This window comes from Cottoperca gobio, chromosome 6 (assembly GCF_900634415.1).
Source record: "Cottoperca gobio chromosome 6, fCotGob3.1, whole genome shotgun sequence".
Lineage (NCBI taxonomy): Eukaryota > Metazoa > Chordata > Actinopteri > Perciformes > Bovichtidae > Cottoperca > Cottoperca gobio.
In genome coordinates this window covers 18,551,325-18,829,527 of record NC_041360.1, presented here as the reverse complement: position 1 = coordinate 18,829,527, position 278,203 = coordinate 18,551,325, and the positions used below count along the sequence as shown (strand labels likewise).

General features: G+C 39.9%; 21 protein-coding genes, 1 long non-coding RNA gene and 1 pseudogene across 36 annotated transcripts in view; 9 read left to right on the top strand and 14 right to left on the bottom strand.

Moving 5' to 3' along the window:
- The first annotated feature begins 739 nt into the window (after positions 1 to 739).
- LOC115009419 (golgin subfamily A member 6-like protein 22) lies at positions 740 to 7,274 on the top strand. The gene is made up of 21 exons (XM_029433378.1): positions 740 to 769; positions 866 to 963; positions 1,047 to 1,173; positions 1,273 to 1,398; positions 1,552 to 1,665; positions 1,905 to 2,009; positions 2,113 to 2,229; positions 2,318 to 2,547; positions 2,632 to 2,896; positions 2,976 to 3,043; positions 3,128 to 3,191; positions 3,333 to 3,432; positions 3,568 to 3,613; positions 3,726 to 3,795; positions 4,283 to 4,355; positions 4,437 to 4,519; positions 4,601 to 4,699; positions 5,220 to 5,342; positions 5,442 to 5,573; positions 6,414 to 6,468; positions 6,778 to 7,274. The coding sequence occupies exons 1-21, from the start codon at positions 758 to 760 to the stop codon at positions 6,972 to 6,974; spliced, it is 2,304 nt and encodes a 767-aa protein (XP_029289238.1). The 5' UTR covers positions 740 to 757; the 3' UTR covers positions 6,975 to 7,274.
- Positions 7,275 to 12,883: 5,609 nt separating this feature from the next.
- On the bottom strand, positions 12,884 to 23,763 carry LOC115009838 (AT-rich interactive domain-containing protein 3A-like). Its single transcript, XM_029434100.1, has 9 exons — positions 23,494 to 23,763; positions 22,180 to 22,806; positions 17,420 to 17,494; positions 17,261 to 17,333; positions 16,365 to 16,548; positions 15,972 to 16,222; positions 15,447 to 15,722; positions 15,261 to 15,350; positions 12,884 to 14,416 (listed from the first exon to the last, which is right to left on the bottom strand). Exons 1-9 carry the CDS (start codon positions 23,518 to 23,520, stop codon positions 14,277 to 14,279), a joined length of 1,743 nt encoding a protein of 580 aa, XP_029289960.1. The 5' UTR covers positions 23,521 to 23,763; the 3' UTR covers positions 12,884 to 14,276.
- Positions 23,764 to 24,997: 1,234 nt separating this feature from the next.
- LOC115009131 (cytochrome c oxidase subunit 5A, mitochondrial-like) lies at positions 24,998 to 28,811 on the bottom strand. Of its 2 annotated transcripts, none has more exons than XM_029432907.1 (5): positions 28,654 to 28,811; positions 27,529 to 27,645; positions 25,770 to 25,891; positions 25,530 to 25,651; positions 24,998 to 25,433 (listed from the first exon to the last, which is right to left on the bottom strand). In XM_029432907.1, the coding sequence occupies exons 1-4, from the start codon at positions 28,724 to 28,726 to the stop codon at positions 25,538 to 25,540; spliced, it is 426 nt and encodes a 141-aa protein (XP_029288767.1). In that variant the 5' UTR covers positions 28,727 to 28,811; the 3' UTR covers positions 24,998 to 25,433; positions 25,530 to 25,537. The 2 variants fall into 2 exon arrangements, with proteins under 2 accessions (XP_029288767.1, XP_029288768.1); XM_029432908.1 differs by having other exon boundaries at positions 25,534 to 25,651.
- Positions 28,812 to 35,009: 6,198 nt separating this feature from the next.
- LOC115009418 (ribonuclease P protein subunit p25-like protein) lies at positions 35,010 to 35,681 on the bottom strand. Its single transcript, XM_029433377.1, has one exon. It carries the CDS (start codon positions 35,679 to 35,681, stop codon positions 35,010 to 35,012), a length of 672 nt encoding a protein of 223 aa, XP_029289237.1.
- A 1,784-nt stretch (positions 35,682 to 37,465) lies between these two features.
- LOC115009779 (protein mono-ADP-ribosyltransferase PARP6-like) lies at positions 37,466 to 44,841 on the bottom strand. 2 transcript variants are annotated; one of them, XM_029434008.1, is made up of 23 exons: positions 44,686 to 44,841; positions 44,090 to 44,157; positions 43,709 to 43,786; positions 42,837 to 42,931; positions 42,684 to 42,744; positions 42,487 to 42,577; positions 42,335 to 42,401; positions 41,584 to 41,733; positions 41,362 to 41,491; positions 41,080 to 41,211; positions 40,155 to 40,250; positions 39,976 to 40,068; positions 39,762 to 39,887; positions 39,590 to 39,655; positions 39,380 to 39,447; positions 39,218 to 39,266; positions 38,943 to 39,055; positions 38,794 to 38,866; positions 38,567 to 38,636; positions 38,369 to 38,448; positions 38,206 to 38,269; positions 38,016 to 38,100; positions 37,466 to 37,913 (listed from the first exon to the last, which is right to left on the bottom strand). In XM_029434008.1, exons 2-23 carry the CDS (start codon positions 44,090 to 44,092, stop codon positions 37,817 to 37,819), a joined length of 1,887 nt encoding a protein of 628 aa, XP_029289868.1. In that variant the 5' UTR covers positions 44,093 to 44,157; positions 44,686 to 44,841; the 3' UTR covers positions 37,466 to 37,816. The 2 variants fall into 2 exon arrangements, with proteins under 2 accessions (XP_029289868.1, XP_029289870.1); XM_029434010.1 differs by lacking the exon at positions 38,016 to 38,100.
- A 5,075-nt stretch (positions 44,842 to 49,916) lies between these two features.
- On the top strand, positions 49,917 to 56,620 carry pkmb (pyruvate kinase M1/2b). Its single transcript, XM_029434625.1, is given in 12 exon segments — positions 49,917 to 50,027; positions 51,196 to 51,370; positions 51,496 to 51,587; positions 52,757 to 52,888; positions 53,006 to 53,192; positions 53,311 to 53,581; positions 53,673 to 53,823; positions 53,911 to 54,063; positions 54,926 to 54,979; positions 54,981 to 55,093; positions 55,746 to 55,927; positions 56,060 to 56,620. Coding segments are annotated over 11 exon segments (1,593 nt in total). The 5' UTR covers positions 49,917 to 50,027; positions 51,196 to 51,219; the 3' UTR covers positions 56,167 to 56,620.
- A 902-nt stretch (positions 56,621 to 57,522) lies between these two features.
- On the bottom strand, positions 57,523 to 71,808 carry LOC115009797 (potassium/sodium hyperpolarization-activated cyclic nucleotide-gated channel 3-like). Its single transcript, XM_029434042.1, is given in 9 exon segments — positions 57,523 to 59,731; positions 59,733 to 60,913; positions 61,999 to 62,163; positions 63,223 to 63,484; positions 64,103 to 64,249; positions 64,714 to 64,932; positions 65,848 to 66,009; positions 66,821 to 67,244; positions 71,171 to 71,808. Coding segments are annotated over 9 exon segments (3,573 nt in total). The 3' UTR covers positions 57,523 to 59,356.
- A 3,947-nt stretch (positions 71,809 to 75,755) lies between these two features.
- nptna (neuroplastin a) lies at positions 75,756 to 89,454 on the bottom strand. 2 transcript variants are annotated; one of them, XM_029434671.1, is made up of 9 exons: positions 89,153 to 89,454; positions 84,117 to 84,464; positions 82,414 to 82,582; positions 82,200 to 82,294; positions 81,070 to 81,203; positions 79,846 to 80,119; positions 78,263 to 78,284; positions 77,307 to 77,383; positions 75,756 to 77,135 (listed from the first exon to the last, which is right to left on the bottom strand). In XM_029434671.1, the coding sequence occupies exons 1-8, from the start codon at positions 89,241 to 89,243 to the stop codon at positions 77,323 to 77,325; spliced, it is 1,194 nt and encodes a 397-aa protein (XP_029290531.1). In that variant the 5' UTR covers positions 89,244 to 89,454; the 3' UTR covers positions 75,756 to 77,135; positions 77,307 to 77,322. The 2 variants fall into 2 exon arrangements, with proteins under 2 accessions (XP_029290531.1, XP_029290532.1); XM_029434672.1 differs by lacking the exon at positions 84,117 to 84,464 and having other exon boundaries at positions 89,153 to 89,449.
- A 6,367-nt stretch (positions 89,455 to 95,821) lies between these two features.
- Positions 95,822 to 99,023, bottom strand: LOC115010235 (UDP-glucuronosyltransferase 2C1 pseudogene; annotated as a pseudogene).
- Positions 99,024 to 100,468: 1,445 nt separating this feature from the next.
- LOC115009433 (ubiquitin-conjugating enzyme E2 Q2-like) lies at positions 100,469 to 109,695 on the top strand. Its single transcript, XM_029433391.1, has 13 exons — positions 100,469 to 100,746; positions 103,200 to 103,304; positions 103,447 to 103,569; positions 103,666 to 103,722; positions 103,800 to 103,952; positions 105,018 to 105,102; positions 105,205 to 105,265; positions 105,353 to 105,443; positions 105,533 to 105,591; positions 106,317 to 106,365; positions 106,451 to 106,546; positions 107,038 to 107,104; positions 107,195 to 109,695. The coding sequence occupies exons 1-13, from the start codon at positions 100,588 to 100,590 to the stop codon at positions 107,224 to 107,226; spliced, it is 1,137 nt and encodes a 378-aa protein (XP_029289251.1). The 5' UTR covers positions 100,469 to 100,587; the 3' UTR covers positions 107,227 to 109,695.
- Positions 109,696 to 110,492: 797 nt separating this feature from the next.
- scamp5a (secretory carrier membrane protein 5a) lies at positions 110,493 to 117,431 on the bottom strand. The gene is made up of 7 exons (XM_029433392.1): positions 117,228 to 117,431; positions 116,289 to 116,373; positions 116,069 to 116,188; positions 115,013 to 115,169; positions 114,819 to 114,920; positions 114,192 to 114,309; positions 110,493 to 113,510 (listed from the first exon to the last, which is right to left on the bottom strand). Exons 2-7 carry the CDS (start codon positions 116,293 to 116,295, stop codon positions 113,292 to 113,294), a joined length of 723 nt encoding a protein of 240 aa, XP_029289252.1. The 5' UTR covers positions 116,296 to 116,373; positions 117,228 to 117,431; the 3' UTR covers positions 110,493 to 113,291.
- Positions 117,432 to 119,282: 1,851 nt separating this feature from the next.
- parp16 (poly (ADP-ribose) polymerase family, member 16) lies at positions 119,283 to 123,372 on the top strand. Its single transcript, XM_029434061.1, has 7 exons — positions 119,283 to 119,394; positions 120,476 to 120,672; positions 121,170 to 121,307; positions 121,392 to 121,598; positions 121,774 to 121,945; positions 122,029 to 122,173; positions 122,392 to 123,372. The coding sequence occupies exons 2-7, from the start codon at positions 120,484 to 120,486 to the stop codon at positions 122,525 to 122,527; spliced, it is 987 nt and encodes a 328-aa protein (XP_029289921.1). The 5' UTR covers positions 119,283 to 119,394; positions 120,476 to 120,483; the 3' UTR covers positions 122,528 to 123,372.
- A 6,118-nt stretch (positions 123,373 to 129,490) lies between these two features.
- Positions 129,491 to 137,154, bottom strand: ctdspl2a (CTD (carboxy-terminal domain, RNA polymerase II, polypeptide A) small phosphatase like 2a). Of its 2 annotated transcripts, XM_029434531.1 has the most exons (14): positions 136,849 to 137,154; positions 135,071 to 135,282; positions 134,249 to 134,384; positions 133,938 to 134,084; positions 133,588 to 133,815; positions 133,263 to 133,304; positions 132,693 to 132,786; positions 132,018 to 132,129; positions 131,843 to 131,929; positions 131,689 to 131,751; positions 131,498 to 131,577; positions 130,886 to 131,012; positions 130,701 to 130,796; positions 129,491 to 130,333 (listed from the first exon to the last, which is right to left on the bottom strand). In XM_029434531.1, the coding sequence occupies exons 2-14, from the start codon at positions 135,257 to 135,259 to the stop codon at positions 130,268 to 130,270; spliced, it is 1,467 nt and encodes a 488-aa protein (XP_029290391.1). In that variant the 5' UTR covers positions 135,260 to 135,282; positions 136,849 to 137,154; the 3' UTR covers positions 129,491 to 130,267. The 2 variants fall into 2 exon arrangements, with proteins under 2 accessions (XP_029290391.1, XP_029290392.1); XM_029434532.1 differs by lacking the exon at positions 133,263 to 133,304 and having other exon boundaries at positions 136,849 to 137,153.
- Positions 137,155 to 138,215: 1,061 nt separating this feature from the next.
- Positions 138,216 to 143,152, bottom strand: sqor (sulfide quinone oxidoreductase). Its single transcript, XM_029433475.1, is given in 11 exon segments — positions 138,216 to 139,128; positions 139,220 to 139,398; positions 139,485 to 139,523; positions 139,525 to 139,553; positions 140,728 to 140,911; positions 141,103 to 141,312; positions 141,413 to 141,607; positions 141,724 to 141,777; positions 141,917 to 142,087; positions 142,242 to 142,446; positions 142,947 to 143,152. Coding segments are annotated over 10 exon segments (1,317 nt in total). The 5' UTR covers positions 142,440 to 142,446; positions 142,947 to 143,152; the 3' UTR covers positions 138,216 to 139,070.
- A 1,050-nt stretch (positions 143,153 to 144,202) lies between these two features.
- Positions 144,203 to 170,106, top strand: atp8b4 (ATPase phospholipid transporting 8B4). 7 transcript variants are annotated; one of them, XM_029433469.1, is made up of 29 exons: positions 144,865 to 144,934; positions 145,644 to 145,702; positions 157,903 to 158,010; positions 160,797 to 160,855; positions 160,937 to 161,050; positions 161,157 to 161,255; positions 161,347 to 161,408; positions 161,560 to 161,632; positions 161,825 to 161,895; positions 161,990 to 162,069; positions 162,220 to 162,378; positions 162,472 to 162,560; positions 162,638 to 162,834; positions 162,982 to 163,190; positions 163,451 to 163,494; positions 163,585 to 163,750; positions 163,843 to 164,031; positions 164,254 to 164,369; positions 164,699 to 164,863; positions 164,948 to 165,059; positions 165,149 to 165,254; positions 165,326 to 165,464; positions 165,850 to 166,033; positions 166,392 to 166,615; positions 167,132 to 167,215; positions 167,873 to 168,118; positions 168,195 to 168,333; positions 168,418 to 168,548; positions 168,968 to 170,106. In XM_029433469.1, exons 3-29 carry the CDS (start codon positions 157,956 to 157,958, stop codon positions 169,310 to 169,312), a joined length of 3,657 nt encoding a protein of 1,218 aa, XP_029289329.1. In that variant the 5' UTR covers positions 144,865 to 144,934; positions 145,644 to 145,702; positions 157,903 to 157,955; the 3' UTR covers positions 169,313 to 170,106. The 7 variants fall into 7 exon arrangements, with proteins under 7 accessions (XP_029289330.1, XP_029289326.1, XP_029289332.1 ...); XM_029433470.1 differs by lacking the exons at positions 144,865 to 144,934; positions 145,644 to 145,702 and adding an exon at positions 144,203 to 144,368; XM_029433466.1 differs by lacking the exons at positions 144,865 to 144,934; positions 145,644 to 145,702 and adding an exon at positions 144,203 to 144,368 and having other exon boundaries at positions 157,900 to 158,010.
- On the bottom strand, positions 148,005 to 154,169 carry LOC115009417 (sulfide:quinone oxidoreductase, mitochondrial-like). Its single transcript, XM_029433376.1, is given in 9 exon segments — positions 148,005 to 148,193; positions 148,273 to 148,340; positions 149,642 to 149,795; positions 149,798 to 149,830; positions 152,806 to 153,015; positions 153,115 to 153,309; positions 153,449 to 153,502; positions 153,646 to 153,816; positions 153,971 to 154,169. Coding segments are annotated over 9 exon segments (1,272 nt in total). The 5' UTR covers position 154,169.
- Positions 170,038 to 174,800, bottom strand: galk2 (galactokinase 2). The gene is made up of 10 exons (XM_029433473.1): positions 174,541 to 174,800; positions 174,353 to 174,441; positions 173,824 to 173,947; positions 173,639 to 173,732; positions 173,374 to 173,520; positions 172,657 to 172,755; positions 172,261 to 172,413; positions 171,234 to 171,444; positions 170,733 to 170,934; positions 170,038 to 170,311 (listed from the first exon to the last, which is right to left on the bottom strand). Exons 1-10 carry the CDS (start codon positions 174,588 to 174,590, stop codon positions 170,104 to 170,106), a joined length of 1,377 nt encoding a protein of 458 aa, XP_029289333.1. The 5' UTR covers positions 174,591 to 174,800; the 3' UTR covers positions 170,038 to 170,103.
- An 844-nt stretch (positions 174,801 to 175,644) lies between these two features.
- cep152 (centrosomal protein 152) lies at positions 175,645 to 189,741 on the top strand. Of its 3 annotated transcripts, none has more exons than XM_029434741.1 (28): positions 175,645 to 176,046; positions 176,270 to 176,339; positions 178,002 to 178,108; positions 178,413 to 178,473; positions 178,559 to 178,888; positions 179,184 to 179,340; positions 179,706 to 179,846; positions 180,375 to 180,514; positions 180,730 to 180,930; positions 181,009 to 181,156; positions 181,295 to 181,386; positions 181,491 to 181,654; positions 181,786 to 181,987; positions 182,807 to 182,911; positions 183,001 to 183,131; positions 183,240 to 183,368; positions 183,450 to 183,564; positions 183,903 to 184,088; positions 184,172 to 184,426; positions 184,591 to 184,722; positions 184,814 to 185,449; positions 185,838 to 185,913; positions 186,066 to 186,233; positions 186,314 to 186,398; positions 187,114 to 187,196; positions 187,420 to 187,576; positions 187,664 to 187,767; positions 187,886 to 189,741. In XM_029434741.1, exons 3-28 carry the CDS (start codon positions 178,035 to 178,037, stop codon positions 188,656 to 188,658), a joined length of 4,845 nt encoding a protein of 1,614 aa, XP_029290601.1. In that variant the 5' UTR covers positions 175,645 to 176,046; positions 176,270 to 176,339; positions 178,002 to 178,034; the 3' UTR covers positions 188,659 to 189,741. The 3 variants fall into 3 exon arrangements, with proteins under 3 accessions (XP_029290601.1, XP_029290600.1, XP_029290599.1); XM_029434740.1 differs by having other exon boundaries at positions 176,240 to 176,339; positions 178,559 to 178,879; XM_029434739.1 differs by having other exon boundaries at positions 176,240 to 176,339.
- A 77-nt stretch (positions 189,742 to 189,818) lies between these two features.
- On the top strand, positions 189,819 to 197,498 carry LOC115009923 (very long-chain acyl-CoA synthetase-like). The gene is given in 10 exon segments (XM_029434243.1): positions 189,819 to 190,284; positions 193,150 to 193,359; positions 193,863 to 194,018; positions 194,773 to 194,897; positions 194,989 to 195,183; positions 195,282 to 195,372; positions 195,561 to 195,759; positions 195,844 to 195,941; positions 197,111 to 197,241; positions 197,322 to 197,498. Coding segments are annotated over 10 exon segments (1,848 nt in total).
- A 2,651-nt stretch (positions 197,499 to 200,149) lies between these two features.
- On the top strand, positions 200,150 to 208,575 carry slc27a2 (solute carrier family 27 member 2). 3 transcript variants are annotated; one of them, XM_029434777.1, is made up of 11 exons: positions 200,154 to 200,431; positions 200,583 to 201,001; positions 203,635 to 203,844; positions 204,777 to 204,935; positions 205,034 to 205,158; positions 205,252 to 205,446; positions 206,072 to 206,162; positions 206,415 to 206,613; positions 207,222 to 207,319; positions 207,454 to 207,584; positions 208,054 to 208,575. In XM_029434777.1, the coding sequence occupies exons 2-11, from the start codon at positions 200,620 to 200,622 to the stop codon at positions 208,228 to 208,230; spliced, it is 1,767 nt and encodes a 588-aa protein (XP_029290637.1). In that variant the 5' UTR covers positions 200,154 to 200,431; positions 200,583 to 200,619; the 3' UTR covers positions 208,231 to 208,575. The 3 variants fall into 3 exon arrangements, with proteins under 3 accessions (XP_029290635.1, XP_029290637.1, XP_029290636.1); XM_029434776.1 differs by having other exon boundaries at positions 200,154 to 200,484; XM_029434775.1 differs by having other exon boundaries at positions 200,150 to 201,001.
- A 1,343-nt stretch (positions 208,576 to 209,918) lies between these two features.
- Positions 209,919 to 242,219, bottom strand: tjp1b (tight junction protein 1b). The gene is given in 31 exon segments (XM_029433183.1): positions 209,919 to 211,677; positions 213,103 to 213,246; positions 213,785 to 214,002; positions 214,142 to 214,613; positions 214,901 to 215,031; positions 215,264 to 215,479; positions 216,142 to 216,233; positions 216,653 to 217,075; positions 217,077 to 217,289; positions 217,291 to 217,512; positions 218,564 to 218,788; positions 219,087 to 219,437; positions 219,541 to 219,641; positions 219,717 to 219,927; positions 220,017 to 220,099; positions 220,213 to 220,308; positions 220,402 to 220,586; positions 221,078 to 221,297; positions 221,389 to 221,497; positions 222,121 to 222,271; positions 222,898 to 223,003; positions 224,205 to 224,338; positions 225,727 to 225,738; positions 226,657 to 226,801; positions 226,904 to 227,072; positions 227,416 to 227,522; positions 227,870 to 228,185; positions 228,346 to 228,448; positions 228,566 to 228,690; positions 229,198 to 229,254; positions 242,201 to 242,219. Coding segments are annotated over 30 exon segments (5,223 nt in total). The 5' UTR covers positions 229,246 to 229,254; positions 242,201 to 242,219; the 3' UTR covers positions 209,919 to 211,582.
- On the top strand, positions 241,980 to 247,423 carry LOC115009292 (uncharacterized). The gene is made up of 3 exons (XR_003832371.1): positions 241,980 to 242,136; positions 242,735 to 243,006; positions 247,084 to 247,423. It is a non-coding gene; the product is annotated as an uncharacterized LOC115009292 (long non-coding RNA).
- Positions 247,424 to 276,688: 29,265 nt separating this feature from the next.
- The window catches only part of duox (dual oxidase), a 12,008-nt gene continuing 10,493 nt past the window's right edge, over positions 276,689 to 278,203 (bottom strand). The window contains 5 exon segments of the mRNA XM_029434364.1: positions 276,689 to 277,018; positions 277,096 to 277,224; positions 277,629 to 277,784; positions 277,875 to 278,033; positions 278,134 to 278,203. The exon segment at positions 278,134 to 278,203 is cut by the window's right edge and continues 163 nt beyond it. Of these exon segments, the coding sequence (XP_029290224.1) occupies positions 276,896 to 277,018; positions 277,096 to 277,224; positions 277,629 to 277,784; positions 277,875 to 278,033; positions 278,134 to 278,203 (637 nt within the window). The 3' untranslated portion in view covers positions 276,689 to 276,895.

Sequence of the window (278,203 nt, the reverse complement as noted above, 5' to 3'; positions counted from 1 at the left end):
GCAGTGGAAATATCTAGACACAAGATCCAAGAATAGCCACACACCTCAAGCTGCCACCTTTGTGTTAAAATCTATCCCTGACATACGTGGGGAGATGAGGACTGTAGCCTCACCCTTACAAAGGGAAGCAGCAACTTGGATCTAGCTCTCCAAAATGTTCAGACCCTCATACAGAAGTTCAAGTCCATTTTCACTCACGGACCTCGACATGTGGGACACCAATTCTCGCTTTACAGCTCAGGTAAGACCCACATATTGTCTTTGTTCTGGTAGAGCAGGTTGATCAAAGTGTAGATGTTTTTAAAATGTATGTTCTTTCTTAGACTTCAGCATGGAGTGGTATGGCAACTGTCTCTGGGACAGGGTTTCTGTCCAATGTCAGCTCAAGGTGAGGGGGAAATGTATACAGATTTTAAACAACAGAGACACCGTATAGTCAGGGTGGCGTAATAAGTTCTGGCTGATATACTGTATGTATTCCAGCACATCCGGGAGCACTGGTGGCTTCAGACAGAGTGACCCAGGTCTAAGAAAGTGGCAGTCATTGTCTCATCTGGCGCCTGAAGGTGCAACACGACCATTTCCTCTTTGTCCAGGGGCTGAATTAAGGGCTGTCCGAGGTGAAAGTAGCTTTAGACAAGCAGAAGGAGTGCAATGGCTCCAGGATGCTCACGAGCGTTTGGACACTCAGCTGGACAGGCTGAGGACCAGAAATTCTCAGCTGAGCTACAACATAACTACTGCACAACTGCTTGACATGAAACATAAGGTGAGTAAAACAATTCAAATGTCTATAGAAATGTTTGGTATTTGTTTCATTTGCACACAGCATCCTATTTTTTTTGGGCACTGATGTGTTTCACAGCAGCTGTCAGAAACGCTGGGAGCTCTTGAGCAGGAGAAGGAGGCAGCTGAATTATCCCAATTTGAAAAGAGCCGGCAACGTGTAGAGCTTCATGAAAAGTAAGTGCAGCTAAAGACATGGAAGGGAACATTTTAAAGACTTAGAAAAGATTGAAAGTCCTCATGTGAAATGTACTCACAAGGGTGCTACAGCTGGAGAAGGACCTGTTGCAAATTAGGTCTGCTTTGGACAGAGGAAGCTCAACTGAAAGATCTACTGGCTCGCTCAGCAGAACATTATCGATGAGTCAAGAAGACTTTAACAGACAGGTATGCAAGCTTCATGTATTAGGAAGATAAATTGTGTTTTAAATAATACATTATTGTGTATTTTTGTTTGCCAAACACTGCTTTTGCACTTTAATTCAGGAGAGGCACAGTGTTGACGTAGAGCTGTGCAAGCTGAGAGAGGGTCTGAGAGATGCTGAGGCGAGGGCAAAGACACAAGAAGAAGAACGAAACCAGGCTCTCCAGAAACTCCAGATTTCTACAGAGGTCAGTTTAGGAATACTATAAAGGAAATCACAAAATGTACTGTAAACTATTTGTATACAAAATCACAAAGTTATACTGCAGTTGTCTGTTGTACTGCCATTTTCTTTTTTGTTCCATATTCACACTCTGTGCATTTTGTTTCTATGTACCTAGACAAAGCGGACTCTGTTGAGTCAAATAGCGGAGATGAATCAAAGAAGACAGAATCACTCTGAAGTGCAAGAACAGCTCAGTGAAGCCAACAACAAGATCAGCCAATCATGCCTGGTCAGTTTGCCTCTGATTCAATATCATCTGATCATATGGATGGATTACTAAACAGGCCTCTGGTACAGGCCCAGGGGCCTTAAGTGTCAGGGGCCCCCCTGTCCTTCACCTACAAAATGTCGCTCAAAGAGACACATATTAACCAGGAAGAGACTCATCCGCCCATACCTTATCCTACAGGTACATTACACATTTTCTAATAAGAATTACACTCTGAAAATTGTTTTAATTCTTCTCAGGAAAAAGCCATCTTGTCGACTCAAGTGCTAAAGCTGGAGGAGAATATAAAGGAGCTGAAGGCCAAACTGACAGAGGCTCTGTCTGAAGAAGATCAGCTGATCCAGGTATCATATACAATCTTTATCTACAATGCTTGTGGTATCTAAAAATCAAAATATCATGCTTTGGATTTATGACTAGCTTTGCTTTTCCATGTGTGTCGTATAGGAGAAGGCAGATCTGCACCAGAGGTCCCAACAAGATTCAGAGGGTTGTGAGTCCCACAACAACAAACAGGATGAGGAAACTGTTCTAATGAAGCGAGAATTAAAGGCTCTCGGAGAGGTTGAAAGCTTTAGGTTGATATCTTTTTGTTGAGTTTAACTTTTTCTGAATTCTTTATTAAATGATCCCTGTCTTCTCTTTACACCAGGTAAATGAAAAGCTGACATGTGAGCTTGAGATAATTAAGCAGAAACTGATAACATCTCAGTCTCAGCTACAGGAGGAAACAGCAGAGACGGTCACCAACTCCAAACGGATCACAGCTCTGGAGGCAGAACGATCTCAGCTGATCAGAGAAAAAGAGGAACGGTTGAGTAAAGTTAATGAAGGTGGACAAGAGGAGTTAACGGCGATGAAAGAAAAGTGCCACCAGCTCAGGTGAGATGTTGCTCAAGCACTATTCTTCAATATATTATAATTTTGATTACCCTTTCTACTGAAACTCTCAAACTATTTATGTAGGGAATCTGAGGAAGTTTTGGAATTAGAAAAACAGAAACTGCAGGATCGGTGCACGTATTTGGAGACTGAGGTCCTCGAGAAGGAGGAGAAGCTATACCTGCAACAGGTAGAGCATCGGAAACAAGATGCAGGGAGAGTCCAGAGCATCGAGGAACGAAAAGCTGTGGCCGCTCACTGGGCAGAGAAATGGCAAAAGGTGGCTTTGACCCTGCAGTCCACACATGAGGAGCTAGAGGAACTCAAAAAGAACAACTCCAGAAATGAAGTAAGACGATCTCTAGAAAATAACTTTATACTTCATCAATGCATTTAGAAAAAAACATTTTTTTTAAATTAAATTTCAGCTCCAAGCGGAAGCTGTACAACTAGCAACAGAGATTGAAACGCTTAAGAAAGAAGGCCAGAAAGACAAGTGAGTCAGTATCATACATTACCAATTACACTAATTAATCACTGTCTAAAATCTTGTTTTGATAATGCATATTTTCCTACCTAGAGAAGAAATTGAGAATCTGCTGCAGCACAAAGCTTATATGGAGACGATCCTGTCTAGAGCCAAGGTAGTGTATCCCTCAGTGTCAGGGCACTGAGGTGATATAGTTGTTAAAGATGTAGTGTGTAGGCCTATATATATATATATATATATATATATATATATATATATATATATATATATATATGGGTTATTTGCTTTTTAACAGAAGGAATCAGACTCACTGCTGAAGGTTGAACTTGTCGCATGCAAACAAGAGCTGGAGCTGGAGAGGAGCAGGACTCTGCTTCAAAGGCATAAAGATAAAGGTGAATGTACTTCTTTCTCAGCCGTCTGTGGCACCTGCAACTACTCTCAACAAGATTACTGTTAAAGCACAGCAAGTGTTATTTTACTCTTTAAACACAAGGGGGCATTAAAGTGCTGTGACCTTGTATTTGCAGGAGGCGATGCCTTGGCACTGACTGAGGACACAGAGACACAGACGGAGTGAGAGGATTTTGATGAGATTTTCATTTTCAAAATGCACCATCAGCAAACGCTTAAAATGAAATTCTTTGATCTGTCTCTTTATCGTGTACTCTATCTATCTGTTCATCAGCTTATCAGAATCCTCTTTGTTATGGGAGCCGTCATCAGACTCCCACAGCAGCCAAAACAAAGCCTCTCAGGTAACAGGATGTTCCTCCCTCACTGAACTGAATTTGAACTTAGGGCTACAAGGATGAATTTTTATGTAAACATGTATGTAGAATAAATATGTTGTGTATTCAATACTGACGGTTAACTCACAATTTAAAGGTGCGTATACAAAGCAGTGACGTTCAAAGGCTGAAAGAAAAACTGTTGATAAAAGGAAATGAGGGAAAAGTAAGCCTTCTTTATAAAATTAACAAATGACTAATTGTTTTATAGACTGGGAAGTGAGTTTGTAACAGGTGTTCATCGTTACTGTGATAGGGAAGAAGCTTTGAGTGTAGAAAGGCTGGGATCAACCCAAAAGTGTCTACATTTCTCATGAAGCCTCATCAAGCTATCAATTAAAGACATCATAGATCTGTTCTTAACCTGTGAACCAGCATGTGCGCTGAATAGGGGATTAACAAGCACATCTCTTCTTCCTGTATCATCTGTTTCTCGTGAACGTTCATGAAAAAGGCCTCTGAAGATCAAGAGGATGGAGGTCAAGCAAATGTCTCAACCAGTGACTCACTGAGGGCCCAGCTGGAAGGTATATAAAAATCTGCAGATTTGGTAGAATCATGTGTTGAGTTTCCTCCACTCTAAATCTTCTTCCTCCACATGTTTTCAGAGAGCAGGAGTGGTGTGAACCAGCTGCAGCAGGAGGAAACACTGGCAGTCCAGAAGCTTCAAACACTGAGGCAGCTGTACCCGGTAAAAGTTCATAAAAACAACACTTCTAAAGATCATATGGTGGTGATAAACATAATAATTTAACAGCCTCCTCGTCTACAGGTTAAAGATAAGAAACCATCTGTTGAAGGCAGGAAGGATAAACCTGTCTGTCCAGTTAATCCAGAGACGGACCAGCAGAAGAGGATGGTCACTGAGCAGGTAAATACTGCATGATGCCAACATCCTTTCAGTTTGTTTCTAGGGACGGTTTGTTGAGACTGAAATATCTCAACAACTATTAGATGAATTGTTAATGCAATGACATACAGACATGTATTTCCCCTAGAGGATAAGTCTTTATGGCTTTGCTGAAATTCACTTAAAGTAAGTAAAGTTATTACAATTAGCTCCAATAATATATTATAAATGATTGTGAAATGGCCAATTCTGCTTACTGAGTAATTTCACTTGTAACAGAGTATTTCTACACTGTCGTATTACTGATTTTACTTAAGTAAAAGTTCTGAGTGCTAACGAGCAAGTTTTAGCATGCGAACACACTAAACTAAGAGGATGACAAATGTGAACATAACATGCTACATGATATCCTCATGTTAGCATTACTATTTAGCTCAAGCCCTGTACGGCTGCTAGTGTGGCTAGTCAGGTTTATATGTGTTGTAATTGACAACAAGCCTTATTAGAGGAATATACTGTACACACTGTACCATATGTGTAGTTAAAGAGTCTGTTTAAAGAGCGAGAAGGAAAGGAGGAGGAAAGGCTTGACAACAGATCAGCAGCAGGCCAGACTGGAGCTTCCTCAATACAAGACTGGTCCCAAACATCAAAGGTTGTAAGGGTAAGAAACCTTTCAGCAACCAACAACTACTTATAGAGATTAAATAGATTACACAAATAGGAATATGTGCGTAAATAACTTGTTTTTTTTCCCATTCAGAATTTAGTGGACAGGAGGAGCTGGCAGCATGGCTCAGGTTTGATGCCAGTGTTTGAGGAGGATGAGGAGGGCAGCGAATGGCCAGAAGAGGAGGCTCATGCTGAGGAAAACCTCCACAACGAAAGCCAACAGGTTGAAAAGTCTTAAATTTCAACAAGTGAAACGGTTACCAAGTCTAGAATCTATAAACATGCAGTCTAAACAAACTGTATGTGCAACAGCTAAATGACTAAAACATCAATATTAAACCTCTATCCTCCACACCGCTCAAAAGACCATCTGCATCTGCCTTACTGCATGCTAGGATGTTTCATAAATAATATATTAGCATTTGCAATTGATGCAAATTAATATCATTGCTGCTATAATCACTGCACACAGATTATATCATGAACTTAACAGAATTCCCTGCACATTCATTCATAACATATCCACACGTATGTGCTCTAAGCCCAGTCTCTTCTTTAATCAAAGAGCATACAGCACACATGGAAGAGAGAGAGAGGGGGGGGGGCTGCATAACCACTTAAACTCTATGTGAATGTCTATGTTTAGCTTTAATCTCACATAGGACTCTTTCTACTCTGTAAATAATCGGATTTGAAGCTGAGGAGTGAACCAGTCAGCTGGAACACATCTGACTCAATGATAAGAGGATAGGAAAGAGTTACAGTACAGTAAAGGCCTGTGACTACTACAGTATGACAACATACAACCAGTCAGCAACATCCAGGCATAACATGATAAAGTCTGTATCAAAGTCATTACAAAGTCTTTATGATATCGAGTGACGATAAAGAAGAAATTGCAAATTCCTTCATCTAAAAAATACAGACTGTGCGACAAAAGATCAAGAACTAAATGTCAAACAGGAAGTTGTGTAACAGATAATAACACACATTTACTTTAAAAAGCATTCTACCCCATTTAAAGATGAAAAGAGAGATTTGAAACCGTTCTCTCCTCTGCCAGATGTCAAGTGCAGAAAACCACAATCTGAAGGCGAAACATAAGAATCTGCTGCAAGGTGAAGTTGTGCATGAATTGGTGTAATAATCATTAGTGTACCATGAGTGCTACTGTGCCATGAGATTCATGTCTTTATCTCAGACAGGGACACAAGTGGGCTAAATAATATGGAGCACATTGCTTAATAAAATAACAAGCTACTTTTCTCATCACTCTTGGTGGCTAATTGTCTCATCTTAATGATATGTTCTTCTTCTTTCCTTGCATGGCCTTCTATCTTCTGCATGTGCAAAAGTACAAAATGTATATGACTTTTTTTTTATTCTAATCTCTTGTGTAATTATTTCCACCATTTTTCCCGATTTAGCCACACTAAGGTGCAAGCAGCCAATCCAGGACTGCCCTCTTACTGCAGAGAAACTATCAGAGTCTTCTTACTGTTCAAATGAGATTGACCCGCAACAGAAGAGGCCACCTTCCCTCTATCCTGATGGAATATTTCTGGCTGAGTTTGTAGATATCTGGAGCCCCGATGAAGATGAAGAGGAGGGAGAGGACAAATAAGGTGTTTTGTTAAGACTCCTGGGCAGAACTTGCTATATACAAATCTATACCGTACATAGCCCAGTCATTACAGCGTGCTGCATCAGCCAACTTTGTGCCGTAAGAGCTTGTACTTTAATTTAAGGACTAATTCACTTCAGCCATTTAAAACCAAGATTCTGCCTTCGGTGATACTTGGTGGAAGCTTTTACCTCAGACAATCTGTTAATAAAAGCCACCAAGCAGGCAAAAGTGTGTTTTATTCATATCAAATGATAATGATATTACATTTATTTTTTAAGTAAATCCCACAACATATTTCAAACTTATCTGAAAATAACAGTGTTATTACAGATGCACATTAAATAATATAAAAAAAACATTTGTGTGTATTGTCGTTACAAGTACTGAATACTGGAGTAACTCTTCAGGATTTCTAGATACAGATTAGTTTAATCAGCCCTATGTGAGAGAGACAGAAGGTTCTAGGTACTGTTTTACAGATGCATTGTTCTGTTTTAAGCCTACACATTCAATTCTGAACTCACATCTACAAAGGTTGTTTGTGCACTTTCCAGTACTTTCCATAGAAGCAATAACAGGACGATACATTAAAATAAGTCCGTTGTAAAGATGTTATTGCTGATTGTCCATGTATCCACCCATGAAACACACAATTTGATATACAAAGTGAAACATTAGCTGTGTGCACTTCAGAATATCTTAGTTTGGATGCCCACTGAGCTCATACAGTACGTCAGGTCCAGAGGCTCTGGTTGTACAGTGTGCCAGCGTGCCTGCTCCACCTGCAGGTTGCACATGTCCCTCCAGTGAGCACGTCCTGCATCTGCAGCCTCTGCTCCGATTAAGACTCGACCAAGAACTTTACCTTTTGAGAGGACCTGAATTTGTCACATAGGAAAGGAACAGGAATGTGGAATAAACAGAGTAGCATTACAATGTGGTTATTTTCAGAAATGCATTTTATTCTGTGATTGTGAGCTGCAAAAGCTTTTTACCTGCATGATTATCAACTCGAGCATGAGGGGCAGCTGACTGATGTCTCCTGGAGGCAAGTCAAACAGGAAAGAAGAATTCCACACAGTACAGGAGCTTCCTTCAGTTTCTCTGCTGCTGAGCAGAACTCCTTTATGATGCAGATTGATCAACACCTGGTATTCTGTACACAGAAATGTTGTGAAAAAGTGTGAAAATCCACTGTAGAATAAAACATAAACTTAGACAACTAAGATTCAAATAGAGAAAGAATTGACTTTTCAATTGTTTTTTTAAAAAAAGAAGCACAATTAGAAACAGTAAATGGCAGCACAACTCTATACTGTACAATCATAAGACAGATATGACTTGTGTTGACATACCACAAAGCCGAACATACGTTTTTGTTAGTTTTCAGTGTCAAATCTTTCTTATCTTGCAACAGCTGCCAACCCGAATTTAAAAGTCTAAAACACAATTATCAAATGGTGGAAATGTTGAAAAATCACATCACACAAGAAGTTTTATGTCCAGTTATAAAAAACTGGATAAAAAATGACAGACATCTCTTGTAAATACAGTATAATGTATAATCAAGTAAAACATAGAGCTGCATAGAATACACATGTTTCCCTGTCTTCATCCATAGTGATGCAGTCCTGTCTACAAGCATGAACAAATCTCATATCAAACAAAAGTAGATTATCCAAGTCAAATTCATGTGACGTAATGTAAATGAGACAAATATCATAAAATCTAATGGCTCTTTGAACAGGATGCACTTGTCTGCAATAAAAGCAATGCCTTGACAGGCTAATGCAAACAAAGATTAGATCTGTCAGATCAGAGATCCAGAGGAGATTGGAACATTTTCATGTGAATAGTGAGGGATTAAACCACAATGTCATTAAAAAAAAAAGGATGATCTCCTGCTGCATGTGGGTCCTGTAAAACATAATTTAATCCCCGAAACAATAAAAGCAAGCATAGGGAATTACTGTACCTCTGCCCCTGAAAAGCAAAAGTTGGTTCTGCCCGTACATGCTTACATCATCCCTGTGCAGGGTGTCCTTATGGGATCTCTAAATCAAACACACATTTTGTCAAATTCAAGTGACATTAAACGCTGGATTTACCTGCTGCTGCCAACGTGTGAACAAGGTTGTCTATATTATCTGCTCTGAGGACCGTGGCTTTGATGCGGTGGGTCAGAGTCTGATACTGAAGCAAAATGTAAATCTGTGGAGGACAGCTAAGCCCCTTACACATTGGAGCATCCTGTGAGATCCGACTCTGCAGTCAAAGGACAGAGAGGGAAGTCTTGATCAGCAGGAAATACAGCATGAGGGTTTTTACTTTGTTGTATACAAAAATCACATAAATCGCCAAATGAAAAAACGTTTTTTAATTTTATTGACCACAGAGCTCACATGTCCAAATGCAACACAACACAACAAAAATCAAACAATTATTTTTATTTTTTGTCTCCATGTCTTCCCCTTTTGCTTGTTTCAGCAGATACTTTAACTGGTAAGCATTCAGCTAGATTACCACAACAGGCAACTATCTGCCCCGGGCCCCTAGACGCACATGGGCCTCAAAACCCCATTCTTGACCTTTAATCTTAAACATATGCCATAAAATGGCTCAAAAGGGGCCCAGCAACAGATTTTTGTCTCAGGGTCAATCTGCCCTATGTCTTAAAAATAAAGTCAACACCTACTCACAGATATTAATTCAATAAACCAATACCTTTTTTAGCTTCCACTTGTTTAGGTCAAGCTCTTTTGTAAAGTGAAAATTATGCTCTGCTCTCCAGTCTCTTCCTCCACATTCAGCCTCCAGTTCAGCCAGTATGGTGCCTCTCATGCTGGGACGTTCCCGTGTGTATATGGCTATCCTCAGTACACACTTTTGGAGCTCCTTCACAGAGCTCACCTTCAAAAGCAGCACCAGGCTGTTGGTCTCAGGGCTGAGGCTGCTCTTGGCAGAGGCCTGTATGGGGCAGGGGTACAGAGGTGGCAGGCTGCCCAGCACAGACACATGCTCCAGTCTGTATGGCATCCCCGTGAGGCTGAGGACAGTGACTGCCAGGGTTTGCTGCTCTGGAGAGAAGGCCATAGTGAAATGGAGGCAGGGTTTTGATGGTATAGGCTGTTGGCAGCTGGCACTGGAGCCATAGCTCAGATGAGCCAGAGGGATTGGTTCTTCAGGCATAGGAGAGACCGCACTGGGGCTGGTGAGCCTGCTGTGTTCATTATAAGATAGTTTATCTGCAGTCACCATGCAGTGTCTCTGCAGAGTCTTACATGTTTTGGACAACAGTCCCAGTTTAGGAAATGTAGGCAGGGAAGCGTGACAGGGATCGATGGTTTCATAAAGAGGTGATGTTGGTGGTTGTGTGCTGAGGCGGCGCAGGGAAAAATAAGACTTTGGCTGCTCCTTCTTTTTATAGGCAGCTCTCGCTTGTTTAGAGAATGAACTAAATTCAACCTCTGAAGAGGCAGGGCTGGTGAAAGTGGAGGGGTACTCCGTTATGTCTCCATCCAGCTCCTCGTATGGCTGCCTGGACACTGTCGTTGCTGGTGAGGGAGGTGGGCTCTGAGCAAAGGTCAAAGGTTCAACAAGAGCGGGTGCTGGTGCTGACGTCAGAGGATCTTTGTCTTTCATTGACCAAATATGACTTCTCCAGCAAAGAATACATCCCAGGACCAAAGACAGACAAAACACTATCAGTCCGACCGAAAGAAGAATTTGGAGGTGAACTGCAGACAAAAGAGAGAATAATATCAATCAGATGGCAGCAGTTTAGAAACTGTTTGTCTGAAAGCATATACCTCATGTGTCATACTAAAGTTAAAGTAATGGTTCATATGTTTTCTAATCTGTCTCAAAACAATATTCACATGCCTATATCTACATTATACCAATAACTAAATTACTTAATATGGGCTTGTGTGTTTGGTTAAAGACATTAAAAAAACCATACCTTCTAGTTGTTTGCTGAAAAGGACCTGCACCAGAAGCCAGAAGAAGAGTATGACCATGATGCCCTCAATCATACCCTTACAGCAGAAGAGCAGCACAGACTGCCACAGAGGCTGGCCTGGGTACTCCTCATCATGGTAAGGCATAGTGCCAACAGTGTGCTGAAGGTTTGTCAGAGGCTATTTTAAAACATCCACAAGAAGAATCCCAGAGGTCCTGGTAAAGAAGAACATTCGTTTGACTTATGAAAACACATTCTGGCTCTCAATCCTGGAGATATCTCCCCACATGATTCTGCTTCAGTCAATCAAAGCCATTGTTTTGGAGCGCCAAAGTCCCAAAGGCACAAAAATAAATGTATCCAATTAAAACATCTTGGAGATTTAGAATCACCCGTTTCAGGTTTGAGCAACAAAATGAGTAACAAAACCTGCACATTACATGATTTTATAAATAGGATTTCTCATATAGCTATAGTCAAGCAATCTTTAGCAGCTTCAGGTGTCTTTCCTTGTTCAAGGTTGAAAAATCATCCTGCTGTCCTCACTTGCATACAGTATATTCCGGTCTTCATCCCAGGACAGTGATCTCCTCATCTGCCGAGTAACTTGACCGGTATTATTTCTCCCTGGCAGGCGGGGGCCCGTGGGCGGAGATAATATCGCATAATACCTCTAAATTGTGCCTGGAGCATCTTCCTTCTGCAGAGTTCCAGATGCCAATCCAGCAATATCACTATAGAAAAACTATCCCAACATTAAATCCTGCAACCCATCCAATCCGCCCTCATCTTCTGACCCGTGAGCTCTTATCTCCATTAGTATAACCCAGTATAACTTCTGTCATAGGTCTGCTGCATTGTTCAGGAATTAACTCTTTCTGTACTTCCTCTTGCATACAACACAATTGTATTTGAATTGTACATTGTGTATAGCTTGAAATGACAATACATTTTTTATTGGTTGATTGATACAAAATGTGCAAATTTTGAACTTTTTATACATAATCTGAATACTGTACATATTGTGAAAACCACATGTACAGATTTGGTGTGTCACCAATGTCTCAATTAAGAACAAAACTTAATTGACAGTAAATATCCAGGACAGGAATTGTTCCCTCTTGTTTACTGGTTGAAGATATTAAAAACAGAGCTGTCACAGTTAAGATGAATAAAACACTGATACATGTGCATGTTTATAGATGCATAATACCCCTGACTTGTGTGGTGTCTTTCATAGAGGAGGAAACACTACCCCCATCTGGCCACTCATTTATGGATTATTTTCTTTTGGCATGTACTTTCCATTGGTGGAGGAAGTATTCAGATCCATTACCTGATTAAAACTAGCAATACTGCGATATAAAAATACTCCATTACAACTAATAGTTCTGCAAATGCCAAATAAAATGCATAGGTATTATTGGCAAAATGTACTTTAAATATCAAAATAAAAATCACTGATGCAATGATGTGCAAGTAGCATTTTAATATTGTAGTTGGACGAGATGGAGGCAATTTGTGTAATCTATAAAAAATGCATCATATTAATAAACTGATCCATGTGTTTTCTAAAATCTTAATATGGACAGAAACTGTTGGAAGTGGAGGAACAAGTGGATAATTAAATGGAAAATACTCAAGTAAAGTACTTGAATATATGCACTCAGTTACATTCTAGCGTTGGTGTTTGTAACCGTGAAGCACTTTAGCAACTAAGGTTTAAATACATTTGAACATAGAAGTTCATTCTTGCCATTGGTATCAGTATGTGTGACAAAACAATGTCAACTTAGTCACTGATGAAGATTGTGAGGTGCAGCTGAAAGATCAAAACACAGCTAACAAGTGGACATTGTGTTGAGATTATTCACAGTATACAATGTTCACATACTTTTTCTTTAAGCAGATACACAACTATAAAAAGAGTCAAATGGAATACATGGTATGCATGCCACATGAAATATTAGAAAAGCTAACTTGTGCGGGAACATTATGATCTTTAGACTTATCGTCATAAAGCACTGAGGGGTTCACAAAGGTTCACATGGACGTAACACTGTAAAAAAACAGTCTTTCTACAGCACACAAGATTGTTTTATTCCTCAAAGCCACATGTCCAAGAAATACGTTCATCAAAGAACAAAACAGAGTTTAACATCAACGTTGATTTCTGAAGTACACAGTGACATTTGTTTGCATGATTGATATGTCTACTTGATTGTCCACATACAGTATATTTCAGCAGATGGCTAAATCAACACACGTTGCATTAAGTATTGCATATTTCCCTAGAAGAGTGAGGTAGCACTGTTTCAGTGTTCACTTGTTAAAAGCTTGAGGTAATTAGTGATACATTCTCTGCATTTATGCAAATACAGCACAGCAATATATTATGAGATACAGTATAACAGTGATGAGTCCAGAAGACATTCCTGAGAAACTTACCAACATGGGAAGTCAATTGAGGTAAATGTTGAATCACTTCCATCCTATATATAATTCCCAGCAAAAACCGTCTCTAAAGTTTTGCCTTTGATTCAAAGCTGACATGAAATGATTGTTCTGTAATTAATTTTGAGGCTGAGCCAAATGATTAAATAAAAAAAAAAAAGGTCAAATGAAACACAATACAAAACATAAAAAAAATCCAACCAACCTGCAACACAGTTCTCTAATTCTAAGAAACAGATTTTTTTTTTTTATACATAATCCCTGAAAGCTGCTATGAAACATATAAACTATGAGCTTTCTCTTGGGTTAAACCAAATGTTTACTAAGAGGGATACACAATGGCTTCAGCAAAATAGTTACAGACAGGAGCTATGACATTGAGCTAAGGCTTTTTGGTCTTCATTAGCTGAAATTTGGCAACCACACTGTTCTACTATGGCTATGGGAAAAGGCAGCTACAGAACTGTTGGATAATTAGCTATAAATGCAGTTGACACCCAAAGAGGCTCTAAAGACACTTCTGAACAAACCTGGTAAAGCCTTGCCTAGGCATGATTGCCACTACATTTAAAAGACAAAAGAAGCTTCTAACAGGCACAAAGGTAAACTCTGATCTGAATCTATGTTATGGTCAGTTTTAAAGCCCTTGAGGTTAAACATATATGTCCTCTTACAAGACTCAATTAAAGCACACTGTCAAAATAATGGAAAAACAATGGTAGATTTTCTTTCTGTGACTTTCTGCATTGCTTAAGCGAACAAACAGGAAGTAAACTAGCAAAACTAGAGGTGTACTAGTAGACAGCCGTACAGTTATAGTTCACACAGAAGTATGCATTTTGCTAAATTAGTTTGCTGAGGACAGATTTAAAGTTCAGTGACGCTTAATTTGGTCCCTTTGAAGAGGTGGAAGATGAAGAGGAGGGACTGTGTGAGGAGGACATGGCACTGAAACCATTTGTTTCAGCCAGATTTACGGCCTGTGACGCCACAGAAGCAGCCGACTTCTGGGCAAAGAGCTTTCCTGAAATGCAGAGATCAGAGAGGAGATTACAATTAAAACCAATAGACATTAAAAAGCACGTATTGCATGATTAACTTGTCATATTTGTTTTAGAAATAAGACATTTCAAGGTCAAGTTTAATGGAGAAGTTAGTGTAATTTAGTCATTTGTATTCCTTTACTGCTGCAGTGTACACAATAGAGAAACAGATTTAAAAACTAAATAAAAATCAGGTACAAAAGTCTGTAAAATACAGTATTAAAAAAGGAATAGTTTGACAATTTGGAAAATATGCTTATTCGCTTTCTCGCTTGGAGTTAGAGGAGAACATTGATACCAGCTCTCATGTGCACTACATATGAAGCTAGAGCCAGCAAGCTTAGCTTTAGCATACAGACTAGAAGACGACGAGAAACAGCTACACTGGCTCTGTCCAAAAGGTAAAAGATCCTGCCGACCAGCCTCTATAAAAGTTGAATAATTAACAACTTATATCTTGTTTGTTGAATCCGTACAAAAACAAAAGTGTAAAAGTTACTACGTGCTAATTACTGAGGTTTAGAGGTGCCTGTAGGCGCGTACATTGTGGAACTTCTGAGCAGAGCTTTTTCCAGTTGTTATACTAGTATATGTATAGCACTATAACAGAGTAAAGTTGTGCTTATTAATTAAAGTCTGATGTAGAAAGTGCAGTCTCCTGTCCAAGAATCTGCTTTGTTTTCACAATATACAATAAAATGAACTAGAAAAAAGATAAAAGAAAATATATATAAATAAATAATTACATTTCTTAGCTGCTTTTTTCCTTTTTAATTTTAAAAAGCTCTGAAAGGCAAAAAACCCTGTTAAAATGTAATTACTCACCTGAGTAAACGGTGCCATTGACCTCCACAGATACACTGATACTGGCTGCTCCATTAGTGGAGATACTCAGAGACATATCCTGTTTGGTCTCTGTGGCAGAAGAAGAAAATACTCCAATTAATATACTTTCCTAAAATGATGTTAAGTAATGATAGATCCTGTATCATTACAGCAAAAGTAACTCACCATGTCCATTGTTAAGTTTAAGATTCATGGGGTTGAAGTGAGACGCAAAGGCCAGGAGGTTTTGTTGGATGGCCTGCTGCATGAGGCGTTGCTGCTCCTCTGCCATCCGCAGCATTTTCTTCTCTGGACTGTCGGCTGCAGCTCCTCCAGCTCCTCGCTCCAGCCTCTCTCTGAAATGCTCCAGCGTGGCAGCTTGTGCCAGTTGTTGCTGATGCTGATGCCCCAGTGCCAGAGCCATGGGTAGTCCGCTGGGCATTACAGGAGTTGACATCTCATCTGATCAGGGGGAAAATAATCACAGTAAAAATCATTTCAAAACATGCCATGAAATCTGGATATCAAAAATATTTAAAATTGTTAAAACATGCTTTAAGAATCAAGCATGAGTCCTCTAATGGATTGGTATAAAACAATATGGGATTCAAGCTGGATCATCCAAGTAACAACAGGTTATCTTCGAGACAACAACAGTTTTCACATCAGGGATACCAGTTTTCTGTCATACATTACATTACATTATCATACCTGTATTTCTCTTTAGAGTTGGGCTAGCGGATATATTCAGGCCGTTGTGTCCGGTTGGGGTGGTTTGCATCGTGGGTGAAGAGAGGCGGGCATGTTGAACGGAGCTCGGGGAGGGAGAGTAGCGGTACAAGCTGTTGGTGTAGCTTGGACGTCGACCTTCTCTGCGATTACTGTCGATGGCAGCCTGCAGCTCACCTGGAGAACTCAGGCCCTTCTTCTCGCACTCAAACGGGTACAAGTACTTCATATACCTGCAAGGAAATGTTTCAAATGAGTCATATGATCTGGTGCAGAGGAGCACTATATTAAGATAAAGATAATCTGGGTGTAAAAGATCAAACATTTAACGCATCCATCAAAGTGCTTCCCTTCCCAAATGAGAGAGACACCTACTGGGTGCGGAGAGTAAAGGCTGCGCTCGTGATGGATGTGGGGAGGTTGAGACCCTTGGTGATCTCCCTCCAGATCTTCTTGTTGATAACCTCCACCAGGCCTCCTTTCTCTGTCACAAGTGCATAAAGCCTGTACAGGTCCAGCACCTGCTTCGCCATGATGGGAATGCGGTTCACAGGAGTTCCTGAATGAACGAGAGAATAAATATAATGAAATCCCGAGAAGTCGGCACAAAACAAGAGATCTTGTAAAAGCACTGGAACATCGGATTAAAGCTTCTGAGGGTGTGAGGTAAATGTTTCTTAAAATGGTTCAGCATGTATAATCTGTGAGGATAGACTTCTCTAATGAAGCTTATTTCAAATGGATGGGGGTGGGGATAATTCCACAAATGCAGCTCTGTAGCTTCATTGATTTGAGCGCAGGGGGGAGGGGGGATTTCAGAGCCAGCAGTGCCTGCCAATCACAGGGTTGACAGCTAACCCTTCCAATCCCGATTTGGAGTAAAGCCAATTAAGCAACGAGGCTAAAAAGCAGTTGCAGAAACAAGATTTATTTGTTTGTGCTTAAGTTAAACACATGTCACAGAGACACACATGTACACTCACACTGCCATGACCATGACCTTTGCACACACACACTCGAGTAAAGATTGCAGGCAGTCTCCCACCACTGCACTTACTTCTGCTTGACTGGAATTTGTTTTCATTGAACCAAATTGATCTGCATAACCGTCTTTAACTTGCAAAGACTTTGCAGATCATCCAAAAATCTGTAAATCCTCAACTTTGACCAGCAGTTTAGTCTAACTAAAGTGCTTTGTTGCATTCAATTGCAGTAGAATACAATTGCCATTCCTTTATCAAACACCTGAAGGCTCTAACTCTGAATCTTACCTCGTTTCTGCATAAAGATAAAAAGTTCATCGAGAAACTCCTTCCGTTGTGGGTCATTATCAAGTTCATAAAGCTGTAGGTTGAAAACAAACACACAACTGTTACTTACTGTCATTTCAGCCATGTTCTTGTTTACACACATCTACTAAATCTACTGACCTTGGCAAAGTCCCTTGATGGTTCAGCTCTTACTTTTCCTCCGTCATTCTCCTCAGCCCAGATGGCACTTCCTCTCTGTAAATACACCCACACAGCGAAACATTAGTGAACAGTTTGTCCTCCAGATTGTCCCGCGTCTGCATGATGTCTTTATGATGAGTTTAATGAGGCGAGCATGGCAAAACACTGGCTTAGAAGTTCATTTCCAATTGCTTATTTCAGACTCAAAATGGATGTACATATGGTGCTGCACTATAGATGGTGTTCATTTATATACTGACCACCAAACATGCAATAGACACACAGGATTATTAATATCAAACAAACACTGGCATACTGTATCCTCAGAGAGATACCATTCCTGTTCAAAGCTTCTCTTTATTTGTCTCTTTTTCCTCAAGACTCTGGACTTTGTGCGTCCCACCTCATGTGTTCAAGCCTGCTCTTTTTCCCAGCACTGAAACCACTGTTCACTGCAAAACAGTCAGACGGTAAACTATATATAAATATATAGAATATATATATATTAATATATATATATAGATATATATATATATATCTACTATATATATATATATCTTTTATATATATATAATTATATATCTATATATATATAGCTCTATCTATCTCTCTCTATATATCTCTTATATCTATATCTATTCATCTCTTCTCTAATCTACTCTCTCTCTACTCTTCCTAGATATCTTAATATCTCTCGTTCTCTCTCTACTCTCTCCTTCATCTCTCTCTCTCTATATTTCCTCTCTATCTCTCTCCTCTCTCTCTCTTCCTCATCTCTCTTACTCGTCTTCTCTCTCGCTCTATCTATTACCGTACAAGAGCCTAAGTATCGTAACATAATTATATAACATATCATTCTGGTGTACGTTGTTATCGTAGGCGGTATCATATAACTCTTAAATATACTTTACAGCTCCTAATCAAACCACTATTGCACTTCACCTTTACTGCATTAGTTTACAGTAAGTACGTATGCATGTTCTATTTTTTATTTCTATTCTTATTTGATATACTTCCAATTACTTTTCTTTCTTTGTCGGTACTTATTTCTGTCCTTGTACTGCTGCAACACGTAATTTTACCCTCTGGCGATCAATAAAAGGCTTATCTTATCATATATTTCTCAAAAGGGAGTGTCCGTTTAGAGCGGGACAAAATAGGGTCAAAAATAATGAATTATTCCTCCATTACCAACCCCCTTAACATGACACTTAAAGGTTAAACATGTGAGTAGAGGGGAGTGTGTGTGCAACTGTGTGGAAAAGCCTGCTGAGATGTTATTGTCCTGCTAATGCACACAAGAGCGGCATGATGATGAAAATCATACATGGATGGAAGAACAGTCTTCAGAATGGTCTGTCATTACAATTACATTAAGTAGATGATGTTTTCTATTATTCCGGATTGTGGATCTTTTTGCAGGTTATGAAATGTCACTGTTTTCTTCTTGGATATCTACCAGTAGCTTGTTTTCTTCTGTAGGCTCATGAGGGCTCACACGCCATTCAGCTAATTTTTTATATATTAAAACAAGCTTGTGTATTTTCAACAACAAAACAGGTTTTTTTTTTATTTGACAAATGATTAAATTGTCAAGCTTGTGCATTATCCAACTAATGGACTGCTTTTATCTTGCATTGTCTTCCCTCCTAAAGATTTTAATTAATACTTGCATTTAAATGCATCATTTTGTACTACAACACGTTATTAAAATCTCTAAATGTTTGGCGTGGCATCCTGATCGGACTTAGGGCTAACACCCATAACATTTTACTCTTTGAGCTACAAAATACATGGGAGCCAATAATCTGTTGGCTTCCAGTCAAACTGTAACTCTCCTCGTGTTTATAGTAAAAACACTATAAACTGCCGATGCTGACACATAAACAGCTGCATAACATTGTGACTTAGAGGGTTGCTGCCTTAGTTGGCACATGTACCCCACAGCCATAGCAGAGGTCATTTGAATTCTATATTACTTACAGCTAACTATATCAACCTTAAAATATTACTGATAGCTAACCTATTATATATTAGGCCTACTTTAAGCTACAACACAGGTGGTACAGCTGACTGATGAATCAAATTGCAAGTTTTTAAATTGATTTTTTACTTCATTTTCTTTCTAACACGAACTGCACAAGTACGTTTCCCCTCTGGTTAGAAATCACTGTTGTAATGTACACCTGTAAATATGAACTTTTCCTCTGGTTAAAGAGTATAATTGTATGTATCCACTTTTTAAAATAAATAAAACTGCCCCTGTGGAGGCAGAGCTGTTGACACATCTAATGGCTTCAGCTTAGAATTTCTAATAAAGGACTTCTACTCCCCCAGCAGCAAGCTTATTGATGTGAAGGTAGATAAACATCCCAGTCTTTTCACCATGAAATGGAAATAAAACCCTTCCCCCCTTATTGATGAGCAAGTGAGACCTACTGTGGCTCTATTAACAAAGAGCTTTCAGTTAATTGCTCACAGAGTTTTCACACATCCAGCCCTGGGAATCCTGATAGTATTCAGTATGTAGGTCAGGGAAAGGTTTCTTTTGTTTCGTTTTTAAAGGCTAGTATCTATTAGGTTTTTAGATGCTGTTATCTATTCAAATAAATCAGGTTAATGCATATTATTAAAACAAAAAGTAGTTCTGTAAAGTATGTATGTTAAACCAGTCAAGATGAAAAAATAAATAAATTACACTTTGAAATGTCCTACTGAAATACTCAGACATTAATACTGACCGGAAACTTCCTCTTATAATGAGCTTCATTAAATCATCCAGCAGGGCAAAAGTGAAATCATACCCCTCTCCAAATGTCAAGGTAACCACAGGGGGACTGAATGTTTAATCCAAATCAAATTATTGGACCTTTAGACACCCGAGCAAGTCGAGATAATTTATCTGGCCCCTTGCTGTGCAGTAAACTGGTAATGAAAGCAGAAAGGGGCCGTTTCATGCCATATTTAATGATGTACAGTGAGACCGCACACCAGGAGCGAACAATGCCATCCCAGCATGGCGAGGCTTCTACAGCAAGCCCAAATTTTGTTGTTGGGTTAATGAAATTACTGGGGTGGCAAGTTAAATAGTCGAGAGGGAACCGGTGTTAGGGTTAAAAGAGGGTAACAAAAGTAAATCATTACAACCATTTCAACCAGCCACCAATTAACTCGTAAAAGACCCTATTTCAAACTAACAAAGTGAATTTATTTATACACGTCACATAAAACAGCTTCAACCCAAACCACTGAAGAAGGCCTGCTTTGAAATGAACTCTCAAAAAACAAACAAATCTACATTTTAGTGGAAAGCATTTTAGATGTTTTGGTCATAGGGTACCATTTACAACAGCTGGCCAAGCTCAACAAGGCTCCCTACGCCTCACATACATTTGTTCTAATGACAAATCTCAGTTCTGAAACACAGATTCTAAACCATTTCACACATACACGCAATTAAGTATCTTCACAACTTGTTGTTGTGCTTTAATTAAAACAGAACAAATGTTCTCCATTGCTCCAGGTGTTGTGTGCTGGTCTGACAAAAGGAAATGCAATTCTCTCTATAGTGGCCATATAATGTATTGATTACTTGCAGTTGAATTAAGCTGCCATTAAGTGTTGCCAAGCGATGGCTAAATTATGCAAAGCTATCCACTGAGCTATGTCAGCAGTAAGGTTTCTGAGCTTGTAGAGGTTTTAGAAGAGGCTAATGAACACATAACATTTTTCATTCATAAAGAGAACCAGTAACGTTTCACTCCACATGTAACATCAACTCAAGCAACAGAGGGGAAAGACAAGCACAAGAAAATGTGAAATATCTCTTTAAAAAAAAAGGGAGACCGAGGAAAACTAACAAACACCAAGAGCCCATTCTGCTCCACTGAAACTACTGTAAGTCAACTTTATGGGTAGTTGCTTGCTGGTATGCTGTGAGGCACTAACCCAGCTGTCCTCTGGTCACTGGCCTCATTAATCATAATGTATTGTATTGAAGTGGGGCCTTTCAAGGGAAACATGCACAGAAGAACCAATCAGATCGGTCTCCATAAAGAAAAAACCTCTGACGGGACCTTCTGTTTCCAATAACATATCTGTTGGAAAACATACTCGTAAATACTAGCTTTGGATCTCATTTAAAGGTGGTCTGTCTGATACAATGAGAGAAAAGTCCACCCCCTACACAGCAATTCCTTACAGTAGTTAACCCTTGAAGCCATAGAGGCCATTTCATTCTTCATCTCTGTCAGGCCTGAATTGGCTGCTTTGAACAGCCAGGATTGGACCACGGCCAAGACCAATTAGCTCGGTCGATGGCACAAAAGTGTGAGACATAAGGTGAAGTATAGCAGAAGGAAAGATCCCTGGCCGTGCCAGTAATTAAACACCATCAAATTCAGGCATATTGCCAATAGGAAACCCTCCCACACACACATGTGAGTGAGCAGGAGGCAGCAGTGAGCCTGACTCTCAGCAGGAAGAAGTCAACAATTAATAATAAGAGTTAGAGCACACACCAGCTAACATGGAGAGATACAGATGTTCAGTTCCTCTCTGTGAACATGAATTGAGGCCATGGCTACTTCAGAATGGAGTTATAATCACTATAATACAGAGATTTGCTGCAGGCTATCTGCCCTTTATGAGAGAAAACGCAGAGTATAACAGATAGTAAACAATACAGCAAAGAAAACAATATGGCAATGATTTAAGCAGTTAAATCACTGGTAACTTACTTGTTTAAATGGCTCGTCATAGCCCCAGTCAGCAAAGCCATTGGGCGATGTGAAGGAGTGTTGGCCTGCAGGAGACAGCAGCTCCTTCTCCTCCTGCTCCTCTTTTATGGCTGCTGAAGGTATAGATTGAGACATTTGCTTCACAGCCGAAGACTGAGGTGTGGAATAAGAAGCGAAGGGGAAGCCAGCGACCTGCTGGAGACAAGGCATCTTCGCCTGCTGATGAGGTCCGTCCATCCCCTCCTCATCATCATCATCATTGTCTTCCTCCAACTCATCGTTCTCTTCAGGCCCCACTATTTCCTGCTCCTCATCATCCAAATCTTCATCTTCCTCATCTGGATCTATTCTGTTGAGATGGCTGTTGTATGCTTGTTGAGCTGCTTGATAAGTCTGTCCATCTGCTTTGCCAAATAATGCAGAGTTTAGTCTGGAGCCAGAGGCCCTCGCTGCAGCAGCATGTTGAGCAAAAAGAAGCTGGGCGTGAAGAAGATGTTTCTCTTGCAGATTCATCTCCAGTTTGGCTCCTTGTTGTCTCTGCAACTGCTCCATCACTGCATCCAGCTTCACCCCAGTATTACCGGACTGTGGACACCCAGCTGGATTCCCCTCCTCGGATAAGCTTGACTATGAACAAAAAAATACAAATCACCAACTTCATTGAGAAAATGTTTCATTAGGTGTTTTTACATTTATATTTTGCAGAAAATTATCCAAAGTTATAAATAATGGAAAAGTATAAAAAGGCTAAAACAGGCTTTTCAACTCATACAACATATAATGTTGTTTGAATACTAAGTATATTGTGTGAATAAAGTTATACAAATTTGTTTTTGAATACAAAGAGATGGTTATGTTAAAGTAAAACTTGTTGAATAGAGAGGCTGTCTCGGCATCAGAAAGCACAGTAGTTGTGGATTAAAGTAAAACAAAGCTTAGTGATTTGAGGCAATAATTAACAGAAAATACATTAATAAAATTGAGAATAAATTAGTGGCAGGATACCAAATGTTTCTCATTTAGATTTTCTATTTCCTGACTTTGTTAAAAGCTAATTTAATATGAAAATACACCACAAATCGATTCTTCGGTTTTATACATAGGCTAAATGGAAAATCAATTATTTCACTGTGCAGATAAATGCAAATGGCCTACACTAATAATCATAAACACATTTAAGCTTAATAATAGCTAAAGCCTAAACGTATTCGTTAAAATGCAAATGTTCCTGAAAACGTCTACATTTATCGCCATTTGCTTTGTTACTGTAACAAACTCGAACTCGGCAGGAGCCAAACAGTCGTCGACGCTCACCATTTGCGCCTTTGAGTAATCCATCATCGCCAACAGGTCGTATCTAGTTTTTCCTTCTTCCCTCCAGCAGAAACAAATCGCGTCGCATGACCAGTTTCTTTTTTAAACAGAAACAGATTCCTCGGACTAAATGTGATTTAGTAGTGTGGAGGCCGGAGTGGTCGGAGCTGGAGGAGGGGTAAAACTGCTCTGCGCTTTACCTCCCTGGTCACTGCGCATGGAAACTCAAACATCTCTGATTGTCTTTGACTGAGTGGCCTACACCCCCAACTCACATGAATACAGGGCCCGCCCCGTGTGTAAAGCTCGTAAAGAGGGTTTTCTTTCCTGCATATCTGTGGAGCTACCCACCCTCTTCACAAGGAAATCCCACCCACTGCTAGTATCCTATACACTTGTATGGTTTTATTAAGGTAACACAACCACTATCAAGAATATGACAAAACATTATTTTAGACTGGTGCTGCTTCATTCACATTGCAACTGGGCTTGACCTCTACATCCACAGACTGGACACTTTGCTAAATTGGGGACATTTCGCAGCAGAAAGCATGCATGGAAATTAAGTCTGGCTATAAAGTCATGGCTCATTAGTCATTATCCTTTTTCCTTTGAAGCAGGGTTAACAGAAGGTGTGTAAAAGAGGCTGGCAGAGGTCATTGCTTGAGGTACTGCAGAGCTAATATTTTGAGTTTCCCTACAATGGTCTGTCTTTAACTCCTATATTCATGGCGACATTAACAAATAGATGTATGTGTTGCAGTGAGATCAACTTGATCCCTCAGCACTAACTGGTTTCTTGGAGCTCAAACAATGTAAATAGGGCTCTTTTGCTTGGCTACAAGACAATCTGGCACCTTGGTGAACATCTACTTCTATTTTGAATAACCAGATACCACATGACAGTTCTGGTAATCTTGGTTAAAGTGACTCCGACCCCTCTATAAAAAGCCCAGGGCAGATGCTGGTGACATGACCCGATTAATTACAGGATAAGAGCAAACCCCAATTCTAACATTCTTTCATTAAGCACCAGATGTGCTTTTCTGAGTGTAATTTAGAAATAAATCACAATATTTATTCTCACAATACATTAGCACAGTGATTCTCATAGTTTGGTGAGTGAAAATATGTACTCGAGTTACTTTAAGTCAAAGAATATTATATTGAGTACAGCTTGTTTTTTAATAGAGAAACATGTAACAATTTGTGTACAAAATAGAACATTTGTTTGACACAAACCCATTGAACATTTATATTTATACACCTTGGAAGTATTTTTTGATCATACCAATAAAAAAAGGTAGAGCTCATGTTAATTAGCATAACATGCCAATATTCATATAATCCAATAATATCAATATAATCCATTATCTTTTAAATCCTGGAGTGTAAGAAAAGCCTGCTGTCCCAATCTCTATATAAATTATTATTATTTAAGCTGTCATATTTAGTATTCCTTTGGGCAATATTCCGGTTATATGTTGATAATAAAATGACACCATTTGACATTTGAACATGTTTATTTCACAAGCATTTAAATCTTCCCTGAAATGAAAACAGATGTAATGCAGATTGAATACAGTAGAATTATTTTTGTTTTACATTCATGTGAAAACGCTGCTCCCTGGTGGCAAAATGTGACTCTCACAAGAATTACCAGACACACTCAGTCAACATGCACCATAAAAGTGACGCGCTTGTCTCCATTAAAGCAAATTGTAATGAATTGAGTGTATTGCTTCATTATGTACTCAAACTATTTAAAATATCCCAAAATATTTGTCGAACTCAAACAATACACTTTCCTTTATTAGGTTCATCAATATTTTACAAGAACTTAATAAAAGGCCAAATTAAATATCACATGTATTATATTGAGCAAACAAACAGTTAAGTACAAGGGTTCTGTGTCCTGGGGATATCCACAGTCATTTAATCTGAAAGCAAACAACATTTCTGTTAGATTACCCTCTTATGACAAACCTGATGGGGGAGGAAATACACGACTGATCAGAGAATGAGAATTTTCATACCTACTCATCTACACTTTGTCTATGCCAAGCTCTTCAGGTGTAGGGATGTCAAGCTCATCTAATGTCGGCTTCAGCTCTTGCAGGAGATACGGGTAGATCTCTTTATGAGGGCCGGATTTATCCTGAGGAAATGTCAAATGGTCGTTAATTATTAATCTTATGACTACCAACTGCAAAGATGCTGGTTGGCAACATTCCCTGAATTATTTCCAAGCTCAGAAGGTGCCCTTTCTCCCTCACCTTTACAGCTTCCAAAATTCGGATAGCACTGGCCAAGTCATTTAATCTTCGACAGGCTCTCAGTGCTGCCTCGAGAATCTTTGGCTCAGGTACCAGATCATAACCAATCAGTGTGTTCATCCCTGAAAGAAGGAATTACATTTTGTTAATTGGAGAATAGAGACAAAATAAACACTTTTGCTATATGCAGCATTTCTTTCACTTCGTCTGTTGCTTAATACATATTCTATATTTTGCTTATGTGAAGAAATCCCATTAAAAAGACCAAAACCAATAATAAACTGATCCTACTAAAAAAATATTTTTAGACTTTATTGTATCCATCTGTACCAGAGACCTCTGGGTGACACGTTCTTTCATTAAGACGAATATAAATGGTGTTAATCTCACACACGCCACCTTGGAGCTAAAAATACTGACTAGAGCACGTGTGTAAATAGGTGTTAATCCATGGCTAAAAATAATTGCAATATTTACATAACTATTACTGGCTAACAAAATACAGTGTTTTAAAAAGGTTAAAATCTTTATTCCCAATGTGCTTGGGTCTGAGAGCCACAGTCGGGGTAGGAAAGTTTGTTAAGTACTGATACAGACACACATATTGCTGGTTTTGGTCTTTTCATGGGAATTGTTAACAAAATAGATGGAATAGTTCCGACCTTATTCAAAAAAAGTATACTTAATATACAAGCCGAGCATATAAATGTTTTCAATGTGAAATGGCAAACTAACCACATTTGCAACACTACTTCCTGCACATGTTTCAGTGTAACGTTCAACCACTAGGACTGCCTACTGAGCCCTTTCTGTAAGTTTCTGGTCCTATCATTCATCACCTGATAATGAGCCTTTCCCTATTCACCTTCTTTCCTGCTACTCAAAACATCTTCTATTGTGCTTTTTTCTGACCACGGTGATGACCTATGATCCAGGTAGTCCAGGGTCAGTAACATATTAATGTGTTTAAAGGCTTATCCTTTTATTAAACAATGCACGGCTCTTTATAATACTCTGTGACAGGATTCTATTACTTTGGAGAATATCAGAGTGCTATCTTTTCTCATCACAATAGTGAGGTAAACGGAAGAAAGGCAGTGTTGATCATACAAAATAATAACCAGAAGTATTAATACTTTCACAATGCTGTTTTGTGACTATGGTCAGGTATAACATCTCAACAGCTTTTGGTACCAACCAAAAAGTATTTGTAGCATGGAGTATTGAAAAAAAGTCTAGTACCCAAAGCTGACATTTAAAGCATGAATCAGATTGATTAATATTGAATTGTATTGAAAACCTTCCGATGATACCAGGCCCTAGTATATAGACCGATCAGTTATGTCACTCATTTGGAAAAAATAAGTGTTTATTTTATGGAAATAAATTTGGCGCATTTGTTGAATCAAACTTTTTGATTTACTACAATACAGTATACTGTGAACTTCTGTTTTACTAATAACAAATGAAAAATCAAACCATTTCATCAAAGTAATGCACTAATCTTGTAAATCCAATATTTTCATAATCCTCACAGATTTGCTTCAAATCTTTACTTGTTGACAACTCTTTGTGTACTCATGATAAATATTGTATCATCAACAAACAGTACCTTTGACTTACTAAACCAACTGAACTGAAAACAACTTCCTCCTGCTAACCCCTGCAAGAACTGTTGAACACTATGTAGAATCTCATTTAATTTTTTTCAGTGATAATAGCTTTAGTTATCCAGTCTCACTGTCATCCATAAATGTACCTTTTCTCAGCTCCCATGCGTCAATGTCTGTTTTGTTAAAATAGGTGACCCAGCGGGCATCAAACTCCTCATCCGTCTCTTGCTTCCCATGAGAGTAGCACCTTGAAGCCAAAAGAGCTGCACAATGAAAAACAGTTTTAATAGGACATATCAAGTTAAGATAACATACACAACATCATACATTTGCCTCTGACCTTTTCAACCTTCACTTAAGGTAGAAAAGGAATAAGGAAATACTTGCCAAAAGTTACAATATAGACAATACATTTTACAAAATGATACATAGAATGTGAACAAATGATCACTTTTAAAATAAAGCACTTACAGTGGCAGCTAGTGTAAGATAAGGCACTTACAGTGGCAGCTAGTGTAAGGTAATGTAGAAGGGGAAATATACTCAAGGGTATCTATCTACACTGAGATAAGTGGGATAAGGACAAGTGTCTTCTAGCAATGTTATGCAGGTGGCTCATTGCCAACGTCCACATATAACCTGAAACTTATGCACCTTCCAGCCTGAGTACACTGACAAACAAGCAGGGCATTTCTGTTTTTGCTTGTTTCTTGTGATATCCTTAAGGTGTAGGAATCAGGCAATGGGCATTTAGTTGTGGTAGTTTATAAGTACCAAACATCTACAGCTTTTTTTTACCTGATAGATAAAGAATCACGTTTTTTTCTGAAGCATTACGACATTATTTGAGTATCGTGTTTCCTGATTGTGTCTGTACCGAAACCATACCTTGATATCAACAACGCTGACGACTATGTGGCTAAACACAGCTGAACTAACCTCACTAGCATGTTAGCATGTAGCATCAGCAGAACCGCCACAGGCCGTAGATTGAGCCTCACCAACTGGGTCATGGCAAGGACACAGACACCACCGAGCTGAACACTGTGACATTTCCACAGCAGCATACATTCAAGTAACATCGGTAATGATAGTTTTAAGTCAACATAATATGACACGTTTGACAACGCGGCGTGTACTTTTAAACGGTAGATGTACCGGCTAACAGCTAGCTATTTCTTAGCCGTGCGGGCACACATGATTTCCACCTTTGCAACCTCGCCCAGAATATTTCATGAGTTACAAAATGAAATTCAGGTGTGAACAATTACCTTGACACCCTGGTTGCGTACGGGTTAAACTCCGGACACCGGAGACCGAGAGTCGGACGGCGGCTCGGAACATGATGCAGGACAGCCAGCTACACGAACCGGTGAAATTACTGAAGGAGGAAGCTAGCGCTAATTTTCCGGTCACGTACGCGACTCCGTGCTGCGCATGTGCGGACTGCAAAACTCATAAATGGTATTTTGTCAGTATTGTTGACCTACTTTGACCATGACTGACCCAGAAATAATACTGTAAAGTTTCAAGCCTTTTTATGATGTTTCTGTCTTTATTCTTAGAAATATAAAAAAAATCCAAACACTTTAAAATACAATGCAGCTGTTATAAGACACCTTGCCAAAATGCTTTAAGACCTACTTTCCTCACCTTCTTCAGCATGTTTACATTCAGTTTGTTTATTTGCAAATGTGTTAATTTATATTACTTCATTTTAGATGGTATTTATGTTATATTTCATCCCTAATTTAACTTGCACTATTTTATGTTTAGAATATCAAGTTGGTTTTACTTGTATGATCTTCTTTGTTCTTATTTGTTTTATACATATTTAATTTGCAATGTTGGTGGGAATATGATGCTTCTTCTTCTTCTTCTTCTTCTTCTTCTTCTTCTTCTTCTTCTTCTTCTTCTTCTTCTTCTTCTTCTTCTTCTTCTTCTTCTTCTTCTTCTTCTTCTTCTTCTCTCTAACGCAGGGTTAGGCAATTCATTTTAACAGAGTGCCTCATGAGAAACTGGGACTGTTGTGGAGGGTCGGACCAACGGGCTGATCTACCTGTATTAATTATGCCACGATAATTATGCAATGAAAATCAGATATATTGACAGCCCCGATATAAATGTTATATATATAAAATAACATATTCATTAAAAAATATATATTATGTTTTTAAAAAAAGTTTTTATCACGGCAGCACCCGCTGCTCGTTGAGGACAGTAACTGCAAAACGATAAGTCAGAGTCTCCAAAACACCAGAAAAGTCTCCAAAAGTCTCCAATAACAAAGAGACACAAAATGACTACAAACGTATAGAGCTGGAGTACCTACAGTAGTTTTAAAGTATATTGCCTTATATGGAATTCTATGGACACAATTCCATTTCAGAATTCTATGGTTCCAGAATGTTAACTGACGTCATAAAAAGAATTCTCTCACACAGTCTCTGAGTGTGTGAGAGAATTCTTCTTCAGTGTATCACTGCAGACGAGCTGGTGTGCACCTTCGATCGTATCTGTGTGACTTTTGTGTGGCTCTGGCTCTGTGTGGCTCTGTGTGGCTCTGTGGGACTTCTGTGGGACTTTTGTGTGACTCTGTGTGGCTCTGTGTGACTCTGTGTGGCTCTGTGTGACTTCTGTGTGGCTCTGTGTGACTTCTGTGTGGCTCTGTGTGGCTCTGTGGGACTCTGTGGGACTCTGTGTGGCTCTGTGTGACAGAGTATGGCAGAGTGTGACAGGGTGTGACTGAGTTTGACAGAATCTGGCAGAGTGTGACCACAGTATGGCAGGGTGTGACTGAGTTTGACAGAGTATGGCAGAGTGCGACCAGAGTATGGCAGGGTGTGACTGAGTGTGACAGAATCTGGCAGAGTGTGCCAGAGTATGGCAGAGTATGGCAGGGTGTGACTGAGTGTGACAGAATTATTTAAACAAATGTATCCATCTGGGAAGAGGAGCAGCTGCCGCAGAGGACTGTCAGCGGTTTCTGAAGAGCACCTCCATCTACAGCCTCTCCCGGCAACTTGCACGGCCAGCTTCTGTTCTATTGCCATGTGGAGACTTCAGCGAGGATCGGAGATACACACACACACATACACACACACACACACACACACACACACACACACACACACACACACACACACACACATACACACACACTATGATCTTTCAGTTAACATGCAACACATTTATAGTTGCCTGGGCAGATAGTTTCAAGCTGTGTTTCTGTTTGGTTTACGTTTTCTTCTTCTTCTTCTTCTTCTTCTTCTTCTTCTTCTTCTTCTTCTTCTTCTTCTTCTTCTTCTTCTTCTTCTTCTTCTTCTTCTTCTTCTTCTCCTCCTCCAGACCCTATTGGACTTCACAGACTTAAATCTACCAGAAGATGATCGAGGGCCGTCAGGATACTTTCCTTCTACACGAGCTGTGTACCAGAGATGCTTCTTCCTCCTCCCCATGCTGCACGTTCACCATCAACTCCTGCTCCTCTTCCAAACTGAGAGCGACCCTCCCTATCTCAGTTCCACCAGCAGTTTCTCATCCAAGCAGAGTAATGGAGGTCTGAAGAATGCAGAGATGCTCCACCTGAGACTTCAGTGCCTTGCTTTTCCAGCCATGCTCCCTAAAAAAGACAACCAGTTTGCACTTTTACTGTTTACTTCTGATCCTTTGCACTGTTCAATAAAGTTCATCATTATCTGCAGTCATCAGTTCAGTCATTTCAGTCCACAAGAATTAACATAAAACACATTGTTGGGTTCCGAATAAATGAGTGTAACTTTTAATGCTGTTGTCTCGTCACACGTTTCTAACTTCTTTTATCTTTTCTATTTGAGTTTGCCAGCAGATAACTTTACCAACTAGTTACTTTGTGATAAGTTACCCCTAATGAATGATTTCTAAGAATAATTTAATATCTTAGAAATGCTCATGTGTCTCTTTCTAGTAAGTTAAAAATGTTAGTAAGTTATTAATAAAGGGTCTTGAGTTTTTCCATTTCTAATAAGACATCAGAGAAAGCTTGTCAATTATAAATAAATCATTAATAAAGGATTCTTATAGTAATCCATTGTTACAGTTGTACATATTTTATTTCTATTAATTCATATATTATGAATCAGAATCAGAAATTGTCCCACGACGGGGAAATTTACATTGTTACAGCAAAGAGAGTACACAATTATAAAAGAGAATATTGCACTTGACAGCAATTTGATAGCAAAAGTTATAAAAAGTGAATAAAAAAAGTGAATAAAAAGTGAATAAAAAGTGAATATTGCACAGGTATTGATAATTGCACACAGTGTTGGAATAGACTTTTCTTGGTGTGGTGGTCATGTACCAGGGGCCATGGTGATTGTACAGTATGTTGGATATCAATAACAAATGGAGGTTCCCACTAAAAGCTAGTGAAGACAATCATCTACCAAGCGATGTGTTACACCAGGGCTTTTCAGCCAAACAGGAAAATCAATGGCGGTTTGTGGGCCACACAATACGTTGTCAATGAATCACTACAAATGTACAGTAAGTAGCCCTGTTATAACATGCATAAGGTGCTTTGGAAACAAGTCCATATCCATAGAATTAAATACTAAATTCAAATAGACCATAGTAAAACAATAGCCATCAGACTCACAATAACAAACATATCATTTTGGAACATACAACTCACTTTTCACATTGAACAGGTGCTCTTTTATTAAATTATATTTATCTAGCTTATGTGCACGTTTCAGTGTTTACTGCGTTGTTTTGCGCATTCACATTCTCTCCTCTGCTGTTTCGCGATGGGCAGGGCTCCACCCCCGACACACACACACACACACACACACACACACACACGTGCGCACACACCTACAGTCAGTCAGACACAGAGCGGAGGAAAGGAGAGGAGATAAAAGCAGGGATGCTATCGTGGCTCTCTCTTGTTCCATGCAAAAGCGACCAAAAGCCACTTCAGATGATGCTAGCGGTCCCTGTACTTTCCTTCTCCGATCCTCTGAGCCCACGGGAAAACTGGCAGAAAACAAGTCGTTATTTGACTTGTAGTGCCTCTTCCCTGTGTATTCTTTCATCACGGAAATACATTCTTTGCACGATAAACACACCAGTTTATTACTTGTTGCGGCTGGCAAAATAAATAAATATTTGTCCTCCCATTAGGTCTGAAATTGACGATTTTCAGAATCTACTTTACATTTCTTTGGCTTGGAGAGAAACATCTTGAAGCATGTTGTTAGCTTGCCGAGCTAAATTCAGTGTTGCCAACCCCTCAGTAAGGAAAACATGTTGATTTATATTTTACATAGATTGTGGTGGTTGTTTCGATAATGTATACTTCATATTACCTGCTTGGTTTTCTGACAGTTGAATATCACTTAAAAAGTCCAGTGCAATCGTTCGGATTGATTATACATATTTTATTTTTTATAATATGTGTACTTATTTTGCAACTTAATCTGCTTTTGTTTTGTGGTGTATAGATAAACTTGTTCTAACATTTTGTTTTAGGGAGAAGGAGACAGAGGCAGGAGAGAGGAGAGCAGGGAGAGGATGGACGGACTCTTCTCTCTGCTGGAGAAACTTGTTGACAAATTAAATGTAAACAAATTGAAATAAATAATATATACAATGATGAATATACTGTGTATTTAATTTACATGAACTATAAATGAAAATGAATGAAAACTTAGCAAATGATTGATTAATTTATTTCAAGGTTCAAGAAGAATTTATTTAGTACATATGATTTATTAATTTAGAAAAGGGATTATTTAAATAGAAAATGACCTATCAATGAATGGAAATGAATGATTGAATTATTATAAACAGAAAAATATTATAAAACAATATAACATTTACATATACAGATAATGTTTGTTGCTGGACTTGGATGGGCTGCCACAATAAAGCCCCTGCTGTCTCCTGATGCATCATCTGGGGGGGTCTCCAGAGTGTGTATGAGATGCCCCTCCACCGTCTAAAATACATTATGCGCCGGTGATAAAGCATATCTTCAATCAAGATTGGAAATTAAAAAATAAAAGTACTATCTGTGGGAAATTATTATTATTATTATTATTATTATTATTATTATTATTATTATTATTATTATTATTATTATTATTATTATTATTATTATTATTATTATATCGCTCATTTCTTCACTTTCTCCCGACCTGTTGCATTTAAGTTCCCCGTCTCTCTGTCTCTCTGTGTATCTGGCCTGTACCACTACACTCGCTGTCTGTGGAGCGTCTGCCCCCCTTCCTTCTTTCACATAATGGTATGATCCTAGTCTGTCCTCGCATGTGATTGACCGCATGGTGTGCCCATCAAAATAAAGTCCCGCCCCTGCCTGGACCGTCGCAAAATCAATACTTTTTGTATATTGTACAATCTTCGTTCGGAGGGGGGGTTACCACAGGCGGGTCCAGGCTCAGTGCTACAGGAGCACTGGCCCCTGTTGCGGCCCGCCAGTTGTCCACCCCTGCTCTAACGACTGCTTCTGTGTAATTGTTAATTAAGCATATGATAAATAAATAACTTAAACTTGAACTCACCTATGACTAAACTAATAGGTTCCACACACACTAGACTAGAGCCTAAAGCAATATCATAAGAAGTGTTGCCTATAGGTCATATGTTGTCAGGATGAGAATGGGAGTTAAATATTCCCAACGCTTGTGGTATTGGAAACTATTATATTTTTCCTTTTCACTTTTTTGCTGCATTTCAGTAAATCCCAGAAAAAAATTCTGCCACATGACATGTTTTTTGGAGGACAGATTGTAAACCACAAACTAACTTGGTTTAAAATGACAGTATACAGGTGGCAATGTGCATAGAACAGGTTTGTCCCTTTCCAGGTTTAGAAGTTTAAACTGCTGCTGTTCCATAAAGGGGATTTTATTAAAATAAAAGATATGTATTCACTACCCAACACAGCCAAAAAGATCAAGGTTGAACAGCATAATTCCTTTTATTTCAGTGATGTTACATCCGTATAAAGGGACAGCATCATAATGAAAAGAAATCCTTAACAAAAACATTCTGGTCCTACGATCCATGACACTGTATACAATTTCCCTACAAAAGTAGAAAACAGAATAAAGACTATTGATGAAAAACTTTGATGTTTATACTTACAATGACTGTGACAAACTTCATGTATTTTTGCAGTATTTTATTGACCTTTTGCCTCAGAATAAGTACTAATATATTATTTATAACTGCTAATGAAAGTGTTCCAAAAGACATTAAAATTTAAACATGCACATTTATTTTTACAAATCATTCAGCCATCAACCTTATTCATCGTCAGTGAAGATGTGTACTGATGCAATATTGTAGATCATGAATTGAGAGAATTAATTTTGTTTGGCCGTCTGAGGCAGAGGCAATTGTTCCCTTTCGTGGGTATTGTCTTTAAGTATCCTTTGGGCCATTTGCAGGCAGCTTGTCTCACCAATATCACTGATGCTCAGGTAGATGGGTATGTTTTGGGCAGTTTTAATCACCCGATGCAGAGCCGTCCTGTCCTTTGCCGTGCACATCACATGCCAGTTAGTTATATTTCCAGTCAGTATGCTTTATGTTGCTCCTCTGTTAAAGTTACCAAGACTTATGGAGAACTTCCAGTCCAGTCATCCAGACAGACTCTCTTGGCTGTGTGCTGTGAGGAGGGACTGTGAGCTGGCCTGATCAGACCTCTACGGTTCTCTCCGTCCGCTGTGGCAACACTCTGGGTTTGGGGGGGTTGGTATCCAGGCTCCTGAGGATCCAGAGGGTCTTTAGAGAGCAGTATACAGATGGCAGGGACTGTCCTCTCCATGGTTATACCTGGTGCTCCCTGCTGTGGACTCTCCCAGACCTCATTCACTGTCTTGTAGTAGAGCTTAGACATCTGGTGGAGCCCTCCCATTTTACGTTTCAGAATCTCCACACAGGTGATGGTCTTGGTGACTCCTCTACCTGAGCCAGTGAAGACCACCTGTCTCAGCGATGTCCCATTGCTGTCTTTCCCCTCTCCTTGCATGCGAGCTGTTGCAAACCGCAGCAAATTGCGGATCTTGCTTCCTTCCTTCACTCGCATGTGCAGGATGTCTGCTGCTAGGCCGGGGATCGGAAAGGGACTGCTGTCCTCTGTGCGGCTGACTCTCCTGAAGTTGCTCTGGCCAAGCTTTGGACACAAAGATGAAGATGGGACATCAGGGTCGAATGAAGCAGACAGCGGTTCCATTACAGAGCTGTTTGTAGCATCTGAACTCTTCATCTGACCCCTGGGTTCAGTCATTGTATAGAAAGCATTGGAATAACAGCGCAGAATGCTGTTTCTGAGCCCGCAGCCTTGGAATATTTGCATACCTCCCTTGAGATCAAAAACATGTTTCTTGTTCATTTAGCATAAGAGAATAAAAAACTGATCAGCTTTGTAATCCAAACTTGTGACTTCTTTATGTCCTCTGTCCATACTGCATTTTCATTTTGTCTTCTGAGCACTGAGATGACAGCTACCAGTGTGAAGAGGGTATTTCTTCCTCTAATCCCATTGACGTGAAGGAAAAGATGTCCTTGCTCTTTTCAGCACTGAGGACAGCTGATGCCAACAAACACATATGAGGCTCAGAGAGAGACATGTAGAGTGGGACATAGGGCTCTTAAAGGCACATGCAACATTTAATAATGTCTGTCACAATCGAGTTTGTTGGTTTTGGAAGCAAGCTTTTGTTAAACCCTGAAGGGCTCAGACATGTTATTTGTCCATGTGGATGCTTGAATTATACGGATGAATCAACATAAGTTAATGAGATTTAACAAGGCGTGCAGTTGAAACAATCCTTTGTTTTAACTGAATTGGTTTTGATTGTCGACATTCTTAATGTGCCTTTTTGAAGATATTGTACAAATCTCACTGGGGTAAAGATATTTAGAAATAATATAAACGTTATGGCAACATATCATGGTTTTCAAGACAACTTTCCCTCTGCACTATCATCAGAGAGCCATATGGTCCTTGAGAAATGTCTTCCTTTGGGCTATTACAGCAACTTCACATTTCTCCTCCCTTTAGCCCATCGCCTGCTGGGTTGACCCAGAAATGGTGTGCTACCTCATTTGTGCCTCTTTTGAGTCAATGACATTCATTAGGACAATCGTACCTCGGAGCTTGCCTTCTCTTTGGCTAAACTGGCATGAAACCAAATATTGAAAGTAAAGATCTTTACCCAGATGTGTTTTCCAAGAGGTCTTCTTTAGAGGAGCAGAGCCAGGGGAGGCAGCTGTGGGGCTCATATGGAACCAGTATACTGTTGTAATGGTGCATTTCTGCCTCACAGGATGGTATGCACCTCATGATATTCACTGACTCGAACAATCAGCACAAAGATGTGGTGTCAATATAGTTCAGAACAAAATGTAATTGGTTCCAAAGGAGAATATTCCACTGGCCATGAATGCCAAATAAATGCATCTTAACCTTCCATCAGTGAATTCCCATCATGACATTAGTGGTAAAACATTTGGATGATGTCTGTGGTTCACTGGAGTCACTGTATGCGCCACAAAAATGCTCAATTCTTTCGTTGTGTGATCTTTTTTGTCAGTCACATGATATTTTGTGCGTGACACATCTGTGTTATGCAGTTGTCTAGTGTGTTTTCTTTTTCTGAGGTAGAATATAACATTACATATTATATACAAACACGCCTTTGTTATATTCCCTTATGTGTGTGTGTGTGTGTGTGTGTGTGTGTGTGTGTGTGTGTGTGTGTGTGTGTGTATATATATATATAAGTTTTGAATGTGCTAACAATGCAATCATATTTAAACATCTGTAGCAATCTCTACTTACAGACATTTAGAATTATAAGTGTCATAACGTGACAATAAGAGGGTTTTATTGGCTCTGCGTTAGCAATGAAGTAGTTGTTATTGGTAACTCTTCCATCTTGTGGTACAAAACATGCATTACACAAATAACAAAGTTTCCCTTTGAGCTGTAAAATGAAAAGGAAAACATTTGATCTGTTGAACAAAATTAATAAATATTGAAAATGTTTATTTAAAAAGATGTGCGGTTATAAAAACGTACAAAAAACGTGTTTATAGTATACAATTATAAGACAGATTTAAAATACAGACTGTAAATTAAGATATAAGGCAAACAAGCGTTTACAGGTGCATGACACAACAAACACGTTTCATCCATCTAACACATAATCGCTCTTTGTGGTGGTATTTCTCTTCCTTTGAGTTAGCGTTTTTCATTTAAACAAAAGCTAATAAATGTAATATAAAGCATTATTTTATGTTTACTTATCAAACCAATAAAAGTTCATATGTTTATCCTCAAAGAAACTAAGATCTATTCTCAGTCAGTTTTTGAAAACAATATGAAATCTGCAGTCTAATCATAAAGCATTTGTTTTCTCAGCACGGGTTTGAAGCAATTACTTGTAAAATGTCCCTGTGGATCCTGGCTTCCTCTGTGTCGATGTGTACATCTCCCACCTGGCCGTTCTCGTACCTAACAAAGACAAAAGCAGAACCTTGTACAAATCTGCAACATAGTCTGGAAATGTATCCTAACTCTGGGAGACAGAAAGGTTTTACACTCTGCTACACTCACACAAAGAGGAAACGTGTGCACACATGGTCGGGTACCGGACACACCCAAATGTTCCCGTGTTTTTGAAGGTCCTTTGAAGTAACGACTGTCAAGACATGCAGACAACCTTTATAAAACTATGTCACAAAATCATTCCTAATATTATCAAATCAAGGATCTTTGCAAGACATATGTTTTATCTCAAATGTACCTTCACAGAGAGCAATGCAGTTTAGATTCCTGTTTTGCAGAAACCTGGCTTGCCCTGGCTCTTCCTAAAACAAGGAGAGGATACGGGATGAGATACAAAAACAAAAGAGAGAAAAACAGAGTACAACTAGACACATTTTGGACAAACGTTAATGATAATGTACCTGTTTGATTTTGTTTATTTGGTTGTATTTCTTTATGAGTTCTTCTTTGGTGGACATTTGGTGTCGCCCTTTACCCATCTCTGCACAAAGAGGAAGGATCAGTTTTAAAAAGCATGCCAGAATCAATAAGTAATGTTAATCTTTGTAGAAAAAAGGTCATTTTGTATTAGAGAAAAACATTATAGTGTGCATTCATACCAGAATACCCAAATGATATGCTTGAGATAGGACTCAGATAGATGCCTTTCCCATATGCAGCTCCATGAAGCTTGAATAGGAAACAATGTGAACACTTCAGTGAATCCTAAAGGTTTCATAGATCTAAGTGTACACTTATTCTGACAAAAGATTATCTCAGAAGTCTGTTGAAATCTTTACAGTGACATAATCTTAGCGTTAAAGGCCCTTTGGTATTTTGACTCTACCTGTAATTTTGTATAAGATGCATTGATCAGCCCATTTCTTAAAATTGAGTGCCAGTTTTCAATGTTGGAACCACTGAAAGAAGAGAAAATAGGGTCTAAGTGTATGAAGCAGGGATCATATTCTGTATGTAGTGTTTTATATTACTCACTGGAAAGCAAAGGTACTGCCATAAAGTTTCCTGGCAGTCTGAAATCGAGCCTCTTTGGATGGAGGGCTGCTGATCAACAGGAACTGATGGGGTGTGTGCATGAACTTAAGTTGCTATTGTGCACCAAGTGATGAAAAAATAGAGAGCACAAAGAGGATACAATTTAGATAAAGTATAAAACTCAATGTACCATATAATATTTGGCTGTTAATTTGAATTACTACTGCTGGAATGACTAAAACGTCATATTGTAACTGTGAACTACTCTATCATACCCTGTTCAGCGGAAGCTTGACAATGTGTGATCTGTTGCTTGCTAAAATCCTGTTGTCAAACATACAAACAGATAACTGGATATGAATATAACCAGCATTCGGATTTATGACATATCAAGTTTATGAAACTGAATACTAATACTTTTAGATTCTGTCACTCACCATTGTAGTAAAGGATACGCCAGAGGATCTATCTTATCCATCTGTTTCTTTATTTCAGAATATGGACCCTGGATACAATACAATACATCCATAATATTAATGCAACTGTCAAAGAACAATTCTGCAGCTTTCAGATTATTCTCAGACGAAGTAAAGCTGATAAGAATTTTGAAAACGGTGTCATGAGTGTCGGATTTATTTTAAGATCACCTGTGACATCCTCCTGATTAACAAGACGTTGTCCAGCGCTTTTTGCAGCCTGTCGTAGCTCTTTCTCTGCCACGGCAAAACAAAACATGATTCCTTCAGAATAAAACAATGACATACTCAATGGTTCATTACAAATCAGGTCAGTAATAAATTAGATAAATTCAGCGGACACCTTAGGATTAAAGGCCAGGGTTTGTGGGTTGCACGGATCAACAACAGAAGGGTACGGTTCAAATATGATGGTCTTGCGTGAAGACTGAAGGGCAGCTCTGCACATGGCCACCAGCAGGTCAACCACCTGTAGAACAGCCATTACTGCAACGCATGAATCTTATATTATGATCACCCAGACTAACTATAAAAGTGTGTATGTGTGTGTTACCAACCTCTGCACCGGTGGCAACCTCCTCTGTAGCTCCAGACATAACCCCCAACGTATAAAAGGAAAACACACATAGCTCTCTGGTGCAAACTGCTGGCTACAATAACAAAACAAAAAGAAGTCACAATATTTTAACAGTCAAATTGATTTTTTTTTAGTCGAAAATCCTTTCTTTGAGTTTACCTTTAACATCGGGTCATTCTGAAACACATGTCGCTCATCACAGACAACACAGTATTCATTCAGCGTCAGGAGTCTCTGCTCAGCATACCTCATGATCTGTATACACAGTGGAAAACATCATTATGGATTTGACTTGCATATCGTATTACTATCTGCTTTATATGAGGTAAAACTAAAATGTAAATTGTGATATCAAACCTTTTTTCAATCTACAACTCCTTTTACAATGAAACAGAAGTGCTGGTATTGTGCTATAGTTCCATGTTAAATCTCCACCAGGGTTGTGTCGTAACGGATTACATGTTACATTGTCACGGATTTCATTACGTCCTTAAAATATGGCATTTCTAAAATAATGAATCTTTTTTTCATGATAACCAATTCTATTAAGTCATGAAGAGCACGCCTGACATACAAGTGCTTCTCTTGTGTTAGAAGAGCAAAGTTATCCATGTGGCCTTTGATTAAAAAACAGCATCAACATAAACGTCACAGCATCTGACCCGCATGTTGAAGAATATACACAGTGCACCTGCAGTTTGTGTCAGAATTGTTTTTGTAAGATTTATTTGATTTGACCAACTGTACATGGTGAATATGCAAGATGATGTTTGATGAGATGTTTAAAAAAGAAAAAAACATATTTGTGAAACTCAAATTGGTGTGGCTGCTTCCCTTTTTTAGTATAAGATGAAATATTTTCAATATATATTTTTTGAAGTAATGCAAAAGTATTCAGATTAGATAAAAAATTATTGTTATAATTCATGTAATTGGGATTCAGTAACTGACTACATTTCTGTAATCTTACCCAACCCTCATCACTGCTGCAATGGATGTGATGAGATGTAGGATGTGGATGCAACTGCTCTTTAATTTCCCTCTCTGACAAAACATAATACTACTTGATATATTTTTGCTTTACCTGCACCAAGAAGCCATGCTGCAGAGTTGGGGGGGTTTTACAGTGTCTGATGGCCTGGGAGGAGAAAAGCAGCTCTATCAGCTGTTTGGTACTAAGCTGTGCTGACGACTTAACTGCTGACACCACCACCCTCTGTGAAAGAAAGAACACACACATGTGTATTAACACTTACAGAACCTATCATGTAATAGGAGAGACAAAAAGCTTGAAAATAGTGTTGCAAATACAGCAGCAACCATAAAATATGGATGTAAATGTCACAGAAGTGTACTTTGAATTCACCTTTCCACTGGGGGTGTAGGTGAAGAACTCCCCTGCAGGATTCTTGATGGTGTAGGAAGTTGTTTGATTCAGTTTCATCGCTGGTGCAATGATCCTTCTTTTCACAGCAGGTTCCTGGAGCTCACTGGACCTGCTCACAGTGAGTGAGGAAGCAGTGAACAGAGACTCCATATCAGACTGAATCAGCAATACAACTGCTGGATTCATTAGATTGTCACATACTTTGATGGTGGGAGCCAGATTTTAAGTCTTGCACGAAATTTCTTGATGGTTCCACTTGGCCTGAACCAGCTGTGTCTTCTCTTCTGTCGGACTACAACGTTCTCATAGGTCAGATGTTTCCACTCGCAACATAAGAAGACTGTAAGAATACTGAGAAACAGAAATGAAGAGTTAGTCTGAGCAATCATGAATAAGCCTACCATAGAAAGGGCTTTGGATGTTATCAGTCTATTGGATGGGCGTTATCAGCAGTTATCAGCCTCATGGATATGGGTTAGAATGGGCCTGCTCCACCTACTAGAAGATTCTTTATCATCTATTTATCATCTATTCACATGGTTGATCACGAATACAAGACAATGCCGACATCTAGTGGCCTAATTATGTTACATTATGTAACAAACTGTTACTTGTTTATTAACATTTTCCCTTATTTTAACCTAAATAATTATCTTTTCCAAAACCTAAAGAAGTAATTTTGTTTTAATTCACAATGTTAAGCACATGTTTTAAAACTACGACCTTATGCAACGTGTGTAGGTCCAGTTTGCTGATTTTGCCTATTCAACCATTCAAAGGGTTATTGATAACAACTGAGTGAAGTCGATGAGCTGATAACCTTCAAACTTAAAATGTTCATCCATAGTTGAACTAAAAAGTTTATCATCTAAAAACAGACATCTGTAATAATGTGGAGGGAGCCTATTGCAACATAAATTAAGTTCCTAAAAAGGATAGTATGAACACTCACTTCTGTAGTTGTTTCCTAAGGCTGAAATGAGCTCTGTTGTTTGGTTGAAAGACTTCGACTGCAGGTGCTGTGGAGAGGAACAACACTTAATTAGATGTCACATTGACTTATTTATAGTAAATCTGGTTTGCAACAGTGTTGTTGACGCTCACCAGGTCCGTCCAGATACTGAGACGAGGAAAAGTGCAGACGGATAACAATGGGATCTGATGGATTAATCCTCCAGGCCTTGGCTACTTCCTCCTTTTGACAACACACAGCACAATCACATTAAACACACCAAGACACCATGATGACAAACATGTCAATATACTGTATTTGAATTGAGTGTGTTGTAAAATTAACGTACATCCAAAACGCCAGCATTTATGTTTAAGTCAACATCCACATCATCAATTGACCCATACTCCCTAGAAGAAGAAGAAAAGGAAGTGGGAATTTGTCAATATAGAAAAGAAATATAAATCCTTTTAAGACTATGAATAAGAAAAGATGCTCTGACCTGATGGAAACTGCATTGTCTGAATACAATGTCCTGACTGCCTCTATGTCAGCATCCAGCTGAGGGTGATGAGTGAGGTCAGTGGCACAGCTCTCCTGCCGAGACAAACACTAACTCAGTTACCTTATGGCCGAACAGCTCAGCACCTCAGGGGGTTGAGGGATTAAATCAGTCACATAGTTTTACAACAATGGCTAAGAAGAATGCTTTTCCTCCTCCTTAAGATGAAAAATGTGCTTAACACTTTATTTTCGTCAACCTCTATTTTTGATTTAGCATTTATAAGCAGCACATAAACAATTAGGAATGGTTTATAACTTACTGTTACACACTATACTGTAGTTTTAAGCAGATACAAGGAACATTTTGAGGGTTTTTGTGTTAATGCATTAATCAACTTCATTTGTATTACTCCTGTGTAGCATAATGAATGATTCAATTACATATTTTATAGGATTATGTCTACGTCTTTATTATATAAATTCATTATATATATTATTTATAATTCTTCACTGAATGAATTCCATTTGCTGATGAAGGCCACGAGATGCTGCTGAAGGCGTCTGAAGAAATGTAATAAGTGAACCTTGAGTCATGAAGTTAGAGTCAATAATTACCTTGAAGATCAACGTGTCTTCATTAAAATGCTATTAAATCTGCTTACAGCTATTTTACAGTGTTCTAAATCATGTAATAAGTCTTTATATTCTTGTTTCACATGTCCACATCCAGTGACCATATGATAACGTGTGCTTTTTTAATCAAAACTTCATATGCAACCAGTTCTGCAGGTAGTTGTCTTTACTCATGTGTGTGATGATAATTGGGATGGTGCTAAAATAACATTGAAACCAGCACAGAGTAATGCTTACATGAATTCCACACAGGATTTCCTCTGAGTCACTGTCCTCATCAGTTTGGCTCTCTGTCCCCTGCTGGCACTCAGTCTCCTGTCGGGTTAATGGGAAAAGCTGTCAATCAAAGATCTTCTTATTTTCTCCACTAATTAGTTCCTTCTGTTTACCCAAACAAAGTCAACTAACTGCTGCTAATTTCAACACATATGCAGGTCAAACTATTGATCCACTGTCAAAGTTCTGACCAACAAATCAATTAATTGTCTGATGATTTCAGTTCTTTAAAAAAAGAGGTTTATTGCCCGTCAATGCAAACAACCTAGTACTTTAAAACATAATCAGACTGTGTGATATTAAGAATAAAATATGAATAGGAGAGGGTTGTTTTGGACTCACCATGTGCTCAGTTCTTTGGCACTTCTTCAGCAGCAATCAACGGTATGTTACCTTCACTGTGACTAATGCTGGAAAGACATATGTGACTTAATTAGTTCAGCTACCTCTACACACTGTGCATATATGAACACATTACTGTCAGTATTTTCTTCAAATACTGACTATATTTTAATTATCAAGAGTATTCGTATTTGCCTCCCTCTATCTCAGCATCTACATTCTTGAAAATGCAAATAATAATAATAAGAATCTTTATTTGTATAGCACCTTTCATACAAGAATTGCAGCCCAAAGTGCTTCACAGCAAAAACATAACAATTAGTACAAGATTAGACAGAATAAGAGCATTTACAGTACAATAATCACAGTGTTGATGTAAATGAGTGTGAAGTGCCATTATAAAAATAGTATAAAATAACATTGGAAATCATGCCTAGTTTCCGTATCTGTGCCGTACTTAGAGACATTCATCACACCATTCTTGTAAATGTATCAGAGGCATATTTTGAAAGCATGACAGCATTGAAAAGACAGCAACATGTTTGATAATAATGTGTTAATGCTGTCAGTGGCACAAAGCCAAAAAATGTGCTTACCTTTCCTTCTCGAGAAAAACTTGGAGTTTCCACATGTTCCAATTGAACAAACAAGGTATTGATATAAAAAAGCGAAATTCTCAGGTCCATATGTGACGATTAAAAGACATAAACAATGAATATTTGTGTTTGAAGGCTCTGCTGGCTGTTTGTGTTTGGCCGTCCTCCTGGTTTTGAACAGCAGGAAGTCCCACATGTTCAGTCTCGGACTTCAGCGTCACATGATTGGCTGCAGATACTGACCACCTGATCAGCTGAGCCTGGTCCAGAGAGAGGAGAAACTGAGGACGAGACCTGCAGCTCTAGCCCTGTCTGGTTTATGCTTTTATGCACACTTACAGTATCTCTGTCCTATTTGTGTGATATGAGTGCTATCCTCTCTACTGCGTATATTCTTATGTAAAAGAGGAGAAAAACAAAGAAATCCATCATACTATCCTACAGACTCCAGAAAAGTCAGGTTCATGAATCAGTTTGAAGAATGTGAAGAGAACAAAGATCCCTGGTGGCACATTTGAAGGATTGGTGATGTTTGGCATATATTAGTCTTCCTGTCTGTCTGCTGCGCTGCAGTCTGACCTTAATCGTCAGTTACCCTTGTTAGCAGACACCTGCTGCTCTGCAGTCTGGCCAGATTAGACACTTCTAGGACTGCATACATCTGTGCAAATCTTCTCTCAACAAGTGCTTTTCTCTGAGTAATCCACTTAGACATGAGTGGGTGATGGTTATGTGGCGGTGTTTATTTATAGTGGGTAGGTACAATACCATACTTTAGACTATACTGACATTTTCAAGACATGAACAGTGTCTCATACACTGTGACAACAGAATATTATAATCTCCACGAAGGTAGTATTTGTAGCAGGGATATTGATTTATATTGTATTATATTGTGCTGTTTTTTATGTTGTATCCACCCCCTTCTCATTTGATACACCTACTGTTATGTCATAACTTTCAGGCCTTATCAGTCAGGCCCACAAGATAAGTGAACAACAGGTTCACAGTGAAGGATCAGATGTGGAGAGCAACCAGCTTCATACAATATCTACTGCATCTGTTGTATAGACACCAAACAGTCTACAGCAGGGGTAGCCAACGCGGTGCCGCGAGGTGCGTTTTTACGCTAAACATGATAGAAAAGCGAAAGAAAACAAACTATTTTCACAATGATTGAGAGGAAGAATTATGTTTTACAACAGTGAAAGAAAAGTGTGTATGTCTCATTTGCGGGGCGACGGCAAAGCGGCACATTGTGGAGACACTTCTGTACGTGTCACAGAAGCTACCATGCTAACTAACTAACTAACTAACTAACTAACTAACTAACTAACTAACTAACTCCCCATCTGCAACACTGCGGGCAGAACCAGCCGAGAGTTAAAGCAGCTTTGGGCAGCAGCATCTCTTCTCACGAGGCCGGTCAACAAGTCACAGAACGCAACGGAAGCTTCATTTAGAGCTGCACATTTTTAAATAAAGTACAAGAAAGCCTTTTCGGACGGAGAGGTCTTGAAAGGTGCAATGATGTTATTGAAAACACTGTTCTAAGATGAGAAGAAAGGTTGTGTGATCTCCACTCTCTGATGTTACAAAGTTAGTGTTTGTACAAACAGGATATGATCTGAAGATGTGACAGTTGATGATTTCCTAAGTGATACTTTGTACTAAAATATAACTGGTGTGATTTTGAACGCAATGCTACAAATGTGCTCATTCATACAAAACTGTCAATAAAGATATTTACAAATGATTTATTATTAAGGATAATATCATTAAAGGTGAACCGTGCAACTATTTTATTCAGGAAGTTTGTATCAAATAAGTAACCCTTCGTATTATTCATACCCTTGAAGTAGCTCTCAGTATCAAAAAGGTTGGTGACCCCTGGTCTACAGCAAGAATGATCAGGAAGTAAAGTGAAGGTGAATCCTTTATTTAAACAGATCTCTTAAGATCTCGCTCTCTCTCTTTCTCTTTTATTTGATAGTAACAGTAGAGATACAGAGAGCAAATGAGCAGAGATAAAGAGGTATATGATGAGGAACAAAGCTCCCAAGCTGGATTTGAACAGGGGGCATTGCAGTTAATGTGAAGGAAATTCTTAATGAGCATAGTACTGGAAACCAAGGAAGCCGATGGAGCCGGAAGTGATGTCTTATGCTGAACGTTTATTAGAAACTTGATCAAGGAGAACAGATCATGAACAGTACAAACGAATACAGAGATGCAGTCAGGTTGTATGAAGATCAGCCACGTTCTCTGGACATTAATCCTAAAACAAGGCATTCCATAAATTGTTTACCTAAAGATGGATCTGCTTACATGGCTCCTCAAATCCTTGTCAACACATTCTTAGTAAGACAGTCACAGCATCTCCCTGACCTTGCAGGTCTGAATACACTGGGCCCATCTTAACTCTTATCTTGCAGCTGTGGTTTGTTGGTTCAAGGAGTCATATAGAGCTATAGGGTGAGCTGTAAATTGTTGTGAGAATAGTCTGGCATGAGAGGGGCATTCTGCATTCACCTCTCCAAATATGTACAGAGACTTGACCAAGTGTTAAACCTCAGTACCCAAAATAGTAACAAGCCTTAGTCCTTAAATTACAGTTTTATGGTGTGTTCTATTTGGACACCTTAGAAAGATAGACTCTTAACATATACAGCATAAAATCATATAGGCAAACAAACACATTTTAAACACACAGACAAAACAGTACAGTAAATAAAAGTATTATGCAACAGGTATAATGTTTTTAAATCATTCAAAAGAAGGAGAGATTTTTATTTAAATGGGTTTTGTAAAAATCATTTAATTTAAAATTGGTTTGAACAAGTGGAGCAGCTAAAGTTAAAAAAAAAAAGCCTTATGACCTGACATTGTAATTACTGTAGTGAGTCTTATTGATGTACAATAACTTATTCTTAATTCCACAATTCAGCACATTTCCTGCAGGTTGACACTGAAGACACTTCAATCAGTCATCCACAAGAGAGAGCTGTTGTTGAGAGAGAGAGAGAGAGAGAGAGAGAGAAAGAGAGAGAAGAGAGAGAGAGAGAGAGAGCGAAGAAGAGAGAGAAAGAGAGAGAAGAGAGAGAGATGTAAGAGAGAGAGAGAGAGAGGTAGAGAGACAGAGAGAGAGACAGAGAGAGATACAGAGAGAGAGAGAGAGAGAGAGAGATAGAGAAGAGAGAGAGAGAGAGAGAAACACAGATAGAGAGATAGATATAGAGAGATAAGAAAGATGAGATAGATACAGATATAGAGATAGAGAGAGAGATAGATCACACCAAAGATACATAGATATATAAAATCACATAATATACAAGATAGAAGATACATAAACATATATATATATATATATGAATATAGATAGATATCTAAAATATATATAGATAGATCTATATAGAATGCATATAAATTAGATAAAATATAGAGAGAGAGAGAGAGAGTACTAATTGCATGTGGATTGAGTGATTTTGGTTTGTTTAACTGTGTGTATTTCTCTGTATCTCAACATCATTTCAGATGAGGGAAACCTGAATGATTTTTGAGGTTTGAATAAATGAATGAATGTCACTGACAATTAAACTTTACAAATAACAAAATGTTTTCCCACAGATTTCATACTTATTTTTAATGTTCACAACGCTGTTTTGCATAACTAACTGTATTGAATCGAATTTATTTATATAGCCCAATATCACAAATGACACATTTGTCAGGATACGACACCCTCTGTCCTTAGACCCTCGCATCGCACAAGGAAAAACTTCCCAAAAGACTTTGTTACTTTACCTAGTAACAAATATTTGTATAAAATTATTTTTCCTTTATTTTCAATTATTAGAAAAAAATGGCTATAACTTGAGGAATGTAAAAGTAGTGTACATATGAAAAAGGATTAAATACAGAGAGAATTAAAAAAAATGGAGTACCCCTAGCAGTAGATACAAATGATTGGATTACTGAGCAGGGCTGGGACAGCACATTTTGTTTGTATTAAATAACATTGAAGGGACTGCACATATATGTTGAACATATCACTGGGTGGATCTGGTGTATGCTGTGGAACAGTATGTGCATATCCTCATGCTACATGAAGCCGAGCATGGCTCAACTGTATATACATAACATATCATAAATTGAAACTGACAACCAGACATATGGTGTAGTAGCGCGTACGGCATACACATACAGTCCTCTATCTTTAGCAAAAGTGTGTCATGTTTTACTACACCTTACTGAGAGTAACGCATACATTTGTGAACCTGTAAAAATTGCATCTCTGCAAGCATTTGCTGTTGCTTTCGACTCATCAGCTTGACTGCACCTTTCTTCTCATTTTGAAACACCATTACTATATATCAAGCCCCGAGTGAATGCTTTTAAACTATCATGATGAAGACAGGCAGACACAGTTCCTCCCCTGCTGAGCTCATGAAACAACTTCAAATGATGCAGCCCTGCAACATCTAACTGTATGACATGAAGTCTAACATATGAAAAAAGAAATAAAGGAGATAAAAGCAAAATGCATCTAAATGAATTAAGGGAAGAAAATATATATATATATATATACATTTATTTATTTATATATATATATATTGACATATTTGTAGCAGGTGAGCATCAGCAGCAATGTGCGATCTTGACAAATAAATAAACTTTCGTGTTGGATATTGTATGATGTTGATGATAATGTTTCTTGTTTTGTTTTTTTCTGCAAACAACTATAAAACATTGAATAATAAAACTTGCAAATGACTTGACTCCTTGATCCTTGATATAAATTAGGTAAATAGAAAGAGAATAAAAACACATTAAAAACAATAATAGTCATACAAGAACATAAGATACAGCCGAAAAAAGTTATTATAATTTTGTACAATGTAAAAAAAATATTGAATATGCAAAGAACCACAGCCTTAATTACAGTTGAAAGGTAATCGTGTTGCTTATAATTTAAGGTGCCTCCGGTCCAAAATTAAGGCCCAGGCTCATATTCAAATATCAGCGGAGAGCTTTGTGAATTTCCAGGCGACCAACACTCACACCTGCGCCGTATCCTCCCTCAATATGTGTCCAACGTTTAGGATGTTATCTGCAAATTTGACATTGCATTTTTATATTTTCGTTTAAAAACAACTTCTGTGTGAACAACGTACGTTCAACTCGCTTAAATAACTGTAAACGGCGACTTAACTCTCGCGCCCTATATCCTGTGTCACCGTGCGTTCTTCACACAGGAAAGTAGTCCCGGTTAGTGAGGGGGATAAAAACTGTCGCTCCAGCAGAGCTCGCAGCTTCTTGGTCCTGCAAAGTTCACCCAGTAGGTGAGTAGCAACAAGTAGACTCGACTATATGACAGAGAGAGTGGAAAGTATATGTTTTATTAGGTTTGATTGAATGTTTAAATGGAATTATAATTTCCATTCATGCTTTAAAAAAAGTTTTTTAAAGTAATTTCAATCACTGATTAAACTTTTCCGTCGAATATCTCTACATCACGTTATTATGCAAATTATAATACTTATGCATAATGTATCTATGTATCTGTGTCCTGCTCCTGTGATTTGCTTCTGGTGCAGATAAATAAATATTTTTACTTTAACTGCATGTTTCCAGAAACCTTTCTTGCCTAAAATAATTAACAGCCTAAAGTAGGACATCCTTCTTTTTCCTCTAAACAATTATCTGTTAGCTTTTGTAGACCACATTACTCAGAAATACATGCAAGGTGGCTTTAAAAACACTACACTATAATATATTTATGATAAATGTATTAATTTTCCTGATATGTTTATATAGGCTATAAACGCTCTCAGCTGCCGTGTTATTTTAGGTGAAAGCTGGGGGCAGGAATGGTGTCCTAGCACACAAACCCACCATGCCAACACACATTTGTCATGCATGTTGCGGACCTCTGTTATAGCTGACAGCTGAATCATGATAACTCTGCTGCTTTTACCTTTTAATGTACATTGTTTGGATTCTCAAACAGCGTTGCACCTCAGGCAGCATGCATACTGCTTTTTCACTTCCTTCTGGAGTTATTCTCTGTGTGTATGAATCACCTTTAGCCTCTGTCAAATGACCAGCTCCTCTTCTTCAGCTGCACATAAACTCCCGCTGGAATGTGGGAGAGTGCAGTGAGGCAGGCACATACTGTTGTTGTTACTCTATGCATAGGCTGATCGGTCAGCTTGCATAGTCACTCTGGAGAGGTGACACCTTCCTGTAAGTGTGTACTTTTAGATCATTGATACATTTTAGTGTAATTTCTGATCTATTTCCCACACTATTTAAATATGCATGTGCTCAAGTTTATGGGATTATTTATTCCTCTAATGTAGTTTCTATTACAAGCTCTTGGTTTCAGGAGCTATTGTGTCACCATTTAGATCACAACCCATGAAAAAAAAAAAAACTTTATTTATGTCATGGGTCGAGTTGTCAGGTACTAAACATTGCTCTTGTTTCCTCCTCTGTCTCTACATGAAGTTTCCTGCAGACACAGATCCAGTCATGTCGAAGTCAAAGGATATGGGTTCTTCGATCATCCACACGCAGCAGATGCATGCTGCCATGGCAGACACTTTCATTGAGCACATGTGTCTGCTGGATATCGACTCTGAACCCGCTGTGTCTCGCAACACCGGCATCATCTGCACAATCGGTCAGACTCATAAACAAACCCTATTCATTCATCTCTTGTTACACGCTAGTGAAAACAAAGATTATCTCATTGTATCTTAACAATATCATATTTAACCTTTTATATATTCACCTGTCTTGATGCAGGACCTGCATCCCGATCTGTGGATATGTCCAAGGAAATGATCAAGGCTGGGATGAACATTGCAAGGATGAACTTCTCTCACGGCACACATGAAGTAATTAGTAACATTTAGCAAATACACTCGCTGCTTTGTTAACTATTTGCATCTCCAAAACTTCAGCCTGTGGCACTACACAAGTGGCGATGCCGAAACCTGCTGTGACATCACTGATTCAAGTGTGCAGAGTTTGAACTCAGACCGAACAGTACAGCAGTAGTTCTTAGCTTGAGTTATGATTCAGAGTGGAACTTGCCCTTTACAGCTGCAGCCATCAGTGTGACATTACTCTTGTGGTCTGGCAACTGTCTGTGGATGTAATGTGATCTATGAGCTGGCACTTGCCCCTTCAGTACCGGGTGTGTTGTAGCTTGAGATAGGGGAGCCAACTGCATCAACTCTTTGGCTGACCTTATTCTACTGACCCTTCACCTTTAAAAGTCATGCCTCTTTACCTTTTTCACTGTCACCTGAGTGGATCAGCTGTAGTATGAACACCTGCAGTTTATATCTGGATCTCCAAAGGTTAAAAGCAGTGCCTCTTTTCAATGTAACTCAACTCTCTGCTTTGCTTTTGAGTTGACTGTCCAGTCTGTGTTTTAGCCAGCTTCTTAGCAACAAAAAATAATAATATTGATAATCGTGACTCCAAGAAATCACAATTTAGTGGATATAGGATTTGTTATGAGAAGGGCAAAGTAAATCCATTCTCATTGGCGTGTGAGTGGTCAGTTCAGCTATAAATAGTTATTCTGCGAGAATCAGCCTGGCAGCAGCCGTGCAAGTAGCAGGCATGTAGTGAAACCACAGTGAGGCGTTCATTATTGACATTATCGTGTGCAGATTAGACTTCTCAAACACCATGTTTTAACGGCTGCTGCTTAACTATTTTGGAAACTATTCATGTAATCCCTGATAGTCTGTGAGCAGCTATTTATATCATGAGCTAAATATGTGTTGCAGTTGTCATTCAAGATTTATTGCATGTAGTCATGTAAACCAGTGTTGTCCTTGTGACTGTGTGGACCCAGTTGTTCCACCTGTTGTTGTACTAACCTAATTTTAAGAATTTAACACATTTGGAGATAATCTTTTCTCCACCTAGATAAAACAAGGTGTTATGACATAGTTCACAAATGTACATTATTTCACTTTTAATGCTTTGCTATATTTATTTTAAAGGTTTTCAAAATGTTAACATTTGTTAAACATCCCACGTCATACAGTACCATGCTGAGACCATCAAGAACGTCCGTGATGCAACTGAAAGCTTCGGTCCCGGATCTGCTGACTACAGACCAGTGGCCATCGCTCTGGACACCAAGGGACCAGAAATCAGGACCGGACTTATCAAGGGAGTGAGTTCTTGCCAAATAACCAAGATTTCAAAGAGACCATTTTTTATTTATTGCACAAATAATTGTATGAAACCTTGATGAAGCATGTTTTCATGCTCTCTCCCTGGTCTTGTTTAGAGTGGAACTGCTGAGGTTGAGCTCAAGAAGGGTGAAACTATCAAGCTCACACTCGACGACCAGTTCATGGAGAAATGTGATGAAAAAGTTCTGTGGCTCGACTACAAGAACATCACCAAGGTTGTGCAGACCGGAAGCCACATCTACATTGATGATGGTCTTATCTCCCTCATGGTTAAGGAAATTGGTGAGCACACAAACAATCATCTGTTTGATTAATTGTATCTATCTTTCATGCAGATTTAGCTTTCATGTTTCTGCTTAATGGTGTAAATAAAATGTCCCTTTGTTCTGTGTGTCCTAAGGCAACGACTACCTGATGTGTAACATTGAGAACGGCGGTATGCTCGGCAGCAAGAAGGGTGTCAACCTGCCCGGAGCTGCCATTGACCTGCCTGCATTATCTGAGAAGGACATCACGGACCTGCAGTTTGGCGTGGAGCAGGGTGTTGACATGGTCTTCGCCTCCTTCATCCGTAAGGCTGCTGACGTTCAAGCTGTCAGGAAAGTGCTGGGCGAGAAGGGCAAAGACATCAAGATCATCAGCAAGCTGGAGAACCACGAGGGTGTGCGCAGGTGGGTGGATTACCAGCAGTCACAATTGAATCTACACAGATCTGAATCTTTGGAGAATTGATTAGCTGATTCTTTTCTTTTTGTCTCATAGATTCGATGAGATCCTGGAAGCTAGCGATGGCATCATGGTTGCTCGTGGAGACCTGGGAATTGAAATCCCAACAGAGAAGGTCTTCATCGCCCAGAAGATGATGACTGGCCGGTGCATCAGAGTCGGCAAGCCCATCACCTGTGCCACACAGGTCTGTGACATCAGTAGTACGACTGTTTTGTTGAAAACAATTTTTATAAAGTAAAGTGTGTTAGAGAGTCTTAATGTTCCTTCTCAGATGCTGGAGAGCATGACCAAGAAACCCCGCCCTACTCGCGCTGAGGCCAGCGATGTCGCCAACGCCGTGCTGGATGGCAACGACTGCATCATGCTGAGTGGTGAGACCGCCAAGGGAGACTATCCCCTGGAGGCCGTCCGCACACAGCACATGGTAAGATCGCCATTGATTGGTCTGATTCCCTAAGTCTTATATCGTTTGCACAATATATGCATATTTCATAGCAATGTTAAAAGACCATACCAATGTTTTTACATGTTTTGGTCAGTTGTTTCAGTGTCTCTCATATGTTCATGTGTTTACGGCTGTGAGAAACCCTGCATTATCAGTTTAAATTCCTCTAACACATGGCATGTGTTGCATTCATTCGGAAACTCTGACATCAAAGTGTTGAGAGCTCGCTGCCAAATAACAATTTCTCATAATAAAAGCTACCACCTTCACATGATCAAGCAACACATTGTTGCTTTATACATACATAGGCATACTGTTTAGTGCAGAACTGAAGAGTCTTGGTGCACCTAACAGAGAAAATGTACTTCTCGCATCAGTAAATATAAAAAACATATTGATGAGTATGTTTGCTGTGTTGTAAGTTGTATTTTCTACATCATGGAGAATTAAATATCTGTTACATTGTGAGCACATCATTGGTACCAGCTTGAATTTTTCTAACAGCTTGTTTAGTATTTGTTCAACTTGCTTTGTGTATCCCTGTTGCACATCCCCTCCCTCTGTCCATCTATTGTCTTCTCGCATTGTGCTTTAACTGTGTGTTCATATTACTCAATTAGCATGTGTCTGAGGATCTGCAATGCACAGCAACAGTCCCTGGACATCATGGCCACCGCTGTTGTTTAGCTTCAGGTCTCAGTGTGCTTTCAGGTATGAAGACCTCTGCACTGTGGTTAACTGCCCCTTTGTTTTGTCCTTTAAAATACAAACTAACTCCTGCAGTTGAAACAGGCTGTGTGACTGTAGCCTGACACTGCTGCTTATATTTCCACATGTTCAGATTGCCCGTGAAGCCGAGGCAGCCATGTTCCACAGGCAGATGTTCGAGGAGCTGCAGTCGCACCTCTCATCTGACCCGTGACCCCACAGAGACCGTCGCCATCGGTGCCGTCGAGGCTTCCTTCAAGTGCTGCGCCAGCGCCATCATCGTGCTCACCAAGTCTGGCAGGTGAGACTCAAAGAAGAAGAAGTCCATCTTGTAAACCTCCTCCTGTAAAGCTCTGACTCATAATATCCTACACGGCGCCCACTGTGAGCAAAGAAAGTGCTACATTATAACATCTCTCTATCCCGCTGCCTCCGCTCCCTCCCTAACACAAGCCCTCGGCTCATATGAAATGTGTCAACTTTCACGGCACTCACAATCTGTGCTCCACTTGTGACCTTTTGAGATGTGAACCTTGACATTTTCTAAGTTAATTTTAACTCCCTGTACATTCCTTTCCACACGAGAGTTCATCTTCTCAACACATGTATTACTGACAGCTGGATGGATTTCTTAATGATAATGGCATAATTAAAGCGCCTATAATTAATATTTCCATAATTAGAAAACAATCACCTCATTGTTTAGCGATCTGACCAGCAGATGTTCCGCTTTGCTCACTTTGCTATAGTGATTACAGTCACTTTGAGTGAATATTGGACAGGTGGACACAAAAACAACTTTAAATGAATGATAGGTAGCTGCTAGATGTGTAAAAGGCCAACAGTTTGCTAACAAGTTCAACATATCAGCCTTTGGCACTAATCTTTCAATTGGAGTCGAAATGTATACACTTTCAGTTCTAGATGTAATCATTTGTATCTGCTACCTGCAGGTCTGCTCACATGCTGTCGAGGTACAGGCCCCGTGCCCCGATCATTGCTGTTACCCGCTGTGGCACAACCGCCCGCCAGGCCCACCTGTACCGCGGTATCTACCCTGTGCTCTACACCAAGCCTGCCAACGATGTCTGGGCCGAGGACGTCGATCTGCGTGTGAACTTTGCCCTGGAAGTTGGTGAGTGGTGTTTTTTTGTTAAGAAAAACTGTGATTGATATAATTTTGTTCCTTGATCAGAGTCCCAGAGTTTTATATTTAATAACTAAATCCTTATTTTCCCACTAACGCTTCTCTTTTCTCTATCCATAGGCAAGCACAACAAATTCTTCAAGTCTGGTGATGTTGCCATTGTTGTGACTGGCTGGCGCCCAGGTACCGGTTACACCAACACTATGAGAGTTGTGCTGGTGCCTTGAACTTCATCTAAGGACATTAGTAACCGCTCCCCCTCCCCTCTTCTGTAACCTGCCTCCCCCTGTATCGGACTTTTCCTTTCTGTTGGTCGTTCATCACCAACAGAAAGTCAAAACGAGGCCCCTCCTACAAAGGACTTTTGAAGCTCACATACAGTCATTTCCAGATTCCTGTCATCCATATGTGTAATTTATTATCTTAATCCTGCTGCCAGAGACTGAACTCAAACCCTTTTAGTGGAAACTCTTCTGGTAATCAGAGTGGAAATAATTGTTCCCCTGCATGCACTGTAAAGTAGGCTACACTTTATGTCATTTCCTTGGTTTTTGGTTTGTTAATTATCCATGGATATGTACTGCTATTGTCTTCTCCAGTGTTTCATGCTGAACTGATATTTGCTACAAGTGTCATTGTGATGACCAGGTTTCTATCCATTAAAATGATTTGTTGGTTCAACTGTGTTTGTTGTTGTACTCATAACACCTGGGGTAACACTGGGGTGGGCAATTTAATGCCTTAGGAAATACTCAAATAGCAATAACACAATGTATAAATACTCTGTCACAAGTAAAGGTCCTGCATTAAAACCTTTACTTGAGTAAAGAATATAGCTTTAAAATATACCTAAAGTATAAAAAGTAATGTGGAGAATTTCAGAATAATGTATATTATTGAAATAAAAGTGATGCATTAATATGTGCATCACATTATTTTAGTGTCGCTGGTAAAGATGGAGTTTATATATGTTTTACTTTATATACTGTCAGGTAGCTTGTGAATTTTGCTACGGGTTTAATAAAGTGTTATCTTTATCCATAATAATACAGAATCATTTATTTGATTATATTTTGTAGTATTAATCTGAATCTGCAAAGTAAATGGTAACTAACATCATCAAATAAATGGAGTGGAGTAAAAGGTATAATATTATTTATTTATTAATTATATATTATATATTAATTTATTATTAATTATAATGGAGTAGAAGTACAAAGTAGCAGAAAATGGAAATATTCAAGTACCACAAAATTGCACAGTACTTGGGTAAATGTATTTAGTTACTTTTCAGCAGTCAGACTATTATATAATGCAACTTTACAAAAAAGACAAGTTTTGTCGGGATCACGTTTTAATTAACCCTTGCAGTAGCACATAATTAAATATCTATATTTACTCACTAATCCAGCAGTTATCAATGTTATGTTATGTTCCAGGAACATGGCAGATCATTTTCCTTGTATGGATGAGTCAGATTACAATCCTGGCTATGTTGAATGTTAGCGCTGAACAACACCATGCCGTTTTCAATGTATAATCCGGTTTAAAGTCTGAAACTTCACCAGCGTTTTTATCAGATACTCCTTACATGCCACGCTCTGCTTTTGAAAAGAAATCAACAGCTAGGACGAGCATCATTGACCATATGTTATTTTATTGCACTGAATTCAGTAGCTAAAATTAAATATACCTAACATACATAGGTGGTGGAATCTTCAGATTTGTTGGTTAAAAAGGCAGCAAAATGAGAAATAAATATATAAATAGATGAATGACTGACACCTCTTCTCCTACACACACCTATAAGTTGAATGCACTCAAAGTAACCTTACACTCAACCCAAGCCGACGCCTCTGGCAGGTGGTGTGGAGGTGCGTGCTCGGAGGAGAATAGTAATGAGGGATTGATCGAGCCCATTGGCAGTGACCGGCTGGTGACGGATAGTATCTCTCTTCCCTCGGCGGGTTCAGAGTCACAGCAAACCTCAGGTTCAGCAACCAGGCAGCTAACACCGCTGGACAGGATCCTCCGATGGTTTGACCTGCTGACCTGCTCACAGTTCCTCAGCGGCCAAAGCTCCACACAGAGGAAGAGAAGTATCATCTAAACACATGGACTTATTAACAAGTAGAAGGATTTAAGAGTCTGGTTTTAAAAAAATCAGTCAGTGATACATGTCTTATTGAGTCAGCATAGCATCACAAAGCAGCAATTGTTTAACAACAGATGTCAAATCTTACAATCAAATAATGTAAAATGAAAGAGGTAAATATGCAGCAACATGACCCATCAGGGTTTCTTGTCAACCACGTGTCCAAGTAACTGCTTTTAGCCCTTTGACTGGTCCAAGAAACATTCAGATCAGTCTTAGTGCATTGCTGGTTTCAGGATGTTTGATTATCCACAATTGCTTTAATTCCATGTGATTCCCTTGTTTTAATCTGTTTTCTAACTAAGAACAGAATCTCACTCATTCACTCAAGTGCTTCGATTCACAGTACCTTTGTATACCCATAAAAAAAACACAGATTATTGCATACTATGCTGATGGCACAAAAACAAATGTTCTGTACCGAAGTTATTGTCAGACTAACATGAGTTGGCATCAGTGGTGCGTCTCGCCACGCGCCGAAGTGGTCGTGGAAATGTGTCTGAAACTGGTTACACTTTCCAGCACGCTACAGAAAACCATCATCGCCCTCGAGTTCGACACATCAAAAATAAATCCCGCTTCTCCCATTCAGACAGACAAACATTACATTACATTCATTACTTCAGTTTTTTGGAGTGTGATCTGATTTCTATGACCCATTTGGTGTGCAATATTGCTGAAACGCTATCTTGGAAGACATGCTGTCATCAAACCATTACGTTAGGTGATCTCTGAAACGAGCAAAGTGCACAGTCTGTCCCTCCGCAAATCTCCTAGTAACCTTGCATTCACACAACACACTCGGTGGTGGGAAAATACATACAAAAGGAGAATCATTTTTGGTTTCAATCATAACAGGATACAGTTGTGGAAAAATGTCCAACTAAACGGGTGTAGCTAAAAGGTTACACAAAATATCCGGAACAATGGGGTTTAAACAAAATACTTAAAACAAATCACAGAGTGTGGTTATAATACAATACATAGAACATTTGATATTTTCATGAGGTGCTATATATACCCAACAATAGGTTTTGGATTTTATTACTATATTCAAAGATGCAATATCCTGTAGAAAAATATCCATCATTGTCCATAATTATTTATTCTGTCTGATTAAAAATGAAAAACCACCAATCGCCAATCTGATAAGAATAACACACCCTCCTACTTTAAAATTGTACAAAGTAGTGGTTAAAACAATGCCAAGAAGGTGTTGACCTCCAGTTTGTTCAGGCATCAAAGGAGGGTGTGTCAGAACCTCACAAGTTGGATGGAAGTTTGGACTGTTTGTGTTCGGTCTCTAACATCTTAGCAGGGGATCTAGCGGGGGGAGAGTGAACGCCAGCGGGCTGGTTCTGAGGTTCGGGTCCTGAATATGTCCGACTGACAGGAGCAACTTGACCCGGGATCGGGCTGTAGGGTTTACTAGCAGCCATGGGGGAGAAGAAAGGGCTGGTTTCCCCCACTACCCCCTCTGCGAAGCCGCTCATGGCCAAAGGCCTTTCCTGGTATATGGAGCTGTGAGAGCCTGAGATAGTCTTTATTTCCTGGGTAAAGAGATCCACCGAGGACTCGGACCTCTCTTTGAGGGTACAGGCCACCCTGGCAGGGAATGAGGTCTGAGGGGTTAGAGGGACTGCGGGAGCCCACTGCGCTGGGGAGCTCACTGTAGTAAAATGTCCTTCCGATCACAGGACTCTGTATGCTGGGACTGTGGACCGGAGGCGTGTAGCAGGGCGAGACTTCGGCGGAGCCATACTGAGCCAGGGAGGCGAGGGCAGAGTGCTCGTGGAAAACCTGGGGGAGGAAAACAGACTGGAGACCTGCAAGGCTTTGCTGCGCCAGGGAGGCTGCGGCCCCAGCTCCGATTGCAGAAACTGGCTGAATAAATCCAGTGGAGGGCTGAGAGCTGGTGATGAAGGGAAAACGTGGGAGGCTCAGACCACTGGATGTCCTGCGTGCGCTGTCATGACTGTACCCCATCTGCTGAGCGGTGGCGTGAGAGGTGTGCTGCAGCTGGCTTAGTATGGGGCTGACTGAGCTGGAGATGAGAGGGTTTATGGTGGAGGCAGAGTGGGCTGGGAATCTCCCTGCAAGCCTCCCTGGCGCCCCCTGCTGGAGTAAACCTATCGGATGAGGTGGAGTGGTCATAGCACCGTAGAAGGGCTGAGGGTGGAGCTGAGCAGAGCAGGTGTAGGAGACAGTGGTCTGGCTGCTGGGGAAGACTGAGGCCATGCCAGAGTGGAGAGGGTAGTGCGGGAGCTGGTGTGAGGACATAGGGGCAAGAGGCTGCAGGCTGCTTGTGAAGATGGGCGGGGACGTCATTGTGGGAGACACGGGGCCAGCGGCGAGATGCTGAGGCCTGAGGGACGCCAGTATGGGAGTCTCAATACCAGATCTGAAATTGTTGGAGCAGGAAGGAGAACCGGGTCCTGAAACGCAGCTACTGGACATGTTCGCTCCAACATGGACTCTCTTTGGAAAGATGGTGGGGTCCTTGAGGGGGGCTGTCAGAGGATGGTGGAACAGGATGGGAGGCAGCTGGGAGTGATGGGCTAAGGCCAGAGCCAGAGGGGTGGTGGCAGCAGCAGCCTGGAGCGGGGCCTGAATAAGCGGGGCCCAGATGACCGGGGTGGGTGATGGTGGAGCAGGGAGAGGGTGAAGGATCTGTGGGCTGGCCTGGATCAGCTGCGTGCATTGGGCCATGTCACGGTCATGTTGCACTATTCTTTGGATGATCTCGGTCTCTTGGAAGTTTAGTGTGCCAGAACTTTGATGATGCTGGACTTTATTCTGAAGAACAGAGTTCCTCTTCCCTGTTAAGAAAACAGAAATAAAGTCTATTTAATTAATGAATGCATATCCTGTCACAATAACTACTTTAGTTTGACCCAGAAATAATGCCGATGTTGTCATAAGACCATTTTATGCCACTGATATAATGATATTATAATAGCATACTAATGCAAGCACACCCTTTCAAAGAGTAATTAACTTTGAATTCTTAACAATTTAGACATTAGAAATTGGACAGGGGTATAAAGAGTCATTCATTGCTTAACATGATCTATACTACCAATCCAGTTTCTCAAAGGTTAGAGATCCTTTGTTAACAAAAAGTGCAAAGTAACAACATATAAGCTATAAGTTAGATTTCAGCAACAGCACTCCTGTCTCATGTAGCTGTGGACGATAAGTCAATAACATAAAAATGATCAAGGTCACGTCCGTTTATAGTACCATAAGTTGATAACGTAATTATCGTAACACGTCTACGCATACTTTATGAGTACAACTCATCAGCACTATAGCCTTGCCTCTCTTAACTAGAGGGTTTCAATGTGATAGCATAGCATAGCATAGCATAGCATAGCATAGCATAGCATAGCATATCTATCAGCAGCTAATGTACATGGATGTTCAGTTCTTATGTGATGTACTACATTACAACACAATGTGGCTGAAGCAGTAAAGACAGAGTAACTTAGTAATAGACTGATTAGTTGGCCGTTTTGAGATAATTTACTTTAGTTTTTTATGTACGTTTACAAAACAAATTCTCACTCTTGAAACTTGTTTTCGTTTAATTTTGCTGCCTTTGTGAAGTACGTTGTTATGTGGACGTTGAAATATGCTCTGTAAATAAATATTATTATTATTAATAAATTGTGGGGTCCTGTGTTTGAACGAACACATCACATGTTCCATCAGCAGATGCCACCACCATCACTGTAGTTTTGTTCAACGAATAACACATATAATGAAATGTAATTGCTGTTATTGAAAGTAGATCAGTATTAAATGTAATACAAAGTGAAATATCAACATTTAAATACTAAATAATATTTAACAGTATAACTGGCTCTTATATACAGGTTTTCTCTCTTGACCAAGGACTCACCGATGCGGTCCAAGCGGTCGAGAGCCACGGTCTCGAAGGCCCTCCTCATCATGGGAAACTCCTCCAGCACCTCGTTGAAGTTGTCCACCGACAGAGAGTACAGCCGGCAGTAGTTATTTGCTCGCACGCTGGCTGTCCTCCGACCTCGGGTCAGCAGGCAGATCTCTGCAGGGAGAGAGGGATAACAATAGTTTAATTATTTGTACAATTTTATTCAAATGCTTCTTGCTGAGTGGAAGTCAGAGAGGACTTTTTAAAAATGGGTCACTAATATGAAGTTTTATAAGATGATTTTCTTATACAAGTTGTGTGATACATAAGAACCACATTTATAAGATCCATTGGAAAGTCAAAAATGGTATTATTAGTGTGAGACGATAAAACATGAAAAGACTGATGTCTCTGAAGCCCACAGATGGAGCACTTAATGCAATTTCTGCAGCTTACAGTTTGCCCTGATCTCATCTGTCGTGCCAGATCAGAAAAATAAAATAATGCGGCATTTATAAAAAAAAAAGAAAAAAAAGGAGACATATTTTTCAGGACAGACATATTGAGGATATAGACACAAACACACACAAATACACACACACACACACACACACACACACACAGACACACACGCTTTGTCTTTTTTAAACACGCGTTCTGCTCTCATTCATCATTTTCACATCTGTGTGTGTTCAGCTGTGCTGAGTAGCTTGAAGCCGAAATATATAATGTTTTGTTATTACACCGACACACATTTTTGATACAAGAATGATATGGTAAACATTAAAATGTGGTTGGAAATAACTGTCAGATCACACCGCTTTCATTTGCAAATGCAAGTAAAGTGAATTATACGTTCATTTCTTAGTTGACATTTGATGACATTTCACTTTACTACACCGACAACGAGACGATGTAACAAAGGCGACAACAAATTGAAAGTTCTGGATTTCAGCTTTAAATATGATGGTTAACAAAGGGGAAAACCCCACAAATGGAATCAAAGATCACAAAGCTTTACTCCTCTTAGCCCCGAGCCCTTTTAAAGAGATGATGTGGACAGTTTTTCCCAGCTGTAATAGTCAGGGAACTTAATCTGCTGAGTGCAAGAGCCAAATAAATCAAAACAAATCATACTATCAGCACTCCTTCACATACATTCAAACTGACTCAGTGCCAGATACAGAACATATTAGCATGCAGTCCACACAGCAGGTTGTGTGCAGACATTACCTCCAAAATAAGAGCCATCAGACAGCTTGGTGTCTGATGGCTGAACCCCACAGATGGTGCTGCTCTTGGTGAGGACACTGACGACGCCGTGCTGGATGAAGAACATCTTCTTGCCGATGGTTCCCTCTCTGATGATGTAGTCGCCCGGCTGGAAGACCTCAAACTGCAGTTTTGTCAGCATTGAGGTGACAAAATTTGGATCAGCATTGGCAAACAGAGGCATGGAGGCCACCAGTTTACGACAGTTGAAGTTGATTATCTCCTGCAGAAGACACAAAAAAAAGATTTTAGCCTTCGCAACACAAATGTCAGTGTTTCTACATTTCAATCATTATAAAAGCAAGCCGGTTAACGGCTTAGTGTCCCGTTAATGAGGTTCTCTGTCCTCACAAAGTCTCCAGGCTTTACTAATCAGATTACATGACTATTAACATTATCGTGTTAAGTAAGAGCGCATATTAGATTGCATAAATATTTAACTGTAAACCATTTAGAAAAAGATGCTCGCTTCTTTGATTCACATATTTTCAGCTGAGAAAACGAATAAAGAAATAAAATAAAATAAATGCAAAATATATTTTTTTATTTCCCCCTAGTTAACATATATACACACTTAATAATAGAAACACTTAATAAATGGTTGATAACACACACTAATGTAGTTGTAAGCACATGTAAGGACATTTAGAAGTGATTATTAATGCTCAGTATTTACAGTATTTTTCAACAATCATAAACTATTATAACTGTATTATTATATTCTTGAAAACCTATCGTGGTTATTATCACAATCCATGATAAAATCCTTTATTGTCCCATTCCTAGACTCAGCAATATTACCATAAAGACCACAATAACAACAGTGTAGATTACTTCTGACCTCTCGTAGTGGCTCATTAAGCTCCTCCAAAATGCTTTCCTCGTCAAACATCTTGCCCTGATAACGGTGTTCGTAGTAGTCGTGGATCCTCTGGCGCATGTCGGCAGGGAGCTTGTGGAAGGACATGTACTGCTCCACCTGTTTATACTGTAACACGAGACAGAGTAATACAATTATTAAATTAATATAATTAAATATTAAAAGTATTTAAGTGAACAACCCCTACAGAAATGCAAACATGTACCTGTAATGTAACTGCAAGAGAAAACGCAAAGTCATGTCAAAATTAATATATTAACGTGATTGATGTGTTGGCTCAGAGGAGGACTATAATGTGTCTAATTATGTTAACAGTCAACTGTCAGGCCATCTGTGAAACTTGCCCACAGAGCAATGCCTCTGTCCCATCTGACAAATACAGTTGTGCTCTGCAGGCTGCAGCTAATAACATTAACAACTGTGTCCTTCAGCGGTGTACTCTAGCAGCAAAGCACCATGGATGGTCTGTGTCCTGCTGTAAGTCGCTGTTTTGCTTTTAATAACTAGCTCTTTAACTCTCCCCAATGTCTCTCTCTCTCTCTTCTGTGTTAAAAATCCACAACAGAAAGTACCTTTTCTTGGTACTGCCTCCTGGAGGAGTCCAGAGACTGAATGAGTGCAGTCGCATGCCCCACAAACATGGCAAAGCAGGTAGCGCCCACTATCATGCTGAGGATGGTGAGCCACACGTCAGCCATGCCAATAGGGGGGTACAGGCCGTACCCGATGCACAGCATGTGACTCATGGCCTTGAACAGGGCGTAGGAGTATTGCTGACCCCACGTGTCATTCTGTAGGAGAGGAAAGAGAAAGATTATCACCTCTATATTAATGCTGCAGCACAACTTTGTGAGCCTATTCCCAGTTTAAGATCAATACCACAGGTGATGACTACCGAGGGGCTCGGACTGTCAGAAAACTTCAGCTTTTAACATGCAAGTTATTCACTGGCATTACTGAACTGGATTATTCTTTGGTAGAAGTTTATTTCAGTTGTCAGTATACCTATTGTTTTATTCTGTAGCGATAATTAATAAAATTTAGATTAGTCGCTATACTTACAACGCTTTGCAAGAAGATTGATGTCAACCACATCATTTCCATTTTAAAGCTTTTCCAAACTTATCTTATAATACTTGAATATGATTACAGCTGCAACTATTATTTTCTAAATCTATTATATTGCCGCTTAATTGCTCAATTAATCAATTGTTTGGTCTATAAAATGTCCAAAAATAGTGAAAAATGCCCGTTATAATATCTTGTTTTATTAACAATTAATTAATTACTAAAATAGTTGCCAATTAAATTTCTGTCGATTGACTAATCTATTAATCAAATCGTTGCAGCTCTAAATATTATTATTGTGCGGCTTTAAAAACTTTAGTGTTTCTTTATACTATCATATATCCATTCATAAATAAGCAAGTTAAAGTTTGAAACACCTTAATTATTATTTATTAAGGACTTAAGGACTGAGTGGGTGTGATTTGATGTGATTTGATTGACAGTGACCACATAGCCATCAGTCGTATGTCAGTGCTAACCCCTGATTGGTGCATGGAAGTATGTGAGATCATTTCTTTTCCATCTGAGACACGCCTACAAAAAAACAACAACAAATTACAGAAAATCTCAACCAAAACTGTAACTTTGGCAGAAAGGTTTGTGTTGATGCAGGAGCCCATCATCCATAGCACACTTACCACCATCTTGTTTCTCGTGACCCAGCAGTCAGCAGGGAAGTCCTGTAGCATGGGAACCAGGAACTGCAGACAGCCATCCCAGTGACACAGCAGCAGCATCATACCGATCAGGTTCATGATGCGCACCATGGCGCTGGCCAGGTCATAGGTCATATGGAAAACCTGTAACACAGATTATCAACATTTAGAAAACTGAAAAAATGACACACATAAATATATGACATTTTAATTCTCGTATCATGCAATGAGAGGATTTAAAATATACAATATGTGCTTTGTAAGCCAATGGACACGGGGGTCCTTTACCAGGCCGCATTGTTCTTAATCTTCTATATACCACCAGAGGCTGTTTCAGTGTTGCGCAACTATCTGCAAGCAATGTTAATGGTCTCTGGGGAGTGCAGCCTCAGCTGGAATTATAAAAATAAGATTACGCAGGAAAATATATGTTATTACGTCAGTTGATCGTGTGTGAGCTTCAGAGGGGATCCAACAAATGTACCTTACAGCTTTAAAAATATGTACATTTGTTTTTAAAATACACAGTATCATGTTTTTTCCCTGAAATATTTTTTTTTAGTAATCCAGACAAGGTTACATGTTAGGAGAAATCCACTAAAGCAAGGGGATCTCCCTACAGCCCTCCGTCAGAGGTACATTTAAGATTAGGGCTGCAATTTATGATTTACTTTCATGAATTATTCATCTGTTTGTTCTATGAAATGTCAGAAAATGTTCTAAATTCTTAGAGCATGAGCAGCGTGTCTTTAAATTACTTGTTTTGTACAACCAGAATTTCAAAACCCAAAGATTTTCAATTTGCTATCGTAAAAGACTTAAAACATTAACATTTAAAATGATGCAAGGTGAAGATTTTTGGCAAATGGCAAGTAATTGACTAACTGTTGCAACTCTATTAGTTAATGTGAAGTCTGATATGAAGATGCAAATAGCCTGTCCCTGCAGGATCTACCTCTTCCCACTGGTGGATGTAGCGAATGAGTCTGGAGAGGCGCAGCAGCCGCAGCAGACTGAGGATCTTGGTGAACCGGACGATCCTGAGGGCTCGGGCCGTCTTGTAAAAGTCTGAGTCGATGCGTGTCTCCACGATGAGAAAGATGTAGTCCACAGGTATGGAGGAGATGAAATCCACCACAAACCAGGTCTTCAAGTACTTGATCTTAATCTTATGAGGGTCCAGTATGATCTCCGTGTTGTCCTCCTTGACGATGCCTGTGCGGAAGTTGAGGACCAGGTCCATGAGGAAGAAGGTGTCCGAGACCACGTTGAAGACGATCCAGGGCGGCGTGTGCTCGTCCTTGAAGAAGGTGATGCCCACAGGGATAATGATGAGGTTTCCCACCATCAGCAGCAGCATGGTCAGGTCCCAGTAGAACCTGAAACACACGGGACACACACATAACTCATGTTGTAGAAACCAGCGGGCCAAAGTCGTTCAGCTCTTTAGATAAATCGTCAGAAACTACAGTCGTACATTTGACAGAATAACAGAGTTGAATGATTTATGTGCGGATGAATAAGTTATTTCTTTCTTTTTTTATCCCTTTATCAGACATTAGAGCAAAAATGCATTTACAAAAATAGATTTTCTGGTTCCAACTTCTCAAATATGAGGAATTTCTTTGTATCAGAGTTAACTGAATATCTTTGGTCTAACATTGGCCTCTAGGAAATTATAACGGCCATTTCTCACAACTTTGTACATTTTACAGACAAAACATCTATCAATAATGAAAATAATTGCAGCCCTAGTAAGTGTACTGATTATCAGTAGTTAGAGGGTAGAAAGAATCTGAGACACACGATCAGATCATCACCAATTGTATCAATGGTTGCTGTTGGGTTCACACAGAAGACTTTAAGCCAGAGTCTGAGTGCGTGTGTCTATGCGCATACTGAATATGTGCTGCATATTCAAAGGCATTCTGGACATGTAGGAACTTCCAAATAGAAATGAATCTCTGTGCAATTTGCAGTCTCACACTGTCACTCAAAATCCAGTAGACTTGTGTTCAAATGGGCAAAAAACAATGCAAACAAACAGATTGAGCATAAACCTTAACAAAGCAAGAAATTCAGGTCAATACTGGGCTTCTGGCCACAGGGACGGAGTGCAAAATGGGTTATTGAAATTCATCTGAATTGCTTATGAGGAAATATTGATTTTCCCAAATAACTAAATCCTCAAGTTTCAGCAGCTCAGTGTTCAATTTCATCTAGAATTGCATGGAAAAGGTCACCAAATTGCATTTCAAAGTGTTGCAAAATATTGGCAAATTATAGCCAAATGTTACAAGCTAAATATAAAATAGTCACGTTATCTGACCCCATAGCTGTTTGAATAACTCTGTTTACTATATTGTCAGTTGTCTTTATTCCCCCGATTTCGCAGACCATGTTAAAATGCTCATTGTAGTAGCTGATGTATAACAGAGGATGATATCAGAGCCCTTTACAACTGCAGGAAACATCCAGCAATGTAAAGCTCGGCCTCACAATGGCCAGCCAAGATATGGACAGTGTGTGTTTACCAATTTCCCTCTTCAGTGTTTATAAGACGAGAAAGCGTGCATGCATGTGATTGCATCTCCGATCCATTTCGGAGACCTAATTAACCACTGATCGATCCAACCGGAGCCTGACACACCTGCAGGGCCAGCAGAAAACTGTGTCTGGGGGGCAAACCTCCGAGGGCGCATGCATTACAACACTTAAGGGTACTTAAGTGACATGTGAAGCGGCATGCAGTAACCACACTGTATGAGCTGAACTTTCAAGGGGAGAGAATGTAAATTGGAGGGAATGCAACGTTTTCAAAAGCGCTGATTGGACAAAAGCCTCATCATCTTGTCATCAGGTGTAATTCAAAACTTCAGTCCATGATTGACTGAGAGAAAAGCATTCGATTAAGTGTGATGATGAGTATGTCTATGGATGTTGCAGATAAGAGCCACAGACAGCTTAACTGTGTTCCTGTCAATGAGACAGTCTGTGCTCAAATGAGGGTCCAGGAAAGAAGCAACCAAAAGTGGAGATGTGACCAACGTAGTTTAACCTACTCTTGTAACTCACACCAGACCTTCACAGGAGAACATCAGGAGGGTACCTGTGAAGACAGGGTGGCCATTTGTTCTAATCAGCTTTCTGTTGTTTCCTGCCAAACTAAGCATTTGCATTCCTCTGTTCATCTGCCTGTTCGTCTCTGCGGTGACACAATGGTCCTAATTGCACTTCCCCTCTCGCTAAATCCACCGTTATCTCCTGGGAATCCATGTCATCTCCAAAATTCAACTCGCATCAGCCAGATGTTGAGTAGTTAGCATTACTGCTCTGCACACGTCACCGTGCTTCAGAACCCTCGAACAGCTGGACCAAAAAAAAACGGTCTGTAGGGGACAGTGCATTACTGCCCCTGCAGACCATCCATGTTTGCTCATCATCATGTGCACGCAGCATTCAGGCCACAAAGATCAGACAACTTGCTGGTGTAATCTGGTGTTGCCATCAAAAAAAAAGCTGACAGTTGTGAGGTCTCTGGATCTCTGCTGGACTAGAAAGGAATCTTGCGCAATTTGGGTCAAAGTGCAACTACGTTAAAGAGCATGAGAGCACAAAGAGAGCGGAGTTACAAGCAAAGTGAACACAAAAAGGCTTAAAATGGTGAAAGGAGCTTAGATCAATCAGGACAGCTGAAAAAGGGATCACATTTGTACTAGAGATACTTATCTCTTGCTGCCAGAGCGCAGCTGAAGCACAACAGCCTGCATGCAGCTCAGTGGCTTAACACACACCTGTACTGTGGCTCAGGCCCACCAGCAATCATATTAACCATATTTACGAAACCATGCCAGTTCAGTATGTCTGCTGCTGTGACCACAGACAGCTTTAATAAAAGACAGCAGTTACTTTAAACAACACAGAGACTGTGTTAAGATACAAGGAGGGTATGCACTCTGCCGAGCTGGTGCACAGTGGTCATGGAAACACACAGTATTTGAATTGAGCAAAGTTTTTAGGGTTGGATTCAACGGTGCCTCGTACGCCAAAAAAAACCTAAATAATCTTCAAGGTTTACACCAGTAATTTAGGATGGGATCTGCTGGATAATGTGTCCCCTTGAGAGGCCCAGAACTCTGCTTCTGCTCAAAGTGTGATGCAAACCGAGTGTAAAGTAATGACACCTCATACACAGAGTTAACAGCTGGGCGTCCTGATTCCTCATAACATCATTTTCATTTCAATCTCTCTGTGTTTTCTCTGTTTTGTGGTGTGTCCCCTCCCCGTCCACACCATCTCTGCTCCATTAGACTAATTGTACTGTAATAATCTCTACTGATGTGTGCTTCTAATATCTCGAATGGTCATGTTACCCTATTTTGATTACCCCTTTTCCAAGCCCCTGCTGCACTCTCTGTAATCCATTGCCCTCGCTAAATGATAAAAAAAAAAGTGTAATTCAGATGAGTGGAAAAAAAACTGCAGTGACACACATCGGCGTACAACTGGCCGCTGAAAGTATGATGACAGTGAGCCTCAAGGTTAAATGTCATGAAAATCCCTTGATGGCGGTGATGAACAGAATGCGGGTTTGCATGCAGTGTGCAATTAAATGTAGAGCGTGCATGTATGCATGGCACAGCATGGATGGTAAATCAAGGAATAACAGGTTGGCTTAGTTTGGTGCACATATTTCATTTACAGACGGAGAGAATTGTGTTAGTTAGATTACCATATAGTGTATTCTTGTGTAAATGAAGCCATATACACACAATGCTTTAGTCCAAACAAAAGAGGGATGTATATCCTACCTATGTATGATATAATGTGGCTGTCATTGTGATACTAAGAGGGTTTTGTAAGCCAGTCAACTCCTTTACGTTACATCAAATGTTTCTCTGTAAGAATGGCCTGTAAAGTACGAGTTTTTAGAAAAGGATCATTTACAGAAGTGAAGTCATTTATCTCTTCAAGGTGTGCAAGGATTACTGAGGCACATTCAGTTTATGATACATCTATTTTGCACAGGCTCACACTCCTGATTATCACGTTATCATAATATCATCACAGTGATCAAAGAAAAACACACTCCTGGTATATAGTGGGATTAGTGGGTGTCGATGGAGTTCATAGTGACTTTATCATATTTGATAACATTTTATATCAAGATTGAGCTATTCTTAAATGATCTGTTTTTTCTACATTTCTTTGCCAAACAATCTTAAACTGTGTGACGGGATCACTGCTGCACTTTTTTTGTAAGACACCACTGTTTGTAAAGAACAGTTTTCTGCACACACATTACCTAAAATCACTGTACGGGTGGATTATCCAGAAGCCAGCAGACTTTACTCGTTCCCTCTCGTGCTCCACGGCCCTCTCACTCCCCAACATCCGCAGGGAGAACTTGTTGACTCCCGGTTGGAGCATCGCCCCAAACTGCCGGTGCATGAAGCCAGCTTGGTCCTCAGGCATGATTTGCTCGGTACCCTCCAACTTGATGAAACTTGACTGGTCAAACGTAGACTCTTGCCCGGCTGTGCCACTCAGACCAACCGCTGCCTGCTGCTGGGCCCCGGGGCTGGGCTCACTGGGGTAACTCTCGCTGACACCCACCTCGGGGATGAGGCGCCGCTGCTCCGCTGGATCTGACCCGGGAGGATGCCGCCCGGTGATGGAGGAGATGCTTCCCCTAAATAAGCGACAGTCCCCGTTCAAGTTGGTCTTCACAGTAACGTCCCTCCTCAAGTCTTCGCTCCTGGCCTCCTCAATGCTCTTGCAACTGCTTGCAGGAGACGGAGAGGACAAATGTTTTAGCCGAATACTTTTCCTCTTAGTGTCCTTGTCGCCGTTGTCTCCTTCGTCAATCACGAAGGGTTTTTGTCCAATGTTTTGCGGCAAGCTGTACAGCCGTTTGCGCATGGAAAACTGGAATCTTTCCATTTTGAAGAAAGAGAAGATATGCACTCTAAAGATAGCCCGTGAAAACAGAGAAATTAATCATGAAGCTCAGACACTTGGGGTGCCACTGGAGGCAAAACAGTGACGGCGCATCCGCAGGACAGGTTGTATCTTATTTGACACTTGGGACGTGCCTCTCTCCCCCGGTTCAAACATTGAGATGCGTCAACAATGCGTGGCCGCTTCAATCCGACGGTCATGTAAAAGCGGTAAACGGGAAATGCGTGTAAATCCCGGTAACCCTACAGCGTGCAGATGAGAGCGCATCAGGATGCAGCATGCTGAGCGTCGGACGTGCCAGAGTGGGAGAACACTGCTGCCGAGCTCCTCAATGACAAAGCATGATCTCCACCTCCCCAAAATATCTGAGCTCTCTGTCAGTGCAAGGTGATGACACGCATGCACACATGCACGCAGCTAGCACCGGCATGCAAAGAGCGCTGACATCACTGATCCACCAGCGCTTTCTAATAACGTGAATATCGATGGAGCTAATCTATCGGGTTGCCATAGGAGCCAGGTTGGCACTTGCGCTCACCCCGCCCAGTCAGGACAGCTGAGAGGATGATTCAAGGATCCAGCCTCGGAGTTTAAAGCCTAGTTTACTAGTTGGGAGAAAGCGATGGGATGTCAGAGAATAAAGTCAGGTCTTTATGCATCGTTGTAAATGTTTGTTTGACGGGCCCCGCATACGGAAGAAACAATACTGTGTAATAATCTGCAAGCCAAATTATGTTTATAGCCGTTTGAACGGTATACTATTTTAATATGCCTGTATAATGTATTTGAGCATGCATGATGGATTCTATGACTTGTTTTCCGCTTTTAAGACACATGATGATGTAATAACAAATGGCAAAAGACAATACAAGTGTGGTTTTTCATTTTCATTGTAAAATGCGCATTGACGCGGGAATGCATTAGAGATATGAGTTTTATATCATATGCGTACCAAATTTTTATATGAATAAATGAAGATGTGAATAAAATCAAATAAAAAGTGGTTAAACCATTTTTAAACGCAACAGATTACACAAAGAAACGACAAATGCCGGACGAGCCCACTGCTATAAGTTTGAATATTGCGGTGTGAGAGGTCACAAGTTCAAATCCCGGATGACCATACAAACAGATCAGCAGTTGCGTAATGCCTGTGGCATTTATAACTTGTTATGCAAAAGAGCAGTACTGACAAATACCCACACAATATCGTAGGTGTAGCATCTTTGAAACCAAGTTATTTATGATGAAAGAAAAGTCATGTGGTATTAATAATTATATAATAAAGAGTTTTTAAAGAAAATTCTCCTTAATCCTCGTTGAGGGTCTCTAACAAAAGATCCTTGTTTTATTGGGCTGTATAAATACAATTGACATGACTTGATCTGGAATACATTAAAGGCTGAAACGTATAAAAAGAACTGAGGAATTGTTGGTTTCCAATTTTACATCCTGACATCTTCTGATCAACCGTTGAACCTATAGAGGAGAGAAGTCAATATAAGAAACGTGCAATACTTTCCCTTGTTAATGGTGGATTCTTTACTCAACCTCCATTACTTACTGTGATGATAAGGTAAAACCTGTAGTCATATAGAAAAGTGATGAAATACTTTCCCAGCAAAGACCATCATCGAAAATTAATTTAGTGAAAGGTTGTAGACAGCTGGTTGCATTACTGTTGTATGATTCAATGCAAACTTCACTGAATTGATTTAAACCATACAGCAATTTAATATGGCATAATGCCATAAGACTGGGAGAGGAGAACAGATTGTGTCTAACAAAATATTTAATCAGGATAAAGTGATAAACTAATATAAATGTTCATATCAGAGGTCAAGATTCTGCTACTAACAATGTATACTGTTTTCCAAATGTCACATCAGTGGTCACATAACATGGGATGTAGTAAAAGCATGAAATGAGATTTTTCTTTATTAAAAGAAGTGCACGCAACTTCTCCCTCTTTTCTCCACACATCATCCTACAGAGTCCAATTCAATCTGCGTCTCGGCATCAAGCTTGCAGTCTCCTGATCACGAGCTGCCCAGATTAGAAATTCACACTCGGTGCCTTATTTAGTACACTGCAGTCATCACTCTCCATTATGTTTGCAGGCACGATTATCTCCAAGTGTGGGAGGTCATCTCATATCACATGGCTGATTTGCACTCAGTTGCCAGTTTATTAGGTACACATAACTAAAAACCAATGCAGTCAAAAACAAATGCCACGTTCAGTTTGTGTTTAAATAGTTGTGGAGAGGTGTTGATTCAATGTAAATGTTGTTTAGGAGGGTGTAGTTTGTGGTGCTGTTCAACTGTATCGTTATATTTTGACCTCCCTTTCTTATGTCAATTAGGGTGGAATCAATATTAGTTGTATCTGAGTGTACATGTTACATGTTATGTTCCATCTGTTATTATGTGTGATGTTTTCATCTTGTCACATGAGGCTTCACATGTCTCCTTTTCTGGCTGTCATGAACTACATGTGTAGTTTGAAGGACTGATAACTATTCAGCTAATATCAAATGGGAAACACAAACTGTACATGAACCGGTAATAGTCCTCACAATGTTGGGTACCGTGTCGCAAAAAAATGTTTATCTGAAAAGAACAGATTAGCCATCCACTGTGGTGACGTGGAAACTTTTAGCCTCCAGTGCACATACACTGACAGACATCTTGTGTCCAACACATTGGACACATAGAGAGAACAAAGTGGAAAACCCATGTCAGACAGAAAATGCTGTTCAAAGCAGATTATTTTTGTGTTGTAATGTGTTATGTTGTAAACTGTGTCTGGAGAGAATCCTTTTAAGTAGTCTGGACACAAAGTCTAGGGTTCACAAAGTCACAGATGTCTCGCTTTGCTCTAGCTTTGAATGCCACTGACATATACATCCAGGACACCATTACATCATGGTAGTCAGGTCCAGACAATTAAAAGACCATTTCAAAAAAGGTATGAACCACATTACAATATTTCATTACTCTCCAGCTGGTGATAGAAATGTTGCAGAAAGCTTAACAATGAGACCAGTTGTGCTCCCAGCCAGCAAGCACAAATGAAACAGCGCCCCCCTTTGCTTTGATGCTGCAACTTCACACATAATGTGTTGAATGTGCTGCCTACTACTGTACAACTAACTAAACTATAGCCATATGTAAGTACTATTTAGTCCACCCCAGTTATGATATAATATTATTATGGTGGTGGTGGCCTAGTGGTACGGCTTCCAATTACAACACCAGATGGTTGTGAGTTCAACACCAGGGCTGCCACCAGTATACCCCTGAACAAGGCACTTAACCCAGAGTTGCTCCAGGTGGACTGTCCCTGTAGTTAGTTCACTGTCTGCTAAATGTAATGTAATAATATTATATATGAGGGAACTAAACATTCTGAACACCTATCAGTAAAACACAACACCAAACAACTACAGCCTCCAAACTAACCATAGAGTTAAAACAACGCCTACGTAAAAGGTATGATTTATGGCAGGTATTAGACTGCTTTAGTTGTAGCTGTACATATTAAACTCAGTGTAATATATGCAGTGTTTTTGTGTCTTTGCAAAACAAAACTGTACACAATCAGTAAGTGGCATTACCGTCACTGCTTGGTACAAAGGTTGAAAGATATTTTAAATTGCAAATGGAAATGAATCAGTTTGCCATTCATAAATTGGGCTCCATATGCAGAACTGCGCTAAAACCACACATAATAGCTTACTAATAGTGTCGCTGATTAATATGTTTGTTCATCACTTCAGGCCCGTAGTCAGGATTATAGAAATACTGAGGCAGAGACTTTTCACCTCCATTTATTATTAATCCTAACCTTTTCACATCTAATCTGGAGCTTTTACATCAAAAACACTGGAAAGAGCTTAAATACAGTGCTACTCCTGAATTTACGAGTCGGGTATTAAAGGATTTTATTTGTTTGATCAAGACAAACAACAGAACTGTAAATGAGCCAATTATCCTTTAGCAGATGCTTAAAAAATAACTGAAAAGAGTCAAATAAACCAACATACAAGTATGTGTTGTTCATAGCAGTCTCAAGCCTGACACCTCTGGGATTTAAGGATAGTAAGGATGTCTTTATCACTTGTTTGTTGGTCCTCGATTCTCCGATGTGAAGTTCATCCCCATGTTCAACATGTCGGCTGTGAGTCTCTCAATAGTCCACCAGAGGATGCTGTTCTCAACACGCTCTTATGTTTCTGCCTTCCCACGGGACAGCTTGTGCGCATCATTAAATGATACAACTGAATGTGTTTATACAAAGAAACCAATTCAACAGACACACTTTCTTTTTTGAGATATTTATTCTTAAAAATGAGTCGGGGGGGGGGGGGGGGGGGGGGGGGGGGGGGAGATCTTGGAATTGCTTCACATGTGTCATACTGACGTTACGCCGCCTCCCACGTCAGCTGTGGAGAATTCATGCAGCTGTGTAGTATGCCATCAACGCTCTACGGTGATCCTACTAGTTTAAAGCTTTGTCACAGAGAAATCAAAAGCGGCAATGATTTTTCAATATATTGATATGGATAATAATTGCATAGGATAATAGCCATGCTGTACAATACACATGATTATAAAACAATGTTAAGATGATTAGTACAGATTTATAGGTTTATACAATTTTTCATTATCCTCAACATTTAAGTGCATCATATCATATGAAGAGTCTTTATATTAATGGTGATCTGATACATAGTTATAGTGATTTAATACATACAGTACATACAGTAAAGAAAATCTTAATAAAACTTTAGAGGGACATTGCGAAGCCCTTACAATGCAATAGATATCTTCAGGTAAAATGGTATGCAGTGGAATGATAAAACTGTACACAACTGTCATACCAGATTATGGCGTCATTTTCTTTTAGATTGCCGTGTTTTGTTTTTCCTCTAGAACACACAGTACAGATCATCTAAATGAAGCCACTTTCAGAGAAAAGAGCAAAAAAGAAAAGCCATTTCTGTATCAAACAGAAGGTCGACATCTTGCATGCATTATTTTAGAAGTAGTAAAAATGTTAAATTAGTGGATAAGAGGGGGGGGGGGGGGGGGGGGGAAATCATAAACGTCAACAACTGCATGCAGCAACAATGGTTATAATGTTAACAATTCCATATTCGCATCCTCACACAAATAAATGATAAGGCATGCCTCATTGAACTCCTCCACAACCACACTTGTAATGGCAGATACTTCTTATTAACAACTGGTATGGACACCCTTCTTGTTTACCTTCATATGGTCAATACATTTGTGTAATGAAACCTGCAAATACAGAGAACATTCAAGTCATTAGCCCAGTCTGACAGTATCCTAATCTTGGTTAACCAGAGTGTTCAGTGATCAGATCATATGGTGGATCATCTTGTAATGTGTGGCCGCAGGCTTGTAATACATATTATTCATCAGGCTACCTCTTAATAATTTAATACTTACTCAGCAGACAGGCTGCTCAGTTTGTATTCCTCTGGCGGAGATTCTTGTCTTTGTGGTTGTTGGTTGAATTAGTTTTCCTTTAGCAAGAAGCAAACAACAAAATAAGCTGATACGTGTAAACTTGTGCTGAAACAAGCAGTCAAATGATTGATTGGAAGAATCTAATAACTGTTGAACTATTGTCATTTATCAAATGTCAAAATGTTTCACCTCAAAATATATGATATATTCTTTCCCGTGTAGAATAAATAAGCAATTTTAAGTCATGTTTTTGGGCTCTGACAACTTTACATTTAGCATAATTTCTGGTATTTTATAGACTAATCATTTACTTCTAATACTAATTTAGAAAAAAACTAAACATTTGATTAAAGAGGCACTCCACTGATTTTACACATGGTTAGTACTCTTCAGTTGTATGTCTTCTGTGGCTCTGAGGGGAGCTTTCTTAAATCTGAGAAAGTTATTGGTGGAATGACCCTTTAAATCAAGAATGAAAACAATACTTAGTTACAACTCCAGTATACACTAAACAGCTCATTACATGAACACAACTTCTACTTTCACTATGGCGCAGAATATCAGACCTGGGTCCAGTTACATATTGTAAACAATAATTAGCATTATTTTCCTTTTCCTGCTTACAACTGTATTGCATTTATCAAATGTTTGCATACTTCTTATGACTGATAACAGGGGGCCTTAAAATAAAAATGTGTCCTCCTAATCGGGACAATTCAGATGACTTGTTGTCAACGACAGCAAACAATGTCCTCACTTGACTCATTGTCTCTTCCTGTGATTTATATGAATGCAGCAAAGCACCATGTTTTAGGGTGTACTGTACACTGAGCTCTAAAGACAGTGTGGGGAGGATACATCATGAAAGCTAACACAAAACACACATTATCAAGCTAAACAGAGATAAGTTGTTAAAGTAAAATGTTAATACTTACACGGGACCTGCATTGTCATCATCTGAGGCAACAAGGGAAAATATGGAGAAATGAGGACCAAAACTATCGCAAGGAAGTAGATCATGTTGATGAAGTGGCATTGTTTGTTTGTTTAAAGAAAGCACAAAGCATTAGGAACAGTAGCTGTGACTGACACATTTGAGGTTTCAAGAGTGTTCATGGTTCAACTGTACTGCATGAGCAGACTGTTATGGGAAAACGTAGCCTGGATGAAGTAATATTATGAAGTCACTCACAAAACACACAGAATGCAGGTAAATCCAACACAACACCACATTAAAACAGTTATACAGGCAAAATTCAAATTTAAAAAATACTGTTGTCATGCACAGACAGGCAGCGCTCACAAAGAACAGCTGTTCACTCAAAGAGATTAGCGAAGAGCAGCTCTATTAATATCAGCCCTCGACTGAGAGTAATAAAGTCATTGAAGCAGCAGAAATAATTGATCAACTCAAAATATTGTCAATTCCTTACAGTGACTTGCATGCTATTTCACAGCTGCAGTTTGATGCAAAAACATGAAGTTACCGTTCGTAAAATAAAATCTTAAAAAAAAAAAAATGAGATTTTGAAGGGCACTTGATGCTAATGTTTGAGGCTAAACAAAACTGTGCACTGTGCACACGAAAGAGAAGATTATCGAATTTCATGAAGCATGCAAACTCTTAAACACTTACCACCAACATGGGTTAGGTTATGCAATTTGGGGGAAAGAGGAGGATGGGAGACATTACAACATTCTGTTGAAATATTAGCTAAAGCTAACCTATGGAAAATATGGAAAATATGGAAGATATGGAAAATATGGAAAATTAAGATTTCAGGCTATAATTTTCTGTGTGATTCACGCAATCTACATCCATTTTGTAAGACTGTGCGGATTCTTAAGGTGCCTTAAACAACATGTAATGAACTATAATGACAATTCCTGCACAGTGTCACTGACTGAGCTCAGAGCGGTCAAGTCATTTGCCGTTGCATCTTATCAGCATGTGACAACATCAAAATTCTGTTTGAGACGAAAAGGTCACCTCAAATACCATTAATGCATAATGTATGATATTGCCAAACTCTTGAAAATGAAGTAATCAGTAGTATTAGAACATTCCAGGCTGGCATAGGTAGATTGTATAGCTAAGGGATGCGTCTCGTGTTAAGCTTGCAGCAGCTTGGGGACGGCCCAAGGTCCTTGGAAAGCCGTTAATAATTGAAACTGTCCTCCTCCGCAACACTGCAGTATCATATTTCCCATGAATATTAAATGCATTAAATTGTCCTGACAAGGTGCGACCTCCTGCAACAGTGTCTGCCTGTTGGGTCAACCTGGCCAGACTAAATTATTGAATGCAGGCAGAGCACAGTGTCAGGTGAACATGTTGGTGTCTGTGGCGAAGGAATGACTTAAGCAGCAGGCACCGAAAAACAAAGTGTGCCTCCTTTCATAATTGCCTCATTCCCCAACACCACACTGACTGGGGTTTGTGATCAAACTAGTTTCTCCTGAGATATATTAAAAACAGTGGAATTAAAACTCCTAAGCACCACCACTGGTGACTCACCGTCTTGTAAATCATCTGGCTTCTTACGCTTCTCATAAACGACAATGATGACGATCAGGATGATGATCTCAGCCAAAACCCCCAGAAGAGGCCATAAGGGGGCCAAGTTGCTGCGAACCCTCAGCACGATCTTCTCGTCACGGCTGCCGAGCATGTTGGTGGCATTGCAGTGGTACTCGCCTGGATCTAAATTTATGTCCAGGTTGACAATGTGAAGCTCAGTGTAGTTGTCTCTGCTACTGATGGAGAAGCGTCCGCTTGAGTTGTCAATTTCCTATCAAAGGAGAAGAAACAGACACTGAACAATGGGTTGGCAGTGGAGGGTTGGCAGTGGAGGGTTGGCAGTGGAGGGTTGGCAGTGGAGGGTTGGCAGTGGTTGTGTTTATAAGGACAAAGTAGCTTTTATATTCTAGTTAAGCTCATGAGGTTTTAAAACATTGCACAATAATTAATGCTATATTACAGGATAATGTAATGTAATGCAATAGAGAACTTTATGAACTGGCTCCTGAATTATATTTATGTTAAATATATCCGTTTCATTTGTTAATGTTACTCTTTTATCTTATTTTATATTTTAGTATTTTATTCCAATTCATTCTCTCTACTTGTATTTGTCTAGATTTGATCTAATTGTATCTAATGTTCCCCATATGAAGCATTTTAAATTGACTTATATTATATCTTTATTGTTATGAAATGATGTTCAATACGTGATTTTCCATTTGATGTAATCTTGCGGTCATAAATAAATTGCTTCTTAAGCTTGTAAACTGTACAGTACCTCAGTTTCAAGTACAGTTTTGCAAAGAAACCTTGAAACAAGCGTTTGTAGAAAGAAATGTAAGCTTAAGCCAAAGAGGATTTTAACATCTTAACCTCAACGTGTCCCTTCTGCTTAGGTAGCTAGAAGATGAGGAGTGGACTTCTTCTCATTCAGGTAAGAGAAAGGTTCACATGCTACAGTAAACAGTTACATACCAGCCATAAACTCTACCTTTACAAAGATGATAATGTTTAGCTTTTCACTTTTGATTGACACCGTCGGCAATTCATTCCAATATAATGCAGTCCACACACACACACACACACACCATACACACCACCACTAACTACTACCTCAATCTGAACATTATAATCTTTCTAAATAGAATAATAGAATTTGTATTGGACAGCATTACATCGTATAGGTGTGGCCAGGTAAAGTGTAATCATACTACATACCCTGGGAATGCCGTTGTCAAACTTGCGCCAGGTCCAGACCGGATGAGGATATCCCACAGACTTACAGTAGAGTACAGCAAGCTGGCCCTCGTTCTTATTCTCACTACGCTTGTGGCCTGTAATGTCAGGAGCAGCTGCAACAAGATAACAAAGATCAAATGTTAGTTAGCTACAGGTCTACTGTGCGAGCGGCCATTTATAAATGTAGGTATAGTCGTGAGAGTTGCATGAAAATAATAAATGGGTTACTAATTTAGTAGAAACTGATAACAAACAATGTTCTTTTTATTGCCTCTATCTTTTAAATAATGGTTACTTAAGCAATGCTAAAAGGAAAACAACCTGGTTCTAAAGGCAATTACCATCTGCTTCACTGTGTTCAGATCATACTAATAACTAATATTATTTATTCACTTTCAGACTTTTCAAGCAAGATGCACAAACCACTTTAGAAAGATAATTGAAGCCAGTTATTTTTGATTCATAAAGTTTGATCATAGAATCATAGATTGGTTTTTATTTCCAGATAATACCAGGATATAAAATATATTTGGCATTAAAACAGCTGCAGGGGGTAAATAATGCAGCAACAACTACAGAAACATAAATACAATGTTGTCCACCAAATGAAAAGGTCGTTCCATTGAAGATTTCTAGCCATGATCAGCGAGTACAACATACTGTAGGGAAGACACGTGATCCAGCGTAACATCAAGCTGCCTGTATTATTCTGTATGTTATAAATCCACCTGGCCTGTTAATGTTTTTTTCTTCCCACTTGAAAAGAAATGCCCCATAAAATAAAAGCAAACAAAAACCCCATTTTCCTCTATAGCGATGCGTGTGACAGCAGAAAAGGCTGACCAGATTTGAACGTTGAGACATAATCCCTTACCATCAGACAAACAAGACACCATCTGCTGCCACTGAGCCGGGCATTGGTTAGATGGAGGTGTCAAGGGCGCCTGCTGCCCCATGAGCAGCCAGCAGAGCCGTTTGAAATCACAGGTCCTCACATGACCGGGCTGCTAGTGCTCAAGGCCATTCAGGCCATATTTATTGGTGACATCTCTAATGTGGCCTTGAAACTGACAAAAACAAAAGCCTGCAGCTCACAAATCAACACCTACATTTAACTTCTATGGTGGCGTTTGCTGGAGGAGCCATCTCGAAGGTGTAGACACACATGTACACTCCGGCGGCGTCTCCTCTTGGTTTCTTCAGCCTGCAGAGCAGAAACACAGCTCACGTGAACCCACACCAGGCTGCTTAACTCTGTGTTTAACACTCAATTATCACACACACACACACAAAACTCGTACAAAGTTTTGCCATGACTCCTACTTGTATTCAGTGTTCCCATTTGGGCTGCGTGTTTCCGGGATCTCATCCTCATTCTTCATCCAGAAGCTCTCCTTGTGGACGCTGTGGGCGCTGGTCAGGTTACACTGCAGCATGTAAACATCGCCTTCCACAGGAAGTGTGGTGTGTTCAGAGGCGGCGATTGACGGCTCTGTAAGAAAAGACACCGATGAGCTACGACAGAAGGGACACTTGCTGGGACTCGTGGGTGAGGGTGTGTTGGAGGATGTAAACAATAACGCACAAAGGGTTCAGATACACACAACAGCTAACCACACTTCATACACACTTATACAATATAGCACAGGAATAGAGTTGTCAAGTGGGAGGAATTATTTCAGGCATCCAGGGTTCCTTAAGTAGAACTTTCTGCATTGTTAAGTGGCTGGGACGACTGAGCTCTTCCGAGGCTCTGTCTAACGCCCTCAGTTGAATCATCAGTACAAAAGATGTCCAACTGCATTAGAGAATATCTGGTTCTTTGATAAAAAGTTAAGGTACAAGTCTGTGTACCTAAAAACGTAAGTAAAGAAGCCAACTACAGCTCCCAAGAGGCATTTCAGTAAGAGGCATACAATCACAGAGCTTAAGCTACGGCACTGGGAGCCAGAGAGACTTCAACAACTCTCTCAGCTTTAATTTGAGGTGAGATTAAATAGCTATGAAGGAATCCCATAAATGAAACTCACATAATCTACAATAACATACATGTGTATCTAATTGAAATTCAACCCGTGGAAAACCGTCGCTCGGATTATCTTTTAATTGTGTCGAATTCTGCTTAATCCTGATAATCTATATCTTGTTTGCAGTTGTAGACGTTGTTGAACCTCTCAATCTGAGCACGCTGAAACACTTATATATACACACAGTACAGCGCCGACCCAACATCTAAGATTTGGTACAGATGCCAAAATGTGAGGAATATAACGTCAAACCTCACAACAGCTGTGAAACTACTTTCCCCATGAAAAAACATCTAAAATTGAAAAGAACTTTGAATATATATGTTGAGTAATCCGATCAAAAAATAAGTAAATCAGATTACTACTATGTGTTCGGACATTTGATTGCAGCTTTCGGTACTTTGTGACACTCTGGGGGGGGGGGGGGGGAGGGGGCACCAAAGGTCATTAACCAAGTTTTGGGTTCCATCTAGTTCTGTGCATTTTGGATTCTGGTACAGGATAGTTTGCGGGAAAAGAAACATCTGCATCAAAATAATGTAATCGTTCATTAGGTTCAGAAACAACACTGTGTAGCACTACGTTTGAGTGGAAGGATTCAGACTGCAAAATATGACATTTTAAAAAACACAGAAACAAAACAGATTACGACAATAATAATAATAATAATAATATTTAAAATGAAAGATTAAATATAATATAATGATTTACAGTTCAGGGAAATGAGAAAATGAGAGCTAAAGGGAGAGAAAAGCGAAGTAGAGAGAAAATTCAGACAGGGACGAGATTGGGGTGCAGCTTAAAGGATCTACAGAACGAGGGATGAGCACAATGTAAAATACTACTTAACTCTGCTGGTAAAAGTACAGAAAGACTAGTTGGTGGTGTTTTTCTTCATTTTCCAAGTCTGAAGGGGAGGATGGCAGCTATGAAGGAAGCTAGAGGTCTGAGGGAGGCTAACGAAGGAGGGGAGGGGGGTCCTCTACAGTGACCACTCACTCTGCAGCACAGTTATAGAGGCCTGCGCACGGATCCAGGTGGTGGCTGGATTTTGGTGCAGGTCATTACGTCGCGGGTCATTGCTGGCTCTGCACTCATAGGTACCAACATCGTCCAGCGCGAGACGAGAGACACCCAACATGCTCACGGCGTTGGAGCCGTATGCTGTGTTGATGGACACTCGCCGCTTACGGGCGCCGTCCCACAGCTGCCTAAAGGAATCGGCTCGGTTGATCTCAGAGTACCACCACTGGATTTCTGGGGTGGGGTTTCCCACCACGTCACAGTACAGCTCAAAGGTGTCGCCAGTGAGCTTAGTCTCAGAAAAAGGTGATTTCACAAAGCCAGCTGGTGGTGGCGGTTTAAGGGGCAGCATGTCCAGAGAAGAGGCCAAAAAAAAAAGGAGAACAGGTGAAAGATGGAGAGGCAAGAAAATGCAGGGTAAATTAAAAGGGAACCAGAGAAAGGAAAGACAAACAGGAAAAAAAAGATAACGTCAAATAACCAAAAAGACACTGACAGACAAATTATCGTAAAATGAAAGAAAGGTTGATTTAAGATTTAAAAAAATATAAATACAAAAAGAAGGAGAATAGAAATGCAGCTAACCTTTATCTTCATTATCGACATATCGGTCACCTAATTTTCTTGATTCATTATTTGGTAGTGAGTCCATCACAATGTCCCAGAGCCCAACTTCATGTACGCACATCGCTTTGTTTGGCCCAAACTAATTCAATTTACGATCATAAAAGACTTAGAAATCAGGCGAATATTAAAAAATGTAATAAAAGGTAGAAACAGAAAACTTTGGTGTTGCAGATTCATTTTCAATCAACTAATAGTTTGAGGTCTAACATATAACATAACATCTTCAAATACAAAACAGTGAAATTAACGTCAATACTTTTGGTGAGAGAGGGACGAGAGCGATGTCAGCTTCCCGAGCCAGTACTGTTGCTATTTCTAGGAAGCTTTCGTTCTTTTCTGCTGGGACGTCTTTGCGAGGCTGCTCTTTTGTCCAATTAATGACATCATATAAATGTGTGCCGGCTCGCGCAGCACTCGCATCCAAAAGTCCTCCAAGTGACCTTGTCATTTTCATTACATCTTGTAATAAAAACATAATTAAGTGCTTATTCAATAATGGGACACAGACACCGGCCAAACTATTTACTGTTAATTTTACGTGGATTGAAATGTCTGTCTTTCTGAACTGAAAGCAATAAAAGTGAAACAATTGATCATGGCTGCACAGATTGAAGGAGGGGGAGGGGAAGAAGGGTGCTGTAATCATAAGCATGGTCTATGGCACCGTGCAGAACGCATTGACAGTAGATTTATAGAGGCTGCAGCTCTGGGTCTCTGGGGAGCGTGTGGGCGCATGATGATAGACCCCTTCCATTTCCATAGAAGCACTCTACAGCAACAAAGCAGGAAGAGGAAGAGACAGACAACTGGGCCAAGGACACCACAAGACACATGTTTTTTTTGTCAAGCTGACATTATAACCCTGCTGTACAGCCCACACGACCCGCACATTCATTGTAAGCACGAATAGATCCCTGTATACACTCTTTTTTGGGGGGGGGGAAGGAAGCTGAATTACAATAAATGTAAATGAATAATGTATCATGCAGCATGACCACACCTAGAAGAAAGTTATAAATAATATAATATAATCAATGGCGATGGCGGTTATTTGAGCAGCGTAACGATCTGCACTCATAATGCTTATCAGCTATCTTTGTTTCTAAGGTTGGAAGAAAACATCAGGAAGTAATGGCGTCTTGTTAGCCTGTTTGGGCTGGGCATATTATTTATGCATGACACGATGATAAGCAGTCAGTTTATTAGGAACACCTAGCTCAAATGAATGCAGTCTAATGGAACAATCTTGCAATAAATCCTAACTTCATGAAGGTCATATTGTTGAATAGTATTGCATTATACTGACGGGTGTTACTGTTATTTAGCCAACCCTCATTGAAATAAATAGGGTGGACAAAATAATAGAAACAACTGTAACAATTCCACACCGCAAACTGCAGCCTCCAAAATAAACATACAGTTGAATAAACGCGTCTCTAAAACAGTATAAACAAAAAACGGAACATTATCACTAAGGGAAGATTTATTTCAAGACTGATGTATTAGACTGCATTAGTTTCAGAGAGGTGTACTTGGCAACGGAGTGAATATAAGAGCCAGTAAATAACATGAACACTGAAAACTAACACCTCAGCTGTTAACATAGAACTGCTGAGAGCCCGATCCTGCCATCTCGGATATAGTGTGGATGTGTAAGAAATGGCTGAGCAAGTAGCCCTGTACTGTATATGCATACATGATGTCACTCATGTCTAGTTGATGTTAGTTTAGTTTTGGCAAGCTGTCATGCGTGTCTCACATGGGTGATCCTAGAACTATAAAGGCTTCGTTGTATGTATATGTGTATACATACAATGAAGCCTTTATAGTACATATGATGTATGTGTGTGCGTGTGTGTATATATATATATATATATACACACACACACACATATATATATACATATACACATATATATATATATATATATATATATGTGTGTGTGTTTGTATATGTATGTGTGTGTGTGTATATATATATATATATATATATATATATATACAAAGATATATATACACACATATACCTATGGACATATGTTTTTATTTTATTTTTTTCCTGATTAAACTTAAATTGTCCACATTTTCTTAACCTTTGATTGTGTTGGGCTGCAACCAACTGATCATTTTTATTATCAATTTATTAATCAGGTATTTTTTATTTGGATAATATTTGCAGCTCTAAATGTGACTTTATGGTATAGGGTTATTTTCATTCAAAATAATTGTATTTAGGATTGTATTAAGTAAGATAGAAAGCTCTAGAGAGAAAACCATTGCATTACAATGTATAAGGTTGTATAGTACTTATCTCCTGTCAGACACTTTCAGTGTGGACCAATTAAAACCTGCCGTTCAGCCACATCCTGTCAGCCCTATAGGAAATAAAATCCTAAATTAAAACCCTTAAACCTTTACACTTAACACTATTTTGTATTACTGGGAGACTGACTTGATGCTCATTTCTGGTTCATTATTCAAAGCGTAAATCTGACACCACAACCTGACAGCAGTTGGCCTGGAATAGCCATGAGTCAGACATTTTCTCTGTATTTCCTGATGATTTCATTTAAAAAAAACTGTGTAATATAAAGTAATTTTGGACACTGGCCAGTGACTGACCAAGACTGTTTCAACTCATATTGAGTATCTGGTGGGATGCTGAATGAATGAAAGCGAGTCCTGATGGACAGAGACAACTAGAGATTAGAAAATGCAACCGAGAACATATATTGCTTGCATATATTTACATGCTGGTATCATTAGAGTATAATTAGATATTGAAAATTATTTGAAAAGTGTAATAATACATATAAGTCTATACATCTATATCTATATGGTATATATAGATGTCAAAAAGTAAATGTACAGAAATGTTACTTGAGCGATTGTATTGTAACCTCATGCTGATGTTTATCGTTAGACAGCTGACTTCAACTCTTAATTTAAAAATTACAAAAAAGAATGGTTTGAATGATAGTACAGCCCCCTTGGTAAAAGCTACTCTACTTTAGATGAAACACACATCCTTAGGGAACCTTGACAGGAATAGATTCACATGTGATTAGCAGATACAAATGGCTTCTGTGATGAGGTTGGCTGCTGTAAGTGTTAATATCTTGCATTACCAGACTCAGCTAATGCTATAATATATACACTGTTAATATTTATAGTATACTGTGACATTCTCTGAACCATCCAGCCTCTCTGGACGCTTTGAAAGTGTGAAGAAGATGTGAAAATATCACACTTTCTAGCTGTCTGTCAAATAAAAAGCCATTCCATTTAAGCAGAGCTTTATCAGCTGGCATGCTGATTAAAGAGGAGCTGTAATGAGTGGGTGAGTGCAGTATAGGAGGAGATGCATACCTACACACAGTCAACTCAAGGGGAGGCTGAATAATTTCTCACTCGCTCTCACACAATGTATGCAAATCTACACTGTGCACAATTACAGTATCCACCCCCAAATACTCAGCTGAGACGGATTTACACTGCCCTAAAGTGTTTGCTGGTAGGGGGTAAGATTTATGAGCAGAGAGGTCAATTGAACAAGTAGAACCGCGCTGAGAAATCAATGCCATTCTGCAATGCAGCACATCTCAGCGAAGAGTTAACAGATTCACTGTTGCAAGAGGACATTAAAGCCATGGTTCTCAGTGCAGCATCTCCACTCTAAAAATAGAAGCATGCAGCAAAATGGACTGGTGCTATTTACAGCACTTCTGAGGTCCTACAGCTAATTACATGCATATTATGCTCTGTTACAAGGAGCTGGACTGATGCAGGGAATGATCTCACCCTGTAGGAGACGAGATCCTGGATGCTGAATTCCTGAGCATTTCCTGACATACCTGAGCAAGCCCAAGCATGCCAGCATGTTGATTGTGTTTGAGTGCTTATCTCTAAGGAGAGCATGACATATGTTGAACTTCAGTCTGACACCATTTCCCTATCCACCTTCTTCTACCTAATGAGCAGAACTTGTCCTTGCTGGTTGAACGGCTCATGTATTCAGCTCCACACTTCAAAGGACATTTTAGGGACACAGGCCTCCGTATGGCCCTATTCAGCCCAACGAATACAAATTGTTTCCCCATGAATGATTTATTGACCCTTCATTTCAAACGCACGGAAGCAGCGCTTCATTCGACTGATATCAGTTTCTTTTACGTTAAGGGATTATGTAATGAGACTTGGCTGCTGCTGGTGAGATATCTGATGGACAGCCTTCTTAAGAACAGACACGTCTTGTAATTATCAATTAGAAATGCCCCACTGCAGAAATGCAGGGCGACATCCCTCCCTAAACAAAACCCCGCATTGTGTTCACTATAGTATGATATTACCGTCATGTATTTTCTATAAGGAGATCGTTTTCTTACCGTTCTGGGAAGAGACGGGCTGCAGCATCAGGGCTCCAAATATCACCAGCGAGAAGGACATGACTGCAGCTCTTCGTTTGCCAGGTATCATCTTCGGAGAAAATGCCGGTAGGCGAGCGGTAAGGTGACCTGAGCGGGATATGAGGATGCGGGGTGGATTCACCGAGGCTCCACTCACTGTAATGATATCACGCAGGGAGGGAAGTGTCACTAGGTAGACTAGCGGGAGCCTCCGGCACTGCTACTAGCTACCTGTGCAGCTCTCTGCTGTGTGTCAGCCCGGTGCAGCAAGGGAACCACCTTTTTTTTTAACCACCCGTTTAATCTTAAATCCCGCGAGATCTTGGAGGAGCGCAGAGACAAGCAGTAGGCTCACGTCCTGTCATAAAGTAGAGCAGAAATCAATTATATGAAAACAAAAGACATCATGGACGCTGTTATTTTTCTCTGCCATGTTTTTACAAAAGTGTCTTAACAATATAAACCCACTTGTGAAAATGGTCGAATATTTTGAGTTTGGGCTTTGTCTTATTTCAGTCTAGGTGTTTATTTTCTACACTTTTGTCTATTCGCGTCCGGAGATTTCTCCTTAATTCACCAAAAGTTAGCATTAGATAGTGCCTAATTTCCATATTTAAACATAACATTTCAGAAAACTTCCAATAAAGAATCGTCTTAATGTAGGCCTAAGTAATTATTACGTGTTTTTTCTGTAAAGAGATGGACCAGGAATCTTTGGGTTATAATATCAAGTTATTTATTCAAACAATAGTGCAACAAAACATCGAATTATACTCATGAGGGCCAATCAGCTTCACTGTTCCACAGACCACAGAGATGCAGTTAGCTGTCTCGCTGTTTCACAAAAAGGCCCCGAATGAGCTTTAACATTTAGCCTATATCTTTAGCTAAGAGGAATGTTTTCTTCTTCTTATTGGTCGTTGTAGGCCACCATCCAATGGTGGCATTTGTTGGTGCGGTAGGCGTGTCCACGCCTCTTGGCACAGTTTCATCTTTGGTGTCCTGATTTGGTACCTGTTTACATTTATTGGGACCTTACACTACATTAAGTATACATATTTGAACTTACACTACATTATGTATACCTGCTGAACAGCAGATCTCTGGTCAGTGTGTGAGCCTGACACAGGGTGTTGAAGTTTTACCATAACATTTTCTCAGTCCGAGGAACTCTCAAGGTCTTCTTCTCATGCACTGAGAACTGCCGTTCAACACAACACCTGCTATGATAGCGGAATGAGCATCTTTTCTCACGCATACCTTATCTGGTTATAGTCTAAAAAAGCTAGCTCCCTGCACCCTGTAGCCACAGTTTGAAACTCTCCGTGTGTGAGAACTCTTTTCACCATAGCAATACATATAGTTCTGATCAGTATAACAATATAACATCATACATAGTAATGCGTATGGTACATTAATCAAGGTATAACAGTACACCAACTTACATGGTGATGTGTATAGTACATAAACCAAAATATAAAAGTGCAGTGTACATCTAAGATTAAGCAAGTGATACTAAGTTTGATGATAAATTCTGGGGAAGTTTCATGGTGATATCTATTAGTTAATATTTTTACGCTATTCACCTCAGGGATTTTGTGGAGTTCTTAACAAACAGCTATCGGCCTGAAACTGTGCCATGGGTCAAGTATTCTCTCAGGCTGACTAAGCCTTGACCTCAAACGGCACCTAGGGCTTTAAGTAGACTTTTAATCCTATTTCTCTTTAAACTAATGTAGGGTAGTGGCAGGCGCACACGTACAACACATTCAAACCATGTTTCTAAACTAAATGGAGCTTGTAAAGTGGACTAAACTGAACATTACACTTTACTTGTTATCTCATTTGAATCTGTCATACTCATTGGTGTAGGATTTACAGAGTATAGATAAAAAGTCCAATAAGAGCATTACTCACCTATAATAATAATCCACCAACTATTCTGTGGCAAGAAACCAGGACATATAGGTGGTTCTGGAGATGTGGTTCCACTATTGCAATCATGTAGATAGTACAACAAACAGCTGATTCAGAAACAAGAACCTACGGTTAGTAAAGATTAGTGTTAGTTAACTAATACAAACATATACAAGGCTACAATAGCATTTGATTGTCTGGCTGTTTCCTTCAGTCTTTACTGGGAATTAGAAAATGCACATTAAGAAATAAGGAAGTCAAGTCTGTCAGTCAGTACTATAAGATCTGCAATAAAGTTTAATCTTGTCAACCTGCTTGTCATATTCACTTGTGAAATATTGATGTTTTGCTATCACCAACCATGTTATGCTCTGATTAATTTAGGCTATTGAATGTTATACTACATCTATATATGGTTGTGATTAATGTGAGATAAACCAAAAGTCTACAGGACATGTTTTACCACAAATCCTGCAAGACACAGACACGATGTTATGGTTAGTTAATTTGCCAGCGTACATTTCTCCAGAAGGACAATTACCATAAAGTGTCTATCAATGGTGCATTAAAATGCCAGGATCAGACACCTTTTTTCTATTTTATGTAAATGAGAAAAGCAATTATACAAGATAAAGCTGGTAGTTCTCATTTTTCAAAAGCTTGTCTGTCTTCATGTAGCTATCTCAGCAGAGCCAACAGATCAGTCATCCATTAGTCTCCAGATTACTACAGCAATCAAATACTCCACTTTGACAGTGACCTATAGTGAAACACTGCTACTAATACAATGTATTCTATTGCATAACATGTTCAAAAAGACAACAACCATAAAACATAGTAAAAGGACAAAACATACATGTGCCTAAAAGGTATTTGTCAAAGTCAATCTTTGTTCTAGGGTTTTAGAAGTGCAATCCTATTGATATATTGTAGTTATAACTATTCATAGTGTTCTATTTGAAGTGCCGACATAATGTAAGTTGGCTGTGCTTCCCTGACAACAGGCCAAGACTGATAGACCTGAATGTGACTTTTCTTTATTGCACATCTTCAGTGTATAGTAGAGACACCATTTAATACATATTCTGAATCATTAACATGCCAATAGAAAAGCATCCTACTGATCAGATATATAGAATAGATAGATGTATCAACCAACATGTTAGTTCAGAGCATGATTCATGAACCATAAATGTTCAAAATGGCTATCATATTTGTTTTTTGTCTCATAACTCTGCAAAACGAGTCTCACTTTCACTTCTTTACCACAAGTAACCTCCTTCTAGTATAGACATCTAAAAACATGCAGATGTCTTAATGTAATGTTTCCTGTTAGGAATGGGTTTTTTGGGGCCACAATCTAAATAAAGATCATCCTTTTTATTTGGATGACATGAACGCAAATACAAATACAACAATTGGAATGGGGACATTCTGCAAATACTTTATAAGAAAACAAAAGGAAACAATGATGAAAAACCACAGTACTAAAGAAAGAAGCAGGAAGGACATAGGACTTAAATAACACTGTGCGGTTGAAAGAGTTTCACTTGAAGGAACGTTTTCAAGAAGAATATCTTTCGGTTTCAACCTCAAGGTTTGTTCAACTTACTTTTATTTTTATTCTTAGTGCATAAATACAAACTGTAAAACAGTTATTTATATTTTGATCCATATGGTACATGTTTGGTTATGTTTATTGCACACTTTATCTTGAAATCATATCTTCAAACTGTTTTATAATATATGATATCAGCATTTAATAAATGCATGAAAGGTTTTCTATATTACATTTTTTATATATATATATAAAAAGAAATGATTGTGAAATATTAAAATGTTCTTTTTTATATTCAGTAAAATTACATTAATTATTTGATATTCTTTGTTTTTGATAAGGTTTTAGTTTCTTTTATATTAAGGTTATGGTTAAAGTTACTTTTATTGTCTATAATCAGGTCAATTTAAGAACCTTTTTTTGTTTTTGCATGCAAATTTCAAATAACCTATCATACATGCTATCCCTCCTATGTTACTAGATCTCTTCCTCCATTTGTCATCTCAGTCATCTCTCAGGGTGGGAATGTGGTTTTATAATTGCAAACACAGATGTTAAACAAAGATATATGAAGACGTCCCTGTATCAGCCCACCAATTCTCTTATTTTTCATCTTTTGTTTTTGCTTTGTGTAGATTATCATCAGAATTATGGGAGTGGAGGTAGAGCTGATCGCAAGACTCAAGAATGAGTTTGACAACGCCCTGTCATGTCAAATATGTTGTTTGCCTTCCTCCTGGCTGGTATGGAGAAAATACTGGAGGTGGAATTTGCTTGCCCTTGTAATCCTGAATGGAACCGTGTATTTGTAGCTCCATTTTTCTTAATTCCTGCCTTTACAGCTTCTCTGCTGATGCTGCTGATTCACGTGTGCAAAGTGCTTACACATATATATTGTAGCTTACTCCCGTTCATAGTGTGGATGGCCCTGATGTTGCTCGATGGCCAATACATGGTCCGTGGAATGACAGACTGGCCAGGCACATTTGTATATGTGGACAATATCTGAAATGGTGCTCACCGATCAACACGACAAGTTACTCCTCAGAAGAACTTCTGCATCGTTCACACAGGTTATATATTTTGTCTCAGGTAAAAAAAAAATGATGGCTTTTATTTATTTTTGGCAATTGTCAGAAATTGATCTTCAAAACGGGAGCACCATCTTCCAATGTTGATGAGCACTTTGTGCCTTGCTGAAATCTCTGTCCATTGTTCACTTTTTAGGGCTTTGGAAACGCAATGGTCACTCTTTTACTCAAATGTACTAATTTCTGTCAAATGTTGTATTTGTACTTTGTTGTTTATCCTGTACACACGACATCTACTGCACGTCTGTCCGTCCTGTGAGAGGGATCCCTCCTCAGTTGCTCTCCCTGAGGTTTCTTCCATTGTTCCCCCTTTAATTATGGGGTTTCTTTTAGGAAGTTTTTCCTTGTGCGATGCGAGGGTCTAAGGACAGAGGGAGTCGTAACCTGTGCAGTCTGTAAAGCACACTGAGACAAATGTGTCATTTGTGATATTGGGCTATATAAATAAATTTGATTCGATTTGATTTATCGTGCTACTCATTGTATACATTTCGTGTACAAAACTCAGCGAAAAAAAAGAAGAAAACTGTGAACAAAGTGGAGAAGAGGCTGCTGATTCTGTATCCAGTCCACTCAATTAATCCACAGAAGGTCCAGAAGAAACACAAAACACAAAATAATGGAGGAGGCTGAGGAAATGTTTTGTATTAGTATGTGAATATTAGTAAAGCAGGTCTAGTAGTGAAATCCAGTGCCTTGCTTTATAATCAATTAAGTCAATCTTGTTCATTAGTAGAGTAGGCTCTGCGTAATAAAGAAAGGATTTTCAACAAGGATTTTTTCAATATTAAACATGTATATATATATTGGCTTTAATATTTTATTATATTGTATGATAGATGCATTATACAACAACATATGTAAGAATTACCGTATCTTCTGATCTAACCCACTTCCCAGTTCATGCAAGGTATTTACGCAATTGTGTCTTATTTGATATTGTCTCATTTATATATAATATAGTTTCATTTTTATTATTAGTAATAGTAATAGTAGTAGTAGTAGTAGTAGTAGTAGTAGTAGTAGTAGTAGTAGTAGTAGTGGTAGTAGTAGTGTAGTAGTAGCAGCAGCAGCAGTAGTAGTAGTAGTAGTAGTAGTAGTAGTAGTAGTAGTAGTAGTAGTAGTGGTAGTAGTAGTGTAGTAGTAGTAGTAGTAGCAGCAGCAGCAGCAGCAGTAGTAGTAGTAGTAGTAGTAGTAGTAGTAGCAGCAGCAGCAGCAGTAGTAGTGGTAGTAGTAGTAGTAGTAGTAGTAGTAGTAGTAGTAGTAGTAGTAGTAGTAGTAGTAGTAGTAGTAGTGTAGTAGTAGTAGTAGTAGTAGTAGTAGTAGTAGTAGTAGTAGTAGTAGCAGCAGTAGTAGTGGTAGTAGTGGTAGTAGTAGTAGTAGTAGTAGTAGTAGTAGTAGTAGTAGTAGTAGTAGTAGTAGTAGTAGTAGTAGTAGTAGTAGTAGTAGTAGCAGCAGCAGCAGCAGCAGCAGTAGTAGTAGTAGTAGTAGTAGTAGTAGTAGTAGTAGTAGTAGCAGCAGTAGTAGTAGTAGTAGTAGTAGTAGTGTAGTAGTAGTAGTAGTAGTAGCAGCAGCAGCAGCAGTAGTAGTAGTAGTAGTAGTAGTAGTAGTAGTAGTAGTAGTAGTAGTAGTGGTAGTAGTAGTGTAGTAGTAGTAGCAGCAGCAGCAGCAGTAGTAGTAGTAGTAGTAGTAGTAGTAGTAGTAGTAGTAGTAGTAGTAGTAGTAGTAGTGGTAGTAGTAGTGTAGTAGTAGTAGCAGCAGCAGCAGCAGCAGCAGTAGTAGTAGTAGTAGTAGTAGTAGTAGCAGCAGCAGCAGCAGTAGTAGTGGTAGTAGTAGTAGTAGTAGTAGTGTAGTAGTAGTAGTAGTAGCAGCAGCAGCAGCAGTAGTAGTGGTAGTAGTGGTAGTAGTAGTAGTAGTAGTAGTAGTAGTAGTAGTAGTAGTAGTAGTAGTGTAGTAGTAGTAGTAGTAGCAGCAGCAGCAGTAGTAGTAATAGTAGTAGTAGTAGTAGTAGCAGCAGCAGCAGCAGCAGTAGTAGTAGTAGTAGTAGTAGTAGCAGCAGCAGCAGCAGTATTAGTATTAGTAGTAGTGTAGTAGTAGTAGCAGCAGCAGCAGTAGTAGTAGTAATAGTAGTGTAGTAGTAGTAGTAGTAGTAGTAGCCATCAACCTGCCTGTATATAATATGTCTGTCATAGTCTTTCACATTCAACTGTAAAATGCAAATGTTTCTTACTTTTATTTTTGCAGTCACAAAGTGTGCTACTGTGTTGAGTTTGTGCAACTGAATGCTCACTCTGAATATGGTGATGATATGGGAAACAGAAAGCATTTGTCTGACTGTCATAATCATTAACCATCATCATCATCATCATAGTTTGTTCCTGAATCTTTCATTTATGATTTAAATAGAAGGACATATTTTTATATTCTGCTTAATTATTTTCATTTTAACATGTCACGACCTTTACATGAACTTTACATGAGTTCCTAATAAAAGCAAGAGCTGTACACATAAGAATTGTAAAGGCAATGCTAATCGTATTGGTCTCATTTTGTATATTACATAATTCCATGCTGACAATGACGGATTGCTCTTCAATATTTGCTAGAGAACCAGAAGACATTTAGTCTTCATTCTACGGTTTTATAAATAAAATACGCTTGGTATATTGGAGTTATGGGCCTCAATCGTGTTGACAGACGTAATTGTTTTTCACATTATATTAATCAAAATCACTGGCATAAGGAATTATTTTTAATGCCTTAGCAACATCACACACAAAAGTGTTGGATTCATGTTTGGTAAATCTTGAATTTCACACACAAAACCAACATTTTATTCTTTACGTCATTCACGTTTAACCTTTGTACCTACAAAAATGATTCTCCACAGTAACCTTACAATTGCAAAGCAAGTGAATGTTACAAGCAAGACAACTGCCAACAAAGTAGCGATGACATCAACGGAGTTGTAAACAAACCAGGACATTTTGTATGACTGTGTTTGCAGATGAGGGGCTCCTTTATGCCTGATTACATATTCTATCCAAAATATTGCCTGGTCCAGTGGTTTCATGGGCTGATCTCTATGCAGTCTTGATAGCTTCTGCATGTTTTCCCTGTAAGAGGAATTATAAAGAGCTGCCTTTAGAGCATCTGCAAAGATGTGTCTGTCAAGCTCGACAATATCCACAATCACAGCTCCTCCCTTTGCTCTGATTCTGGAAAGGTTATCTGGCTGATCAAAAAATAAGGGAAGTCCAACCACAGGAACTCCGTAGTAAATTGCCTCCTGAACGCTGTTAGTGCCTCCGTGGGTCACAAACACTCTAGTTTTGGGATGTCCTAAGAGGTCTTTCTGTGGCATCCAGTTGACTATTAATGTGTTGTTGCCCAGGTTGGCTGGCCTTTGTCCCATATACCTCCATACAACCTTCTGAGGCAACTGTGCAAAGGCTGCAGCAATCTCCTCAGCGACATCTTGAGGAAGCGTCCCGACTAAAGTTCCTAATGTCATCATAATGACCCCGTGGTCTCCCGAGCTCTGGACAAACTCCTCCAGATCTGCAGGGAGAGGCTTTGAGGGCTTGCACTGAAATCCACCCATGTAGACAACATTTGGCATTGTTGGACGTGGAAATTCAAAAACAAAATCATTCCTCATAAGCCATATATCTGCATCCAGAAAAAATGTTGAGTAGTCCACATCCGGACCAAAATACTTCTTAACTGCTGGTTTGTAATGAGGTTCTGTGATTTGTGACATTGTGTACATCCCAAAAATATAAGTCAACACATTCTTTATTCTTTGAGGGAATGTCATCTTATCGGTCAACTCTGTTGCAGTGAAAGGAATGTAAGACAGAGGTGAGGGGGCAATAAGGAAATGCCCCTCACCTTGAATGGTCCATCTAACATTGAAAACCAGAGGAACTTTAAGCCAACGTGCCAGCATTGTCCCTCCACCGACGCCGGGGTCAGTCAAAACCAAGTCATATTTGGCTTCTTGGAAAATCTGCATCAGGTTTTCATCTTCAAACATCTGAATGGCCATTTCACTCATTACCTTATGGAGCTGAGAGAACTGATCCACAACCAGCAGCTCCATCTGAATATGATTCCAGATTTTAAACCAAAAAGATGCATGCTTACCCTGAAACCGCGTTTCAAGGAGTCGAGCCAAAAAGCCTTCAAAGTAGTTTTTCTCGAATCCACCAGGGCTGGGAACAGTAACGGAAGTGTAGAGAGCAGAATGTTCACTGATGTACCAGCTATCAGTGGGCCGGATCACAGTGACCTCGTGGCTTTTGGCATGCAGTTCCTCTATGAGCACTTTCATGTTTATCCAATGGCTCCCATCCAATGGAAATACCAGGATTTTTCCCCCAGATGCACTGGATAGTTGTATCAACAGCAGAACAAAGGGGATCAGAGACGTGTGAGGCCCCTTCATACTGACTGCCCTCAGAGACCTAAAAAAAAGGCACAAGAGCAAGTCAATAAGTAATACTGCCTGTCTGCTTTGCACATGTTTTTTTGTTTGTGTTCATACTAATATAAAAATGCAGTGGCAGAATATAACTAATTTAGTCAAGTGTTACTTGAGTAAAATTTGAGGTACTTTTTTAATTTGATGCTGCTTTATACTTCTTCTCCATTACATTTCAGAGGGAAATACTTTTCGCTGCCTACATTAGTTGACAGCAATAGTTACTTACTTGTAAAAAAAACACACGATATGCTTGTAAAATACAATGTATTGTTAAAGATTAAACCACTGCTCAACAACTCAAAGATATCTGATATCTTTGAGTTGTTGAGCAGTTCCACTGAAGGAAAGGACCTCTCTAAACTCCTCTCTTTGTCTTAAAGGTTCAATGTGTAAACTTTAATAATTAAAACAATGAACAAACATTATTAACAGAATGTGAAGAGGTCAAAGACGTCTGTGTTGTGTTGCAGAGATATCTACTGAAATCAGCCAACAAAAGTTGAATGCAAGAGCTGTTCACCAGCGTTATCTTTTGTTTAACTTTTCACATGCAGTACATGTAACTACCAAGACTTGCACAGAATAAGTTTCAACAAAACACACATTTCACGGCGGTTTTTACTTTGCATGCATAAAAGAGCTTTTTATTAACACTTACCCAAATCCAACTTCAAAGTGTCAGTTCAACAACAGTGTTAGTTATTTGATAAAATGGTCTGTTTTGTCAGCAGTTGGAAAGAAAGAGGTGAAATGCACCTCCGAGCCCGTCCTTCAAAGTTGTGAATGTGTGGCAAGTAGCTCCGCATACTGCTGCAGATAATGGCCCTGTTGTGCAATGTGCAGTAACAAGAGTTTGTGTTTAATTGTTAGTTGAATACATTTATCTGTTGTGCCATCTAGTGTCAAGTCAGTGTATTTAATATTTAATTGCTCATGATTGTTTACCTGATCAGAGCAATAATTTAAACTGATCTATAGCATGTCATTTTTCATCTCAGACATGCTGGAAAACACTGGTACGCGGTACAGTGCATGTGTCGACCTGTCCCTTTTCTTCATGACAAAATGTACAAAAAACGAACTGAAAAAAGGCGGTATGAAAACATATGCCGAATGTCCTAAAATAACAATTTTCCACAACAACCATTTTTTTCAGAAGGGGTTTTAATCATAAAATGACACATACATATATATACTTATTACATAAGGGTGGGAGAAAAGAAACACAGCTGGTTGTTGATTAATCAGTAGCTATCACAGCTTTTCACAGTAAACTCAATACATTTTGTACATTGCTTTTACATAATACACAATCCAGTTTTGAATCACACACAACCTCAAAAGAGACCAAGAAAGACACAATTAAGTCCAAGACTTATTTCCATTGCGGTCCTTCATGTAAAAATAAGAAAGATGGAGGTGTTCAAGTCCCGAAGCGACATTACTAATAAGCCAACACAATAAATACCTATATCATTACCATCAAAATCACTCCAAGTCAAACAACCAAATAATTATAAAGATTTAAATACATACTTATATAAATATATACAAGCCAGAAGAATTTAAGCCACATTGTCATACTTGTAAGGGGAGGAGGGACGGAATAACTTTGGGTTATAAGCTTTGATTGATTAGTTTGCCGCTATATGGAAGTTTTGAAGCCATTGTTTTCAGCATATTTTGTACTGCATAAAAGGTATTCTGCTAAAACCTCTACAACAAAACCTTAAAAAATCTGAACTTGTTTAACTTCACAAATGTAGCACAGGTTTGTGTTGGACTGCATGTGCAGGTGTTATCTGAAAGCTAAAATAGGGGCTTTAATTTCTTTGTAATAATTGTTTGGTACACACTTGTATGTAATGTTTTGATCTGTTCATAATTGTATCTGTTTGTTAGTGTTTTTAATTGTATCTGTTTACCTCATGTATTACCTTTTATTCATTTTCCCTGGTTGCTAATTTTGGTTTAATTGTGCTAAGTACCTTGTCAACATTGTTTTTATAAAAGAGAGATACAAATAAAGTATATTTGTTATATATTATTTTATTTAGAATTTGATTTGATCTTGTTTTTTGTGCGCACTTCTATGAAATTAGTGCCAGATACAACCATGTCATGTAATAATAACAAAAACAATTAAACAATAAATAATAATGTACATTTGGATTACATTTGTGCAGTGTCATAACTGTCAAAAACTACTGTCAGTGTTCACCATAGACCTAACCCTCCAGTCCTTTGTTGTTGTTCTCACGCTAATGTACGAGATCCGTAGACCCGACTCAACTGCGCGGTCACATTCCGCCCCGACTTCCCCTCTGCCAGCGGCCTGGTGGTTTGAGATGAGTAGAAGATGTCGGTTTCGGGGCTGAAGGCCGAATTGAAGTTTTTGGAGTCCATTTTTGACCCAAACCACGAACGATTCAGAATAATAGACTGGAAACCCGATGAACTCAGTTGCCAATTTAACGTAACAGGAGAGAAGCTACTGATCATTCACTGCAACATCACGGTGAGTCCAGGCCAGCTCTGCGCACAAGCTAACCCAGCCACTGACTATCGACTGAAACCAAATCATTCCGCGGAAGGTTCCGTGTTTACAAATGAACTCCGATTAAAGTGTACGCTTTTATTTTCATGCTGCGTTTAAAGCCATTATGATTTAAGTAACTCCGTTGATTTAAAGAAAAAAAACACAGCACTGGTGTTAATTTCACTTTGAAAAAGTGTACCAGAAAACGTCGTTTAGTAACGACGCTGCGGTAGCTCTTTGCTAGCCTGCTCACTGAAAGTAACGTTGACGCTAGCTTGTCTTGTTAGCCAAATTAACTGCGTTACTGTTTGCAGTACTACGGCCGCTAACTTTCTAACTACTGAACCGTATCTAGTTTAATTTTAACATCATTTGGCTTCGTCTTATGGAGACTTTTACAACATCACAGCTATTTTTAAATATATATATATATATATATTTAAAAGAACAGATTTGTCTCAACAAGCATACCGCTGAATGTATCGTTCATATTTTTAACGTTAAATAGAGGCGGTTTAATGGAATGTTGTTGTCTGCCATTTCAGTAAATAGACAGATCCCTGTGTCGAACTTATATTAAAGCTGTGACGTTAATGGTTCCTTTATCAGGACACCTACATATGTAGAAAGCGATATAATGTGGATACGAAGGAGTCTGCCCCGTATTATACTTAGCATTACCAACTGATCATGTGAGCTTAGCTGTAAATATATTTCATTAACCTTAGATAACGTCAAATGGGCCTGGTATTTTTTTTTTGGGGACATTTCAACACCAACTCCTTGAAGTGGTGTATATATATACATTAATAGCCATGAAAACAATCTTGTGGATAACACTTGAAGTGGACCATCAGAAAGTGTAGGTGGTGTCACGAACAGCTCGCTCTTGTCATGGCACCTGTATTTGTATGGTTCCGGTGGTGCAGATCACTCGCATACACCATCCTAACATCGCGACCACATCCTCCTCTACCACACACGCAGTTACACTTTTTCTCGATTTTTGGCTGGCACAGACATGTCTTGTTCAAATGTTTTACGTAACCATGTCATGTCGACACTCAAGCTGTGTCAGTCGTCTTTGAGTCAGCTCGATCTCAAAGACGCAAGAGTACATTCAGAATAATAATCTGAATCTAGAAAATGCACATTTCCCACGTCCGATCAGCCGGATGGTTTGTGGCCACCAGCTCTTTAGTGGTTGAACCCACCTGATTTATCTGTTACAGGAAAGAGCATGCATGTTAATACCGGGGAGTAGGACTGAAAACCACTGCCTTAGTTATCGTTTGTGTCAGGCATGATCCAATGTGAGTGTCTTCTTTGAATTTGGCTTCATGGTAGTCAAAAAAATAAGGATTTGGCTAAAATTATTATAATAAAATAATTATGCTTACAATTTATTTGAAACCGCAGTCTGTCATTCAACGTAATTAAGTTAACTTTTAATGGTTATAGAGCTATAATGTTAATGCACAGTACTTTAAACCCTCGTGTGACTGACATCATAATTATACAACAGGCTTGAGTTGTCCAATGACGTTTGTTTGCAAGTTGTAAACACTGGAGTCTATTCCATCTCTGGCATCCCAATATATAACATGACACTACATGATACACTCTCACACCCATCTGAGGATTTATACCTTAGCATCACCATTGTGTATAAATATGTATAAAATATGTGTCTATTTTCCTTTCTGGAAATTGTACATGGGATCCTTACCACTGAAAATGATTACCAATACATTACATACTGGATTTTACAACAGTTTTAAGGTCTAATTGAAGGTTCAGTCGTCGTCCAGTGCTGGAGATACTCTTGTTCTACAGCTGGCAGTAGAGCTAGGTGTCTGTGTGGGCCAAGATATTCGGTCTGAAATCATTTATAGCTTTGGAATAAACTTTACAATTTTACGTTGATTAGATATCCCTGGGCAACATTTTGGTTTCATACAAGCAGTGGTGTTCTCTGTTAAGTGTTATGGTAATATACAATAGGCCTGTACAAGATCGTTCGAAGCTTCATCCAGAACGTTGACATTCAAATTCTGAATCAACATTGTTTTTTTGTTTGTTCTACTCATTCTGTTTAAACCCGGTATTTCTGCAGAGTTGCAGATAAAGATTAGGTTACACTAATATTACTTATATTATATACTAGTATTGTAGAATTCAATTCCATTGGAGGCTGCGTAGGATTGATTCCTGTAATTCAAACATTTCCAATAACTCAAAAATGTTTGTAAAGTCTAAATTTGATCATTTCATAAATCCACAACATGTTTTAATCTAACAAAAATATTGAATCTGTATTTGTTAGCCTTTCAAAAACAACATTCAATACAGCCCTAATATACAATCTAAAGCCATTAATGTACAAGTATAACGTGCAAAATGTTCATATCCTACTGTGGACTCTGTTGCAGGAATCTTATCCCTCAACACCCCCGATATGGTTTGTTGACTCTGATGATCCTTGTCTGGCTGAAGTGTTGGAGCGCTTAGAGGACGTGAGAAAAGGAAGCACATTGGTAAGTTGACTGATGTGGATCCAGCTTCACCGAGGCTTGCTCAAAATAAGAATGTCACATAAGCTATTACAGTGAAAACTTGGTAGAATTGTTTAATTGCAGTTTGGTCATTGATGTGTTATCTTGCTGATTTCCCCCGCAGCTCCTTCAGCAGTTGAAGCGCCTCATTTGTGATCTCTGCCGGCTTTACAACCTGCCACAACATCCAGATGTAGAAATGCTCGACCAGCCTCTGCCTGCTGGCCCCATAACCCAGGAGCGAAAGGTACTCGCTTAAATCAAGAGAACGATTCCATGTCTTTTCGTTGCATTTGAAAAAACTCCCTGTTTGTCAACTCACAATGTTTTCACCACACTGCAGCATGGTCCATCTGATGAGGTGACATCTGAAGAGGAAGAAGAGGAAGAAATGGGAGAGGTACCTATGCGTATTAATGACAGCTCATGAATTCATGTTATTTATAGCTTAATTAAACATAATTGATACACTGACAGCAGGACATTGACCTGGACCAAGACCTGGACCATTACGACATGAAAGAAGAGGAGCCAGTTGATGGAAAAAAGTCAGAAGATGACGGGATAGAAAAAGAAAATCTGGCCATCTTGGAGAAGATTCGTAAAAACCAGAGACAGGATCACTTGAATGTAAGTGCTCGTTCAGGTCATGTTTTTCTTTTATTACGTTTTGGTGACTGTAATAGAGTGGAGTCCTGTGAATTATGTTTTGAATGTAAACTTTTGAGTCTCCCGGAGAGCGTTTTATTGAATCTGAATCCAGAATCGAATCCACGTATTGAATCCAAATCCTTTCAAACCACCTTTTGTTTGCTGAGAAGGCCGACGCACCGTACTCTCTAGTGGCAGCCCACATAATGTTCACAACCTGTAAATATTCATCCACCTGAAAAATGAGATGAGCCGAATTAGATGTGTACAAATAAAAAAAGATGAGAGATACAAAAGTTTGATTGATTGTTAGCGCTGGAGTTGAGCAAATCTGTATATTTTGTCAACCAGGAACCGTTTCTCAAAATATAATGGTTTATTGAAACCCAATCCTTTTCCTGGATAGTTTCACAGCACTATAGCCACTGGACATACAGTTTCCTTTTTTATTCCTTATGTCAGTTTCACCATGTTCAGATAAACAGTAGCACTGAGTCCAAAACGCAGACTCATCGTTCCTTTCACTGCTGACACAGTGTGGCTGCTGCCGCAGAGGGCTCCGGCAGAAAGACAAACTAGGCTGTCCAGCAAAAAGTTTAGTTGGCCCTCAACCTTCGCATCATCACAGTTCAACATCATCAGACAATGCAGTGGATCAAAGATGCCTGCTGAAATCAGGAACAATACACCAGAAATGATCCAAACTTAAACTTGATTAAAATTGCTGAATTGATTTAGATTGTATAAAGGTCTACATTGTAAAATAACTGGTATCATTACTGCATGGGCATGCTTATGTTCAAAGGTTTCTCTTATGGGCTTAAGTTTAGTAACTTTTTTTTCCCGCTCAGAGTTGGTTAACCTTTCAAATGTTGAAAATGCTCAATGTATGCTGCCATCGATTGACAGAAATGTACAGGACTTTCAGGTCAGGATGCCTGATTGCCCTCATGTAGCCCTGCCCACCGGTATAGTGTAGGTATAGTGCATCTTCCTATTTGTCCAGGTGTCCTGCCATCTGTGTGATTCACCTTTATGTTGCAGGGTGCTGTGTCCGGCTCCGTGCAAGCCTCAGACCGCCTAATGAAGGAACTCAGGGAGATCTACAGATCACAGAGTTACAAGACAGGTGACTGCAATGACACATTTCCCCACGGTGGTGAATTTTGTTTTTTAACCTCTCACCAGCAAAGTGAAGTAAAGCTCTGTGTTTGTGTCACATGCTTCGCAGGTATTTATTCAGTCGAACTAGTCGGCGACAGCCTTTATGAATGGCATGTCAAGTTAAGGACGTAAGTTCTCACCTTCAGCTGCTTTTTTCAAAATATTGTGTTGTGTAGTGTTTTCTGTTAGATTTGATTTGTTGTTCTTTATTACAGGGTAGACCCAGATAGTCCATTACATAGTGACTTGCAGGTCTTAAAAGAAAAGGAAGGAGTGGACTACATTCTGCTCAATTTCTCTTATAAAGTAAGAGTCCTGTGCTAATATTACTCAATAGTTTTATTCTGGAAAATTGTTTTCTCGAGACTCAAGCTTGTTTTTTCTTCCTATGACAGGATAATTTTCCTTTTGACCCACCTTTTGTACGGGTTGTCTCACCTGTGCTCTCCGGAGGGTGAGTGTGTAGTGATCTCCTTCTGCCCAGTTTGCATATAAAGCTCTCTGAAGAAAGTATTCACTCACTGGGACTTGGTCCACATTTGTTGTGCACACAATTGTGATGGATTTTGACCTTTTTATTGGGAGAGATTTACTCACAAAATGAATTAGTCCCATCAGGGTTGAAATAAAATAACTGAATACTAAATTGTGCTGTATGTTATAACAGCCTGATCTCAGATCCTTTGATGAATCGCTTTATGCTTTTAAGTGCAGGGTGAACTTTACTTAATGTTATTTAACTACTGCATAGTACAGGCTATATGGTTTGCTTATGACTGGCTGCAAATCATCGTCTCTGACTCTTGAAAGTAAATAAAAGCATCGCCCATACATCAGTGCAACTAGGTTAGAATATGCATTGAAAGACTCTTTGGCATTCATTCAATGCCATAACACCTATACAAATCCATCATGCACCTCCAATCATACAGATTGTTTAAGAGTTATGACTATTAATAATAGGAATAAACAAATAAGGAAATTACTGGTTGAAATTCTTGGTAAACCCAAAAGTTGCGTTCACAACAGTTTCTCATTTCAAAGGCAAATCAAGATGTTGACAAATCAATTTGCAGCACAAGTCAAGTGAACACCTTTTCCTGATCAAATGTACATACCTGCTTTAATATATATTATTTAACACTCATGTTATACTTAATTTCTATTTTTGCATTTCAGTTATGTTCTAGGAGGAGGGGCCTTGTGCATGGAGCTTCTCACAAAACAGGTTTGTAGATGAGTTTGATCCGTCATACGGCGTATTTCTGCTCACCTTTTAACCACACAATCGATGGTTTTGTGTGTGTTTTCAGGGCTGGAGCAGTGCCTATTCCATAGAATCTGTCATTATGCAGATTAATGCAACACTGGTGAAAGGAAAAGCCAGGGTGCAGTTTGGAGCCAATAAGGTAACTGATGTCATTATTCTGGTCTCAGTGAGCTTGAAATGAACGAGGCTGCACAGCAGAAAGCCTGCTGTCAGAGAGGCCATGGATCTTATAAATGGGGATACCCAGACACACTTTAGGACAGTTTATCATGATGTTGCACGCGGTTATACACACGACAATCCGTTGTCTAAAGATTTTAGAAAGTAAATTATGGTGGAATGGGAGGGGGTTTCAGACGCTGTTCGACGATAGCATCTCAAGTTGAATCATAGGTCCTATTTTCACTCGTAATTTCAAGTGTCTTGTATCCTGATAAGTTCTAGAGGCTATTCCCTCAGAGCCTTTACTGACGAGTAAACATTACGTATGCGTCTTGCTCTTTTATGCCTTTTTATTGGAGCCAATAGTAGAAAGATGACGAGAAAGAATTATGGGAGAGGGAGATGGGAAATGACATGTCGTCTGCTGCATAGCAAGACATTTCTAACAGAACATTATTTGTTTTCCAGAACCAGTACAATCTTGCCAGAGCACAACAGTCGTACAAATCCCTTGTGCAGATTCATGAAAAGAATGGTGAGTAAATCTTCATAATGTTTAGGCCTCAGTACACACACAGTGGTATGGATCCATTGGCAAAAGGGGTTTCTCTCTCTGTTTGTACAGGCTGGTACACACCACCTAAAGAGGACGGATAAGGAGCTACTACCACTATGCACTGGGAACACGTCTTTGGGTCAAAGTATCTTGTTTTCTTTGGATTCCCCCCCTTCCCCCCTCCCCCTCCTTTACTGGGGATATATCATCTTTCTCGCGGAAACCATGTCGTTGGCTCATCTGACAAGTATACCTTCGCCCCGCTCCGTTAAAGACTTTATTGTGGTATCACTTTGCTTCTCCCCTCTCTGTTTTAGTGAGGAGGAGAATGTGAGGGTGTCACTAGTACTGTTTTCTAAATATGCTCATTTGTCTTTAAAAAACAAAAACAAAAAAAACCCATTTCTCCCTTTAGATGTGAGGAAATGCTTTTTCTTTAGCTGCTTTGACAAAGTGGGCTTCACAGACAGTCAGTTACCCATCCTCAAAATGGGAATTTTAGCAGAAGATTGATACTGAAGCTCTTGATGTGACCTCACTGCACCGGTTTTTATTGGCCACAATTCCCCCCCCCCCCCCCCTTTTTTTTTTTTTGGAAATGAACTGGTACCTAAATGCAAATATTTTAGAAATATTATTAAGCCATTATTTTTATTATTTGAGAATCCTAGACAATAAATAAATACATTTCATATTTTGGAAGCTTATCTTAATATTGAGACGACGTACCACTCGGTATCCTTTAGCTCTTAATATTTGAAGAATATCGGCCAAAGCAGAATCAAATGCTGCAATGTTGTCGAACTAAGATTAGCTGTCGTCTGTGAACAAATCAACCAGCGGTTGATCATTTAAAAAAACAAAACAGGGCCAATGGACATGAACTATCTCAGAATCTGCATGTTGCATATCCTGGGAAGAGGATACATAGATATATTTTCACCTGAAGATCATAAGAACTTTTGACAGATCTAATGTTGACGCTAAAGAGCTCTTTTTGCCTGATTTTAGTTTTAACACAATAGCCCTGCAAGCGCTCAGTCTGGCTATTAGTCCTTCTATTGATTAAAGCTGTAGAGGTGGATGGTTAGGTTGATGCTGAAAATGCAGTCACTGTGTTAAGCAGAATCGCACTGGGATTAGCTTTACAGGGGGAATAAATGAAGGGTGTTTGGATGTGATTTTCTTTCTTCATAATTTTGCCCAGTTTAGCAGCAAATGTGTGTCATATCTTCCTGACGTGCATCGATTGTAGTGGTTTGCCCTTGCCCAGTTTAGATTTGAAACTGCTTCCCTGTTACATGACGTCACACATGCAGCTGGATTCATCTCCTCTCTGCTGTTTTCTCAGTTATCCGCTAAAACAACCACCTTTTGCCACAACAATGTACCATAAATATGTTTTCGGTGTCGCTTTTGGTGTGTAACAATAAGGATAATTCAGAACTGACCTGAAACTCTACTTTGACCATGCAATATACCGTAGTACGTCATCACTACTGCTGTTCCCCATACTACAGGACACACACTGTATCTAACAGTCTGTCGGCTCTTTTGCAGTTTATTTGTTAACACTGTCTGCGAAAGTATGTTTTAATGGCAACTCAGGTAACAAACAATACTTAGGAGGGGATTCTATACATGTACATGTCAAGTTTTGGGTTCTTTTCTTGGATTAAGTAACGCTGTGTACCGCTGACTTTTAGGCTTACTCACCCACTGATCTGATGTCAAAAACAGATGATGTAATGAGCTTTACAAAAATATGGGCCACTCGTTTCTTATAGTTTAAGTAATGTAAGAGGAAGGACATTTGCAGAAAGATGCCATTTTCAACAGGATTGCAGTTGCATGATGACCATCTCATGTAATGGCTCATCAATACACACTCTTAGTATTTTATGCTTTTTTTTTTTTCATCCCAAATACTGAAGTAGATTTTATTTCAGTGTGTGATCTTTAAATATTCCTGATAAGAAAAATATTTGCACAACTGGCAACAATGTGCCTGGAGAGGTCAATTATAACAACAAATGCATTCTGAGCTAAATATTTAAAAATCAGGAAGTAAAAAAAAAAAGCACACATCCTGTTGTTACTTGTCTGAAATAGCTGAGGGGGAAGGAATCATCAGGTCTCTTAATCAACAAGTGTCCTCATCTGAAGGGCCTGGGTGGTCTGGCCACGATATTCGGAGACAATTGGAGTTTGATAGTCCTGCCGTGGTGAATAGACTTGCACGCTTCTTTAACTGGACTGTGTTGAAAAGATCAGTTTATCTCGACTGTCAATTCATCTTCTGGCACCGACGAAACACGATCAAGTCTGGCACCGTCGGCTCGCTTTGGTTTTATTTTATTTCTCATTTTCCATTTGAAGAGATTTTGACCATGTACAGTAATTTGTAAACTTGCATCAAGTTTATGAATAAAGAATTTTAAGATTATTGCTGTTTTACTGGGGTCCCTGTGTATTATTTTTCACTGTTACTTAATTGATTGCAGATGTATTGGGCTGACATTGGTATTTTATTAAATGAATAAAATAACTTACTGCTGACGCAACTTTCATACTGATTTGATTTTGTATAAAAGTGTTGTTTCCTGTCTTACAGCCCTGCAAATCCACATTAAAATCTTTCTTTGGTCAAGTGTTCACTGAACTTTTGTATTTACAATGACAAGGATGACGAAGCAAAACACCAAAATTACATTGAAGCTTTTGGAAGAAAAATAAAAAGGCATTTTACCATCATTACTGCCTTTCAGGAAATCGAACATTTCTGTATTGAGATGAGATGATAAGGAAGGTCGTAGCACTTTTTATTTACACGATTATGATTGTAGAACATTTTCACTTTTTATAGCAAATCAAACCTTTGAGGATTTAATTCCAGGCTAGCAAGACTTGATAAGAGGGAGCTGAGCAATGCATCGTGTTTGAGAAGCTGATCATGTTTCATACCAAATATATTCTACAAATCACTAACTCAAGTACTTCAGAAACTAGTAGAAGTAAATAAACTAAGTTATTATTTCATCACCACTCACAACTGTACGTCACATCGACCCAAACACACGTCATGTCCATCTCCAGAAGTCTGTGTTCAGAGCTGCTCACACTAAAGTGGATTTTCAGTCAGTTTTAACCAAGAGCACAATAATTAATTCACATGGGGTTGGACGGATGAAGCTCGGGAACATTTCTTTGGATAGAAGGGTGTTATAAGTTAGCTGTGTGCTGCTGTCTGTTGCTTTTGAGCATTTTAGTCCTTTTTGTTTAATTCTTAAAATGTAAAAAATAACCTCATGAGATCCATGATTCTTCCACAGCAATGTATGCAAACTCATCAAATAACAAAACAGGATGCAACAAGAACTGTTTAATATCTATTAGGGTAAGACCAAATAATACAAAAGTAATACACAAAAATGTATTCCTCGTTTACTTCACTCATGGAGACACAGCCTCCTCAAATGTTTCATTCAGCTAATTAGAACATGTTTCTATTGAATGTGTTTATCCATGGCAAATATATACCTCACCTCAAGTAATTATATATTTATATCTAGTTAAGATATAGTACATGATAATACATATCAAACACACAGTACATGTGGGAACATGATGGAGTTAATGGGAAATGGCTTTTAAGAAGCTTGTATACATGAAATGCAGAGTATTAGTAGAATATCAAATGCACTGCAGTTCCTGCTGCACAATAACTTTACAGCCGTAGTTTCCATAATCACATTAACTGTGCTGTATTTACATATGGTAGATCCAAAATTCACCTTGATAACTTACTACACACAGAGAAAAGTAGCTTGTTAGTTCATGCTTCTGCAGACTTCACACTTCATTTATAGAACTGATGAGCTAAACTTTGTGCATTTGCTAACAGAAGAGTGTGTGGATGGTACCGTTATACTTCATAACTACTGTGTGTGCATCTGCTGGTGAAAATGTAATGCAGGTGTAAAATGATAGTAGTGGTGTCCAACTTAAAAACAGGCCCATTTAAAATCCATAACAGTTTGTGTTATGGTCGTTACTATTCATGTCTGTGTTTGAAGCCTGCACGACAGGAAGCCACGTGATCCTAATAAGTCTACTGTTAAATATATGTATGTCAGTATTGCTCCACTGTGATCCACTATGGATTTAGTTTGCACTGATGTCAACAGGTGCAAAACATCTCAAATGAAAACAAATTACAATAAATAAAACAAACTTAAAATCTGTTACCCACGGCCATGGAAAGACACAACGAACATGTGCTTCAAACTCATCCACACGTCATCCAAAATACATCAAATAATAATAGGTTGGTACAAAAAGACAACAACTCAAAAGTAAAACAACAAACAGCCTATTGAATACCACATCATCACAATCAGACGAGACGACTCACAGGTTTTGAAATAACGAGCATTCAGTCACGAATCTTCACATCTGTTTTCAACTCTAATACTGTGTTACTGTAATAACCATCTACTGAATCGTGAAGACTTTTAAACTTCAGTGACACTGAAACCAATATGACACTGATGTCTCTGAGCGAACGGCGACACACAAATATTCTCTCTTTCAATTTCACCTCATAAAGAAATAATTGGCTTGAATTTTATATTTTCTTTTATATAAATGTCATATTACACCTACTCATAGAATAACACCAACACCCACGAAATGACACACTAAGGCCTGAAATCCAGATCTTCAGAAACAAGTAGTCATTTAAGCATTTACATGTAGGGATAAGTGGGAGAATTTGCCAAAGGGGTGAAAACATCCATCACCTTATACAATGCTATGACCACCTACAACAATGAATATTAATATTTACTGTATGTCCAACCTGCAAGTGTTTTGGTTTTCTTTCACTACGACATTGATTTGGAATGTTTTTATCCAATGAACTGCAATCCTAAATACTGCATGTGCTTCACTTTAACATGTAACATTAATTCATTTCACTGAAATCAACCCGCTAAACACATAACCAGTGGGTAATGACGAAGCCAAACACCCCGGACGGTTGGATAATGGTGATTAAAAGGAGGCAAAAGCCCGACACGTTGACACTTTAAGGGCTTCACAGGTAGAATTGATCTATCACACCTTTCCTGAGAAAGTAAAATAAATGTTGAATTAAACTTAAAGTTTTACTGACGCAGAGCAACTTCCGATCAGTAAAAAACACACACACACACACACAATCAGGACACCACGACATGAACTGTAAAAGGTTTTCTCTGGGATTTAAACATTTTTGAGTTGGGAAAAATACCTGCTTGAAACATTTTGTGGTAAATATCACGTCCAGCAAATGTCCTCTGATTTAAATCGTTTTAGAGATCAATTATTTGAGATTTTTTATTCGTCTACCTATTCAATCCTATTATTTTATATTTTGAAATGTTGATTATATTGTCTTGTTAATAAATAACTTGGTTAAGGTTTGATTGTACCCTAAATTTAAAGGAAGTTATTTGCTTCACAGACATCAGAGTGGTCTTCTCATCCAACTCTCAGCTAGAAAGCGAAGAAGCAAATATTTCCCAAATTGTCGAACCATCCCTTTAATGAGACTTGTCAGCTACAGCTACAGTACATCAACTAAGAGGGGAAAATGTTTTTTTTTATCATTTGGTGACCTTCAAGGCTAATATGGAAGTAAACTGGTAACAATAAAGCTACTACAGTACATTTAAAATAAACAAAAACACATTCAAGGTAATTAAAAGACGGTTTAAAAGTGTGACAGAGGCAGAGGAGTCACTCTGTGCTCACCACAGATGAACCTACCTGAATAAACTGATGAAGCTCAGGGGATTGTTTTCAGCTATATTATGTGTCTCCATTGGAAAGCAACACAAATTGACTGGCTAAACTTGAGCAGCATAAGAGATGGAAAAAAAACCCAGTGTTTTAATAATAACTGGCTGTTGATTTAAATGTGAACTGACTTAAATTATTAACTCCCACTTGTGTCACAATTCATTAAAAGTACACTTCCACCAAAAACATGACTTTTCTCTACATTGTTCTGGTTGAATTCAGCTTGTACAGTGTTATAATGAAGGGCACCTAATTCTGAATTGTGTTCTTAATTGATCCCTTTTTATCTCTCCCACTTGACAGCCCGGCCCCCTCCTCTGCCCTACATTGGGTCGTCGTAGTTGTAGGTGGGAGCTGCTGAGTACTGGTTCTGGTTCTGGGTCTGGGTCTGGTTCAGGTTCTGCTGCATGGCTCCCTGTGCAGCTCCCATGGCCGCCTGCTGGGCTGCTTCCTGGACGTGGGGGTTCTTCCAGGCCCCAGTGGTCCACTCCTCCTGAGCCTTACCCAGGCTGCCGCCACTGCCACGGTACAAGTTGTGAACCTGCAAAGGAAGTTGTAATTCAAAAGCCATTTTACCATCATTACTGCAATTTAGGGAAATAAATGTCCGTAGTATAAAAGAAAGAACCAGTCGGTGCCCATTGGAAATTATATCAGAAATAAATACAACGTTGAAAAGTGGCACTGAACAAGACCTGGAATCGCCCTCGGTACTTTAGCACAATAGCGTTTGTGTTTAATTATAATTAAACTAATTATTTGGCTGATGTGAGGCCTCCATTTTGCTTCGTTTTCCAAGCACTTGCACATAATTAACTGCCAAGTCAGATAAATCAGAGTTTGCAAGTGTACTTGTTGCTGTAATTTGACAGTTTGGTGATTTGCCATTGCAACAGTTGGACCCATGAAAGAGAGATACAGCTAACGCTAGCTAGACCCCCTCTGTACAATGTGGCACAGCACTGAGTGTGGGGGAGCTGCCAACGACTCAGCTGGTGTTGAACTAACAAGAACGAAAAGTAATTCCCACTAGAGGGGAATCAGTGCTAACATTAGCAAGAGCTAGTTTCATTAGCTTTCACTTTCCGAGTCAAATCTAGGTAGCCTAGTTTGCTAGCTTTCAGTGGAGTACACATTTGACAGCTTGATTCGGTCCATAACTAACGCTATGAGGACTGGAAAACAGTTTTTTTACTGAAAGAAGAAGAAGTGTATAGGTCACCTTTGTGAGGGCGATGAAGGAGAGTACAGCCACCGCAGTAAACATGATGGTGGGAATCAGCATGACCACAGCTGAACCAACGTTGGTGCTGAAGAAGGTGATGGTAGCCAGCCAGCCACTGATGGGAGCAACAGAAGAGTTAGTAACATCTCACACGTACGGCCCTCATGACCTATGACAATGCAAAAGTGTTTATCCCTCTCTTAATAATGTTTATACATGTTTTACAAACCAATTATTAACCATTAACAAAGTGTTACAAATATCTGGTCCTTCTATATATGTAATGTTTATAGATGTTTTACAAACAATTTCTTAGAAGTTTACAAATATTTAATAATCATTAACAAATACTTACTATAGTCTGTTAAAATAAAATGAATTATAGCACTACTAATAATTAGTAAACATCATTAATTATCATTTCATTGTTTCTGAACAGTAAAATAACGATTAACTAAGTGAATTGACTCAATTTATTAATGATGGATATTATTAAATGTTACCCAAAAATCCAAAAGTGTAAGAAGAATGGTGTTTCTTTGGTATTTTCTTTAATTTGTCACCCATCTGTATTTACACTTCATATCAAACATATTACATATCTGTGTTTGTCGAAGCTCTTACCACACTCCCCAGCCTGGAATGCCAACAGTCTGGATAATACTGATCACCACCTGGGCCATGAAGACGAAGAAGAAAGCCATAAAGTTGAAGGAGCTGTCCGTCCTGCAGAGAGAATATAAAAAAAAAAAACGTCAGACATGATTCAGCAGAACAGGTACAAAATGTTGAGTAAGCTCAGAGTGGGACCAGCTCACTTGAAGGCCTTGTAGATGGGCCTGAACCAGCACACGTAGGAGCAGGGGGTGAAGAGGATGAGCCACAGGAAGGCCATGCCGAAGTTGGTCGCTCCGCCGCCTCCACACATCCACGCCAGACAGCCAATCAGATTAACAGCCAGCGTGGCACTATTCACTGTCAACATCACAGAAAAGGAGCATGGATGACCAAACCAACTGAAGACAAAAGCCTCAATAGTGAATATCCCGCAGGCTGCATTACTCATAATTCAGCAGGACTGAATCACTATGAATCTCTGCAACTACTCAACACCAGCTGTTCACTTCTAAATTAAAGCTATGATGTAGCACACACAGCACACAGTTTCTACTTTATAAATACCAAACTAATCTACTTTATCAGCAGACTTACATTCTTGTTTTCAAATGGCAGAACCTATGTGGCAATGAAAAAGATACCATGATGCTCGTGGAAATATTACAATTTGACACATTACTACTATGTACTGTTATCACTAAGGGCTGCAACAACACATATGTTCTTGATTAATAGATTAGCTGATTGGTCACAACAAAATTATACAAAATGTTTCCTACAGACCGAGATGTCTTCAAATATCTTGTTTGTTTTCCGACCAAGACTCAAATATATTCAATCTTCAGTGATTTGCAACAAAGAAAAGCAGCAAATCCTCCATCTTTAATCATTCAGGCTGATCAATTTGGTAAAATTAAAATTAGCAGACAAACTTAAGACACACTTTTCTAGACTATGCATAAAAATGCACAAATAAATGGAAAATGTATTAAATTGGCTCTGTGCCAGACAATGAGACCGGTCAATCTGGTCCCACAGCTATACTGGAGTGTCTCTGATGTTTGGCTCTCATGGTGTTTTGGGTAAAACAAAGTGACACGACATAAAAACACACAAGCGCTGGACAGGTTAACAGCATATACCATCATGCAACCATACATGCTGAAACTTGAGTTGTAGTAAAATATGCTGTACATGTAATACTGGACTGCAGCTTCAACAGTCAAAACACAAACTTCTACTGCAGGTACACTCACAGATCCAAAGGTAGTAGATCCTCTTGCACATGGTGCGACGCTGGTCTGGGATCTCATTGAAGTCTTGGTAAAAACATGGCCTGAGGGGGATGAATCGAGGCAGGGGAGGAAAGTTGTTTTCTAGGACACAAAGACACAGTTTAAGAATGACAAATTATTAGTGGGTTGATTTTGTGTATTTAGACCTACATGCACAACTGAACAGAGAGGAAACGCTTACCTGCCATGATGATGATCGTTGATTATTTTCCTGCACTTTGCAAACAGGCACAGAAACTTCAATCTCAGCTGCTTTGAATACCAAACTGCAGAGAAAGGACAGAGCTGTTTTATTAAATGCAACATCACTCACTAACACTGCTCTCCTTGTAGGTAACAGGGCCACAATCCTCCATAGGCCCTGGCATGAAAGACTTTAAATCCCTATATGATTTGATTAGAGGTGGTGCCCAGCCCTTCCAGTGCTTTCACCCATATTGCTGCATCATTCATTACAATCGACAGAGAAAACAATTTTTGGGCCACATATTACAGCTGTGTAATCCGCGCGGTGTGAAATAATGTGGCCTTGTCGCGATTCCTAAAATGTATTCATAACCTATGGGCGCTTAATAGGCGTTACAGACCTACACACTTTACAGATTGGACTACAGTATGATACATATGTGTTTGTTTCGCTCGTACCGTCCAATAGGCTTTAATCAACCACCTTCCACGTTATTTGGCTGTGTTTGTAAGCCATATTTCAATGCATATGATGGTGGATGTAGGCTACAGCTCTGAAGGGCATCTTTCTGCCACAATATAAAGCTATCTCTTCTAAGAAAAAAAGACTGATCCTGGTTCATTTATATGCATTTTGATGCTAAAGCTGTCTTATATGTGTGTTTCTTTCGGTGGATGGCATTGATGCTGCAGTGGGGCACAGTGCATCGTGATCTCGCAGGCGATGGAGAAGCGTCCTTCAGCCTGTGCGACACGGTGCATCTGTGCTTCCTCTCCATCCGGACGCCGAGCAGGTCAAAACCATACTCCTCACAATAAACCACCAGAGACACATATTGTATCGGCTTTACTGGAGCTACAATCCAGTTTACTTAATTACATTAATTTTCCTCCTCCTGTTATGAATGAAAATGCATTGAATGAAGGGCCTTACCTCCAGTTCAATCCGAGAATGTCGCTAAAATTCTTCCGTTCGTTTAAATAGCATCCTATAGATTAATCTGAATTTAAACACATTGGAGGAAACGGGCGGATCTGCTAAAATAGAAAGATGTTACGTTATTCCTCAAATGACGGGTTTGAGAGTAAGAGGCGGTCATGTGACGTAAGGTCTTTTCTTTACGCACATATACTCCTCCTCCCCATCCGCTGGTTTTACCCGCCCGGACAGGACCAGTGTCCCAGGAATATTTGTTGCTGGCCTGAACCGACCAATTAGAAAGCAGGAATATTTCATCAAGCTCCGCCCCTTCATGATGCTGTCCACAGTGCTGAAAATCACAGGAGACATTACACAATCTCATCTGATTGGCTGCCTGTTATCACATCATTAAAGATACTCCTATACAAATATCACAGCAAAAAAATAAAGAGATGTATGACAGACTAACTCTGAGGGAAAGTAATATCACAGTGATACAGGGTGTACAAACCTAATGAACAGGAGGCGTAGGCCTGCAGAGTTATATTTCTTTCTGAATTTTTGCAGCTCAAAAAATTAATTTCAGGCAATGCAAGTTTACTTATGGCTACAATTCAAAGAACTATATGTAATGGATGTATTTAACAGAAAATAAAGCAATAAAGACGATCTAATAAAGGCAAATAATTAAAAACAAAACAAAGAAAAACTAAATAAATACAAAATGTACAAAATGAACAAAGGTGTAAGGTGGATAATGTTTAAGGTTCAGGGTTCAATGAAAGGCAGTGAAGAACACAAAAGTTTACAGTATCACGTTCTAATAATTCAGGATTTACTAAGTACTAGGATTATAAATTGCAACTCATGACTTTATCATCAGATTGATAAACTATTAACCAATACTTTATTGATCAAGCCATTTTTGAGAAAACCTTTGAGTTGCCATGTTGTGAAAACTGACTCACTAGCAAGCCTGTTGCTCTCATTAACTGTTTATATCTAATCTATAAAGTATCAGTAAATTATTCAGGAATAATTTATAAACCCTTTAGAATGGATGCCGCATGAGAAAGTGATACCATTGAACCCTGGATTTGCACAATGCTTCATTTCCATGTTTAGTTTGGAATATGAGAATGGTTAGCAGACTTGATGATCTTAAAAGCAGAGAGGGATCATATGGTAAAATATTTATAGACAAGCATCATTTACTTTGTCTATCCTGCTGGAAATTGATTATTTTTTCTGACAAATCATGCTGTAAGGCAGGGGTGTCAAACTCATTTTAGTTCAGGGGCCACATACAGCACAATTTGATCTCAAGTGGTCCGGACCAGTAAAATCACAGCATAATAACCTATAAATAATGACAACTCCACATTTTTCCCTTTGTTTTAGTGCCTCCGTTTATAATTTAAACATGTGCATTACAACTTACAGATCACAGTGTATCTACAAAGGCACAAAACATTTTGTCACAGGTTTGATGGATTGCTGTATGTCGGATTTAGCTACTCAAGTAAATCAGATCTAATGTAAGCATAAAACAATAGTCTTTAGGTAATGTGTCACCTGTGAACTGTAGAAGTAGGAGAATGTAAAGCACATCCTGTTTTGTTGTCACCAGTTGAGCAAGCAGATTTACCTGCCTTGTCCTTTTGGTCTCTGAATTTCAAGGGGTAGTTAAAAATAAACACACACACACACACACACACACACACACACACACACACACACACACACACACACACACACACACACACACACACACACACCCTGGGGGGCAGGGTTGTTCTTGTTTCTATTGTATATGACTAAATTAAATGGCTCTCTGCACGTCAGTCCAGTATGCTGCTTTCAGGTTTCCTCCTAAAAAACTACTTAAAGGTGCTTGAGGCACATAATGGAACGAATGTGAAAAAAGCGCACCAAACGTGTATTGACAGTTTTTCTTTTTTTTAATGTATTTTTTACCAAAGGTAATTGTGTGATATTCGTCTGTATTAAATTACTGACATGGCCACCTACGCTTTTCCATCTGCCACGTTTGTTTTTACACATTTCGTCCGTTCTTGAAAGTCTCATAATACCGCTATTTGTACGGTACATGAACGCAGCAGTTCCTGGAGCTAACGTTAGCTCTTCCTGCAGTGCTATGAGTTGAGCAAAACTGAAGGTAACGGCAAATAATGATATAAATATAGTTTTTTTTATCATGTGAAATATGTCTGTGTGCCACATGATTGTATTCCTGATATGTTTAGGATTCTACAATAGTGCGACAATGCTGTATTTGGCATCAGTAACGTTACATTAGCAGCTCTTCACTTGTTGTAGCTCAGCTAATGTTAGCTAACGTTAGCATCCTCACACTGCTATGCTAGTAAAAGGACAACATTACGAGCTAACATTACACAGGAACACAACCGGAACTTACCTTATTTCCAGCAAAGTTGTCAGCTCAGGAAAAAACTGTATATGGGACTTGTTGTGTCTGTTTTTGTGTATATGTGTACCATAAAAGTTACAGTGAACGTTAAATATTGATAAAAGTCACATCATTGTTAAGTGTTGAATAGTTTTCTAAACTAGTAGATGAGCTAACCTAAGCCGGTTCAATACAGATTCAAAACGAGCTAAACTATGTGTAATGCCAAAATGTTGTTTTCCTTTCAGAAAATGTATTTATTTTTAAAGTAAGAGAATGCTCCTATATATTCTAGAACAATTCACACACATATACTGTGTATACTGCAAAATACAAAGTAGTATTACTATAACATATGCATCCCATCCTTCACACATTATGGACTAGATGAAGTTAGGGCAGAAAGGATAAGTTGATTAATCAATTAGTCGGTCAACAGAAAATTAATAAGCTGTCATTTTGATTTTGATTAATCATGAAAGTGTTGTTTTTGTTAAATACAAAAAGTGTCATGGTTTTTAGATTCTTGGATTTGAGGATTTTATGTGTTTACTTGTCTTGAATTATAGTAAACTGAATGGTAAACTGTTGGTTTGACAAAATAAGCATTTTAGTCTCTGGGAAATTGTGATGGGCATTTCTCACTAAAGACCAAGTGGTTGATCAATTCATTGAGAAAAGTTTGCAGATTAATTAATAATGAAAACAATAATATCCCATTTCTTTTAGGCCTCACATATGTTGTCAGGAGGTATTTTCTGTCCTGTTATCACCAACTTATTATTTGGCTGTTCACACCTATGTGCTGACTTATCACCTCTGTCTGAAGTGCTGGGAATGCAGCCACCGCTCCCACCTGAGGCTGTCAGAGAGCTGGTGCGCTCTTGTCTGCACAGAGACCCTGTTGCAGCAGACCTCCGCTGCAGCCTGTTTGTTGCCGCCGCACAGAACTACAAGAGGGACTCTTTGCTCAGACCGTTTCCCCCAAGATACATAAGTGGGGACAATAAGGACTTTGAGGAGCTGGTAAGATATATATATATATATATTTGACTTTTGTTTAGAAAGAATGCATGCACACTATGAGTATGGTGGTGGCGTGATACACGTACACTTGGTGGCAGTCATGTGCTGTTAGAGGCAGCAGTGTGTCAGTAAAGAAGGGGAAGAACATGACTGCATCAAGCAGATCCAAAACATTAAAGTGGATGTGCAAATGTTGCTTAGATATAAACAATGCATGTTAACTAAAGGTGTTCAGAACATCTAGATTTGCAGTATATATATCCTGTATATTACAGATTTGTATCTTGGTTTCTGTGGGCATGGTCATGATATAAAATCACTTACATGACCAAATTTAAGACAGATATTTGTGAATACATCGATGCAGAGACGACAACTCGGTTTCAAAGAAAATACAGCTTCACATGCAGTCAAAGGGAAGACAGGGCATGCTATGGACAGGTGTGACTATTCCATGTTGTGGCAATATGATCAAAAACTAAATGTTTCTTCTCTAGTTGGCAGATGTGCACTCTTTGCCTGGTGTGAGAGAGTTGGTGAGACTACGACCCAGAGAGGGAGATCATCATCTGGCTCTCACACACTGGATTCTCTCTTCAAAGAGCTTCGCTGTAAAGACCCTACAGAAGGATGAGGTACGTCGCCACAAGTTTAAATACAGAAATGTCTTTTACTACATACTTTTTTTGTTTACAGTGTGTTTCTTTGATCTCAACCAGTATGCCAAACTTTGTGACCTGACGGAAAATGAAGGGATTTCTGCGCCTGTGCCAGACTTCCTGTTTGAGCTGGAGTACTGTGATCAGATGAACGCCAGGTTTGAGAAGATGAGGGAAGGCAGAGACATCTTCTATGCATTCCACGGAAGCCGCCTGGAAAACTTTCACTCCATCATTCACAATGGGCTGCACTGTCACCTCAACAAGGTGAGTGCAGTCATCACTGGTCTTTTGTGCCAAATAAAATGGCTGTTTTATTATTGTGAAAAATATGAAACCTGTTATTGTGTAATATAAATATATGACTTCATGGAGCTTTTGAGATATTCTGTTGTTTCTGCCCGACTTCTGATCTGGTTTCTTTTCCCCATGTTATGTGCAGAACTCAGTGTTTGGAGAGGGGACCTACCTCACCAGTGACCTCAGCATGGCTGTTCTCTACAGTCCTCACAGCAGCGGCTGGCGAGAAAGTCTCCTGGGTCCACTGCTCAGCTGTGTTGCCTTGTGTGAAGTCATTGATCACCCAGATGTTAAGTGCCAAGTGAAGAAAAAAGGTGTGTAAACCGTGTGACAAATCTTAAATCCTCTAAGACTGATTCGCTTCATATTAAAATTACCTACACATTTCCCATTCCAGATTCTGAAATCATTGACCGTCAGCGATCGAGAGCAAAGAACAGTGAAGGAGGGGACGTACCGCAGAAGTACTTTGTAGTCACCAACAATCAGCTTCTGCGAGTCAAGTACCTGCTTGTTTATTCTCAGAGGAGGCACATGTCCAGGTAAGAGTCACTTGTGGGTAAAGGAGGTAAATGTTGAAAAAGTATTTATAATTACAATTACACATAAAAAAAAAAAATGTTTTAAGTGCTGTGCAAATGTCTATGAAACATTTATTTATATATATATATATATATATATATATATATATATATATATATATATTTTTTTTTTTTTTTTATTTTTTATTTATTTATTTATTTATTTATTTCTTCTGCAGACGTTCCCGTGGCACTTCCTGGCTCCTCAGACACCATTTTGTCATCATGATGAGTCTTTACCTTCTGCTGCTCATATTCATCGGTGCCTTTAACTCCACCACCTTCGTATCCTTTTGGAACAGACTGTTCAGGTGACAAGACAACAGGATAGACGGTCGGCGAGTGCCTTCCTGATCAGAGACTGACTGGAGGTCTGAGCAAAAAGATTACGTTTTATGCACCTTTATACTGTTTTCTCTCTACAATCATTCTAAATTGTACAAATAACCGTAATTACTGTTTTTCCAAGATAACGTATCTTTTCAAATAGCAACTATTGGGATCATATTGCGTTTTTATTTAGTTGAAATGGGAATTGAGACCGTTCTGCATTTTGAAAATGTTGTGCAATGTTTCATCTATAATTTATTATTTTGATGATCTGTTTCTGTGTGGTTTTTAATCCTCTAAGGACCCAGTCCTACTAACCAAAAGATTAAAAGAAAAAAACATTTGTTTTTAATAACTGCACAGCAAAGAGTTAAGATTTCTTTTTTTGGTTCGTTAGGTCTTAAGTAGGCCTACTGAGAATTATTAGTAGCGCATTAACTGATTGCATTGCCTCATTAGTGTCAGTGATGCCTGATTAGCAGTCTGATGATCAGGCACGGATGACCATTTCTAAATTTAAACTTTTACTTTTTAATGCTATGATTTTGCATCACTCAGATTTGGGTCGGGACCTTTTTTAAAACTCATGATTTAAATCAAGGAAAATGAAAATATGAGGTATCCCTTGTTTTTGTGCTGACATGCAGTATTTATAATGATGGATCACAGAAAGGCCATTGACAACCTCATTTATAATAATTTTGGATATGCTTTTATATCCTTAAATGAGTAAAGGAAGTAAACTGTATATCCGCTTAAAGGCAACATGTTCTGGAAATTTGTTACAATTTTTAACACTAATAAAATTATACTTTTGATTTAAGTTTCAAGGGTTTGAGTGTTGTTCGTTTGTTCCAAAGTTGCCTTAAACGCACATTGTGGTATTTGCTAGTGTCAGTGTGCTAGTGCTAGTGCGAGTTAGGTTGTCGCTTTTCTGCTGATAAATGGGAATGCGAGCCAAGCTACCGCTAACGTTTGCTCAGCTTGTTTCTCTGATCATCCAATGACTAAAATCCTTCATCCAGTATACAGTTCGAAATGACCAAGATCTTAAAAGTGTATTTTAAAAATGTGACTTAAAACTGGATAAAAGGTCAATTTATGACCGCTTCTTGCAGACAACCACAACGCTGATGCATGCGCAAAGAGAATACGACGCCATTGACAGGAAACCAAATGAAACGGAGATTTCTTTAGGTTTGGAAAATTGTAGGAAACATTTGGGATAATGTAAGAACACAACTCAAAACAATATTTAACATAAGTCTAGTTGTTTTTAGTAGGTTGACTTAAAATGAATATCACACATTATTCAGACATGCTGAAAGTAATCATGTCTGCAGCGGCTTCCCGTACATAAAACTCTACTTGAAGGTCGCTCTTTCATAACAATCTCTTGTAGCCTACTTTTTCTATTGTTTTGTGTTATATTCAAACTTTAACATGGGTTTCCTCTGACAGGGGCACATTTATTACCGCTGGCACGCAGGCCGTCCTTTGTTTTCCAATGTTTTATCAGTAAAAAAAAAAAAATGAGAAGGCTATATGGGATTGATAACAGAGGCGGCCTGCTTTGGTGACAGATCCTGTCCTTCTAATAGACAGCTCATATGCTGATGTATTTCAACAGTAAGACGCACAAGAAATATACAAACGGAAAACAATGTGGATAGTGTTTTTATGGTTTGCCATAAAACTTAATAAGAGGCCAAATTATTTACTGAAATCATGAAATGACTTTATTTACACATTTCACAAACAGGAAAGTTTGTGAAGTTTTAGTATTACATTTTATATATCTTCTGGTCTATCTTCTGGTCTATTATAGCAAGCTTTTAAACAATTAGAGTACCTTTTGTCTTTAACAATAATTTAAGCATAATTGCTTGTATAATACTGCCAGCACAGACACAAGACACTTAGCTGTACACTCCTCTCTGTCTGATTAAACACCGGATATTATTAAGATATCACACAACTTTAATGACGCAGCTGCCTGACAAAGTTAAAAGAAGATGAAAGAAAACGCAGGCCTTTGTTTTGGTATAAAAAAACGATTCATTCTTGCGAAATCCTTCAGATAAACTGCTTCTCTTCAGAAACGGCTCACAATTGAAGGGCACAGAACAAACTGTCCATTGTTGGTCCACACTTTATTCCCTTTCTGTACAAGCTTCATTATTGCTGCCTCATAAACCGTCTGTTATTCAATAACCATCAACTGTCAGGGGGGCAGAGATGGCAGAGGGGACTCCAGACGCTTCACTTCTCCTGTGAACCAGAAATCCCTCGATTGGGAGCAATTCAAACAGAAGAGACACAGTGCTGAACTGAAATGAGGGTTTAATATACTACATTGTTATTCGTGAAACTATCCCACTTCATTTCCCTACCTCAAGGTTAGTTATTTTATTTCTTTTTTTAAAATAAACTCTTGCTGCATTGTTTCCACTTATTCCAACGCACGTGTCAAAATGTCAAGACGGTCCAAGTTCTTTCACGACTAAACTTGAGAACAAGGCGCTTTGAGCTAAATGCTAATATGACCATGCTAACATGCTCACAATGTAAACATGCTGATGTTAAGCAGGTATAACGTTGACCTTATTCACCATCTTAGCTTAGCATGTTAGCACGCTAACATTTGGTAATTAGCACTAAGCACAGTACAGCTGAGGCTGATGTGCATGCCATTAGTTATTTGGTCATAAACTAAAGTATTGTACAAAACTGTAGCTGAAACTGTATCTAACACTCTGAACAATAATATATGGAGAAATCATTTTCAACTTTCAAAGCAGGGGGATTTTGTGTACTGAAGACTTGATTTATTTTATTAAACTTCAACTTTGTGTCCACAAGGGAGAATGAGAAAAACATAGAGCACACACAGGCTTAAACATAATATACTCAAAACATTTAATAAACTACTTAAAAAAACAAATGCTAAAACCCACACGCTCACTGATAACTGAGCTAACTGTCAACCCAATCATCAATGAACAAAACATTGCCATTGTTCCCACTAGACATCAAAGAAAGTACAGTATGACATGTCATTTTATTTCCCACGATTAGATAATACATTACATTTTACAGGTTTATATTCAGGTTTACATTGCATATAAAATGTGATTTTTGGATAAAGAATATCAAAGTTTATAGATAGCTGCCTTTTGTCATTTTGCTACATGAACTAGTGAAGATTTCCTCTCTTTACAAAAGGGAGTTACTTCAGTGCATTTGGACAGGCTGGGACTAAACACAGAAAATGTCCCTCAGGATGACTCTGCGGAGAAAAAAGAAAGAAAGACACAGTGTTGGATTAATGCGTGAATTGTACAGCTTAAAGAAATACATGATAATGTAGCTTTCCTGTGCTTTGCTCCGACTAACCTGCAGGTTGTTGTGGCACACAGTATTATGAGTGGCTGTCAGGTGATTGTGCACACACTTCCCAAAGTGGCGTAGGCAGGAGGAATCAGAGGGGGTGCAGGTCTGAGAGCAAGATGGGGGTTTCAGCAGCAGACAGCTTGAACAGGAGGTGTGTTGGCAGGAGCCCTGGCACGCTGTCTTCTCCAGAGACACAAACCTACAGAGCAGGAAATTCAAATCTCTGTGAAAAATACAGCAGCAGAAGATATTAAAGAAAAAACATCTTTTGTTCTTTTTCTCTTTTTAGTTACCTGGCAGAGCAGATTTCAGACGGGTTGGCCTGACAGTATTCCCTAGTGCATTCTGGGTGACAGCTCTCTGGATCCAAAGACTCAATCACTGCACAAAACAACATTTTAAACACTGAATGAGAAACTGAAGTCTGGGATTTGCTATTCACAATGCATGTTAGATATATCAAATTTCATATTTACATCTTTTCCGGTCTAATCTCGTACTACGTCTGATACCGTGTCGATAACGGTGACAACTCTGTTCGCCATGACGAGATAAGAGGTGTAATGATGGCTTAACTGTTAGCAGAAACCTTTGAATCAAAGGAAGCCTTGACCACACTATCAGTCTTCACAGCTCATAAAAAGAAGCATTTACCACATTGGCACTGTTCCCACTACAATGATACTAAATGATAGTGAATTTCTTACGAACATTTATTTCACAGATAAAGTTATTAGTATTTACAAAACATGAGTTTTTAAAATATGCTGCTACAGGTTAAACTATCCAACTCTCTTATGATTTATTTTATTTCTTATAACAGGGTCATACATTCAATTGCTTTACTCATGTGACAGAATGCAGGTCCTATTTGAATGAATCTGTAATAATACATTATTATAATAAATATAAATAAAGCACTGACGGGAGCAATTCTACTTCATGATGACTCATTTTATTTTTGATTATTTAACAAAAGGTTTCTGATGATACTTTTACTGAAGTAAGTTTTACAGGATTTCTACTTGTAATTGAGTATTTATATATTGTGGTATTGCTATTTACATGAAACATGTTTTTTTGTGTCTATGTTATTGACCTTTTGTGATTCATCTTTAAAAAAAAAAAACTATATTGGTGATTAATGTATCAAGAAATGTGGCTCACTGTGGCATGTATTATTAATCAGTGATTAAAAAGTCATTACATTACCTGCTTGACACTAATTGAGGTTATAAACTATAATCTCACCTGCTTTACAGACTCCTCTGCGCTCTGCATCTGGTTTGTCAGCTGCTCCTGAGTCTTGGTAAACACACAGCAGTCCCTCATCACACTTGCCCAGATAGTCCCATGTTCCTCCGCAGGTCTCCCCATCTGCTCTGGCACAGACGGGGCAGCAGCCACACACACCTGTCGTGACACCGCCTTTACACTGGAGCTTCAGCGCCCGCCGGGTGGAGCAGTGTATCCGCTCGCAGGGCGGGCAGTGAAGGGCCTGAAGCTGCTGTGCTGCTCCAGAGGGCGTTTCCTGTGAACCCAATGCCCCCAACACGGCACTCAAAAAGAAGAGCATCCACATCCTTGAACGACCTGATGTTATCCTGAGGTGAGAACACCTGTCAGCACCTTTTATATATACGTCGGCCCCTCGGATAACACACCAGTAAGGCTTCATAGTTTATGAGCCACAACCTCCACCCCCCACCAGCAGCCAATAGATGAGGGCAGAGGGGTTTTTACTCTAAATACACAGTCTTATCTTCACACTATCAACAGGGGGATTTTGTTTTGAAATAATTCTTCCTTTTGAACGCCTCTTAGATAAGTCTAATAAAGACTGGCCCCCTTTGTATTTGGAGTCACATGACCTCTGGAAGGGGCAATTCAGTGCACACCTACAATCAGGTAATGACCTATTTCTTGAAAGAACAAAAGGATCAAGACATCAGCAGGTTATCTGATCAGGACATCTCGTAAGGTTCGTATCTCTGAATAAAAACTCAGACAGGTTGTGTATATAATAAGCAGCTGAAGAGTACAATACATTAACCCATGAATCACACTTTAACATTTAAATCAGTAGTTTGTGTGAATAACACTACAGGTTATATTATATTAATAAAGGTTTATTACAAAGGTAATTAACAAAAAACATCTGATTTGAGTGTCTCTAAAGTATTTAATATTTTGACCATCTGTGCACCAATATATCACGACAGCCACTCCAGTTAAATTTATGAATGAAGCGATGTAAGTCAGTCTACTGCTGTAGTGTGAAAGGATTGTGGTCTAAATCATAGCAGAAAGAAAGAAGTTGTTGCAATTACATTTTTTTCAAACATTTAATTTGTACTAAATGCAGTGGTGGAATGTATGTACAATTATTAAATACGGTCCTTGAGTACACATTTGAGGTACGTTCCTAGAGTATTTCCATGTTACGTTATACTTCTACTCCACTACATTTCAGAGGCAAATATACTACTACATGTATTTGATAACTTTAGTTACTTTGCGAATTTATATTATTAATACAACATATTACTTTGAGGTCTGTATGAAGCATTTCTTGAAGCAGCTTCAGTTGTTCAGTGCTGTCAAAAGAAACCATTGAAGTAGACACCATTTAGCTTTAAGTTTCAGCTCTTAAGATACTTTCAGATAATTAAAGACACGTCGACAAAGAAAATGCATTCTGACGTGCATTTCATAATTCCATTAAATTACTTGTTGCATGGCAACAAATACTCTTATCTTGACAAAACAATTTCAACTCAAGATCCACTTCCTCGCATGTTTGCTGTGAAGCCATCAACCAAATCCCACGGTCTCCATCAGCAGGGAACATCTTTACACAGAACTTCATGTAAACTGAGCGACGTCGATGTGCTGATGAGGACGTGCGATACAGTCCAAACCGCCGACACATAAGCGGCCTTTGAGTTGAGATTTTGTTTCCATGGTCCAGGTGACCCGTCCAGCTCGATTATCCTGTATGCTTTAGTTGCAGTGGTTAAACTGGAATCACTTACAAACTACCAGTGAGAAAGATTAACAGGTATTTTCATTGCCAAACATGTTTTAAATTCTTTTTTTGTATTTTAATTATTAGCAGGCTTTGAGTCGTATAAAAATGTATTTATTTTCAAGGAAACCATTGAGTAACACTGAATACAACAGGAGTGATCATTCAATAGTCAATAAAACTTGTGACTCCTACATCGTAAAGATCTCACATACAAGACGTCTTGGAAAACAAGATTTCAAAGCAAACATGTTGGCAATTTGCTGGTGCTACAATTTCATTCCCCCCCCCCCCCACATAACAAATTAAGGTGATACACACCTGTATAGAAAAGTGACAAGATTTTACATCAACTTACAAAGGGCTGGATGTCAAAGTGCAAGATGCCTGAACCCCCCCCCCCCCCCCCACCACCCCCCTCATTAAAGAGGACGATCGAGGTGTCGAAATCAGAAATGGACTGTCAAATACAAATCTCAAAAATTATCATTCAGCCATTATGGCTTTGTATTCAGTTGAGATCCAAGTCTAGCTTACATTATATAGCTTTAAAATATTGTTTCAGAAACATTTTCCTCTTTCTTTTTTTTTTTTAAACTGCACCTTATTACAGACAACTGCATGTAATGGAGTAAAGCATCACAGGAATAATGCAGGCATACAACAGAAATGCAGCCGTTTATCAACAACTTCAAACAAAACACACTAACATTTTGTTGGTTTTATAAAAGCAACCGAATCAAAGAATACATACTAAAATCTGAAGTGAAAATAAAATGACTTAAAAACCTTGAAGAAAAAAAACTATGTACATATATTTACAAGTAAATAGAGTGAATATTATACAGGTTTGACTGGCCGTTCAAGGTCAGACCGAAGCCACCAGGGTCCATATAATCCAACACTGCATGACATTCAGTTTTGTCAATCCAAAATGGTTCTTAAAAAGACAAAATACCTTCCAGGAAGCCGCCTTCAAAAACAAAAAGGTGCACAAAAACAAGCGAGCAAAAAGAGAAAAGTCTGCTGCAGCGAGCAGATTTGTTTGCTCTGAATCTGGTTTGAGTGTGTGTGTGTGTGTGTGTGTGTGTGTCTGTGTGTGTGTGTGTGTGTATAAAAACATCCAGGGCTTTTTGAATCAAACATAACTTTCAATTTTTTTGCATGATTTAAAAAATAATAATAATAATAATGGCAATGTTTGCAAAGAGAAATCCATTGAATATTTTCTTCTAGGAGTCCGTTTTTTTTTTTTTTCTTCCAATGTTGATACCATCTTGAACTGAGAGACGAACACGCAGTCATCAGTCTGGAGGAAGGAGGTTGTGCAAACGAAACTGTTCTCGGATGTGCGGTCTGACATCTTCATTCTGTGATAAAAGAGAATTAAGATTCATTTCTAAAATCACATGAGGTCATACTGGTCCTGTGCGAATAGGGTTTTAAAGTGCATCCGTTCTAAAGCCATCCAAAAATAAGTAGATGTGCCCACTGCGATGTCAAAGGATCACATTTCTTATTGAATTAAGTGACTATCAAGAAATCAGCAGGACTGCATAAGAGATGCAATCAGAAAATACAGAAACATTTATTTATTTTAAACAATCTGGAGCATCAGTTCACTTTTTCCTTCAGGCCCTGTATAAATATAAATATATCTTTATTGCGACTTAGAACATATCTGATAAGGTTCAGCAGCAGGTGTTTGTCAGTGCAACTAGAGGTCTAGATACATACCAGCTCCACAAGCTTCTCGAGGAAAGGAACAAGCTTTAGAAGCTCGTTGTCATTTCTATCCACAAACCAGCTCTCGATGGGGATTCCATTGGAAAGCTGCAAAAGACAAAAGATAATCTATATTCTAGTTTCACTGTGACACAGAAACTTTGGAGGCAAGTTTGCAAGTAAATTAAAATGTTTACCTGATAGGCAAAGGCTTGGGGTGAGTTGTCGATTATTATTGTCTTGGAAAGATCCCGTCCAAGAATGTTTAGGTCTTTAATATAATTTCCTTGAACACACACACAGTGCTCACGAAATAGCCTATGTCTAAAAAAAAACACAGAGCATATTCCTCAGTTAAAACATGCAGTAATACATATTTCCAAGCACTAGAGATCAAACAAAAAGGAACCGTTAACATAATCATGCAGTGGAGTACTTAAAAAGGCCATGTTGACTAAAGGCATCACGTATTAAGTGCGGTGTTAATGTGTTAAACAGGACAATAACATTTTCGCAGAGGGTTTTAAGTTTAGTTTATACTTCTACTGGCAGAGAAAAGAAGCCTTCTTCACCAACACTACAAACAAGGAAGACATTTTTGGTGTTAAGCAGCAAAAATGTTTCTCATTTACTTGTTGGACTGTTTAAAAGGCTGGAAAAAGAGCAGCGAAGAGCTTGAACCTTGTTTGCTCTGCTGACGCTAACTCTACACGCTTATCTTCCATTATTTCCCCAGGCTGAGTGTAGACAAAGCTAGTCAACAATATTATTTATTTTAAAAGCTTCTTCAGTCTTGTGTTGTCACTGACCTGACCAACTGTTTTTTCGGATCCAGGATGTTGAGCAACTTGTCGGCGTACACTTTCTTTGAAGCCGTGAAGAGAATAATCTGAAATTGTAATGGACAGCAGCAATAAATGAGAAATACGCCAATTTAGATCCGGTCAGATTAAAACAGACACTGTGTGGAGTCTCTTGGAAATAAAAAATTGCATCTCACCTCATACATTTGAGACATGCGCTCAAGAAACTCGCGGAAAAAGGGCCTCAAGCGAACATACACCTTGAGATTAAAAACAAAACAGAGAAATGTAATCAAAGCAGCGAGTAAATAGAGACCTTTGGATTAGAGAAAGACATTGAACAGTTAGTACCTGGTATATTACATCTTGAAAGAGCACAGGGAATGTCAGGGCTGCGTCTTCTAGCTCATTTAAACTACAGTGGACCAGAGTTTCGTCCTGACAACACAAAGAAAGCAAAACATTAGTAGGAAAAACCATCGATTTTACTTTCAATATAGAGCACAAGAAATCTTTCACTGCTTACCAGATCCAAGACGAGAGAAAACTCTGGTGTGCTGCGTGTTTTCAAAGGTAATGCTGGTTTGCGTGTTAACTGCTCTTCTGTCAGCGGAGGCACGTGCTTGATGAAGAAGTACCTAAACATACATAAAAACACCCTCATCAAACAAAACAAAGAAGGGTTGAGCGACACTTTCAAGAAACATTTTAAATATAGCGTCGGTCCTCCCGGCTGAAATGTGACCGAATTTGACTTAACAAACAGAAAATGTCTACTCCAATGTCAGTACTACGGGGGTCTGCAAAGATTCAAAGAAGAGCTTTGAAGTAAACCGTTTAAACAATCGTTAGTCCAATTAAGAACAGTAGAGTTGTAAACATGGCGTCACATGTCATCACAGAGTGGGCACACAAAGGCTGAAAGTCCTGTTACTGCCGCCATCTAGTGGTTTTAAGTTTTGTATTGCAGCTCCGTCCACACACCCAACATGCAATGTCACCTTGGAAGTGAGACTATACATCTGATCACAAACTGTCGGTGTTGTCAAACGTGCAAACTAAAATTTTAAACCCCAAAATCAGTCTCAATATGCAGGCTGCTTACTTTTACTTAATTTACCAATTTCTTTAATTAGAAAATAGCTATTTTGGTTATAAGCTGCTTAAAAAAAGAAAAGAAATCAACAGTCAATCAACTTACGGATCAAAAACTTCCCATTCCTCTTCATATGAGGTTTCTGGAGGGGCCGCAGGTAACGCATGAGGGTAAACACCGGCTGGCATACAACCAGGAGCTGATGAAGACAGAGAGATGGAAAAGCAGTTCAAACATTAGGTTTTTGAGCAGCAAGGAGCCAAAGTCATGACGTCAACCCTCTGTTCCACTAGCTTCTGTAAGTCAATGTTTGATTCAACATCTATATCATCAATCTTTAAAAAAAACAAACATACACCTGTTATTGAGGTTTACCGTCCACATTCTAACACAAATCGGCATCAACTACAGTACCTGCTATTAGAAGTTAAAACCAAAGTTAAACAATTCATCTTTTACGTTTACACAATGTTCCAGGGCTTATGGGAAATGCTGTTTATTAAAGGCCGCTAAAATGTTAATTATTATATCATTCTTTTAACAATTACCGCCCTTATCTAAATATATGGAGTGAATCACATGACATACTGTTGAAAAAGGTTCAAAGGCTGGATTTTTGTTGTGTTTTGCACATTATTAGACATGTAAATGGGATTATTAAAGACGTTTTCTTACGTCTGAAATAGAACCTGAAAGTTCCAGTTTCACTTCGGCTCTCTATTGTCAAAAGCAGAGGTTACAACCATGTTAACAGTTTGTTAAAGATACAGACACTCGGCAAAGGTTTCCAAAGAGCAGAGTCATGTTTACAAATCTGTGTGTGGCCAAAAGAAGATTAATTTAAAACATCCTACTACTGTAAACCCCACCCATCGAGTCATCAACGAAGGTTAAATACACAACGGTTCACAGCTAGTAATCGTCTTCTGAAAGCATATTATGTTGGTCAAGAAAGTTTCCCAAATTAAAAGAATGAGGTCAAATGTGAGAGCGGTCGTACCCGTTAATGGTGGCATGTCAGTTTCAGTTACTATTTGTCCTTGTTCTATGGTTGTATCGGAGGTAATCTGAAGCCTCTGCGGTAATATCGGGGCAGTGTGACACGGAGTGATGCCCTCTGTGGACGTGAGCGTGCTGCTCGGCATTTCTTCTGCCGGCTCGATGTCCAGCTGTTTCATGATTTCCTCTGCCTCTATCGCTTGGCCAGGAGAGTCTGAACCAGGAGCGGCTGAATACGAGTGACAAAAACAGTCCGTACAGTTTGGTCACATATAACAACTTGTTTTTTGAAACAATCGAAGAATTTAGATATTTATAGACATTAATATCTAAGGACTCTTTTTGTATTACCAGTTTTAGTTGCTGGTGAGAAAAAGTTGAAGACTGGAGAGAAGATGGTTCCGAGCAGGGTGGTGCGTGGTGGGCTGCTTGCGACCTCGACGGGGACCTCAAGCTTACCGTTTGGTTTCAGGGGTTTACTGTTGCAGGTCATCGTGTCTAAAAAAAAAAAAAGACTCTTTAATAACAACCCAAAAACTAAATATCTGTATGGATTTCTGCATATCGTTTCTTTTTTTGGATCCTTGCAGGAGCCATATGATCGGATACGCTGCAGTCACGATGAGAGATTGCTTTTACAACATGCATTACTGGGTCTTTACCTTTATTTGGACTTTTCCGGCAAACTCTGGAGACTGCTTTATTGGAAAGGCCTCTAGTCTGAGGTGTTGAAGTAATTAGATCGCTCTCAGAATTACATTCAAGACGACTCCTCTTTGCAGGGATATCCGGTTCCACCTAGGGGAAACAACAACATGTATACAGACCAGTTACAGATCATTCACATCATTTCCTCTTTTTAGTGGCTTTTTAGTCTTTCAATCTGAAAATCTACAATTTATTATAATAGAGGTACAATTAGTAGCGTTATAAAAAATAATTTATGACAACATATTTTTACAACAGTCATTAAACCATGGTACTATTGCGTCTCAATCCACATCTAAAAATACAAGTCCTACTTCATTTAGAAATAACGCAACATTTCTTCTGTAAGATAAGATGATATAGATTTTTAGTTTATAAAAAAGGTGCAGGACAAACAACAGGTATTTAATTTCACTCTGCGCATTTTTTACTTCACTTGAAAATGTGTTAAAGAGTTACAGAAAGGTTACCAGTGTGATTGTCAGTAAGTCTGAAAGGGGCTCAAGATAAAGCAAAGCAATAAGCTGACCATTTATCATTATAAATGTATAACTGCCAGAATGAAAATAGAGGAAGTTCAGAGAAACTAAAAGCCAGGCAGTAGGAAACAAAGTTGCTGGGTGTGTTGAGACTTTCCGTCAAGCATCTAAACACACTCCTAGCCATTATGTGTGAGTCAATTTTTAAAATGATCACAAAATGCAGTGAATTTTTAGTTTACAGAATGAAAAAACTAAATTGTGAAAGAGCGGCTGTGAATCCTGATGTAAGCTCACCTTGACAGCATTTCCACCGATGAATTTCTTAATAGTGGAGAACAGGCCTGTTTCATTCTTCTGCATTTTGCATCGACCTCTCACCGGGGATGGCTCCACTTCACAGTGTTTCCGTTTGGCCTGGGATGGGTGGGTTCGACGGCCTAAGTTCGGCTGCTGAGGAGCTTTACGCACTCTCAGCTTCATCATGCTCCAACGTCACATATAAAAATCTGGCAATGGCACAAAAAAAAAAAAGAGGTTAGAAACATTGCTTTAATAACGAAAACAATACCATGCTCTGTTAAATACTAAAATGAGTTTCTACAAAACCAAGTAAAATATCTGACCAGATATTTGATGCCAACTCACAGTAGTTTTTGATACTTGTTGCCACAGATACATTTCAGTCAGTAACAAAAAGGTACTAATCTTTGATACCCTGCCCTATGAATTACTTTAAATTCATTGGCAGTATAATGTTCCTTGTTTACAATTCATTTGGTAAAAACATGATGTGATTTGTGTAGATTGCAAAATAATAATTGTTCAAAATGTATGTTTTAAGACATTTTTGCCTCTTAATTAATAGAAAGTGGATAAAAATTAGGCGACTAAATAGATTTATAAATAGCTTCCATGCAATGTGAAAGAAATCAATTTCCATACAAATATTTCAATGAAATAGAAGCAGCACTTTAAAAAATTGAAAAATGTACATTAAAAATATGCGTGTGCAATCAATTAATTACATATTAGAAATAAAAAATGAACTACACAAGACGAATTTAGTAAAACTGTTTCATCATAATTGACTAACACGGTATGCTGAAGGTAATCCTTTATTAGTGCCACAGCAGAGGTATTTGCATTGTTAATGCAGCAAACGGGATAGTGCAATAACAATACGTTTACATTTTTTTAATTAGTAGACGGACTGAACGGTTGAATTCACAATATATATATATAAATAAACAGATATTTCCCATTGGTTGTCACGGTCATTTAACAAGACCACAAACAAAGTTGAGAGCATTAGTTATCAGCGCCAAATGTCAGTGGAGTGGGCGGTGTATCACAGCGTGATAAACAATAAGGGTAAACAGAAATGCGAGGCCTTTATTATGTTCACATCGAGCTGGTGATTGATACAAACTCTTTATGCATGTATGTTTGGTGAATTATGCTGCTGCTTAATCATCTACTTGTTGCTAAATCAGATTTGGTATCACAACAGCATCGCTCACTGTCGTTATGTAACACCAGACAGGCTGAATTAACGCCAACGACGTCAGTTAGCGCTAACGTTAGCTAGCCGCTGGAATTTAGCATCAAAGGCTGGTTTGACTTGACGTTGTTGCTTCAATGGTAGGACAAGACTATCTGGAAATGTGGCCACTACTGACACTTATCAGCGTAACATATCTGCTATCAATCGCAATGGATCTTAAACTTAAACCAGATGCATGTCGGTGGGTTCCGTGGCTAGTTGACACAAGCGGCTACAGTTAGCTTGCATGCTACCAATCGGCAATGGCAGCAAAGCAAGGCCGTGACATTATTCACTTCAGTTCCCACAGCACGTCTCACACGTGTCGCCGTTTGCATAAGTCTTTAACATGCAAACTATTAATCCATTCATCGGTAAAATAAGGCTATTTATCATCTAGCTAACGCGTCCATAATTATTATTTTCAGCCATTAGACTACGCCCCCTTCGCTGGCTAACGCTAGCCGCTAGCAGTCAGGCTATCATGGGGACAAACCTTTTTGTTTACATGTTGACGTTCGTTACTTACTGATGATCTAGGAAGCTCTTCAAAACTTGCCGCAGTGTTGGCAGCTCTCGGCCGCGACCGTCGCGGGCCACCGGTAGAGGTCGGGCCGTGGTTGTTGTTGCCAGCTGTGTCTGTCGCTCGATAGCTAGTCACAGACCAAACATGTCTGCGGACGCCATTTCCCGCCTCATCACAAACATAACGTTGCTGGTGCGCAGCGGAATGCGACACGCGTAGAGGGGAACCAACGTGGCGGAGAGCGGAGTCAACAGAAAAATGGCTATGGTACGTGTGCGCAGCTGGACCGAGGCTCACTACCACACTTTATCCCTGCTGGTATTGTTGTGCGACTACAAGGAAGCTATAAAGAATGTGTAGACTCGTGCGCAGCGGTTATTTGTTAACTTGTGTGCATGATCTGTAATTACAAGTCTCATTGGGATGAAAATCTGTTTTTCAAGAGTGACAAGGGAAGCATAACATTGTTACAATAAACACATACAAATACAACCGCCTCACTACAAATGAATGAGAAACATATCTAGTTAATATGCAATACAAAAACAAACAATCATAATACATAAAACCGGTTAAAAACCGGTTTTAACGATTTAAAGAGCAATTACTTTGACCAAGAGCTATATTCCCCCCCAATTCCAGGTACTATACATTATTCCAGGAAGGGGCAGCATAGGACTGATGTTTGGTACATTTTTGCTTAAAGACTGCCTTTGTAGCTATTGTTTCAACATTACAGTGCTTGAGAACAGCATTGCATCAGTATAAACTTTCTGAGCATCGTTTTCAGTCAGATACAGCTTAAACGGTACTACACATTTTAGATTATAGATACCAGTTAGCTGGTGAGCAGCATGGTGGTCATGATGAATTATGTTGTTGGAAACAGGTGGGACAGGTCATCTGAATTTGATAGATTTTGCCGTAGGTCCAGGATCTAGTCCTGGCTTTCCAAACGTTGCATCCCCCCTTTAAATTCACTGTGCATTCAGCTGCATTACCAAGACAACTTTGACATTTTAAAAAACTAATCTCAAGTACCTTTCAGGCTCTAAGGGTTTGACTTTCATACCCAGAGGATAGTGATACCCCTAATAATAGTAATCAATCAACACACTCAACTCTGTTGTTAGGTAGCAGGTTCTAAATCCTGAGACGCAAAAGAAACTCTTGATGCCTGGAGTTCTTTAATCTATACACAACATGGTAAACACTATGGCAATTTTTAATAATGTAACGTAAAATACTTTTGCCGTTAATTGGCAAAACGTACAATTCACTTCCAAAGAACACTTTCTGCCACAGCACTTTGGCAGAGCAAACATGGTCTGTATGTACTGAAAAAATATTCAGGGTTTTTCATCAACTAATTCAGTTTTATACTTTAATAGCATAATTACAATGAGTTTATAAGTATTCACATTGTTTTTATTTATAAAGAGTAATGCATCTTAATACAATAATGAACACTGACACTAACTGGATTACCACCAATTTGTTTATAACTCAGTCAAACACAATATTTTCTGACTGATGCTTAAGAGTAAGAAAAGCACTTATGGTAGTTTGCTCAGTAATGGTCAAGTATTCACAAAGACAAAAGAAGAAGAAAAAAAGGTTTTGACGCACAAATAACTAACATAGTATTAAAAAAAGAGCACAACATTTTCCCAGAGCTGGAGACAAACCTGAAGACTACCAAAATCGAAAATTGCCAAGGAAGTACACTCATAATAACAGACTTCCACCAGTACAAACACTTTCTTTCTTTAGCAATCTGAAAAAGAGCATATCTGTATACTGTGATGCATTATTACTTTCAACACAACACTATATGACTGGTCGATATTAATTACAGCTATAGAGTTGAGCATCGCTCCAATATCCTGAAAAAACAAATCATCATGTAAATTGTACCCAAACATAAACATTTTTAATTGTTCATTTACACTATGTGACCAAAGGTCAGTTTATTGGATGTACGTCAGCACATGAACTACAGATAATAAACTTTGTAAGATCCTGGTGAAGTTCAGTTAGGCTGTGGGACTTAGGTGAAACCTACTAGCTTGTAAAGAAATCTCATTGCTGGTTAGATAATGAGGTAGATGACAGAAGCAAGACCGTACATTCAATGTGCTGCCAAAAGAACCAAAAGATATAGATATAGATATAGATATAGATATATGAATATAAGTATTAACTTGCAAACGGATGGTGAGGTTTCATTTCATCCCAAGATGCATCAGTTTCCTGTATGGTGCTGGTCCACCCCACAGGCCCCTGAAGTAAGAAAAATAAACAAAATTAATAAAATGTGGTATGATTCATTACTACCGACTGTTAACATGTTGTTAAATAACTTCATACATACCGTAGAAGCCCATGCCAATAGAGGTGAGGCATCACATCGGCTTTCATGTGGTACATGATTCTGCTTTCTTTGGCTTGGTTGACGGGGAATGTTTCCAGTGGTTGTCCGCTGTAGTCAAACTCGGCCAGAATCACTGTGTTGTAGCTTGTGACCAACGGACACGAGGTGTAGCCATCATACTGTAAACAAGGAGATTCCCGAGTATGTATTTGCACAGTTTCAACCCCGACATTTTTCAAAATCAAAAAGATGACTCATGTCTTACCGTCCTATCTGGCTTCTCATTTTTCATCACTTTGCTGATGGCTTCTGTTCAAGATAGCAGTCTGTGCAGCTGAGAATAAGAAAACAAATGGTAAGCTTTGAATTAAACGTGTACATTTTCGATTAACGATGTCCCAAATTCATCCGTCATATTGTTTCTGTACAGTTTGTACTCCATACTAACAGTCATAGTAGACTGCTTTAGCAGTTAGTTTACACGACGACACAATATGTGCAACAAGTCCATCAAACTGCAACTTCAGAATGTCACTGCAAGTCAAACTTCACAAATAAAATGGTGTCTTTCTTAAGATTGATTACATATTTTTGTTTCCAAGAAATTTGTGGTGCAGTTTCACCAACAGTCACAATATATTTTAGTTTTTTCCAGCTGTGAGCAGCTCCGCTATTTCCTTTGTGCATTGCATTGTGGGAGAATAGTATCCATCAACAGCACCCTCACAAATCGACCATATTTAGTATCCATTTTTTCTTATTGGGGCAAATCTTTTTACAGGTTGGACATTTAGTAAAAATGACTAAAAGAAAATGCAAAATGTTTTTACCACCCATACATGCATATTAATTATCCACTTATGAAATGTGGGGTTGCAGGTGGCCGGAGCCTATGTACTGCATCTGCCTAAGAAACAGGCACACTGAATAGGTCACCAGCGTATCGCTGAGCTGACACACGCACGCGGCACGGAAGGACAATTTAGAGTTAACAATTACCAATTACGTCTTAGTTACCTAAGATGGTGAAGATAGCGTTTCAAGTGATCAGCAATTCATGGCGCCATCAGCGGCTACAATCCATTCTTTGTGAATTTGCCCGTGAATGTATGAGCATGATAAAACTAAAACCTTTACTGATGTCACATTGCAGTTATAAAGTAGGGATTTACAACCCCATGTAATCATCAGTGATCTGAAGTTGCCAGGAACTTCCCATCAGACAGTAAATGACACAAACATGTATCACTAGTAAACTCAAACACAAAGGTAAACTTAGATTAAGACACAATCTTACAGGTACTGAGAAGTGTCCCTACATTACAAGCTTTATAGGGTGTGGTGCATGTTTCTAATCTTGAATAAATAGGCAATTGTGCAATACCCTAACTGGGAAATACCTAAGCAGTTAACAAGAGATATAACTGCATGAATTGTATGCAGCAATAGAGTGCATTCATGTGTTGAGTTGATGCAATCTTTAAACTACAGACACAATAATCACTTACCGACAGCAGCGCCCGTTTTGGCGGTGGGCAGGTTTGTGCAGTCTCCAATCCCAAACACATTTGGATACCTTTTATGTTGGAGGTTGTCTTTGTTGACATCCAACCAGCCAGCTTCATCTGCCAGTTGACTGCCTTTAACCACTAAATTGGGTCCCATTGGTGGCGTGACATGAAGCATTTCATACTAAAAGAAAGAAAGAGCAAAGTTTAAGAGTTATTCACTGGAGTCTCTTTTCCCAATTTGACATATATTTAGGTGCATATTAAGAAAGGTATAGTGTAATAGGTTGATCACTACATACAGTCACAACAGACAAAAAACAACATCATTAGAATAGAATACATGTAAAAGCTACTGTTGAGGTACAGTATTACCTCAATCACGTTGGTTTCGCCTGGTTTGTCAAGATTTTCAAACACAGCTTCTTGCTTGTCTGCACGCACTTCAATCAGGTTTTGCCTTAGATTCACTTGTAGGTCTCGCTGTTTCACAATATCCCACAAAGAGTCAGCATATTTCTTGATCCCAAAGAGCACAGGTAGCGATGTGTTGAATATTATATTGGCCTTATCCCTTTTTCCTGTCTTGGATAGAAACATAAAAACATCTTCATTTACTTTGGAGAACCACACTTGATTGTTTCAAAAGGTACAACATTATCATTACATTCTGAAATGTAAGTACTTTTCTGAGAAAGGCATCTGTTAGATACATGATCTTCTGTGGTGCTCCAGCACATTTCACAGGAGTATTTGGGAAAGTGAACACAGCGTTGCCCTCTTTGAAGTCCTGCAGTGCTTTCCACGTTTTGTCCACGGTTTGAACCGAGTAGTTTGACCCAATCTTTGGCTGTTCAAATCCTTCTGGCAGTCCTTTGATCTACATATGAGAAAAGTGTAAGTTTCCTTGGGTGAAATTGAATATATTGTTCTGTCAATCAACTAATCGCTATTTGTATAGAATGTTTACTATAAATGAACAAAGCATTACTTCACCTTCTCATAATGGAGTTGTAAACCAAGCGCCACAATCAAATACTCATATGAGATCTGCAATGTGAAAGAAAGTCTAAGTAAGGCTAGATGCACATAGATCATCATCATCAATTAAAACTACCACTCAATGCCAATGACACATCATCAACTTTATAACTTCAATACATCAAACAGTTTCCTAAAGCAAACTTACTTCACTCCCATCGTCTGTGCGGACAGTATTTGTGTTTGGGTTTATTTCCTGAACTTTAGATTTCACCCACTTCACTCCGGACGGCATAACACTCGCAGTGGAACGACCTGATGAGGTCAAAGTTTTTGCACCAGCACCAACCAGGGTCCATATAGGCTGATAGTAGTGCATCTGGGAAACAAAATGTTGTTAGGACTCCAGTTTTACAAAACAGTAAAAAATACAAACTACAAATTCACAGCTGAATTTGTAGTTTGAATCGTTTTCTAGTGATACACAAATAGAGGTGCAGCTAATACAAATCCTATTTTCTCTGGATCCTTGCCTCACTCGGCTCCACAACAGCTACATTCTCAGCTCCCATCATCCTCTTCATCCGTGCACTCATAGAAATGCCCCCACTTCCTCCTCCGAGCACAAGCATTTTGTAGTGCTGTCTGGCAGAGGCACAGCTGCTTGTGTGAAAATGAGACATAGCAATGCCTGAGGGGCGGCACTGCCTCAGACGACGCAGTGCAGCCATTCTGTGTCTGAAAGAAAAACAGGTCATTTTAGTTCACAACAATTCAGTTATAGTATCTGCTACTCAAATGTACTAAATATGTCAACAATCTGCAATTCACATGTGGGTGCTCCACATTTACATTTTGACTATCAGGAGGGAGACAATAACTATAGTTTTGACATTAGAGTAATACTGTAAATAATCCAAGTGGGGTTTGGTGGAGAGTAGATTCTAGACATCTTAAATATTTAGTGTATGTACTAATGTAAAAAGGGACCACCCAAGACAACTTGACCTGACACACACACACACACACACACACACACACAAAATGTCTGCACGAGAGATTCTGACTTTGACATACAACGCACTTCTCAGTCTATGCCATATTGTGACAGAAGCCAGAGACCCTTACAGAAGTAGCACAAGCAACGAATGATTTAACGATGTAGGTTACTTCCGTAAACAACTAACAGAGCCTCCGCACTGTAACGTCGACAAACACAAGACGTGCATGATACTTACTTTGACCAGTGCAGCAGCACTACTGTTCTTCGCCCCTTCTCCGCCTCTGATCGTCAATTTTGACAAAATCCGGGATAACTAAATCCACTGACTTACTTCCACTCGGTAAAGAATGCAGGACTTCCTCAATCTATGTGAAGCTCCCCTCACGTGAACTCAGTGTTGAGCCATTGTTTGTCCCGCCTCCTCCATCGTTCGACCAATCAAAAGTGATCATTACTATCCGCCAGTTCAAAGGGTCAATGAAGTGATCGTGCCTAGACCACAAGAAAGCATTTCACCTTTACTACTGGGTCAATCAAATCTAAAGTTAGTTTTAAAACAGAACACATTTATATCACTATGAATCCGTATATATCTCAATAGTAATAGGCCGACAGCTAATGTTGTCACCTGCTTCGCTCCAGTTCAGTTTAAAGTCATGAGTTCACCTCTGCAAAGTGCCCTGGCGTTTTTTCTGGACACCGAAAAGGGGCTTTATAATTTTGAAACTATAATTTCAACTCAGATGTTGTGTTGTGGGAAATTGGAAATGTGGAGAAAATTAAATAAATATATATATATATATATATATATATATATATATATATATATATATATATATATATATATATATATATATATTTAACCCTTTCATGCATGAATTATGACCAAACCAAACAAGATTTGCATTTTAGTTTCTTTTTATTCAGTTTTTTCAAAGAGATATTTATATGTCCACTCAGGTGGACAGCATGCGTTTATGTGTTCAACTCAAGAAATATATATTTAATAAACAAATTAATAAAATGATATATAAAGATGTGAAAACTATAAAATTATATATGTATATATAAAGAAAATGTGCATACATATCCAAAACACCATTAAGGAATACTCTCTATTTCACTCTCCTGTATAGAGCACATGGAAAGAGTAGCATACACACACCACTGGCATAAAGTTATAGTCTCTATACAACTGTTCTTACACTGACCAAAAATATAAACGCAACACTTTTGTTTTTGCTCCCATTTTTCATGAGCTGAATATTGTTCACAAATGTGTTTAAATCTGTTAGTGAGCACGTCTCCTTCGCTGAGATAATCCATCCTCCTCACAGGTGTGGCATATCAAGATGCTGATTAGACAGGATGATTATTGCACAGGTGTATCTGAGGCTTCTTCCTCTCATTGTCAACACATAAAAACCACCTGACTACAGCACATAACATACCTGCTCCACTTTGTGCTGCTTCTCTCTGCCTCACCCTCCATGTCTTGAGGCAGCTCCACCTCATCATCTGATCTCTGATATCAAAGCAATCGCATTGAACATTGGTCATATTGAGCCATTGGTGTGTGAGTCATTAAACTAGCAGCCAGAGAGTCTGCATGCATGCTACTCAGTAGGCTATAGCTCAGTGGTGGAAAAGTACACAGGTAAGAAATACTGTGTTACAAGTAAAAGTCACGCATTCAAATGTTTTACTTAAGTACTAGCATCAAAATATACTTAAAGTACAAAAAGTAAAGTACTTGTTATGCAGAATGGATCATTTTGGAATAAACACACATTTTATTATATGTACTAATGTATTAATAATAATAATAATAATAATAATCATGATATGTACTTTATTTAATCTTCACTTCACCCAAAATTATAATATAATCCAAATTTGTCTCTTTGTTTGTAATCATCAGTTGGGTGATTTCTCTTCAGTCTCCACACAGATCTCTCGGAATTCTTCTTCTTCTTCTTCTTCTTCTTCTTCTTCTTCTTCTTCTTCTTCTTCTTCTTCTTCTTCTTCTTCTTCTTCTTCTTCTTCTTCTTCACAGGCTTTGTTTGTTATTTACACGAGTGCATTAATGTCTGATACATTTATTTATTGAGGAGGACGGTAAATAGGGTTTACTGCGGATAAATCTGCGGATGTGGAGCTTGAAATAAATGACAGGATACATGGAGACAACACAAGAAAGCGCATGTGACAAACTTGTAGGAGGTAAGAAACCACCATTTATTATACACACAAACACTTCTTTTGAAAATGAGGTAACTCTACACCTCATATTGCAGATGATTTATTGCTTGTGAGTTAATGTTTCCTGTTGAAACGGTTTAAAAAGCGTGACTTAGAATAATAATGAGCTTTAATGCATCACTTTGATGAAGAGCAAGCTCAGACAGAGTCCACGTGCCACAGACACTATTACAGTTTGTATTCATCAAACCTATGAATTAGATTCACACAAAGCTCAAGTTTCAATAACCACATTTAGGTGACATGCTGGATTCATGTGCATAAACAAAGGCTTACCCATCATTGGTGTATGATACTGTGGGAAAAGAAAAGAAAGGTAACAAAAGAGTAATGTCCAGCAGAGTTATGCATTTATGAATCTTAATGCCATACAAGTAAACAATAGAAATAGCTTTTAATATCCATTAAGAATGGGAACCAATATGTGAGAATACATTTTTTTGGGGGGAGATCGTATGAAACTGAGTGAGCTAACGGAGTACTGCTGTAGGACAGGAAGGGAATAGCAGCTGCTGAAATAACAAGAGGTACTTCAGAATCAGAATTTGGTTTATTCTTCCAATGGAAAGTCTCACTGCTACTTTAAACATAAAAGTATTATTTTTATGTACTGTATGTGTACTTTTATTGCCTTGTCTCTAGATGATGACCATGTGTTTTCTCTATGTAGAGAAGGAACGTCATGTAAAAGCCAACGCACGGGACTACAATGACAAGTTCTCTTATGCTGTAAGTAGACCTCAAAATGACATCACAATTGTAGGCTGGGGTTATTTCATCAGTGCTGTTTTTGAATTTGCGGTTCTTCAGGACAATCACATCAAAACCTCAAAGTACAACGTCCTCACCTTCCTGCCCATCAACTTGTTTGAACAGTTTCAGAGGGTGGCAAACGCTTACTTCCTAGTGCTGCTGATACTGCAGGTAGGAGAAACTGTGTTTGTGGGCATATATTCGTTTTTATGAATGCATTCTTTTGGCGGGAGATCGTGTTTCTAGTTAATTCCAGAGATTTCCTCTCTGTCGTGGTTCACAACCATCGTGCCTTTGGTGTTGGTGCTGGTAATCACAGCCGTGAAGGACGCCACAGATGACTATGTTTGTGCAATTATTATTGTAGTTTACAGCCCTTCTAAATGCTCCTCTTATCTCATATGGTAAAATTATTACCCCTTTTTTCAAATTTCAGTTCAGACATAAGAGCAAGTCAACAATCGTCAGTCTCAGGTGCTCATCGGGGGAAGGTACTTTATCCTCAGTCTTTCTCCTTTAGATGCTTTGTGTAACTGCTGAAAAATCACATGCTCAAATGATTATAAAGCCCACTGTGTATTCAAGGACATTTATGTGGTTTAATTATATGTGTATTGTTTTTTAATTCCAAATTTGCAGAATGAGAAATGGATGAACGTTCGAGTGGGGGATATCATCAAACTAGAGAATAATCAGTTTGTTGCTGTGAATAAAATCTGTGGATTGATTGTTTTCATGCTGCCAATAATTTTTTTTGGCAGCTCTTATTAGAGGTTATTCAATTCTGTCTCTCATGTTCACATATAAGAGAAGTTGAGGTAAAAAATTAAGGTTTCTTCTGGGATAATCAGAAGCCTTTTCTTTTCACTGATTCTTTAATATTGGTTTTACACACAGGCAGACATCCTCCTCCTCTGTAGTAGTGAGCCATATGGACTGTGCTATATTGAGACTGCAGAGCTCCCACCACCCTGAACGAGGAGCTTGGCCAAGTGGAGTTCAGACTGGCACCCTTACCCAGAACATCATGGTGTTCAGAAAGTGCTCCATTAATGGCCAGACGTACGGTATGGAACACACACCTCTTTCATGTGTGTTTTAACAGTTTTCATGAACTGGTTTGTGATAGTTGGATAATTCACTGATCATTAAAACAACAAGGAAGTTTAGAAAATGCAAATTTCTATAATTAGATTTGCCTTAAAAATGGTCAGATTTAATCTATTCGATTTCAGGGCAAACATTTAGCAATCAGCTGTTTCACTCTAAAACCAAAAGTGTCAGTTTGATATTTCTGATATTTAATTAACGTTTATTTGTCTTTTAGGTGACGTATATGATGAATTTGAGCGGAAGGTGGAAATTACAGAAGTAAGTGACTCTAAATAATAACAAATTCTTAGCTCTGTAACAACACTGATAATAAAATAACAACTATTTTAATGGTTCATGTGCCTTCAGAAAACAGCCTGTGTGGACTTTTCCTTCAGGTGTACCAGGCCCAGTCACCTGACGAAGGAGCCCTGGTCACTGCGGCACGAAACTTTGGGTTTGTCTTCCGGGCACGAACCCCCGAGACCATCACACTGTGTGAGATGGGACGAGCCGTCACCTACCAGCTGCTGGCCATACTGGACTTCAACAACGTGCGCAAGAGAATGAGTGTCATTGGTTAGGTCCTCATTTATAACAGCGATGCTCCCTTTAGCCTACAAGTAGTCACCATGACATTATGTGCACATTAATCATTTAGAAAAGAAGTCTTTTGACTTCTGATTCAAAAATATGTCATAATAGCTGTGGCGATTAGTAATAAATCTTTATTTTCTAGAATAGCATGAAGTTAACAGTCTCATGGATTTGATCAGAAAATAAACTATGTTGTGTTCCCCTGCTTTCTTTTATCTACACACACACACACACACACACACACACACACACATACATCTAGATATTTAAATATTCAAGATAACTTAATCAAACTTAGTTTGATTTGATTAGTCATGATGTCCAGGCCACCACTGTGCTAGCCCCTACATGCGTCCTTCCTTTTAGAGAATGCTGGAGATTATGTGCTACTTATTTTCCTAAAAGTTTAGAGAATATAAGTATTAACTTGCAAACAGATGGTGAGGTTTCATTTCATCCCAAGATGTAACAGTTTCCTGTATGGTGCTGGTCCACCCCACAGGCCCCTGAAGTAAGTAAAAAATAAACAAAATTAATAAAATGTGGTATGATTCATTACTACCGACTGTTAACATGTTGTTAAATAACTTCATACATACCGTAGAAGCCCATGCCAATAGAGGTGAGGCATCACATCAGCTTTCATGTGGTACATGAATCTGCTTTCTTTGGCTTGGTTGACGGGGAATGTTTCCAGTGGTTGTCCGTTGTAGTCAAACTCGGCCAGAATCACTGTGTTGTAGCTTGTGACCAACGGACACGAGGTGTAGCCATCATACTGTAAACAACGAGATTCCCGAGTATGTATTTGCACAGTTTCAACCCCGACATTTTTCAAAATCAAAAAGATGACTTACCGTCCTATCTGGCTTCTCATTTTTCATCACTTTGCTGATGCTTCTGTTCAAGATAGCAGTCTGTGCAGCTGAGAATAAGAAAACAAATGGTAAGCTTTGAATTAAATGTGTACATTTTCTTTTTAGGAATTAAAAAGATTAACGATGTCCCAAATTCATCCGTCATATTGTTTCTGTACAGTTTGTACTCCATACTAACAGTCATAGTAGACTGCTTTAGCAGTTAGTTTACACAATGACACAATATGTGCAACAAGTCCATCAAACTGTGAAAATACAGAAACTGAGTACTTAACACAGCACGGGTCAGGAGGTGAACTACTGATGAACTATAGATCAATCAAAGAACAGTCCTCAGTTGATTCATCAGCACATCTGTTATTTACTGTAAACAAGTAATAAACCAAGGACGACCTGATCTGAATCACTTCATTCCTTTAACCCTATCTTTTGTCACTTCTCCAGTGTGAACACACTATCTATATATATATATATATATATATATATATATATATATATATATATATATATATATATATATATATATATATATATATATATATATATGCACGTACAGATCTGCTTAGCTCAGTAAGTAGTATGGATCTGAAAGACGGCATACAAGTTTGCAGACATGCCATCGCCGTAACATAATTTTCTTATTGGGACAAATAATTTAAAATTGGATATTCAGTAGACTAAAAGAAAATGCTAAATGTTTTTACCACCCATACATGCATATTAATTATCCACTTATGAAATGTGGGGTTGCAGGTGGCCGGAGCCTATCTACTGCATCTGCCTAAGAAACACACTGAATAGGTCACCAGCGTATCGCTGAGCTGACACACGCACGCACGCACGGACATTTAGAGTTAACAAATACCAATTACGTCTTAGTTACCTAAGATGGCGAAGATAGCGTTTCAAGTGATCAGCAATTCATGGCGCCATCAGCGGCTACAATCCATTCTTTGTGAATTTGCCCGTGAATGTATGAGCATGATAAGACTAATTCCTTTACTGGTGTCACATTGCAGTTATAAAGTAGTGATTTACAACCCCATGTAATCATCAGTGATCTGAAGTTGCCAGAAACTTCCCATCAGACAGTAAATGACACAAACATGTATTCGTGCAAAACATTTCTTTGGCAAAAGTAATGTTACTCGTAAACTCAAACTCAAAGGTAAACTTAGATTAAGATACAATCCGACAGGTACTGAGAAGTGTCCCTACATTACAAGCTTTATAGGGTGTGGTGCATGTTCTATATTCTTGAATAAATAGGCAATTGTATGCAGCAATAGAGTGCATTCCTGTGTTGAGTTGATGCAATCTTTAAACTACAGACACAATAATCACTTACCGACAGCAGCGGCTGTTCTGATTGTGGGCAGGTTTGTGCAGTCTCCAATCCCAAACACATTTGGATACCTTTTATGTTGGAGGTTGTCTTTGTTGACATCCAACCAGCCAGCTTCATCTGCCAGTTGACTGCCTTTAACCACTAAATTGGGGCGTTGCCCATTGGTGGCGTGACATGAAGCATTTCATACTAAAAGAAAAAGTTTAAGAGTTATTCACTGGAGCCTCTTTTCCCAATTGGACATATATTTAGGTGCAAATGAAGAAAAAAGGTATAGTGTAATAGGTTGTTCACAACATACAGTCACAACAGACAAAAAACAACATAATTAGAATAGAATACATTGTGATGTCATGAGAGGCAGGGTCATAGATGGGAGATACATTCCCTCCTGGTGGATGCAGCAGGGATTACAAGTTGTTGCCCAGCTGTACCATATCAACTGATTGCCCTAGTACAGCAGCTAAAGGGGGGGGGGGAGGAGACAGTGGAGAGAGTAGAGACAATGCCTCAGGGGAAGATAATACAACTAGAGGTTTTGATTTGAATACATGTTTTGTTTTGTTTGTCTGTAAGAAATAAGTTAACCTGTATAAGAACTAAATACACCGAATTTAAGTTTGACAACTACGTTTTGGCTGTCTTCATTTCCTGCACCCACACCTTTAGAGCTCCCAGAGGAAAGCTCCCGACCTCTCAAGACATCACAATGGTGGCGAATGCTAAATAGGAGGAGTGGGTGAGAACGAATGTCCATTACAGATTTGACCATTTGCTTTGCACTATTGGAAATCAGTGAAAACAAGATGGAGGAAATGTTGAAGATATTTAGCTTCTACAGGCTTCTCCCCCTTTGAGCTCCTGTATTCTCACAAACCAAGGGGTCTTCTTGACCTAGCTAAGGAATCTTGGGAGAAACAGCCTTGTCCTCACCGCACTGTTATGGAGCACGTAGAGGCCATGAAAGACAGGGTGGCTACCATTTATCCTATTGTCAGAGAGCATATGGAAAAAGCTCAAAAGGAACAGCAAGTGTCCTACAACCGCCCTGCGCATCCCAGAGAATTCAAGTAAGGGGACCGGGTACTGGTACCCACAGTTGAGTGCAAGTTTTTAGTCACTTGGAAGGGGCCATACGAAATCATTGGAAGAGTGTCCGAAGTGAACTACAGAGTAAAGCAACCAGGAAGGAGAAAACCGGAACAGACTAATCATGTGAACCTGTTGAAGAAGTGGCATCCAGCTGAGATTCTATTAAGTTGTCTACCCCCGAAAGACTCAGGAACACCACCAAAAGGGAACATAAAGGTGGGCCCAGAGCTATCCCCCCAGCAACGCCAAGAGTGCATGGAGCTTGTTGACCGTAACAAAGATGTGTTCTCGGCTAAGCCAGGCACGACACATCTCGCGCTACATGAAATTCGCACTAAGCCCGGTAAGATTGTCAATCAGCGGCCCTATAGAGTACCAGAAGCCCATAAAAAAACTATTCGAGATGACATTAAAAAGATGCTGGAGCTAGGATATATTGAAGAGTCCCATAGTGCCTGGGCGAGCCCTATTGTGCTAGTCCCAAAACCTGATACAACGACTCAATTCTGCAATGACTTTAGGAAACTAAATGAGGTGTCAGAGTTCGATGCCTACCCCATGCCCCTGGTCGATGAACTAATAGATCGTCTAGGAATGGCTTGCTTCATCACGACCCTTGACCTCACAAAGGGATACTGGCAAGTTCCACTTACCCCGGCATCCAGAGAGAAAACAGCCTTTGCAACAAGCGAGGGGCTTTTCCAGTACACCAAATTACCATTCGGTCTACATGGGGCCCCTATAACCTTTCAGCGGCTGATGGACCAGGTCCTGCGACCACACAGAGTACGCTGCGTCCTATTTAGATGATATAGTGGTACATAGCACAGATTGGGAAAGTCATTTGCCCCGTGTCCAAAAAGTCCTAGAGGCTCTTTGTGTAGCAGGTCTCACAGCAAATCCCCGCAAGTGCAGGCTAGTCTATAACGAAACTGAGTACCTTGGATACACTATAGGCCGTGGCCTCGTCAAACCTCAGTATGCTAAACTGAGGGCCATCCAAAATTGGCCACGCCCGGTATCAAAGAGACAGGTGAAATCTTTTGTAGGCCTTGCCAACTACTATAGGCGCTTTGTTCCTAACTTTTCAGATTTGATTGCCCCCCCTAACAGATCTGACAACTAAGAGAGAGACCCGAATGGTGAAATGGACACAGAAGGCAGAGGAGGCCTTCTCCAGCCTGAAGAAGGCCTTATGTTCCCACCCAGTGCTGACGGTCCCAGACTTCAACAAGGAGTTTGTTGTTCAGACTGACGCCTCAGAGATAGGTCTTGGGGCAGTACTCTCCCAGGTGCAGAATGGGGAGGAGCACCCAATCCTCTACAGTAGTAGGAAGCTATTGCCCTATGAGAAAAGATACTCTACGCTGGAAAAAGAATGTCTGGCTGTCAAGTGGGCCCTTGAAACCCTTCGCTATTATCTCATAGGGCGTAAGTTCACACTGGTCACAGACCATGCCCTGTTGCAGTGGATGGCAAGGAATAAAGAAACAAACAGTCGCGTAACAAGGTGGTTTCTCAGCCTACAGGCATTTAATTAATCTGTTGTTCACAGGGCAGGTCGGAACCATGGGAATGCAGATGCCCTGTTCAGAAGAGACGTCCTGTGGGATTCTTCCACCCACCGGGAGGCCTCAAGCCAGGGGAGGGGGAAGTGTGATCTCATGAGAGGCAGGGTCATAGATGGGGAGATACATTCTCTCCCGGTGGATGCAGCAGGGATTATAAATTGCTGCCCAGCTGTACCATATCAGCTGATTGCCCTAGTACAGCAGCTAAAAGGGGGGAAGGAGACAGTGGAGAGAGTAGAGATAATATCTGAGGGGAAGAGAATAAAACTAGAGGTTTTGATTTGAATACCTGTTTTGTTTTGTTTTGTTTTGTTTTGTTTTGTTTGTCTGTAAGAAATAAGTTAACCTGTATAAGAACTAAATACACTGGCTTTAAGTTTGACAACTATGTTTTGACTGTCTTCATTTCCTGCACCCATACCTCCAGAGCTCCCAGAGGAAAGCTCCCGACCTCTCAAGACATCACAACATGTAAAAGCTACTGTTGAGGTACAGTATTACCTCAATCACGTTGGTTTCGCCTGGTTTGTCAAGATTTTCAAACACAGCTTCTTGCTTGTCTGCCCGCACTTCAATCAGGTTTTGCCTTAGATTCACTTGTAGGTCTCGCTGTTTCACAATATCCCACAAAGAGTCAGCATATTTCTTGATCCCAAAGAGCACAGGTAGCGAAGTGTTGTATATTATATTGGCCTTATCCCTTTTTCCTGTCTTGGATAGAAACATAAAAACATCTTCATTTACTTTGGAGAACCACACTTGATTGTTTCAAAGGTAGAACATTATCATTACATTCTGAAATGTAAGTACTTTTCTGAGAAAGGCTTCTGTTAGATACATGATCTTCTGTGGCGCTCCAGCACATTTCACAGGAGTATTTGGGAAAGTGAACACAGCGTTGCCCTCTTTGAAGTCCTGCAGTGCTTTCCACGTTTTGTCTACAGTTTGAACCGAGTAGTTTGACCCAATCTTTGGCTGTTCAAATCCTTCTGGCAGTCCTTTGATCTAAATATAAGAAGAGTGTAAGTTTCCTTGGGTGTAATTGAATATATTGTTCTGTCAATCAACTAATCGATTAGTCGACCAATCGTTATTTGTATAGAATGGCACATGTTTACTATAAATGAACAAAGCATTACTTCACCTTCTCATAATGGAGTTGTAAACCAAGTGCTACAATCAAATACTCATATGAGATCTGCAATGTGAAAGAAAGTCTAAGTAAGGCTAGATGCACATAGATCATCATCATCAATTAAAACTACCACTCAATGCCAATGACACATTATTAAGCAATTTTATAACTTCAATACATCAAACAGTTTCCTAAAGCAAACTTACTTCACTCCCATCGTCTGTGCGGACAGTATTTGTGTTTGGGTTTATTTCCTGAACTTTAGATTTCACCCATTTCACTCCGGACGGCATAACACTCGCAGTGGAACGACCTGATGAGGTCAAAGTTTTTGCACCAGCACCAACCAGGGTCCATATAGGCTGATAGTAGTGCATCTGGGAAACAAAATGTTTTACAAAACAGTGAAAAATACTTTAACAAAAAAATACAAACATAAATTCACAGCTGAATTTGTAGTTTGAATCGTTTTCTAGTGATACACAAATAGAGGTGCAGCTAATGCAAATCCTATTTTCTCTGGATCCTTGCCTCACTCGGCTCCACAACAGCTACATTCTCAGCTCCCATCATCCTCTTCATCCGTGCACTCATTGAAATGCCCCCACTTCCTCCTCCGAGCACAAGCATTTTGTAGTGCTGTCTGGCAGAGGCACAGCTGCTTGTGTGAAAATGAGACATAGCAATGCCTGAGGGGCGGCACTGCCTCAGACGACGCAGTGCAGCCATTCTGTGTCTGAAAGAAAAACGGGTCATTTTAGTTCACAACAATTCAGTTATAGTATCTGCTACTCAAATGTACTAAATATGTCAACAATCTGCAATTCACATGTGGGTGCTCCACATTTACATTTTGACTATCAGGAGGGAGACAATAACTATAGTTTTGCCATTAGAGTAATACTGTAAATAATCCAAGTGGGGTTTGGTGGAGAGTAGATTCTAGACATCTTAAATATTTAGTGTTCTGACATGCACTAATGTAGCTAATGTAAAAAGGGACCATCCAAGACAAATTGATTTGACTAAACACACATACCCACAATCACACAACAAAATATGTGCAGGAGCAAATTCCCAAAGGTGAACAAGTCTTTAAAATGACTTGACAAATTGTGGAGTAAAAGTTAGCATAAAAGGCCACCTGCTTTTAGTGAGAGATTCTGACTTTGACATACAACGCACTTCTCAATCTATGCCATATTGTGACAGAAGCCAGAGGCCCTTATAGAAGTAACACAACTTATATTGGGGCCACAACAACCAGAGTTGAACCTTTGCTGCTGCATGCTGCGTAATCAACTGACAGAGCCTCCCCACAGTAACGTCGACAAAGACAAGACTTGTATGATACTTACTTTGACCAGTCCAGCAGCACTACTGTTCTCCGCCCGTTTTAACTCTCTGTCTGACCGTCAATTTTGACAAAATCCGGGATAACAAAATCCAACGACCTACTTCCACTCGGTAAAGAAGGTAGGACTTCCACAGCCTGTGTGAAGGCAGCTCACCCCCACGTGAAGTTCACCTCGTGAACTTGCAGTTGAGCCACCGTTGGAGTACAGAACGTTTATCCCGCCTCCTCCATCGTTCCACCAATCAAAAGTGAACATTATTATCTGCCAGTTCGAAGGGTCAATGTGTGATGCCTAGAAGTTTGTTGTAATACCTGACCACAAGAACGTGTTTCACCTTTACTACTGGGTCGATCAAATCTGAAGTTAGTTTTAAAACAGAACACATTTATATCACTATTAATCAGTATAGCTGGATTCCAAACAGCACTCACAGACTAGTGTTTACTGCATTGGTCTGCCACCTTTTCACCATTTGAAATATGGAATTCATCATGTGGTTTACGTAACAATACACATATGGCTGACCTTTGATCACTATGTGTTGTTGCACATTATTTTCTCATTATGGAGCTGCTGATTACAAGCTATTATCAAATACTGATATGATATCTACACGAAAACTGTTTAAAAAGTTCTCCATACAATTTATTATATGTCTAAAACCAACATTGCCATGTTGATGAAACTTTAAAGACTTTTTGGAGGCTGCAGTTTGTGGTGATATTGATTTATATTGCCTTACACCAAGAGGTGTTTCCATTTTTTTTCACCCCTTTTATGTAAATGAAGGTCCAATTACAGTAATAAATACTTTGTAGATAAGTAGATAAAAGCCTCTCTTTTTTTGCAATTAAGGTATCCATCCATCCATCGTCTACCGCTTATCCGGAGTCGGGTCGAGGGGGCAGCAGCTCCAGTAAGGAACCCCAAACTTCCCTTCTCCGGGACACATCCTCCAGCTCCGACTGGGGATTCCGGAGGCGTTCCCAGGCCAGTGAGGAGATATAATCTCTCCACCGAGTCCTGGGTCTTCCCCGGGGTCTCCTCCCAGCTGGACGTCCCTGGAACACCTCCCTAGGGAGGCGCCCAGGTGGCATCCTTACTAGATGCCCGAACCACCTCAACTGGCTCCTTTCAACGCAAAGGAACAGAGGCTCTACTCCGAGTCTCTCCCGGATGGCTGAGCCTCTCACCCTATCTCTAAGGGAGACGCCAGCCACCCGTCTGAGAAAACCCATTTCGGCCGCTTGTACCCGCAATCTCGTTCTTTCGGTCATGATCCAGCCTTCATGACCATAGGTGAGGGTAGGAACGAAGATCAACCGGTAGATCGAAAGCTTTGCCTTGTGGCTCAGCTCTCTTTTCGTCAAAACGGTGCGGTAAATCAAATGCAATACCACCCCCGCTGCAGCGATTCTCCGGCCAAACTCTCTCTCCATCATCCCCTTACTCGCAAACAAGACCCCGAGGTACTTGAACTCCTTCACTTGGGGTAACAGCTCATTCCCTACCCAGAGTAGGCAATCCACCGGTTTCCTGCTGAGAGCCATGACCTCAGATTTTGAGGTGCTGATCCTCATCCCAACCGCTTCACACTCGGCTGCGAACCGATCCAGTGACAGCTGAAGGTCTCAGACCGATGACGCCATCAGGACCAGGGATTGGATGGCCCTCAGAAGTGACCCCCTCACCCCATACTCTCGCAGCACTTCCCACAGAATCACCCGGGGTCTCCAAGAAGGCCGAATACTCCAAATTGCTGTTTTGTGGCATAGGCACAAACAATAGTCAGAGTTTTCCCCCCCATAACCTGAAGGTGTAGGGAGGCGACCCTCTCATCCACCGGGGTGAACTCCAACGTAGTGGCGCTCAGTCGGGGACTTGTGGGTATCCCCACACCTGCCCGACGCCTCACACCTTGGGCAACTCCGGAGAAGAATAGAATAGAGTCCAACCCCTATCCAGGAGTACGGTTCCAGAGCCAAGACTGTGCGTAGAGGTAAGTCCCACCAGATCCAACTGGTAGCGCTCCACCTCCCGCACTAGTTCCGGCTCCTTCCCCCACAGAGAGTTGACGTTCCACATCCCTAGAGCCAGCCTCTGCTGCCCGGGTCTGGTCCGTCGAGGTCCCTGACAATCACTGCCATCCGTGTGACAGCGCACCCGATCCCATGAGTGGTGGGCCCACAGGATGGATGGATGGGAGGCACCACGTAGCTTCCTCAATTAAGGTAACACTATATAAAGTGACCGGCAAGTTATATTGTCAGCCAATAATAGTGATCATAGTAATAATAATAATATATTGATAATCATTAATTTACCTTTAACCTGTTTTGTATCGCTTTAGTGGTGGAGAAGTACACAGGCAAGAAATACTGTATTACAAGTAAAAGTCATGCATTCAAATGTCTTACTTAAGTACAAAAGTACTAGCATCAAAATATACTTAATGTACAAAAAGGAAGTACTCAATGTGCAGAATGGACCATTTTTGATGAATATTTATAAAAATAATGTATTATTTAATTATATTTACTGATGTATTAATATGTACTTTATTGAATATTTTCTTCATCCAAAATAATACACCTTAGTTTATTTATTGATTGTATTTTGTATTATTAATCTGAGTCTACAAAGTTATCAACTAAATGTTGTGGAGTTAAAAGTACAATATTTATGTAGTGGTACTCAGTAATATAATGTACTCAGTTATTTCTGGTGAAGCTTAATCAGAGCCAATTCATAATTTTAGCATCACAAGTGTATAATATGATTGTATTCAATGTTTTCTTCATATGGTGCGAGAGAAAGAGACATGCTCATTGCAGCCGCGCACACACACACACCCACACACCCACACACCACACACCCACACACATCTCCCTGGTGACTCCAGCCTCAGCTTCATGTTGTCGCTCTTTGTTTGTAATCATCAGTTGGGTGATTTCTCTTCAGTCTCCACACAGATCTCTCGGAATATCGTGATTGCTCGTTGCCTGCCTGCAGCCATTTTCACATCCTTACACCATCTGCTGTCTTCTTTGTTTGTTATTTACACGAGTGCATTAATGTCTGGTGATTTTTTTAATTATTGAGGAGGACGGTAACAGGGTTTACTACCGATAAATCTGCGGATGTGGAGCTTGAAATAAATGACAGGATACATGGAGACAACACAAGAAAGCGCACGTGACAAACTTGTAGGAGGTAAGAAACCACCATTTATTATACACACAAACACTTCTTTTGAAAATGAGGTAACTCTACACCTTGTTGCTTTGTGTTGCCTCACCTGGGATCTTTTGCTAAGGAGACACTGTTCACTAGGGAGTACCCTGCTGCTGCGTACACCAATAGTTTAATTAAAGTTGCTCCTCTGAAAAGAAAAGAAACAAGATACCACTAAGTATGTTTTTTTGTGTTCCTCGGATGTAAGACCAATGTCATGTAGGCTACGTATTATTAGCAAAATTAAGTTATAACTCAAAAGTACTCATAAGGGGAAAAAAGGCTCCTGTGAATATTATAGGTTACTATTATATTATATTATTGGATTTTAATTGCTGATGCATTGATGTGTAAATGCAATTTTATTGTTGCGGTTAGTCGAGAAAATTTGATCAGTTTTATATACAGTTGGCTAAAACAATAACATGCATCAGGTTTTATGCTCATTAAACAGTAAGTATGTAAAAGCTCCATCTGTAAAGTGACTGCTAATTAAAACTGTCAAATACATGTAGTGAAGTGAAAAGTAGTTTCAGAATAATTTGTATTATTTTATTGGATTATAGTCATTCATCATCATTGATGCATTAATGTGTTCATCACTTTAATATTGCAGCTGGTAAAGGTTTTATTTTTTTAATATAGTATCTTGTGAATTGCCCCCTGGGGAGCCTTATCTTAAACTATAATAATGCTTCAACATCTAATTTATTTAATCATATTTTGTATTAATAATCTAAATCTGCAAAGTAACTAGTAATTCAAACATTCAAATAAATGTAGTAGAGTAAAAAGTACAATATTTGCCTCTGAATTGTAGTGGAAGCATAAAGTATAATAAGTATAAAGTAGCAGAAAATGGAAATACTCAGGCAAAGTACCTTAAAATTGTACTTTAGTACAGTATTTTAGTAAATGTACTCATTAGTGATGTTCCTCCTCTGATTCTTCACATGACATTTAGGGAAACCCTCGGGAGTTCCCTGGAGAAGATGACATTCTGGAAGAGAAATATTCACATTGGTAAGACGGTTTTATTTCTCGATCTAAAACGATGTAGAGGAGAACAACAGGAACAACTGGAGTTTAACTGGTTGCAGTTTCTAATTTTTTTGTTTTAAATATCCTCAAAATAGCTAAGATGGGACCTGCACAGATATTGTGTTGTTCTCCTTTTGGAAAGAAGCATTTCCTGTAGCTACAGGCACTGATCATTTAAAAGCTTCCTGTATTGATTTTGGACCCAGGAGGAAAATTATCTGAATTTTTTCCTGAAACATTTATGAATCACTTCGCTGTAAGCTGCTCATACTTGCAGTCTTGCTCAAGAAAAAAAAAGCTCCTTCAGAAATCAGTATGTTAAAAAACAAGCTAACTTTGTGCTTGCTGTATTACAAAAATAATTAAATGATTAAGCAGACCAAAGCCTTTCTTAATAATTAATTGTCATAGTAACTGATAGCAGGACGAGGCCAGCCTGTGGTGTAAGAAGGTCTATCCTGTTGCACCTCTGTGCATGTGCGTTATGCATAATTCAACAATGATTTAACCTTGTTAGGCAACAACAGCTCTAGCAGTCTGCTGCTTCCGGCTTTTCTCTGTGTTGAAAGTTTAAATTGCTTTGATAAATGGTTTTGTCATATTGCAGATGATTTATTGCTTGTGAGTTAATGTTTCCTGTTGAAACGGTTTAAAGAGCGTGACTTAGAATAATAATGAGCTTTAATGCATCACTTTGATGAAGAGCAAGTTCAGACAGAGTTCACGTGCCACAGACACTATTACAGTTTGTATTTATCAAACCTATGAATTAGATTCACACAAAGCTCAAGTTTCAATAACCACATTTAGGTGACATGCTGGATTCATGTGCATAAACAAAGGCTTACCCATCATTGGTGTATGATACAGTGGGAAAAGAAAAGAAAGGTAACAAAAGAGTAATGTCCAGCAGAGTTATGCACTTGTGAATCTTAATGCCATACAAGTAAACAACAGAAATAGCTTTTAATATCCATTGAGAATGGGAACCAAAATGTGAGACATAAAGGCATGGCTGGCTGGAAGTAGCATGTAAGTTATGCGTAGCTGTGACATGTTATCAATTGCCAATAATTGGTAAACTTTACATTCGAACAAATGGGTAACGTTAAAGCCTTTAAAGCAATACTTCCACATATGCCTTGCTCTTTTGCTGAGAATTACATGAAAAGATCGATGCCACTTTCACGTCTGTCCACTAAATGTTGATCTTTAGCCAGGAGACTTAGTTTAGCATAAAGACTGGAAACAGCTAGCCTAGCTCTGTCCAACAAAATCTGCCAACTAGCACCTGGCAACTAGTCTTAGTTCATATGTTGAGTGAAATGTTAGATTCATGACTGAGAACAGACAGGCACAACGTTTAAAAAGGCATACAATGGGTCATAACAAGGCAGGTGGCATGCTATAGCTGGGATAGCACAAAAGGCGGCCTGGCAGGAACAATGGCTAAACAGCACATAGGCCTACTGGAGAGCTGAAGAGGAAGTTGGGAGTGGGTTTGCAGGTGAATGTGGAGGACAGGTGACACACTGGGACACACGGACAGGAAGGGAATAGCAGCTGCTGAAATAACAAGAGGTACTTCAGAATCAGAATTTGGTTTATTCTTCCAATGGAAAGTCTCACTGCTACTTTAAACATAAAAGTATTATTTTTATGTACTGTATGTGTACTTTTATTGCCTTGTCTCTAGATGATGACCATGTGTTTTCTCTATGTAGAGAAGGAACGTCATGTAAAAGCCAACGCACGGGACTACAATGACAAGTTCTCTTATGCTGTAAGTAGACCTCAAAATGACATCACAATTGTAGGCTGGGGTTATTTCATCAGTGCTGTTTTTGAATTTGCGGTTCTTCAGGACAATCACATCAAAACCTCAAAGTACAACGTCCTCACCTTCCTGCCCATCAACTTGTTTGAACAGTTTCAGAGGGTGGCAAACGCTTACTTCCTAGTGCTGCTGATACTGCAGGTAGGAGAAACTGTGTTTGTGGGCATATATTCGCTTTTATGAATGCATTCTTTTGGCGGGAGATCGTGTGAAACTGAGTGAGCTAACCTGCTTTTATTTTTTCTAGTTAATTCCAGAGATTTCCTCTCTGTCGTGGTTCACAACCATCGTGCCTTTGGTGTTGGTGCTGGTAATCACAGCCGTGAAGGACGCCACAGATGACTATGTTTGTGCAATTATTATTGTCGTTTACAGCCCTTCTAAATGCTCCTCTTATCTCATATGGTAAAATTATTACCCCTTTTTTCAAATTTCAGTTCAGACATAAGAGCGACCAGCAAGTCAACAATCGGCAGTCTCAGGTGCTCATCGGGGGAAGGTACTTTATATCTTTATTTATCTTTCTCCTTTAGATGCTTTGTGTAACTGCTGAAAAGTCAAATCACATGCTCAAATGATTATAAAGCCCACTGTGTATTCAAGGACATTTATGTGGTTTAATTATATGTGTATTGTTTTTTAATTCCAAGTTTGCAGAATGAGAAATGGATGAACGTTCGAGTGGGGGATATCATCAAACTAGAGAATAATCAGTTTGTTGCTGTGAGTAAAATCTGTGGATTGATTGTTTTCATGCTGCCGATACATTTTTTGTAGCTCTTATTAGAGGTTATTCAATTTTGTCTCTCATGTTCACATATAAGAGCGGTTGAGGTAAAAAAATTAAAGGTTTCTTCTGGGATAATCAGAAGCCTTTTCCTACCACTGATTCTTTAATATTGGTTTTACACACAGGCAGACATCCTCCTCCTCTGTAGTAGTGAGCCATATGGACTGTGCTATATTGAGACTGCAGAGCTAGATGGGTAAGTGCTGCAGTAAACTGCTTTACTTTTACATTTCTACATTTCCACATCACCAAAGAAGACACATATTTGTTTTCCCTTTATCACCAAACAGAGAGACAAATCTGAAGGTTCGTCAGGCTTTGACCGTCACCTCAGATTTGGAAGATATTACAAAACTGATGGACTTTGATGGTGAGATGACACTTAACATATTATTTTTATATTTGTGTAAATAAATCACTTGTGGACACTTGATGACAGGCTTTCTATCGACTTGACTTGTGACTTTGTTGTGTGAATGAGCACTGATGTTGGTAAGACTGCATCTGCTTTATTCCTCAGGAGAAGTCATCTGTGAGCCACCAAACAACAAGCTGGATACGTTTATAGGGACTTTATACTGGAGGGACAATAAACACCCTCTGGATAATGAGAAAATGCTGCTGCGAGGTTGTGTACTCAGAAACACTGAGTGGTGCTTTGGGATGGTCATCTTTGCAGGTATCATTTTTTAATTCTTTTATTTTGATGCTTTCAATCTTAAACCCTCTTGTTGTTAATGGTATTTCAACACATATTTCATCCCTCCAACAGGTTTGCAAACCAAACTCATGCAGAACTGCGGAAGGACTCAATTTAAAAGGACAAGTATCGACAAACTGATGAACACTTTGGTTTTGTGGGTAAGTTGTTGCTTTTACTCGGAAGATATTAAAACGACAAAAATTGTCACAACAAAAAGTTATTATCTATATTTCAGATATTTGCCTTCCTCATTTGTATGGGAGTTATTTTGGCCATTGGAAACACTATCTTGGAGAGCTGGAGTGGGAGAAACTTCCAGGTGTTTTTGCCGTTGGATGAGTTTCAAAACAGTGCTGTTTTCTCTGGCTTCCTCACCTTCTGGTCCTACATCATCATCCTCAACACTGTCGTGCCCATCTCACTGTATGTCAGGTTAGGACAAAGTATTTCCAAAAAGCTATATAACTATTCTGAGAACTGTTTATATTGTTGCTCTGACAAGGTCTAAAAGCATTATATACTGAGTATCAATTTTGCAAAGGATTTCCCGATTAAACGTATGGTTAAACCTTCCTTCAGTGTGGAGGTTCTGCGGCTAGGCCACAGTTACTTCATTAACTGGGACTGGAAGATGTACTACAGTCAGACGGACACTGCGGCAGAAGCTCGCACCACCACCCTGAACGAGGAGCTTGGCCAGGTGGAGTTCATCTTCTCCGACAAGACTGGCACCCTCACCCAGAACATCATGGTGTTCAGAAAGTGCTCCATTAATGGCCAGACGTACGGTATGGAACACACACCTCTTTCATGTGTGTTTTAACAGTTTTCATGAACTGGTTTGTGATAGTTGGATAATTCACTGATCATTAAAACAACAAGGAAGTTTAGAAAATGCAAATTTCTATAATTAGATTTGCCTTAAAAATGGTCAGATTTAATCTATTCGATTTCAGGGCAAACATTTAGCAATCAGCTGTTTCACTCTAAAACCAAAAGTGTCAGTTTGATATTTCTGATATTTAATTAACGTTTATTTGTCTTTTAGGTGACGTCTATGATGAATTTGAGCGGAAGGTGGAAATTACAGAAGTAAGTGACTCTAAATAATAACAAATTCTTAGCTCTGTAACAACACTGATAATAAAATAACAACTATTTTAATGGTTCATGTGCCTTCAGAAAACAGCCTGTGTGGACTTTTCCTTCAACGCTCTCTGTGACAGAAGCTTTAAGTTTTATGACGGCAGCCTGGTCGAAGCCATCAAGCTGGAAGATCCTGCAGCACAAGAGTTCTTCAGACTGCTGGCTTTGTGTCACACTGTCATGCCAGAGGAGAAGAGTGAAGGTAAACTGTGCACACGGTCCAGAAGTAACAGCACGACAGAGATAACTGAATACATTGAAGAGGTTCTGATAGATGTTTCTGTTAACATGAAGGACATTTGGTGTACCAGGCCCAGTCACCTGACGAAGGAGCGCTGGTCACTGCGGCACGAAACTTTGGGTTTGTCTTCCGGGCACGAACCCCCGAGACCATCACACTGTGTGAGATGGGACGAGCCGTCACCTACCAGCTGCTGGCCATACTGGACTTCAACAACGTGCGCAAGAGAATGAGTGTCATTGGTTAGGTCCTCATTTATAACAGCGATGCTCCCTTTAGCCTACAAGTAGTCACCATGACATTAAGTCTTTTGACTTCCGATTCAAATATATGTCATAATAGCTGTGGCGATTAGTAATACATCTTTATTTTCTAGAATAGAACATTCTGTTCTATGTATTTGTTGTATGAATGCAAATAGAATCAGAAAAGTTATGTTGTGTTCCCCTGCTTGTGTTTTATAGTGAGAAACTCGCAGGGCCAGATTAAACTCTACTCCAAAGGAGCTGACACTATTATCTTTGACCGTCTGGATCCATCCAGTGAAGAGCTCATGTACACTACCTCAGAACATCTCAGTGTAAGGGTTGTTCGATTGGATAACATCACTCAATGTCTACATTTTTAAATAAGTGCACTTTGCATGTAAGTACATCTGTATTTATAGTCTCATAAAAATCGATAAACCAGAGAAAGTATTAAAAACTTCAGTGTGCTAACATAATGATAGTAGTAATGTAAAGTTGATAGTTCTGTCAACATTTCAGAAACAGCTGGATCGAGGTTGTATTTGTATCTCTACTAATATTAGAAGTATTACACTTTGTGTCCTTTATGAATGTAATGTAATGTATAACGTGCACAGTGCCCTGTACAACTGTGCTTGTTTTCCAATCATGTTCTCTGCAGGAATTTGCTGGAGAAGGGCTTCGAACATTAGCTCTGGCCTACAAAGATCTCGATGAAGATTATTTAGATGTTTGGATGAAGAAGCTTCTGTTCGCCAGCACTGTAATTGAGAACCGCGAGGATCAGCTCGCTGTCCTCTACGAGGAAATCGAGCAGGACTTAAAGGTAACATTGACACCTTTTTGTTTACATCCTTGAAGCGAACAAACTCATTCAGCCTCTGCTCCTCTGCCTCTGTCCTGGTTGAAGCTTCTAGGAGCCACAGCAATAGAGGACAAACTTCAGGAAGGAGTCCCAGAAACTATCGCCTGTCTAAATCTAGCCGACATAAAGATCTGGGTCCTCACAGGAGACAAACTAGGTAACATGATTCACCTGAAATCCATTTTTGGACTGATAGACTGATACTGTGAAAAGCTGCAGAGATGTAAATTGTGTCAAATATTTCAGAGACAGCGATGAACATCGGCTACTCCTGCAACATGCTACGAGACGACATGAATGAGGTGTTTGTTATCTCTGGCCACACACTGCTGGAGGTGCAGCAGCAGCTCAGGTGAGTTTATGTCATTCAGTATTTATAAACATGCTAAAAATGTTGGTTAACTGACTTTCCTCTCTCCTCAGGAGTGCTAATGAGCACATTCTCGGCCTGAGTCGGGTTGGCAGTGCAGGAGATGAGAAGGCCAATATGCTTGCAGATGACTCTGTGTTTGAAGAAACCATCATCGCAGAGTACGCCTTAATCATCAACGGACACAGTTTGGTAAGATACTCAAATGTCTCACATTATATAGCATTTTCCTTTGTTGGAATGAAAACTTTATCATCGGCTTGTTTATATTTTGGTAGTAATGCCTGCAGGTTTGTTAAACGGTGAGTATGTTGCCGAGTCTGCCTTCTCTGCTGACTGTGCCGAGTCTGTAATGAGCTGCTGTGCTGCTGAGGGCCCTCGGCTCTATTACATTACTCATTAACATCCATTTCCTCACGGAGGAGCTGCTCCCTCGCTGCGCCATGGGCACGATGCAGCAACAGCTTGATGAAAACGTTACATTGAGCTGTTGCTTGGTGTTACCTCTGCAGGGGGTTGACGTTATAGGACTGTAATGATTAGTTTAATAGATGTGATGTATGTGTTCTCCCTGTAGGCTTACGCTATGGAGCCACAGCTGGAGCATGTCTTGCTGGACTTGGCCTGTTTGTGTAAAACAGTCATCTGCTGCCGGGTCACTCCGATGCAGAAAGCCCAGGTGGTGGAGCTGGTGAAGAGGCACAAGAGGGCCATCACCCTGGCCATTGGAGATGGTGCCAATGATGTCAGCATGATCAAGAGTAAGTCTCACTCAGAGACCCAAAGCTAAATAAAGAAACATTTTTTTACAGCATCATAACATTTTAGTAGCTAGATTTAGTGTCCGTCTGTGTAGCTGTCCACCAATTTTAAAGTAACATTTCGAGCACAGTTTGCAATATTTAACTACAGCGTTGGAGGGCGCTTTATGTTTGATGTGTTAAAGGCACAGTCAGCATGGAGGTACATTATATTTGTTATGTTTATAGTGTCTTGTAAGCCCATGTGGGCCGGGAATCTTTTGCATCTTATCTTATGCATGACGTTTTGTAAAATTACTGACTTACTTTACTTTTAGTTTCAAAAGGCAGTGATCCACGCTACATGTTTCTTCCTCAGCTGCTCACATCGGTGTCGGCATCAGCGGTCAGGAGGGGATGCAGGCAGTTCTGGCATCAGATTACTCCTTCGCTCAGTTTCGGTACCTGCGGCGGCTCCTTCTGGTGCACGGGCGCTGGTCCTACTTCCGCATGTGTAATTTCCTGTGCTATTTCTTCTACAAGAACTTTGCCTTCACACTGGTGCACTTCTGGTACGGCTTCTTCTGTGGTTTCTCAGCTCAGGTAAGAATACTGTATACTGTAATACATATTTTACATTCTAATTTTGGACGATAACAATCCTGTTAATAGAATAATTGTCCGCACACTGACAAATAGCTGATGAGTTCATGTGAAACACCTTTTGCCTTTTCCCTCCCTTCTCCTGATTGTCCGGTTAGTCTGTCAGACTTACATGTTCCGTAAGTTCTGCTGACAATGGTCTTTTGACTGAAACATTCACTTTTTGTCACATGGAATAAATTAATAAATGGATTATTTTTGCATCCTAAAGCTTTTGTAGGCCTGAAGGGAGGTGCTGGGTTGAATACCTAATACATAATACAAAATCTAGCTCACTCTTGCCGGTCTCTACAAGGTTGCCTACTCTAGCTTTAAGAGCCTTATCTACTTGTCAGTCTGCGGGCAGTTTTACTCTGTTGATTTTGGCTACACAGACCTCACCTGACCTTTAAAAAAGAAAAGCCTGGATTTAAAGGGCACAAACCCTTTCACATGTTCATGTCCTTTATTCCACAGACTGTGTATGACCAATGGTTCATTACCCTCTTCAATATAGTCTATACGTCTTTACCAGTCCTGGCGATGGGACTTTTTGATCAGGTAATATTTATATGGGCAATATTAAATTAAACTAACTTCCTTTTAAATTTGGACTGAATTCTATTTTTCCAGCACTCTCTAATGGCAACCTGCTGAGCCATCTTATACTGTACGTTTTCTTTTCAAGATAATAAGTAATACAGGTGAATATCTTATTGCTGTACAACTCTTTTATTGTGTAATGATAACCGCTAACCTTATTAACCCACATCCATATACGATAAATGTACATCTATCATACTGAATTTACCATCTGACATACAACTACGAGAGAGAGAGAGAGAGAGAGAGAGAGAGAGAGAGAGAGAGAGAGAGAGAGAGAGAGAGAGAGAGAGAGAGAGAGAGAGAGAGAGAGAGAGAGAGAGAGAGAGAGAGAGAGAGAGAGAGAGAGAGAGAGCTTAAAAGACATTATTTAACATTTAACACACCCCCCCCCTCCATTAATAAGTAAAAATAAGCGATAAAGGCTGTACATTATAAATACAGACTGTTATAAATAATTACAAAAGTAATTTTACAACGCTGCAACATTGACCACTGTTTCTGTTTTATGGTTTGAAAGTTTGGATTGTACCATGGAGCCATCATTGCTCTCCCCTATCTTTACTATTATATATAATAATATCACATAACTCTCATGATATCTGTCGTCTGCAGGATGTCAATGACCAGAACAGCCTTCGCTACCCGAGCCTCTACAAACCTGGCCAGCAAAACCTTCTCTTCAACAAACGCCAGTTTTTCCTGTGCACGCTGCAGGGGATGGGCACATCGTGCCTGCTCTTCTTCGTTCCCTACGGAGCCTTCTCTGTCCTGGTGAAAGAGGACGGCTCTCATTTTTCCGACCAACAAGCATTTGCAGTTACCATAGCAACATCCTTGGTCATTGTCACGAGTGTTCAGGTAAGAGAATAAACAGACAAACGGTGTTGATTAGACAATTAAACACTATGTCCACAATGCATGTATCTGTTCCTAGATTGGACTCGACACCCACTACTGGACAGCCATCAATCACTTCTTCATATGGGGAAGCCTGACCGTGTACTTTGCTGTATTATTTGCAATGCAAAGTGACGGCATGTTTGGCGTCTTTTCGAGTATTTTCCCGTTCATAGGTAAGTTTGGCTCATTTGGATACATGAGAAAAAAGTAATGCTGATGCATGGAAATTGAGTATAAAAAAATGTGTATGTCTTCAGGTGCGGCACGTAACTGTCTATCAGAGAAGAGTGTGTGGTTGGTCATTCTGCTCACCACTGTGGTGTGTGTTGTGCCCAGCTTAGCAGTCAGCTTCCTGAGAGTAGACCTCTTCCCAACTCTAACAGATAAGGTACAATAACTTTGAAGTTTATCCCATGGCTGTATTTCAGTGTTAATTGAATATTTTAATGTGATTTACTTTATACTGCTATACACTTTGACTGCTTTTCAGATTAATATTTTACAAAGAAAGATGATCATCTTATATAATACAAATTATAAGTGTTTTTATTATAAAAGAACACACTATTTAAGATTAAACTAGCAGTTTCCAACCTTTTTGACTTGTTACGTTTCAGAAATCTGTAGGTTGTTAGCAGTTTTATCAAAGAGACATTTGTACTTTTAGTTTTTATACTTCTAAGTACAATTTTCTGATAATACTTTTAAATGCAAAGTACTTGTAATTGAGTATTTCTACATGGTGTTGGTACTTTTACTGAAGCAAAGGATCAAAGTGCTTCTTCCTCCTCTGCTGTATTTTGACAGGTTCGTCATCTCCAACGGTTCAGAAATAAGCAAGGGCCTCAGGAGCAGAACCTGAGGAGAGTACGCCGGACGAGCTCCCGCCGCTCTGCGTATGCCTTCTCCCACCAACAGGGCTACGGAGAACTTATAACCTCAGGCAAAAACATGAAGGAGAGCACAGTGTCTTCTGCTTGCTCTCCCGGAAGGACACCACACAGCCCCACCTGGATAGAAAATATGTTAAAGAGAAAGAACGAAGTCTCTTGCATCTCTGATGAAAGAACGGGAGCACCAGAAAGAAGCAGCAGAGCAGAAAGATTCAACAGCACACCGACGGGACTCAACCTCTCACTGACTAACAGATAGTGTTAACTCTCGGACACCATATGCGTGGTTCCCACAGACCAAGCACACGTTATGAGTGTCCTTCATTTGGGTGAATTTATGCTGTAACCTATCTACACATGCTTACCTCATTTTTTTTTTTATTAGTGTGAATGTGGATTCTGTTAAATGTTAAAGGCCAATCAAAATATGATCTTGAGGCATGTTTAATGTGCGAACTCAGCCCAACAACAGCCGGTATATTTTTAGGAAACGATTATGTAGTGAGAGTTGCCAAAATTAAAGACATTTTTGTCCTCCTGTGGTAACTGAGTGGTTGGTACATTTACTAGATTATAATTTAATAATCTGATTGAGATTGGGACATTTCAGTTTCTTAAAATGAACCTTTATTTGTCACAAACATGAGCAAAAATAAAGCCCCGAGCACCGGTACAAAAAACGTTATTAAAAAGACTTCCGTCTTTAAAGCCTAAAAGAAAAAAGAATGATGGATTTTATACAGCAGCACAAATTAAATCTGTTCTTTTCTGAGCTAAACAATGAGACATTGAATTAACTGTACAAAATCAATTTATTACAGAAACCTTCATGTTTTTAAAACACTAAAAAGCATATTCCCTTTGTAAGAAATAATTCACCCTTTATATTCCCAAAAACAATATGTAAAGAGTAAAGCAAGGTTTACATGTTGGATTATCTTGTCATATGTAAGTGCATTCTGAATCAACTGAGATTGAAAAATATATATTTGACTTCCCACCAGTATGTCTTTTAATGAATGATTGCTGTATGAACAGACATGAAGTATTTTACTCCTCAAGGAAAATTGTAGCTCCTCCGCCTGGCTTCGATACAAACAAACTCTGTTTTTCCATCGCTGCTCTGCGTGGATCGGGGAGGAAGTAGGCCTCGCTCACTGCTTGTAAGAAAGACTCCACCTTCTCATCGGGAACCATGGAGACAGCACAGCCGCCCCAACCTGCTCCTGTCAGCCGGGAGCCCACTGCCCCCGACTTCCTGTAACCAAGATAAACAAAAGCTGTTAAGTCAGTATTTCATTAAAGACAATATTTCTGAATCCACTGTTCACAGGGCTCTATTTATTACTGACCGACGAGGACTAAATATACATACAAGGATAAGAGGTCCATTTACGTCCCAGTTTCTTCTTATTCTTATGTTAAGCACGTATAATATTTACGGTATTTATTGTTCAGCTTGTCAGCATGCTAACATTTGCTAATTAGAACTAAGTCTGACTTTATCATCTTCTTTTTGTATACAATAGTTTAGTATGTTGATTTCTTGTATACCAACAGCAAAAAACTGTATACTCAAAATACAAGGCCCCTCAGACTGAAACAGCTAAATGGAACTCAGCCCATCTCTAACTAGGGTTTTATTTATTACTAACATTTTATTTGCCTTCTGTACTTACAGACATATGTCCACCAGTTGATCCAGTTCAGGGCAGCTGCACTCATACAGGTCTCTGCAGCTTGCATGGCTCTGGTTCATCAGGTCTCCCAGTACCCGTACGGATTCGGCAGGTTCAGAATCACACACGCTCTTAAACCGCAGCACCCGCGCAGCTTCACCGTACACATGCTTGGCTCGCTGATACAGCTTGAAATGAGTCACTGAGAGAGAGAGAGAGACCAGTTACCGTCACCAGAGCCTTAAAGCCATTTTATAACTGACCAGCAGTCAAAATGACAGAAAAACAAAACAAGTCTCAATAATATTATTATTCAAATTCATATTTCAGAAGCTTTTGGGGACTATTACGAGAAAACAGCTTATCAATTACAAATGTGTCAGTCATTGTTTAACCTACAATCCACTAATTGACTGCTGTGGAAACGATTTGTTTCAGACTTGATTCAGTTCTGAAATATAAAATAAAAATACTCAGATGTTTCTGTGTACTGTTGCTCACCATGCCGAGTGTTGGCGCTCAGCAGCTCTGTGGAAAACTGCTCGGAGGTGACGTTCAGCACCTTGCAGATCTCCTCTCGGCTGTACGGCTCAGGATGCAACACCTCGTCCACCAGAGTCAGCATCTCCTCCAGGGAGGCTTTCAGCTCCGTCTGAACCTGCACCAGCTTCAGAAACCTGCTCGAGTCCAGACCTCGCGCCTGGGCCAGCACCTGAGTTCACATCCGCCAAGACATTGAAATGTGAGATTATTTGCTCTTCTCTCCACTTGAACTGTATTGATATTTGCATATATTTGCATATATTTGCTGGTCATAACGTTTGCCAGTAAGGAAACTACACACTCTCCTGTTACGAAGTACATTTCTTCACTGCGTGGTAAATCCTTAAAATACAGTCATTTTATTCAAAATAAGTGTTCTTTTAAAAGTGACACAACATAAATGCAGATTATATACTTAATTAAGTCAAATGCTGTAACAAGGGAGGCATAATTACATAATCACAACAAGTCTATGGGATTTGTTCATTTTCATTCATGCCTGATGATGCCTAAATTACATGATAATCCATTTTATAGTATTTCTGTATTCAGTTCTAATGGTTCTTTCCACTCAAGGAGATTTTAATGCTTTAAAAAAACCGTATTTGGAGATTTCTCATCATGTTTATGGGTAAAAATATTTATGTTGACAGGTTCTTATTTGAAGAATGAAATCAATCAATATCAATATTCAATATTTATTTTATTTAAAGTGCAGGATCACCATGCAGCATGGTCCCATGAAGAGCTCAAGGTCCTACAGGTTACTGATGAAAGACTCGTATCATAGGATGTACATTGAATATGAAGTGTATTAAAAAGTGACAAATAAATAATTATTGTACCTTTTCAGTTTGTTTGATTTGATTAATTTTGGAGTAGAGTGTTTAATTAAGAACAAATCTAAATACAGAGAAATGGTCATAAACTTTGTCATTTTTCCTGTTCCATAAATCAATCTTTCCACTGGACAGGATCCCTGTACCTTTGTGGCGATTCGACACTCCACCACACGGATGTTGAAGTGAGAAGAAGCAGCTTTGTTCATCTCCACGCAGCAGTTGGAGATCACAAACACGGCTCCATCTGGGAGCTTGACATCAGTGGCACGCAGAGGCTGGAACTCTATCAGCTTTGCCTGACAGACAATACAAATAAATAAAAGTAACAAAACAAGCAGTAACTGTTGACAACATGGACATTTTTAAACATTGAAACAAAAACCATTATTCAAATCACTTATAAGAGACTTTACAGCTAAACACATACATCTATTCTTGCATTCTTCTAGACATCTATTTAGTGTAGTAATGGTTTGGATGAACAAATGACCCTGATCAACATATCTGTTCCCAAATGTACTGAAGGGAGATCGACATACAGTTCCTCTCTCTGCCAGGAATGAGATGGACTGGTCCATGCCGCCTCCCTCTGTGCCAATGTAGCGCTCACTTTTGGCACATATCTCCGCCAGTGCCACCTGGAGGATTACAGGGTATAATGTGAAAAGGACTACATAGAACATTTGAGAATGACAAATCTTATATCGACTACTGGCATGAAAGTTAAGCACATTAGAGGTTAGTTTTGACGTTAAGAGTCACATTTGCTTTTGCAGTTCTGAGGTCTTAACACTGGATTCCTGTCTGTCGAAGCATTGACTTCAAAATTCTCCTGTTGATTCATAAGGCACTGAATGGTTTGAGGCCAAAACACATTTCTGATCTTCTGCTACATTATGAACCATCAAGACCTCCCAGGTCGTCTGGGACGGATCTGCTTTCTGTCCCCAGACAGGCAGTCTTACACTGCACTGTAACTTTAATTCTTGTATTTTATACATGCCTTGTTCTAGTTGAGCTTGATTTAATTCTCTATTATCTTGGCTCTTTAATGACTGTTTTAGTTTTATTTAAATGTCCCTTTGTAATGTGTTTCTTATGCGCTTCGTCTCAATGCTTTTGTTGTTGTATTTAAAGCACTTTCAATTGCCTTGTTGCTGAATTGTGCTATATAAATACACCTCCTTTGCATTGCCTATATGAATATATATGAATAGTGTTTTGAAATGAAATGCTTGTATTGTAAAGAATTTTACCTTGGAGAGGGACTTTTGATTTGCCTCCATTGTTACGAGCCCGGCACAACAAACTAAGGCGCTAGAACTGGAGAGGCCGGAGCTCGGAGGAATGGTTCCATCTACGACACACGACATCCCTGCTAAATGAGCAATCCCAAACTTCTCCTGTAAAGACAAACACAACAGGAAGAATAATTCCATTAACTTGGGGAATGTATCACTTTACTAAAGAATTGCATATTAGATACTTAATTTTCACGAATGAAGAATACGTAGACGTTACCTGAATACCTTTTACTCCACAGAGAAAATAATAATGCCACTTTGGATTCTCTCTGTCGATGGAAATGTCCTCTGAACATGACACAGTGAAATCCCTGCAAGCAGATAGTGGATACTGTACATTACATGTATCTTAAGCTCCTGAATTAAACACAATGTAAATAGTCAACAATGTTCAAGCCTTACTTGTACAGAGGATTTGCATTGGCCAGTTTGATTGTCCCTGAATTGTTTACTGAGACAGCCGCGAGGATGCTCGGTTCAATGGCCATCGGGAGAACAGAATAACCACAGTAATCGATATGCTCTCCTATTAAATATGAGAACATTAAACAAAAAAGGATTATCATTAGCAGAAGCCATTCATCTAACAATTAATACAAACATGTTTGAACATGGGGCAAATAGTAAAAATGTGTCTGAAAAAACATTTTCACAGCAGATTTAAATAACGTAACATTCATATTCATATTAACTTTGTACAGCAACATTAGCCCAATATGCGATAATTGTCAGCACACTGTCTTAAAGGGACAGTTCACAAATCTAAAAAAAATAAACCTCACAAAAATCTTAAAAACATATTTTTGCTCTTAACTGTTTAACTATTTATGAATCTATTGTTTTGGTGTGTTAAAGGAAAACTATGTATTTTTGATTTTGGGATGAACTGTACATATAAATCAACTAAATCCTATTATATACATGGAATTACCTATTAGATTGACCCTTCCAGGTGCACATGCATAGAAGAGAGGAGATTCTCCATACTTTGTTTCGAAAGTATTTTTCAAGTTTTGCAGCCTGTAAAGAATTACAGATGCAGAAATGAAGTAAGTAGTATTACATGCGTTTCCTCATCCCTGTCTCACTGACAACCAGCATATCTTCCTTCTAACTCACCTTTCATTGGCAGTAATCACAGTCTTTAATTTAGGTGGGAGTGTGGCCATTTCTACCCGTTTAAAATAACTCTGAATGTACTACGTGTAGTCAGACAGGAGCGCTCAAAGCTGTTTGCAGATCCTGGCTGCGATCAGCTGACTGTCACACGAGGATCCCGGATGTCGAAGCGCTGAACTGCGGTCAGCAAAATTGCTAGATGTTACAGAGGAGCTGATTCTGAAACAGTCAAGGCTGCAGCAGCATAAACACGGAAGTGTCTGTAGACGAGAGGCGTTTTTTTAAAAATCTTTATTGATTTTTTTTTCAAATGCACAAACAATTCAGACATAGCCACAACTCAACATAGACTAACTAGAAACTAGAAACAAAAATTGTAGTTTAAAAAATAATAAAATAGGGATAAACAAACTATAACAAATTATAAGAAAAAGGTATACATTATACTTTATTTTTTAAAGATTTCAATATTTAATGACAGTTTTATCACGTCTTAATATATTCTTTAAACTCACATAAAGCGTGGTCCAGCAGGACGGTGACGCAACGCAACAACCTGATTTGATCAATTTATTCCTGAAGATTTGTACCATCAATAAAGGTTTAAAGAAAAAAAAAGATTTTCTATATTTAATATAAATTTGGTTTAATCTGAATTCAAACAGCTAAATGGATCTCACAGGGGATTTTATATGAACTGGCTTGCATAGAGTTTACCGATGTATCCTATCTTTGTATGACTGCTGTTGTGAATAAATATGTTAAAATAAAGAATATAAAATGAAGAATATAACATAGTAAAATGTAAACATTATATGTTTTAGATTAACTGGTTTGGTTTCAAAGGATCAAGGCGACTACACTTCCCATAATTCTAGACGCGCTGTTGCCATGGAGGCGTGGATAGCGTCTCAATTCCGGGGTTGGCAGCAGCAGCAACAACAATAATGAATAATGAATATGGAATAACTTCTACCATGCATGTATTGTCAACATAAATGGATATTAAATTAGTATATGCGGCTGTTAGTGAATTAATGTATAAAGTGACTATATGTATAGGCTGCGTGTTCTGCCAATAGGACCCAGTGGTTTGGCGCTGCTAATGCGCGCGAGTTTTCAAAGTGGGCGAGTCTCTTAAAGAGGATGTCCGACCAGCTTGCCGGAGTTAGCCAACAGCTAGCTTTGTAAAGTTACCTCACAAAGGTACCGCTCTGCCAGATTACACACAAACTCGTGCTACACTTTCTTATCGGTTTACGAATCCACACATGTGATCAAATATATTTAGCGTATGTTTTCAAGGCATGTGCAGGTCTGTTTTAAGTTTTTGTCGGGCTCGTTGTTGCTAATGCAAGCTAGTATGAACGTTAGTTAGCCAACGTTAGCGTTGCTTTGTAACGTAAACAGTAATGTGGCTAGCAGTTCGCTAATAACGTCACTTAAATAAAGGAATAACGTCAAACAACTCACCAAAAGAGACGGCTGTCCCATTCATGCCAACAGGTAAGCTTACACTACTTGTCTGTTTTGACTTGTTCATGTCAGTACTTTTAACTTTTAGCGAACATAACTTGTAATCATAACCAATTTAACGTTGACCGTTATCGCCAACGCCATCATCAAACGCAACACATACTTTCCCTGGTTCTTTGTGATTTCGCTCTTTTAGTTTGTTTATGTACCTCTTCATCACCAGGCGCTGCATCATGTCTATTGATTTTGACAGTGCTGCTCTGCAAACCCAGCATGATGATGAAGAAGAATATGACCAGGAGGACTATGCAAGAGAGCAAGAGGTATGATGTATAGCTACATTCTTTAAGTTGTTGGGGATAATGTTTGTGTTACAGTTTCGTTGGTGTTTAGTTGTTGATTGTACATATTTTCAAACATCAGTTATCCAACATATCAGACAGCAGGAGATATCAAGGGCATGCTTGTATTATTAAATAATAACAGCTGGTATGTGCAGTGCTGTAACCTCAGACTTCATACAACTATAACGCAATTAATATTGTTAATCACCTTTTGCTTACTGATTATGCAGAGTGTTATATTTATGCTCCGTTTTGATCATTACATTTGTCAAGTCTGTATTTGTTAATGTTGTTTATGTTTTTTCTTCTGAAGCCTTTGAGGTGTGCATTGTTTGAATTTTTTAAGCACAGCCAGCTTCACAGCTAGACAGGCATGTTGTGTTACTACTCACGCCTACAATCTGCTGCACCATAAACTGAGCTATTATTGGCTCAAGGAAAGGCCTCCTTCCAGGTGTGTCATACAGAAACTAGCTCTGCCCTATGGTTTCCCTACTTTCTCTCTATTAGGTTAACTTGTTTCTGTTCATGGCCCCACTTGTACTTGAGTAACTTAAGAAAGCATGTCAAAACTTTAACTGAATGTCTTACCAGTCAGCTTCAGTACTCTGCAGAAGAATGGGACTTTGAATATTAATTCTCAAATGGATTTTATTTCTTTGGTATAGCCTAGTTTGTATACACAAGTTGGTCAAGTGGAAAGTGTTTTCCACCAGTAATTGGAATGTTTCATGCTCCAGTTAACCTTGCTATATGTTTTGTCTAAACAATGGAGTTCTTTGGAAGCAAAACACAGCAATACCGCAGGGAGCTGAACAACATGCCAGGCACGTTTTGGATGTTTCACACAGAACGTCTTCTCTTCAGAACGATTAAGATAGGAGGTTATCATCTGGCTTCACAGCTGAAGCAGAAGTGCCTCTTCAATTTTTGTTAAATTTGGAAACGGAGTTGGTAATATGGGTCCTTTGGTTATGGACACAGTGGAGGATTTAAGGGATTTTCAACGGTCCTTGTGGAAAGTAAGTCCAGCTGGCTCTGCTTGTTCCATCACACATGGCTGGTTTGTAAAGCAAGCCTGGTCAGTTTGTTACTGACGCAGCAATTAACTTGTTGTTTTTGTATCATTAAGAGCTAAGATGTTTTGAAAAATACATTGTTGATTGTCAATGTTTTGTTTCTCAGTTTGATAGTAAGGACCAAAACATTTTTATACGAACCGTAGAACTATTACGGCTGAAACTAATGATTACCTTCATCTAAAAACCTAAAAACCTCACATTTAAACCAGATTATCTTTGAAAATGTTACTTGATAAATGATTAATCAATGATTCATCTATACATGCTTAAAAACAAGACATACAAGAAAAGAACGATTGTGAACACTAAAACCTACATATAATGGTTTTATCAGCTACATTGAGCGTTATTCCTCTCAAGACAATATCATTTTGGTTTAACTTATTTTCAAATCAATTTGTAGAGCAAAACTCTACCAATGTACCCCCCTGACACATTCTGTCTCTCAGGCTGTCAGTGATTGCTTCTCTGAGCTGTTTTTTTCTTCTATTTGCATTACTTTATGATTCTGTTGCGGGGCAACGTTGGTGACTCATTTACATGTGCTATTTTTCTGCAGCTGCACAAATTGCTCACCGACCTGCCCGATGACATGCTGGAGGACAGCAGAGACTCCTCCCCTGAGCTGGAGCACTCTGCCTGCAGCAATAAAAACACTGGCAACAGGTAACACACACGGTGCTGTTGACACAAGTAAGCTCAGATTTGTAGAAATCTGTTTTAGAGCTGCAACGATTAGTCGACTAATATCTTTGGAATTTGGACTGACAAAACAAGACATTTAAAAACATCACTTTAGACTTTGAGAAAACTGGGGCCATTTTTTAATCGAGAAAGAAATTGGCACATTAATCGCTAATGGAAATAATAAATAATTGTAGCCCTACTGTTGGTGTGGTTCAAAACAATCAGATGCACCAGAGTGTGTTGTGATTATAATTATGCTTTTTCTTTTGCTCTCTTCACTCAGCCCACAGTCCACGTGGACTCAGCAATGGTCAGATCACCCAAGGCCAGCTTCTCATGAACAGGTAGGTTGTTGTTTTTTCTCCCACTGATATGTTTTTATTTTCTAAAGACAAAAACATCCGTCTTACTGTCATTGTCTCTCTGAAGAACTGTGAAGTTGACAATGATCAACGCTCCCATGACGAGTACGCTTATGAGGATGAAGCTGTTCAGATCAATGGACATTACCCTCAAAGTCAACCTCTGCCTCACACCTGGAACCAGGATCATCAGTTCACCCGGGGAGATTATTCATACACCAGCATAGGCACAGAAAAATCTACAGAGACCAATGATTTCTCCACAGACGAGCAGGAGTCCAAACCATATCCTCAAGACACTAATAACGCTGTAGTGTATAATGGAGAAGGAGGACGCAGAGACGACCAAAACTACGGAGATCAAATCAACGGCAGAAAACATTTTCACGTGAGTAGAGTATGTTTGGTCTATCTTGTCATTGCAGATGTTTTTATATTTGATCATACATGTGATTTAAAATGTATTTCATTGTGTATGAAATAAACATACATTTGCCTTAAATGTTCCTTTTTTATTTTTATTTAAATGTAACCTCTTCATATACAGAAGGCCACCAGTTGTCAGTTTGTTGTACAATTTTATTGTGCGTTTGAAAAAGAGAGTAGTTTATGTGTATAACTTTGACTTGGTTTATTTTTGAGTTATTGAACACATTAATATTTATTATTTGTTTCTTGTGTTTGATAATCAGAATTTAAAATCCGGAGCATTGGACAGAGTGGATCAGCACAAGGCCAGCTACAACCCTCACCATCCTGCCCATCTGCCAAAGATGTTTAACTCACAGGCCGTCCACCAAGAAGGTCAATTTGACCATCTGCAAAGAGAATTCCTCGACTCGGCACAGCGTGAGTCTTACAGTCTTGATTTAGTTGCTGGATTAATAGCACAGGAGTACAGCGACATGTAAATCATAGTAAAAGTTGAAAATTGGTGTCATTACCATACATGTCAATTACAGGTATTTCTGAACTAGCTGTACAAAATTATGTCAAGCAGCATGAAAAGTGTAATTTGAATTGCTTTTGGTAAGTAACTTTAATGGCCTTAATACTCATCTTTTTTTGGATTTTATTACCCATCAAGATGTAAAGACCGGGAGCCCTTTGTTGCGGCTGTTTAACACTATGAAACTAAAAGCCCAAAGTGTTATTGTACAACATAAACCCTCTCGTATTACATTGCTGAATATAAATGTTGTGCTGTATTTCAGAAACTGCTGATAGGGAGCAGCTTGCCCAGGTGCAGATTTTAAACAAGGCTCAGCAGAGGCAAATTGAAGATTTGGAGCGAAAACTGGAGGATTCAAGACGTAATATGAGATATATCGAGCATCAGTTTGCAATTGCCAAAGGTATGTGTCACACAATGGGGGGTGCTGTTCACTTTACTGCAGTACATTGACCATTTAAAGTAATGTGATTTTATTTATACTTTTAAGGATTGAAATCTAATGTTGCATATTATTATTTAGTGTTCCCTTTTCTTACATGAATTTAAAAGCTAAAATGTAAACTGTTGTGGAAATTTAACAAATCACTTGAACTTGTAATGAATAAATGACTCACTCTAGGCCCCCTGAAGAGTTATGACTACCTTTCATATAAAAAAAGAAGTTTCCTCTGTGTCTGGCCATTGTGTGTTTGACTCTTAAACTTTCCAAATGTTTTGTTTTTGCAAGTGCACCATTAAAAGTCAGATGACTAGTTATCTATCAATCTATAGCATTGATTGAGATCAATAAGGTAAAGGTAAATAAAAGAGGCTGTGCTCTCACATACTTGTATATATGCCCCCATGTGGCTGTTAAGAGGGCTTGCACTATCCACAGACACAGTGGGTCCTGGGAACATTGATGTCATTTTTCTTTTATCATCACTAGATGAAAGGGATGGCCTAGTCGTAAGCCTGAAGGAATCGGGTCAACTGGTTGAAGAGGCCAAGGGGAGAGAGGCTCAAATGCAAGATAAAGTGAGGGCAATGGAGCAGCAAGTAAAGGTCCTTACTGAGAGAGATCAGGAGGTAAGTTCTGGGCATCACTGTTTTCCCCCTATTCATCTTCTTAATGCTTTAAAGCCAAATACAAGACAGTCTGCAATACATCTGATTATCCGTTATTAAGGAATAAAGCGATTGTTTACAGATTTCTGCTCAGATAGCATGAATATCTTCATTTAAACCTTAGACGTGAGATGCATCTTGTTTCAGTGAATACAGTAGTTTTATTTTGTTTGCAGAACACGAGGAAGCAGAGAGTAGCAGAGGCTGCAGTGGACAGCATGAAGCAGCAGATGTTGGAGCTTTGTCGCTCTGACACTTTGTCCAAAACGCGGCAGCAGCATGACCGAGACCTTGCCGTGATAAAGGAGCAGCATGAGACTGCACTGTTGACACTACAGCAGAAGCTAGACTCTAACGCTCAGGCTCTGAATGAACAGGTCTGTAGTGTTACTGTCACAGGACATATCGTCTAAGTCACCCGCTGACATAGTGAACTCCTGTTTTGTTGATTCCAGATTGATGTTGATCAGAGGTTACGGGAGCATGTGACGCAGTTGGAGCGCCAGAGAGAAGAAGAGCAACTGGAGAGAGCGAGGGTTGTCAATGCCCTCACTCAGCGTCTGGAGGAGAGTCAGCAACAATGTGCCAAACTGCTCCAGACAAGTGAGTGAATGTGAACTGCAACCACTTTGTTGTATCTTATGTACTTGCTAAACACTCTATGCATGTGTGTTTTTAATTTTTAATTTGCTCATTGCCAATCATCGTTTCCTCTTTTGTTGCTGTTTCTGTTTTCTTCAGGTTCAGTGCAGGAAATGAGTCAGATACAAATCAAACTGCAACAAGCTCAATCAGCCAGGGCACTAAGTGAAAACATGAACACAGTCTTACAGGTTTGCTCTCAGACTCTTCTGCCCCAGAATCATTCTTACTCAAATAAAGATGTGCTTAAACTTGGTTGAATGAACTTTTCATCTTTTTATTTTTTATCCTAAAGGAGGATCTGGCTGAGTTGAAGGAGCAGATCACGCTCTATGAATCTGCTGTGAAACACGGTGTTATCGCATTAGAACTGAGCAGTGACTGGGAGAACCAGCTGTCTGACTCCTGTGTGGATTTAGGATTAAAGAAAACAAACAGAAAAAATGGCTTGCTTCACAGGTACACCATGATTATAGAGCAGAATCATTTTCATACGTACGATGACTCTGAGTCTCTCTTTCTGTGCTAGTGTATACTGTGAAAGTTTGACATCTTCCATCAATCAAAAGCTTTCCCTATTGTTTGGCCAGTACTGCCCTGGCTCACCTGTCAGACTCAAAGCTGCCCAAAGATGAAGCTTTGCGGATGCTGCGAACAGAGATGCAGCGCTGCCTGGGGAGTCTGAAGGGGAAGCGGCAGAAGATCAGTCAGCTGCAGGAGGAGCTCACGCTCTGCCAGGGTCAAGTGAACGAGCTGCAGACCCAGTTAGATGAAGCCAACCTCTGCTCTTTGGTGAGGAAGACTGCTCTCTACATGACCGGACACAAGCTTTAATGTTGCATTGCTGAGGCATAAAACTGCACTGTATGGTATACACGTTCTGATAGCTATTATTCAGATTTAGGTAATGGCCAATTTAATTTCTTGCTGATATCAGAAAAAGGAAAAACATTACTTGATGACAAAACTATTAAAAGTATGAATTAGAGCTGGGAATCACCACTGGGCCAACGATGCAATATTATCATGATACTTAAGTCACTATACGATATTATAGGGAGTTCAAACATTTTTGCAAAATGCTGAGTATTGCAATAACATATTGAGATTTATTACTTTTTTCAAATGCAAATTATGCAGTTTGTCAACATCTGTTGAATCTAATAAGATAAAGTTTTCCGGCGCATTTCTGATCGTTCTCCGATGTCTCCATCTTTGTTTTGAGCAACTCTCTTCCAATCCTGCTGACCTCATTGACTCAATTTAGTGAACTGAAAAGCAATTGTTACCAAAAAGTTAAATTTGTATTTGCAATATTAATTTATTAAAAGTGCGATACTTGACGTCCGTGTATCAATACAGTATTGCAATGAAAAAGTTTGCAATACTATGCTCTATCGATTCTTCCTCCAACCCCTAATATAGACATGAAAGGATTAAAATATTACATTTATGAAGTTTTTTACCAAAACTATCCAGTTATGTTGGCATAAAAATAAACCAATACAATGGTATAGTACAGCAATTAGACAATGCAGGCATGGAAGGTAAGAGATTAAATGGCTCTAATGCAAACATTGATTTCTAAAACAACTGCATCTGTGTTCACAGGTCAGAGAGACGAGTCAGATGAAACATCCGGACATAACTGGAGAGTCTCAGAAAGAGTTTGAAACCCTACGGGAAGACAAACGACACTTGCAGGAACAAGTTGAGGTTGGTTGTAGATTTTTCATCAAATTAATTTTTAATTTCGTTTTTAGACTATATCATGAAAGACTGGCGGTGCTCTATCCAAACTCTAGGTGTTAGAAAATAAGTATAAGGAGCTGAAACAGAGTGAGGAGAAGGTGAGGTCTGCCAACCTGGAGCTTTGCACCAAGATGAGAGAGATGATCAAGGAACTGGACCAAGAGAAGCAAGAGGCTGCTGAAAGGTAATGCACAGAGGAGGGAAATACAATTACATTTAATGTTTTTTTGCCTCTCTCTATCTATCTATCTATATCTATATCTATAACATTTTCTTCTGTTCCTTCCTGGAGAGATGAGCGCATTCATCAGCAATATAGGGACGACGTGGTGGACCGGGTCAGAACCGAGCTAATGCTGGAACATGACACTCAGATTGAACAGCTGACTGCACATCACGAGCAGCAAGTCCAACAGTTGCAGTGAGTCCTCTGCGTCACTGAAAATTGGCATTATCTGAAAACCTTTGCAGCTTATTTACATTCCTTATTTCTTCTTCACAGGACTCTTTTGTCTGAGGCCAATGATAAGATGTTGGCCGTACAAGAGTGTTACATATCCGTCTGCAAGGAGAAGGACATGCTAGAAAGGGAGGAGGCTTTGATCAGAGAAACTGAGGTATGCAAGATCCTAGAATGTGTCTATCAGAAGCAGTTGGACATGGTTCCTACACTCATCAAACCATTGAAAGGGAGGAATGGACAGATTTTGTGTATAATATATAAATACACTTTTGTAAGTTAACTGATGAATTAGATTTTTTTTGTGTTGATCAATATTTGTAAATTACTATTTACATTTGTACGTGGTGAGTCAGCTGGGACACAAAGCATTTACTATTCATATTTGACAATTTGCTTACTGTATTGCAACAACTATATATGCAGAAGTTGCATTTATCCAACATAGATTACCTGTGTACTGAGAAAGATTTAAGATTTGGTTCTCATTCCCAGCTAAAGATGAGAGAAGAGAGTGGCACAGTTGTGGAGAAGCTGAGGGCTGAGCTTGAGGCTCAACATCAGGCCTCAATAAACCAGCTCAAAGCTCTCTGGTCCAAAGAGAAGGAGACTGAGATCCAGCAGCAGGTGGACTCTCACAAAGCCTTGGCCATGGCTGCTTGGAAGGAGGAACTGCAAAAGGTAAGGTTTCCCGTAATAACTCTCCTTAAATCCCTAAATGCAATTTTACATCAGACCTGAAAGTATTTACTGCTACTGTGCAGATGGAGAAGACCTGGGTCCAGAAGCTGGAGGAGGCTAGGAGAGAGAAACGCAAAGAGACTGTTGAGGCAACCTGTCAGGCAGATGAGATTGAGGTCAGCAGTGTGAGGAGTGAGGAGCTGGACTCCAGGCTCAGTGCCCAGAAACAGCAGCTGCAACTGGAGGCTGACAAAGTCAAACACAAAGCTGTGGAGGAGGCCAGGAAACAAGCCCAGAGAGAGCTACATGAGAAACATCTGGATGATATGGCCAAACGGGTCGGTGCTTTTCTCTTTTAGTAATACTTATGCTAGTTAGCCAAAGTGTACATTTGTATGAGTGGGAACAATTTACATAACTTATCTCCAACATACAATGCCCCAAACATGTATAGCTATCTTGCCTTCATTGGGGGTTGACACATTTAGTGGTGGTGTTTCAGGTGGAAGGTGCAGTAACCAGGGCCTACAATCGCTGGATTGAGGATTTGACTTCATTACCAGAATACCGAGCCTCTCTCCAAACAGAGAGGGAGAAATGGGAAGAACTGCAAGAACAACGCACAGGACAACGGGTATGACGGGGTTTTATCTTTGAGTTAAAAAGGGTCACTGCTGTCAACTGGCTTTTCTGATCACGTATGTTTGTCAATTGAAATGGATCAGGTAGCCCAGGCAGAGCAGCAGTGGAACAAGAAGCACAAGAACCAGCTGGCGGAGCAGAGCTCAGGAACGACGAGGATGGAGGAGCTCCAAGAGGAGGTGGAAGCTCTCCAGTGTCAGCTGGAGCAAGGGAGGAGAGAGCAAGCTGCCCTGCTGAAGGCTGAGCTGTCCGCAGCTCGAGCAGCCTGGAACCGAGACAAACAACAGGAGATCTCTGTCATCCAGGTCCGCAGTGAGCAAGTAAGCATGCTTCAAGAGCAGCGCAAACATCTAGAGCAGGCTTTGCAGCAAGCCAGAGAGGACGACGAGCTCCATAAAAAGGAGCTGCTCCAGCAGATGGAGGCCAAGCTACAGCAGACTCTGAGGGCCCGAGAGGAGGAGTGGAGAAGTCAGTATGCAGAAAAGGAGCAGGCCCAGATAAAGCAGCTGAGCGATGAATTACTAGCAGAGCTTCAGACTGGGCTGGCAGATGTCCAGGCACAACTTCTCAGGGATCCCAAAACAGATCAGCAGCGCACTGAAGACACCAGGAGGAGCAGCGGGGCCACATCAGAGCGCACAATAACGCACGTCATCCAATCATCCTGCAAAGACCTAGTCAACAGAGCAGTATCTCAAGCCAAGAAGGAATGGAAGAAAGTGAGTTATCTGTTATCATTTATTTAATCTGCAGATGTCTGTTAATGATTTAGGTTGGGAGGACTTGCTGTGCTCAATGATTCATTTGCTGATTCTGCAGAAGACTAATGTTGTTTAAAAAACAAACCAAAAAAAACCCAGTTGGGGGAAGTTGGAGGACAAATAAAAAGAAGAGGCACACTTACGTTTGCAAGTTCCCAAGTATTTATCAATGCAATGTTTCGCAATGTTGTCGGTCGTGTATTAATAAAAACGTGGGAGCTTGAAATGTAATTGTGAGAACAGCCTCTCCTTTTTCTTTTCTTTTTTTACAAAAAGCACTGCCCCCTGTCTAAATGCATTCAATTATGATTTGTCCCCCCCCCCCCCCCCACACACACACACACAGATGAGTGAGCAGAGACTGAGCCGTGTGTTAAAAGAAACACAGGAGCAGCATGAGAAAGAAATCGACAAAATGCAAAGTACGTAATGTGTTCTTATCGTCTCGTCACTAAGCAGGGCGTTGTAAACACTTACTACTTAAAACCATATGACGTGCAGTATTTATTATTTTAATCAGACCGTAGTTTAGTGCCCATGTAGTTTACATGACGATATTGTGCACTGTTTCCAGGCTCTCTGTCCCAGGGGAGGGAGCCGGCTCGCTGCAGGAAAGAGTGCGCTGAGACTTTAGGTAAGCTGCAGAAGAAGAACCAGGAGCTCCAGAGACATTTAGAGAAAACCTGTCGTCAACTCCAGCACAGCGCTCGAGAGCACAAAACTGGCACGCAGCATCTGAAAGGTATTTAATGCATTTAAAATGATTCTTTAGATGTCATTTAAATGGATTCACTCAAGATATAATCCATCTGTGTTTTGCAGATGAGCATGAAAGCATTTTACAAAAGGCAAAGGAGGGACATCTGCAGCAGCTTGAGGAGGTGAAGAGGACCAAAGAATCCTCAGGGTTTGTGTTGTTTTTATCATTTCTTATCTTTAGTTCAAAGTCCAATGAAATGAAATGAAAGCCGGTATACTTTTATCACTATTATGTCTAGCTCGAGCAGGCCTTTAACTTTCAGTAATATTCAGATCAAGTCCTTCCAGACATTACATCCAGCCCCAACATCATGATCCATTCAGAAACCAAATCTAAAAAAAGCTTTTGATGGTTTTGACGGAACAACATATGCTAATTGTTAAATATGTAAATATTTTGTGTCTTAAGGCTCCATAAGGTTGTATTTGTGTCAAATCTTAACTGCAACACAGTTTGACTTATAATGAGTAAATAATTGAGGACCCTTCAATATTCAAAATATTCATATGGTTCATTTCTGGACTTTTTATAAAAAGAGAAACGATGGCTGGGGAGAAGCACGTTAGTCTACACACGGTCTTTGTTTTGGGTGAAACATATTTTTAAATGGTTTAATAAACACCAAAGTTCTGTGTGCACTGACGGTCATGAGGGATCGCAGTCCTCTGATTTACTGTACATTATCTTCATTATTATCATCTACAAAAACTTAGATAATAATACATTTCTGCTAATGATCCATAATCATATATGGATTTCCTTATTTCTTTTAAGTTCCAAGATAAGCATGGTGGTAATAATAGTTAAAGAATAATGAATTTCAATAAAATAATGGCAACACATGAATTGTTCTTGCTTGCAGGAATTCTGATCCCCAACAAAATGCTCAGCAAGGCCTCGAGGAGATGAAGCAGCAATACGTGACTACTGTAGAAAAGATCAGAGGTTAGTAATGGATGTGTGGATTTAAAATGTTCTGTATTCGGGGACACCATCATTACATTTCACAGCCCCCTGGAGGGATTGAGGAAGGAGACGCTGCAGGTAAAACTAGACACTACGATGTCCTATACCATACTCTGTATTTGTTATGTCCTCACTAGTGTATCTGATGCAGGTTTGCATGTTTATGTACATGTGCATATCATAATTGTGTTTTTTATGGCAGGAGACATGCTGCGTTACATCCAGGAGAGTCGGGAGCGAGCAGCAGAGATGATCCGCATTGAGGTGCAGAGGGAGAGACAGGACACTGCCAGAAAGATGCGGCGCTATTATCTGACCTGTCTGCAGGAGTTATTGGAGGACGGAGGAAAGACTACAGGGCAAGAGGCCATAATTGTCCTAAACTTGTTTGCTTGCTTCATCATGGCTCCTCAGGATAATTGTATTGATCTTCCTGTCTTCTGCAGGGCTGAAAAGAAAATAATGAATGCTGCAAGCAAGCTGGCAGCCATGGCTAAAGTGCTGGAGACTCCTATCAAAAGTAAATCTGGAAAGAACTACAGTTTACAAAGTGAGTCCTGTCGAGCAGAATTGCTTTACTGTAGATGTCTTTATTTTTGTTTCAAAATATCAGTGTGGTGGGAATCTGTGTTTTGTATTGACGGGTTGTTCGACGGCTGTGTCCACAGGTAGAAATGCAGGTTTCAGTAAGAACTTGTCGACACTAACTGAGCTCCCTGACATCAGGCCAGAGCAGAGATCCCATAGGGAAGAGACTTGTGCTGATTCAGAGCACAGACAAGCCGCTGCAGCGAGGACTAAACCTTTGAGTCACCAGGACCTTTCTGCCACTGGGAAGGAGGAGGCCTCGGTAGATGTAGGGCTGAAACCCCAAACTGCTGCTCACACACACCTCCGCTCTTACAAACCTTCACATCAGATGGCTTCTACATGCCAGGTGGATTTTGTGAATGTGTCTGTGAGGAGTAAAAGCAGGGAGCTGTACCTGCAGGGAGTTGACTCCAGCAAAGCAGACAACCGTCTTGACTCGGAGCGACAGAGCAAACTGTTCCTCGTCCAGGAGGCTCCTGTCAGAGAGGAGAGGAGGACCAGTAGTGACTCGGACACAGGCTTCCAGGTTTCCACACTCTCTTATTCAGGGAGGAAAGTAGAGCCAGTGAAGCCCTTTTCTGTCTCCGCTGCATCAGCCAGTCACTTGGGAGAGTTTGGCGGCCTCACCCCAGATGTTTCTGACCTGACTGTCTATAATGAAATGACCAGAAAGACACCTTACACCCAGACCTTGAACGATCAGCATGCAAAGATAAACACACACAGGGAGCCCACGCCCGGCTCTGAGGGTGAGCAACAGCATGGAGTTTGTTCCAGGCCTCTGTTCTCCGAGTTGAGACAACGCCAGCAGGACAGCGGCTTCGACAGTCCATTCTACCAACAAAAATGACAAAGTGAAGGGCAGGTAGGGAGGTGGGCTTAAAACAAGTTGACAATTTCAGATAGCTTACCGAATAGTGCCTTTTTAAATAGAGTGCATAAAGTTTACATGATGTAGAACCTTTGTCTTCATAGCTGCTTGCAGTGTGTTTTTTGTGTTGCATTAACATTGTTAAAGTTATAGTGTCTTGCTGAGAGTTAGATGACAAGATCGATCCCCCTCTCAGACATGTCTAAATATGAAGCTGCAGCCGGTTATCTTGGTTAAGGTTAAACACTGGAAATAGGGGAGAAAGTTAGCTTTGTCCAAAGTTAGCTAAATTCTCCTACCACTTATTAACAAATGATATCTCGTTTGTTTAACCCGTACAAAAACCAAAGTCTAAAAATGACAAGTTTTATGGGGGGTTATGTCCTGGTCTATTTCCAGAAGTATTGTGGTCACTGAGGTGACCAGGCAAGAAATAGAAAAACAAATGATTTATAACTTAATAATTAACTATTGCTTTAATGCAAAAGCTGCAGCTCTGCTCACACTGTAATGTATAACTTGTGATGCCATGACAGACGCTGGCAGCGCACTGTACCCAGTACCTGCCACGGAGTACGAGATCAAGTGTTGTGTTGTGTTTTGTCTCAGTGTGTCTGTATTTTTCATATTTTTAAATATTTTATATCACGTTAATGAGATATAGATTATAAATGTTTTTATATTTATATTTATTTACATTGTTTTAATAAATCTTAACATTTTATTGCAAATTAAGGGTGAATCATTTATTTGTGGTGAGCGTGGAGCCTCTTCAGCAAATCCAGTTTAAAAAAGAAAGAAAGAAGTTCTTAAGTTTATCAATAGTACACTAAATATATTTGGGTTTTGAACAGTTGGTCCTGTGAAACAGTTGAAAGATGTCACTTTGGACTTTAGTCAATTGAGAGGGGTGTTTTTCATTTGCTAACATTCCTGTTCTTTCATTGTAATGGTTTACATGGTTTTACACTGATCAGGCTACACATAATTTAGTTGTATAATAAATTATATTTTAACCAGTGTGGTAAAACTGAGTTTGATAACATTTCCCAACCCTTGATATGAAGGCTGTGCTCCTCCTTTATGCTCAGACCTCGTTTTCCTCAGTAGTGTAAAACTCGTTTTTTGCACAAATAAACATGAGTGTATGGATAGTATTTGCAGCCGTGATTCTTCTCGCCCTTATCTTCCGCAATCGGCACCGTTTCCAGGATGTCCAACACGTATGGAATCGATTACAAATTAGGCGCCGTGTCTTAAAATACATGCAGACTAACTACACCATTCTGGATCGGTTTTTAGACTCCGTGAAGGCGCATCCGCACAAGCCATTCATCCTTTTTGAAGATGACATTTTTACCTACCAGGACGTGGATGAGCTCAGTAACAAAGCTGCACGAGTTTTCCTCCAGAGTGGACTCGTTAAATATGGGGACACTGTTGCGCTGTTCCTCAGAAATGAGCCGATGTTTCTGTGTCTGTGGTTGGGTTTGGTAAAGATCGGATGTTCTGCCGCTTTTCTCAACTTCAACATTAGATCCAAGTCCCTGTTACACTGCTTCAACTGCAGCGGAGCCAAGACTCTGGTCGCAGGCTGAAGGTGAGGTCTGCTGCATGCATGTCTGCTCTGAATCATGTGAAGCAGTGATGATAAATAATAATTTAATTTGTAAAGCGCCTTTCAAAGCTAAAAGCAATCTCAAGGCGCTAAAATGCAGGACAACAACAACAGACATAAGAGGTTACGGAAAGGCTTTTAGGCTCTTCTTGAAGGAGTCGGTGGCCTGTGGAGCCCTCAGGTGTTCTGGGAGGGAATTCCACAGGTGAGGAGCGGCTGAGCAGATGGCCCGATCGCCCATGGTGCAGAGCTTGGTCCTGGGGGGGGGGGGGTGGAGCAAAGTTTTTTTTTTTTTTAGAGGAGCGGAGGTTGTATGTGGAGGTTTATTGGGGGAGGAGTTCCTTGAGGTATGGAGGAGCATTTCCATGTATGCACTGATGGGTGAGTAGAGATTTTAGGAGAGCGTTGCAGTAGTCCAACCTTGAGGAGACAAAGGCAGCGGACGAGTTGTTCAGCATCTGACAGGGAGAGTGTGGGGCGGAGTTTTGCAATGTTCCTGAGGTGGTAGAAGGAGGTCTTGTACAGATGTTCGATGTGGATGTCAGATGAGGGTCAAATCTTACACCTAGGTTGGTGACTGATGGTGATAGGGGGATGTCTTGGCCAGAAAAAGTGATGTGGGTTATGGGGGAAGACTGGACCTGGTGTGGTGTGCCAGTACCACACTGTACGAATACAAGTAGGCTAACTATCCTGTACTAAAACTGTTATTCGTGTAAAAGAAAGCATTGCAAGCAAAGTGTACTTCAGTGTCAACATAAATTTAACTTAAAGGTTCAATGTGGTAAGATATGCCAGAATTACATTTTAAACCATCAAAACAATGAACTAACATTATCAACAGAATGTGAAGAGGTACCCGTGTTAAAGTTATGTCAAAGTGTTGCATTGCAGAGATATTCACTGAAATCAGCAGTCTCACTCATAGGTCTTCAACAGGGGGTCCGCAACCCCAGGGGGGGTCCGCAACCCCCAGGGGGGTCCGCAACCCCCAGGGGGGTCCGCGGAGGTACTGCAGGGGGGTCGCGAAAATTGATTGTAGATAAAGCAATTTTTTTTATAGTGTGTTTATTGGATTACATTCAAAGTGGCAGAAATGAGAAAACCACTCGCACCACCTCGCTTCGTCCTCTCAGCTGCCAGGAGGTTGTTTCGCCAAGTGTATCTGTCGGCAGCCCCGGGAAACTGCGTAGCTTCAGTTAGCAGTTAGCTCAAGTTCAGCCACAGCACTTGTAACGCATGCATTACACAGGTCCACCAGCCCGCTGGGGCTTGTGTAACGCTTGAGTTACAGAGGTCGTGGACACAGGTCCACGACGGGCTGCGCCGCCACCGGGAAGATGAGACGGATATGCAGGTTGTTATCTAGTTTCATCATTAGCCAGTAGTTAGGCTGTGTAGTCACTGCCAAGATAGCGACTGCCACATTAAGCTTCAAAACAATACATCCATGCTTCAAAACTGCTCTTCAGAAACCTATGGGTGATGTCACAATCCATTATATATAAAGTCTATGTTTCTGCAACTTTGGATTTAGTCCAATAAACAAACTAACGTAACATTATACAAACTACAGCCCCTAGGTGAAATTAGTGCCCCAGTAAAACACAGATGGATAAACCCCACGTGAAGATTATAAAATAGTGTTTTCCAACCGGCTCTGTTTCAGCAGTTTGTTCGAATTACTACCCCCTTCTTCGCAGCAGCAGGGGGCTTGGAAGTACACATTGAACAATTAAGTCAACACACTTACAAATTGTACAAAACATGTACAGAACATAATGTCCTGGGTTACCTTCCGTTATAGGGAACAATTTATGTTGCGTAACCTGTCGTGGTATTACAAGACTAGACAGTGGAATTTACTTAAAAAGCACATCGGTCATTATTTAACCGAAGCAAACTTGGGTAAAGTGGAATTATCTTATCAAGTAGAAGTGCATTTGGTGCCAGAAAGAAGTACAGCGAGGACAGGCCAACAAAATGTGCAATGTGCAGCAATGTGTTACATTTATATTAGTGTGTAGCGGAGGCCATCAACCAAGTACATTTACTCAAATACAGTACATTTAGTACATTAAGTACAGTTGAGCAAAAATACAATCCAGGAAAAAGCAATGCAACAAAAAGGAAAAACATCCGACAAAGGAATCACTGAAAGTAGAACAGTGATCACACTGGTTTTCCTATTCCTTTAGTTGAACGAGGTACCAAACAAAACAAAACAATTCCATTTCCCTTTGTTCCCCCGGGCCATGCCCTCTTCCACCTGTGTGGAACAGAACACCTAATTAGTGCCTTGTTGGAGGCGACAAGCTAAAGCAGGGGAGAGAGGGACAAACTGCCTCAGAGGTTTAACATTGAAACGTTTTTACCATTACACTTTATCCTCTCACATTTGTGGCGTTGTCACACACTTCGACCAATGTTGTATTTATTTAAATAATGTATATAATAATAATGTATATAATAATGTATCCCAAAGAGGTGAAAGTATCCAATATTTCACAAAACAAGTAGATTAAGAAGATTAAATAAGAAAAGGCCAAAAATTAAATACACATTATTTCTTTGCTCGTCCATTATCATCTCACAGCCATCTCAAAGATTTATTTTCTGATGCGTTCAAGTGGCCTGATCCCCTAGGTAGGGAACCACTCAACTTAATACTCAATAGTTTCTAAAGTAGTTCAAACTAGCTCAACCTTACATTGTTGTCTTGGTACTTTTACTTCACTTACTTACAACCACTGGCGTGCAGTTAAACACTGCCTCAGCTGCAGGGTAGCAAAAACATCAGTTACTTTTTGAAAAAGTTTGCAGATAATATGTTCATTTGGTTTCATTTCCAGAGTTACAGGATGCTGTGGATGAGGTCCTGCCCAGTCTGGTAGAGCAGCAGGTCACTGTTTTCATCCTGGCTGACAGATGCAAAAATGCAGATGTGGAGAGTTTCAAAGATAAAATGAGCCAGGCCTCCTCTGAGCCTCTATCCAAAGATTTAAGGTCACATTTAACCTTGCAGGCTCCAGCAGCCTACATATACACATCTGGGACAACAGGTAAGCTACTTTAGGTGTCAAAGGAATACTTTACCCTGAAAATGACCACTTGTATATCACTAACTCATACTGCTTTACCTTGAATCTTTGAAGAAAACTTTGTTTTTCTCGCATGCCTCCAGTGAACGAAGAATCCCTAAACGGAGAAAAGTCTTGATGAATGGAAGTAAATGGGTGCCAGCGAAAACGCATGTGATTGGGAAGTAGTGAGCATACAACTTGGATAAAGGAGTATTGGATTATACTGCACAAGTTATGTCAGAGTTTGTAAACTGATGTTTTGATATAGGTTTGCTGTTGTTATACGTGTTGTAAGACTTTTCTCCATTTTGGATACTTTGCTTACCGTGGAGGCATGCGAGAGTTTTCTTCAAAAGGTTCCAGGTCACTCGGGGTGAGTAATTGATATACAAATAGTGATTTTGGGGGTGAAGTATGTTAAATGTTCAGGATTTAACAGAAATGTTACCTACACTACGTACATCGGGCTTCTCTTTCAACAGGTTTCCCTAAAGCAGCATTGATCTCTCATTCCAAACTGTGGAACATGGCTTACCTCATGTCTGTAGCAGGAGTGAACTCTGAAGACGTGATTTTTATTAGCCTCCCTCTCTATCACATATCCGGCTTCTTGGCTTTCGCTGCAGCCATTGAGAGAGGTACAAACACATTTGGTTATATCTTATATATTTCATAAACTGTTAGAGAAAGGTTTTACCGGCATCAGTCATTTTGTCAAGGAATAAGGCTGGTGTTATATTATATTTTTCTAATTGTCAGCAAATCTAATAAAAAAGAGCAAAACTAAAAATGTTTCTCAATACTTTCCAAATTACCTTACTTATGTGTGCCTATTAATTTCTACAGAACACATCAATGTGTTGAATAGAATATGCAAATGTCACGGAGAAATGACAAACATGCAGATTCCATTGCAAACTTCACCAAAGGTCCAGGCTTAAACATTTACATTTACAGGTTTAAAAGTGTTAAATATTATCCCGTTTGAAATCTATTTGTTCGGATCATCATGAGAGGTGTTGATAAAGCAAATGATTGTGGGGGGTAAGTCAAAAGTTTGGGAACAACCGCTCTAGAGAGTACGTACAGCAGCAGGTTGGTCAGTGAGATTGAGTATGACCCTTGAGTAAATTAACTTCAGTGCCCGTGTTTATTGTTTATTGTAATGAAGCCATGTGTCACATAGTGCAACAGTGTGGCTCATTGATGTGTTTCTTACTTGACAATGGAGGAATAAATCCCATTAGGGCTTTGGCTACACAGACATTTGTTGTTTTAGATTAATTCATTATTGGTTTAGCTCTTTTTATGGATGTGTTGAGAAGAAAAATATGGAAAAATACCAATCTTATCCTTTCAGATTCATATGTGTCTTGTTGTTGCTGTGTGTAGGTATTACAGTGGCGTTGAAGAGAAAGTTTTCTGCATCTCAGTTCTGGGACGACTGCAGAAAATATAACGTCACCGTCATACAGTACATCGGTGAAATTATGCGCTACCTGTGCAACACACCAAAGGTATCGCAGCACAACGTTGATGTTACTACGACAGTCACCAGGTGAGAGGTCACCAGAAATAAATAACAAAACAATGTTTCTTCCCCGACAGAAACTCAATGATCGGAGCCATAAAGTGAGACTTGCGATTGGCAACGGGATGAGAGACGATGTTTGGAGGGACTTCTTAAGCAGGTTTGGAAACATTCAAATCAGAGAGGTTTATGCAGCAACTGAAGGAAACTTTTCTCTGATGAATTACAGCGGCAAGATTGGGGCTGTTGGCAAAGACACCTTCCTCCATAGGGTAAAAGTCCATATATCATTCCACATTATGAAGTAAAAGCTGTTACTCAGTAAATAAGTAAAAGCACTGTTTCGACTTTTTGTTGTTGTATCTTGCAGAGATTTTTTCCACATGCTTTGATAAAATTTGACATAGATACAGGAACACCTTTGAGGGATTCTTCTGGTTTCTACATAAAGGCTGCAAAAGGTGCGTTAGTCCCGCAGCTGTAATAAGCTGTAATTTAAAGTAACACATATTGGCTCTTTTTGAGCTGAATACTCATGCGTTTGGTGATAAAACAAAGTATTGAATCAGATTTGACCAGATGATGGCGCTAGAAAAAAGGTCATAGACCATAGTGAGTACAGGATCACCTCATGTTTAACTATCCGCAGGTGAGTCTGGACTTCTGGTAACTGAAATATCAATGAGGGCTCCGTTCTCTGGTTATGTGAGAGACCTGCAGCAAACTGAGAAGAAGAGGCTGCATGACGTCCTCAAGAAAGGAGACTTGTACTTCAACACTGGTGACCTACTGCGCATTGATGAAGATAATTTCATCTTCTTTCAAGATCGAGTCGGAGACACTTTCAGGTGAGCTCATCTTTCAGTCGAAGTCACCTAATTTAAAGTGACGCTTAAAGACCTGAGTGCACACGGCCTTTTTCTAATGAATAGGTGGAAAGGAGAGAACGTGGCTACAACTGAGGTGGCTGACGTCATCACGATGGTTGATTGCATTAGAGAAGCCAACGTGTATGGAGTCAAAGTGCCAGGTAATTTTCACTTTACTTCTTCTTCTCTTTGTTCGTTCTTGTCCTAATTTCAGCAGCAAAGTGTGTGAAGTGAAGTAAACTATGGCTTCAGCTAACTAACAGTTGTTTTCATTATGGATTAATCTGCCAGTTATTTATTCAATTAATGCTTTGGTCTATAAAATGTCAGACTGTAGTGAAAAATGCCTCTCACAATGTACCTTTGTCCAGCATAAAGATATTCAACTTACAATAACTTAAAAGAAAGAAAAGTAGCATATTGTTTCAACTATATGGTTAACATCATTGATAGAATATTAAAAACCTCAGCCAGCCTTCAATATGTAATTACAAGCTCATCTTTGTTAGAAATGTAAATGTTGTCTTTATTTTATTCTTCTCATATTATATTTGTCTCATTGCCCTAAATTGGATTTTCAGATTTTCAGGCCCAGAGTGAGTAAACAAATCCAAACTGAACACGTGTTGATTGTCGTTCATCCTGATATTGGGTCACCTTTCAATTGTGATTATTTTACACCTGAAATGAATAAATAGATTAGCGTGGAGAATCTTTACTCCTCAATAAAAGTTTGGATACATTTACCATTGACTAGACACACTGTGTACCAGGAGTCCATCATCGATTGCCCCAGTTGTATTTACACTCTGTGGGTCAGTTGAGATCAGTGTCTTGGTCATGAACTTTGGTTGATATATTCCACTTTACAAGCAGACAGGAACGGCCTGAATGCGTCATTAGTTTAGTTTAGTTCATCTCGTCTTTCACGCCTTCTGAAGATCTACTTTAGTTCGAAGTGTCTCCCAGAGGACCCCGCTGCTGAAATAAGACCCAGGTGATGTAAAGTGACAATCAGGGGAGGCAAAGGACAGGTAGGCAGCGCAGAGAGAAAAGTTCAAATAAGTGAACTGAAAAGTGTTCATTTTGACATGGTTGTGTTAATTTCTTTCGAATTTTGGAAGTTCAACCTCAGTTCCTATTTTAAGACCCTTAAAATAAATATGGCCAAATTTAAATACCCATTAAAACCATTACAGAATAAAATCATGAATTATCTTTCATTTCAGAGCCCTGGCTGCCGATTGTTCCTCTGCAGCACATGTTCTTTGAAACAGTAATGTGTTACATCAAGTTTCTTTTGAGTGAACTACTTTTTAACTTTTTGCAGGTCAGGAGGGGAGAGCTGGAATGGCTGCCGTTACTTTAAGTGAAGGACAGAGATTTCACTCCGCTGGTGTTTTCAAACATGTTGAAAAGTTCCTGCCGACATATGCAAGGCCACGTTTCATGAGGATTCAGGTACGTTTACTCCAGTCAATTTTATATACAGCCTTTTTCTTTTTTAAATGTCCTCCTCCTAATAATGAATTTTACTACAGAGCTCCTTGGATGTTACAGCCACGTACAAGCATATGAAGGTGAAGCTGGTGGAGGAGGGTTTCAACCCAAATAATATGTCCGACCCGCTCTACTTCCTGGATGAAAAAGACAAGAATTACGTCCCGCTTACTGAGGACATATTCAACTCAGTAGTATCAGGTGAGATTAAAATGTAAAGCGGCTTTGTTGCCTCTTCACCTGTTTGCACTGTATCACATCAGCCCACAGTTCGGTGCATTTGAGGGGTTGTTTTGTCAGGAAGTGTTGTGATTTGATCTTTTTCTGTTAACAGTTGTACTTCTACTTGTGCAGTAATCACTAAATGTCTTAAATTCTTCTCCAGAGAACATGTTTGAGCTTGGTGCACTGAGATGTAATATCTTCACTTAAAGCTATAAAGCAAGTTTTTCCACCAGTTTCCATAAAACGTGGAGCTGAGAGCTCCCTATTCAAACAGTGGCGTCTCACTGCGGACCATTCTGATCTATTGAGGCCATTGTAAGTGTAGGAGCTGGACTCTCTGCATTGTAAACAATAGATTTCTTCTTGTTTCTCCTTAGGGCTGAACCAATTGAAAATAATATATTCAGATTTTTCTGATCATTATTGTGAATTGAATTGTTCTTGAAAAAGTCTTTATTTGTGCTCTACATAGTTTTATTGTAGCAGTCACCTGCACACATTCATCTTGTTTCTACTTAAATAGAATAAGATAGTAATGCAGCTGCTAGTTATTTAGGTCCTGCAACGTTACTTGCAACTACAGCTGAGTAAATTGTTAACTGTATAAGTAACACTTGTGCTTTTCCTGCTTTTATTGTGCCTTGTGCATCACTAGGGACAATTTTGGCTTTTTAATTTATCATTGTTCTATCATTTTGGCTGTGTTAATGCATATGGCAAACATTCTAGCCAGGGTGTTTTTTATTTTTATTTTGGAAGTTCAACCTCAGCTCCTATAATAAGTCTATAATAAACTGTGCCGCTTATAAATACAGTCACTCAGACCCTCAAGGACATAACGTCCCCATTGAAATCCATTAAAACCACAATTGTTGATCCCACAGCCATTACAGCATAAAATCATGCGTTATTATATCAGGCTTTCACTCTCGAGCCCTGGCTCCACAATTGTTGTTTTTCCACGAGTTTGAAACATTTTCTCATGTTTGCCCTGTGGGGCATATACATGCTTGTTTCCTGGTTTCCACCGGGGGCATTGCTGATATATTATGTGTTTGATGCAATGCATCAAAATCAATGCTGTTGCTAATCGTTGACATATCCCAGACTGTGTAAAAAAAAACCCTCATAGCATTTACTTTACTGGAAATAATGAAGAAAATGTTTGTCATTAAACACAACGGTGGAATTATATCAACAAACTTGCATTAAAAGGGTTAAAATTCTGAAAATAAATGAATGTTTGGTAGTTCAGGACGGGTGTTGGTCTAAAAATGTAACTCAGTGAAAGTGGAAAGTAATATTAATAAGATTTTTTATGTGGACATTTTTGTTTTCTAAGGAGTGAGGAACAATAGTTAATGCTAATTAAAGTATTTTGTTGAAAAAAAATCACGTGTGACGAGTCTATTATCTCATAATGGTGAATAGTAATGTGTGAAAAACTGTACCTTGAATAAATCTTTTAAAGCACAGCAAAGTGTTTCTGATCAATATGCCTCTACCAGCTCCGGGGACAGAAACTGTCCTTCACCCTCTGGTTGGTGCAGGGTGACCCAGACTGTGCTGCCCCTGGAGCTGACAGGAGATTAGCAGCATGGAGGACACCTCGACAGGTAAACCCACACATGGGGAATGAGGTCGGGCAGCTCAAGCAGGGAGAACAACCTCGTTAACCAAAAGGTCCCCGATGTTAACGAGAGAATCAAAAAGACTGTAAATCTCTCTCCAGTGTAATTATTGAAAATGTGCAACCTGGGTCTGTCAAAAGAGATTTCCACTATACGGTTATCGGAAACCTGCTGGTGCACCGGTCACAACAACTCAAAAGACTTAAAAACACACAGAGTCGTTTTATCACAATCAAATGTTCATTTTGATTAATCACTAATCAACAAAAACGCAAACATTTGCAATCTCCAGCTAGTTAAGTTTCAAATGAATAAAGTAAAAGTCTCAAGTACGTGAGGGCAGGTGATCAATTGGTTAAAGTCTTTTGAAGTCTTTAAATTTGACCATTTGATTTCAAATCTGTGTTAATAGTGTTGTTTTCTTATAGCTGAGGCCAAAGAAGAGATGCAAATAAAATAAAAAGGTCAGAGTGTAGCTGAGCAAGGCCTACCTGTGTCTGACTGTGGGTTGGACTAAACATTTATTTAGAAGACATCACCCTGAGTTCTGGTAATTGCCATCTTCTGCATTACATTTAGTAACACTTAACACTTCATTGATTTAATGGAAAGAAAAAAAAAAGCAGATGTATTAGTAATGAATATAATCATTAGTTGCAGCCATGCTCCACTCATGGGACAACTCCATTAGCACAAAGGAACAGTCTCAAGAACATAAGCCCCTCACCACTTTATACTTCGTGTGTGTGTGTGTGTGTGTGTGTGTGTGTGTGTGTGTGAGAGACTTGTAGCGGCGCCCCTCCTCATAAATCAGCAGACAAATACGGCTCAGTTTAAGCAGCGCATGCCCACCACTTACTCAGACGGCGCATTTATGATGCGGGTTGCCATTTACAGAGCTTCTGTAGTGGTTTATGACTTTTGCTATTAATATAAATCTGTGGATTTCAGTCTACTTTCTGCTGCTGGCAATTGATATCCTTTCAAAAATACACATTAGCAGGATTTAAACTGCAGTTAACAGTCATAACCTGGAGGTGTCGCAGGTGCACATCAGTAAAACGCAGAGCTTTCCTCTTGTTATGTTATTTAATCACTTGTCTCGCTGTTTAACAGAATCGGGGTGTGCAGCATAACAAGAGAGTAACACAACATGAGGACAACATACATTTTGGATAGAAATGAGCGTGAATGAGTTCAGAGTGGAAGTGAAAAACACCCGGTCTGGCAACTAGAAAACATTCCGGAATGAAGGAGGGGTCAACGGACCAGAGTTGAGCACCGCCCCGGGTTGAGTGGGTGAACTTTGTCACAAATTTCACTTGCACAACATTCATCACCTCCAACTGTCAGTGATACATGCATCCCGAGTAGTGCGCTCTGCAAAATGTACATCTGGTTCACTGTTTTAGCCGGACTGGCAATTCTGTCCCTCTCTTTCCTCAGGACACTTTTCCCTTACTTTGGCGAGGACTGCGTGTACATGCTGCGGAGCATTACACTCGGCATCAGGCTCGCCAAGTACACAAAAGTCAAGCCTTTTTACAGCGTCTTGGACTGTTTCTTGGATGCAGTGAAGAGGCATCCCAAAAAGATCTTTCTGCACTTTGAAGGGCGAGAATATACTTATGAAGAAGTGGATAAACAGAGCAACAAGGTGGCCCGAGCTCTGCAGGCTGAAGCCCGACTGAAGGAGGGGGACGTGGTCGCCTTGTTTCTTGCCAACGAGCCTTGTTTCGTGTGGATTTGGCTCGGTTTAACCAAGCTGGGCTGTCCTGCTGCTTTGCTCAACTTCAACATCAGATCCAAGTCTCTGTTGCACTGTTTTTCCTGCTGCGGGGCCAAAGTGATCATCGCATCTGAAGGTGAGCTACAGAAAGATGTTTGTGTCAGGGGCGTAGAAAAAGGAGAGTAGGGGTCTTCAGCTCTCTGTGCTTCTGGTTTCCTCCACCATTAATCTGTAAGCATGCAAAGAAGTGCAAAGTACAAAGGCCATGAGGTACCGGTACTTTCAGTATTTACACTTTGTGCAACTTCAAGTTGTGCCTTAACTGAAATACTTATGTATAGTTTTGAGCTGCTTGTACTTCACTAGAGTATTTCAATTGCATGCTGTTTATTGTACTACATTTCAGAGGTAAAAATAGCACTTTTTACATTTGTTTTAATCTAATTGCGATTATTTTGACTGACTATGATTCACGAAATTGGAGGGAATTATCCTTTTTGCAGCATTATTCTAATTTTCATTGAACAATATGTTTAAAATGATCATGGTGTGATTGTTTGTGATCTGTACCAAACAACGATTGTGTTTAAGTCTGTAGAATACTTAAATACAGCTTACATTTTGACATAAACACATGATAAAACCTCTAAAATGCATCAGTTAGATATTAAACCACGACAAAGTTGGGTCCTCTGCCACATTTCACATTATCCCAAGAAAATTCCCCTCTAAACTTTTCTGATTGTTTTATTTAAATAACCTTTCAAGGCTCAAAGAGATAAACACACATAGAGAATATTCCCAAAAGAGGCATAATGGGATGTTAATATAAGTATTGCCACTTTTACTTTTAAGAAAATGATCTTAACACTTTCTTCCACTAGCAACTTTAGACTTGCATGAACACCAAATTGCAGATGTACTTTTGTTACTTCAATATAGTGCTGGGCAATAATTAAATATGATGATTTATTGTCTTTCAATGAATCATCCTGAGGAAGTCATACAACGAGATACCGTGATACACAATTACGTTGTTTATATTGACAACAATAAGCTCATGCAACTTCTCAGAAACTGATGTGAAATATTTTGATGAAAGCTTTTTAGGATTATGGTTTTGTTTTTATGTCTCACTTTATTTACATTACCACTGATCAATTAACAAATGGTGTATATATGGAAATAATTATATTTTTTTCCTGATATAATTGCACTTGAAACTGTTCTGTTCATTTTTCACTAAAGTTCTTAATTAAATGAGAAAATACTCAAAATCTGTCAAGTAAAAGAAGCTTTCCATGGGATTATTTCATATAGACTCTTTATTTATTTATTGAATTACCAGAAAACATGCTGTATTGTGATGTATTGAATATTTGACCAATATTCAATACATTCCTCGGACAGCTTAATTTACCTGGCAGGTAATGATTGTTTAGACATGTAGTTTACATGCAAAGCATCTGATAAGATAATATCAGGGCTTGAGTGACCTGATCAATCAAGAGGGACCTTTGCCCTCATTGACCCCCGTTCCTCTCACTCTTTGTGCTTTTTATTTGTATTTTTTAATAATCTAGTCGCCTTTGAGGGCCCTTCAGGTCCAGAACAAACTGCAGACTTTCTTACATATACTGTAGGTATGCAGCAGCCCATCCAAACTGCTCCTGTCTGTACCATCAACTCACACACACACACACACACACACACACACACTCACTTATGTCAGTTTTTTTCAATACCGTAGATCCACAAATGTACATTATAACTGTATAACTGTACATTGTATGTTATTATAACTGTCAACTTTCGTATCATCACAAACTTTGTCCTCTTGTTCCTGTAGCACTATTCTGCCCTAATTTCATATTAGGAATCCTCACCGTGTTAACACATTATAAACTGAAATAATAAAGTGTTTTAAAGCTCATGTTTGACACAATGATTGCAGTAGGCCTACACAAATAACTCTAGGAGTCATTATAAAGCTGTAGGACTACTGTGACGCTGCTACGTGAATCTAATGAACAGATCTGAGTTGATCTTCCACCACTAGATTACAGCACAAAGAAACTTCGATTTCTACACATATTGTAGTTTTGTGGAGGTAGCAACTCTGACGGTTCTAATCAGCCTTTATTGACAACATGTCCCACTGATTAAAGGCTGTTAATGATTCAATTGTTTTAGTCTGCGCTAGTGGTGAGAAGTACAGACGACATGAACAGGATAGAAACTGAAATGCGTGTTTACTGCGTTGATTGAAGTTGTTATTTTGTATTTGAATCACAATGTTTTGATATGAAAGTTTTGCCACAGTATGATTTATATAGGAAGACAACAACTAATAATAATGAGTTAGGATGTAAAAAATAGAGTTGTGCAATTTTAAAATAGCGAACTGTTTTTTAACAACATAGACAAGAAAAGAGACTTTTAACAGGAACAACAGCTTCCTCAGCAACAGTAGTTCAATCACTGTTTCCCCCCCCCCCCCCCCCCACATGGTTTCAGTCAGTGTGCTGTACATTCAGTCCTGACGGCTGAGTTAATCTGAGGCACTCTGAAAGCTTGTTTCTCTGCGCTCCCATTTTGGAGCTAGAGTTTCCCCCCCGGAGAAATACACGCATTTAGGCTGAATATCGTGCACCATGTGCTTGTGTCCCAGTGGGAGGTGAGGTAACATGAAGCCTACATGTGCTGCATTGCGCAACACAGCGGTGTGACATTAGTGTGTAGAACTTGAATGCCTCTCTGTGTTTGCAGAGCTGCAGTGCGCTGTGGAGGAGGTTTTACCTACGCTGAGAGAGCAAGGCACCAGTGTGTACCTCCTGTCAGAGGCCTGCAACATTGAGGGCATCAACTCTTTGTCTGACAAGATCTCCCCGGCCTCAGATCTGCCGCTGTCCCGGGACCTCAGAGCCAACGTCAACATCAAGAGCACTGCTCTGTACATCTACACGTCGGGCACCACAGGTACACCAGGAAACTTATGGTTCTTTTTGGAGTTTGGACGTTTCTGCAGCTGTTAAATTGTATTTTATTTTACTGAGAGGTGTTTTTAATACTTTGTTGACTGCATTTATACCAATGAGGGTAGACATCCTGTTCTGGTCGGTAGTTGACCATCTCAAATATTCAATGGGAGCTGGAACTGCTTAAGAGACTGTTAATATATGTGAGATAGTAAGATTTTAACTAGCTTCTCTATTGTTGGATATTTTTATCTGCATAATACAAGCAGAACAAGACTTGCACACTCAGCATTTCTGAATGGTGTGTTGGAGAAGAGCTCTATCACACATCTCCTCCCCTGGATTCAAGGCAACACTCTGCCTGTAGGAATACATCAGCATGGAGGAATACACTAACAAATGTGCCTGCTCGTGATATTGGCAGAGTCGTGTGTGTGAGAACTAAGTAGTATATTTAGCTGAAAACAAGCTGTAAGCATTAAGATATTATCACTCTATAATGGATATGGTTAAGCTTTTAGCTAAACGTTACTTATTCATACATCCAGCAGAGCAGGAGCGACACTAGCGTTCTTTATTTCCTGCCGCCTGAACCAATTCCTGAAGGAAATGTCCTTAGCTGCTCGGTGCTTTGTCTGTTTGGCGCTAAAGGGTCAGACATCAGAGGTTTTTTTGATGACTGAGATAAACGTGAGAGGAAACAGTAAAGCTGCATGCTGTAAAACCAAAACAATGAGCTGAATGACTCTAAAAAGCAAGTGATAATTCTCTGTATGACGTCCTACATCTCTTTCATGTGGCACATAATAATTTCATCCATTGTTCGCATTAAAATATTGATTAGAGCAGCTTTAAAAAATATATATATTCCCAATACTAACTTCACCTGTGCTCAAGAACCTGAGATGATTTATTATTCTTTGACCTTGGAAGGTTTGCCTAAAGCAGCCGTTGTCACCCATGAGAGGGTTTGGGCCGCCTCCTTCCTCCAGGCAGCATGTGGAGTCACATCAGAGGACATCTTCTACATCAATCTGCCGCTCTATCACAGTGCAGGCTTCCTCATCGGGATGGTCGGAGGCATCGAGAGAGGTATTATAATCCTCTTGATCCTAAAAATGCATTCACATACCTGGTTGGGCACTTAAGAATGGTGCTGTATTAGTTTACTGATGTGATGTTGATTACAGGTATGACCATTGTTCTGAAGAGAAAGTTCTCTGCCTCTCAGTTCTGGGGCGACTGCAGGAAGTATAATGTGACAGTGATGCAGTACATTGGTGAAACAATGCGCTATCTCTGCAACACGCCTCAGGTAAAAGGAATCTCACTGGACTGTTAAATTAATCAAGGATTGATCTGATGGAAGATATGAAGCTTTACATTTCCCTGTTTTGACTTTTTGCAGAAAGACGATGAGAGGAACCACAAAGTGAAAATGGCCATCGGCAACGGAGTCCGATCTGACATTTGGTCAGAGTTTCTGAATCGCTTCGGGGACATTAAAGTCAGAGAGTTGTATGCTGCCACAGAGGGAAACATCGGCTTCATCAATTACACGTCCAAGATCGGTGCAGTGGGGCGGGTCAATTTTGTCCACAGAGTAAGTAGAGAAACGTGTCGGCAGCACGGCTTCAGTGCACACTGATTATCTCAACGACTCAATCAATGGGCATCACATTCTTGTTCTTGTCTTTGAACTGTTGGATGATATAAGCTATAAGCATAATCCTAAATGTAGACACAAGAAAACTCCAAAGCACTCTCTTCTTAAACAATGTAAATGCCCTTTTTTGTAATGGCGTCATGTTAGACTAAGTGTTTTTAGTTTAGGAGGAGACTGCATCCATGTTTTCTTATGATTCTTAACTTTTCCACCATCGGGTCATAATTTCAATTTGACCAAAACTTTGGTTTATGAAACTCTTTAAAATGAGTGTTGGTACCATCGGCCACAGTTGTACTTTGTGTTTTGTGCTGCCTAGCAAACGGTAGCATGCTATCACGCTAAACTAAGATGGTGAACGTGGTAAACATTGTAGCCTACCTGCTAATTATCAGGACGTTAGCATCTAGCTACAGCCTCACAGAGCTGCTAGCGTGGCTGTAGACTCTGCATCTTGTTAAACTAGCAAAGCGAAACTTCATCAACTGCAGGCTGTGAAAGTGTTCACACACACACACACACACACCTTTTAACTCGTACGTTTTTTCTTCCTTCTGTCTAGTTTTTCTTCCCGTACACTTTGATCAAGTTTGACATTGAGAAGGAGGAGCCTGTGAGGAACTCTGAGGGTCTGTGCATCGAGGCAGCCACAGGTGAGTCTGTGCTTTCTTATTTAGCTTTTGTTGTATTCACTTAACAAGAGCAGCATTACCTCATGTGGTGTCTTCAGGGCTGAAACTATTAATCCATTAGTTGACAACAATGTTGAAAATCCATTCATTGTGTTTTTATCAAGCAAAAACGCCTCCTGCTTCTCAAAAGCGAGAATGTGCTGCTTTTATCCGTTTCATTCATTGTACATTTGATTTGGTCTGATGGACATTTTGAATGCTTCTTTTTGTCAGGTGAGACGGGGCTTATGTTGGGAAAGGTTACTCAGAGGTCTCCTTTTGTTGGATACGCTGGCAACCTGCAACAGACTGAGAAGAAGAGGCTTCGTGACGTGATGAAAAAAGGCGACCTGTACTTCAACACTGGAGATTTGCTTCGGTTTGATGAAATGAACTTTGTGTACTTTCTGGATCGAGTTGGTGACACTTTCAGGCAAGTAGCGACTCATTTAGTTTTGTTGTTTTAATTCTCTCAAAGGATAGGAAGTTCCACTTTTGTTTAGGTGTTTCAGCATTGATAAATTATGTTCAAAAGGCTTAGTGTGGAGATACCCTCAATCTTTTGGGTGAACTTATCTTATTGTTACATTTGAACATTTCTGACTTTGCACAACTCTCATTTATACACCATAAGCTTTCTCGCCAGTTCTTTCCAAACACATCGGGATGTCTTTTTCAGCATGAAGTGATTTTGGTGGTCAAAGGTCAAAGGTCACTGACCTCACGTCCATCCCTTTCTTGCGAGTGCGATATTTCAGGGAAGCCCGGAGGGAATTTCTTCAGATTTGACACAAACATCCACTTGGACATGATTTAGAATTTGGTAGTCAAAAGTCAAAGACCTTTCAAAACATGTTTTTGGCCACGGCTCAAGAATTCATTTGCAAATCATGACACTTTCACCCAAATGTGTACTAGACTAAAAATGATGAAGTGATGACCTTTTGACAGATATGGATGTAAACTGCAACTTGCAAACTTCTAGTTTCTATCAATTTAGTGGCAGTCAGCTAAAGTTCATGTTGCTGTTTGTTGTTGCAGATGGAAAGGAGAAAACGTTGCCACATCAGAGGTCGCAGATATTCTCTCCATGTCTAATAGTGTTTTGGAGGCAAACGTCTACGGTGTTAAAGTTGAAGGTACAAACACTGATTGACATGTTAAAGCACATTTTTACAGATCTTGTAGTGTAGATGACGACCATTAACGCAAATAGTCCATTCTGTGCTATTAAAATATCTTCTGTACGTATTCAATTGAATCGTCTGTTAAGGTCACGAGGGGCGGATCGGCATGGCAGCGGTCACTCTGAAAGAAGGAGAAGATTTTGACTGTTCGCACACCTTCAAGCAGGTCGTCAACTACCTCCCAGCGTACGCAAGACCTCGCTTCATCAGGATTCAGGTAACAAATATGATTTGCTTTGCTTATTTGTCTTATTTCATGCTCCTGCAGTCGAGCAGTTAGAACGTGATCTACCCTGGCTTGGGTTGTACCTCGTTTGTATGTTGTAAGACGGATTTAATAAGACTTTACAAGTTTTATAATCAGTAGCAATTGCCTCTCAGCCAGCATACACTGTCTATTTGGTGGAGGTTGTTGGGGCTGTAAGCAGCTTGTGAGGAGAAGTACAGACTCTACTCAGAGAGGGAAAAGTACCCTAATGTTTTTTATTTACAGATAATTCTCCCGAAAGAAGGTTCGACTGATCATCAGTCAAATATATAATTCAGTAAGAGACGGGGCTCTTTCTGGGGAAGTTAGAAATAAAACATAAAGGGGAGTTCACTGCGTGGAACTGAATGCGATCTTATAGCTTAACGTGAGACCAGGGATTTGTGTGGTTAAAGTGTTCACAATATGTGTCTTGTAGCCCTGCCTGGAGATGACGGGGACATTCAAGATGAAGAAAGTGAAGTTGGTGGAGGAGGGATTCAACCCGGCTCACATCGAAGATTCTTTATACTTTTTAGATCCTGAGCAGAAGTCGTACGTCCCCCTGACACAGGACATCTACACAGCAATCAGTCGTAGGGAAATCAAACTTTAACGCAGTCACGGTTGACCCAGGCGACCTGTTAGATGTAACATTTTATTCGTGGTCCTTTTTTAACAGTCAACTAATCTCAGGGACAGACCGACTTTTAACCTTTTTAAATTTACTAACAAACCTTTTGAATTCATCAATTTGACCTGTTATTTAAACCTCAAGAAGTTAGGTACCGATTACTAGCATTTTCTGGTCTCGTTGATTTCATGAATACTTTTATTAACACAACTACTCTGTATGTCTACAGACTTTGTAAATGTATTTCATAATGCTGACAGTGTGTGATATACAGGTATGTCTTACTGCCACTGTTGAACATTTAATAATTAAACTCTGTATGTATTATTGCCGACTCCTCTTTTTTTTTTAAATATATTAAACGTTTTGGACCTACTTACGTCACACATTGGAACAATCTGTGGGTTGTCAGTGAACCTTTACACTGATGTTACGTACAGTGCAGCCTTTTTTTTTACTTTATCAGCGTGTGTGCATAGTTAGACTTCAGCTTCAACATGTCATGTAAGGGACAGGAAAGTTTCTGTTGGTAATCTATGGGCAGAGCAACTTTCTGACTCTGGCGGGGTGATTGACCTACACAACCTGACAAACGAACTCAGACTTTGTCACAAGCTTAATCACAAGACAAACATGGCAACAATGTTTAAATCAGCTGGTTTCAGAAAGCCGAGAAAGTAAAGACATTTTTGAAATTGTCTCCCCACTACTCAGTCGATTAAAGGCCAATTGGTCCAGAGCACTATGAATGGACTTTTAGGAGACATCATGTGACTAGTTTCACTTTTGAAAAAGACATTCATAGTTTTAGATTTGGCGGTAGAAGTGATTTTACCATCCCTCTCTTGTTACTTGGTAAATTAACCGTTTTTGTTGGAAAAACCATAACAGACAAATCCTTTAAACCAGCTTTACACATTCAGTTGCTAGGCACACCTCGCTAAAGCCAATCTAATACACATGTAATAAATCCTTCATGAAGGTCATGTTGTTTTGTCTCTGAGGTTTCGATTCAACGTTATGGTCATTTTGAAGGCTGCATTTTGTGATGCTGTTGAATTGTATTGCGTTATAGGTTTCTATTATTTGTCTACCCTTTTATATCACTGTGGGTGGGTTAAATAACAAACACCTCGCAGTATAACACAATGCAATTCAACAGCACCACAAACTACAGCCTCATATGATCATACACCTAAAACAAACACCTTCGTGAAGGTAGGATTTATTAAAACCTGTTGGATTAGCTTTAACAAGGTGTGCCTAACAAACTGAATGCATGTTTTAAAACATGTCAGGAGGGGATCTTTTTAGAAAAAGTAACTTATTTCTGGATTAAAGCAGCCAGAAACAAAACCATGAAATTCATTTTTAAGGAACATAAAATGCCGTTGTGGTTAGCTAACGACGAGGATGCATTCCACTAACTGTGTTACTCTTTCAATGAAGACTGTCAGCTCTGGATCTACATTATTGCAAGCAGAATAATCCACCTGACAACTCAGTGCGCATGTGGAATACATTGGGAGTAACAACTTGAATCAAGTGTTGCATAATGACGGTACAGTTGCCAACTTTAAATACCACAAAGGAATCCTTTGAGCAGTCTGGGTGTGTCGATATGACATCTAGTAGTTTATATCCACACAACACACTAATCCATGCAGCAGTTACTTTAAAAATGAATTTATTTATTAATACAGTGGTATACTTAGAAATGTGTTGCAAAGGAAAACAAAAGAAGTTGAACCGAAGAAAAATCAAAATAAATAAAAAGAATATCAGCCACACGGGAAAATAAACTAGTGTTGGGTTGAAGCAGTGTTATATCAAAAGAAAATAGTACTGATGTGCCATAATAAATTGTCTATTAGTACAAAAATACATTTCAGGGCACACAATACAGCATCCAGTATCACAAATAAAGGAAGGGACCACTCTTCACAGCAGACCCCCTCAAGTACATCTTTTAAAATCATTTAAACCAAGCAGTTCTCTATTTTGTAAATAAGAATAAAAAGTTTTCTGACTGTTTAAAAATGCCTTAAGTAGTGTGTGTGTATATGTTGGTAGAAAAGTCAGACTTATTACTGCTTATGTCAGTTCCAAGGCTCAGGGGTATAACCAGAATACAAACATAACCAATGTAACCGCTTTCTCTTTTTTTTTTTAAACAAACGTTTTCTCTTTTATACAAAATAACAAAGATGTACAAAAGTTCATTTACAGAGAACCAAGGCCATATACTAGCAATATGTACAGCCACAATTTAAACATCTTCTAGCTTTTTGTATTTCCTCAGACTTCATATGCATAGCAGTAAAAGAAAGCATACCTTTTCATCAGCCTCAATTATTCTTGTGTGCTAAATCCAAGTTCACTGTTTATGAGAAAATGCAGAGACAACTTTTTCTTCCGTAGTGATCGCTATAACTGAAGGATCCGATGTTTTAAAGTTTCACTGAAAAGTTAATATGCAGATAAGGCATCACTGCTTGCAGTGTACGATGGGATTTTCATGTGTTGAACTTAGTAGTAGCAGGCTTCTGGACCTGAGTCATAGCACATGCATAGATCTCTAGACAGCAGGAGTTTGTAAAATCAAGTCAGTATATTTATCTACGGTAAAACATTGCTACAAAACATCAGTTTTAAACAGAGAGCGCCCGCTCAGAACAAACGGGCGTCTGATACTAATACTTAACCTTCATTCTTCTTTATTATTTTTTTATCTTTACCATGCCTTCCTTCATGAGCCAGGCTCAGCACTTCAGTCCTCAGAGATCCTTCATTAGTGAAACGCATGACCACAGAACTCACAAACAAAAGTTTTGCATATACCAACTTTGCTGTTTGTGAGTGTTTTTTTGTGTGTTTTTTTTTTTTTACAGTATGCAAAAAATCCCATTGCAATATTAAATGAGTTTCCAAAATTCTCCTTTTTCTTGCACCGCTCAGACCTTTTACAAAATTAGCTAAAAATGTCAAAACGAGATTATTCAGTCTGTGGCACTGGTCATGCATTCCAACTTCAGTTCCTTTGTTTTAAATAACTTGTTTTAATCTTTATTTTTTGCAAGCCTTGAAAGCACCGGGGGAAAAGAAAGAAAGAAAAGAACAAGAGTACAGCGTTGGGATGCTGGACTCCTCCGACTCTCCTTGTGTGTGTAGTTTTTTTCTTTTTTCTTAATTTTTGGGCACAGTAAACAACGTGAGAGTATCAGGTTCGTACTTCATCGAGCATCGTGCACCCCGCCACGGTGGAGGGAGCACGGCAGGAGCAACTGACGTCCCCCGTTTATCACATTCAGTAACAGGCCAGCTGTTTCCCTCTTCAGAAGTGGTCAATGAGCACTGACACACAGTTTGCACCCACCAGGTAGTTTGGGTCTCCAGGGAGAGATTTGTTCTGCCAGGTTTTGGGATCACCTGCAGGAAATAAGAGACATGATGTCAGCTGCTGGAGCACCTCCCTTCCTCTTTAAAACAGTGGAGGATTTCTTCATAAATAGCGTTCGACTGATGAATGCATGCATTAATGCAGGAAATTAATTCTTGTTGCTCACTATGAGTTTATGTGATTAGTTAATGATTAGTGGACCATTTAAATGTAATGAATGTTAGCTCAGTTACTTCATACATTCTTTTATATGCCACCGAATTAGCGGATTCTAGTTACATAGAAAATGGTTTTCTGAAAGCACAACAGTACCGGTTCTTATAGAAATATGTTTTTGGGGGTCGGATTCAAAAATCTACATATTTGTTCATGAGGCTAAAGGCTCAAGGCTACTTTAGCTGCTACTAGCTTACGTTGCTCAAGTTGCATTGTGGGTCATGTAGGCACTAGGTTTTGGATTTGTAAGTGTGTAATTAAGTGTAATTAAGACATAATGTGTTTATCATTAAGTTACATAAGGTAACCATTACAGTTGACTTATGATCCACTTAAATTAAGTGTTAATAAATACAGATTAGTTACTGTTCTGCTTTCAGAGGCTGATCAAACGCATGTCTCTGAAATGCCCTTTTTTATGTAACTGAATTCCAGCTGATTTGGTGAGTAGCTGAGTAGTTCATTAATTGATGGTTCACATAAACCAACAGTGACACGATCGTCATAAGTCAAGCATTACTTAAGCGTGTGTTTTGTACCCTGACTACAAAATGGCATTTTGTCAAGCTGTTAAAAATCTGTTCATAAAGAGAATTGTTAACTCAAATAAACTGCATGTCTCCTATATCAGTATGTTAGTCTTCAAAATAATTGATTGCCATGTTAAAAAATAGTGATTAAAAATATGGCTGCAACTAATGATTATTTTTAATTACCGATTAATCTGCTGATTATTGTCTCAATTAATTGTTTGGTCTATAAAAAGTCAGTAAATAGTGAAAAATTGTTACTTAAAACGGCTTGTTTTGTCCAATCAACAGTCAAAAACACACAGACATTCAGTTTACAAAGAAAAGAAGCAACAACTGCACAATCTGAAACTTATGTAATGTTTGGCCTTTTAGCCCGAAAACATTCAGGCTAAATGTTCTCAAAATAGTTGCTACATCTTCTTCAAATCTATTAAAATCGGCTGATTTCTTCACCTTTAGTGGCATTTAAGTTTCTTTTCATTATAACTGTGGAAGCCCAAGACTTTAATAAACAAGGCGCCTCAGTTCACATTAATCATTAAAATAGGAAAAGCAACTCAAATCTCCAAACAGCACATGCATGAAGAAGAAGAAGTGAGGGGAATATGGAAAACAGGTGATTAAAATGAGTCAGGCTCTAAGAAACTCTCGTCTCTAATCACAAAAGCCAGCCCAAAGACCCCAGAAGGACAGAGGACAGCGTACCCGACGAGGAGTCGGAGGATTTTAGAGCAAAAGACCAACCATCAGGGGTCATTGACGCACAGTGAGGTAAGCGCAGCTCCACCGGCTTCAGGAACTTGAGTCCATGCGGGCCACACATCACCAGCGGACTTAGCAGCGTTTCTCCTGCACGGATAAACAACAAGATTTAAAAATTCCACAAATTAAACATGCAGGATTTAATCAGCACACAGGATTATTTATGACCCAATCAGGAGGCAACATGGAGTCTGTTGCCAGGCTTTCATGATGAAATAGAATTAACCGTTAACTGACCTGCCAGGTTAATTAAATTACGACACTCCCCTGGCGCTTAATGTTAATTTTTTTTAAATCCCCTAAAATATACCTGCTGGCATGGATGTTATTTTATTTAAGAGCAATTATCTAACTGCGTAACCAGCGCTTTGCCTGTAAACCAGCCATGTGTGCTGTCCCATCTCTTCAGGGCTTTTATGGTAATACTCATAAAGATATGAAGAGTTCTGTGTTTTTGTTCCGTTGTACTTCAGCATCAAGAAGAGGAAGTGTATAAAATCTTGAGACCATGAGGAGAACACTTCCTTGTTTATCGTGGGTATTTTTATAACTTCAAGGGAGATGTTCCTCTAAGATGTAGTGACTGTTTGTTCCTTGACATATTCCGGATATGAAGAAGACCAACCTTTCTCCTTGTCGAGGGGGGGCAGGATGCTGTTGTCCCGGCACACCTTGAAGTAAATCTCCTGCTCCACGCTCTCGGGGATGGCACCCTGGGGGATGATGATGCTGACGCCCGTCTCGATGGAGCTCAGGACCCCTCCGTTACAGTTAAAGATCCCCCGGGCGGTGGCGACCACGGTGTGTCCTTCATCTTCGTCGTCATCGTCCAGCGTGCTGGGGCTGAGGGACGGAAGCACAGAAGTCAGCATCATCAGTCATAACAGTGTAGGCAGAGAATAATGCACAGCAGAGGACACGAGAACAAACCCCCTGTGAGCGAACGCGTCTCTTTCTGTCTTTCAGCAGCTCAGCTTCTCACCTTACAGGGACGGCCTTGGGGATGGCGTTGATGTTATTGTGCTGGTATTTGGGCCTGTTGTCCATAGTGCGTGTGAAGGTGTCCAGGCCACTGTCGTGATCCAGAGGCTGTGGTGACAGCTGAGGCTTCCCACCGTTGTTGCTCACCACACTGGGCTTACTGAGGAGGTCCGTCTTCACCTGTGTGTCGTTGGGCAGCAGGTTGTGGTTGAACTTGGGGCTCTCAAACTTGCGCTCAAAGGGCCGGGCTGAGCTGGTGTACGGCTTGGGGACGTAGCGGTTATAGCTAGTAGGAGCGGGAGCGCCCAGCGTCTTTGGGGGGGCCATATCAGTGCCGTTGACCGGGGGTTTGTCGGGGAGGCCCCTTGGGGGAAGGTAGCCCCCTGGTGCGGGTTCGTCCCTGCTGGGCGGCCTGAGAGCTGGCAGCTCGGGTTTAGGATTGGGTGAAGTCAACAGCTCAGGTATGGAGTTCACTGGAAGGAGCAGGATACACCATATGTATCATACCATACATTTACAGTAAGCACAATAAAACTGTGTTGTAACAATTACAAAATGATATACTGTATGATGAATCCAACAATTATTCTCTCAATCAATTGATAAATAATTTGGTCTATAAAATGTCACGACTTAGTACTAAAATGTCCATCACAATGGCAAACAAGATGACAAAACAAATGTTGTCCAAATCCCAGTGATATTCAGTTTAACAGAGCAGACCAGATAAGTATATGATGAAGTTTGATGAAGAGCTTACCGTCGTTGGGGCTGAGCTTGGGCAGTGTGTTGGGTGGGATGGCGGGGAGGCCGTACTGTGATGATGGGCTGACTTGGGGCAGGGGTTCATATCTTTTCTCCACTGGACTCACCTTCTCTGCAGACTCAACTCTGCAGTAGGCACACACAAACACCACGGTTAACAAAAGCAATTAAGATTCTGCAGCATGTTTGACTTCAGAAATTGTATATGGTATATAATATTTTATTACATTTTTGACAGCTGAGCTGACATGCTGTCTCTCTCAAACACATTGCATTGTACCGTTGACCCCGTGTTATCCTACTATGACAAATACAACTTGAGGAGCTTTGTACACGAGTGCTGCCGTGAGGTGTCTACCTGTTATACGGGTAGGAAAGTTGAGCTGGTTTGGGAAGATCGTGGAAGCGGTTGATGCCAGGACTGGGTTGGCCCATGGCCTTGCTGTCGAAGCTACGGCGATCAAAGTAGGACAACTGCTTCCTGTAGTACTCCTCATCCTCATCTGGGTCATAGTGGTTGGAACGCATTAAGTCATCCGGGGGTTTAGTGTGGGGCTTCTGTGGCTCAGGGGCCCTGCAGAGGAAGCAACAAGAAACAAGTGAAACAGCTGCAGAGATTTAAACAGCGGGGACAGACACTGGGATTGGCCTGAAGCCCGCTGGATAACGTTATGATGGGAGACATCTCATAAATCCTGATTTTCAATTCAGTTTTGATGTTCGGAACAGTGCGCTCATTTAAAGGGCGAGGAGCTCAGGACGGCAACGAGACTGGTGCTGAGCTTCTCCCAGCAGGGAGGTTCCTAATGATCCTGCTAACATGCTGGTAGTCTTCGTAGACACTCGTGTACGATTAGTCAAAAGAAAGTACGTCCCATGTATTTTCCATAACCTCGATGGAAAACAAGGAGAATTCACGAGGACTTAGGAAAAGACAACCGAGGTGCTAAGAGAATCAACATTAAGCACCAGCTCTTATCATGGCGGTCACTTAGACACTTCCGGGTCATTTCACTCAGTTAGGAACCTTCCTAACCAAAAAAGGATAATCGATCGCAGCACTGGCCTTGCGTTTCTTATTTCTTCCGTCTTTGCACACCACACCAGAGTCTGACTTGCTGCACAGTGACTTGTGTCTCCACTAGGTGGAGCTCAAACAACAAGCCTTAGCTAGGATCTCAGCGTTGCCCTTCACCCACCTCCTCTGCAGCCTGGGGTGTTATGAGGACTACGTACCTATAGGTGCTTTTCTCCTGCTCCAGGTTGCTGAGGGAATTGGCTTTAAGGACCGGGCCAGGTGCACTCACAGGTTTAGGAACATCTGCAGGCTGAAAAGCAAAAGGGAGGGCGTCTCTTTAGTGCTTCTTGCATCTGATCCAGATTTTTGTTCACATGAATGGATTGCATGCACATGGATAAAGCACCGTGCCTCACATCTCACAGGCCAGACGGTCACAACACAGATGATTATTTCACAAAAACAAGCTTGCAGTTTCAAGTCTTGCAGTTCTGCAGTTTTTTGACCGATGCATCTGCAGTTTGGGAAAATATAATTTGGCCTCTGCGGAGCTTTCTTGGATATCTCACGCTGCTTTGGAATACTTGCATATCCAAGTACAAATAGTTAAAACTCTTTAAAAGCTAATAAATGCTCCCGTCTGACATTTAGCCTAACAAGTCCCAACGTGTTTGTTGTTGTGTCACACCGTATCATATGTTTGAGGCGACAGCTCTGTGAGGAACTTACCCTGAGAGCTGATTCTCCTCCTTCTTTGGCCCGGTCCATAGAGACGGACCGTTTATTCTCAAACATCTTTACTCTGTTCAGCACCGACTGCGGTTTCATGGCCGGGTCGTCGTCCAGGTCTTCCCGCGGCGGAGGAGGGAGGGGTTTGGAGCCTGGAGATATCGCTGGCTCGCCTGGGGAGGGCAGGGTCTCCGGTATATGAGGGGGATTTATAGGTTCAGAGTTCATCATAGGGTCATGCATCCCTTGCTTAAACCCCCGGCTTGGAGGCCCAGGAATGTAGGTGGGCCTCAGACCAGAGTCGCCGTAATACTGCTTTGGGGGGTCTGGCGATCGAGGTGAATTAATTGGGAAACCGTGAGGTTCTGCATCATAAGGAGAGCGGGCATCATAGCCAGCTGGGGGCGGGGGTGGGGGCTCATCAGTAACGAATGGGCCCAGGTTTACTGTGGCGTCGTCTGCCATCGTAGCCCACTGGTGGGGCCTCATCGTAGCGGGGCTGAGGGGGGCTGTATTCCCTTCCTGGTCCGTCGTCGAAGGGGGACCGGGGGCTGTAGCCCATGGGTTGCTGGTGGCCCGGCTGGTACCCTGCTGGCTGGGACGATGAGGTCTGCTGGTCATAGGGGGACCACTGTTCAGTTGTAATGAGGCACACGGTTGTCGTAGTGCAGGTGAGAGTCAGTGTTGTGAGGCTTTGGTTCTGTGTAGCCTCCTCCATCGTATCCGTAAGGCGGGTGGTCGTATTCACGGTATGGCTGTTTGTCCTGGTACGGCGGCTGGTGACTGTAGCTCAAAGACTGCTTCAGGCCATGGTTGATTCGTACAGGGTCCTCCATATTGTACAGATCCTTCTTGTACATCTGTGAAGAAACAACGCTAAATGAATACATCCATTACATCATCTTCATTTTGAGCTTCTAACTACCACCATGTTGGAAGACAGAGCAGTCAGAAGAGAAACTTTCCCAACACCAGATTAAGAATAAATTCAAAGATTAAATTCAAAACTGGGATTTAAACTGAAAACTTGAAGAACTGAACAACTTCATTAGAAAATAAATCCTTCCACCGTTTAATTAAACAAAACATCAACTCAAAGCGCAATTACACAAGCAAACCTTTGTCCATTATTGAAAAACAGTTCTGAATGCCTGTTTGACAAGATGCCTCTCAAGAATGATAATAATTCATATGGACACAACTCGGTTTTACACATTAACATGGTTTTTAGAACCAAGAAGCAATTTGCACATTTCTGAAAGGCCTCATTTCAAACATATGATGTGTAGCCTGTAGACAGCAAATATAGTTACAGTACTTCCTATAGAAGAGGGTTGATTTGTTGGCATCTACTCAGGACAAAACCTACTAAACCGAAGACACAATGCAGTGTACTGATGTACGTTTGTTTTCCATATGGAGAATTGCTTGAGGGAAATCATTACCAGGAGTACTGTCTGCAGGTTAGCTTTCATCATGCAACCAACATTCAGTTTGCATCTAATGCAATGTCAAACTACAACAGACGACACATCTACCATTTCAATGCCACTGTAAGTGCTACTATCGTTCATCTACAGAAGAGAGTTAAAGCTGAAAGGAACCCAAAAACATTAGGAGCCATGCAAAGGAAGTAAAAGGCAACAGTTAGGGCTTGGTGTGGATGTCTTCACCCTGGTCAAAGACTCAGATGTACCAGTCCTTCTGGTCTCCCAGCCCACTGTGGTGCATGTGGACTAGTCTGTCGCACATTTTCTCTGGGAGCCAGAGGCACACAGTGGGCTCAGTGAGTCACACAGTGCGGGCATGTCATGCAGAGAGCGAGTGGAAAGCATGTGCGAGAAGACAGGCAGTTAAAACAGCAGGCTGGGGCCCAGGCCCGGTCCGAGTGGCTGGTGAAACAGCGGGTACCTTTGGTTCTGGACCAGGCGGTCCAGACGGGTGGGGTTCATGTGGTGGTGGTAGGGGCTGAATAAGCTCAGGGGCAGGGCTGCTAAGTGAGTCAGCCTGAGGAGCTGCGGCTGCAGCAGACGGCTCCTCGAGGTGCATACCCTCAAGCTGTACAGGCTGCTCAACAGCAGGGGGCGCTACCACCGTCTGAGGCAACGAGGGCATGGGCAGAGCAGCCTCATCTTGCTGTGAAGTATTGTTAAGAGACATTTATAACACAGCCTGCACACAAAGTACAGCTCCCCCCAACACTGATCTTCTTCCTTACACTGAATCAGTTTTACCAGCCAGAGAATGTGGTTAGAATAGATAACATACCCGTAGCTTCTAAAACATGTTTATAACTTAGCAAAGGGCATTTAATCTTAACAAAGGTCAGGACACAACACTGAACACAAAGGAGCGATTACTCAGCTCTGCAGTACTTGTATCCATACATCCACCTCTGACGGGCGCAGCCTGCGAAGCTAGATATGAACTTTACCTGCTGCGGAGCGGCCATCTTGAACCCAGCAGGGTCTATGCGACTGGCTGGGTCGGGCTGCACAGGGTGCTGGTATCCAGGGTAACCAGGCGTATCCTGAATTACAGGTGGGTCTTCTCGCACGGGCTCGGAAGAGCGGGTGATGGCGGGCTCCGTGGGCAGTCCCACCTCGTCGTTCAAAGTCTCGTCCAGTTCCTGGTCCGTGTAAGCCCCGCCCTCCGTGTCTGTGTCCTCGTAGTCAGAAGTGTGGCGGCTGTCCGTGCTATACATGGAGTATTCACTGCCCGGGGCCGACAGGTAGGACAGACGGTCATCGTGGATGTCCAAGTCATCCTCTGTAGTGCCATCCGCCTGAGCAGAGCAGACAGATTATCAGCTCATGTGTCGCTAAATCAGACTGAAAGGAATCAAAAAATATTGTTGAGCAAATTGAAATGACAAAAGCGTCTCTCACCTTGCCCTCTGACACCCACACCAACTGGTTCTGCTGTTGCTGGATTGTTTCTTTCAGCGCTCCGTACCAGCCGTCATTCATATTGTTCATGTTGATGGTGGCTAAAAGAGAATTGTTTTTAAGAATACAATTGTAAAAGAGACAGTATTGTGTTTTAACTCTCTCTGCACACTCACTGGTGAACAGGTGGTGATTATTCTTCCTCAGTTTGAGGGCTCTCTCATAGAGCTTCCTGGCGCTCTTCCTGGACTCTGGACACAGTCTGGTCCTCATGTTCTTCACACCCTGCTTAGTATCCGGATTTAGGAAGACTACAATCGGGTACCACTGAGCATAGTTCAGCCTGTCCACAGCGTTCGGGGTGATGTCCAGGACGGCATGTTTGTCCTTCAAGAGGAATGAAAAATATAAATGTGACCTAAAAAGAACTCAAAAGGCTTTAATGCATTTCATATGATACAAGGAGGCATACTCACTCTGTCAATGATCTGCTTGATGGTGTGAAGACGAATGATTCCTGAACTACGCTGGTCTGTTCCTGCATCTCTCGGTTCACTCTCTGGAAACAAGGTGAGAGGGATTTATGAACAAAACATTTTTGAGCACTAAAAAGGTGTACCGTCGGTTGATGGTATCTAGTATGCATGTGCAGTATAATGCATGCAAACATACTGGCAAGCTCGAAAAGATCCGTCTCTTCTCTGGCGAGTTTTTCTCGCGCAACATCAGCAATGGGCCCAAATATCACCACAGGTCTTAGGAAACCAGCTGCACGAAACAAATACAAACATTAACAGACTCAGAATGCAGCTTTAGTCTCACATTGACATAGAGGTCATCAGTGATGGATAAATTCCTCACCCTCTCTCAGTACAACTCTTTCATAAGCAGGGAACTTTGTTTGGACTGGCTGGGAAGAGAGGTCCTCCCTGCTCTTCCTCAGGTTCCTCTTTGAGCTGCGAAGACCACGAAACCTCCAGAAGTCCGCCCTGTCGCCACCTGCTGTTTTAGGGAGAGTGTATTGCACGCTGGACAGCTGCTCCGCTCTGTTGACAAATGGCAGAAAGACAGAGATAGTTCTTAATGTAACACAAGCTAATGGATGTCATACGTTTGGCACGGCTAACCTCAACAATGCAAATACCTGAAGGACTCTACATGGCCATGATAATCATAACACATTTGATATAAATAGGGGGAATGACTGTCTGCTGTTGGGCTGTACCGAATGTCATCTTGTTTTACGTTTGAAGCTTTTAATGTGTTTTCGAATAAAGCTTTGAAAGTCTGTCGTCATATTTTATGACGTCATCACCCTAAGGAAATGAAGAAGAAAAATTATTTTGTTAAAGATTTTTAGTTTTTGTGGTTTTAATATATGCTAATAAAATGTGCTGTTGGACCTCAATACGGTTGCGTAACTCCTTCATGTGCAGTCAAAACGATGTCTTTGAAGGCTAAATGCCAACACATATGGATTGAAGCAGAATATTGCATCAGATGTAATCATTTCCTAAATTCACAACATGTCTGTCACCTGTTTTTGTTGGGGATGATCCCCCTCTCCACCTCCTGGTGGTTCTTGCCGATGCGAATAGCCAGCCAGGAGCCCAGCTTCCCGTTGTAGAGGGTGTCCACCACACGGAACACCTCGCCCTTGTTAAAACTTAACCCATACGGAGATTCCTTCTCATACTCAAAGTGTGTCCGGATGTAGAAGGAGTCACCAACGTCTGACTCCACGATCCGCCGATACACTGAACAGGAGAAAGCGAGTCAAAAACATCTGCCCAGTGTGACCGCAGAGAAGTTCATCTCTCGTCTCATCTCCTTACTCACTTCACTTACCATCTTTCTTCTTCTGGGCTAGAATGGTGACCTCTTCACCCTTAGGAAGGTCAAGGAGGAACAGCACCGCCTCCTCTCGGATTATGTTTGCAAAATCTACATTATTTACCTGGAATTTGGGAAAACAGATGTTACTGCTTAATGCTTTTCACAATCATAACCTTCACTGTTGTCTAGTACTTTTAAGTTTCAGTCAGAAGTAGGCTTCATTGTTCAAAGCGTGAGTGACAAGAGGTGGGACTCTCTATTTAGATAAAGGTTTACATAGCTCTCCCTGTTCCCAGTATTGCCTGGGTAACTGCAAGTTTTACTGCACTGCAAGAACTCAAGCTATTCCTCTTTATACTTGGGGAAAGGAGCAGGAGGTACAAACAGCAAGATATATGGCTTTAAGGAAATGGGACAAACTCAGAGAGAGGAAACAGTTTTTTTGTGTGCGCTCCCTCTGGGCCATTGCTAAGAGACCAGCCTGGAGGTACGGGCATTTTGGAGCAGCTAGTGTGTAAAACCATGAATAAAAAAGGGAAAAGCTTGAGGATGCATACCCCATAAAACATGTCTGTTTACAGACACGATCATGAACCCATTGTTAAAACAAGGAGGAGAAAAAAGTTTTGGATCTGTAACTTTTTACAAACTCATTCTTACAACACTTTAAATTCAAAAGCAACCGCTTGATGTCACCTGTCAGGTTATACACTTGCAGGGTTAAAAAAAAAGAAGGTATCTCACCCTGAGAATTTGGTCGCCCTCCTCTAGGCCCTCCTTAGCGGCTGGGCTATCCTCAAGCACACCAGCTACGAAGATGCCAACGTCATTCCCCCCAGCCAGCCGCAGCCCCACACTCTCCCCCTTCTTGAACTTCACCAGCTTCATGCTTGGCCTGATGATGGGGAAGAAAGACAATAGTTAGGCTGATTTTCTTTGTCATGACACCATTTGTTGGCATTTCCCTCTTTTCAATGCAAACTTCCATTTATGAATAGTTGAGCGACTCTTGGATGCTACTCAGGTTTGTCTTTTGTTGCTTACAAAAGCCAAAGATGTTAAATTGTTCTGTAGAAAGAGAAAGATACAGTCCTACAGGGTATTTGAATACAATTCAATAGTGATGGTGAAGACAAAAATAACCACAGCAAATCATTTGTCTCGCGCAAAAACACTGATAGTTGTGCATCCAGCCATATTCAAAGCTGCTTATTCAACTTGCCAGCAAACCAGTGTGTGCAGAAATAAACTTTCCTTAACAGCATTGAAATCTTTGCCTGTGGCAGGCAAAATGCTTTATTTAGATAACTGAGGGAGCATTTTGGAAACTGTAAAGTGCTGCTCCTAGATGTGTTGTTGTTGTGTGAACTGCAGTTAAATTCCTCCCTCACAATTACCTTTTTTGTTTTTGAGACTGAGGGAGTGAGGCGCTCACAAAAGGTCACAAAGTCGTTTATTTGTTGTTGATTTTAAAGAGACTTTAATATTTGATGGTGTAACATATTGTACTGTTAATGTTACCGTAGGATGCCATCGTCATGGGTAGCGCTTGGCACAGGGGCATCAGCGGGACTGACTGGCAGGTCAACATCTGGCTGTCCAGGCTGAGCGTACACCGGCTTGGGCTCTGAATTAAAAAAAAAAACAACACATACTCAGGTTATTAATGCAAACGGGTGAGGAACAAGTAAAACTGTAAAAATTAAAGTGATACTACCTCAAACAGTCACAACTTAACAATTCTGCAGACACATGTTAAACTGAGAACAAGTACATTAATGAACTGTTCAAAACCACACACAGGGCAAAGTGTTATCGCACAGACGCTTGCACACAAACACACTGCAGGCACGGATTGTCCTGAGCAGGGAGGTCAAACAGAAAGGCAGCAGAGTGCTGCAGGCTGGAGAGGAACGTCAGACTCGATCAACTCATATGGTTTATTTTCACTTGGCTCCAGGCAAACTCAGCCAGGCTCAGCAGGCGATTGGATCTAACTTTTTTTTTTTTCTGTAGTCATGCTTTTAAAAAAGGGCAAAAATGACGAACAAGATTTAATTTTACGATCATGAAATCATTTAATGTTCTGAAGTTATATTCACGTACGTATTCCGTATTCACGTATGTCTAACGTAACGTCTGCATATCTTATGAAGCACACGTCGGGTACGTCCGGTAATTTTGAACATACTCAAAACATCAGCGTTCACCAACGCACCCCAGCGTAACAGTGAGCTCTTAACGAATACTACTTATACCTTACCTTATATCTACGTACACCAGCACATTGCCGATATTTTGTATACGCCATATTTTTGTACATCTTATGCATTTGTTGGGTATTCGTCTGATACATCTTGTATTAGTAAGTGATGCTATCAATAGGTTAGACATGCGTATCTGTATACGTTCACTTTTCTGATCCGATGAAAAGTTGGACGTATTTGGACTCTGACAAATGTTCGTATGCTCCGGCATACGTTTCTGTCATACGGTGATGTGTGACAGGGCCTTAAGTCAGAGAAAACCGTAACTATTTAAGTATAGTTGAAAACATTTTAGCCTTTTTTAAATCATCAGATTTGAAGCAATCTGCATTAAAAAAAAAAGTTCTTAAAATTTGTATCTCCTCTTTTGTTTCATAGGAAATAAATAAATGATGGTAAAGTTTGTATTTTTTTAACTACATTTTAGTCAACAATATTGATTAATACAGTCACAGTTAGTGTTTAATGCCGTTGGTGCTGTCTCGTCATCACCTCGTCTTAGTCATAGAAACAAAGGTTGTCGACATAGTTGTCGTTACCAACATCATTACATAAACGGACCTGGGAGTGGAGGGAGCTGTTTCTCCTCTCTAGCAATAGCAGACTCCTTCGGTTTGGGCAGAGGAACCTCCTCTGGTAGCTTCACTGGTGTCGAAGACGGCTTCGAGATCCGTTCGTCATCACGACTTCTGTGACTGCAGACAAAAATAGACGTTTTTGTACAATTTATCTTTAGAAAAGGAAGATGTGAGATTATAAATACTGTATTCTGGAGATGTAGAGCTTGGAGGCAACAGGGGAGCTTTAAGGCAACATCTTGACTACACGCAACAACAGCAAGGCCGTACACCACTCAACACAAACCCTGGACGGAATTACATTTCCTCCTGACTGCAGTGGACACGCACTGGCTGTGAAAAGAACGGCTTGAGTCTGAGGCTTCGTCTTGAAGGTCACTACTTTATCTTTCCACTTTTTTGTGCTCTATTTTTAGAGCAGCTTATCTGAGGTGTCAGAGTGGATTCTGTCCTCCAGGTGAAGTTCACCTGTTTGGCTCTGGCTGTAAACCAGCAAAGGTTTGACTTCGATGCCAGTTTAAAAAACAGTTAGGCGGCGTAAACGGATACACACAGTGACCCTGGCCAATTACGAAGTCAGGAAATGATGACAGAATTTCCCTGTGTTTTGATAAATGCTGAGATTCCCGATGCGTTTCAAATGAGAAATCAGACGGGAACAGAGGAAAGCAAAGCAGGCTTTATGTCTCTTACCTCCTGCTCACTGGCACAACTTTACAGGCACAATACTGCTTTATTCACAGGCTGAGTGACAAAGTAACCATCCTGTTTGAACTGGCTGCAGAGGAACAAACTTCTTTTTCAACCCATCCAGGAGGAGGCCCTACTTATAACTGCCAACTTCCTGAACTGAAAGGAAAGGTCACAGGTCACAGATCCAGGTTCACATAAATAATGACATCCTGTCCCAGAAAATCCTTCCCGTTCTTTAAAACACTTGCTCCGGTAGTCTAGATACGTCATAAATAAATTACTACAACACATTGTTGGTTTTGGCATCTTAACTAAACACATAAATAATTGTGAATATTGCCCAAAAATACAATCTGTTCAACCGAAACGGAGCAAAAATCAAGCCAGACATCCGCAGATATAAAGACAGATCTTACAAAAGCTCAGCCACATGGAAAAGGGATGACAGATGACACTGATAGTTGCTGATGGCCTTTTGTCCTTTCATTGTTGCAGCCATGTTGTCCATGTTGTGGTTTTGCCCACCAAAACATTCAAGAGACGCGAGGATCCTGTGACACTTTCACAGGACTCTATCATCTCAAGTCAAAACGAGACGCCTCACTGAATAATTGATGTTGCAAAGTATCACTTCTGTAATATTCTATGAAGTAATAATTGGCTGTTGCAGTCGTGTTGCAATAGAGAAATGAGGAATTTGTTTGTGAACTCCTAATACCTAAAACTAGACCTACTTATTAATCTACATTAAATCTATTCAGGATTTACTACCATTAGTAACTACTCACAGTGCGTAACGGTGACAAACTTACGGTTTTCTCCAGCTGTTGTTGAGGGAATAAAAAGGGCAGACAAATCTCATTAAGTGAGTGTTGGCATTGTTGCTTTTTGCTAATGCAGTTTGTGTGTTGGCACATGGCATCATCTTAAAGACCTTTCCAGTTGCCACATCATATAAATGAGCAATTCTTGAAGCTGATGCATTAAAAAACGCTTCGCTCCAAATGGCAGAGGACGTTCAATTCCAAATATGTTGAGCACTAAACTGCAGAGTAGAGCAGAGTTTTGACCATTTTGACCAAGGTTGTTTCTTTTGCAGCTTAACCGTTGACTTTTATTTTCCACGGGTCAATAAGCCGTGTGAAAGGGGAAGAACTCCGGCTGCTCTACTGAGCTTAAAGGAAGAATTAATGAGGCACTTTTCAACAAGGTTACAGTCACAGAAGTGCTGAATGGGCTGATGGTATTAACCCAAACATAAAATCGAAAGTCCTTCACGACCATAAACACAACGAGCCCGTCTTAATAAACGTTGACTGATAGAAGCGCATGCACTGAGACAAGATCAGTTACATGAACAGCTTTTTACAATATTAATATATGGCTGGAATTAATGAGTGTATACACACATATAAACATACACAAAAACAATCACAACATCGGCCGGTATAATCTAGTTTTGTTGATATACATCTTGAGTAGTAAATAATCACTGCTGTGGTGTTTCTCAACAGTTTGCAGTTACATAATGTGGCCTCGACTGAGACATCAATCATCTTAAATATTGTTGCTACTGGAATACTGTTACATGTCAACCGGAGAGAGAAAGTAGCAGAAACAAAGAAGCAAAACTGAAACTATATGAAACGACAGATTATATTTGGACACTGTTGCATTTCTTTCATTACAGCTAAAAAAAAAAAAAAGTCTCAAATATACATTTATGGATGGGTGGTCTTTACCTGCCGTTGCTGATTTGTGGCGGCGAGTGTCTGGAGTGGTCTGAGGGTTCAGATCTTCGGTCTGGAGAGCGGGAGCGGCTGCTACGATGTCTGTCATGCGACCGATTGGAATGGTCGGATGCCAGAGAATGGATATCTGAAATGTCTGATCAAACAAGAGCCGCTGTTCAACACATGCAGTCTGAAATACACACGCACAAGTGTGCACCCCATTTCAGCAGAACGCAACACTCAAACCCGGTCTCACCGTCTCGGTCGGAGGCGTTGGCTGAAGCAATGCTGTCATCGAGGTCGGGGATGTTCAGCAGGGTCGCCCGGTCGTCCCTCTGAACAACCATTTTTAGCTTGCCCTTTGACCTTTCTATCAGCTTTTTGGCATCTATCAAGGAGAGGTTCTCTGTCACTGTGCCGTTGATCTGGGAGAATCAGAGAAAGAAGCTATTAGCCATGACCTGACAAAGAAATAACACAAGAGAAATCAAATAAAGACGTCTTTTAAAATCACATTTCAGAACAGCTACAGTTCAAAAAGCACTGTTGTACACATAAAGCCACTTCATACGTTCTCTAAACTGTGAATGAACTGAGCCACATCAAGCAGACCAAGCTGTAAGTGCTGTTATGCAACATTAGATTGTGAAAATACAGACTAGAAAAAAAAGAAAATAGGGAAAATGTGATTTTCAATTGTTGCGTTTATGTTTAATATTTTATGATGTATACGTATCAAATGTTCCCCAGGCTTCTCGTCTTCCTCACCTTCAGTACAACATCTCCTTCCTGGATGTTGCCGTCCCTGGCTGCCAGGCTCTCAGGGGAAATGTCCTTGACAAAGATGTGGCTGGCCAGGCGCAGGCCATATTCTGCTTACAAAGTGAACGACAGCAACAAAGACCATGTTAGCACAGAGCTCACGTGACCACACCGCACTGACTGCACTCTGCAGTCAAGCCGCTGCTCCCGCTGGGATTAACAGTACTGATTAAAGAAGATTAATTGCTCTTTTACTTAGATTTACTTGAGTAAACTTGGATTTTGCTGTGGCTGGCAAGTTTTGTTTACTATGGCAGTTGACCAATGCTGATTAGGAAGTCTTATTCTCTTCTTAACATCTTTAAAAGTTGGGTAAATAAAATGACAGGTCATTTCCTGGATTACCTCAGAAAACCTTCTTTGTTCCCTCCTTTTACGTCCCCGACTTTGTGAGCCTCACCTTCGTTTTTGCGGGATTTAACAAGTGTGACCTTTGCAGGGCGTGGGGGCAGGTTGTGTGAGCGGCGGTCTGAGCGTGGGGAGATACTCCTCTCCCGCGAGCCGCTGCGTTCACGTTCCCTGTCCCTTCGCCCACTGCTCCGGCCGCTGCGCCTGCCCATGGCCCCGCCCACACCGCTGTAAGCGCCGCTGCGTCCGCTCCGCGTCTCGTATATCTCTTCATCATAGCTGTCCTCCTCCTCGTCATGCTCCGACATCGTTTCCCTCTCCCCGAGGCGGCCCATGGGGACATGCACCTTCCTCTTCCGTCTGATTGTCTGGCCAAAGGAAATAAGATATGAGATCAGCGACAGTAAGGTGAATCAATCAATCCCTTCATCGTGTACTTTCTTCCACTACACAACAGTGAAATAGATAAGAAATGTCTAAATGACTGTCGTTTTCTCAAGTACTTCATAACGGGATGTTGGCACTCACAATTTTGGCAATTTTCCCACTTTTACGAAGCTGCTGGACTGCGTACGCGTGCTCCACATTGTCCATGGAGACAGCATTGACCATAACGACTCTGTCATTTTCCCTAGAGAGGAGACACAGAGATACACGTCATGCCGGAGTCTTTCTGTAGCAGGGAGGGTCATTTAATACTAATAACTAGCGATCTGACCGCGCTTCCAATAATAGAACTAGATCTTACTGCAGCAAGCCTTCTGCTGGGCCTCCCTTCAGCACATCCGAAATGACAATGGAGGTCTCGCCACTCTGAAAATGAGGGTTATCCCGACCTCCTGATATGGCTATCCCGAAGCCAAACCCTGGTGCCTGCACACAGAGAAACATAGATTAGGATGTTGATTTAGCCGTCAGCGTGGACCAAAGCACTGAACATAATATAAAATATGTCTGGATACAGACAGACAGGCGGTCAACTTGCCACTGAATTATTTTGTTACACTGTAAAAAGAAATATACATACAAAACATACACCATTTGTTTTTTTCACTGCCAGCAATCACACAGACTAATAGCGGTATCAAGTTACATTTTTCTGTATAATATCTGCAAAAACATGCACAGAATGCAGTTTTCTTTCTGGGTTATTTAGGCTTCATAGACAAAAAACGAAGGACAGAATCATGCAGAGAAAAGCTCTGCGACGTCTCGTCTGTTCCACCTGCAACTGTGTACACAGTGAGCACACTTACATAATGTGATCCTGAAAATGGAGGCAAAGACGGCAAGAACAAGCAGGGTAGAGAGATACTGGGACCATGATAAGTTTGAACGTAGTGTAAAGAGCATCAAAAGGGAGAATAACCAGGTACCTACCCTGTGTAGTGTTACTGTGTGCTGTTCCCAAATGACAGTCTCCTCCATTGCTGCGCTCTGGAAGACAGAGATACAGTATATGATTAACACAGGAAGTCCTTTTGTCTCAGAACAAAAGGGACACACAGAGCTTCAGTCATGTGTCCTGCCAGTTTCCTCGGGTAAACACCAAACACCCAGGTTCAAAGCATAGGCTGTGTTTAAAAGGCTCAAAGTCATTCTTCATCTTCACTACAGCCGACGAAGATCAATGCAACGCTTATCCTCGGACCAAACGTATCGTTTTCTGTCGAGAGACGTTAGTCCATCGACAGAATTGGAAAATGTTTTGATAATTGATTACCGGTAATTATGTTTTGAGCAAAAATAGGTTCAAGCTTCTCAATGTAAATATTTTCAGGTCTTCTTCGATGATTAACTGAATATCTTTGGGTTTTGGACAGTTGGTTGAACAAAACACTGCATTTTAAATAGGTCTGCAACTAACGATGATTTTTATTATTGATTAATCTGCAGACCTTTTTTTTTTCTGTCAAGAAAACAATAAATCACGGACCATGCAAAAAATATTATTATTCAAATTCATGAATTGCAACATTTTCAGTGTTCGAGCCCTTTTGCTGCTGAAATCACAGCAGCGTTCCTCCAGAACTGTGAATGTAACCTTTACCCACGTCTGCAGGACGGTGCAGCACCATCTTTTTCATGTGAATAATGTGGACGTTACGAGCACAATCTAGCCAATTGTCTTCCTAATGTGTACAATGTGTACAGTCAGTGCTTCTGCAGTACACTCAACATTATCTTCAATTTAGCTCAATTAATAGCCACCTACAGAAATTGGGCTAAAGAATAACACTAAAGCTTGCACAGTCAAACCCAGAGAAGCAAAGCACACACTGAAAACATTAAGTAAAAATGATAAACAGTCGAAACAATACACATTTTGAAAGACTAATCTAATTCGACTGAAGCCTATTTCCACTTCATTCCCTCTACCAAGTTAAGAGTTTCTATTAAAAGAGGGAAGCAGTCTCAGTGTTTCTGGGCTCTTCACATGCGAAATCTAATAAGGATGCGAACTGTCACATCCACTATACACACACACACACACACACACACACACACACACAGGGCTGCACCCAGCCGCTTATTGAGTTTGTTTCAAGTTTAACACTGTTACCTATTTACAGTGATACAGATAGCACTGTGTTGGGCTTGGTTTTATCTGCAGTACACTAACACGTTACCATACAGACCACACACGACCAACATACTCTCCTTCAGAGTAGATCCACAGTGTGAGGCGCGAGGTTTACATTGAATACAATTATAAAACAATACAATCGTAAAAACCCTGCCAGATACAATGAGGTCACACGTACAGTAAGTCTTTGAAATGAAAGCACACCCTCCGTCACATTAACAACCAGAGAGGATAAGATGAAGGTCGACTCCTTCAGCTGTTAGGTCAACGCTCGCCTCTGCGCCCCCACAGCTCACTTCTTATCTTATCTCTTCTTCTATATCATTTCACCTCCAATCTCACGACACATTAGACATTCAATGACTGCATATAAAATACTAGCAGGTCCATCCCTTTGGGGTAAAATGACACCTCACATCACAGCGACTAATGCAATAACCGCCATTTGTCAAGTAAATTGATCCTAGGAGTGTGACCTTAATAGGTGAGACGATCACACATTTCCCTCCTGCTCTGCTGGTAATTCCTTTGACACCTCGAACACTTATAGGACTCATTGAGAAGAGTGATCTCATGTTGCGCCACTTTAAAGTGTAATGACAAATGAGCGAAGGGAGATGAACCTTTCCGTGCTTGGTCTCTCGGCTGATATCATTTTAAGAGTAGTAATTTATTTCAGTCCTTATTGACTGTTCCCAAAAAAGAATGCACATAAAAGGAGCTTAAGCGTATTACCTAGCCTCTTTACATCTCAGTTTTATGTGTTTACAACCTTATTTTATTTTTATTGTATTGTTATGTCCCTGTTACTGGTTTCCCTTTTTGAATGACACGTGGACTACCGCCACCAGCTGGGTATGGAGAGTTATTTACTCTCGTGCAGGCGCAGAACGCACGTACTAGTTTGCCGTTGGCTGTAGTGTTTGCGGTGTGTTCAAGTGCGACCTTTTGTCGGCAGCGAGTTCTTTGATGCTGTTTTGATGTGTCTGGGCCTTTAGTCCAGCAGCACGACAACCTGCTATTGGTATGACTATCAAGTGCCCCAAAGTGATGATCCATATGCATAATATATTTTAAAATGACAATTGGAAAAAAAACATCTTTTCAAAAAGACTTTTGTGTTTTTGGTGCGATAGAAAAGATCTAAGGAGGTAATTTAGTCGACTGCTTCCGTCCCGTTTATTGTTTTACCACCCTGGCTTCCTTCAACACGTCGTCCTCATGTCCGTCGCGACCTGTCGGCCAAGTGCCAAACGTAAGCTAGTGTCTGGGAATACAGGCGGCTGAATAAATCGCCACAAGTGGCCCCAGACGTTCGGAGCTTGGCAGCAACTGTCACAAACTCCTAAAGCAGCTTATGGCTGGACTCACACAAGGAGGGGGAACAAAAGTTTGAACAGAGAACTCCCCTGGACTTTTACATTGAATACAGGAAAGAAAGCGGGGAGGAAAAAAAGACATCTGAATATTAACAAGCTGAAAACAGAAGCAGAACTCATGCCTGGAAAGTTTGCTCTTTGGCGAGGAGGATTTATGCCCGTGTCTTCTAGATCAGCACTGTGGAAACGCTGATGCAAAGAACCCGAACATTTCGTCTAAATTTATAGCTGGTTTGCCACTAAACTGCAAAGTTACGGGAGGTACTCGTTTCCAGTTGACATTCCTACCTTCAGAAATTCTTTATAAGCATTTATGCGGCATAACACAAACATGCACACACACACACACACACACACACACACACACACACACACACACACGTATAAAGTTTTCGCCCTGTGCTGCAGCGAGGTTGTGAGAAATGTTTTAGTGTCTGGAAAATATGATTAGAGAATGCTTACTGTGCCCAATATAATACTAATAAATCACCCTAAAATTAATGGAACGTAAAATCCCAAATGGAGCAAAACAGGAGGAACTTAAAATGAAGTAAAAACTAAAAACAGAATTTAGGAAGAGGAACAAACTGATTTAGCAGAGGGTCCTGCAGTGTGCGTGTGTGTGTGTGTGTGTGTGTGTCTCTCCCTCTCCCACCCTCCCCCTTTACACACACACACACACACACACACACACACACACTTTGAAGGGATGTAATTTTGCTTTCTCCTCCTGCAGAGCTTGTTGCTCTGGTAACAGAGGGGGAACAGTCTGGTGTTGTTCAAGTGGCCTGACATTTTCAGGCCGTGTCTGAAGGTTCCTCTCAAATGTGTGTGGGAGGTATAAAAAAAGACACAGCTGAATTAATTTAGAAACAAAAGCTTTTTATTTTTTTTTTGCATTTTAGATGAGCACTCTTTATTTGTTGCTACATCTAAACACTACACTAATGGCCTGACGTTTGTCCAAAACAAACGCCTCAGAAGTGCCAATCTTTGTAGGAATTAACAAAGATTAAAAAAAAAAAGAAACACTTTGCACGTGACATTTTGTGTTCAGTCTCACAACCAAACCAACATTTGAGTGCCCTATTCAGAGCCAAATACGCTCGTCTCAAAAGTCAAGTAAAGACAACAGAAAGAGAAGGGAAACGTTCGAGTCGACTCTGCTCCTGTGTGTATAAAGTACTAAAGTTGTGTCAGCATCCATTGACTGATGAGTTTTTGTGGCACGGTTGTGTACGCCCTTTTTTGGCTACTAACAACTGGTGCCGACAGAAGCTTCATGCCACAAGCCAGAGCCAGGGTTGGCAGCCACTCCACAGCAGAGACACACCATGTTGGTTGGGTCATGCTTGGGGGATTACAACCAGGCAACTTGGGAGCCAGCACTTCTACACAGATGGACTACAACACAGATGGATCACAAGGCTGAGTGGAGAGAGGATCAAAATGGACCATGTGGGGTCAATACACAAATCGTAAAACGACACAATTCTTCAATAAACCCATACAGGGTGCTTGTATTCCTCGACAGAGCAAACTATTAAAGCATGTCTGTCAAAGAAGTTCTCGAACATCGGCCGTTTAAACTACTCATGTTCACATATGAATCCGTTTAGGGCCGATAAATAGAATTAAATCATAAATTATTTTGATAAATCGATTAATTATTTACTGTAAAGTTGACCAAATTGGCACAAACTCACTGGTTCAAGCTTCTCAAGTGTAAATATTTCCTGTTTAAGTCTTCCATGATGCTGATTTATACTGCATTTTAACTATTAAATTCCATCATTAGGTCTAAAAAATATCAGAAAAGAGTGAAAAATACAGATCACATCTCCCCACAGTCCTTGTTGACATCATCTAATGTATTATTCTGTCCAAAACCCTCGAACTATTCAGTTTACAGTTATAGAAAATATAGAAAACTAGCAAATACTCACATTGGAGCAGCTGCAACCAGAGGCTGTGACGTATAAGGCCAAACTGATATTTGAGACAGACATTTGTAGCCAATAATTAAAAGTTATCTATAAGCAACTGAGTTTACATGGAGCAATGACATAACAAGAAGTTGTGTGACATGGCAACACCATCTGAATCAAGTGCAATGGAATATTATCAGATTTCCTCACATCGTCCCACTCCAGATTCTGTACTGTAGCTTCCGCCAAAACAGAAAACAATTAACCTTAACCCCACCTGCAACTAAAGGACGTAGCCAACTGCTTTGCTACATCACAAATTGTAATTTGTTTTATAATTCTCCACTTCCAGAAATCCTAAATATACAATGAGTCATCGCAATACCTAACACGACACATGAAGAGGGAAGCGAACATGGCGTTTCATTTTGTATTCACTTTGGAGTATCATTACAATTAAAGAGTGCTCGCTCCCCAACTCTCTATTCGGCAGGAAACTAAATCATATTTCTTCCAAAGAGGGGACTGAGGCGATATAGTTGGGGTATAGAGAATAGATGTTGTGCTGTAGTATGGTTTAGGGGTGAGGCATGTTGACCGCTCTGGGACAAGAGTAGCTAAAAATAGCTCTCATTAATTCTGCCGTTGTGATGCTGCAACAGAGTGATTTAAGGAAAAACACTGGAGAACATTTAATAACCTCTCGTTATATTAAATGCCACAGAGTGACTGTAACGAATGATGCAATACAGCGTAGAGAAAACATTTACTTTCTCTCTAGTTCCCGTTTGTTGGATTTGTCTGTGAGGCCTGAGGAAAACAAAGAGAGGTAGATCATTTTCACAAAGCCTTCACGGTGCCAGTGCAGTGGAAATGTGGCTACTCAAACAAGTATTACAATAGAGGGTGCTTAATGTTGATGCTGGGATACTCTATGGATAACTATGTTACACAGAGTGGTACTAAATGACAGTTTTGAATTGCTTTTTGCTGATTAGCTGCAACAAAACCAACTTAAGACGATTAGTGTCAACTCATTTTAAAAAGTGTGATAATATCAAGGTTTTGCCTTAAGTTAGTGGAAGACTTTGGTGCATGTATTCGTTGGGGCTGTTGGGTTTTGGACATAATGGTGGACCATTACTATTACCACATCTGTGCACAAAAAGATCAGATAATAATACCATTCAGTTATACTCTCCACAGTCATTCGGCTGCCAGCAATGAACAAAACACGGATACTTTGAGGCCAAAGACAGAAAACAACGACAGGATCACAATCCACTGTGGCTGCTGGCAGTGAAGCAGCAAACAAGTAGAATAAGATGATTGATCACTTCAGGAATTGAAAACGATGTGCTGGGGAGTGCTGACAACTGCTAAAACTCCCCTGCCTCGAAGACCATATTCAAATGCTAATGAGGGCCCGTGTCTAGCACCAGTCAGGGGGTCCCCTGAGAGATAAGTGACACTGTGCACATACAACATGGTTAGACACTGTGCTGTGGATTCTCTAATGGAGAAGAGATAGGGTGAGAGATGCAGCAATGCTGGAGTGATAAGAAGGTAACAGGTGAAACCTATTAACTCTGACATAAATTACCAACCATTACGGCCACACACACACGCACACACACACACACACACACACACACACACACACACTATTTAAAAGGAAACAGTAACGCAGACTTCCACCTCCTTCCCTTCATCTTTTTGATTAGTTGCCTATGCATTCAGATAAACCTGGATGCATAGAAGATCAGAGGTACTTACATGAGTTCATCCTGGTTGCTACAGAGAACACAAACAAAAGCGACTCCAACCTTCAGCTACTCCTCAGTAAATCCAGCAGGAGATTCCTGCAGACGCACATCAGCAGCCTCAGTACATAACCGCACCAATCACTGCTAGGAGGAACTCGCCCCCACCTTCCTTTTCTTTCTTTTTTTTTTTGGCTCTGAAACAACTGGAATTACGACCACAGGTGAGGGGTTAACAAACACCGCCCGCAGCTACACCTTAATGCTTCCACTGCCCCGCTAATGTGCGTGTCCTCTCCCAACATCTTTTCCTTCAAAATGTATCCCTCACTTCAACTCTCTCCTTATGGGATCGAAGCAAATCCCCTCTGGCTTGGCAGCGATCTGTGTAGGATCTGCAGTCTACAGCATGGGACTCCTCTCTACTAGCGAACATCCATCCGCAGTGTAAACTGCTGTATCGGACTTAACCCCTGAGGTGCCGTGTTAAGTCAGAGCAGAATTTATCAATTCTCTTTGCATGTGGAACATTATTACACCCCTCCTCCCCAGGTGTGCTGCATCACATGCATAAATAATGCTCAGCATGTCAGTGACATCCCACAGATGATTACAGAACGTCAAACTGACAGTTAATGTTAAACAACGCACAGGGACATTATACTTTGTTTTTTAAACACCGCAGCTAAAGACAACACAAACTCCAATAAATGTCACTTCCAACACAAACTTGTGCTAAAATTAATGGATTTCTAGTAGAATTTAACCAAAAAAGAAAGGGAAATCTGAGCGTTGGCTGCAGAACGAAAGGAAGGAAAAGAGGCCCATGTGACTTGTGTAACATCCCACGTACAATGAGGAAGGCAATTCTGACATCTTTATGTTTATTTTTAATTAAATGTTTACTTTGTTGGACAGCTAAAATGTTAGTTACTAGTTATTTTGTTCACATATCTTTTAAAGGTAGTACATGTTCAACTATTTTATGGGGAAATCAACCCAACAGACTGCACTTAATACCCCCTCCAGCAAGAGTTCATCATTGTACAGACTACAGCCCAAGTTATAATGGTGTTTTCACTGTGTGAACTATAATGGCTATATTGGGGAAACAAGCTTACTGCAGTGCAGTTTGCAACAAAACGCACAAATAAAAACTAAGAACATTGTTCTCTCCTGTGGAAAACATCTTAGTTATTTGTATCCAATCAAGCAGCGTCGAGAGGACACGGTTAGACAACTTGTCAGAAGTATTTTGTAGTTGAATTATTTTACCCTATTACTGTTAAGATGTCTGTGTTTTCCATAGAGTCAGTGGCAGACTGCATGGCTGCACAAACATGTGAATTCATCCTAAGGCAACTTCAAGCATCTGCAGTATGTGCCAACCACATACATTCAGAGGCATCTCTTGCTGCTCTGAAGGACTGCATTTTCCTTCCCCACCATCAGAAAACACATGCTACACAGAGTTATTACCCTCCTCTTTACAGTGCAACTTTTGTTCCAGGTCATGGTGAGCAGACAGGTGAGAGCACGGCGAAAGAAACTACTGCGCTTCTATATCAGACGGCAACATTTCACTGTGCGCTTCCTCCTTAATGCATGACATGATCCGAAGGTTACCAGGCCACTCAGGTTTCACAATAAACCATCACCTCAACTTCATGTACTTAAACCTGTGACAGACTGATTGCTCCTCATCAAATCCCAGACATTTATGAGACTGTTATTACAGTTTATTAAAACTTTATGTAAGGGCATGATTTGCATACCCTGTCATCTTGTAAACTAGCAGTGACTAACATGGGCGCGCTGTGTTTCCAGATCAAATAAATGGGTGACTCAGCTGAGACGGTTTTACATGTTGTTGTTACAGATGTGATCGTGAAAGACGAAATGCATCACAGTGAACATATACAACAAATACACAGAATGACAGGAAGGAAGATAAAGAGAAGAAAATGGCCACAAAAAAACAAACCACCCAAAATTTGCCAAACTGTGATACAGTGAAATCCCAATCTGACAAAGAGAAGCATCGAGGACGAATCATCATCAAGGTAGAGCATGGCTTTAACAACAAACTAAGGCCGTGTGAGTCATGACATCCCTCTTATCAGTCAAGATAATGATTGAGTTGGACAAGCCTGCCACACACCCAATCACTGCTGGCACAAGTTAAATGTAAGAGAGTGGCGACAGATTCCACAGTTTGCTCTCTCCACCACCTTCTGCCTCCTCCAAATTAATTACTTATACATCAACCAATAGGCATGTAGAGAACCTAAAATGCTAATTGCTTCAAGTCAGAAGTTAAGCCACTATGTCTTCTTTTTTTAATACATTTCTGACTGCAGAATGCGAAGGTGTAATTATACTCTGCGAAAGTAAATAATCCTCCCTTCTTAGCTCAAGCTATCTTTCTTTTCCCAGCACATTTCTTCAAATATCAAGAACATCAAAAGACTCATGGTTCAGACAGCTGGACTTACAAAAAGGTCTACTACTGTTGCTCTTATTTTAACATTTATCTTGTAAAGGCTTAATGTTTGGCAGCACTTAAGTGAGAAATAGTGATGCAAAAACATCGTTCCTCATTCAAATAAACAGTTCCATGTCCCATAACTTGAGATCTTAAGTGGGGAACAAGCTTGTGGTTACAGCACGATATCTTTTGTTGCAGTCGCTGTAACTTTCTGTCCATTCAGTTATGGGTACTGAAGCCATGCGTTGAGGGTTTATTCTATGTAATGGTCTTGTTTTACTGAGTTGTAGCATATTTTAAAACACAATTCTATTTTTTTTTTTTATGTTTTATTTCTATACCACACTGCATGTTTTGACGGGACATTATATCTATACTTTCGACTTAGTCAAACACTTCTATCCCACACTTAAATCGGTCATGTCTGGGGGAAAAAAGACTTGACATAAACTTACTGTGGTGGCTAAAAGTTGTCTCATAGGCCGTCCATGTGACAAATGGACATGAAACATTCAATAAAAATGTCTTCACTAAAGTGTCTTGAACCCTCAGACACCTAATGAAACCTGTCAAAGCTGCTTAGCATAGACACAATGGCGCAGCACGGCCCAACGGAGGACGCCAGCAGGCACACATTATTTGGTGAGCTAAACCTTGAGGATGACTGTCAACACTGTAATTAACAAGTGTTTAGATTAATTTGTGTTTAGACAGTATGATAATTAACTGTTATTACTAAATCAGCTGTCATAATATTGATGCTGACGCGAGTTGTATACCTCCTGTCCAACGGTGTGGACCTGGTACACGTTCCTCAGACACATTTTAAAATCCAAGTCTTTTTGGGTGGAAATCAGCAAAAGATATGTAATTATTCAGGCTGAGTTGCATTATTATTTGTGGTTTGAATCTTATTTTATCGCTATAACTAACACATTTTTTTAAATATAACCTGCAATAACTGACAGCATAAGTGAACACATCATTAATATATCGTCACCTTTTAAGTTGATGTGGAGAAGGTGTTAGCAAATAGTAGTTTATTTACTGATGCGGCAGTAACAAAGAAAATATATTAATTTGGAGATGTGTTTCTGTCCTGGTGAATGGAAGACAAATATTCACTCTCTTTTAGATCCGTCTTTGGTCTCCTGAGGTAAATATCTGTCTCTTTAGCTGCTGAATGCTCCACCATGTTCACCAGACAGTCTCCAACTGTGTCCGTCTGCTGTTTGGTGCTGAGCAGGAAGTGTGCCGTCTATAGAGCTGCCTGCTGCAACTCAAAACAACATTTTATTATAAATATATATATATATTATAGCTGCTTTACGTGAAAGTATCTATACACTTTTCTCAAGTATGAAAATACTACAATAGAAATTCAAACAGAAACAACATTTTTAAGAATCTGCTTTGAGTTTTGGATCATCATTTTCCACTAAACAATATAATAATAATAAAATTAAACATTCAAACTTTAAACACTTGCTCTCAGAGTATATTTCCAGGCTCCACAGCTGGAGTCAGTGATCATAACCAGAGCCTGTGTGTGTCCTGAACACATGGAGCAGGAAATCAACGCCTGAACTCAATCAGCCCTGTGGAAGTTATCAGTGCCCCACACAGAGCGCATAAGAGGGCAGGAATGTGCTGATAAGCTGAGCCACTGACCTGCACCCCGCCTCCTCTCCATCAGTCATTGAAATGAGGACGGAGCCAATGAAAAAGCGTAACGATAAGGGATGTTTCTGCACTATAACAAAAAGGAGGTTCACGTTTAAATGTGATTGATGAGAGATAGTGCAAGCCTCTTCATCCTGATAAGTCCACACCCCTTTCAAATAAGGGATTTACGATGGACTTGATTTATATAAGCAAGCTTCTGTATAACTGGAGCTATAAACATAACATAAACGTGTCATTTGTTAACACAGAGCCTTACTGTACGAAGGGGACATGGACTCTAATGTCATATTTTGTAAGGTGTTTGCTAGAAAGTCTTAGCTTGGCCATGTATCAGAGCTATGACCTTTCAGTGTTCACAGCACACATCAATCAACGTCCCAACAACTCACACTCTCCAAAAAGTAGCCTAAAACGAGGTAATATAAAATATGTAAGGAGCCAAAGAAGCTAGATAGATGGACATCAACTATTTAAAGCCTGACCCACAAAATGTAATTGACGAGATCTATCAGTATGTGTATCTACTTTGAATAATATTCTTTCTAAGAATAAAATTGGTTGTGACGGTTGACAAACGCAGACTAACAACAAACATTATTTTAGTATAGCATCTATACATGCTAAAATGTGTGACTTTTATGTTAGCAGATAAAAAAAACCCTCTCTGTTGGCACCAGTTACATTATAATTCATCTTGTGCCAAGAGAGAATGCAGAGTAACATTTGAGTGGACTTAAAGAGGACAGGATTAAACTGGGCTGCAATGCAGAACAGAAAATCCTTCTAAATTGAAAATAAAAAGGATTAGATCTATTAGCACAAGCAGGGTGAAACAAGGAGTGTTCATCTCAGGCTGAAGTCACACCTCTCAGTGGAGGAAAATATCACAATGATACTAATTATACAAAATAATCCATGGTGTAAGCAGAGATATAGTACTTCAGGAGAGTGCAGGCTAACTCATTAAGTCATGTTCCTTTTTATTGTAGCGGCACCTCGAGGCTATCACTAACACGTGCTATCTTCAGTCTCCATCCAATGTTTTGGCATTGTTTTCTAGCACCCTCTCTTTACAAAGTTAGACCATTAATCTCTTCAAAGAGGTACCTAAGGACATACTTTGATCTATTTGATATTAATAAAATAAGCCATTTGGTTTGGCATTAACATGACTATAAAACTGCAGTCCGATTTAACTTAAGTAGGCAAAATATCAGATAGACGTGTCCTTGCAAACCCACGATGACTCAGATGACTGCTGATCCCATGACTGCTTAGGTCAACATGATTTACAGGCCAACATGTATGGCTGCCCTTGAGCAGCTAGATATTTTTCTTTGTGTCAGAAACATCCTCTGCCTAACACAGCGGTCTGAATTATTTTTAAAAAACAGTTTAATCATGCAATGAAATATAAAAGGGATGCCACAAATAACAGCTGTATTGTTGTTGCCTCCCTCACTTCATTTGACAAATCTGTTGCCCTGCTCAGCTGCCATTTCATAACCCCATTACTATCACGAGACCAGTGATGACATATTGAAGTCATAGAATCAAGCTCTAGTCCACTACGGAGATAACCTCCAGTAACGACTAATCATACTTCCATTGAAAGATAGACCAGTAATAGGCCTTGTGTTTGTTATGTAGGCTAATGTTACTTTAGGTTTTAAATAGTCTTCTGGGAGCTTCATTTAAAAGCCTGCTATCCATTATAGAAACTAGACAAATCAGAGACAACTAAATTCTATGACAGGACAAACCGATCAACCTCAAACCATTCACAAAGTGAATACAACCCGAATGACAACTATAAGAGCATATTTAATACCTGATAGTTTGGCCAGTATTAATGATTGTAACATACATTATGTAATCTAAACCAAGGTTGTGAGATATGTTGGCCAATCAGGCTGAGGCCTTTATTGTTCATTTCCCACAGCAACATTTGTTCACTAATCATTTATGTCTTAATGAGCTTTTATAGGGATAAGGTAAATAAATGAATGCCGAATAATATCTACTTTTATATTTTTTATCCCCATGCTCAGTATTGTGTAATGTTACACATCAGATAAACGTGAATGGATAGTGTTATTTCTCAATATACTAGCTGTAGTTATGACTAGTTTACAGCAAATGTAAACGATAACAATCTTCAAAACGTCAAGCCTTTTCAACATTCAACAGGTGATAACTGGTGCTTCTAGTTCATGCTAGCAACAGTCCATCCCTTGGTATGGGAATGTAAATAGTGAGATAGTTAGCTCAGATGAGCTGTAAGCTAGCTGAATGTAGCCCACAGGAAATCCCCCAAAACACAGCTGACATGACATTATTATGACAGCTGGTACAGACCCTGGGTCAGGCAAGGAGGTATTTTTAATGCAACCAAACTAAAGCCGGCTAACAAGCTAACTTTAGCCAACTGCTACCTAGCTTAACCAAAGACCCACTTTGGTTTTACAAACGGACCATCACAACAAAGGTGAGCCACCGCTTGATCTTCCCTTTCTTTTAAAAAACCCGATATCATATGTGTAGCAGCTGACCTCACGATACCACTCCTTCCTTTTCTCTGGCAGTCTGACACTTTATTTATCTTGTGCCCTCTTTATACCCTCTTGGTCAAATCAACCCCTAGCTGGCCGACATTTTGTTCCAGCAGCTAGGCTAGCTCATCCCAGCTAACGCTACCTGGACGCTCCGCGCACTTGACGTGCGAACAACCGGTCCGCCCGATGACAGCTCGACCGCAAGGCATTTTGTGACTTGATATTGCCGCTTATGCAAGCTCCACAAAAATTAGGCCACTGTTTTTCATGCTTTCAACTACAAGATAACGTTAGCATGTTGGTGCAACTAGCTACCCACTTAGCATAACGCGTAGATACAGTTTGCTAGCAGTGAGGTTACCGGAGTTACCTCGGCTTGTACCGTTATCGCTCGCTCGTACCCGCAGAGGGACACACATCCAGTCAGCGTACACTTCCCCAAATAACGTACTCACGGATAGATCGAGAAACCCATTCACCTTTCGTGAAAGCAATGGTCCTCCTCACGGCGTGCTTGTGATTATCTTACAGAAAAAGGGAATGGAAAGGTCTTCCTGGTGTGGCTCCAGAGCAGCAGCCGCCGCACTGCAATGGCAGGCAGTGGATGAAGCCTTCCTTCTCCCCCCCCCTCTGCTCTCACACTTCGGCTGCCGTCACCGCCGCGGTGACAGTGACAGGTTCGCCTGGAAGAAACCACTCCGATTTTTCCGAGGGGGGAGGGGTAGGGATGCAGAGAGAGGCTGTCCGCAGCAGCAGCAGCAGCTCAGCAGCAGCTACCCAGCAGCATCAAGCGCCATTCCAGCGTGAGAACAAGCGGTCGTCGGGGAGGGTGAAAATACACCGATTAAGCTTCATCAGCGCTTCATGAGCACAGCAGAGCCCACTATATATTTAGGATTGGAAGCGGCTGGTATCGTTCTCTATTTCAATTACATCCAATTAATAAGGAAAACACAAAAAAAGAAATACTAAATCTAAAATGTCCAGAAGTCGCTTCGCTGTCACAGAGAAGTCCAAACGCATGAATATCATACACAATGATGGCTTCCTCACTGCGGAATATCACCATTTTCCATACTAGACCACAATGAACGAATATTACAACGCCAATAGGGTATTATTAACCAAATACATCGATTACCTAATTGTAATTTATGGGCTGGATAGGAATCATGTAAATTTGACATTAATTATATTCTTTCAAAGAAAACATAGATGCATGGTGTATTTGGCAACTAGGGAGTCTTTTTCATTTGCCCATTTTAGCCTCTATAAATAAAAACCTATAGGCAACTGTTTTAGTGTTGTTGTTGTTGTTAATTGGCTGAAAATTAATGACAAGAAATAACAGCTAAATCTCATAAAACGATATTTTTATTTTGGTCTAATATGTCCATTAATAAAAATCTATCTTCTGTTTAACTAAATACAAATATTTTAAATTTGAGAACCTGTTACTGCAACAAGGCAGCTTAATATCTCTTTTTCAACTTTGTTACTAAAATAACTTCCTTTTCCTGGTAATATGATTTCCCTATTGCACCAGTGGTGCAGTAGACTAGTACAGGTAGCCTGCAGAAGGCCTAACAGACCTTTGTGCACACAAAGCATTGTAAGCTTTGCCTTTGCTGCATGTGACGTAAGGGGTTATAATTTATCTTTAAAGAGCTTTTAACAGGCATCCTGATCAAACAGAGAGCAAATAAATCGGTGTGTGCATGAAAGAGCCATCAAGAGTTTTGTTTGCAGGGAGAATAAAGCTAAATTACCCTCATGCACCCTAAGAGAGGGGTGTTTCAAATTGTTTTTTTATATTAATACTTTTAATATAAATAATAATAATACATTTGATCATGTAAATAAACTGTTTGCACGTTTGCATAATACATTCCAACCAGGTGCTGAGCAGTACTGCAGTACTACACACCAAGACTTTCCAAGATACTTTTAAATCACTTTTTTACACCTGGTATGTAAAGGTTCAACAGATACAATAGATATCCTGATAATCTTATTTCTTCACCTCCATATGCATATTATCTATTTGTCAATGAAAAAGAAAAAAATATGAGACAAGAACTATATCATGTTACGCAGGCCTTAATATTGATTTAACAGATCGAATTTAAAAAAAAAAGTGTGGTTTGATTGATTAAGCATCCTTTGAAACAAAGGACTGGACAAGGACAAGATGCTTGATCCCTTCATGTGTGTGTGTGTGTGCGTGTGTGTGTGTGTGTGTGTGTGTGTGTGTGCGTGATCAGGAAAAACAGCACATTATTTCAAAATGATAGTTTCCTGCTGAATTTGCTGAGGAGGATGAAGATTAGAGGCCTTTAATGGTGCAGATATTTCCCTTTGATGTTATATTATTGTGAATGCGAAATACGGTGCGAAAGAAATCTATTTGGATATCACTTTTAACTACCGCAAACATAAACTCTTTACAGGGAAAGCTGAGGTAGGCTACTTAAGTAGTAATGACATGCTGCATAAAGCCATTTAAAATGCAGAGGATAGAACTAAAATCCACCCTACAGTCACGATGCTCAATACTCCTTCCCATGGGGTATACAGATTTAATCAATATACAGTAGAATGTAAATTGTGCACTGCACCAAACTCCACTCTTAAGACTCCATCGCATGCACTTTAGTTTTTGAGCTGGCTTTTCCAGAAGTGCCTAAATCTCTGCATCACCTTCTGTTGTGCATTTTATCACTTTGAGATTGTGTGACCGTTCTTGTCACCTCTACCTCTGGCACTAATGAGTGCAGGAGAAGATAGGGGCTGAATGTAATGCTGGAGGAGCACAGAGGTCCTGCAATGTTGCTGACGTAGGGAGACTTGCCGCAGATTCCATTGGAGGATCTGAAGGAGAAGGGGGGTAGTGTGGGCATCTTGAATTGAAGAGTGCGAGTTGGACAAGGTCATACGAATTAGATAAACAAGGGCAGTCATATATACCCTGTGGACAAACAAAATATGATGAATAGCAGTAGTGAATATAGGAACAAGGAAACTGCTCTGAAAACAGTAAATGTATCTGTGACCTGCACCTCTACTGTTTGTATTGATAGTGATAACATGCAAACTTTTGGCACTATGTCAGGACAGCATATGTCACTGAGCATGAATGACGGTTAGATGACGGCATTAGTTATCATCATGCAGACGGTATAATAACTAGCTAAAGTAATTGAAGCAGAATAATCTAATCAAGCTATCAAACCCCTCTGGAAATGCATGAATGTAAACTTTTCTACAGTCTGCTTGGGATTAAATTGGTTCTGATGTGAGTTTATGCTGCTTAATGTATCTCTGTTGAAGCCCTTGAAATACCCTCTGTTAATGCTACGGCAGTGTTTGCATCACTGGCTCCAACAGCACAGAGGGAGTTTCACATGCCGTGCAACAGAATTATGCAGCCCCTCTCCCCCCATCAGCACATTTCGACTCACAGACAGGATCCAAACCAGAGTATAACTGCAGGAACAAATCACACGAGTGGAAAAGCAAATTACAAATTCACAGCAGGTTGGCTTTTAGAGTGCTCTGCCCCTGACGGCGAGTGAGTCACCTCTCAGCTGCACAGGTCAGGAAAACAGCCTACTAAGCAAAGGTTGGCGTGGCTATCTATGAGCTTTAATGACTGCAGCTATCAAATGACGTGACAGACGTTAAACATAGCACTGCCGCAGAGAGAAATAAATGCATTTGTCCAAAAGCAGTGTGAGAGAATAGATGACATTATGGGACGCCGTGTTGCCAAAGTTGCAAGATGATACTTGAGATGAAACTTTGTGCTTCTCATCTTGTTATCCAGCCTTTGGTTTTACAAAGTGGAGTACATCAATGTAATCTCATAAGGGAGTGAGCTGGCTACTGTACAGAGGCTTGTATTTCTGAGATTTCTGTGTTGTCCTCTGTCAGTATCACTGACCTCTAGCATGAGAAAGCAGCACACTGACTTGACAGCCAACCAATTTGTTCAGGACTGAAATTCCTTACACAAGGTGTCATCATAATGCCTCACGGTTACATTTATTATGTGCTGCACATTCAGAGCTGAGGATAAAGACAAGGGTCCATGATCCAGCAAGCATGAGAAATCTTGTAAAGTCAGCACTTATCAAAAGGTGCTTTATAGAGGAATGAAGTGTGACCTCGGTGAAGCAGGGTTGAGGATGTACAGCAGTAAAATGCAGCTGAACCATGCAGGAGACAGAGTTTGGCTGCAGCCTCATGATCTCTGTCCAGTTTATTAGCAGCTGATTTTTGCAGATTGTGATTGTAACACCTGTCCCACAAATGTATGGAGTATAACATTTAGATTCTGCATTAGATTCGATCTTTGAGCTTTTGTGTACTCAGTTTTTATGTAAACTAGAGCAATTAAACAATAGATTTGCAGAGGACTTATTTAGTTTGTTGTGATTCGCTTCCTTGTAGTTCAGATTTTATTAACAATTAAATTGACAACTGCAAGAATATGCGTGTTTGACATTTCTTGTGTTGCACCTGCTGCAGTGGAAATGCTGCAATGAGATGATTAAATCAGTATAAATGATCAAATTAAACAATATCAGTCTCTCCGAAAGGAATTTGCAACATCCAAAGCACTCAAAGTAGATATTTCATGAAACGGTAAGAAAGGGGACATACAGAAATGGTGTAGCGCTGCAGGCAGTAACAACAGGAGACAAACATCATCTGACTCTGAACATACAGGATGAGATTGTCAAAACACAAATCTGTATTTACTCATGCATACAACTCATAAAATAAATCAAAACCCATGTAAGGGGAGGAAATACATATTTTTCAAGATTCTCCAAATGATCCTTTAATCTCCATTTTTTTTTTCTTCCCACCAACAGCTGAGAGATCAGACGTACCAGGTGACACGAAATGACCTCACATCCCTGGCCCTGCGGATCATGTGACAACAGCCACCAACAACCAAATCCTCCCTGGATCAAACTACAGCATCATGTCCAGTTGCAAAGAAGCAATCACCTAAGTATGTTTATCCCAGGAGAGGAGCACTAATGCTAATAAAGACGAACAATTCCAATCAGTTAATGTGGATACGTGTGTGACGGAGAGGTCTTTAAAGGCAAAATAGTGAGTTTGGAATTGTTTTGTTTTTGAAGACTAGATCATATTGCAGTGTTAACCATAAAGTTGGATTCCTTGAGGGGAATAAAAGCTTTTTAAAGCCGCAGGATCCTGATCAATCCGATTGTGATTTCACAGACAGCTGGAAACGCTGGAAACGGTGACGGCAGATTAATCTATGTTAATTAACCACGAATACTCTGCAGCTCATCTCACATAAAACCAGGGAGTCTCACTTGTCTAAAGCCTAAAATGTTCAAAAACACATGATATACAATGCTTCTACAATCAGTGTGACCCCTGGTGTGACCTACCAGTTACATTATTAATGAAGTGGCTGTATGGTTTTTATTTCCCATCATCCAGACCTTTACTACATTAGTTTGGATTAATAAGAGGTTGTCTATTCATTGCTTTCTCCCAAGAGAGCGTCCTCGCTCAGGATGAGAATAAAGCAATTAGAGGCGTTGGTGGTGTGGGATCAGGTGCACCCTTCGGACCAGACCGAGGGTGCATTGTGGAGGGCAGGTAATGGGGGTAACGGAGACAGGGAAGAAAAAGGGAGAAAAATCACCCAGGGGTAATTTACCGCACTGCGGAGAGAAGCCAGACAATGCTATAAATCTCCACCGCTTCTCAATTCAACTGGAAATTAATTTTTCATCACAACTACAGGTGGACTCATTGATGAATTCAACAAGAAACCACAATTACTTTTAGTTTTTATACAGAGGGAACAGTGCAAGGTTGCCCCTGTGCAATACATCAGATGAGTGGCAGGTTTAACTATGTGGTTGCCTGCTTGACTTTACCAACCATGAGCATCAAGAGTCCTCAAAACTCTTCCCATCATACCAGCTGCACCTCCCACCATTTTTAATAATATGTATCTTAGCAACTACAAAAACGTTTCCATAAAAGCTAAACATTCATCCAAACCCAACCTCCCAACTGCACATCCAACCCCTTCTCTCTCTAATATTGCATCAGCTATGCAAACATGGATGTGTCACTGTGTTCCTGTACATATAGGTAGTAAAACTCTGCCCTCTGCAGGACTTCAGCTGAATACTATTTATCTGTGTGGAGCGTGATGCATGTCTCCAGCCTTGCAACAGGAAATCTATACGAAGAGTTATTCATGGTGGCGTGAAAACAAGCGTGAGGAAAGTGTATCTGCTTGATTTCAAACCGTGCTGGCTGATGATGCACTCGTGATCTGATGGAGGGAGACACAAGAAGGAGCTGAGGTCTGCCGTGATGGGATGCTCCTGAGTCTGAACAGCATATGGCGCCTCCCTGGGCATCAACACACATCATACATGTCCAACAACACAGCAGGCTGCGTGATTCAAACACTGACACACACATTTCTTAATACACAAAATGCACACAGATTTGTTCCTTTCATTCATTCTCAAACACAGAATGTTGGCTATATGTAGGAAATGAGAACAACATGGGTTCTTTATTTAATATGTTCGTTAGTGTATTTCTTTCACCATAAATGGAGCTCTGTGGTGTTGTGATATGTTAAGTCTCACAAGATTTGAACCAGTATCGTGTGATTTGACACTAAAAATTGGCTTTACATCACAATGCATGTTTATTTCAACGATGAATGAATGAAGGATAAACTGTCCCTTAATTGGTAGGTGTTATGGTAATAATGGTATTGCTGCTGATAACAACAAGAGAACTGAGATGATCGATTCATTAGTCGATCAACAGAGAATTAATCATCAACTATTTTGATATCGGTTTAACGTTTTAGTCACTTTTCAAGCAAAACATTCAAACATTTGCTGCTACCAGCTTCTTAAATGTGAGTGCTTCCTGCTTTTCTCAGTTGTATATGATTGTAAGAATAATTTAGGGATTTGAACTATTGGTGGGACAATAATGGATTTAATTTGACCATTTTCTAACATTTTATAGATTAAACGCTCAATTAATCGCGAAAGTAATCATCAGATTTATAGATAATAACAAATATTTGTAGGATGGAGTCCTAATAAATAATTCATTCATTCATACTCAGGATATGTCCATTACATGAAAATGATGTTAAATTAGTTTAAGACAGCGATAGATAAACACACCTGTCAAATCTCACTTTAGTAAATACTAAATTTCCCCTCCGTACAAACAGTACATGTTCATCTCATGATAATCAATCAACAGATAATGTTATCTACAGAGCGACCACAACTGGGAGCATCAAAGCCTGCGATTGATTAACTTGTCTTCGGGACAACCTTCCTAGTGTTTCATTCTTCATGCTTGACTTCCCCACCATGGCCACCATCTTGATTCCTACAAACATTACATCATCCTGCTGGTTGTCCTTCACTTGACCCCACACTCAAATGTGGGGGATAACATCAAGTCCTCCTTGAAAATAAGCCAAAATTATAATGAAAGCTTGTTATCGTGGTATTAAGAGAATGGATTTTTGGAACGTGAAATATTGTTTGTGTTGTTGGTTAAGCGCTACATTGTCACTAATCCTCTGCTGCTGATGGTGCTTACTGTCCAGGTCTCTTCTCCTGATATAAATCATGCGGGAAAGTCAATAGAGTTGTTGGGATTTATGTGGGTTTGAGTCTTCTCTCTTCAAAATGATTTGTTGTAGATGAGGGACGTGAGCCCGAACATAAAAACAATTCAGATGCACAAGTAATTTTCTTCAAATCTTCCACTGACAACCAAGATCTCTGCTGTTTACAATCCCAGCATCTTTTATGAAATGAACAAGCGGGTATTTTGATCCAACTGTGGACAGGAAATCCATTTTTCACTTATGGATATAATATAAAATTTAACAGTTCCCATTAAACATACTGAATAATCACACATTAGATATTAACATAGCAATTACCCAGTTTCAAATGTATTTATTTTTCCTGCTGCAGAGGTTGTAAAATCAACATTTTGCTACAAGATGTGTGACATAATGGTACTGCATACACACAGTGCGGAGTGCCTACAGTGACCATGCCATATGTCCCATCAGAGGACACATAGGCAGGCACTGCTCCTGAGTCACAGCCTCCAGAAACACACCCAACATCTGGCATCCCCTCCTCGCAGCCTGTGGGATCACACGCAACCTTCACATGCATCACACATGACCAGCTCCACCTCAGGTTCACATACAAACCACCTCCATCACCTCCAACCATCCCCCGAGCTTTTAAGCTATAGGACAAAAAAAAAAAATCATCTTCTTACATAACAGACCTGTCTTACCCAAAAGAAAATCAGCTGCTGCCCCCCTCCCCCTCCTTCCAATAAGGCCTCCTACAGTAGTCGTGATAAATCTTCTGCACCCACCCCCCACGCTCTGCTCCTCCCTCCCCTCTGTCTCTTTCCACAGCCATTGTGGTGTGTCTCACTCAGGTCCGGCTTCCACCTCCACGCCTTCAACACACGGGAGCAATCTCTCTCTAACAGACCCTGAATATGCAGATTGGTTAATTCAGCTGCAGTTGCTCTCTCCGTAAATGCATCTGCAGCACTTTCCGAAGACTGAGCAGCGAATAAATGCTTACGCTGGGGCTTTTTTTTTTTGGTGGTGGTTAGGGGGGGAGTGCCTCTGTCCACGGCAGACTGCAGCCAAGGATGGGATGTTAGAAGTGGGATGGGGTGAGCAGAACTAATAAGAGATTAAGAGTTTGACCGAGGTAAAGCTCAAGACCCAGTTGGTGACCGATCCTGATCTGTTATGGAGTAATTCATTTAATTGCACTTTTCATCTTGGCTTAGTTGCATATGCTCCTGCTGATACTCTCTTAGCTTCTCTGCAACTCACCTGGTATAGCCTCTGCAGCAAACATTCCTTTAACATTTTCCAAAACAGCTGAGAGGGCAGGAAAAATACTGCATTAAAAACAGATCTTTCCCCAAATCAAGGCACATGAAACAGAAACCTCAGTTCAGCATCCACACTGCACCAAGAATTCAATGTAGGTCTTGTGTATGTAAAAGATGTTTTTCCCATTTTCATGAGGAAATATAATGCACATAACAAACAAGCTGCATATTCAGAATCATCTCCACATTGATCCATATAAAACACTCATGGCAAGGACGGCCATGGAAAAGGTGACAGTGACACTATTTATTACCAATGTCCCCAAGGTTGTGTTTTTTAGAACAACAGAGAGAAAAGTCACAAAGTGTTTGGACACATGAGATTAGCCGTGTAAATAATAAAGATTTTTTGATGATTTTGTGTAACACTAGAACAGATGGACTAATGCATCTCCCTAAAGCATTAAGAAATGCTGTAAACGCTGCTGCTTCGAAATAAGAAGAGGTGTTGTTGATGAACAGAGAAAAATAACTCCTGCTATACACTAAGGCACCGGGTGCATAAAAGACTGTAGTCCCCCCCCCCCCCCCCCCCTTTTCATCTCTGTTGTGCTTTCTGCAGCCTTAGCACTAAAATCTGATTCAAGCTTTCTGTGAACAAGTGCGATGCTTGCCAACACAAATGACAGCGAGAGTGGGACACGTGCCAAAGTCCTCCCCTGACTATCAAGAGAGAAAAGCAATCAAAAGAAGCAATCGATATAAACAAAGTCTTAACTACTATTGATTATATAGCTCTACGCTGATGGGCAATGATAGTTATGGACCTAAATTCATGCACTCAGTTGATTAATATCTTCTGTTTTCTGTTGTAACGGCAAATCAGGCGAGATATTCTGTTAGACAACGACAGCATTTCCCAACTCAGAGGCAGCGTTGTGTCTGTTGTGACATTTTAGGAGGATGCAATGGAAACTGCTCCTCAGCTCAGCATCCTGCAGTCTCATCACTCACTGTAAGGCGGACCGTTACTTCCATCAGCTGCATTTGAGTTTGGGCAAGTCAGCAAGTTTTCCTCTAGTGCACACACAGCCTGTACAAAAGAAATATACCGTGGAAAGCCAGGAGCCCTTAGCTGGGCTCTCAGTCTCTGGTGAGATAGTGGCCTCTGAGTGGCATGCCATAAAGACGAATGACACCGATGTGGTGAGTCGCTCTCTATGATTTACAGAGCAGGAGAGGATGAGAGTGACACTACACTGCCTTCTTCCATTTAGGTGAAGGGTTGCTGTGCATGGCTCAAAACCAAGGCCACCACTAATCTGTCAATTACAGCCGAAAAAGCATCCATTGTCTGCTTTACTAGATGGGAAGGGAATGGTGATTTTGTAATTGCTTTTGAAATATAAGTCATTTTTGATTGAGACTATGCAAATTGTCTTTGCTGTAATATGTTCACAGTGTTAAGCCTTGCTAGTTGTGTGGCTTTATGGATGGTAGTGTCAGTCTGTCGATTCGCCACATACTGAAATATTTCACCATCTATTGGATGAATTGCCATGACATTTTGTACACATTTGGTCCAGATCACCACCAGCAGGTGGACATTTTTGCCTTTTAGTAAAATACCGTATCTCCACAACTAGAAGATGTTTTACCATTAAAGTTGATACAGATATCCATCGTGCCCAGAGGATGTGATCCCCTGACTTGTCCTCCAGTGCGGCCATGAGATTGACATTTACGGTTTTGAGTGAAGTGTCTCGACAACTACTGCAATGAAATTTTATTCAGACATTGATGTCATTCTCGGGATGAATTGTAATAACTTCAACGATAACTCCTCTGACTTTTCATGTAGCGCCATTAAGTCAAACATTGTCCAGTGTATCCAATATTTTGATTTATGACCAATTACCTGCAAAGCTAATGACATTTCCATCAGATTCATCTGTACTTAGTTCTAAGCAGCACATTTATACAACATGCTAAACTAAGATGGGGGAACATAGTAAACATTACAACTTCTGTACATCAGCCTGTTAGCATTGCAGCCTCACAGAGCCCCCGCAAGCAAGTCTGCAGACTCATTAATAAATCAGCATGTCAAAGAGTGACTTAAAGCTCTGTGACTGGGACACACAGCAACGCTAAGCTGAGAGTTGTTACTTACACACGAGTTAAAAATAAACCCTCAAGGTATTTAAAAAAAACTTAAAATAGTAGTTCAACAAGGCCGCTGCAAATCAACAAAGACAGCTATGGAAAATGTAATATATGTCTTCAAAAGGCTCATATTCTCCATGTTTACCATTGCTGACCAGAACATGAATCAATGACTCAACCAGTTCAGTGATTTTGTGATGTTCTTCAATGAGATGTAGCGCTTGATCTTGACAGTCAGATCATAGCTGAGCTGTCAACTCGTTATAATTCCCCGGAGGCCGAGACCCTCCAGCAGTCTACCGCTCTGTCTGGAAACAACAAATACATGTGTGTCTTACAATTGTGTCTGCTTTGATCTGAGCATATCAGATCTCTGATTTTAAAACAGAGATTTGTTAATATGCCGTTTGTATCTAAAACACTCATCAAAGGATATTTAATCATCATTTAGTTTGACTATAAAAACAAGGCAGAGTTTAACCTCGAGCCTTCAGGAATGTTTTGAGCCATTTCAAGACGCTTGTGAATATGGATGAAATATATGTATGTGTGTGTGTGTGTGTGTGTGAATATCCTTCTTCAGTTAAACGTGGAAGTAAACACATTTTTGTTCCACCTTAAAGCAATGATTCGACAATTTTAGGAAATACAATTTTTCTGATTCTTTTGATTTGACACCTCTCATGTTTGTGCGGTCACTATGAAGCGACAGCCAGCAGCCGGTTAGCTTAGCTTAGCACAAAGACTAGAAACAGGGGGAAACCACTAGCCTGGCTCTGTGCAAAGGTAAAACAAACTCCGCCTCTGAAGCTCACCAACTAACATGTAATATCTCATTTGTTTGATCTGTTCAAAAAGTGTCAAACTCCCACAAAACCACAACATGCCTGGATGTAGCTTCTTATTTAGTGCAGCATGCTTTTGCTGTTAGATTTGGTGCATGGTTGGATTTATTTAAACAACATTTGTGGTTTCTTTAAGGCACATACAAATCCAATACAGAGACAAATTCATTGTATCGACAGGACATTTTGGTATCTGCCAAAACCAAATATATCTAATGTCAGGATGGTTTGTTCAGTTCATTCTGGTCCCACATTATAGTGTCTGGGGTTTGGTGATACAGCTCATTAATGCAATATGTTTGACTTTGAGTCAGTTTACTTACATTGGAGTCAAGGAGATCAATGCTGTCCAGGCTCTTGCTCCTGTGAATGCGACCCTTGATGCGGCGGAGTGATGGTTTGCCCTGAATGGTGCTCACTGAGGAGGATGCTGTGATGGAGCCAGCGGTCGGGCTGGGGTGTATCCTGAGGTCAGCACGGAGGGAGTGGGAGGAGGAGGACACAAAAAAAAAAAGCACTACATCAGGGCATATAAGTACACATCCAGAATGGTTTTATTTATCACAACGGGACAAAGTGCCATTGGCAACACCGAAGAAGAGGAGGAAGAAGACAGTGGTCATGTTTCTGCTTCTCAAAAGGCCACAGTGCCCCGCTGGATAAAATGGCATTTAAAGAAATCTATAAATGGATTTAATGTCACACAGGCCCAGTAGGGGAGCTGGTTGGAGCTCAGGAAGCACTGCAGCTAGAAAACACAGAGGGCCTGTGCAGCTCTGTGGGCCACAGCAGCCAGACTGTAGCTGGGTCATGGTGAAATGTGGGGAGGAGGCCCACTTGGCTGACCTATCACCAATACTCTCAGGAAATGTTTTACCCTTCACAAATGACATACTTAAGCTGCACTGTTGGAGCCCTGCTGACCACATTAAAACCCTCCGCCCCTCATTTCCTTTGTGTTTTCCATGTTCGTTGCTTAATTGCTGTGTAATGTGCTGTGTTTGCCACAAAATGTGGTTCCCATAGGCGTGAACTGAACTGATCATTTAGCTCATCAATCCATCTACAGTAGGGTTACTTTTTGAGACGAGCCATATCCTTCTGAATGAAGCATATACATTACATTGTTACTACTTCCTTATAACACGTCCTTTATATAGGGTTTAAAGGTTGTAGCTAACTGCTTAAGTAATGATCAATAAATCAATTGCTAATGTTTTGTAGATCAGTTATAAGCCACTCAAAAGCATAACGTTTGGGTTGCCGGATTGTGAAAGATCTCTGGCTGGTGGCAACCTTTTCTTTGGCAATAATACAGTTGTAAATGTTGGTAATCTATTAATAAATTCATGTGGAATTCACACTTCCTAATATGTCAAGGGGTATAACTAATTCTGGTCCAAATATTTGATGGTGCGTTAGCTGATTAAAGACAATGTTAAAAGACATAATTGGTTTCCTGCTGGAGGAGAAGACACACCATCTGGCAACCCAAAAGTTATTCCCATTAATGGCGTATAACTGATGTATTTAAAGTGTTTTAATTAATTGAATTAATTCATTTACGTTAGTTACTTACCACAGATAAAACCATTAGTTACAACTTTTTATAAAAGGTGGCCTATTAGAAAGTAGTGCCATTATATATGTAACATTACTAGTTAGTTAGGCTGAAACTATTATTCAAAAAATTCCAAACATGTATTGGTTCTAGTTTTTCAATGGTTCAACTTTAATGGCTTTAATTGTAATTTTGAGCATTTTTCAAAAAGATTTTTTCCTTTTTAGGAAAACCTAAGAACACAGTGTAGCGCAGATGAACTGCCTCCTCTTCTCTTCAGTCCTTTCTCTCAGTGTAATGGAGGACAGTCACTCTCGATGAGGATTTACCTAACACAATATTCAATGAGGGAAAATCCTGTCTACACAGTTCGGCTCAGGGACAGTAGATATCCATTAGCGTGCGCAGCAGCAGGCCCAGAGGAGCTCCCGAGGTTTGGAGACTCGTGAGGAGAAATTATAAGAGAAAGAAATGAACAAAGATGGAAGGAAAGAGAACACCACCTTCCACTTTCTCTCTGCATTAAGTCAATAGTTGCCTGAAGCGATTTAAGGTGCTTACTGGCTGGAAAAGCAAGATAAAAAGCATTCTGCAATATGTGCAGTCAATTACAAGCAACCTCAGATTGTTCTCATAAACAATACAGCAAACATGACTAATGAGAAAAGCAGCTTGGACTGTATCACTGGCCCGATGCAGTCCTGCGCATTCAGAGGCTCATTTCTTGGATGTTGATTCTGAAATGGATTTCAGCCAAAACACTTCAGGCCACAAAGGCAGAATGTAACGTAGTGCCAGCAACTGTGCCGACTCAGATATAATGTGCAGTGAACGATTTCACATCGCTTTGGTGATGAATTCTTCTCCTCTATTAAATATGCAGGTGTTATGTGTTTCTCTTGAGGTTTGAGGAACATCTCCATTTCGCTTCATCGTGATAATAGGTGCATTTTTAACTAAATGTGGATGATCGCCATTTGGCATGTGACCCCTAAACATATTGCCAGAGCTATGGAAAGTCAAAAGACCATTTACCTGTGTACTCTTTTTGATGGAATTTCATGAAATAGGCTATAATCTTTAAGAAATAGTTTGACACTTTGGGAAATATGAGCATTAGCTTTCTTGCTGAAGGTTAGATGAGAAGCTGTATACCACTTTCATGTCTGACGCCAGCTGCCAGGAGACAGTAGCTTCATCTTAAGCGTACGGACATAAAGATTGGAAACATAAGGAAACAGCAGCTGGCTCTGAAAGGTAACAAAATACTAAAGTTGATATTTATTAGTAATTAAATATATCTTGTTTAGTTTATTTGTACAAAAAACGAAATCTAAAAAAACGATACATTTCGATTTGAGTTCTTGCCCTGGTGCGATGACTTCCGAGAGTCTTGTCATCACTGTTGTCTCTGCTCCCGGCCAAGAAATATTCCCAGCAGTAACTCTCAACCACAACGTGTCGGTTTTATACTTTGATTTATGTACGGATTTAACAAACAAGATATAATGTGTTAATTAGTGCGCTTTAGAGGTGCTGGAAAGCAGATTTTGTTAACTTTGGACAGCTAGCTGCTCCCCATGTTTCCAGTATTTATTTAACGGACAGACACGATGCAAGAAAGCATTTTCCGAAATCTTTTCTGCTCTGTTGATTTTAGACATCAGTGTAAAGACTAAGAATACATTTTGTTGATCAGCAATGTGCTAAATAAAAGCGTTGATCCTTTATTCTCTGTTTTGTTTCAGCAAACAGATCAGGTGCTTGATGTGTTGCAAGTTCACAACACGATAAGTGTCTGCTCGAGCCTGATATGATGACAGTATGGGAGTCTTGGACCTTTTGCAGTCTCTGTGAACAAAGAAAAATCTGCTTCAAAAGGAAACAACATCAATGCAAAGGCCCAGGACGGCCTGCACCGTCCAGCAGAGTGTGATAATGTAGTTCACAGATAAGGTAAGGTCAAGCAGATGCCTGATGCTATTACAAAGAAAGGATGAGGGACGCACACACATTAATCAGTTGCAGGACTTTATGTCATCCCTCTGTTCCCTGTCTGCCTGGAGGAGCCATCAGGTACGATTAGTTCGAGCAATAACGGCTACTGCTTAATCAGCAGGTCAATAGGCAATGTTACGCTTCAGTCCTCCCATCTTTCCCACTGCTAAAATAACACTTAACACGGAGAGCAATGCTGACCAGTGTCACACACACACACACACACACACACACACACACACAGACTCTCAATAAAACACATAAAGACACACACACTGTAAAAGACACACAATCTAATTCAACATTAGCCCTCGCCTTAAATGAGTTATCTCTACATTGTGACCACACTAGTCTTTGTTTTCTTCTTTGGAGAATAGGTGCATGTTAAAAAATAAGAGGAAACATTACATAAACACAATAGACTTGTTGTAATACCCCTGCAGGCTTGCAACAGAGTGTAAAGTTCATTAAGCCAGGTTAATGCTAATCTTTGGCTGTGTGCAGAGAGGAATGCGTTTTTAAGACTGCAGGCAAGAGGAACATCTGTTTGCAAAGACTAATCCTAATTTAGAGAGCTGCTGCTATTCAGTCTTTATCAAAGGCAAGCAAAGCTGTGCCTCCGCTCATTTTGGGAGAATGTTGATGCACATGACACACAAGGTTTCTGCTCGATGGATGGTGTTCAGGCAGAGCGGTGTGTAATCTCACCGCCACACGCTGAGAGATCAGCAGCTCTGACCATTTGATCAGAAATGGGACAGAGTTAACGCCGCAATTACGTAAAGAGCAACCTTAAAAACAGGATGCTTAAATTCCGTATTCAAATGGTATGAAGCGTTTTCCGCTGTTTAAATCTGTGTGTCTTCCAGTGATGTCAAATCCTGTGAGTATGCGAACGAATGTATTTGTGGATGACGAAAATATGATCTGCGAATACATACAGTAGTGCCTTTCCACATCCACGACAGAGAGTATATAGAGCAGACTACATCAAAATTCTAGTCATGGAGGCAACTCACACATATTTTTATATATTATTGTTACAATTATTAATAATCTATTGAATTTGTATATCTCTCACTCAAGTGTTTATTCTAGGAAGTAAAAAAATAATGATACATGGAGCTAAAACATTTTTTTATTTAACAAAGTCAAAGAGGAAACCGGCTAATCCTCTCATTTTGGAAGCTTAAAGCAGAAACTGTTTGGTATTTCTACTTGATAAGAATGAAACAAGTATCATAACTGCCGTAGATTCATTTTCGAAAAATAGCTTCAGCTCCAGCGGTGTGTATCTGTATGGAAACACAGAGTGCGTATAGAAGAGCATTATGGATCTGAAAGGTCACTTTAATCAAGTTATCATCATCAAATAGAGCACCTTATCGCTGAAATCATGCGAGAAGGTGAGGGATATATGTTTCTCATAACAATGCAGGTGTTATGTAAGTATATGAATTCAAACTAAAATACAAAGAACTACAGTATACAACACAAGGCTTTCAGTTACATCGCACATTTATCATTATAAAAAGCTTTTCCGTGCTCCGTGTCCGTGGCTTTGAGATGCAGGATTCTTTGAGTGTTTATGATTCATGAGGTTTAAAAACCTGCTGACAGACACTACATGTTTTACAAGGTCTCTATCGACACAGAAATGTCCAAAAACAAAAGCCTTTTAAAGAAACGGACACTGCACCCTACATCACATTACATTACAACACATTCATTAGACTTACGCTTATGTACACACTTCTTGTGTGTTTCGCACATTTTCTTTTATAACATACAGTCGTGGGGATTTTTTAGCTATTACCGTGTTATGCACTTGGTAATATCAGATTAATAGGATATAAAACAAAACTGTAGCTGTTGGTGTCTCATTGGAGCTGACAAGCCTTTATGTTGCGTTTCAGGAATTACAGCCACGGTTACAAGGATCCATTATCAAAGAAGGGCGTATACAAATCCAGTATCGTGAAATGATCCATTTCTTCCATGTATTAACTCAAATGTTTTCTCTCGCTCTAAGCAGAAACGTCCTTTAATCCATTGTATAAATCTCTCTTATCATTTCTAACCAGGGCTTTCCTGTTCTACCAACGTTTATAGAGAGGATGCCAAATTATTAAGTTAAAGGATCAGGACGTTTATGCTAGTTGTATCTCCTTATCTACAAATAATGTTCTGTACACTTTACTGTTGACAATATTTAAATATCCTATATGATTTTTTTTTATTGTAGTTTAACATTCTGGATATGGTTTCTGTAATATATTACGGAATTAGCAAATTATTGAATTAGCTCAAATACGAATGAGCAGACCGTTGAAATGTGCTACAGACAGGTAATCTATCATATTTAATATCACAAAAGATGTCTGTGATATTTTGTTTTGTCAAAGATCAATCATTGTTAGTGGTAAAGAAACCTCACATGCAGACTGCAGACAACAACACTTTGACTTGCAGATATGATATTCAGTGTGATAAATTACGCTGCTAATGCACATTTCAGGTACAACTACATGATTAATGGAGAATAACACCTGCTTGAAAGGTTGAAAAACATTTTTGACATTGAAATACCCGAACCACAGCAACATGATTTAAAAAATGGTTGGTTTTAGCAGAACACACGTGCAGGTAATGGAGTGAAACATGCAAAGATCCCTGGTTTGGTCATTTAAATGACTTATCACAGTAAAAAAATGTATTTGAATTTAAAACATCAATAATGGATCAGTCAGAGGGGCTGCTGCTTTTCAATCTAGCTGTACAAAAAAATCAATTTGAGGTCAGAGCTTGCGCTATGAGTTACATAATTAGGTTAGCCCTTTGTATCAGTGCACTGCTAAGAAGAGCTGCTTCGAAAATCCACTTGAATATAGAGATGTAAGTATCAGAATAACAATGACAGAAGAAACATGAAAGGCGTCTTCTGTCTCAGTGAAATCCCTTATCTTCTCCTAGGGGAGCAATTAGGCTATAGGATGACTAAGCAATATAATTATCCAAAGAGACCAAGAGATTTAAAAAAAAAAAAGAAGCTGCATGTGATAAGCGCCTGACCCCTGATGAGGTTACAGCAGCACTTTGACTTTGGTGGCATCGCTCCTCTTTATAACAGATGGTGGTCATGTTCTTGTAAATGTTTGAATTAAGATACAGTGAAACACCTTATTACGCCATTAATGAGTGTAGAAACACCCCATTGAACACGCACCATTTGCATAATGTAAACTTTGAGGTATTTTGACATGTTGTATAAAATTCAGGTTGCGGCTGCGGGAGTGTCTGTAAATCTCCTTTAATCGTGATTATCTTCCTCAAGACAACGCTCAGAGATTTTCAGCATCAGTGTTTTGTCCTTGCTTCAGACACAGAAATGGTTTAGTTTGGCTTTAAAGAGGAGATGATAATAGTTAAGTCTCTCACACACTGGAGCCACGCCAATGTAACTGCATTATGTGGTTAAATGATCCACACCGTGCGATACATTCTGAGTTTGTGTGAGATACTTGCTATCAGAGTGCCATTGAGCCTATTGACTCCTAATTAACCGACTTTGCTTTCAAACAAGATGGTAATCCGGCTGTAATTAGGGATACTATGACACACACGTTGCAGCCTCAGCTGCAATATGCTTACATCGAGGAAAAGGAATGAAAGAGGCCTGTCTTAAAGTAAACAAATGAACAAGGCCGCAGGAGGAGAAAGAGGGACAATGAGAGGTGGTCACTGCAATATAGTGTAGTACACAGGCACACAGAGTAATGAGGACACTGAAGAGGTGGATTCACAAGACACAAACACACATGCTGAGAGCAGAGTATGGGTGGAAAATGTTTAATAGACATGGCCATGATATGTGTACAGAGGCCTGGCTGCAGCACAGGAAATAAAAACAGGAGAGGGTCATGTTTCATGCTTTACATTTTATTAATTAGTTACAACACAGCAGTGGGGATAAGAGAGAAGGGAGGGTGATGGTTTACCATGGTTAGCTTGAGGATGACATTACCAGTGAAAGCAGCCATATAATACATTAAAGCACATGAAGTTGGAGGCAAAGAAACAATGATGAGGTTATGACATCATCCCTACGCATTCAACTTTACAAACTGATTGAAAGGAAGGACACAGCTACAGCCACTGGACTAGGTGTCACACGCGCACGGGCACGCACGCACACAAACACCCAGCATGCGGAGCAGATGCCTTACCTACTGTGTATCGACCACAGTAGGGTTGTGATCAACATGGTGCAGACTGGCCGCAGTGGCTGAAAGGAATATTATGTCATTTTGGAGAGTGAGCGGGCACACCGTGGATCCGTGACCCGCTCATCATTTGATGAGATGTGGGAAGGCGACAGCTCGGATCATCGCAGCCCCCCTTATTTTATCTCTCCCAACCTGCATCATCATCATCATTATTATCATCATCATCATCCGCACCAAGATTCATACTCACCACATACGCTTCCTGGGTGGAAGACAATGTTCTTTGTTGGAGGCGGTCACCCCCAGAGCCAGCTGCATAACAGTAATGTATTTCTGGTAATTCACCATGGTACTGTCCACCGCTACTAAAAATCCAACCCAAAGAAAAGCACAGGTGATCATATATTTCTTTATTCCCTGGCATCCGCCTCCGCTGCGTCTTCCATGCTCAGCATCACAACGCCATTTCCAGCGCTGAAGGACTGACAGTGAAAACACTCCCCAAGGAGCTGAGCGAAAGGTGCCGTACCGCTGCGACCCATGTCTGCAATGACACTCTGACCGTGTTTTAGCAAACAGATCGCCGATCCATCCGATTTGTAATTTCTTTGTGTTTCTTTCTTTCTTTTTTTAGTAGAAATACGTTCAGGATTTGGACATCATCTCCTTCCTCCTGCCTCCTCCTCCCTCCTATCCAGGGCTGGAAACACTCTTAAAAACGCTGCAGCGTCCAGGCGTCCGTGTGTGTGAGGTAGGGGAGAGAGTGTGTGTACAGTGTAGTCAGAAGGGAGCGACTGCGAGGGAGGGAGAGGAGAGGCAGGAGGAGGAGGAGGAGGAGGAGGGGAGGGAGGCGATCGACCGATGCATTTGGAGGGGCTCAGTTGTAGCATCTGTTTAGGAAGTCTACAGTTTGTCTTTAAGTACTTGTTAACGCTAGGTCATTTAGAAAGTCTTTGTGTTACACAATACTTCCTGGAACAAGTGATGGTTTACAGATGCGGAACTAGAAAGTCTGAGTCCCCTTCCCCAAATCCCTTTTTTTTGGAGGTGGGGGACATTTTTTAGTCGTTTTTCGCACAGTATTTTGTCATGTCACAGTAGGAAAAGTACAGGTGCAAATAATAAAATGAATGATGGCTGAATTTTTACCATATTTCCCAAAAAATTGTCAGAAATAAATTCTAAACAAAGCGTATTTCCAAACAATACCAATTTCAAAATCTTACGAATTTGCTGAATTGAGATAAACAATAGGTGGCGCTAATTATCCAGGTGGGTGCCATTAAACTACTGCAGAAGAAGAGGTAAAGACAAGATGACCTAATTAAAGTAGTGCCAATCAAACCTCGCAAAACAAACTATTTTATAAAACATCATGGAAATATGACATGGTTATTTCGTGCTCATCGCTCCACACAGATCGGAAGTTTTTTTTCCGTCTCTTCACATGCTTCATATACGTCATGATACATTTATAAATCGGTTTTAAATGAACTTTTTGCTTTCATCGGTAGAGCAACATTTCCACCTCAGTAAAGCTTAAACATATATCATGTGATCATGACATTACAGGTCATTTAGCAGACAGTGAACTAACTACAGGGACAGTCCACCTGGAGCAACTCAAGGTTAAGTACCTTGCTCAGGGGCACAATGGTGGCAGCCCTGGTGTTGAACTCACAACCATCTGGTGTTGTATTTGGAAGCCATACCACTGCTGATGACGGCCATAAGATGTAACCGCTCAATTTACTGGATGTATTCATGAGCTTTCAGCTGCATCTCATGGCCTTCATCAGCACATTTCCAGTAACCGAACATTACGCAAGGATTATTTTTGTCAAATTGATATTCTCAAGGTCATTCACCTCATATCTGCTCCATCATACCCAGAACAATGGGAATGTAAAGTGAAAGCTTAACAGCGAAGTGAGGTCATTATTATTATTATTATTATTATTATTATTATTATTATTATTATTATTATTATTATTATTATTATTATTATTATTATTATTATTATTATAGGCCTTAGTGATTATTCTTAATCTGAAAAGTCTGACTCATTTAGCTCTCTTAAAATTAGCAGGGAAATCAAATATCACATATTCCTGCTGCTCATATTACTTTGTATCTGATGGATTTAAAATGAATGAGCAGCAGAAATAAAAAATAAAAAAAGTAATCAGAAAAGTAGTCGGCACATCACAGATAGGAAACGGTCTGGAATTTCTGTTGGCTTAATTTATGTGTGACACAAAATGGCAGATGGTAACAGGCTACGGTTGGGGAGCAGACTCTGGATGGTAGTCAGGGACCACCATTCCCTTAATTGAATCTCATATGTCACATTTTCTTGAAACATACTTTAATGGAATGATTTGGCCAAGGATGATTTTTTAAATTCTGCACATCACACACATAATACATCCAGTGTTACTGACTGGATGAAGCTTATCCCAGCTCACATTGAACAAGAGGTACACTATAAAGTACACGTGCAATGACACTCACCATCACACCTATGGGCAGCTTTCAGTTGCCCATTTACTTCACCTGCATATGCATTTTGACTGTGGTTGGGAACTGGAGCTCCAAACAGAAATATATTTAAACATATATATACTATTTGGTCCAAGCAGAGCACAACTGGCTTTATTTGTTTGTCACGTGCACCATCTTGAAGACCACTGGTGCATTTTGAATAAACTAGATCTCATTGTTACATTTGTTACACTCTGTATATTTTACATTACTTGAAAGTGCAAGTTGCATCATAACGTATGTGTTCAAACATTGACAGTCATTTACAGTATACACATTGGAACTCTTGATGTTGTCGGCTTAAGTTATGAATTAAGCGTTGTTTTATTTCTCCCTATATCAGAATGAACAAAAATGTAGTTTATCTTGTCCATAATTTAAAGTTAAAGTGACATATTGTGATGTCTGACACATATAATATGCTTCTCAGTCCCGCTGCCAATTATACAGTGACTTAGTGTTTGTTAAATTCATAGAGGTGCAGTACACAGCAGCTCTATCTCAGTGCACTGTGCCCACACCGCCTGTCATTAGCAGCAAACAGAGGCTGGCGTAGGTTGTTTTTCAGTCAATAGACTGACACACTGGTGCCGTTTTAAGCTTCAGAGTAAGTCGATTAGTCTAGACTTTGAAGTCTTAGAGGAGTAGAGAAGTGCTCACCTGACCAGAGGTGCACTTCTCACCCTCACTAGACCAGACAGACTTAAACAAAGATGCTGAACAGTTCACACGGTCTGACAAGGCCAGATAAATGGAAACTGAGGGTCTTATATTTATCTGCCACAATACAATACTACAATATCTGATATGAGCATTACATGACAAAGGGATTATCTGGTGTGTTAATTAGGAAAAAATCGGACTGAAGCACACGGTGAAAATGAACTTGTTGTGTCCTACAGAAGATCTCCACCACACAGCTAAACAGGCAGAGCATGGCACTGACACCGCCAGCGTCAGGGGAGCAAATCCCACTGTGGCCGACTTTAGACACCCACTTTAGTGCTCTATGGATGAAAGTATCCTCCACATAGTGAGTATGTTATGCTAACCTGCAGTACTGACAGTGTTAACCTCTCTCTGGCAAGTGTAGGGTAAACATATACAACTGCATGTTTGAGTATGACACAGTGTGAGGTTATGTAAATGAAATCAATAGTTAAAGTCAATATTTCTAAAATAAAAAGCTAAGTTTATATAGCTTTGGTTATTCAATGAAATTGCATTTACAACAAAGCCTAATATAATACGCAGAGAAAGAACATCAGACCTTTTCTGTTATTTAAAGCAGCTCTTTTTGTGGTTGCCAGTTAGTTACTTCTGGGTGACTGGAAGCGGAAACCCTTCAGGGCATTAAAGGAACCTAAATTCATTCTGTGTTCACATGTCCAAAAACTCTCCCATTCAGCGTCTGCTGGTGAAAAGGCCTTATGTGTACTGAAATTGAAAATAGATGTGAAATATACAATAATACACTTTAAATACACTTGTATACAACAAGCATGGATTCAAGACCAATCTCTGGGTTTGAAATAATAAGAATTAAAGGATCACAGTTCAAAAACATCATGTGATAAGCAGGGCTGTAGCGTCTATTGAGGACACATGTTTGTTCTGTGTATTTGGGGGTTTAGCAACCTTAAGTTTACATGTCACATTTTTAATTAATATTTTTTGACTCACCAGAACACACAGTTGCTTATTTACACATCCAGCAGTTACAGAGCTACAACATAATTCATTTGGAGTCATGTCTGTGTCTACTTGGTGAATACAAATCCAATATTAATTCTCTTTTAGCTCCATATTTGGTCTCTACAAACTCCTGAGGGAAATATCTGTCTCTTTCAATAATGCAGATTCAGATGATAATTCTCTGTAGGTTCAACTCTACGACCTCTGTCTTAGTCACATTGTTTTAAAATGATCATTTCATACATTAATATTATAAAAAATAGTGATTACAGCTGCTTAAAATAAAACGTACCCATAATGGAAAAAAATAGAATTCAGGCAGAAATCAAAATCAATGTCAGATTTGGATCCCAGTAAAAAGATATTGTACTAAATTGTGTGAAATAACAAAATAGTTGGCACCAGCAGGATAACATTTAGGTAGCATAGTGGTACCACACTGGAGGTTTAGATAGATGATTCAGTTTTTCCATACAGAAAACATCAACATTGAGTCATGGCTGCTTCCTGTTAGTAGCCTCTTAAATCCAGTCAACACTCAACTAATAACATCGCTAATGGAATCATCAGAGCAGCAACAAACCTACCAGCGGTGCACTCTGTCACCTCCCATTGACCAGGACGCCATTCAGAAAACTCTGCTGATAAATCAGACGCGACTGATCGTCATTATCAGGCATGTAAGACACAGCAGTTATTAGTGGATGGGGAAACTGCTATGAACACACACACATACAGAAGCACACACGTTTACATCAAGCCTCCTCTTTCTCTTTCATAGACACACATTACAGGGAGCGAGTATGGGAACCAGTAGCAGTGTGTCAGTGGGGAAGCATTGAGACAGCAGTGGGTCAGTGTTTATGCTGCAGTCTGAAGCCCGCTGCATAGCATGCACACTCCACTGCAGCACTTTGATTTCACATTGGCATCCCCCCTCTGCATCTCCTCCGTAATGGCTCGGTGCAGCCTGCCCCATCATTACCCTTCTCACATGAGAACCCACTGCTGACATCTTTTATTGTACGCTGCACATCCGCACACACACCGACCAACACAATGTACATTCACATAGACATGCACAGGCAATAACTAATAACTAATAACAACTAATAACACACTAAAGTATTATTTTTTCCGGCAAGTAAATAGGACAGACGGGGCTGCCCTTCTTTTCTTGTGTCCTTACACTCTCTTGTCCACTTTATTCTGTACAGCAAAATCAAAGCTGGTTTGTAGGACTCAGAGCTCTGCTGCTCCCACAGGAGACAAACCTGGACGAAAGCCCTAAGAACCACTACCGCTGTAACACCGTGATTTATTACTTTTGCACCAAACAAAGAGGAGAAGTTCACAGAGAAAGTCCTCTTCACATGAATGCACTGCACCAAGAAGAACAAGAGTAATGAAAGGCGCGCACACGCACACACACAGTCACACCTCAGTGCTGTCGCAGTGCTTTCTCTCTATGTGCTGTGAGGTGAGTCATCAGCACACAGAAGCATAACCTCACAGCTCCAGCTAATCTCTCCTCTCCTCCTCCTCCTCCTCCTCCTCCTCCTCCTCCTCCTCCTCCGCCTCCACGTCCTCCTCCTCCTCCTCCTCAACCTGCCAGCATCTCATTTTCTCCACTTATGGATGAAGGCACGGTGACTTACATCATCGCTGCAGCCTCACATATACATATAAGGCCACAGATCGGAACACATGGCCAACACATCCTGGAGAATCACACTCACACATCCTCTCTAGTGATATACCCAGCGGCTAAAAAAAGCCAGCTATCCGATAAATGTGTCTGCGTAATCATGCATTTAATGCCCTTAAATCAGCATTTTAATTTGAGAGTTCAGACTGAGATGATTGCTCTTGGTGTTGTATATGCTGATTAAAAAAAGTCCTATGGAAACAATATGGCAGCTTCTCATCAGTCCCGGCGCTGTTTTCTTACAGTGATACAAAGGTCCTTTGTGCCCTTTAAAACCGAAGCCCTGTGAGATGTGATTAAATGCTGCATGTTCACTCTCAGTCAGCAGGATACTGACCAGAGGCGGACACGAAAAGCCAAACTAATAAACACAGTGTCTCTTTGAACCCACACAGCTGACAATCAATCTGCTCTTCTGCTGTGGATCAGAGAAAGTGTGCAGAGCAGAAAGGTGAAAAAAAAAAAAAGAAAACACTCACACACACACACACACACACACACACACACGGCTTTGTGTGGAGATACAGTTCACCACAAGGAGAATATTCCCAGGTTGTTTCCACATTTATCACAATCACGGCTGCAGAAATGCTTCACTCTGTCACACGGGGACACATGCTGGCACACAATTTCTGAAGCCGAGCATCCATGACTTGAGGCGGTTTCTGTCCTACTTCTCCTAAGAGTGAATAAACAAACGATTATGTCGTATTTTTCTAATTATACATGCAGTCAACTCGCCCGACATCTGACTGATGGTAGTAACAGGTAACATACAAGCAGCAGGAAGACACAAAAAAAACACAAGAGCAACAGAACTTCCTCCCTAAGTTGTACCTTTCCTAACACCAACAGATGTTAGCATCATTATACGCAGCTGTACTCAAGAGTCTTTGGCATACGTTTAAATAAAGCATAACCCTGAAATGAAATTTCAAGAGGACTTACATTGCCTTGTTAGCGTACTGCATCTCGTGTGGAGGCTCTGTGACTATTCGGGCTGTGTGTGCTGCTATGCTGTGTTGTGTGTGTTGGTCTGTTTCTGTCAGCCTGTGTGTGTGTGTGTGTGTGTGTGTGTGTGTGTGTGTGTGTGTGTGTGTGTGTGTGTGTGTGTGTTGGTCTGTTTCTGTCAGCCTGTGTATGTGTGTGTGTGTGTGTGTGTGTGTGTGTGTGTGTGTGTGTGTGTGTGTGTGTGTGTGTGTGTGTGTGTGTGTGTCAGTGCCCAGGGCCAGACCACTGGGATAGCTGTCTCCATGCTGACTTAGCTGTCATACATTAAAGAGGCCTTCTTAACGGTCTAGGGAGCATATCAGCTTGTCTGTCCCGTCACTTCAGGCATCACATCCAAGCAAGCACTCTACCTCATACACACACAACACACACACACACACACACACACACACACACACACACACACACACACACACACACACACACACACACACACATACATATATACACCCTGTCAAATATGCCCTGTCTCTCCCATCCCCCCCCTGTGTTAGCTGGGCCAAGGGTACTCTCCAGGGGTCCACACACACCCAGAAAGACACCAACACTCACAAGGCTTGACACACAGTGACAAAAGCTTCATCACAGGACTCTGCACCAATACAAAAGAATAGCTCAGCAGATGTCATTTTATGCTCTTCTTTTCTCTCATTTCATTTAGGTACGCAGTTAAGTATCACTATTTTAAGACATGAATAAAATGCTGGAATGGCTTTCAATTGTGCTCTGCCAAATTTGTCAAATTGCAGATGGGTGAAAAACTAAGGTGTAGTGTGTAAGTAAGGTGTTGGGACACCACAAGCTGCTTGTATCGTTTCAGTGCTCCTTGGCATAGATTGTTCAAGTCTCTGAAATCATTCTTCCAAAAACATCCTACACATCTTTTCATGTCTTCATTTATTTATGTATTTATAAGGACAACACGCAATAATCAACATTTTTGCAAAGGTGCCAGAGATAGTCAGCCAGCTAATTGGCAAAATGTTCTAAAACCAATGCAGTGACAGGATAGGAAATATAAGAAAATAAGACACCAGTTTAAAATCCACTACATCAGCATGCACAGGAGAGTGCAGAAATCATGCAGCAAAACATCGATGTATTGATACCACACAACGACAACATCCATCATTCAGGACATGCAGCCTGTGACAGCAGCATAAAGCAACAGAACACAAATGAGCGTCACTGTTACCAATTACATTTCGCATACATTAGCCATGCAAAGCAGTAAGACATAGATTGATTCAAATATGCATTGCTCCAAAATCTCCAGTATGTGCTCAAATAGGCTGAGATGTGGTGACTGCATAATTTTTTAAGTATTGAATGACCTCTAATGCCATGCATGGAATCATCTGCTTTTCTTATCAGTCATTTAAGTTCTTCCTTGAATTTGGAAACTACAGGGCAGACATGAGTGCCTGAATAGCTCCATTCATGAGAAACACATTCAATATTGTAATGTTCCTTGAGTATGGGATGAGGTGATAACAATAAGAAGAGACAATTTGCCTGCCACGGTCTGGTTTTGCAGACCATCAACCAACATCAGAAAATAATTTGCTATTTATTTTGGCCCCAGGAATTGTGAATGTCACCTTAACGGTCCAAACATGTGTAAAGAAATCATAAAGAGGAGTTTTTAAAAGAGAGAGAGTGTTATTTAAAGAAAGCATATTTGTACCTCAGCTCTTAGACTCTAAGAAGCCTTTTCACCAAGATTTAGTTTATCTAATGTGGTTTGGAAACAATCTAATAGCACAGAGATGATTTGATCAACGAGTAGAAAGAACATTAAGTGATCCAGCAGAAATGAAAGCACTCTAGATGCAAGGCTTCAGCATTAAAGAAATGGCTCTCACCTGGAGTTAAACACAGGGTTGGTGTACATGGGAGGGGAGCACAGAGGTTGCTTTCCTGGACTGTTAGGGGGCACAGAGAGGCCCCCTTTCCTGCCCTGTCCTGGGGCACCATCTGTAGAAACAGATTAATTTATTAGTCACTTTAATAGCCTTGCTAATTTACACGTCTTCCCCTCTGACTGGGTGAAGAAGGACGGTTCCTAATATGGGATATTAGCCACAGATAACACTGAGGGTGATTTTCTTGAGGGTACTCATTTGTTTGTAAAGATAAGTAAAGCATATTGATTTGGAATAGTGCAGCAGAGACAAGGCTGTGCAGACTACAGCCACGCTGAGGCCATATGTTGTCAAAGGAACACTGGCGGCTCACTAATCCCCTCAGCCATCCAGATTTAAGAAGCTATTTTTGCTGGCTCTTAGTCTGGCGGGCTTATTGCAAAGTATTTTCTTCCCTTGATATTGTTTTTTTTGTTTTCAATTTCTCGCAGAAAATTAAATGCAACACAAGATAAATGAAAATACTGGAGAAATAAGTGGAAAGTGTCTTCAGATCGATGAGCTGTAACTCTGTTTTGTTCTGAGGCACGCTGAACTGCACGCAGGAACAAACAGAGCCCTCTATAACCTTTATTTCTTGTGTTGGTCATTAGTTGATAATCAATGGATGTACCTTTTTCATCCAGCAGAAAGGAGGTTAGCAGGTGGGGACACACTTCCTCCAAAACAGAGCAGAATGAGCAGAATGCAGCAGGCCCCTTGGAGGACAGATGGTCTAAGAATATCTCCGTACGTTTCTTGCTGGACTCCTGTCCCAGTATTTCCTTGTACTCCCCCAGTGAGAAAACCTTATCATACACCAAGTATGGAAGCACCATGCTGACATCCAGCTCGCTCAGGATCTTTTGTCGGTGTTGTTTGAGGATCTTAGCCGCCCATCTCTTCTTCTTCCTGGTGCATGGCCTCCTGCCAGGCCTCTGGTGCTGCCTCTTCTGCTTTTTCACAAACCATTTCTTGGTGCCGCTGCCAAACATCTTCAAGTTGAGGAGACCCAACAAAACTTCTTCCGCAGCGGCTCTGTCAAAACAGTTCCCAAAAAAGGGGAGGTGCATATTTTATGCCAAAGAACGACCATGCCACATATTTCCTCGAGCCTCGCTTTGTTGTTGTTTGAGTCGTTTATCTGGGGCAGGAAGAGACAATCTGGACAGTAGCTGATTTCTAGCTGGGTACTTACCGACACTAAGAAGATTACCAGACTCCTAAGTACACCAATGCAAACTGCTCACCACTGCACAGACAACATATTTTACATTATTATGCATATGTCTTATTGGAAGATGAAACATTTGAGCTGCTTCAGTTGTCATATATATACATATATATATATATATATATATATATATATATATATATATATATATATATATATATATATATATAACTATATGACCCCTTTAACTAAACTAAATTCTGTTAGTTCCATGGAGATAATTTAGAACAACAATGTCACAGGCCCCACAGTTATTTTGGGTAATGCTGACTTGCCTTAAAATCTTTAGGGAGTTACTAAAGAAGGCTTGTAAATGGGGGAAGTGTTTAACAACAGCAACAACTAAATCAAAACATGCGTTTGCAAACTCTCACACAACTCGTGCAGTATATTCTAAGTCTCATTTATCTATATCCTCACTGACCTCATCTCCCCCTACCAACCCCCACGTCCCTCAGATCCACCTCAGCTGGTTTCCTTTCCACCCCCCAAATCCAAGCTGCGCAGCTTTGGAGACTTCTCCAGGGCAGCACCCAGGCTCTGGAACTCCCTCCCCCAAGACATCCATGACTCTCAGTCCCTCTCCATATTTCAGTCCCTTCCAAGGCGCACCTTACCTTACCTTACCTTTCTTCCCTCGTCCTAACCCCTCGCCCCACTTCCCATACTATTGTAAAGCGGCTTTGAGGTCTTGAAAAGCGCTATATAAATTCAATGTATTATTATTATTATTATAATCTTACTATTTAAAACACTTCTGACTAAACATTACTTAGCCACGGTTAGCCTGCAGGCTAACCGTCTTCGATTCATCTAGAAGTTTCTCCATTTTGGGATTTTTCATTCACCGTGGAGGCAATGGAGTAAAACTGCGTTTTGTTCACAAAGCCAAGGTAACACAGGCTGAGTAATTGATTTTCAAAATATAATTTTGGGGGTGAAGTATTCCTTTAACCTCCAGCTGTTCCTCTGACCAGCTCTCCAACAACTCACCTTCTTGGTTATTGCCTTGAATGTGACACTTGATTAAAGCAAGATTAAACCTTTTAGTCATGGGCATTGACCCGTTACATTGAGATGTCAGGCTTGCATTGAGGAGAAGCATTAACATATAACAGAATGGAACAAGGGCATTTAAAGGGGAGCTTAATGCAATGTACTAAAAATCTCTCTCGAAAAAAGAACAAAAAAAGAGAAGAAGTAATGCAGCAAACACCAGCATGACCTTGAATCACATTTGATCCAGCTGCTGTGTAAAAGGATGGAGGATGGCCTCGTCTTTACCAGAAGAGGGTGCCATTTGATCGGTGAGTATCAAATATACAGTGAATCATGTGGGGACAGTTTTATGTGTATCAACTGACACGTACAACCAGTCGGACCTCTGAGTCTCAAACCAGTGTGATCACAGTGTGTGTTTTAAAAACATTGTGAACAATGGAGGGAAGCCATTGGTAATAATCCAGTATGTTTACTGTCAACCCTCAATCCACTGCACAACGGCACTGGGCATGCATGTGAACTAAACCATATTAAACATTTTAAACAATATTTTTTAGCAACATTTGCTCTTTATGTTTCTTGCTGAGCTACAGTGGAGGGAGTAACACAAGGAGGAAACTAACTTTGGGAAATACCTTCTGGATTTGACAGTCTGAGACTGCTGAAGGGTTGTATTAGCTTTGAGTGCTGAATGTTGAATTGTGGTCACTTTAGAAAGGGATCACTGCAGTAGGGGACATTAGGAAGACATACATTGTGTTACATATATTATTATTCTGTATTATTTAATAGTATTCATACTATACATGCTGGATAATCTTCAATATGAAGGTGAAAGTTTACAGCATCACACTAACCCCCATTGCATCAGGTACATTTAGTAAGGGTTTGGTAATTGAACTTTATCTTAAACACAATCTTGTGGTTGCATAAGATTGAGGTTGGTTCATTTCTATCAGTGTCCTACTATTAGCACATAAAGTAAACCAAGTAAAACGTTATACTGTTTGACTTCTGTGTTCATTTGAACCAAAACTCTTTATCTCATTGCCCAAGCATTCCCTAATGTTGCAAAATGTAATAAATATGTGAATGATATCAGGCTTCAGTGAGTGCATGTCTGGTTCAGTGTGTTAAAGATCAGCAGAGAGGATGTAACATAAGCCTAAAAGCTGTTCAACAGATTTGGTTAGTTATTGGCTAATGGATTGTTTAAGAGAGAGAGAGAAAATGTCTCAGGCCATCCAGTGGAGTATATGCTGCATCCTAATGGACATACAAAAGTCAGTATTGGATCAAATTCATTCAGTAACAACACCAACGATTTCTGGTTTTTCCATCAATTTAGTATTGCATTCCCATAAAGTGGTGAAACTTGTAAGACAGCTTAAAAAAACAAAAAGAATACACGGTCAAAATCAAAGTAGCAGACGCCAAAATATCCTGACTTTCCATCCCTAGGATAGATTGAGCTCCGTAAAACCACTTCCCATAATGCAACAAATTGAATCTTTTTTCAAACAACCTTATTGCAGGCAATAAACTGGTCATCTCTTTACAAGATACAAGTGCAGTGGGATGCAGGTCATTTCCTGGGGTTAAGCTACTTAAATGTATTTAATAAAAAACTAATTTACGAAGATTTATCCAAGAGAAACAACATTGTGTTACTAGATGCAGCCTAACATGTGTCCAAACATAGAGTGCAGTATCTAATTAAGGTTTTATGTAAAGTTTGTGACAATAGTTCATCTGCATAAAAAGACAAAGAAATATACGGTTTATCATTTACAAATCTTTTACACAGTTTAACATTTAAAATGTGTCAGCTTCACTTTTTCTGTAACTGCTCTTTGCCTTTATAAGGAAGTATATCATAATTAAGCTGAGATTTCCAAATGAAAGTTTTAACAACATATTTTCTTCAGTGATAAGAATAACAATACAAGGTTTATTAATGATCTTATAACACATACATAATACATTATACTATGAGTGATCACTCAGGCATGATACTTATTTGAATAAGGCTATCCTACTTGCAGCTAACCTTTTACCTTTAACTTTTTGATTTTTTCATTCTCCATTGTTGAACTCTTATCGGTTTTATCAGTGCTGGCACATGGACATCTACTGTTTCAATTTGGTTTTATTTATGTCAAGTCAGACAGTGATAACTGCAATTTCTTTAAAGTAACCTTAACCTTTAACCTTATTTACTTAGTGCAACAACAAAAAGGGATATTAGATGAGATTAGATTAAATGAGATAATAATGATGACATCTGGAAAAGTTAGTCATTGCATAACAATAATTCTGATTGATAGATTACAATTGTCAGATGTATGAATGTCATTTACTGTAAGTGTGCAGGTAGTAAAAGGAAGTAAACGTGCACTTCTGGGTTCCCACGTTACATTGTTAGTCTGACAATGTTATCGGAGTGCAATGCTGAATCGCTGCAGTTCTGTTTTGAGGGGCAACATTGCATTGATGTAGTTTTACACAGAGTTTCATGATTAGTAGTATTACAGAATTGGAAAGTACATCATCTAATTAATCTGTCTTGTGACGAGAAGGTCACTAGTTTGATTCCCAAACTGGCAAAATAAATTTTGCTGGGGAATATAAAATAGCAGAGCTTGTCCCCTCCCTCATTACAGCTGCTGTGGTGCTCTTGATCAAGGCCCATAACACCAAACCGCTCCTGTGCGGCTGCTCAGTGGCCACAAGATCAGCCTAAGGTTGACCTGAGCAGCTGCCAGGTGTGAATGTGTGTTACTGTGTGAATGGAGCAGGGCGTTCCTGTTATAAGCTCCCATTGTTCCCAGTTAAACTACCCTGAGTAAATAGTAAATCAGCTTCCAGGCTGATTATTGTGATTGCATCTGCAAACATATAAATATCTGCATTTTATCCTGTCCGGGTACTTTTATTAGGCCGACATGATATCGACTTTGCAGCCACCCTTCATATGTCCATATTGTTTTTGAACTGTGCAGTACCAGCATTGTACAAATATCAAACACTTAAATGTGAAAAATGCAGAATATTAGAAAATGATGGGCAAGAGATTTAAATGATGAATAATTATTTATAACTTTATTTGTCACCAAGAAAGAATTCATCCCCCATTGGAGAAATCTACATTTAAATGTTATTCTGGTGGAAGAGCTGTCTGGTTTATCACTCGACCAACAAATGAAATGTAGGAGTTTGTGCTCATTCAAGTGTAATTTCAGTCCAACAGCAGAATTTAGAGAACTTCCACTGCACAAAAGCCCACAGGTCCTTACATAATCTCATCTCCTACAACAAAGACGTAACATTGAAAGCTACTGTAATATCTATGAGCACTCACAATGTTTCTGGGTCCTTCTGACATGACAGTGATGCAAAACTATTGTAAAATGCTTTTTGTTTTGTTTTATTTGTTCCAGATATTTCAATCAAAAGCACAAGAAATCAATACAATCTATAATACATTATGATTTGAAAAGAAAGGCAGAACAGCTAACTCTAATCTCCGAGTCAAACAGAAAATAAAAACTCACATGATGCTTGATGATTACAAATTATTTAACATAACTTGTGAATAAAATCCTGTATTTTTATGAGAAATAATAAAATGTAATGTTTCATCATTGACTGATTGAAATGATTGTAACAACAATAGGCATGATTAGAGAATAAAGATGTACAGAAGAACATTTAATCAGCCGGAAAAATATATAACATAACATCAAAACTTCCTACATCGTCTCTGTGATTCTGTTATTATCTGCTGCAGTAACTCATATTCGTCAGTGGAAAGTGGCTCATAGTTCCTTGTAACCATGTATTCCCTTGCTGAGGGACAAGTCAGAAGTTCTCATAGTGATGTATAAAGTGTGCCTGATCCCTCTTGTTCATCTGCTGGCAGGCTTTCTCCACGTTCTTAGTTAATCCAGGTGGTCCACAGCTGAAAACACCAATTTTCCCCACCTACAGAAAATAATAACGGTGTATTGAGCAATGTTTCAGACAAACACGAGGTAGATGAAGATGGATGAAGGACTGACCTCGGGATGAACTTCCTGCAGTGAGCTGAGAAAGGACACCAGGGGCGGCCGGCCAAAGTGGGTGACGGACCGCAGGCCGGTGAAGAGACTGCGGTTCCACACCTTCTGAAAGTGGCGCTCACACACATACTGTGCACACACAGACAAGGGTAAGGGATCATTCGTGGACTTCATGATTATTTCATTTCATTCGTCTATTACGCCATTCTACGGTCTGTTATTTGTGAATAGAAGACCACTGCTATATACGCAGTTCTAATTATAGACTCCGGAGGAGGTTATTATCATGTTTAAATCAATAAAATCCTTTTTAAATCAATATTTTGTGTTAAATTATTGATTAATTTAGTAAGTAGCCGGGTGATAAGCAGGATAATGTGCAGCAAGCGGGTCAATTACTCGTCTTAGCTTAGCTTAGTGTAAAGATAGCTAGCCTGGTTCTGTCTAAAGGTAACAAAATCCTTCCTACCATCAACTCTAAAACTTAGAAATTAGCATTTTCTACACTTGGAAAAGGCGACTGCAGATCTCACCAGCATGGTGGTGCGGAGGTCGAACTTTTCGGCCACCTGAGTGATGTAAGTGTGGATTGAGATCAGCTCCTGGGTGTCCATCTCCTCCACCTCCCTGATGATGTCAGACACCCACTCAAACTGACGCTGTGTTCGTGTCACCCAGATGAAGTACACCTTCAAATAATCAGTGAACGTTAGAGAGATATACAATATATACAATGCTGCAGGGAGCTGAATGGTAGGTTGTTTGAATTTAAGAAGCACCTTTTTACACAGAATCTTCGACTTCATGGAGGACTTGAACACCAGGTCTTTTAGGATGGAGGTGAATGGGGTGACTCCAATTCCTCCTCCCACCAGAACAGACACCTCAAAGTCAATCCACTCCTGATGGCCCTCACCAAACGGCCCATCCAAGTACAGCTTAGGACGAAATGAAATATGAATGTCGGGGTCATGAAAAGACAAAGAATGGAGAAGCAGATGAAATTGTTTACACACGCAAAACAATGCTTCAACCTGCCTTTGGATAGGCTCCGATCTCGAGCAGGCTTTCATCGGTGTAGAGGTCTCGGAGCTGGCTGGTCCAGGGC

What these genes read in the sequence shown, in the direction of transcription:
- LOC115009419 (XM_029433378.1), top strand. An exon ending in AATTAAAGGCTCTCGGAGAG is followed by an intron (nt 2,230 to 2,317) that starts GTTGAAAGCTTT and finishes TCTTTACACCAG; the next exon opens with GTAAATGAAAAGCTGACATG. An exon ending in CACTGAGGCAGCTGTACCCG is followed by an intron (nt 4,520 to 4,600) that starts GTAAAAGTTCAT and finishes CCTCGTCTACAG; the next exon opens with GTTAAAGATAAGAAACCATC.
- LOC115009838 (XM_029434100.1), bottom strand. Translation starts at nt 23,520, where the DNA reads ATGATGGATTACTCAAAGGCGCAAATG. An exon ending in CATCAAGGGACTTTGCCAAG is followed by an intron (nt 17,334 to 17,419) that starts GTCAGTAGATTT and finishes TTCAACCTACAG; the next exon opens with CTTTATGAACTTGATAATGA. An exon ending in CAATGGCACCGTTTACTCAG is followed by an intron (nt 14,417 to 15,260) that starts GTGAGTAATTAC and finishes TCTGCATTTCAG; the next exon opens with GAAAGCTCTTTGCCCAGAAG.
- LOC115009131 (XM_029432907.1), bottom strand. Translation starts at nt 28,726, where the DNA reads ATGTTCCGAGCCGCCGTCCGACTCTCGGTCTCCGGTGTCCGGAGTTTA. An exon ending in TACGCAACCAGGGTGTCAAG is followed by an intron (nt 27,646 to 28,653) that starts GTAATTGTTCAC and finishes TTCATTGTGCAG; the next exon opens with CTCTTTTGGCTTCAAGGTGC. An exon ending in CGCATGGGAGCTGAGAAAAG is followed by an intron (nt 25,892 to 27,528) that starts GTACATTTATGG and finishes TCCTTCTTTCAG; the next exon opens with GGATGAACACACTGATTGGT.
- LOC115009418 (XM_029433377.1), bottom strand. Translation starts at nt 35,681, where the DNA reads ATGACTGAACCCAGGGGTCAGATGAAGAGTTCAGATGCTACAAACAGC.
- LOC115009779 (XM_029434008.1), bottom strand. An exon ending in TCAGTATCTGGACGGACCTG is followed by an intron (nt 42,402 to 42,486) that starts GTGAGCGTCAAC and finishes TCCTCTCCACAG; the next exon opens with CACCTGCAGTCGAAGTCTTT. An exon ending in GGCAGTACCTTTGCTTTCCA is followed by an intron (nt 38,867 to 38,942) that starts GTGAGTAATATA and finishes CTCTTCTTTCAG; the next exon opens with TGGTTCCAACATTGAAAACT.
- nptna (XM_029434671.1), bottom strand. Translation starts at nt 89,243, where the DNA reads ATGATACCTGGCAAACGAAGAGCTGCAGTCATGTCCTTCTCGCTGGTG. An exon ending in GCCCGTCTCTTCCCAGAACG is followed by an intron (nt 84,465 to 89,152) that starts GTAAGAAAACGA and finishes CGCCACCACCAG; the next exon opens with CTGGCTTTGTGAAATCACCT. An exon ending in GATGACAATGCAGGTCCCGT is followed by an intron (nt 77,384 to 78,262) that starts GTAAGTATTAAC and finishes TTCTTGCTAAAG; the next exon opens with GAAAACTAATTCAACCAACA.
- LOC115009433 (XM_029433391.1), top strand. Translation starts at nt 100,588, where the DNA reads ATGTCGGTTTCGGGGCTGAAGGCCGAATTGAAGTTTTTGGAGTCCATT. An exon ending in AAGAGGAAGAAATGGGAGAG is followed by an intron (nt 103,723 to 103,799) that starts GTACCTATGCGT and finishes ATACACTGACAG; the next exon opens with CAGGACATTGACCTGGACCA. An exon ending in TGCTCAATTTCTCTTATAAA is followed by an intron (nt 105,444 to 105,532) that starts GTAAGAGTCCTG and finishes TTCCTATGACAG; the next exon opens with GATAATTTTCCTTTTGACCC.
- scamp5a (XM_029433392.1), bottom strand. An exon ending in CCCATCTACAAGGCCTTCAA is followed by an intron (nt 114,921 to 115,012) that starts GTGAGCTGGTCC and finishes TTCTCTCTGCAG; the next exon opens with GACGGACAGCTCCTTCAACT. An exon ending in ATTCCAGGCTGGGGAGTGTG is followed by an intron (nt 114,310 to 114,818) that starts GTAAGAGCTTCG and finishes TGCTCCCATCAG; the next exon opens with TGGCTGGCTGGCTACCATCA.
- parp16 (XM_029434061.1), top strand. Translation starts at nt 120,484, where the DNA reads ATGCAGCCACCGCTCCCACCTGAGGCTGTCAGAGAGCTGGTGCGCTCT. An exon ending in ATAAGGACTTTGAGGAGCTG is followed by an intron (nt 120,673 to 121,169) that starts GTAAGATATATA and finishes TTTCTTCTCTAG; the next exon opens with TTGGCAGATGTGCACTCTTT. An exon ending in TGCACTGTCACCTCAACAAG is followed by an intron (nt 121,599 to 121,773) that starts GTGAGTGCAGTC and finishes TGTTATGTGCAG; the next exon opens with AACTCAGTGTTTGGAGAGGG.
- ctdspl2a (XM_029434531.1), bottom strand. Translation starts at nt 135,259, where the DNA reads ATGATGAAGCTGAGAGTGCGTAAAGCTCCTCAGCAGCCGAACTTAGGC. An exon ending in TCGGTGGAAATGCTGTCAAG is followed by an intron (nt 134,385 to 135,070) that starts GTGAGCTTACAT and finishes TGTTTCCCCTAG; the next exon opens with GTGGAACCGGATATCCCTGC. An exon ending in CCGAAAAAACAGTTGGTCAG is followed by an intron (nt 131,013 to 131,497) that starts GTCAGTGACAAC and finishes GTTTTTTTTTAG; the next exon opens with ACATAGGCTATTTCGTGAGC.
- atp8b4 (XM_029433470.1), top strand. Translation starts at nt 157,956, where the DNA reads ATGACAGGATACATGGAGACAACACAAGAAAGCGCACGTGACAAACTT. An exon ending in TGAACACTTTGGTTTTGTGG is followed by an intron (nt 162,561 to 162,637) that starts GTAAGTTGTTGC and finishes TCTATATTTCAG; the next exon opens with ATATTTGCCTTCCTCATTTG. An exon ending in CCTCACAGGAGACAAACTAG is followed by an intron (nt 165,060 to 165,148) that starts GTAACATGATTC and finishes CAAATATTTCAG; the next exon opens with AGACAGCGATGAACATCGGC.
- galk2 (XM_029433473.1), bottom strand. Translation starts at nt 174,590, where the DNA reads ATGGCCACACTCCCACCTAAATTAAAGACTGTGATTACTGCCAATGAA. An exon ending in GTGATTACTGCCAATGAAAG is followed by an intron (nt 174,442 to 174,540) that starts GTGAGTTAGAAG and finishes AATTCTTTACAG; the next exon opens with GCTGCAAAACTTGAAAAATA. An exon ending in TCCTGGCAGAGAGAGGAACT is followed by an intron (nt 172,414 to 172,656) that starts GTATGTCGATCT and finishes ATTGTCTGTCAG; the next exon opens with GCAAAGCTGATAGAGTTCCA.
- cep152 (XM_029434739.1), top strand. Translation starts at nt 176,250, where the DNA reads ATGTCTATTGATTTTGACAGTGCTGCTCTGCAAACCCAGCATGATGAT. An exon ending in AATAAAAACACTGGCAACAG is followed by an intron (nt 178,109 to 178,412) that starts GTAACACACACG and finishes CTCTTCACTCAG; the next exon opens with CCCACAGTCCACGTGGACTC. An exon ending in CAGCAAGTCCAACAGTTGCA is followed by an intron (nt 183,369 to 183,449) that starts GTGAGTCCTCTG and finishes TCTTCTTCACAG; the next exon opens with GACTCTTTTGTCTGAGGCCA.
- slc27a2 (XM_029434775.1), top strand. Translation starts at nt 200,524, where the DNA reads ATGTACATCTGGTTCACTGTTTTAGCCGGACTGGCAATTCTGTCCCTC. An exon ending in AGTGATCATCGCATCTGAAG is followed by an intron (nt 201,002 to 203,634) that starts GTGAGCTACAGA and finishes CTGTGTTTGCAG; the next exon opens with AGCTGCAGTGCGCTGTGGAG. An exon ending in GTGCATCGAGGCAGCCACAG is followed by an intron (nt 206,163 to 206,414) that starts GTGAGTCTGTGC and finishes TCTTTTTGTCAG; the next exon opens with GTGAGACGGGGCTTATGTTG.